Below are 286,963 nucleotides of genomic sequence, written 5' to 3'. Positions count from 1 at the left end.
GCAAGGAGAATGAAGTCATTGCCGTTGGTTTCCAGCGACCGTCAACCAAGACGTAACAGCTTCATTCCGGGTGTTTGGACATGTGGGAGTGTTTTGAGAAGTCCTAGCACTGGGACCTGTCTGAACACACAGTCCCTGGCAGCAGAAACGCAGCTCATTCTGTAACTGGATGCCAATAGTGCTCCACTGAGCTACACCGGGGTCTAATCCAGCGCACGGGGCCTCTGCCCTGTGCACAGGCCCCTGGGAGTCCCAGAAAAATGGGACCAAAAAGCTCTGCAAGAGACACATAGAGGGGAATAGATTTGGGAAGGTTATTAACAAGACCTGCTGACTGTTGCACGGACTTCCTGGTGTGTCCTTCCAAAGACCTCTGACCCTGACCATTGGGTAAAGCAACAATTATCTTCCTCTCTTCCTTTTGTTAAGGGTGAGGGAGAAGTGTGGGAATGATTTTCTTATTTGTTTGGAATACTACTCTCCCCTTTCCCATCACGACCACACCCATCCTGTATCTTCAGCGTTAGTAATGTGGCTGATTTTAGCAGGGTTGGGGGGGGAGGATAGGAAAAAAAGTCACACATAGCTTCAAAACACAGTCACTATTACTTTTTTGTTTTATTTTATTTATTAAATGTTTCACCATGTGTGTCTTGCTTACCAAAAATTGGAATCCAGCTTGTACTGAAAATCAGGCCCACTACTTTTAGGAGAGCAGTGCCTATTGTTCTAATGATAATACTGAAGGAATGCAGAGAAATATAAATCACAATTAGCCAGACTTAATTTCCCAATGACAGCCACTGTTCTTCTGCTGGATCTGTTCTAGTCTTATTTTTCCTCCCTATGCATTCTAAAATAAAATATTTGAGATTCTACTACTATATACATAGATTTTTTTTAAACCCTGGTTAATCAGTACATTGAGAAGTTCTACAAAAAGATAGTATAAAGAGTGGCTTGGTGGCATAAAAGATCTGTCACTAGACTCTCAGTTTAAAAAGTATAATGATTCAGAACATTAGTGCTCAGGTTGCCAGAAGCGATGGGGCCTCTTCTCCCAGGCAGCGTGGGCTGGACGAGAACACCGTGGTCTGCTTGGCATCCTGTGCCCTCATGGGATTGTGGGGTAAGCCCCAAGCCCAGGTGGAGGCAGGTGCTTCCGTCTCTGGGGTCTACTCTGACTACTATTATAGGCCCTTTTAGTCCTCTCCTGGGAGGTCTCCTGGACAGAAGTGATGGATCTGGGGGGGTTGCCCACCGTGGCCTCACAAAGCACACTCTCACCCTGTCTCCTTGTGCCTCCACTTGCTTGAGCCCCTAACAGGGATAGAATGCTGCTGGTGCTGGGTGGGTGACTGACCTGGGAGTGCACCCTCCTGGCACTAAGCCATCTCCTCCAGTGGAGAAGGATGGAGGGACAGACCCCCTCTTTCATTTCACAGGTCCTCCACAGCTCTGTCATCCTCAATCTCCTCCTCTCTGCCCCCAGCTGAAGGCAGAGTGACCCCTGGCACCATCCCAGCTGATGGCGAGTGAGCACAGCAGAGCCAGGCTTTAGGGCCTCCAGATGGGCTCTTGGACTGCGGATGGTCTAAGTACCCACCTACCCAGCCCTCTGGGAGACAGAGGGCCATGAGATGCCCCAGAGAGATCACCAAGGGCCCTGCTAGTCCTGGGATCACATCCTGGTCACACCAGCTCACTTGTCTTGCAAATATTTGCTCCTGCTCTGCAAATCCTGCTTTCCAGGCTCCCTGTGTGGACCCTCTGTGCTTATTCCTGCTGCCTCTGCTTCCCCCAGGACCTCCTTGCCCTCCCTTCCTGGCCCCTCCTCCTCCGTCCTAGCCTGCACCCCCTTCCTTCCTTTGTGAAGGGAAAGGTTAAGTGGAGACACGCTCACCCTGTCGGTTGCGATAGAGACGCAGCAACTTTCTCCCCTAATCAATCTGTCAGGCATGATTAGGCTGCTGTGAGTCTCAGGCCACTCATTGCAGCCGGCCCAGCTGGCTGATAGCTTCTGGCACACCTGCACACATTTTTGTGTGCATTTACACACACTTGCACACACAGACATGCATACACACATGTGTACACACACTTGTGCACGCATTGGATCTGAGGCCTCACTTTGTGACCAGGGAAACCTATTTAAGCAGAGAAACCCACCCCTCGGGTGACAACCCGCCACACAATTCACCCCCTAAGCATGCATGGAGTGGCTCCCACGTGACAGGTCTTCCTCCAGGAGCTGCGAAGTGTCTGCCCTCCGGGAGCCTGCAGGCTAGTAGGGAATGCAGACAACCACCAGAAAACAAGAAGCATGTGAAGATTGTAACGTGGCCAAAGATGCTCAGGGCTTGGAGGAAGGAAAGGTGACAGCGGTCAGGGGAGGGAAGGGGGCTGGCAAGTGGTTGGGGAACTCGAAATCCCCTGCTACCACCAATAGCAGACAGCCTGGGGGCAAGTCTCCTCGGCCACTGACCGTCGTGTGATCTTGGGCCAGTCACTTCATTTCCCTGCTCCTCGGCTTCAGCACCTATAAAATGGGGTTATGACCACGATAAGGTGGTTCTGAGTTAATATGTGTGAAGTGCTCAGGACAGAGCCTGGTGGAGGGTAAGTACTCAGTGAGCTTCCCTGGGATTGATCCAATCAAGGAATGGTGCTCACCAGCAGATGGTCATCTGGAGGACTCAGCATGAGCTCAGCATTAACAAGAGGTGGCCCAGCCTGACAGAACAGGGCGCTGAGGTTGGGGGACACAGGGCGTAGAGAAGAGGCAGGCCAGACTCTGCAGTGGAGGGCCTAGAGAGGTAAGGCCTGTAGCCAAAAGCATGTCTTACCCACTTCTGATTTGGGCCAGGCTAGGCCTTCAGGCAGAATTGAATTTCATCCTCCCGAAATACATCCTGTACCCAAACCTTCTTTATAAAAACATCATGGGAAATGGCACAGTTTGGTCCATATAGCTCTTGTGGGAGCCAGGGAACTGGTGGGTCCAGTTTCCATTAGCTTCTGTCCTGGAGAACCCCCTTTCCTTCTCTGCCCCACCCCTTTTACTCCCCGCCCCCAACCCCTGCCCCCACAGAGATCCCTAGATGCGGCAGAACCATTGCCAGTACCTCACTCTGTATGGACACCTATAAATAAGTCAAGTGGAAAGTTACACAAACAGAATTAGGACATCCTCAGTTAACACTTGGACTCTCTGCTCCCCATCAGCCCAGGTCAAGATCCCAACCTCTCAACTCCCCAGTTCCCAGAGCTGCTCAGATTTCCTGGATCTGACATGGGATTGCCCAACCTAAAGGTTTCTGCTTTAGCTGCCCATGCTCAGCACTCATATTGGGACTGCCGGAAGGGGGGACACAGCCCCGTCCTCAGAGAGCCCCAGTTTGAGGAGGAGATTTTATTTTACTTTATTAATTTTTTAAAAATTTTATTTAGGGGCACCTGTGTGGCTCAGTCATTAAGCATCTATCTTTGGCTCAGGTCATGTTCCTTAGGTCCTGGCATCGAGCCACTCTTTGGGCTCCCTGCTCAGCGGGAAGCCTGCTTCTCCCTCTCCCACTGCCCCTGCTTGTGTTCACTCTCTCACTCTTTCTCTCTCTCTCAAATAAATAAGTAACATCTTAAAGAAATACTTTAAAATTATTTATTTATCTATTTATTTGAGATAGAGAGAGAGAGCACAACGGCGGAGAGGGGCAGAGTGGGACGGAGAGAGAGTCTGAAGCAGACTCTCTGCTGAGCTCAGAGCCTGACCTGCGGCTGGATCCCAGGACCCTGAGAAAATGACCTGAGCAGAAATCAAAGGTGGGACACTTAACCAACTGAGCCACCCAGGAGCCCTACGTGGGGGAGATTTTAAACAAACAAATTAATAAACAGAAGACTAGGACATTAGAGAAGAGACTGAGCACTTCTAGAGAACTTCCCAGAGCTGTTAACTCCAAAGTTGTTCCAGGAATGGGAAGCAGCAGGACCAGGGATCTCATGCCTCCTAGATGGAATCCCCATCCTGAGGCTGGGAGTAGCTGCCTGGAGATCGGCATGGCATGTTCTTCATCCTTCTTTTTCACACTGAGCTTTATTCTCCCCAAAGGCTTTTCACGCCCTCTGTGTTGTTGGAGCTTTACAACTCCTTTACAATAGCTCTATGGGTTCTCTGAGGAAGGCAGACAGAGGGCATCATCCCATGGTTAAGGGAGGGGAAACTGAGGCTCTAGCCTGATATCGTGAGCAGCCTGGTCCAAAGCTGGGCCTGGAATCCTGGATCTTGGCCAGAGGTCTTCTGTGCCCATTTCCCCTCTAGTGACTCTAGTGCCTCCTCCTCGTGGTGGAAGTAGTTGCAATCCTTAGCCATTGTAGAGACTGATGCATAATGAAAGTCAAGCGATTCAAGAGGGGCCTGGCGCATGCGGAGATCTCATGGTGCTGGGACTGCTACTACTTGTTGTTGTGTTTATTCAGTGCTCTCCCCAAAGCAGACCCTGGGACAAGGATTTGGATGCTGTTAGTTTATTCAGGAAGCAAGCCCCAGAAGCGACAGCAGGGACGTGGGGGAAGTGGGGACAGAGGTGGGGAGGGAGCCAGTTTTGGGTGTCAGTGAGCAGCTACCACAGTGGAGGAGTGGTTCTCCCTCCCACTGAGGACCTCTTGGCTCTCTGTGTAGGACATGCCACCGTCATGCCTGGTGCCCAGCACATTGCCTAGCTCAAACCAGGAGCTCAAGAAATATCTTTTGGAATATGAAGATGCCCATGATAACATTGTATGGCACATGTTCGCTTCTGCCCGTGCCTCTCCATGCCACACGCACATGCCTCTAAGGCAGGCCCGGGACTATGTGTCCTTGAACCTGGCATGGTGTCAGGTACATGGCCAGTAGGTAAGATTCAGGTGTTGACTGAACAGAGGGGACTCCTGGAATCCAGGGCATAACAGAGCTCCATCTTGGGTGAGGAATAGAAACCCAAGTCCAGACCACTTCTGCGCCGAGGCTGGAGTGGGAGGCAGACAAGCCGCGGAGAGCTATCAGGGAAGGCTGATGGATAAAAGATTACAAGCGTCAGAGCCACCTGGAGAAAAGGCAGGAGCTAATGTGCCCTTGCCTCACCAAATTGGCTGGCCTGTGGGATTTCCAACGGAGCTGGCCTCTGGCTTGGGAAGGCAGGTGTGGAGCCCATGTCGTACAAAGAGAGAAAAAATAGGAATTTTTAAGAAAGAAGGGCTGCAGAGGAGGCTTTGTGAGCAACAGATGAGGAGGCCCCACCAGAGAGTGTGCAGCTTTGGCAGCAAGAAGGAGTCTGAAAATAGCAGACCGGGCAGAAGGGCCGCCACAGCGGGAAGGCGGGTGGATCTTGAGGGGCAGCAGGGCTTCTGTGGGCACTTCGGTCTAGTGGGTGATTGAGAGGCGAAAGACCATGGGAGGTGGGGAAGGCAGTGACCAGGGGAGCAGGTAGGCCTCCTCGAATGGCCTTTCTGCAATTCCCTTTCCTCCAGCCAAGGTCAACCTTGCAACAATGGCTGACTCTCCGCAGGATGCGGTTTGAAAGGACTATCAGTAGGTCATTGCCACATGATGCTGTACGAAAAGACCACCTCGAAATTCACTTGTCTAAAACAATATGTATTTGCTTCCACATTTATTTATTTATTTGTTTGTTTGTTTGTTTGTTTGTTTCTCAGATTTGTGCGCACTGTTCCCCTCAAGATGTGGGGTCTGTGTCTTCTCCCCTTGAATCTGAGCTCAGCTCAGAGACTGCCTGTAGTCACCTCAGAAATGGCCTATCTCTAATTTTTGTTATGCGAATCATAAATGTTGGTTTAACTAGATATTCTGCTCCTGCCCGCTGAAAGCACCTTAGCAGATGCCAAGGTATTTCAAGTCACATCCAAAACCAGGGAGAGAATTTTAGCCTGGGGGTCTTTCCCCCAGAGCCCCAGAGACCAGCCTCCATTGGCCAAGCTGTGGATCCAGGAGAAATAGCTCTTCTCTCTTATCATCAATCCTTAAGTGGCTCTGCCCCACTCCATCTACTCTACCTCCATCTCCAACTAGAAGAGTCTCATGTTCTCTCTCACCATAGCTCCCATGTCTAGCCCCATGTTTAGGACCTGTAGTTCCACCAGTGTTCCCTCTCCCAAACACAGCAGTGTTGCTGATTCAGGGATTTAGGGAACATCATGGTTCTGTGCTCCAGCCCTCAGGGAACCAACCACCGACCAGTTGGCCCTACTGTTCTGATCTCCCTCCCCCATGTGGGCTTGGAGCCATGTGCTTCAGCTCTTACAGTAAGAAGCTTCATCCCCAGCCAAGTGGGTTTGCATGCAAAATTCACAGGGATTTGGAGAATTACTCATCACATCCCGGCATAGCTTCTAGGACAGGGGTCTGGAGCAAGGAAGAAGGGAAACACAAAGCTCTGAACCAGTGGGTTCTGCAAAGGATGCAGCCAGGGGACCTGAGTGCTGGAGAAGAGGAAACTGAAACAGGTGTCATCTGTTTCCTTGTGGGGTTAATGACCCTGCTGTCCTCCCCTATACATTTATAACTTACTCTGTGGGGACAGGATGCTGTTGCTCCCTCTCTGCTTCAAGGTGTCTTTTTCTTTGTCTCCACTTCTTACTAGGCATGTGTGTGTGTGTGTGTGTGTGTGTGTGTGTGTGTGTGTGTGTGTGTGAGTCATTGTCACCTCGTGTGTTGTTCTCTCTGTACCTGGTCCCTATTAGCCTCTTTTCCAGCCAGGTATTTGCTGACTTTCTGGGAGTCCATGTTTGTCTCCACTGGGTCTTCATAAAGGCCTTCAGTTTTGGGGGTGCCTGGGTGGCTCAGCAGTGAAGCATCTGTCTTTGGCTCAAGCCATGGTCCCAGGATCCTGGGGTGGAGCCCCACGTGGGACTCCTGGCTCAGGGAGTCTGCTTCTCCCTCTCCCTCTGCCTCTCCCCACTGCTTGTGCTCTCTCTCTCTCTTAGTCATATAAATAAAAATCTTTAATTAAAAAAAAAAAAGGCCTTCAGTTTTTAAACTTGGAAACTGCTTAGGTCTAGGAGTGATACACGGTTGCGCATGGCATTGGGAGGTGGATGACATTTTCGTCTCACAACTGATAAGTATTTCTGATCCTCTGTCCATAGTGGGACACAGGTGCCCTTCTCTCTCAGAGCCGTGGTTTTCAGCTGAAATTGCGCAATGCCATTTTCCTTAACTTCGACAAATGGAATATATTTGCTTTTGGGCTGCATGAAGACTCGAGGAAAATTATGCATTGAAGGTCACTAAAGGGAACAACCAGGCTTTGACCCCAGGTTCTCCCCAGCCCCAGGGGCCAGGCCTGGGGCAATTTTAAGGTCTCTAGCCACCATCCATGCTTCCTCCAGAGAAGGTAAATGAGGAAGGACTCACCTCATCGGACATCTGCTCTATCGGCTGATTGGCAGACATCCCCCACAACCGTTTGCCCCACTCCCCTATCTGGGAGCCGAGCTGTCATATTCTTAACCATCCCGATGACTAATGTTGGAACAAAATCTTCAGCGAACTCAGAGGGGGCAGGAAACTTTTGAGCTTGGCCCCCTGCCCCATTCCGTGCTAGGGGGGTGGCATTTTCTCCAGGCAGAATAACTCTGCAACATCTGCATCCTGGCTTTCCTTGGCAACCTTTCTGCTTGCTTAATGGAGCTAGAATGTTCCAGTTAAACCCGTGGGGTTCCAGGCTCTCTACCTGGGTACAGTCCCTGACACCTGGACGTGGGCGAGGAACTGAAGAGGGCATGCGTCCCCCAGCTGGCAGAGCAAATCTAGAACTAGAGGTCTTTGGGGTTTGGCCTGGGGTGCTAAGAATTTAGAAACGTCAATGGCTGAGAGAAAGATCCCGGGCATAAGGGATAGCAGGCATACCGCGCCAGCCCCCAATTGTTCTTTACCCCACCCCTTTTCCCATGCGGGAGAGTTGGAAAAGGACCGGTGAGGAAGCCTGGCTTATAAAATCGGTGTGTGCTCCCTTCTCTTGCTTGACCTTCAGCAGAGGCTCCGTTTGACTCCATGGAGCCCAGAGATTTCCAGGTCTCAGGGGACCTCTCTGGGGTCATCAGCCAAAATTACTCTGTCTTGACATACAGTACTCCTGGACATGGGGTGGGGATAGGGGACAAAGCTGTGACTGTAACAGGTTCTAGAGGTCCATAATGGCGCCTGCTGAATGTCAGAACAAGGAAGAGCATTGGCTCTTTTTTCTGACTTGCTCATGTTACCCTGGGGGAAACTGAGGCCTAAAGAAAAAAGCAGCAACACCACCGCAGATCCAGACAGACTCCATAAGTCACACAAGCAAGTTTACAGAGGAATGAGTCTTCTGAGCTGACTGCCTCTGACTCCAAACCCCCACCCTCAAAATCCAGGATTCTCTGGCCTGGCTGTGTGTTCAAACTTCACTTCATTAGTCTGGCTAAAGCCCAGACTAATTGAATCAGAATCTCTGAAGGTAGAGTCAGGGTATTGGCATTTTTTTACAGATTCTATTTGTTAATTTGGTGGTGGGGTGGAGAGCGTGGGTGGTGCAAGGGGCAGAGGGAGAAGCAGACTCCCCGCTGAGCGCAGAGCCCAGCAAAAGGGGCCAATCCCGGAGCCCCGAATCATGACTGGAGCCCAAGTCAGACCCTTAACTGACTGAGCCACTTGGGCGCCCCTAGTGTTTTTTTTTTTTTTTTTAAGTCTATTTATTGAATAACATCCTTCTAGAAAAGTCTACAGATCCTAAATTACACATTTAATGAACATTCACAAACTGAAGACATTCATGCAACTAGCCCCCGACTTAAGAAACAGAGCATCGCCCGCCACTAGGAGTCCTCCTTGTGCGCCCTCTCAGTCTCCCCCTAAAGTTGACCAATATCCCCACTTCTGACGTCTGAGATCGGTTTTGCCCTTTTGCGAATGTCATACAAATGGAACAAGAAAATACGTATTTTCTTGCACGTATGGCCTCATTCATGAGCATTTTGTTTGTGGGAGGCATCCCAGCGACTGCTTGTCATTACATTTGTTCATCTCATTGTGCTCCAGAATCTCATTGTGTGAACGAGCCACCTCTGTCAATTCTCTGACTGATGAGCGTATGAATCATTTCTGCTCACTGTGACCAAGGGTGCTATGAACACTTTTGTGTGTGTGTTTGGACGGTATGTGCCTGCCTTTCTGTGGGTACACACCTAGGGAAGTGCTGGGTCAGGAGGCACACGGACGTTTCGTTGCGATAGGGCCAAGTAGTCTTCTGGTGTGATTGTACCATTTATACTCCTGCCGGCAGTGTGTGAGAATTCTGGTGTCTCTACATCCAGCTAGGGCTTGGTATCGTCGGTACTTTTTCACTTTCGGCAGCCTGTGGGGCGTGCAGGGGAATCCCGCTGTGGTTTATACTGCATCTCCCTGATGGCTAGTGAAGCTGAGTACCTGGACGTGTTTATTGTCCACTTAGGTAGCCTCTTTTGTAAAGTGCTTGGTAAAAGTTTTTCTCCAGACATCTGTATTTTTTTTAAAGCTCCCCTGGTGATACTAATACGTAACTGGGGTTGAGAATTTCTGTGTCTTAGCCATTAGGATAGGAAGCTTTTGGCTTTGGGAGACAGAATTGGTGAACTGTGTGTGTGTGTGTGTGTGTGTGTGTGTATGTATGTGTGTGTATGTATGTAGGTGTAGAAAAGGTACCTATAAGGAGCCATAACTCTGGAGGCTAGGAGCAGCTGAGCTGGACCCTTCCAAAAGGCACACTTGCCAAGAGAAGGTAAGAAAGTCCCACCCAAGGGAGAAGCAAGGACCACATCACAAGCACAGCAAACACGCTGTGACAGTGGCTGGAGCAGCAGGTGACCAAAGCCCCACAAAGCTGACCCCAGGAGCTGCTGGCTGTCCCAGATGGCTCCCACTGATTTAACACCCTCTGAATTAGGGGGCTTGCGGCAGGCTTGGCCCCGTTGGAGCCGTCTTTATTAGGAACAAAATAAAGGAAGGTCACCAAGCCACATAAACCAGAAAAAGTGACATCAGATATCGACTGTAAGAGAGGGGGATTAATGATGGTTTGTTGACAGGAAGGCAGGAGCCGGCCCCAGCTGTGCCCCCCCCACCAAGTGGGGACCTGGAGGCAAACATTTCATTTTGACGTCTGCCAGCATAGCCCAGATAATCAGATTTCTCTGGGAGGACAAGGCAAAAGCATCAATAAAAAAGGGCAGATTGATCCTCCCAGCCTCCCAAGCTTAGTAGGTATGGGCTGGGCTTGCTGTCCAATCAGAGCAGGACACTGTCACCATCACCTTCACTGTCTCCGGTGTCCCCTCGGGTTGTTCAGCACAGTGGGGGCGGTGATATCTCACAGACCCCTGCCCCTCTTGGCTCCCATGGGAGCCTGATGATCCCACCCAGCCAACAGCTCCTTGAGGCCATCTGTCTATGCCCTGGGCTCTCCATGGCCCTCACACTGGACCTGCTTGGGCTTGATTATCTCATGAGCTGTAACAAACATGCTCCACAGAGTGAGGACCCATCAAGGGACAAATTCCAGACTAGGCAGCAGTTGTCAGTTCATAGATGAATCCCAGGACCCAGTGTTGGAGGCACCTAAGGGCTCCCTGGCCCAGGACATCTTTCCTTAGACTTCCTAAATGATCTTCCCCGCAAGTTTTACTCTGTAACCAACCTGCGGAGAAATGTTGACATTTGTTTGACCATGTTGAAAGCAGTGGTTGATGTTTTTTCTAGCTGGAAATGTTTCTACAAGGATTATCTAGTCCTTCCCTCTCATTGTACATCATGGTCAGGACGACCCTTTTTATGGAGAACTTGCTATGCGCCAGGGACCGCCCTAAGTGTGCTCCACACTTGAGTGTATTTTATCTCACAACAATCCTACGACACAGGTGCTCTTGCTATGGCCCTTCTACAGATTAAAAAACTGAGGCACAGAGAGGTGATGTGATTTATCCATGGCCACACAGCCGCAGAATATAAAGAGATAAAGACTTAGAAAAGGACAATAATATTGTCCTCGTAATTTACTGAGTGCATACATTAATGTCAGAGGCTTTATGTATTTTATTTTTAAGTCTTATAAAACCCCTTTAGGGTGGTGTATTACTTTGCTAGGGCTGTCGCAAGAAAGTATCACACTGGGTGGCTTGAACAAGAGAAATGTATTGTTTCGTGGTTCTTGGAGTCCAGATGTCCAAGCTGAAGGTGTCAGCAGGGCCACACTTCCTCTGAAGGCACTAGAAGGGTTTGGTCTGGCACCCTCCCCCAGCTTCTGGTAGCTCCTGGGCTCATGGCAGCAAGATACAAATCTTCATATGACATTCATTCTATGAATCGCTGTGTTCAAATTCCCCCTTTTATAAGGACACTAGTCATACTGGATTAGAGATCCATCCTAATGACCTCATGTTAACTTGATTGCATCTGTAAAGACTTCAGTTCTAAATATGGCCATATTCACAGTACCAGGGGCTAGGAATTCAACCTTTTTCTGGCGCACCTCCATGCAGTCATAGCAGGTGGGCATTCTCCTTTGTTGCCAATGAGAAAAGGAAGACTGAGAAGAGAAGTGGCTGGGCCCAGGTATCAGAACTGGTCTGGGGAGATGCCTACACCCACACCCAAGGCTTCGCATAGGGCTCACCTGGCAAGTTTTCAAAAGCACTGCTCCCTGCTCCACTTGAAGAGATTTGTTGATCCCCAGGTGAGTGTATGTGTAGCCAAGGTTGAGGTCATCAGAGTTCAAGCCTGGGCAGCCTACCCCACTGGTGTTGCCTGTGTCTTGGGCTGGAGGGAGTCAGAGCTGCCCAGATGGCAGCCTGCTGGCTCCACCATCACTGCCCTCCCCTGAGTGCTTTTCTGCATAATTCTTCCATTAGCCTGCTCCCTGGGGACACCTTTAGCTCATGTCTACCATCCTTTGCTTTCCAGGTGGGTGCTTGGTTCTGCAGTTTAAATGGAAGCTCAGCACTTTTCCTGCTTTTCCAGGGAGCTGAGGCATTGCTTGCTTACTCATTTCAATGATCTCTTAAGACTTATCAGGATATAAGCACAGAAACACAGGATTAGTGTAGAGAGACAGTTGTGTAGTAAGATGCCAAGTAGGTAGCATCACACCAACCAGGGGATGCCCATTGTTGGCAGAAGGGTGGTTCCCATCTCACAGGAATGCAGGGAGTTATTCCTCCTCTGAAGACTGTCACTAAGGAGTCAACAAGTTTAGGGTCCAGGCCAGTCTGGACCATAGCACAAACTAGAGTTGTAAAGAGCTTTACCAGTGCAGAGCCCTCCAACATTCATCCCTTTGTGTGGAAGGTCTATAAGGCAAATCTTGCAAACCTTGCTCTTTAGATAGACGGTTTAGAGATTTTACCTGACTTACTTTCATCACAGGTGGTATTTGTGGAGACAGGGCAAGACCTGGGATTCCTTCTCCAGTGTTCTTTCTGGTTATCTCTCATGCAAAATACCAGGTTTCAAAAATATGTGTATGTATATAGACATACCTAGACCTAGACCTACATATATATATATATGCCACCTTGTTCTATAAGAGAATCTGGAAGGCCTTACAAAAACACATATACTATAAGAGGATAAAATAAATTAGGAAGCACAAATAAAAGGAAAAAGGGGTAAAGGAGGCAAAACCAGGGGGGAAGATTTTGGCTTAAAGATAACCTCTCAGGGGGCACCTGGGTGGCTCAGTGGGTTCAGCTCAGGTCATGATCCTGGGGTCCTGGGATCGAGCCCCACATCGGGCTCTCTGCTCAGCGGGGAGCCTGCTTCCCCCTCTCTCTCTCTCTCTGTCTGCCTCTCTGCCTACTTGTGATCTCTCTCTCTCCATCAAATAAATAAATAAAATCTTTAAAAAAAAAAAAAAAGATATCCTCTCGGGCCTGGCTGCCTATGAAACAGAGTCTGAGGATGTTAGCACCAAGAAGTTAATTAGCGGTACTCTTGGGACCTACACTTGTGGCAGGGAAGGACAAGAGACAGGACTGGGCAGGAGTAGAAGCTGGGCCATGATTCAATCACTATAACAGGAAGTGGAATGAAAATGGATTTGGGGCCAAGCCAAGCCAAGCCATTCCACTCCCACCTGGATCAGTCTTTGGATGTGGGCTACTAAGGGGAGTGGTGTGACCTTGGGTAAGGTAGCTCTCTTCAGCCAGGGGCAGAATTGTCAAAATGGAGCAAATAAATATAGGAGATGCCCAGTGAAATTCACATTTCAGATAACCAGTAAATCCTGTTTAGTGTAAGTATGTCCCAAATATCATATGGAATATACTTATACTTTTTTTTTCTTTGAAAGGATTTGTTGTTCATCTGAAATTCTAATTTAACTGAGTGTCCTAAATTTTATCTAGACACCCTAGGGAAGAATTCATTTGTGAGCAGCCAGTCAGCAACACTGAGCAGCTGGAGGAATGGGTACCTGAGTCCTGAAGGAGGGATCTATTCAGCACAATGTTGCATTTACTATGGGTGCTATACATTTACAATGATAGAGTCCAAGGTCAAGTCTCAGTTTCCTGACAGACAAAGAACAATACATTTTAACTTTAGCAGTGGCTTAACATTTTCTAAATCTTGGAAAATTTTGCTTAAGATAAATGCAGATTGCTTTGGTCATGAAACTTCAAGAAGTTTCTCCTTAGGCTTTGTCAGAGTGGAAATAAGGTGATGTACTGGATGGTTATTCTTACTCCAAGAGGTGGTGGTCTGGCTAATGTTCCATTTTGTGAAGGACAAGGCTTTATTTATGCACATATTTGTTCAGCACATATTTACGAAGCCCTTGCTGAGACCCAGCACTGAGATGGAGGCCAAACATTTGGTGGTGAATGAAGCAAATATTACTCCTGACCTCACAGAAATGACGGTCTACCCACCTGGGATCTAATGCCTCAGTCAGGATGGCAACTAGGTCTCAACTGAAATACTAATCTGTTGAGATTATATATATATATATATATATATATATATATATATATATAATGCTGATTGGACCTCTGAGGTAGGAAGGTTTCCCTATCAGTCAGAATTCAGGTTAGACCACTATAACAAAGAGGCCCCAAAATATAGTGGCTTAAATAAGACAAAAAGTGTATTTTACAGTGGGTCATCTGGGGCGGGTGAGACGGCCTTGTGTCCCTCAAGGCTGCCAAGGATTCAAACTTCTATGTCAGTGCTCCAAGATGACAGCTCACCAATATCCTGCCTGCATTTCAGCCAAAGGAGGGCAAGGGGGGCACATGCCTCTTCACCGTAGAAGCATAACCAGAAAGTTGCACACATCATTTTTCTTCCCTTTCATTGGGCTGATGTTAGTTACACAGCCACACCTTCCTGTGGAAGAGGTTGGGAATCGATGTGCTTGTCTCAGAAGCCATCTATCCAGCTAAAGAGTAGGGAATCTATTTTAATAACAGATTAGTAAAAGGAGGAGAGAGTGGCTGCTGAGGATCACTAGTGGTCTTACCCACAGATTCTGAGAGGAAAGGAGTGCTGGGACCACATGATGTCTGTCATGGATATAGGATATGGAATTAAGGCGTTTGTGGCACCTGCAACTCACAGTGCTGAGGCTTTCTGGCTCCAGATTCTTGACAAATCCTCTGATATTCTACCCAAGTACTTTCTAAGACAGCCAGAAGATAAGTGAGGATCACAGGTCAGACTCTGATGACTGGGGTGAGGAAGAAAGGGCCAGGAAGAACGTACCTCCATTTTTGGAGCTCTGACTATTCATTAGATTCACTTTGGCTGGTCATCAGACCTCACGATGAGGCTGGCATAGGGGACAGAGGCCATACAAGAGAAAGGGAACTGCCATTTAAAAAAAGATTGCATGTACCAAACAAGTGCTTTTTATACTTTTACATGGTTACATAATACTCACAGCAGCTCAAATTTTGTTTTTGTTTTCAATCCCATGGTCTAGGCAAGGAAACCAGGAGTAAAAATCAGAGTCAAATTTGAAATAGCAACAACCTTGACTTAATTGATATTAATAGAATACTACCTCCTACAACTGTAGAATGCACATTCTTTTCGAGGGTACCTGGTATGCTGCATGGGATGGAAATGTTCTGGTCCATAAAACAAGTCTCAATACATTTAAAAGGATGGGACATATAAAGGGTATGCTTTCTGGCCACTATAAAACCAAATTAGGAATAAATAACAATGAAATATACACATAACTACAAAGATTTAGAAATTGAGCATTTTTCTAAAGGATCATAAATTAAAGAAGAAATCACAGAGGAATTACAAAATACTTCTAAATGAGTGATAATAAAAAATACACCATATTAAAATCTGTGGGACATAGCTAAAGCAGTGCTTAGAGGGTAATTTATGGCTTTAAACATCTACAATATAAAAAAAGACGTGTCTGAAATCAATTATTTAAGGTTCCACCTAAGAATCTAAAAAACAGCAGCACTTGGGTGGTGCAGTTGGTTGAACGTTCGTCTGACCTTGGTTTCAGCTCAGGTCTGACCTCAGGGTGGTAAGATTGAGCCCAGCCTCATCTCCACGTTCAGTGCGGAGTCTGCTTGGGTTTTCTCTCTCCCTCTTCCTCTGTTCCTCCCTTCCTCTCTCTCTAAAATAAATAAAATCATTTTAAAAAGAAGCTGGAAAACAGAGCAAAGCAAACACAGGGTAAATAGAAGGAAAAGAATAAAGATAAAAGCAGAAGTCAGTGAGGTAAAAAACAGGCAACAAAAAAATCATCTGCCAAAAGCTACAACGAAACTTGTGGCTAGATTCACTAAGAAAAAAAAAAAAAAAAAGAAAATGAAAAAATACAAAAAAATAACTAATCTCAGGAATGAAGTGAGAACATCACTGTAGATCTTAAAATATTAAAAAGATAATAAGGAAATATGAGTAACTTTGTTCCAATAAACTTACTAATTTAAATTAAGTGGAACAATTTCTTAAAAGAATCAAATTGCACAAATGATTCAAGAATAAATAGAAAATATTAATTGTTCTATGTCTAAGAAATCTAAAGAAATTGAATTTGTAATTAAAACTTTCGCACAAAGAAAATTTCAGGCTCAGGTGATTTCACTAGTAAATTCTATCAAGCATTTAAGAATGAAGTAATACCAATTCTACTCAAACTCTTCAAAGGACTGTATTGTACCCCCACCCCATGCCCTGATCCATATGTGGAAACCCTAAGCTCTAATACTGGTATTTGGTATTTGGGGTGGGACATTTGGGAGGTAATTAGGTTTAGATGAGGTCATGAGGGTGGGGTCCCATGATGGGATTAGTGTCCTTATAATAAAAGAAATAGATCCTCCCTCTCTCTTTCTTTCTCTCTCTCCTCTCTCTCTCTCTCTCTGCCATGGGAAGACACAGGGGGGCAGTAACCATCTACAAGCTAGGAAGAAAGTTCACATCAGAACCTGACCCATGCTGACACCTTGATTTTGGACTTCCATAAATTTATGTTATTTGAGCCACCCAGTCTATGATGTTTTGTTATAGTAGACTGAGCTGATTAATATAAACTTTTCCATAAAGCAAAGTAGGTGAGAAAACTTTCTAATGCATTTTATGAGGTCACCATTACCCTAATACCAAAACCAGAAAAAGACTATATGAACAAAAAAAAAAGTGTAATAGACCAATATCCCTCATGAATCTAGATTTCTTACCTCCCACCAAAAAAAAAAAAAGTCTTTAACAAAATATTAGCAGAATGAGTACAGCAATGCATACATATTTATGTGACATCATGACTAAGTAAGGTTTATTCCAGTAATGCCAGATTGGTTTAACATTCAAAAATCAATCAATGTAATTCTCTATAGAAGCAGAATAAAGGGGAAAAAAAAATGACCACATCAGCAGATGCAGACAAAGCATTTGACATAAATGCAACACCCAATTACATTAAAAACTCTTCGCAAATTGAAAATAGAGGAGAACTTCCTCAATTTGATTAAAAATGTCTACAAAAATCTTATAGCAAACATTATACTTAATAGTTAAAGATTTAATGCTTTCTCTCTTGTCAAGAAATATGAAGAATCTGAATTTTACTCTACTTGCAAGCTAACAAGTTAGCCTACCACAGTCTTATGGATATTGTATTAGTTGGCTGTGGCTGCCATTAACTAAATACCACCAGATGGGGCTTAAACAGCAGAAATTTTATTTTTTCCCAGTTCTGGTGGCTGAAATTCCAAGGTCAGGTTTCAATCAATGCTAACTTCAGGTGAAAGCTCCCTTACAGGCTTCTGACCATACTTGGACCTCACGTGGCCTTTCCTCTGAGTGTAACAGAGAGAGAAAGAATGAGAAAGAGAAAGAGAGAGAGAGAGAGAGAGAGAGAGAGAGAGAGAATGAGATGGGGGAAGGGAGAGAGGAAGGGAGAATGAGAGAGAGAATGAGAGAGGGTTGGGGGGAGAGAAAGAAACAAGCTCTCTGGTGTCTCTTCTTATAAAGACACTAATCTTATAGGGTCAAGGCCCCATCCTTATGATCTCACTCAACCCTCGTCATCTCCTTATAGGCCCTACTTCTAAATGCATTGGGGTTAGTCACATTAAGGTTTAGTGCTTCAACATATGAATTTGGAGGGGATTCCATTCAATCCACAGCAGATGCTGACAGGTGACAGGAGACCTCTGGGTCAGAAACAAAGAGCTTAATTGCTCACTGCACAGCAGGTAGCATAAGTCTCATGTTCTTATCATTGTCCCCCAGGTTCTATTGGGCCTAAATGAATACTTTGCACAAACTAGTTTGTGTCACAGATGAGGAATGCTAAGCTTAGGGAACTCCGATCTTCTGTAAGGGGTTGCATGCAAACCCTCCCAGCCTTTGTCCTGGAAGGACTATCCTAGACAGCTAACAAATCCTTCTTCTTTTAGCAAAGAGAGACACTATCTCTGTCTTCCTAGACTGTTCACTTACAAATACTCTTGAAAAAATAGACTAGAGGAGTGCCTGGGTGGCTCAGTGGGTTAAAGCCTCTGCCTTCAGCTCAAGTCATGATCCCAGGGTCCTGGGTTCAAGCCCTGCATCGGGGTCTCTGCTCAGTGGGAAGCCTGCTTCTTCCTCTCTCTCTGCCTGCCTCTCTGTCTACTTGTGCTCTCTGTCAAATAAATAAATAAAATTTTTTAAAAAATTAAGAAAATAGACTAGAATAAAAAATAGTCCAGAACTCCTGTCTCTTCTTACAGAAGAGAAATCTCTTGCACAAATGTGTGCGATTCATGGAGAATTATTGTCCAATAGTCCTAACATAGCGAACACAGGAAGGACACCCATCTCGCCACTTTAATTCAATGGCATACTAGACATGATGGCCAGGGAGGAGTCCAAGAAAGGCATATAGATTGAAAAGAAAGAAATAATACTGTATTTGTAGATGATCTGGCTGTTTACATAGAAAATGCTCAAGAATTCGGATTTATACTACAAAACAACTACCAGAATTATTAAGTCACTTTAGAAAGATCACAAAATATAAGGTCAAATACTAGAGACAACTAGATTTCTATACACCAATAAAAAGTTCTTAAACTCCTACTTAAATAGCAAACGAGTCATTAAGCACTTAGGACCACATTTGAGAAAATAAATGCAAAGCTGAAAGACATGAAACACATTGAGAAGAAGTAAAGAAGATCTAAATAACTGGAATGATATTCCATGGTCATGAATTGGAAGACTTAAAATTGGTATAATATCAAGTCTCTCCAAATTAGATTTTCCCCCTTACATTCAATGCAATCCCAATGATAATCTCAACAGATTTTTTTAAAAAGTACAGATATGCTAATTTTAAATTTTATATTGAAATGCAAAGGATTTAGAATATATAAGGCAATCCTTTTAAAAAGAACAAAGTTGGAGGGCTTATACTGTTTGTCTCCAAGACTTTTTATAAAAGCTACATTAATCCAAACAGTATAGATTGACATAAAGATCAGCTAATAGGTCAATGGGATAACATAGAGAGCCTCAAAATGGACCCATATACCTATAAACATTTGATTTTCACCAAAGGCACCAAATCAATGTAGAAAAGGAAAAAGAAGGAGAAAAGGAAAGTCTTTTCAACAAGTAGCACTGAAAGAACTGGATGTTAACATGGAAAAAATTAATCTCAGTCCTTGCTTTACACACACACAAAAATTAATTTGATATGGATCATAAACTATAAAGCTGCCAGAAGAAACTAGGAAAGTATCTTTGTGACTTAGGAATAGATAGCAAGGATTTCCTAGATAGGATTAAGAAAGACAATAACCATAAAATAATATGTTGTCAAATCAGACTTCATAAAAACTAAAAACTTCTGCTCATCAAAAAACACTATTGAGGAAGAACCAAGAAAGCCACAGATCGGGGGAAATGTTTGCAAAACATATATCTAACAAAGAACTAGTGTCCGGAATGTATACATCATTCCGGTAACTTAATAATAAAAGACAAACAACTCAATAAAAATAGGCAAAGATTTGAACAGACACTTCCCAAAAAAAGATAAATGAATGGCCAATAATCACATAAAAATGCTCAATATCGTAGTCATCAGGAAAATGTAATTAAAACTACACTAATATGCTGCTGCATACCCATTTGAATGCCCTTAGTTAAAATGACTGACAGCACCATCGTTGGTAAGATGTGGAAAGGAACTGGAGTTCACATATATTACTGACGGGAGTGTAAAATGGTACGATTACTGTGGAGCATTTGGGCAGGAGTTTTGATTTAATAAAACTAAACATATGTCTAACCTGTGACCCAGTTAAGTTCATTCCTAGATATTTACCCTTATAAAACAGGATCATATGTCCAGAGGAAGTGTTGTTCATATCAGCTTTATTCATAATTGCTCAGAACTGAAAGCAGCCTAGGTGTCCATCAGCAGGAGAATGGGTAATCAAACTGTGATATATTCATTCAATGAGCTACTACTCAGCCATCAAAAGGAATGATTTACTGATTCACCCAGCATGGAGAATGCTCAGAAGCTAAGTGAAAGCACCCTTATGCAGAAGAGTATGTACTATATGCTTATGCTTCCATTTACATAAAATCTGGCAAATGATGTTATGGTGAAAAAAATCAGAACAATGCCTGTGTTGCAGAATTGACTGGAAGAGATGGGAGGGAACTTTCTGGAGCTTTGGCAGTGTTCTAGGGCTTTGGGTCACACAAGCACGTGTATTTGTCCAAACTCATCAAATGATATATTTAAGGTTGATTAATTCACTGTATGTAAATTTCACCTAAAAAAGAAACTGTAAAACAAGCATCAAACTCTAGTTAATGACATGTATACTGAAGTATTTAAAGATGAATTACCCTAATGTCTGTAATGTGTTTTCAAATGCATCAAAAATAAGAATTATTAATGGATAGATAGATAATAGATGACAAAGCAAATGTTCCAAAATGTTGATTGTAGAATATCAGTGATAAATATATGGTGTTCATTGATAAATCCTTTTCCCTTCTCAGTATATTTGATGCTTTTCATTTAAAAAATGTGGGGAAGGGGTGCCTGGGTGACTCAGTTGGTCAAGCATCTGCCTTCGGCTCAGGTCATGATCCCTAGGTCCTGGGATCGAGCCCCACATCATCATTGGGCTCAGGGGGGAGTCTGCTTCTCCCTCTCCTCTGCCCCTCCGTTCTGCTTGTGTGTTCACACACACACACACTCTCTCTGTCTGAAATAAACTAAAAATGTGGGAGGAATATGAACAAAATATTATTGAAAAGTATTTGCATACACCCCCAAATTTATGGGGATTAAAATTTTTTCTTATAATGATATATGCTAGGGTGTTTAGCTTTTAAGCAACAGATTTTCAGCAAAAGGCTGCCCCAAAGAACAGAGATGACATGCATTAATTAAGGAACTTTCATATAAACGTATAACCTCAAGGCTAATCTTTCGGTTTTTAGTATGATATTCTGCCTTCATCAAAGTCATTAGCGGGAATGAGAATGTGATTATGTCTCCACACGTCTGTTTGCATTTCACAGCTGCTGGTGAGGCTCAGTCAACACTCTCACGTGCTAATAATTGTAATCAACCCATTTGTTCATTTAAGACAAACAGACGATTACTCTGTGAGGAAGAAATACCTTGAGTCCTAATTTGTTAATTATTAGTTCTTATGAACATTATCTGGTTATACTGTTTCTCTCCCCAAACATATAGAACCTTGAAGCTACTATTTTTTTCCTTCCTGGAGGATTGTTCTGGGGAGTTTTTTCTACTCCCCATCTAGTTTGTAAATATCCAATTAAAAGAAATATGCAGTGGTTATTTTACACACATGTGCATACACACACATGATAATGGAAGAGGTGGAGGAATTTCATTTTAGTATAAATAATATATTTATATTGTAATAAGAGTCACAATATGCAGGCTAGAGCCATGCCAGGTGGTGAAAAGGATGCCCAATTACATTTGAGGGCTGATGCACCCATTCTGCTGTGTACAGGCCCTGTCTGCCGGAGCTCTGTTCATCTATGTGAAAGGTCCTGTTTAGGAGACACATATCCTTCACTAACTTGGAAACTGGAATGGGACTCCTTTTTCAAAGATGTACATGCGTCTCACCTGAAAGGAAAATAAAGACTAATGGAAGCTCATTGAAACTCCTCCTTTTGTTAGACTGCATGGAAGAGGAGAGCTCCAAGATCAGCTGCGAATGACAAGAAAACAGAAAAACCAACAGAGAGAGGAAGAGGTTACTCCGGGAGGCTATGTGTGAACAAGAGTGCAAGGAAAGGACATACAGAGGCTGACTGCCATGCACATGGGGAAAGATGGCTCACCTTCCCACACACCAGCTCACTGAAAACTCCCAATCCCATGACATCCCTCATCATAGTTGGGTCTTCACTTGGCGGTCCTCTGGGATGAACAGTGGGAAACCTTGATAAAGCTGTAAGGTCATGGTCACAGGTTCCAGCCTCCTGGTCAGAGCACCTCCTTCCCTAGAAGACAGTCAACTTCCTCTTGTTTCTAACACACCTCTCATGGGTGCTCTACAAGCCATCGTTGCTTGTTTTCAGCCTTTGTAGACTGTGGCCATGGGGACATTATCTACTCATTGATTTCTCTAGCATGCCCCCCCTTTAACCTCTATGCTAAGACAAATGCTAAACAGGAAACTTCTCCTCCAGAGGATGCTTAAAGAATAAGAAGGAGGATGGGAACCAGGAGACAGGGGCCCATAACAGGTGAGGCAAGGCCATTCTCCATGGTAACTAACTCATCCTTTTTTTGTCTGAGACTTTGCCAGTTTTAGCACTGGAAATCCCACATCCAGGGAACCTCCCTCCCCAACCTTTGTCCTGGGCAAAATGGAATAGCTGGTCACCCATAGGTCTCCTGTGCCCTCCAGAAGCTAGGTGGGACGTTACTGATCTCCTACCAACCTGAGAGATCCCAGAGAAAGCAGGGGTGGTAGAGCTGAAGTTTTACCCAGGAGTACCAGAGCCCTGTCTCTAGCTTAGGGCTGCTTCTTCCCCTTCCCTCTGTCTGTTTTCACCCCAAGTTTGTTCTGGAAACTGAGGAAGGGATGGTGATAAGCATTGCCTTCTCTCTGCCAGCCCTGCAGCGGAGGGATCTGAGAGGTCACAGAGCCACCTGAGTTTGGGTCACTCTGCATTCTGGGCAATTGTTCAGAGAAGGGGACCTTCCCATTCTGGCCATCCTCAAAGATCAGCGCTAACTGCTAGGCAGCCAACCTCACAGCTCCTCAGGGTCCCTGGCAGGAGTGCGACAGTCATGTTAGCCTTGTGTCAGGCCTGCCTCTCTGGCTTCTACTCTGACCACTGCAGCAGCTTGGATACGTGCTGCAAGGCACCATGGATCAGGCGGCTGGCATGCAGGAGCAGGGCATGACACTCTCTGAGATGCACTGGTGGGTGGGGCCCCTTCCCCTTTATTTCATGGCCTCCATCACCTCTTCCACCCAACTCCAGACACTCAGCATCTTTCCTGGTACGAGGCAGTGGGTGACATTGACCCAGTGTCCAGGCTTTCCCTGTGCCAGCGATACCATCTGGAAAATGGATTTGTAACCTAATAATAGTGGGCTCCAGAAATGAGCTCACTGATGGGAAATTTGGGCTATAGGAGTTGGGATGTTAAGCTGTGTAAGTAGCCCAGAGCCACTGTCTTCGCTGATGGTTATGGGCAGGTCTACAAATCACATTTGGTTACAGGTGTTCCTCCAACTGACCTCCCGGTCATGGGGCACCCAAAATGTGCAGCCAATCTGAGCCGAGCATGAGAATCACAGAGAAGTAGAATTTGTCTTTGGCAACCGAAAGTTCCTGGAAAGGAGAGTGGATCTAAACCCAAGAAGCAGAGATTGAGGTTTTGTTAAGGAACTGGTACAGTACATGGCATGAAGCAGGGCCTCTGTAAAAAGGCACAATTATTGTTGCTCTAGAGAGAGTCTGAGAGGCAGAGGTTGACAGGAGAGTCATGGAGGGTGGGAGGAAAAAGGAAAGGGGAAAATGGTTACGAGAGGCAGACATTCCAGAGTCCCTCCAAGGGCATGCTCAAAGGAGTGACAGTTAAAGCCTTCCATTGTGCCTCCCCGGGTTGCATATTGCTAGGAAAAGCCCCAGTTCATAGATGAATATGCCGATTCAGACTAGAGTTGGGATTTATCGGCAGGACCCTTAGCTCCAAAGACCGTTCACCTTCCCTCTCTGTTGTGTCATCCTGCAGTGGTCTTTAAGAACTGGGTGAGGGAGCTGCTAACCTGAGAACACCTTGATGGGAGAGGTTGTGTTGGTTCCATCTGACTAGAAGCTCTTTGAGAGTGTAAACTGTAAAGCTGGCTCCCCAGTCAAACTGGGGTATCCCCGAGGTCACAATCTGAGTCTTCCTCTCACACTGCAAATTCTGAGCTCATGGCATCTTGTTGCAAGAGTACAGGTAGAAGGCAGGGCCGGTCTGGCCTGGCTATGAAATCCACCCCCGAGTTGGGCTCAGGATATTTGAATCCTCTTTGTGCAGGGATGATGAAGACTGTCCTAGGTCCTTGCCAAGTGGTGGGACTCAGTCATACCCCAAAAGGAGAGGACCAATGTGACAGGGAACAAAGTATCAGGCCACAGCTCTGTCACATCCTGCTGCTTCCATGCCCCTCAGGGCTCTTTTCTAAGTCTTTTGCCTAACTGCTCAGTGCTCTGAGAGCAGGCCTTGCATGTGGGAGGAGCTGGCCCCACAGAGCTCCAAGAGGACTACAAATAAGTGTGTTGTACTCCCTGCTAATGCCTGAGTTATTGCTTTCCCTTCTTCTCAAATGAAAGAAGCATTTTATTGGCTTGGGTTTAGAAACAAAGCATAAAAATGGCTTGTTTTTCTTCTCTGACATCATGAAGCTCAGGCTGGAGAAAGAGGTGCTAGGGAAGAATGAGGAAAGTTGAAGGAGAAAAGTGGGAAGGAAAGCAGGGAAAGGTGGGAAGGGGCCAGGGAGAAGAGGAGGAAATGATGGGGTGGAGGGCAGGAGAATTCTGCGGGGGTGTGACTTGCTATGGAGGAGAAGGAGGAGAGAGGAGGAAGGAATGCTGCACTGTGGGACATGCGTCCATCTCCCTTCCTAGTGGGAAGGCACTAAGAGCCAAACATAACAGAGTCAGTTTCAACTGAAAAGGCTTACACTCCTGGAGACACTGTCCAGCTCAGGCACGAGGGTTGCAGAGAATGGCTTGGAGGCCAAGGGAAGGAGAAGGGTTTTCTAGGCTTCTTCTGGTCCCAGACCACCACCTACAGGGTTTTGCACATTTGCTTGTGTTTGTTTCTGTTTTTAATCCCTGAACTGGAATTTAAGGTCTCCCAGGGATAGGGCTGGATGCTTCTCTCATTTTGTGAAGCAGGAATGAGAGTTTCCTAATTTGGGGTGCCTTAAACCAGCTCTTCTCCCTTGGTGTGGTAATAGTGCTACATAATGCGAATGGAGATGGTGTGCTGCAGAGGTGAAGTGGGGGCATGACTCCCCTGCACCCACTGCTGCTTCCCAAATCCAGCGTGCTCTCTCAATTCTCCCTGTCATTCCCACACTGCTCCTCTTGCCGAATGCCATCTCATGCCTCAGTGCCCTGTCACTTGATGGTCATCCTTTATATTTTGACTCAAACTTTGTTTTCTTTCTGGAGTTTTTCATGCCACCCCAGGGATATGTTCCTACCTTACCCTCTGTTTATCTTTATCATTGTGTCATGCTGTATATATTTTGGTTATCAGTAATGTTTTCAGTTAAGCATTACCTGGGAGGTCTTTGAGAGCAAGAATTGAATCTTATTTACTTTTGTCTGCTTAGCACAGGGTCAGAAACATGGTAAACACTGACTCATATTCAAGGAAAGAGGGAAGGCAGGAGCTGCAGGAAGGCTACAATATCACTGGTGATATGTAAACTTTGGGTTGAGACAGCTGTAGATGAATATCTTTCCTCTGTAATTTATAAGCTATGTGGCCTTGAGAGATTATTTTTCAAGGCTGCCCTGAAGACTAGAAGTAATAATTCTTAAGACACAGACTGGCACATAGTAGGTCCTCAGTAAATAGTAGGGACTGTATGCCAATCCTCTCAAGTGCTAGAGTCCATCCTTAGATGCATCTCTACACCCCCCTTATCCTACCATCAGATGGGATCCTTCCATAGAATCTCTGGACCATTTTTTCCAGGAGGCAGACATGGATTCTTTTTTTTTTCATGGGAAGAAATAGTCTTCCTGCATCTTTGCCAGCGTTGACAGCGTGTCTGCCATAGGACTGTTGATAGGAGGTGCAAATGTATTTCCTAATTTGAGATGATGGTGTTTGGAATGCCTGGAACTGGGCTTTATTTAGCTCTGAATTCCCCAAATAGCAACATGGAGGAAAGAGCCTCCCATCCAAACATCCCATCCAGTTGGAAAATACAATAATCATATGATTATTTTTAATGTTGTTATTATTTATTGACTAAATGAATTAATGGGACTTTGATATCCACTGGCATCAAGAATAATGGGGTTTTAGTTTTTATTTTTATTCTTTTAAGATTTTTATTTATTTATTTATTTAGTAATCTCTATACCCAGCATGGGGCTTGAACTCCTAGCCCTAAGATCAAGAGTCACTTTCTCCCCCAACTGAGCCAAACCCACTAGAATAATGGGGTTTTAAAATACCAAGTCTCAGAAGACCTCAAATTCCATATAATCAAATATAGATGCTCTACAAATAAAGAAGCTGAGGCTGAAAGAGATCATGTGATTGTACACCCAACATCAGAGCCCAGACCAGACCAAAGTCCAGATATTTAGACTCAATTGAATAGTCTTTGTTCTCATGTTTTAAGACATTAAAACATAGAAAGGGCATTGAGCTGGCTTTGACCAAGAAATTAGTCATTCTCTGGTACATCCCTATGTCTGCCTCTGCCTTTAAAGGTTTTCTCTCAGTGCTAAAAAGGCCACATGGAACACTGGGCAGGGAGTCAAAAGATTTACATTTTAGTCTCAAATCTGCCCAGAACTGTGTGACCTTGGGTAGTTTATTGAACTTCTCAGGGTTTCTGCTTCTTTATTCACTGTCCTTTGTTTTTCCATCCATCCATCCATCCATCCATCCATCCATCCATCCATCCATCCAAGTGTGCTTGAGATGCTTGGGATCCAAGGAAGGTACTAGCATGATCCCTGCCTTCCAAACCTACATATAGTCCACCAGTAGGTGGTAGAGAACTACCTGACACGCTCACAAAAGAGAGTAATGAAGAGCTGGCCACATTGGAAGGGCAAAAGAGGCATGGAGAACCCAAAGTAATAAACATCCTACAGACCCTTTCTTTCTGGAACTGAAAGGTAATGAAAGAGGGCAGTGGACTCCTGCTTGCCCAGTGTGCTTGTGTGAACATACACACTCATACACACACTCCTGCCTGTCCATAGCTGTCCTCAATGAACTCCCCAGAAATGAACCTGGGAAGTTAAGAATAACGGAAGGGCCAGAGTAACAACTAACCTAAGGGAGGCGTGCTACTGGTCACAGAAAATCAAGTCTGCTGGGAGGGGTGTGCTCATTTTCATTCAGAGGTGCACAGGGACTATATATCTCAACACTCCTCCAAAGCTCTAAGGACATCAGGCATGGGGTGCATCAATATGCATCAATGATTTATTGAATACTATTAGGTGACCTTGCGGAAGCCCATTTCCTTCTTGGGCCTCAAGTTCTATGTCAGGAAAATAAGGAAGGGGTATTAGACCAGATGCCACTTGAGGTCATTCCCAACTTTAAGAATCTGTTGTTTCATGAATGAATAACCTTAAAAAAAAAGAAAAAAAAAAACCCTTTCCCTTTGACTCTTAAACTGATTTTTTTTTTAATATTTTATACTGAGGTTCCAAAATTTGATGTCCCAATCCTCTGACGCTTCACCCCTGCTCCTCCGTCACCCCTCCATTATTATCTCTCTCCCAATCCCCCAACCCCTAACCCTAACTAACTCTGCTAACTATAGTCCCCGTCTAATCTCCTGGAAGATGTTAGTCAAACTAGAACTCTTTAGCTATGGTTGGTGGGGATGCGGTATCCATCCCTTCTCTGCTATGTGCGCATATACACCTAAACCCATCTGTGAAATGCAATGAGGCAAGGGTCCCAAGAGGAATTCCAGCTCTTGTCCGAGTTAATAGGAGAGGGGATGAGAAGAGAGGGACTGAATTTCAATCACAATGTGATTATTGGCCTTTCTGAAGTTTTTCTGAGGTTTTTTTTTTTTTTTTTTTTTTTTCACCTGGTTGGCTCGATATCACTAACCAAATGCTTGTCTCACAAATCGGCTTTGGCCGCAGTTCAAATTTAATTACATTCGAGCTAAGTAAAAGCAAGAAAGCAAGCCAGGGGGGAGGGGAAGGGGGGGTATAGCTTATGTTTATAGACCAGACAACTCTATCCTAAATCTTCAAATCTTCCCAAGTGCAACAGTCAATGTGAGCCAGACACAGATGGGTCAGCTCTGAGATAGATGTGAAACAATAACAAGCTTCTTGTCATTTGAAGCTAGTGAAATTACAATGCCAAGGCTGAGAGATAATTGAGAAATTGGCAGAATTTGGTTCAAGTGTGCCAGCTGCCTGGTTCTGTCCCTAGGACTGCCTCTTTGTTTTCTATTTAGCCACTACTGTCTAAGGCACTCGGGCTTTTACTCTGTGTCCCTTATCATATTCTCCTGTCAGTAAACTTATTCACACTAAAGTGTAAATGACTGAAGATAAATTGCCTTCTCTCTGCCTAAAATTGTGTTTTACTAAGAATAAAACAAGGACAGACAGACTAACACACATGCCAGCACCTAAGAATCAAATAAACAGCAAATAAATATGGGTGTGTTGAATGGCCATGAGAGTAGATACTGAGTGACTACAGACCTATATCCTATGGAATATTAGTAAATGTAGGCATGAGAAAGGGTGACTCAAGTTCTTTGCTATAGAAAATAAGAGAAGAAAGCCACTTGTGGGGGGAAAGGTGATGATTTCTGTGGAGGATAGGGTGAATTTGAGGTGTTTATGGGCATCCAGTGGTGTTCATAGGCCTTTGTATATTCTTGTTTGGTTTAGAGGAGAGGGCTGCACTGAGTCATCTATTTGGGAGCAATTAACTTGGGAGAGAATCCCAGAATCCCTACTTACTTGGGTACGTAAGTTTACCCAAGGAGAATTCATAGAGTGAGAAGGGAGGGTAATCAAAGGAAGGAAGGATTTGGGGAACATCAAAAATTTTAAGGAATGCTCAAGAGATTAAGAAGGTGTGATCCAAGAGGTGGGGAAAAAAAAAAAAAACACTGTGGTCACAAATAATCAAGGAAAAAGAATGATTTTTAAAGTACTCAAAAATGTGAAGCAGTGAAAAGAAACTAAGTAAGAAAATGTTTGTGGAGAATGGGCCACACAGAACATTGTAATTATGAGGTCCTTGGTGTCCTAAACAAAGGTGGTTTTGGTGGAATGATTTGGCTATAAGCCACATATAGTGGGTTGAGGGATGAATGGAGTGAGTGGAGGTGTGCATTTGGAATGTAGGTTACTCTTTAAGAAAATGTGGCTTTTAAAAGAAGGTGAGAGGGGAGATGAAAAGCTAGAAGTAGTCTTAATAAAATGGAAGAAATTTTGACCTGCTTTTGCACTGAAAGAAAAGTCAGTAGGAAGGAGAGGTTGATGAGGAGAAGGTGAATTACTGATGGGACCGGATCCTTACAAAGATAGAAGGAGAATGGCTCTACATTATGGATGGAAGGGTTTCCCTTGGGCGGAGGAAGGAACATTTGCTCCTTCATGAGAGAAGGAAAGAAGGGATGTATAATTGTGAGAGCAGATGGATTTTTAATGACGTTGAGGGAATCCATGTCTGATGGTCTGATTCTTCGTTGTTAACAGGGATGCCCTATCACTGACTGAGAGGAAGTTTGGGGAGTTTAAAGGTATTCAGAAAAGTTGAGGAAGGTTAGCACAGCTGTTGTAGAGAATCAGAAAAGGAGATTACTCAAGCCCAAGTTTTAAGGGGGAATAAGGGACCAGATTGAGGCATGAGATCCAAACTCTGGTCCCAGTTCAGTATGCACATTTTCTCCCAGGGCTCAGCAGCAGAGGTATAGGGAAAGATGGTTAAATGGACCAAATTTGAAGGATTCAAGAATGCATTTGTCAGACTGACAAGGAGATGATGATGCTGGAGATTCTGGAAAAATGTGGCAAATACGATGTGGTTTTTTGTTTTTTTTTTAGCTAGATATTAAAACCTTGCAGTGTGTGTGTGTGTGTGTGTGTGTGTGCATGCACACACATATATGTATATATGTTGGGCAATATTGTGAAGACTGGTGAAAAAATACATTTGTATTAGTGGAATACTGTAGTTTACCCCCATATAGACTTTCTACATGGCATCCTTAATCTTAGGCTAGCTACCTCCTGACTTTTCTCCATAGCTTCTCCATCTTTCTCTCTTGCTTTATTTAAGCAGGGCTCAACATGGTTACAAAGGTACACCTGCAACCCCTTCCCTTTCTTTAAAATGCCTTCTAATTCAGTGTGCACTCAAAATAGAAATTATTTTGTATTACCTACTATTTGGAATTCTATGAGTTTCCTCTTTCCTTCCATTGACACAGGTAATCAAAGCCAGGTTACATTTGATCTTCTTAAATAGCAGGTATAATCATGCCAATGGGGCACTCCCATGCCGCCTCTGTGTCTCACATCTCCCACCTGCACTATAAGATAACTGAAATAGTGGCTCCAAAGCTCCTGTCCATCTCTAATGATGTTTTGAGCCTCTAACCCATAGCCTCTAACCCCTAACCTATACTAGCTCAACCCAGTCCAGCCCACTTAGCTAGATCAGCCTGAGTTTCAGATGAGGACCAGTGGTCAGTAGCATCAGTAGCAGCTTGAAAATGGCATACAGCAGCCAGGACAGAGATGCAAAGCTCCTTTTAACCTCTTTGGTCCCAAAGTCTCAGGAGAACTGTGTAACTAACTGGGATCAGGGCTGCAGATATGCAAAATGATGTGAAATTATTGACACACAATTTATAGGAGTGAATCATAAAGAGATTTATGGGTTTGTTTATTTATTTTTATTTTTATTTTTTTGCACTCATTCACTTGACCCTTTCCCTCCTAACTCCACTCCCCAACTAGTTCCACCAGTTCCTGGTGGTGCATTCCCAGTGATATGTGGGTCACAGGATCCCAAGATAGAATGGGAACTGGACTAAGAGTTGGAGACATCTGTGACTCCACCCCAGCTCTGCCAAGTCTGACCCTGGACAGGTCACCTCCCTCTCTGGGATTTAATTTAGTCATGAGATGGTTGAGCCAGATGTCTTCTAAGATTCCAAGCAGATTGTCTTAGTCTGGTTTTCCTCAGAAGCAGACACAGAGTCTAGGATTCAAGTGCAAGCAGTTTATTTGGGACATGAGCCCAGGAATCACCAGTAGCAGAATCAGGAAGTGAGACAGTGAAATAAGCCAACCCCAGTCTGTAAATGAGCAGTTTATCACTGTGGACAACTGAGGTTCAATCTCAATGGGAACTTTGGGATATGGTGTAGGACACATGTTCCAGAGCTGTCCCTCATGAGAGGTGACGAGGTAATTAATCACCAAATTCCTACTTGTCATTCATTGGGTGCTTCTCTCAGTGTGCTAAGTCTCTAGCATTTACAGCCTTTTCTGGGGTGAGGGAGAGGGAAGCATGATCTCACTGCTAGAGAAAGCCCTCAGGCAGGGAGATGCAGGTGCTTGCAATAAGAGACTCTCAGCAGGCACAGAACCAGTGAGTGCTAAGGGGATATGAGTAGGACACTGACAGCATTTGCCATGAATATTTAATGTCCTCAGAATTCTATGACTTCCTTTGACCAAACAAAGAGTGAGAAGAACCATCCATCTTGAAAGGATTAGAAGGCAAACAGTTTTTTTTTTCTTTGAATGTCTGACCCTCCCTTCCTCTAAGGCTTAAAACTCACATATTCTGATAATCTTTCCTACATTAAGAAGGCTAATAGCCTGTGTGATAGTCTCAAACCTACTAGTTTATATGGGAAAATTAATCAACCTCTGTGAGTTTCAACTTCTATACCTGTGAAGAAGGAACACTAATCCTTACCTTGAAGAATTGTCATTATAATTAAACATGATGAATAAGTGGGCAAAATAGGAGCAGGGTTGGTCTGGGGCTGGGGCAACTGAGGAGAATATATCTATTTTTTTCCAGTAGAATGTCCAACGGTCCATGTTACAACATAGGAAGAGGACTGGGGAACAGGAGCTGAATCTGAACTAGCTTCTATATCCAAGGAGGCAATCAATGTAATGGTGGGACACAACAGTGGGATTTAGAGGTAAAAGAAGTACACTAAGTTCTGTGAGACATATTTTCTTGGCTATAGATAAGACTTCGCTTTGTAGCATCAGACATAAAACCAGATGAGCTGATAAGGGAAACAGAGCTTAGACACAGGGAGAAGGAGTCAACAAAGTTGGGAAACATGGTCCAGGACAGTCCCAGGAGAAAAGTAAAATATGACTCATGACATGGGGGGAAACTGGGGGAACTCTGATGTTCGTGTGTAGGGCTTGCATCAGAAATTTCACTTAGAACTTCCACAGAAATATTCATTCTAGAACTTACTTAATGGAGGCAAAAGATGTATCAAAAAAAATCATGGCCATCATTGGTGAAAACTGACCACTCAGAAATTAGGTTTATGTAGAGGAGTAACACAATCATTTTGTTTGATTAAAAAGTTGTCAGAGTAGGGATAAGGGATTCTTGAGCCTTCTAACACATGCGTGGACTTGTATGGACCCTGAAGAACTGGTAGCTTATATGGAAGGACCTAGAAGAGGCTGTTCGTCAGAATGACCTACTGGATAAAAGGGAAGTGTTTGGGTATTTGGAAGTGTACAAAATGAGGATGGATGTCTAAAGCATCATATTCACGAAAACAGGGAAAAAAAAGAGCAATAATGGGATACCAACTGATGGATGGACAAAGAAGAGAAGGCAAGACAAATAGGGGTGAAGGAGGGAAGGATTCAAATATTCACGGAGGAATGAAGGAGGCTTGTGTGTAGACCTCTGGGCAAGAGGGAACTGTGGCCAGTGCTGAGCCAGTTTGGTTGCAGTTGCTGCTAGGGACTTCGATTTTTACCTGAGGCCTGCTTTACCAATCCTACCACCTCAGCACCAAACTAGCCCAAGTGTCACTGTGCTGAAGTCAAATGTCATCCCATCTTCACCATGTGTTGTGATACTCCATCTCTTCCAGGAGCTCCCTCACTTGCTGCAACTGTAAACCACCCTCAGTCTAAATGGCATCTAGCAGCTAGGGACAAGAAATGGAGTTAGGAGGGAAAGAGACTCTCTGTTGGGGGTGGAGAGGCACTAAAGTGGAGACAGGTGGCTAGGGAGGGAGAGAGAAAGATCTCTGGAAAGGGAAGAATGCAAAGAGAAGGGGATAAACAGAACCATTTTGGTGCAGAGGACTAGGTGGAGGGAGCTCTTTCAGCAAGTAAGGGGTCCCCTGAGATTCCATGATGAATGAGCAGAGCAATTACTGCTCTACTTGGCGGCATGCTATGTACCACACAGATGGAGAGCTGTCCATGATACCGAGGTAACTGTGCATGAAAAACCCTCGTGCAGCAGGCCCATGAGAGTGACACCCTGCCCAAGGGTGACAGCCATCTGCCCCATTGTATGAGCACACAGCATGAGCCTACACATCTGTGTTTTGGCGGCGCTCAGCCACACACACTTACTGGGGCCCTTATCGCTCTGTATTACAGTTAGCTGTCTGCCTGTCTGTGAGAGTAAGACCTCTCTGAGAGCAACTGCCTTCTCTTATAGATTGCTTATCTTGGAGAAAACGAAGGTCTCCCTGGAATGTAATGAATGCTTTGAAAATTGGGAGAATAAGTAAGTCATTTGTGCACAGGGATGCTGGTGGCTGGTGCATGTGTCTGTGTGCGTGTGTTGCCCAGATATGAGGGAAGAGCATGTGAGGCAAATAAAAAAAATCAGAGAGGGGTTCCACTACAATATTTCTCAAACTCCTCTGACTAGTTGGGGAGAGTAAACCAGGATGCATACTAAAAATACACACTCCTCTAGTGCTGTGCTGTCCCTGAATCAGAACTCCACAGTTGGGCCTGAGAATATGCGTTGTCTCTCCCTCCACAGGTGATACTGATGGCCAGCCAGGCCCGAGAACTGCTGCTCTACAGGCATTTATCTATTGCATTTAGGAGCAACTGATTCCTAGGAGACTAGGGCACGGAGGGTCTTTTGACGGCATCCGGAACAAATCCACACCTTACTAATGAAAAAAAAGTTGAGGCCCGGTGAGGAGATTGGCCTTACCCAATTCCACGCTGCCACCTGGTACTTCTGCTGGGGAAATGTCACACAGATTTCCCCCATCGCCCCCGCCGCCATCTGCGTGGTCCAGGTGATGCGATTCCTCAGAGACATCCGAACACGGGCCACAGCACGCAGCGCGCTGTCCAGCACCGCGTGCTCCTGAAGCACGCCGGCCTGCAGCTGGGCGAACTCCCGCGTCTGGCAGGGCGGTGAGTTACAGGACTGGTGGGAGGCCCCGCAGTGCGGACTGCAGCAGTGCCCGCCCGCAGTGCCCCCTGCCCCGCCCCCTGCCCCCCCGGCAGCGCGCGGAGCCAGCCACAGCCGCAGCGTGGGGCTCCTCTCGCCAAGCGTTTTCCAAATTCAGGACGGTTATAAATGGCTACAGCGTGGAGATGGCGACCCGGGCCCTGGCACATAAGCTAGCTGCTGGCTGATCGATTTCCCTGTTAAGGGACCGCACAAGCAAAGGAAGTAGATTAAAATATAATGTATTGCATTGAAATTTAACACAACGCTATACATAATATTCAGCCGCATTTGCATATTCACGTCCCCCCCCCCCCCAATTTCTCCTGGAGAGTCCCATTGGCCCTTTCTTGTTAAGCTTCTGTCACTGCTGGACAAAGAAATTTAATGACTTGAGGGGCTAGAAGGGCCTTCAAAATGTCATCTACCCAGCTCTGTGTCTGGCCCAGGAATATTGAAATCCTGAACTCTGCCCTTAAACTTGGTGAAGACAGAAGAAGGAAGGCTGAAATGGACCCGTTGTGTGGTTTCCATTTCACCTTTGACCCACTCCATTGTGTCTCCTTCTGTCTGGGCCTTTCATCCTCAAACCTTTTCTTTTGAATTAGGAGAAACCAGCTGGACTTTCTTTGCTGTCCTCTAAACCCCCCCCCCCCCCCCATTTCCTGGCCTCAGTAACAAGCCCACCCTTCTATTTTCATTAGCATCCTTCTCACTTGATTGGGAGCCCAGCTTATAGGGAATAATGTTAGATAAATGCCGAGTCTCCAGAGGCTTCAAATGGTGGTAGGACAAGTACCTGAGAAAAGAACTCAGTGTGTTGAAAAGAATGACAGCCAAAGAATCCCATTTAATTTGATGGCGCGATGAATATTTAAAGTTTTATAAAGAAATACAGGAAAGCAATCAGGCTTATTCAGGCGTGTGCTCCCGGGAACAGCGTACCGCTCTCCATGTGTTGGCAATATGGGGATGGGAGATGAGGATGAGGGTGGGGGTGGGGGACATACACATAAATAGTCCATATTCTCCCCATTCTTTGTATTGAGGTGAAAAAAGAGCTTACCAGTGCAGTTCAAGAACAAGCAGGGAGGGGACTATGAAATCCTTTCAGATAATTATCATAACGTGCTGACACCCTAAACAGTTCCTTTTTAAAATTGAATTTCTAATATCACTGCTTTGGAGATTATAATATTGAGACATGAATCCCTTGGCAAATGATTCAGGAACCATACACGCTGTGATAAAGGCACCTGCCACAAGAACTGGAGGGGACATAAATCTCCTACCATGTGTGTGGAATGCCTAATGGTGGCATCCTTTTGATAGGGAGGGGGGTCATCAGAAACCTCCAAAATGCCTTTCCAAGGGCAGTTAATTCATTATAAATGTGTACCAGATATTTTCATTTTGTATCAACCATTATGTCAAATCTGGTTATCAAGGTATTAGCATGTGGTACAATTCCTGCCTTCAGAGAGCTTGCAGTCTTCTTGGAGAGACAGGTGTTTGTGTACAGGACATTGCAAAGCTAGTTCAGCACAGAGCAAAGAGGACAAGCTAAGGGCTGATGAGACAGAAAGTGGGCAATCTGTCAATGCTGATTGTGGGGATAGGGGAAGGCTTCCTATTACTCACTGTGTCAGTCACCATCACTGCCCTGCTCTTATCACTTGAACATTCACCTTTACACAACTAAGTTGCTACTATGAACATCTGAGACTTTATGTCTGAAGGTTTTTTTTCCTGGCCAAGGGAGTTAGTTGTACTGGAGACTTAATGTCCCTGAAAGCCCTCGGCCAATGATAAATGGCAAGTAGGTGGCTAAATACTCCACTTCCTCAGCACTGGAGGGGACAATTCAGTGTGTGCTTTCCTACTGTAGCCCACAGATTCCCAGGGGAATGAGCTCCAACTGAAAATACTTGCTTGATGATGCACCCTTTATTGGGTTCTTTTCCCTTTCTTCACTCTTGATTCGCCTACTGACATTTTCTGGGTCACCTCCCAAATCAAATACTTGTACTCAAACCCCTATCTAAAAGTCTGTTTCTGGAAGAACCCAAACCAGTACAATACCAACAGCTACCTTGCATGAAAATTCAACCCTAGCAGGTGCTGTGCTCCCTTTTATAGTGTTTCTAATCCTTACAATAATCCAGAAAGGCAGAAATTATTTTTTTCCATTTTACAGATGAAAAACTGAGGCCCAGAGAGTAAAAGTGACTTTTTTTAAGGTCACGAAAAATGTTAGCGACCTTAAACCAATGAAGTTCCTAAGACTCATGGGTGACTGTTATTTCCCTCACTAGAACCACACCCAAGGTGAAGGGAACAAGGATACCTTTGAAAGTGTGATAGACAAAATAGCCTCTCTCAAGGAGAAAACAACCATGCACATCTACATGTGAAATTGGCTCTTCAGTTTCAGGTGGGTCCTAGTTCTCCTTAGAATCATCCATGGTCTTCAGATTAAAAAAAAAAAAATACTCTTAAGAAGGAACAAAACTGTCAAAAAACCTGGGGGCAAAATACATTCTTGGGGGTTTGTGTAGGTGGGGAAACTAGGAAGGGAACCTAGTTCGGGAGGGAGAGTGGATGACAAACATATCACAGTTTGATGCATTGGTGGACCCCACGGAAGTACAGAAGAAGAAAGTAACTTGGGGAGCTGGGTGGAAAGAGAGTGCTCTCTGGTTGAGAGAAAGCTGGGAAGGCATGTTGAAGGAATCTCCTAATATCCCAACAAAATCCAGAGCCTGGAGAAAGGTGTGAGAGTTCCTCCCTAGCCTCAGTTACAGATTCTTATCTCATTTCAATTACAGATTCTTATCTTAACTGATATCTCAGTTATTTGACCTCTGTACTCCTTGTCTCAAGGCCTCACATTACATCCTGGGCTTTCTAGCAGGTAAAACCATGTCATCTGGAAAACAGAAATCACCCTAGTATTTCAAACAGAGGGGGGTTTGACACAGGGCCTGTGTAGCAAAGGTGTTGGTTGGATTTTAAAAAGAAAAAAAAAAAAAAAAAGATTGATAGCTTCAAGAAGCCATTACTGCTCTCTGAGCTGAAAGAAAAAAAAAGCTGGAAGTGTCATGCTCCAGATGCCAGGGTCCTGCATTCTCTGACATGGAGGTGACATAGCAGAACCACCACTAACACTGGGCAGAATCCCTGAGCCCACGTCCCTGACAGTGCTGCCACGAGAAGCAGAAATAGCTTCCTCCTTCTTCGTGTCTTCTAAGCTCACTGGAGTGCATCCCATCAGTAGACCCTATGCAGAATCCAGCTAGAAAGGGAGTCGTGGGAATGAGTGATGTATGTCCAGACCCCTGTGGTACAAGGGGGAGTAAGAAAGAGCAGGTATGTTCACTTGCCCACAGGCAGCATTCAGCACAATCTTAAAAACCTGGAAGTCTGTATTCTCCTTTGCTCTGGCCCCAGGCAGTTATTCTTTTATCTGTCCCTCCAAGTCTGTTGAACCCCAGTTTTCTCTTCAAAGCAAGCCTACCCCAGGCCCCACCCTGTTCTCACTAGCCTGTTTACCCAGGACCCCACAATCCACCTTTCACAAGGACTCCAACTGTACTACACTGTCGGTGCATCTCCACTCCCTCCTGACTATCCCAAATCCTAGAGCCCATACATGCTGGTTCTTTCCATTGTTTCCAGGCTGATAAATTGCAGAGCAAAGTCCCATGCCCTCCTTGAGTTTCTCACCATAGCAAAGTAAAAACAATGGGCTTCAATTCTGCCTGAAATACCCATATTCATCCTCTGGCCGACTGCCAGTTTCATCCCCAAGGGGCTGCTCCAACCACCTTCTCCCCTCAAGTCCCACTTCCTCTCTCTGTACCATGCAACTTAACAAGATCAAGACCACATATCACTTCTCTCCACCTCAAAATCTCCTTTTCCTTTGTTTATTGCCTCTGGTCTCTGCAGAAGGACCCCTTTCTCTTTCTAGGGTTCGTGCCTGAACCCTTCCTGCCCCTCCCTTCCCCCAGGAAGATCTCTTCTTGCTTTCTCTCTACACCGGCTGCTTCACTCTGGCTTACACCCAAGTGTTTCCCACCCCCAAGAAAGTCTTTCCTCCATTCTGATTTCTCCTGAGCTTCCATCCCACCTTCCACCCTCCTTTCACAGCTAAACTTCTCGAAAAAGTATTATATGCTCACCGCCTCTACTTCCTCACCTCCCACTCAGTCCCAACCACTAGCAATCTGGTTTCCATACCCATAACACTGTAGAAATTGCTCTCTTAAAGGCCACCAATGACCCCTGAATCGCCAAATATGAGCTCTGCTTTACTAGTTACCATTGTCATAGACCTAATCCTTTGCCAGGTCAAATACACCATGTAACCCAATTCTTAGCCAGTGGTCCTAGCTGGTGCGTCATAGCACATGGGTGTGCTGGATATTGGTCACAGTCAGGCCTGCGATGCACCATTCAACCAGATGGGTGATTAAAATATGGAAATATTTCCGAGCCACTGCCAGAGTGCACTTTCCCCTACCTGGCTGCCAAAGCCCCTAGTCTAGGATCCCAAGACAGACCTCACCATTATGTAACAATGAGGCAGAACTGTATCTTGTATGGCTGGGGGCTTCTGCTTTTCTTGGCTGGTACTTGTATGTACCCGTTGTTAGAAATTTTCAGTATCACCATGCTTACTGCTATACTGAGATATTGATTACTACAGTACTGGGAATAGCCACATGCAGGACCAGGTGGGGATCCGAGAGCAAAACACTGCCCCCACCTCTGCCCAAAGAACAGCTTCTCTGTTTACCCTCCATGTGGCATACAAATATCATTTTCTATGTGAGCCTTGGCATGGTGACATTCAGAAGCAAAACTCAGTCTCTCCCCCTCCTTGATTCCCATGATAGTAATGTGTTCTTCTATCCCTTTGTGAGCTGCTTTTCTATTTCTTTCTCTGGCTTCTCTAATGATATGACCTTGGACAAATTACTTAATCTAGTTGAGTTTCAGACTCCTCATCCATAATATGGGTCTAACACTTCTTTGCAAAGAGGATTATGGGTAATATGTGTAAGATGGGTGGCGTAGGATGTCACATGGAATAAAGCTAAATAAACGAATGTTTCTAACTCCCACCTCCCTCTCACTCTACACTTTCTTCCCTGGGGATTTGCTCCACTCCCATGACCTTCAATCCTATTCTACCTCTGACTACTTCTTCCAAACCCATTTATCAAATTTATCCCAGGCAAGAGGCCCTAGGTTCCCTAAGCTCCCAAACACCAAACATCCAGTATGGAACTCATCATTCCCCACCTCCCACTTTCTCCCACCTTCCTAGTATCTCTCAAGGACACCAACCACTCTCCCAGTTGAGTAGGCTTCATAACATGAAGTGGGCTTTAAACGCGATCCTCTTTCCCCTCAGGCCCCACAATTTGTCCCTTCTGGGGTCTGGTCCATTCTACTTCTCACATTCGACCTCTTTTATTGTTATTAAAGATATCCTTCGATGTGACCTCTTTTCCCTCTTCCTGGACTATTTTGATACATGTATAAATGCACTTCTGTTGTTCAGATCCTTTCCCCTTCAGTTCAACCACCAAACATTTACATGGATCTGTTCAAAACACTACAGTGTCCAGTTGTCTGCATAAAGGAACCCAGACCCATTACCTTCATGTTCAAGCACTGGTAGCCCAGTCTGCTCCTCCTCTTGCTATCCTTTTATAAAATAATTATAGTAATAACAACAACCAACACTTCTTAGAAATTTAGTATGTGCCGCGCTAATATTCCGAAGTCATTTATGTCATTTAATCCTCTCATCCAGCTTATGACATTGTCGTTGTTATTAATCTCACTTTACTGCTGAAGAAACGGAACCACAGAGAAGCTCATCATCTAGGCTAAAGTAACTTCCCCTACAGGTTGGGGATTTGAATTTAAATCAAGAGTCTATATTCAGAATCCGCATTTCTTACCACCTTGCCTTCTTCTGCCGTTGCTTTGGACGCACCAGAAAACTCCCCATCCTCACTTTACTGCCCTTCCTCCCTGGCTTCACCTGTACTGTTACCCCCACCTAGACTGCCAGTTTCTCTCATCTCTTTAACCCACCAAAAAATGCCATCCCTCCTTCAAGTGTCACTCAAATGTCAATGTCTCCTTGAAGTCTTATCTGATTTCCTTGCTTGCAAGTGATCTCTTTATTCTGGATATTGAGAATTTTCCCAAACTTTTCACTTTTGCCTCATTCCTTTATAGCCGTGTGTAGACAGAGATGGTCGGCTCTATCAGAATGTAGGAAGGGGCCACTGCTATTCTTCCCCTTCATCGTTTCATGTGCTTTTCACATGAAACCTACAAAGGCAGTGTTATTAGTGGAAGTTGGTTGAGTTGTCCTGCTTGGGACCAGGAATGGGTTGGTTTCTGCTCCGCTCTCCAAGTCCCTTTGAAAGAAAAGCCAAGGTCTTGATTAAGGAATGGCAAGAATTTTGTAGTCAGTCAATTCCTGCTGTGATAAATCTCTTGGGTGAAGGATGCAAAGTCAGGGACATAAATGACAATAGCTATGCTTCTGCCGTTGAACGGATTATAAAACAAACCTCATACTTATGGCTATATGCTCCAAACAATACAAAAGAAAGCAGGGAGAGGGACTAACCTCTGGTGTGAAAGTGGGAGGTCTGCCCTGTCCATTTGGAAGCTTGGGATGGCAATTTTTCCTTACCCTGATTCTTCTGAAACAAGTTTTTATTTTATAACCAGTCACTTCTAGCATAAGCTCTGGAGTTTCAGTGTCACAGTTAGGATGCTGGCTCCCCCCCACCCCATCCCCCACCAACTCTCTGACCTAGAAATTTACTCAGCCTCTCTGTGCCATGGTTTCCCTATCTGTACAATGGGATAATAACAGTACATGCCCCATGGGACTTTGTGAGACTTATATAAAATAACCACTGTCCAGGGAAAAGAAGAGTGCCTGGCACGTAGCGTGCCATATGTGCTGCCTGACAAGCCTGCTGCCATGACGGCCAGAGAGGAGATGAGGCTGGGAGTGCAAGGTGGTCTGAGGAAGCACTGGGAAGGCTGGGGCAAGTGCCTAGGTGGAGCTAAGGGTCCTGATCCTTCCCAGGTCCCCTTGGGCACCTGCCACAGCCCACAGAGTTTCTGCTTCAAAACCACCCTTAGGATTTGGGGGTTGCTGGCAGGAGGCAAATCCAGGGAAGTCAATAGCATCGGTCTATTGTCAACTATCCATTGAGCCAAGACACCTCAAGTTCCACTCTGGATGACCATTTAATTTTCTGTTCTTCATTGGATCCTAGAGATCATTTAGCCCCAACTCTCCCATTTTAGAGATGGAAAAGCTGAGACCCAGAGAAAGGAAGAGCAGAGCAAGATTGCACTAAAGAACCAGAATCCAGTTCCACTCTCTTCCCCCTGGTGCTCTTTCTCCCACTCTATCCCACAAGCCAGGGTCTCTTAACTCTGCATTTGCCAGGGTGGTTCTCCCTGGCTGCAGAATCTGCACTGAGCTGTTCCTGGTTGCCTGAGCCTTCCTTCCCTTCGCCGGATGCCTACCGCACCTTGGGCTGTACCAGACAGCATGCCACTCTGGAGTAGCATCCAGGCCAGTCTCAGAGGCGCCACTCTGTATACAGGAAGGCATCGGGGAGGTCGTGGAAGCAGATGATTCGGTCTGAAATCCAGGGTCATCCATTCAGAGTTTCAAACTCTTGGAGCAATCATGTTATCTATCTAGGACTTAGTGTCTTTGTTGGTAAAATGGGGATGATGATGTATTTCATGCGATTGTTGTGAGGAACAAGTGAGGTAGCATTTGGGAACGCTCTTTATAGACTGCGAGGCACCCTGCCAGGGCTGGTTTGTGTCCTTTCTCTCCGGGAAGAGACTGCCTTCTCTCTTTCCCTCCCTTCTCCCTACATACAGTATTTAGGGGAGGGTTGGGTGGTTTATAGAGATACTCAGAGAGACGTTTCTGTCTCTGTTGATTGACTATAATGTCTCAGGATCCTCTGACCTGTTGATGCATCAGACACTCAGCCCCAGATCTGCTGCTGGGGTAAGAGGGTGAGGCTGTGAAGGGAGCTCATGGGACCTGGGGAAGGGGAGGAGTAAACAGAGGGCTTGCTGATGAAAAGTAAACTGGATTTAGAAAACATACTCGAGCTAATGGCTGTAGGTGGTGTTAGTCATGCTGTTAAGGAATTTGGGAATACATATGCATACTAATAGGGATTTATTTGGGCTGCTTCTTACTCCAGCACTTGGGAAGGGAGGAGGGGTAGAGGGTACTGCAGGATTAAAAGACACTGGACCTTCCTCTCCAGAAAGTACACTCCTGGGTAGGGGTTGGGCCTCAGGTTCTGAAGATGCCTTTGTCCTAGTTCACAAGGCCAGTGGGATAAGCTGGGGTCAGGTTGGCTGTTGGTCCTGGGGGAGGGCAGAGGGAATAAGGTGGTAAGAATTTAGGAGTGGTTCCCCACTTCCAGCCCTTACACAAGACTCAGTGGAGGAGATCCCAAGGCTTTATAAGTCTGTGCCCCATATCTGTCTTACTTCCCTGGGCCACAAAATCACTCTTTAGGCCACAACACACCATGGGAGACTCTGAGAAGCATCTAGTGCATTCTTGGAATTACAGACCACACCTCTTTTATAGAGCAAGCTCCACAGTCCCTACCCTGTGACTCCATAGGCTCAGGCAACTGCCTCTGACCTACCATCTAATCTGAATCCCTCACTCTTTTCTTTTTCACATTTGGTGGATAGAGAAAAGATAGACTCCCTATAGTTCTTTGCACAGGAGTCCTTCTATTGCTTAGGAAGGGTCAGGCCAACTTGGTCTTCTCTTCCTCATACTGGAGGTCTCCCCACCCCAGACCATCCTGAGACATCTTCTGAGTGGAAGCTGTGATCCTACCCAGCAAGGGGGTATTGGGAGCCAGCCATGTGCCCAGAAAGGTGCTGGGGGGGGTGTGGGGTTGGTGCCTGAAGTCCAACCAGAAAGCCAAGGGATGCAGACAATAAGGTGAGGCTGGTCACAAGTGCCCAGGAGAACAGGGGGAGATGAGTCATGGCTGGGGGCAGGGGGACCATGGGTTAAATTCAGGTTGGAGTATTAAAGCTATATCCAAGGGTGCAGCATGGCCCGGGTATACGGTGTGAGGCTCAAGGCAAAGTCACCCTCTGCTACATAGAGGCATAAGGGGGTGTGAAAGGGGGTGTGAAAATATCCTTAAGTACCTGCTGAGTGCTCTCCAGGAAATCATTTGTCTGCCCTACACTTTGAGGCCTCAACTCTCAAACTGAAATAGAGAAGTATGGACCAAGAGCCTGAGATATATACATGTCCTTTGGCACAGTAGTCCTACTTCCAGGAATCTAGTGCAAGCAGAGACACAAGAATGTGGGTGGACAGTTAAGCTCAAAGATGTCCATTACGGCGTTATTTAGAAGGGTGAAAATGTGACATTTCTTAGAATCCAAATGCCCATCATTAGAACGGCTTGTGTAGCAGCTTGCTCTCCTCCTTGTTCCTTCACCCCTTCCCAGGCCATACGCACCCCTTTGGGAAGCACAGGCTCTCCTCTGTGGTCAGCAGTTCATAAAAGCACCCAGTAGTTGGCACAGCAGTACCCCTCCCCAGCCCTAGTGGGTTTGTTCAAGCAATAAAAAAATCCACCATCATTCAGCTTTTCATTATTGAATTTCGGGTTCTCTTCTGGGGGTTTTCCACTGTGAATGGTAATGGTAGATTGGCTTTCTCTTGGCATCCCAAGGTACATCTGGGTCCCCACCCTGATTCAAATGCCAAGATCCCTGGGGGTGGGGGTTCCTAGAGCTGGGAAGGCCCTCAGAAATAACACAGTCCAACCCTCCAATGGGAAGGGATTGTCACATTGCTTGTTAGTACAAAGCCATCCTGAGCATCTAGGCCACCTGACTCCTAGCCCCATGCTCAGTGGCTAGGTGAGGATTCGAAAAATAAACCAGTTGTCCTCAGAATTACCCAAAGTGCAAGAAATGAACCGTTCATTTAAATAAATCTCATGCATATGCATTTTTTAAAAAAAGAAAAGAAATGATCCAGGTCCTGGCTCTTCATGGTATATCCATTTCCTTCTCTGAGCTGGGAAAACTTTTTGATGAGGCATTGGGTTCACTTTGGAGCAGGGATTGGGGCATCCATCCCCCATGCCTGGGTGCCTGGCCTCTCCATGTCATCCTAGTGCTTTTTTGGTTTCCCAGAGCAGCTCCATCTTTCCCTGGTGCCAGCCTGGTCCTATCCCTGCCACTAGATTTTTGGTTCTTTCATGGGTAACTGTAGGGTAAGGAGATGACCAGGTCTTCTGCCCCTTCTCTTGGGGGAATTCAGAGCCTTGAGTCTGAGATATAGTTCCTCCTTCCACTCCTAACCCCCTCCCAGAAACCCCCACTTATGGCATGCAAAACCACAGGTAAGCAAGGAAAACAAACACTGGCCATGCTGAGCTCGCCCTTTCCCATCCTCTTTGCTTCACTTCTCCCTTCTATCCCCTACCTCCTTCTAAGAACCTCCTCCTCCAGCTCCTTCTCCTTTCTTTTCTCCTCCTGTATCTCCACCCCGGTTCCTGACTTTCTTGTTTTTAAGCCAGCACACCCGGATATACCTTGACTTTGATCCTGGTCATGCACCCCTCCCCCCTCTCCCCAAGCTTTCCTTTCGAGAATCCCTGTCAGGAAGGGCCTGTTTTTTAGAATTTGCAGTAGGCTGACCTGGCAGTTTCCCTGGATGCCCATGGAGAGGGTGCCCGGGACATGGAGTCTAGGTGCCTGGGCTTCTGTCAGTATGCACTCACCTGTGAGCATAGACAGGTAGGAGGCAGGGTCTTGTATTACAAATTTATCCAGCTGAGCCAATCCTGGGCTGCAGAGACACATCCGCAGGCCACATGTGCCTCCCCGTGGGTATTTGGGACGGTGCTGGGGAGGTGCTACCCATTAGGAAATAAGAGATAGATTGAGACATTTTCCCTGCCTCTGGATTTACCAGCTAGAGTACCAGCAGGAATCCCAAATTTTCATTTCCTTCAGTGGGACAGGTACAAGTCCCTTTTGGGAAACCCAGTAAAGGAGAACCCAGTCCAGCCTTCCCAAGAACAGGTTGCTGATTCTAGTGCGCAAAGAGGATAGCCAAAGGAAGATGACACCCTGGCCAGACCCAGACCTTCTGATGCTAAGCTCACAGTCGGCTTGGAATAGGGACTACCTGCTAAGTGCAGTGGACAAGTCGCTCTACTCTTCCGGCCCTCAGTTCCCTCCTGTGTCTGATGAGGGTTTCTGGGAAGATCAGGCAAGGAAAGAGTTGCAAAGGTGCTGTGCGAAAAGCCGGCGCCACTGCACACCTCACGGATCCCCGTGATACTCACGGAAAGTCTAAGTCTGTGTGTACGTGTTCCCGGGGCTCATTTTTCACGGGTCCCTCGCCAGGATGCGGTACTCGGGGCTGGGACCTGGGCTGGGTGGGCGCGATCCTCCCAGCCCCCACCCACCAGCGCGGGGCCGGCGCGGCGGGTTTTCGTCCTGCAGGCGGCGGGCTGAAGGCTGCACGGCGCGCTCCGCACGTGAGGCGGCAGCACCGGCCCCGGCCGCAGCGGCGCAGCCCCGGCGGCCCGGCTCGCCTTGCGCAGGGGCTGCCCGCGCCGCTGGGTCGCTGAGCCCGCCCTCCCGGCTTCCGTGGCTCGCGGCCTGCCCGCCGCCCCTCCGGCCCTCTGTGCGGGGCCCGCTGGCTGGCTTTCGCCGTCTCCGCGCCGCCCACGAGGGGACCGCGAATCCCTCCGGTTTCGGCGGCGGTGTAGGTCGCCGCTGAAGGGGTTGCGCTGGGCGGCGGGCCCGGCTCCTGCAGCTCCGCCGGCCGCCACTGGGGGCTGCCGCACCGGAGAGCTCGGCGGGGACGGTGCGCACTACCCGGGGTTCCCGGGCGCCTCCGGCCGCTGGGCTTTCTCCACCGCCGGCCCCGCGCTGCCTCCGCAGCCAGCCAGGCTCCCTCCCGGATCTGCGCGTGTGATCGCTGTGCGTGTGTGTGTCCGGGTGCGCGCGTGTGCGCGCGCGCGGGGGGCGGTGTGCACGCGGGGAGTGCGGGGGAGTGTGTTTGTGTGTGTGCGTGTGGGTGTGAGTGCCTGGCTCGCTCTCGCTGAGACACACACACACTCACACACGCACAACCCGGCTGGCTCGTCTGAACTTGAAGACACCCTACATTCCAAGATGCCCGAGGTCCCTGGGAATGCCCAGGGTTCTTCGATCTGGAGAATCCTACCTGCGTCTTCCTAGGGGGGATTATCGTTTTTGTTTTTGTTTTTTTGTTTTTTTTAATCTGGAAGAGAAGAGAACAAGTTGTGCTTTTTCCTCCCTTCTTTTCGCTAAATGCCATGGATATAATAGAATAAGCCGCTCAGGGCTCTACCCGCGTGGACGTCCGAGGCCACCATCTGCCTGCGTTCGCCGGAGCCGGAGAGCTTAGCTCGAGCCTGTCTCGGGCGGGGAAGGATGCGTGGCCGAGCCGGGGAGCCCGGGCGCCCCGCGGAGCCGGCCTCGGAACCTCCCAGCCGGGGATAGATGCTGCCTCGCCCAGGTAAGTGGTCGCCGCCGCCGCGTCTCTGCGATCTGTGTGTTTGCGGGAGCTTGGCGCGAGGCTGAACGCGCCGGAGGGAACCGGGAACTTTGCATCCCTTTCTTTTTCACTGGAGCACTCCCTCACCCGGGCACTCGTGCGGGCACCTTCTCTTTTCGCCCATCCTTATCGCGGGAGGTTTCCTTTCCTTTCTTTTTTCCCCTGGAGTGGGGGTGAAACTCTGGCGAGGAACGAGAAGAGTGGGTCCGTGTGAGGCCGGCAAGCAGGAGGGAGAGACGGGAGCCTCAGGTGTACCGCAACGTTGAAAGCAGCAGGAGAACTTTGCCGCCAGACCACTCTGTTGCATCTCCCCACACGCGAGGCCTGGCTTGAGCTATTGCTGGGGGCTGGGTCAGACGCCAGGGCTCCCTGCGCTCTGTGGGCTGGGTGGGGTTGGGTAGTGCTGGGTGCGAAGGGGTTGATTCAGCGCTGATGGAGGGAAGGCAGGCATCATTGCAGTTTGGGGAGGCGGGTAGGGCAGGCTCAGGGCCCTGTCCTGGCCTCAGGCAGAAGGCAGGGAGGAGATCAGGGGGATTGTGTGTGTGTGCAGCTTGGGGCATCTGAATGGCATGATGAAGCAATATGGAAACTGGCATTAGCCATGCCTGGTTGGTAGGTCTATCTCCCACCTAGCCCTGCCCTGGTTCTAAAAGGTTGGCCTGGGCAGGGAGGAGGAAGAGGGATGGACTGATCTGAGGTCCGGGGTGTTGTACTCTGCACAGACTCCAAGGCAATGACAGGGAGGTGTCCTGCTTCTCTTCCTATCACCCCAGTACGAAGGACATAGGCAGCAAGTTCGAGGGAGACCAAGCAAGCCCCTGAAAGCCAGAGCCTGAGAAAGAATGAGGAGTGAGCCTGAGCGGAGACTGCAGAGGGACTGAACCAGGCCAACACCAAGTGCACGCTGAGAATCACAGACACCAGAGTCAGATAGTCAGACAGACAGACAGACACTTGGTGGGGAGAGGGAGCTGGAATCCTAGGCATGGCTATAGATGCTGACCCCCTGGCTTGCCACAGTGGTGTGTGTGTGTGTGTGTGTGTGTGTGTGTGTGTGTGTATGGGGGGGGCGCTGTGGCTGCAATGGGCTGATTGGTCTTGTGGGGCTGGGGGAGGGCGCTGGCTGCTTCAGGAAACCGACCCCCACGGCTGGGGAGGAGCAAGGCTAGGGAGGAAACTGCCAGGCTCTGAGCTGTGAAGTTGCAGGGACCAGGGTGGAAGGTTCTGGGTGGGCTGCTGTCTGTGCAGTGGGGGTGCAGTTTAGAACTAATGATGGGGAGGCTGAGGTGGGGGACTCGAGGTAGGGGAGACTGGGAGTGTGGGTCCCTAGTCCTGGGGTTGCGCCCTTGGCTTCATACAGCCACACACCAGGGAGCATAGCCAGCTTGGGACTTGGTGTGGGGTACTTTGGAGGCTGAAGGGGGTCAGGATCGCGCAGGAAGGACTCGGAAGGAAGCTTTCATGAGGGCCTCCTCTTGGAGCTGTCAGCCTCCGCGGACCACACCAGCTGCCCTGGCCCCTTCCGCTGACGCTGGGATGTCGTCTTTCTCTTCTGACTCTGGCTGGGATACAGAGTTCTGTCCGTCCCTCTCCTCTGGTTCCTCAGATGCATCTGCTCAGGCCCCCTGCCCAGCCCTCAATTTAGAGCTTCTGGTCTAATTCCTGCTCAGGAATATCGTTACTTATCTTCCTGCCCTCGCCCTGGGGAATACAAACAGCCAACTTGGCATTTCAGTCTCAGCCTCTGGCGCGGCTCCTCCGGGAGGTCGGCTCCCGCTGCAGCTCCTGGTCGCCTGGACAGGGTGCCCGCGGGGCGGCTGCTGGGGCTCAGGCTCCCTGTTTCTCTGTGGTGCCACTTCCTTGCCCAGGCCCTGGTCTGAGAAGCTGGGGAGTGCGGCCTCAGAGAAAGTGAGCACGGAGCTTCCTGGGAGGCTAGAATGAGGAGGAGATGGGGTGGGAAATGCAGATGAGGTAGGTGGCGCCACTGGGGAAACTTGGCAGGTTTTTGGCCACCCAAACTCTGGTTTGGCTAGAGTGTTAATCCTCTTTATTGTCTCAGCTGCGCAACCAAGGATCCAGGGTTTCCCGCCCCCCAAGTGTCAGGGTCGTCGAGTCTCTCCAGCCAGGTGGGTGAGGAGGGCCTCTCCTCCTTTCAGAAAGTCCCCTGGCCAGGGTGGAGAGGACCACCGTCATTGGCATCTGGGGCATTCCCATTCTGGTGGGGGAGGACTCCAGACTGAAAGCAGAGATGATAGCAGAGAACCCATCAGAGATAGCCAAGTGGAAATGGACTCTCCAACTAAAGCAACAATTTGGGTGTTTTGTGATTTTTCTTAACACCATTGGTGTTTTAGGGTCCAGCTTATTTGAAGGGTTAGAGTCAGCATATTCTGGAATCGGACCTATATTTGGAGGGCCTGGGTTCAAATTCTGGCTCTGCCACATTTTTGTTGGTTGATCCCTGGAGCCTCTGGGTTCTCCTTGGATGAAAGGAAATAAGAGCACATGCCGCACAGATGTTTTATAGTCTCCTATTTGTCTCACTGCTCCCCAAATCCCTGCTCAGAGCTGGAGGAGTGTTTTGTTGGAGGGGGAAAGGCCCCTCAGAGACAGGAGGTAGCACCTCTAGCTTTCCCCACCCACTTAGCTCTCAGGAGGGTTTGATGCCGTCACGGGTAAACTGATCATTGAAAGACTTCAGGAAGCCCTCCAGAAAACTTTGGGAATTGATATTCGGAAAGCAAATTTCACCTCTGGGGTTGTGGCACCTGCCTCCCTCTCTTTCTTGTTTGCTTCAGACTTTTACAGCCACGCACATTTGCTCAGGAAGCACAGCCTCTGTGGTTTACAAGTGTCATCCGTCACCCTTCCCAGTCGGAGGCTTGAGTGTGAAATTTCTCCCAGAACCTGGCCACTGCCTTCTCTTCTCTGCCTCTGCCTCTTGCTGCCCAAGAGTGGCCTCAACAGGGTGGTATATGGTCCAGACCCATTGAATGGGCATGATTCCTGCTGGGGTCTGTGCGGGACCCAAACTTGGACCTGGGTCCCATCTGTGGAGTTGGGGGGCACACCAAGCTGGGGAGAGAGGTTCAGACCCAGTATGTATTTAGCAGGGTCTGACTAATGAACCAACCGGAATAGGAGTGGAGGAGGAGCTCTCACCATAATGCCTAAGAAGAGGTATTTTCAGGGAGCAAATCTTCAGATATGAAGATGGGGACGAGGGAGAGTAGTCGTGTCCAGCCTGCTCAGAGTGAGGGCAGTCAGGAGGGCTCCTTGGGGGAAGATAAGGATTTCAGGAAGAGCAAAAGCCCATAGAAGTCCATAGAAGACAAATTTTGTTTTCTCTTAAATTCTTAGAGGTTACTGGGGATTTGGGAGATTTCAAGGGTGGGGTACTGAACAAGCAGAATGGATATTCTGAGAAATTCCTGAGGCCAGTCAGGCCCGGCTCCCTGGAACAATTTCTTAGTTGCTTATTATGTGCCAGGCACATTGCTAAGCCCTTCACATTATGATCTCATTGAATTCTCCCAGTTCTGTGAATTTGCCCTTATTGCTACCCTACCTTCCAGATGAGAACACTGGGGTTCAGGGAAGTTGGGACCCACCAGCTCACTAATACAGGACAGAACAGTCACTCGACTCTCATGTCTGTCTGATTTCAAAGCTAATTCACACACTTAAGTCCTTTGGGACGCCTTGTCCTGCAGGTGAGGAACAGGGGGCCCCATGGGCCTGTCCCTCTCCAAATTCTGCCGGCCTCCTGGGGAGGCTGACTTCAGAGCCCCATTGCAGACCCTGGGAGCCTAGCCTTGCCTGTGCACTTGTCTGTCTGCCCTGCCAGCTCACTCCCACCAGTTTGTTAGCTCCCTTCAACCAGGCAACACCGTCCTTGTGGGTAGGACAGAAGACGGGACAGTGGAGTGAGCACCAGACAGAGGGTCTGGGAATCCAGCTCTGCTGTGTGTATGACTTGAGTGAGGGGCAAATCTCTACTCCCTGGGGCCTCATTTCCTTACTGATGAGTCAGGATGCTAATGCTTACGGCAAAGCACTTGATGCCGCGAATAATACAGTTAGTGCTCAGGGTTATGTTTGTGACCCCTTCCTTATTGAAGCCAAGTAAGTAAAATGTTAAATGCACCACTTCTTAGGGATGAGAGCATGGAAGGTAGCCTCTAAAGTATCAGTTTCATGTGGGACTAGGGTTAACCAATAAGGCCACAGGCCAGCCAGGTGGGGGCTATGCCTTTTGGGAAAAGGGAGGGTTCAGAACCTGCAGAAGAAGGGCATGTGGGCCAGACATTTGGGTGGCACCGGTGGCAGGCAGCTAGGAAGGGACACAATGACATAGACATCATTTACTTTTGTAATCAGGCAGGCATCAGTGAAGGTTGGCACTAGAGTAGGAGGAAGGCATTTTCCTTAGGCCCATGTTTCTAGACCTTCTTTTCACTGAGACCCTCTCCAAGAAGCCTTCTTAGACAGTATTTGCACCTAATTGCACCCCAGGATGTATTTTAATGCCATAGGTAATAGTGCATATCTGTTTATGTACTGCAGGTGTCTCTGTGCCTCATATAGGAAAAGTAAGATTTTTTTTCACCCCTCCCAAGAACAAATGTTTGCCCCCTTGGGGGCGCTGTTGTCCCCAATGAGAATGCATGCTTCAGGGCTAACAGACCAGGTTTAGAAAAAAAGTGGATTATAACGAAGCTGGGAAAATCCAGGTGATGGTGAGGAGGACAGATTCAATGTGACGGGTCACTTCCCCATGGGTGGTCCATGGGCCAGCAGCATCAGCATCTCTGGGGAGCAGGCCAGCAATGCAAACCCCATCCCATTCTGGACCTCCTGAATAGGCATCTTCATTTTATCAAGAAGGGAAGTGGAGGCGGGGTTGGATGCACGGCCCCCAAACCCAAGGCTGGTCTTTGAACAGAGGGGTGAAGGACAAGAGGTAAGAAGGCAAAGAGCAGAGATAGCCGTCTGCTGGGTCACTGGCTTGGTAAAGCATTGAGTTCAAATGCAGCAAGCAATTTTAAGGAGTGACATTGCCTCTACTTGTCCTCATCCTTCAGTCTTTACTTTTTTCCAGGTGATTTCCTTGCATTGTAGCTGCAGGATGTTTAAAGGGTTGGGGGTCCTGGAGAGGAGATAGGACACTACATGTGGCCTGGTTTCAGAGCAACTCAGAGCCAGGCCACCCTGGGTGTGAACAGATCTGGGCCTTCTTTCTTGAATACCTCTAAGGGCGAGGCTAATGGAGACCAGACCAGCCTGAGGGACTGAGACCGGAGAGACAGGACTTAGGTTTTAAACCGTGTCAAGCCGGATTAAATAACTAAACTGAGCTCTTGTAATTTATCAACCTACATGGGATTGTCTGCCGTAGACGCTGGGAATACTTGAAGCAGTCCAGCAGCAGCGCTGGAACACGAGAGACTGCAAAATCCCAAAGTTGGGCTCTTGAGAGTTCAGTGCATTTATTATGGGCATGTCCAGTATTTGTCCCCCCACTGGCAGGAGCTGAGCACCAGTCAGTGTGCTCAGACACAATCACGGTGAGAAGCAGGACCCGAGTCTCTCTTAGGCCCCCTTCCTCTGGGTCAGATCCCCCAACCTATCCCTTCACCTGCCCCACTTTGACCTAGGCCAGCACTGAGTGGTCTTCCTTCTTGTCCAAACTCAGGGCCCTAATATCAATTTGGTCCTCCCATCTCCCCTTCCTGAAAACTCACTCCCTATTCCCTTCCCCAAAGCTAGTGGGATCCTTCTCACCTGCGATTCCTCATCTGGTGCCCTATTAAGGCAGCTTGAGTCAAATAAAACTGGGGTAGGGGATTCCCTTGGGTCCCCAGCTGAGACTGTGGAGGCTCTTACTTTTGACAATAGACCCTTGAACAACATGGACTTGAATGGTATAGGTCCACTTGCATGCGGATTTTTTTTTGGAACACAGTATAGTACTGAAAACATTTTCTCTTATGATTTTCTTAGTTACATTTTCCTTTCTTTAGCTTTCATGCAAGAATACAGTATGTAAATGCAGATAACACACAAATACATGTTCACCAGCCATGATATCAGTAAGGCTCTGGTCAACAGCAGGCTATTTGTAATTGCGTTTTTGAGGCAGTCAGAAGCTATACATTGATTTCCAACTGTGTGGAGATTCGGGGCCCTTAGTTCCAGGGCCAATTGTAGCTATAAACTAGGTCTCTTGCTGTAAGATTTAACCCTTCCTGGTCCCCCAAATGAGTGATATATGGTCACTCAGCCTGTAGGACTTGGAGGAGCTTGGGGAGTGAGCTCAGCTCAGGTTCCAGCTTGGGTCTCAGAGTCTGACGAGAGAGAGATGTGGGAGCCTCCAGGATGATGTCAATGAGAGTAAAGGCACGTTTGACTCTCTGAGCTCCTGGAAACCCCTGGAAATTCCTAACAAGGGCTGTGAGATGAGGTCCTGCCATTCTAAAAAGGTATTGGAGATTTTGGGGTGGGCAAGGTTTCTGCCTTGATTCAGTGCCCCCCCCCCACCCCCTAATGAAACCATTGTTACATCCACATAGGTCCTGCTGGGGCAGAAAAGCAGGCTGGTGACCTGGGGTCATGAGGTTAAAGATTAGAGGTCCTCTTACAGTACAAGGCACCAGGGCTGGTAGTGGTGGACTCCCTGCTGTGCAGGGGAGCCTTGAATGAGTTTTCTCCATTCAGCTCTTCCAGGATCTCGTGCAGTGACTTGGGTCACCCATCTCCCTTTCTGACCTCGCCTGTGCAGTGGGGCCAAAGGCTTCTTAAATCCCTTCAGTTCAGGTGTTTGATCCTTTGATTTATAAGTCCCTGAATCTGCTTGAGGAAATGTACCTTGGCTGAGCCTCCCAGGCCCCAGAAGTGACTTGTCCTCCAGCTTCCTTCTCATTCTGCACCCCTGGGCAGTGCTGACCCAATGTTTCCTTCAGCTTGATGCCCTCTGATTGCTGCAAACCTGCCCCAAATCCCGTTACTAGGTTACTGAGTTCAGTTTTGAATAACCAGGATCCCAGGGCTACAGCGTAAATGCCAGTGTCTCCTTACTCCCTCACTCCAGCCCGTGCACGCATGTGTGTGCGCGCGCACACACACACACACACACTCCTGCATACTCACACGTGCAGTTATACACGTGCACACACACCCACAAGCAGACTTGCATATATGCACGCTCTCACATACTCACACATCTGCATACCCTCACATTCACACACATAAACACACTCCCCCCCACACATGCAAAAACACGTGCATGCACACATACACACTCCCATACTTACATCTTCATACACATGTGCACATACCACACACCTACCTGCACAGGCACACATTCATACAGGCTCACATACATTCACATATTCTTACCCACGTACACACACACTAGCACATGCTCCCTTTGTCTGATGCTGTCAGTTCTCCTTCAAAGACATGGACGCATGCCATCCAGCCCTTGCAGAGCACTGGCCGCCTGACAAAGAACATTTCTGTGCCTGGTCTCCTGTAGTTCTTATGTGTCTCTGAGCTGGGCAGCGCCTGTTTTGCCCTCCTCTGCATTTGGACGAGGAGCTACACTCAGATGAGGAAGACCACAGCTGTATGAGAAGCCAGACTTCAGATGCCATGCAAAAGTTCACAGTCATAACAGAACTGCCACGATGGGCTCCCACAGGTCACTGGGCATGCTGTAGAACATCCCTGGGAAACAGGAGGCTCTCTCTGTCCCTGAGGGAACCATGGGAAACTGGATTCCAGGAGATGCATGCATGGGGTGATGGAACTCGCCCTGGGACGAGTGTGCACTCACATGGCTGTTTGGTGATCCTTCCTTCCTGCCTATCAGTCGCTCTTAGAAGCTTTGGTTCAGCAATGGAATGTGCTGCCCTCAATCAACCCCATGGGCGCCCCAACCCCAATCCACTTCCTTTCCACGGAGGTGGATAGGGCGCAGGAGAGAACTGGGACTGGTCATCACCACGGCCCCAATTTGCTTGCGTTTTTGTGCTCCTAGGGCTGTAGGTACTGGAATTTGCTGCCTGGCCTCGGAGCAAGGCTTCCTTTAGCTTGTTCCAGCATGCCCTCTCTAACCTCTGTGAGCCCTCAGGTCAGGAGAGCCTGGTAGTTTAACATCTGGCGAACCAGCCTTTGCTCCATCACCCAGTCCTCTCGTGGCTGGCTGGTTGGCAGTCCTCGCAGATTTCAGTGCAGTTCCGCAAGCAGCTACTGAGCGCCTACTGTGTGCTGCCCCGCAGGCCAGGTGCTGCGGAGATGAGTCACCTCTCCAGCCTGCATGCACACGCAGCCCCCTCACGTCCACCACCTGTACATTTTCCAGCCCTGTCTGTGACCTCCAGGACTTGGTAGAAGTGGGGAGCGGGGGCCCAGTCTGGCTTCTTTTTTTTTTTTTAAAGATTTTATTTATTTATCAGAGAGAGAGGGAGCGAGAGCGAGCACAGGCAGACAGAGTGGCAGGCAGAGACAGAGGGAGAAGCAGGCTCCCTGCCGAGCAAGGAGCCCGATGTGGGACTTGATCCCAGGACGCTGGGATCATGACCTGAGCTGAAGGCAGCTGCCCAACCAACTGAGCCACCCAGGCGTCCCCCAGTCTGGCTTCTTTCTCGTGCCTTCCCTCACCTGCATTCCCATGCCTGACTTCCCACACCTGCATTCCCACCACCTCTGTGTGCGCGTGTCGTGGTGCAGGACTTGGCTGAAGGTCACACGTGATCTACACACCTGCAGACCATGGTGGTGGTGATGATGGTGGCGAGGATGAAGACCACTTAAGAAATGTTCTCACACTGAAAAAAAAGAAAAAGAAAAAGAAAAGATAAAACAGGTTGTCTCACACTGCTTTCCCAGAGCCCTCCTCGGCCCCATTACTAAGCTGACATCTTACCGTCTCACCCAAATGCAAACTGACTGGATGAGGAGATTTAGGGGTTGTGGTCCCCATTTAGGGGCAGCTGACCCTGGAGGAACCATGTAATCTTCCTCCTGGCCTGATTATCTGCGTCACCGGGGCTGAGCTGGTGAGAAGGGGAAGTGAGGAGAGACCTTAGAATAGACATAAATCCCAGGCCCTCTGTCCAGTCATGGCTTCTAAGCACATTACAGGTGTGGACCATCACACTGCGGGGAGGATGGTGGCCCAGCCTTCGAAGGGCAAGAACCTGGGCGTTGCCTGCTGGCAGGGAAGAGCACATGGGGGTTCCAAATAAGCTGGGCAGGTTCCTGACCCTTGAGAAGCCTTCTCTAATGGGGAAAGGCCTGCTACTTGTCCTGGGGCAGCTTTCGTCAAAGAGAAAGATGCGGCAGATAAACATGGCGCATTACGTGGGGACACTCAGACATTAAATCATGGGGACGCAGCAGTCTTCTTATGTAGAAACTATGTGTGCACTTGCCCCCCCCCCCACCATTCCTAGGGTTTACGCTCTGTTCTGTTTTCCTGGTTGTGTGAACTCAAGCTGGTTCTTCTCTCTGTCCCTCGGTTTCCTCATCTGCAAAATAGGGTTAATAATAGTACCCATCACATGGGGTTGTTAGGAAAAATATAATGGATTACTATATGTAGAGTGCTTGGAGCAGTGCCCAGCACACAGTGAACACTGTGTAAGCATGAGATGTAGTTATTCATAGTGGGTATAATAATGGCATTTCCCTAGGTGCAGAGAAGAACACTGTAGATCAGGGCGCCTGGGTGGCTCAGTGGGTTAAGCCGCTGCCTTCGGCTCAGGTCATGATCTCAGGGTCCTGGGATCGAGTCCCGCATCGGGCTCTCTGCTCAGCAGGGAGCCTGCTTCCTCCTCTCTCTCTCTGCCTGCCTCTATGCCTACTTGTGATCTCTCTCTGTCAAATAAATAAATAAAAATCTTTAAATTAAAAAAAAAAAAAAAAGAACACTGTAGATCAACTTAATTGATACTGTTTTCAAATAAGCACCCCTTAAATTCTATGGCAACTTGGGAAATTTCATAATACTCTCACATATCCCATTGGACCCTCCTGACAATCCTAACAGGCAGGCAAGACTGATGTTATGATTATATCCATATTGCATGAGGGGAAACTGAGGCACAGAGGTTACCAGAGTGGTTGCTGGTCCAGTTGGGGTTTCCATTCTACTTCACAGCCACACTGTGTTCAGCTGAGTGGTTAGGGGAATTTGGTTTGGAGGGTTTGGGTAAACATGACAGATGGGCTCAGAACTGGACCTCCTGCCTGGTGCTTTTTGATGCTGGGATCAGATTGTTGGGAAGGGAGGCACAATGTGTGTGTGTGTAGGTGCTACTTTCTGTCGTGCTCCAGGTCTCCGTGCCCAGACTGGGTCTACACAGCATGGCACAGGGGAAGGTGGGTTGCATCTATACAACACAGTACATCAGGGGATGGAGTTAGTGGCAGGGTCACGGCATGTACTTATTTGGACCTTTTTGAAACTGTTATGAATGCCCTGGGATGGGGATGGAGGTGGGCTGTGCTTGGGGTCCTAAGAGGACTGTGGAACCGGGACAAGGGGAATGTCTGTCAAGAAGGAGACCCTTCATTCAGCCTGGTCTATATGCGAGTAGAAGGCGAGAGAGAGACATCCCCCTGGGCCATGATTGCTGCCCCCCAGCCTCCAGCACCCATGTCCTAGGGCCCATCCCAGTAGTGGGAAGAGGGACCTCCTGGATCCTTTGGTTTGATGGAGCTGGAAAAGCATCTGGGGCAGGAAAATGAGCCTTGAGCCAGGACACAGAGAGGGAATGAAGACTTCCAGTGGGGAGAAACCAGGCCCAGGGGAATGCTTATGAGCTGGGGTTTCGGGAGCGCTGGGAGAGTTGGGGTATGGGAATAGATGATGGGGTCACTGTCTAGGGTGGGACACGGGATGGCGGTGGAGAGTAGGTGTGTGGCCACGAGGAGTCGGGGAGGCAGTGAGTCAGGGATGCAGTGAAGGCCAGAAGAGGCTAAGAACCCCCGGGGGGAGAGCAGGAGTTGGAAGCCAACTGTGGCCCGGGGCCTCAATTGGCTTCTCCTGCCACAAAACCTGGCAGGAGGTTCTCCTGCTCCTGCCATAAAACCTGGCTGCCTGGAACCAAAGCCTCACCCCAGACCCACTCTTTCCAGGGGACAAACCCAGGCCCCAGCCTCATTTCCAGGTCTGTGGGATCCGCTGGGGCCATACATCTTGTGCCATGTAAATACGGCTCATCATTGGGAGGCAGGAACTGACAGCTACAGGATAAAATCTGAGCAGTGAGGGAGCGGCGGATCCTGACTTACAGGGGAGGCTGGCGGGAGCTGGTGACTGGCCCAGCTTGGGGTGTGAGTAATCTCAGGCCGTCCACCCTGCCACGCAGCTGCTCTGTGGTGCCGGGCTGCTATTTACTGTATATTGGTTTTTAAATTACAGTACAACATTGATTCCCTGCTCTTCAAGCTCAGGCTTCACTCGCTGTCCCTGTCTCGCTCGGGATCTCTCTGCCTCCTCCTCTTCCTCCATCTGTCTTGTCTCTCTTTCTATTCGGCTTTTAATGCAGAGTATTATCTTACATTGTATCATAACCTGCTAGTATTATGTTTATATTACCCGATATTTCTGAGAGTATATATTCTGTTCATCCCTTCCCCATAGACAACAGCCCTTGATAGTTTTTTCAAGCTCGGCTTGCAGCCATGTTTATCTACTTTGGACCCCAGGACGGTGAGGAAGGAGGGGAAGCAGAACTATCAACACCTAAAGGTGGGGAAATTGGGCTCAGAGAGGCTAATGGAATGACCAGGTCATGTTGGATCAAAATGATATGGTATCATACCATCAGGATAAGGGCTTCTGGGTACTGAATGCTTATGGTGGGCCCGACATTATTCTAATGTAAGCTTTGTGGACCTGTTTTATCCCCACGTTAATTCTTTGGGGAGAGCACCGCTTTATGTTCATTTTAGAGGTGAGAAAACAGGCCCAGAGAAGTCAAATAGCTTGACCGAGGTCATGCAGGTAAGAAGGCAGAGCTTAGATTTGAGACCCAGTGGCATGACTCTTGAGCCCACACTCTTGTCTGCGATTCAGGCTGTCACATGCTGTGATCCCTGGGCTGGAGTGGGCTGAGAGGGTGGTGGGGATGGGGGGAGAGGGGGAGCTGGCTTTACCGTGTTGCTAGAGACATTGTTGGCCTCACACACCTCCAATGTCTGTATTTGTTTCACTACACCTAAGGGAAAGACAGGGTCCATTGCGCCAGCTAGAAATGCTCCCAGAGTGGGGGCCATGGACCTGACTGGGCCCCCAATATCTGTAATTGGGGTTGCCAGGCCAGGGCAGGAGGGCAGGCACAGGGGAGGGGTGTTGAACATCCCAGCTGGGTGGCTCACTGGCCATCTGCCTCCTTCTTTCCTGTGTCCCTGCAAGCATGTTGCTATCCTGACCTCCATGAGGTCCCGATGGACTGTCTTCATGCACTTACCCTCGCTCTTTGGGTTTCTGCACCAATCACTGGCAAAGCTGCTTGGGGTCCAGGCCCATCTCCAAGCTGGACCTGGCTCCCAGGGACACAGCAGGCCAGTGGGCATCAGAGGAGTTGCTCAGAGTGCCTGGATGTTCGGCAGCGTCCAGCCCCGTCCCTGACTGGGGGGCTCCTCCTGGGCATTGCCCTCTGTGGCCTGAGACACCTGTCTGAGCAGAAGTTCTGAGCAAAAGTCCCGGCTTCACTCCGGACTACAGCCACAGGCCCTTCCCCCAGTCCCTGCCTCCTGCCTCCATCCTGAGCAGATGCTGTCATTGCTTGAGTCTGGGTCACGTAACACAGCTCATCTCACTGTCCCCGCTCTCTTTCCCACGGGGGAGAGGAGGCAGGCATTTTGGGACAAGCAGGAATCCCTGCTCCATCTGCCTCTGCACGGCACCTACTAGGGCGGGGAGGAGAGTGAGTAGCGGGGCCTGAGCCTGAGGATGTTGCTGTGGCCTGACTTACTGGAAGTAAGCTCTCCCAGGGGGGTGCAGCCTGCATATCGGGGCTCCCACGGACCTGCTGCAAAGTGGGGCTTCAGGTGCCCAGGCTCCCTTGCCAGGCTCTGTACCATCTGCCCAGGCGAAGGGTTCTCAACCAAGGAGAATGTCAAGTCTATGGTAAAGGGACCCTTCACTTCCATCCCATGGGTTCAAATTCATTAACTCCCACCCCTTGCAGAACCCAAGCTGGGAACATCATTCAGGGGGGTGATGTGTTTTCTGTTTTTCTTATTAATTGGTACTATTCAATAAAGAGTACTTTGTCATATACTTTGTTATGCACTTGTTATGTGAGAGGAAGTCCAGCACGGTGAGACCCAGAAACCAGACAGCCTGGGTTCAAATCTTAGTGTTTGCACCTATGAGCTATGAGGCCTTGGGCAGGCCACTCCCCTCTGAGCCCAATTTCCACCTCTGTAGAATGGGGCTTATAGCAGCACCGAATCCCCAGGGTTGTGGTGAGTATGAAATGAGTGAGTATCTACAAAGCACTCCAGTGCCTGGCCCTGGGTGTGGATTGTCTGCTGGAGCTATGATCAACACATATTCTCTCCATTAGTTTCCTCTCTGCCTTTGCAAATAGGTATTACTACTCTCTGTGTAGATGTGGAAACTGAGGCTCAGAAGAACAAAGGGGTTATTTGCCAGAGACTAAGGGGATTCCTGGGACGCAGGACTTTCAGTTTTAAAACCGGGGAAGTTCCAGGCCACTGGGATGAATCCCAGGTCCCGCAGAAACTGTATGGCCAAGCCAGGATTTAAACCCAATTGTGTCTGATTCCCACTGCCCTTAACCACCACACTAGCTTCCCTTGGGGCCAGCCTCTCTTAGCTGCTCACATTTGCTAAGCTCCGGCAGGCAGTCTCCTATTTCATCCTCACAAAACCCTGTGAATTAGATAATCTTATCCAAAGCGTACTCAAGAGACAACCAAGACAGACTCAGAGATATAAAGTAACTTGCTCAGGGTCACTCAGCCAGGAAGTGGCTGAGCTGGGATTTGAGCCCAAGCTCTCTGGAACCCGTGCCCTACGCTCTTGCCCACTCTGCTACACCTCCCTTTGTATCTTTTCCTGGTTGCCTGGTACATGGTCTCATTTCTTTATCCCAGTGGCCTGTGGAGTAGACAGTAGCCCTGTTTACAGCTCTGAACACAGAAGTTCCGAGAGGTCAAGTAACTTAGCTAACGTCACAAAGCTTGTAAGGGACAGAAGCAGGATGAGGTTTCATCAGAGGTTCTCAGCTGGCACTTCTTGTTGTGGTTTCCCTGTTCGATAAGTGGGAGGAGGCCCCCAGCTGAGCCCAGTCCCGTTCAGATTCCTAGAAGGCAGGAGGTCTCAGTCATCACTGGGTCCCACGTGCAGAGGGCTGGTTCCCATGTTCGGGCTCTGGGGTGTCATTGGATCCCCCTGGCAGGTGGAGGAGGCAGCCTGTCACAGAGTGGACAGGCTGCCAGCCCCACAGCACCTCTCTCCCCCTCGGGCTCACACTGGCTGGGCACTGACTATAGCATGGGCTGTGTTTTCCTGGAAGGGCAGCAAAAGTTCTATTAACCCCAGGCTTGCTTCTGAAGCAACTAAATAAAAGAATTGAGAAAGACAGTGACAAGAGTCTATAAATTCTGAATGATGTTCAGGAAAGTGGCCTGGGCCTTAGTGCCTATAAAAGCCAGGCAGCCTGCTGTTGGGAGTGATTTATGGAGCCCTTCATCTGCCTGGGGGTCACCTGGCCATCAGGCTTCCCACTTGTGAGGTATATATATTTTTTAATTCTAAGCTCTTTTCATAGTTATTGAAATTTTGTGGTTGTCTTCGAGCCTCTCATATGGACAAATTACTTCCCTCTTTAACAGATGGGGAAACTGAGGCATGGATGGATTGGCGAATAGCCTAGGCATGTATAGTGACTGAGGTCCTTGACTGTGTCCCAAGAAATTCTTACTAACACTTACACTGATTAGTCTGGACTAATCAGTAAGGACTAATCAGTAAGTACTGATTAGTCCTTACTACCTGCCAGGAATGTTCTAAGCATTCTATGCTTATTAACTCTTAACCCCCTGCAACCACCCTAGGACATAAGACTGTTGTCACTGGGGTTTCTAGTGGGGAAACTGAAGCAGGGTTTAAATGACTAGCCCAGGACCACACAGCGGGGACATTGGAGAGCCAGGATTTGGATCCACACCCTTGACCATCGTGCTGTTAGCAAAGAGACAGAATGGCCTGTGGGGGTGCAGAGGGGGTCCCTACTGTTTCTGCAGGACCTGGCTTCCTCTGCCCAGGAGACAGTGCTGTGTGCCCTGGGCAGCTTCAGCACTGCCGCACAAGGACATTCCTGAAGAAGCAGTGAGGGCAAGCAGGTGGCAAATTGCCATGGACCAAACCCTGATCTAGGAGTCTGGGAGCCTGGATGCCTGGCCTCAGCTCTGCCACCTGCTGGCCATGGGACCTGGGAGGCCCCTCTGAGCCTTCTCGTCCCTTTGCTTCTGCCCTGCTCTGATCTGGACAGAGGTGGGGCATCACATGGTTTTTTTGGGGGGCTCCCCTGGCAGTGGTGATAGCAGCAGAAGGAGGAACACAGAAGGAACACAGAAGGTCCAAGGCCAGACCCGGCCCTACTACCACTGTGGAAACTCAGAGCAGCAGTTGGTGCCCAAACTGCAGCTAGATACCTGGGCTATTTAAAGTGTCTGGCACCACGTGGAACTTGGAGGTTCTGCTGTTTTAGGAGGGGTCTGAACTGGGGCTGCCTCCTTTCCAATCGCCCTGCCTAATGGGAGTTTGATCAAGTTCATGGGGAAGGGACGGGCTTGGCCACCCTTGCCCGTTACTTAGGGTGCTAACACTGCTTCTCCATCAGGTGTTCATCCATGAGGGTGGGGAGAGGGGCTATGCTGGGAGCAGTGGGAGAGCAGCATCCTCTTCTTCTGGCCAAAGTCTGTGAAACCCCAGATCTATGGAGGAGAAAGTGAGCACAGGGACCTCCTCTGGTGCCTTCCCTTCTTTGACATTCTTCGGCACACTGTCGGCCAGGCATGCCTCCATTCATCTCACTTGCCAATGACCGGTGTCTCCGAACATCTAGCATTTGCCAGCTGCTGGGCTACACAGGTCAGCCAGACCTGGTCCCTGCCCTCAGGCTGCTCTCTGTCCGGCAGGGGAGGCTGAGAGGTAAACAGGCAGTTATAATGCACTCTAATAGATCTCGACTGGAAGCGAGGAACAGGGAGAGCTTCTAGAAGTTGCTTCTCTCTGGCTCCACTCTGGTCACCTTTCTCTAAATGGCCACTACAGTCTCCTGAGGGTCCTGCCTCCCCAGGCTCCCCTAGCCCACCCTCAGACAGTGTGCATGCTTTGCTGAAGACTCATTGCCCTCAGGATAAAACCCTAATTCATTAGGTGGCTGGCGAAACACTGGTCCCATCAGCTTCTCTCCCCTGGGTGTGCCCACCCCCGCCCCCCTACTGGACTTCCCCAGTTCCCAGACTGCTTCATGCTCTTTCCCACCTCTGGGCCTTCCAGTTCACTGGGTTCTCTGTCTGGAACACCGGTTCCTCACATCCAACTTGGCTGGATCCTTCTCCTTCAGGTGTCTGCTGAAATGTTCCCAGGGGATGGCCTGACATCCCTCCCACCCCCAGGCTAAAGTTGGTCCCTTGCTGCTTTCATTCAGGACGTCTTTTGTTTTTTTCCCATATCCTTTTCCCTACTTGGTGTTTGCTTGTTTGTTTGTTGCTTCTCTTTTGCAGCCTGTGAATAACGCGAGGGCCACAGCCCGGTGCTTAAACTGGTCCTGCAACAGGTGCTCACCGGCTGTGTGACCCTGGGGAAGTCACTCTCCCTCTCTGTGTCCCCATTTCCCTGTGTGTAGACGGGGAAAATAATAGGACCTACCCCACAGAGGCATTGTGCTGGTTTCATGAGTTAATATATGTAAAGCTCTTAGAGCCGTGTCTGGCACGTGGCAAGCACTCAATAAATATTAGCTATCATCATTATTTTTATAGCCAGTGCTTAGAATAGTGCCCAGCTCACTGAATATTTAATGATTAGATGAGACACCTGGGCGGAATCTTCAAGGGAGTAGGTTGGGTTTGGTTAAAGAGAGAACAGAGGATGTCAGCCCTGGCTGTGCACTGAAGTCACCTGGGGGCCTCGACCCCACTCCCAAGGGAGTTTGGTTTCACTGTTCTGGGTGTGGCCCGGCCACTGGAGTTTTCAAGCTCTCCTGCGACTCAGATTCCAAGGTTGTGAACATCAGAGATGGGGAGGGGCAGGCATTCAGGGCAGCGAGAACATCCTGTAGCTGGGGACACCTTGCAGGGAGACCTGAAGACCTTGAGAGACCTTGGTCTCTCTTGTAGAGAGAGACCAGGGGCAGGGAGTTGACGGTAGCCCAGGAAGGCAGGGCCAAGTCCGGTAGGGGCCCGCATGCCATACTCAGGAGCTCAGGTTAGGCTTTGTGGGGAAGCCAGTAGGGAGCCTGGGAGGCTTTTCAGCTAGGAATGATACGGTCCAATTTGCCTGTAAGGAAATTGGCCTGGGTGGATGTGTGGAGGATGGATTACTGGGAGGGACATTGAAGGCGAGCAGATCAGAGCGCAGAAGGCCTTCTGCTACTATAAGAGCGGTTCGGGGCCTGGCTCATACCGGGAAGGCGGACATGCTTGTCCCTTTTTAATGACTTAGTCCTCCTTGGTGTGTCTACACAGTGAAATCTGATCAGTGCAGGACTCCTGCTCGCCTCCTTGCCCCCAGGTACAGCCACAAGCCACGTGGATGTAACCCAGGATGGTGTGTCCATAAACCGCATCTCCTCCTGACCACCGAACGGCTCTTCTGTCTGGGTTCTAAGGCAGACTACCAGGTCGCAGTGAAAGGTCTCTATTCCATAGCCCTGGGGCCCCCAAGCTGGTTGTTCTCACTGGGAAGCCCCTTCCAAGCCCACCTCCTGGTCCACGATACCCTCCCTGTCTGCGATCTGAATGGACCTGTTTCTGCTCAGGTTCCAGGCTGGTTCCTGCCCCCCCCCATCCCCCCCCGCCCCTGCCCCCGCCGAAGCACCAGACTCCCATCCTCCTATCCTTCCCTGCTTCATAGGCGGAGGTCCCGCTTCCCGACCGCCAGCTCCCTGGCCACCGAGCTGTTCCCATCTACTTCTTCAGTTGTCCTCCTGTACATGGATGTGGGTCCCAGAGCTGCCTTGGGATGGCAGGGCTCTCTATAAAGTGACCCACCTCCCACCCACAGTACCACGCTGCGTCCCACGTACGGTCACTGGGTGCTCCAGTCTGGCTCTGCCACTTACAGGCTGTGTAATCTTGGGCAAGTCTTTTGGTCTCCCTGCGCCTCAGTTTCCTTCTCTATAAAATGGGGTGAGAACTCACAAACATTTAGTTAGTTCAGGGCCACTGGGCATGGTCGTGGGTTCAGACCAGCCATCCAGTTCAGAGGACATAGGCTGTACTTACCACCATATTTCATAGCATTAGGGAAGGATTCGGGACAGGACGGGCTATAAGGCATCTTCATTTTCACCTTGTGGGAGGCCCTGCCGCTGCCCATGTGAACAACTTTTTTTACCCCACACCCACATGGGGCATGTCAGCTGCTGTGGCTAATGGCTGAGATGCATGTGAGTCTTCTTGTGACAGAGAACCTGCTGCCTCAGTTTCCCCCCATCTCTATACTATCTTAGAGATCCCAGGCCCAGCTGCCGGCTCACAGTGGTGAGATTGGGGGGTTGGCAGTACATGGACAAACACTGCAGCCCCGGGTGCACCTTTCCTGTGCTGTGGAAGGACAGTCTGGGCCACTTTCCCAGGGAGGTATAGGCCAGGCCAGGCTGCCTGCAAGCCTCTATCTGCACCTACCATTTCTCATAGGACGGGACAGTCGGGAGACTGTTGTCAACTATAAAAGCAAGAACTGGATTGATAAGAGAGAGGGAGGAGAGAGGGAGAGACTGCAGACCACCTGGGAAGAGTGAATCTTTTTTTCACATTGAGGGGGTAAACTGATCAGCGGGTGGCTGGCAGAGTGGTTAGTCTGGGCATTTCTGTTCCCCAGCAGGCTGTCTAGGGGTGTCAAAGAACATGGTGGCGATTGTTAGGGATTTTCCAGAAGAACCCCAGAACTTCACCTGGGGAGGCAGGGTCTCTGGGGGATGCCTGCCAGGGCCCCCTCACCAGCACCTCCATTTTAGCAGGCCAGTTTGCACTGTCTCCGCTGCAGGCCACCATGGGGTTAAATGGGTCAAGGCACACAAAGTCCTCAGAGCAGTAAGCAATCAGTGTTCTCATGGAAATGAATGCACAATACATATTTAGTAAGTTCTGCCTGAAGTCGTATATCTCTTCTGGAACTGAGATCGGAAGGAGAGAGGAGGAAGATGGGGACCCAGAGAGGAAGCCAAGAACCCAGACAGCTTTGGAATAGTTGGTTTTAAGCAATAAAGTAGTCAGGTTCCTCCCCTGGAGTCCTTTAGGGCCTTGAGTTAAGGAGAATTTCTTTAGTCTCCTTTTGGCCAAGGCAGCCTCAACCAGAGGCTCCCCCCCATCTCCCATGATTTCATGTCATTGGCCAATGCGGGCCGTGTCCATCATTTTGTTTTTCCTCTCAATATGGGGGATAGCTAGAAGCCCAGAGCCCAGAGAAAGAGTATCCTGCTGTCTTCTAGGTGGGACGTGGGACTGAGGACAGTGGTAGCAGGAGGCTGTTCTCTCCCTGAGGGTCTTCCCTCTGTACTTCTTTTTCTCTAGGAAGCCAGGTAGGCTGAGGGATGGGGGTCTCGGAGGCTGACCGTGGAGCCTGACTGTCGTAGGGACTTGCAGTATGACCTTGATCAAGAGGGTGTCTTCCGTGACCCTCTTCTGTTTCTTTATCCTTAAAGCTGGGAGATGGAAGAGCCACGCACATCATACCCTAAGAGCTCAAAGGAAATGGGCCTACTCTTCATGTTTTTCTTTAAGGCCACTCTCAAAGGTCATTATCCCAAGGTTTGGCTGGAATGTAAGTGTTAGGGAGTCCCATAGTGATCTGTCTTAGGGTCCAGATCCCCTCTCAGATGGTCCTGACAGTTACACACCCTGCCTTGGGGCAGGAAGAGCAGTCCTCCCTTTGACTACACATTGGGAGATTTACTTAGAGATGTGGGAAGGCTAGAAACTCCAGATCCTTCTTAAGGGTTGTACTTGAACAGAGAGGTGCAATGATGATGTGTTTCTGAGTCCATGTCTCAAATGTTTAGAGCTTTGACGGCAGGGCTGTTTCCATCATTGCACCCAGCGCCTGGTGTGGCCACACATGTGGACGGGCTGCTTTACCAAGACTTATACTTCTGTGATGGCGAGAATTGCAGTGATGGTGGCGGGAAGGGGATGGCAGTGGAGGACATTGAGATGATCGTGGGATGGACGTTATGATCACAAGGATGGTGGAGATGGTTGTTGTGGTCAAGGCATAGGGAAAGACTGGGAAGATAGGTAGGGCATCAGAGGCAGTTAAGAAGTATTTTTGCTAGGAGCAACGGAAAAGATCATTGAAGGCTTATAATTGAAGGGAAGGGGGACCAAAGTTATGTTTTGAAAAGCTCACTGTAATTGCTTGGTGGATTGTAAGCTGCTCAGAGGATGGTGGGGTGGATGCATGTAGACCAGTGAGGAGGCCATTAGAATAGTCCAGGAGAGGGAGAATGGTGGCTTGGACTGGGGGGTAGAGGTGGCATGCAAGGAAGTCGGCAGATTGGAACTGCTTAAGTGGTGAAATCAACAGGGTGTGGTGACAGTTATACAATACCTTGATCAGACTGGGGGGTGCTATGCGTGAGAGGGACACATCAGAGATGCACCTTAGATCTGTGGCTTGGGCAACTGGATAGGTCATAGATTAATAAGCTCCATGAGTCCAGGAACTTTGTCTTGTCTATCTGTATCCCCAGGTCCTCAGGCTGCAGCTCACTCAAGGTAGGGCCTCAGTAAATGTTGTCTGGGTAACTATTGCTTTTAACCCTTGGTCATGACCATGATTGAAAGTGTCTATTGTAATTTTTGGTTCCAGTGTCCTCCACTGGACACCAGACACTTTTGGAGCTGGCTCACGGATGGTTAATGGACATTGGGCTGGACCTCAGAATCATATACATCTGGGTTTGAATCCTAGGAACTTCCTTTGCTGGTGGTGGGATTTGGGGAAAGTTACTTAACATCCCTGGGCCTCCATAAATTCACCTAACACATGGCGATACAAGGAGGTCTTACCTCAGAGTTATACTGATGGGCACACAGTGTGGGGTGATGGGGCGGAAGTGACTGAGGGTGGGGGGAGCCATTGAACTTCAGGGACAGGGCTGGACATACCACAGGAGACCGGTGCTGCTTCTGCAGGCTTCTTGCTTCCACCCTGATTTCTATTCCTGTTTCTTGGCTGTCCAAGAGATGAGACTGTTTGTGACATGGCCTCCGGGGCTCATGGCAGGCCCTCTGTGCTGATGGGAAGGCAGACTGTCTGGGGACTCAGCTGCTTCCATATCTACCTCTGCCTCGGCTTAATCCCAGCTTAGTCACAAAGAAATTTGTTTTAAAAATAGCAACAGGTGCTATTCATCCAGATGGAACCCCCCTAAAAACCACTGCTTCCTAATGATCTTTGCACATGATACATGACTGTGGATTGAGAGGGAGCCCCTGGCAGCTGCGGCTCCCTATGCTCTTCTTCCCTTTGATGAAGAAGCCAGAAATCCGCAAGCCTGAGGACCCTTGAGGACCCCCCAGAGGAGGCGTAGGAGTTCACTGGCCCCGGGGCTGGCCCTGCTGCTCTCTTCCTTATGTATCTGGGCTAGAGGGGGAGGGAGATAGAATTACAGACACTGAGCAATGGACAGGATGCAGGGAGGCAGATATTGCAAGAGCAGGACCAGGAGAGGCCTCATCAGCACCCGAGTCATTTGTGGGTACCGTGCAGGTGTACAGGGAGGGATGTCTACAGAGTCAGCCCTCAGGAAGAGACAGGTGGGGCCAAGAGCCCGCTGGTGGGTCAACAGCACTCGGTCAAAATCTAGACATAGGCTGTAGGACTATGATCCACACTCCTACACACAGAGACCCGCGTACCAACCCTCACACCCTCCATGGCCAAACCCTCCAAGACTTGCTTGGAGTCCCTTGGTGGATGAAGCAAGGGGCAAGCTCTATATTGGGCCTAATGGTGTGTGTGTGTGTGTGTGTGTGTGTGTGTGTGTGTGTGTGTGTACTGCATGTGTGCAGGTGCCTTTGCATGTACAATGGAGGCTCAATAGGCAATTTCTAGAAAAGTCTTCACCTCCAAGAGGTGACAGAAATAGACTTGGCTTTTTTTCAGAGCTTTCTCTGGCTAATGAAGAGCTGTGTGTCAGTAGGACCAGGAAACCCCTCCCCTCTGCTTGTCCAGTGGCTGAGACCCTTCAAGCCTCAGCGGCAGTAGAGGGAGACTCTAATGAACCCTGCCTCTGGCTGGAGTCACAGGGTTCTGGCAGAACCACTCCCTCTCCGAGTAGTCCCTGTTTCCCTGGGGGGCCGTGAAATTGGAAGATGTGCATCTTCTCCTCTTCCTTACCACCATACCCTCCCTGATGGCCTGGCCCCCTTCCTAGTTACCACTCTCCCAGCACCCTTCATGTCTCTGTATTTCCCTAATCCGTGCACTGTGCCGTGGTGCCTCACTCTGCCCAGCCGAACCCTACCTTCCCCTCACCTCCACCTCCAGGAAGTCTTCTTTGATTACTCCAGTCCAGCCTTGCCTTCAGCTCCTACCTCATTCCTCATCTATGTCCTTTAGCTGTCTCCCATCATATGTTCACTTTTAAATGATTTTCCTCTACTTCTCTGTCATCATGCCCAAGCTGGACTGGTCATATACAAGAGGGCAGGTCCTGTGCTCTTCAGTCTCTGCTCTGTTCATTCATTCACTCACTCACTCTTCAAATACATCTTGAACTTCCTGTCTGATAGGAGCCAGACACTGGGCTGGGCCCTGGGGCTACAGAGGTGAGCAAGACTTTTTTCCTGCCTAGGGGCTCCTGGACTCCTGCTCAGCAGGTGGAGGGGTGATGCCCTGGGCTCCCTGCAGCCTGAAGTTAGAGAAGAGGGTAGAGAGGGGAGGCCTACTGGGGAGAAGGGTACACCTGGAGCCTCGGAAAAGTGAGCAGCTGGGGTGGGCCCTCCAGGCCTGCTGCAACCCTCCCCTCCTTCCTCCAACCCCTCAGCCCAGCCCTGCTTGTCCTCGTTGGCATTTCCTCTCCATCCTGACTCTCCTGCTAGGACTCAATGGGGGGAAAGTCAGGGCTCTTGTTTATCTTGTGTCTGAAAGGGCTGTGCTTCCCTTGCCCTCATTTCAACCCTTCCATACTGAGCGACCTCCTCCAAACCCTCTAGCTCTGTTGCTTCCCCCAGAAAGTGCGAGAAGAACCCATGAATCCAGCGGCTCCCTAGACCCACTGAGCTGGCAGGAACTTTGGTAGCCAGCCCCCAGCAGGGAGAGGGTGCTTCCATGTGGCCCGCCTGTTGCCCAGTGTGCCAGCCCCTCAGGTCTGGGCAGCAGTGGAAGCAGGGCTCCTGGGGAGGTGTTAGGAGAGATGGCTGCCTCTCCCAGGTCCGTCCCCAAGCCAGCCATTGGGCCCCCCTCTGTGGGGCTTCAGGTTCCCCACCTACAAAAGGAGGGTTGCTGCAGGAGCTGCCTGGGGGTCCTTTCCAGCCCCAAGGCCACGAGGGAAGGCCACCTCAGCCCACACAATGCCCCCTCTTTCCTTCTCATTCCCTGGAAAGCAGAGGAGAGTTCCCATGGCCAACTGTAGAGGGCATCAGAGGGGCTCGGGGCTCCTCCCAGCTGCCCTCCGTCTGGGGCCTGACCTCCTGGCACCACTTGCTAGCCCTGAGGACCGAATGTCCAGAGGCCCCCTTGAATGTGCCTGCCTGCTTAACACAGTCTGCTGGTGACACTGGGGTGGGGGACCGCTCCGACAGCTCAGATGCTCCACGCAGTTGCCGAGTGACATTTCAGAGAGGGAGCACACGTCTGTTAGGATCGAGTAGATCTGGGGGTCCTCCGGATCATCTATGCTAGTGGCTTTCAAACTTTATTGACTGGAACGCACAGTAAGAAATGTCTTTTCTTTTCTTTTCTTTTCTTTCTTTCTTTCTTTCTTTTTTTTTTTTTTTTTAAGATTTTATTTATTTACAGTGAGAGAGGGAACACAAGCAGGGGGAGTGGGAGAGGAGAAGCCCGCTTCCCACCAAGCAGGGAGCCTAATGCTGGGTTTGATTCCAGGACGCTGGGATCATGACCTGAGCTGAAGGCAGATGGCTAACCGACTGAGCCACCTCGTGTCACAAACCTCGTATTTACATTTGATGCATACAAATACTTAATACGTGTATAATGGACACAAAGTATAAAACAGCATTTTTACTAAGTACCTGCCCTATTCTATCCACCCCCCGCCTCTTCCGTCCTCTTCTTATCTGTTAGGCCTGCTGGTTATGGACTACTGCATCGATCACGTGACCCACCAATGGCCCACAGACTACAGTTTGATAAACACTGATCAGAGTAAGCGGGCAGATCTGGCGTGATGGGTGCTGGGTGCGTCTGTCTGTTCCAAGCCGTGTTAGTGAGAGCAGTCAGCTCCTGGGGCATCCTCAGGCTGGCTGGTCCAGACAGAGCACACCACACTTATCAGAGTGCCCCTACCAGAGATCCTTTGCCCACAGGAGTCAGGCACCCCTCCTCCTGCCTTCTCTGCCTCTGGGACTTCCTGATGCTTCCAGGTAGCTCTGCACTGGTGACAGTCCCTGGACTTACAGGGGCTGCCCCCCCAGGGATGGTGTGTCTCACGTCTTGCAGCATCCTGTTCTGGTCCCAGGGAGAGCCTGTAGGCCTAAAGCACATGGCCTTTGAAAGGGTGGAGGTTGGGGGCCCCTGCTGTCAGCTAGAGTGTTGTCTCAGTCGGAAAGGGCCTCCCAGACTGGACTTCTTTCAGCCCACAAGCACTGATTTAGCACCTCCCCTGGTTCCCACACTACGGTACATTTAGGCTGCAAGAAGGAATAGTTCTCGTCACTCAACGTGGACTGAGCTTCCTCTGAGCGCTGGGCCCAGGGCTAAGGGGGACAACCTAGAGATGGACATCCCATCCTGTACTCTGAGAGCTGGCGGTCTGGGGCTGGAGGGGTGGGAGGCATGTGCGCACAGATGGTGAAAACTGTCCTTGGCGTGGGGAGGGCCAAGCCAGGACTGTGTCTGGGAAACGGAAGAGGGAAGGAGTCTGGCCTTTGTGCCCCAGATGCTCCCGCATGGGTGGGACTGGGAAGAATGGCAGAGAGGGAGAACCGAGGATTTCTGAACAGGACTCAGGGAGTCTGCCCAGGATGGGGAAGTGGGGGTCTGGGAGGCCAGAGGGGCAGAGTCAGTGCTCTTCAGTTTGGGGAGGTGCTGGGGGCAGGGGTGGAGTTGGCAGCAAGGACAGGACAGACCTAGGGGGAGGGGCAGTCTTAAGTCCCAGCCCACCTAGCCCCTCTGGGATCTCTGCCTCTCCACCCCCTGCCTTGGATCTCAGAGGCTGGTACTTCTCAGGGTCAAAAGTCTGGGCAGTACAGGAGGGGCTAAGTACCACCTCCGCCCCCTCCACTTCTTCCCTCCCCCTCCTTCCACTCCACTCCATGGGCCTGGCCAGGCTGAGACAGGCTTTCAGAGTTCTAGCCTGAGATGGTCCCAGCCAGGCCAAGAATTCCCAGGGTGAGGGGTTGTTGCATGCACAGCCCCTGTCTGCTGCAGTCGGGATTTACAGTGGCGGGAGTCATAAACTAAATTCGAGTAACGGCTCGAACAGTGGCATCGGGCAATAGACTGAGCACTGGAGGCGCGGTAATGGGTTTACTTAGGAGCCCTGATTTACAGCGTCATCAGGAAGCCTCCCAGCCCTGCTCTCCGCAGGAGCGTTTAGAGGCTGATCCCTCCCCGGCTGCCAGCTCCCATTCTACACTTGACAAATGCAAGAGACACAGAGGAGCCCTCCCTCACCCCCACCCACCTGCCATCCGCCCCACCCCCACCATAATCAGTGGCTTCATCTCTCACCATCTTGACACGCTTTCCTGCTTGGATCTGCACCCCAACATATGCTCCTTTCCTTGTCCCCATTAATCCTTATTGTCTTCCAAAGTCACTCCCGAGGGCCGCCTTCCCAGCCAGCCTCCCGCCATCCTTCACCCTGATGCTGGCTCCCATGGTGGGGTGTGTGTGTGTGTGTGTGTGTGTGTGTGTGTGTGTATTGCTGGTGTGCTCTGTTTTCCCGCGTCATGCAGGGTCATGGTGCACAGTGCCGAGTTACTGTACAGCCTGGCTGGTGGACTCTGAGTGCCCCTGATGGCTCAGACCTTGGGCAGGTTACATAACTTCTTCATGCCTGGTTCTCATCTGCAAAATCAAGGTGCTAATGGCATTCCCCACCTCATAGTGGGTTTTATGGGGATTGAAAGACAGGATGCAAGTGTTTAGAATAACAGAGTAGGAGCTCTGTAGTAATAGGAATAGGAGCCATTACTAATAATACTAATAAATTTAATTATTCTAATATCAGCATAGTTCTCACCTTCCTCTGCTAGACTCCAAACTCCACAAAATCAGGGACTCTCTTCCCCATCAGACTCTGTCCACCTCACCCTCCCGTGACCTGCTTGCCTCTTAAGCTTAGCTCACTGACCACCTGAACTCCACAGGAGCCAAGCAGCCACACCCCTGGCCCACCCTATTGCAGACCCTCTTGTAGCCCCTGGCCGGGGTGGGACTGGAGAAGGGAGGGGCAGAGCCTTAGCAGAGGACAGTGACCCAGGCCTTCAACAGCCCAGCAGAAGGAAGTCCAGGCTGTTCCTCCACTGGCTGTGAACTGGCCAGACCAGAAGAGAATCAGTGCACTGTCCCTTTGGGAGGGCTGAAGGTGTGAACTGATTTCCTCTAGTTCCCAGGCTCGGCCCAGCCGCTCCTGTAGGATCCCTAAGGGCTGAAGGAGGTGTGCTATTGGAGGGTCCCTCTGGGTGGTCAGAACAGCTTCCCTGGGGAACCTCAGCTTACTCAGGCCCGGGAACCCCAGAAACCCCCATCTGCTGGAAGGCACCTCTTCTCCACTTCTTCATGTGGGGTGTCAGGAGGCACATGGCACACCATCAGGGGTCTCCACTACTCGCCGCAGGAATCTGTTACTGCTTTCAGGTAAATGGGCAAGTGGATCTTTGCCCAAAATATAGAAAAGCCTTCTGTGCAATGAACTAGCATCTTCCTCTTCGATATCAGAGATAGTCATCTCTCACATCGCCTTGACTGTGTGCCAAGCGCTCTTGTAAATTCTTTGTAAATATTAACTCACCAACACCTCACAAGGATCTTATGAAGTAGGTGATGTTTTCATTCTCATTTTACGGATAAGGCCCAGGAAGACTAAGTCACTTGTCCAGGGTCACCCAGCAGAGCCAGGATCTGCAGACTCCATCATGGTGTGTGAGAGCATCCCTGATGTGATGGCTTGGGTCCCAGCCATCTCACCTCGGCTGCTCCAGTTTCTTTCACTGGGTACGCCACACTCTCATCTTTGTTTATAGAGGTCCAACTGGGCGCTCAAGGCCAAGGCCTGTCCCTGAACCCAAGGCCTCCTTGGAACCTTGCCTGTGGATCTTGTCTCCTTGTGGCTCTCCTGGGGTAAAGGTCCCTAGAGGCAGCCATCATCCTTGCCCTGTCTCTGAACCCCCACACCTCTGCTTCTTTCTCTTTTCTGCTTTGTCTCTGTCACTTCTTTGAGAGAGCCAAGACATCACTTCTTCTTTGAGGACAGACTCGTGTCCTCTGCTTCTTGGAGGCCTCCAAAGATCAGCCATGTGCTGGACCCATGGGGGCCTCGCCCCAGAGGGAAGGAGGGTCTGATGAATGGTATGATGCCCTCAGTCACGAGCTCCCAGCCGTCCTACCCCAGACTACCCGCGTGCGGCCTGGGCTCCAGCATGGAAGGCAAACGGGCTGTGAAACACAGGGATGGAGGGCGGGGCCCCCGGGGAGGCACCTGACAGCTGGGCACTGACTGGGATCCTGCTGATTATTACATCTGTTGTATAAGGAGCTCTCAGTTTGGGGTGACATAGGTTAGACACATGGAAACCTACCTTGGGCAAGATCTGGACTGGAATTATATCTTCAGAATCAAACCTTCATGATTGTGGCCTCAGGATTTCTGGGCATGGGCCAGATTTGGGATCACTCGGGAGGACATGAATCCCAAGAAATCACCCATTCAGAAGTAGTCCCTGGGCATGAGTAAGTCGTGTGTGTGTATGTGTGTGTAAGAGAGAGACTGGGTTCTAGTTCCCTCTCTGCTGCCAACCAGCTGTGTGAACTGGTGCCCACCACCTGCCTCCCTTCTGGAAACACCTGGCATCCTAAGGACAAGAGCGTTGCCTCTGAATGACTGTAATGGTGTGAAGTCCTGCACAATCGGGGCATGGGTGACAGCATCCTGTGAGAATGGTCACCCTGTCCCCCTGCTCCCACCCTTTCAGGAGAGCATGTAAGCTTCATATCCTCTCCTCGCTGCTCTGCGTCTTTGGCATAAAACTTCACCAAGGCCTGTCAGAGAGTCAGGGCCCAGACAAGGGCCTGAATTCATACAGGACTGGGTCTCATCTGTCATAGAAGTGCTGGAAAGGAAAACTGGCCATGTAGCCTGGGCCCACATTGACCCTCCCTCTGGTGCCCATGGCTCCTCCCGTGCTCCCCGACCCCCAAGTTGGGCCAGTACTGGACCCTCCAGCTGGTGGGACCCTTTCCAGGTGGCTCAAGTGGGCAGGGTGGGTGGAGCTTGAGGTCAGCGTGTCTGATGACAGAGTCAGATGCCCAGGACATGCCACAGAGCCTGGAACAGGCCATTCTCAGTGTATTATTATTATTAGGGTTATCCTGACTTTGAATATGCCTCTTGCCCTTAGGTAGCTCCCAGGCGAGATGACATGGAAGTCAGCAGGGAAGAAAAATGTACAGATGTAGCACAAAAAAGCAGTCCAGGCCAGATGAGAATCTATGTGGACAGGACACATGTCAGAGATCTGTGTTGTTGGGGTGGGTTCTCGGTGGCAGGGATTCAAGGCACGGTAGAGTGGGCTGGAGCAGAATCACTGCTGGCTGCCCTCTATTCAGGGCAAGGAGGCTTCCTGCCAGGGAGGAGGTTTCTGAGGCCCTTAGGAAGATGGGAGAGAAAAAGGCTGGGGGTGTGGATATGGGATGCAGAATACAGGATTGCTCTCATGATGCCGGTTGCCCTCCCTTGCCCCCTTTGGAGGGGTGGCCTGTGAGGAGGGGGCTCTGAGTGGTGACTGCATCTGGCTCTTAGCTCCCGGATGGGGTCCAGACAGCCCATCCGTGGCTGCCACCCATCCCTCTGTAATCAATACTCTGAGAAATGTTTCCTGCATCCTGCCAGCTCATTTTCATGTGTGTGGGGGAAAGAAGGAGTAGGGTCCCCTGACCTCCTTACCGGCGGGTGAGCTCATCTCCGGCCCAGCCTCCCCACCCAACCCCCAATGAGGAGGAACTAGCAGGAGAGCTCCCCACCCCACCCCCACCCACTCCCACCGCCACCCTGCAGACTGCGTTTACTGTACTGGCCTTTCTGAAGTTGGCAAAGACAATGCCTTACATTCCCAGGGAGAAGAGAATGGGGGAAATTATTTAATCAACTGTAAAGAAGGATGGAGTTATGGTAGATGTCAAGAAGAACTTTCCACCAGCATGCAAGGCAAAAGCCTTTTTTATACATTATAATTAATTATACATTATTGAAAGTGGGTTTGTTAGAAACAGAATGTCGGTCTCACCTCCTGCTTTTGCTGTGGAAACCGCTGTGCTCGTAGGCTGACTTACTGTGGGGTGACTTTTAACCAAGAAGCTGGCTGGGGCAGGGATAAAAGAGAGAGGAAAGATATGTAGGTGAAAGTCAGGACAAGAGGGGTTTTTCAGGGAGAAGAAGGGGGGCGGAGTGAGGGAGGCAGAGACAGAGAAACAGAGAGAGATTAAAAAACAAAAGCTTAAAAAAACACCCCAGCATTTGAGACTTCGGGCCTATCAGCTGACCCCCTTGGGCCTCAGTGTGCTCATCTGTAAAAGGGTGTCTCATTTTAGTGTAAGCAGCCAGTGGTTTATGAAGCTGTGATTATGATTTGACAACCCGATTACAAAGCGATGGTCTGGAAGGTTGAACAATTGTTAGGTCCCCCTTTACTTGGAATTAATGGTTGTTCTTGGGAAACAGGCAAAGAAAGGAGTAAAAATAGTCATCTGTTTCCTTGGGACCTTTCTGCTTCCTGTCAGTGTGTCCTTTCAGGCTGGTTCCTACCATTGTTTTCTATCTGCCTATGCATTGATGTATCTCTATCCGTTCACACTGCCCCCCACTCCATTCATCCGCCTGCTCACCCATCTATCCATGCGTCCCTCTGACCGTGCCCTCATCCCTCCATGCACCTTGGACTTGAGCTTATTCCTGGATGGCACCGAGGTAGGGAACACATGGCTCTGAAAGGCCCAAGGAGGGATGAGCCTTGGGAGGGTATGAGGTTGGCCCATTGGACAGAAGCCTCCAGAACTGACTTGATCTCATCTCTGGTACCCTGGGTCCACTTACATCCTCCTACCCAGATCTCTGGACCAACTGTTCTTTGACACACTCCCTTTTGCTTTTGCATACCCCACAGACCTCTTGGGAGGGGAGCAGGCAAAAGGGGCAGAGGCTTGTGCCCAGTAAGAAAGCCCTGATTCCCAGGGGTGGGAATGGAGGGCCCACAGGAGGTAGGTGGGTTGGGGAGAGAGGGCTGTGGAGGGTAACTTATGTTTTGAAGCCTGAAAAGTCAGCCAAGACAGGGGAGGCCTGTCTGAAGCCACGGGAGAGGCAAAGGCTTCTCTGGGTCCCTGAGCAACAGTATCCAGGCTAGAGCGATGTCTGTGGCCAGAGTGATATCTGCCTAGATGACCTGAGAGGGAGAAGCACAGCCCAGGTCCTTGCCCGCCTCTGCCCACCACTGCCTGACAGAAAGAAGCACGGCCAGGTTCTGTCCTATGGTTCACCGAGCACCCGCACTCCCCACCTGAGGCCACTTATGGAGCTCACATATGAGTAACCAGCTTGTCTTCATCACTTGATGGCACACAGTTCTCTCCTGGCCACTCCGATGTCCACTCACATATCCGTGTGCTCACCTCTCCGCTCTCGCAGGCTCCCGGTGCAGGACACTGTTGGGGAAAGTGCTTTCCCGGTTAGGGACAGAGAGTCTCCAGGTCCTGAACTTACCCATTCCTCTGCTCTCCCAGATGTCTCGTGTGTGTGTGTGTGTGTGTGTGTGTGTGTGTGTGTGTGTGTGTGTGTGAGATGCCTCCCTGACTTGGACCACATCAGGTTTTCCTTCCATGTCACTCTGTTTCCAGTGCTGCTTGAAGACCAATCAACGAGTGTAATCATATATTGAGTTTATTGCCCTCTGTGTAGGTTTTGCTGATTATAAAAATATATATATAATAATAGGTTGTCTTGAACTCCTAATTGCTTTGTTTAGACGATCTACATTGGTTCATGTTTACTTTAGCCCATATCCCTGCAGTCAGGTGGCAGAAATGGGCTTTCTCAAAGGTGAGTCAGGAGCTAGAAGTGGTGGAGGGAGGAACCGAAGAGGCAGAGGCAAGTGAATGAGAAGGGAGGCAGACAGTTGCTAGAAGAGACAGAGCTGAGGGCACACGCCTGCCCTGAAAACCAGGAAAATATCAATGCAAATTTAAGACAGTGTAGCTCTAGCTAACTGTTGACAGGCTGAGTATGTTAATGAAGTGATTCAGTGCGGGTTTTTACTGATTAAGATTAAATGGGGCTAGAGTTAGAGCACTCCCATAGAATTGTTCTAGTCGAGAAAATCCCGCGTACATGATAGGACCTGCTTTTAGTTATTATTATTATTATTTTAAGGGTACTTAGGAGCCAAGATTGGGAGGATTATGCAAATATTAAAAAATAGTTGCTGAGCCAGGGTGATTGGAGTATGAGTGTTTTTTTTCCTTTCCTTTTTTGAAAATCTTTTAATGATATTTTATAATGAAAAAAAATTTTTTTCAGTGTGGAAGAGAAGTAAAGTTTGAGACCTACGTTTTATTTCTGCATGAGCTAATGATTGAGCTATAAATATACCTCCTTTTTCATGGTGTGGTGTTTTTCTGGGACTCAGCTCCCTGTGTGAGAAGTTGCAGTGTCCACAGGTGAGGGGGGAGCAGAGGCATGGTGACATTTTAGTCTATAGCACATTGCCCTTTGAACAGTGGGCTGGGGCCAGCAGCCTTGGCATTGCCTGGGAACTCGTTAGAAATGAAGATTCTTAGGCCCTACCCCAGACCTATGAAATTTGAATTAGCAGTTTAACAAGAGCCCCTGGAAACTCGTGGGCACATTAAGATTTGAGCACCACCATTCTAGAAGCGCGGTTCTTTGGGTTGAGAACTCCCCAGGATCACCTGGAGGGCTAAGTGAGACAGGGACTGCTGGGCCCTCTTTGGTTTCGGATCTCCTCAAGAGCATTTGCATTTCTAACAGGTTCCTGGGCAAGGCTGAGTGGCAGGTGGGGGTCCACACTTTGGGAAGCATTGTTCTCAAAGAAGGAACAAAGAGCCGGCGCCCCCAGCGTGGGAACAATGTGGGAATGGTGCACCTCTCCCCCTTCTGAATGGACTTGGGGATCTTGTCTTCAGTTTCCCATCAGTCCAGTGCGTGGTTTGGATTTGATGAACCAGATCCTTCTCCTTCCACGTCTTATCTTTTCTTAATTGATTCTGTCATATTTGCGTGTCAGATCTGATCAGAGAAACTTTTATAAAGCATTCCACGGTTCTTCCTGAGAATGCCCTGTTAATTCCCCCACCACCCTCCATGCCTAGCCTTATGACACATGTCTAGTCTTAGCGTGGGGTCCTCTCCAGCTCTGTGATGGAATCAGTCCTCAGCAGCCATGTCTGCTCACGTGTTTTGTGGTTGTCTAGATTTGTTTATTCATCCAACACACATTACCAGTCACAGTCTATGCTTTCACTGGTGGGTTAGGTGCTATGATGGGACCCAAAGAAGAGGCCTGAGCTCGAGATTCCTGCACAGCATATCTTTTAAATACAAAGAATGGAAAACTAAGTAAAACAATGGAGGATATTTAACAGTTCACATGTTTGGAAACCTGGGCAGTAATGTGGACTTCAGGAGCAGCTCAAACAAGCCTCAGTCTCCATTTCTCATGAGCTCTTGGTGTCCTGTCCTCTGTATTCTGGCATTGTCCTCCTCTGCTGACTTCCTCCCTGGCCTCACCTCTGCATACTGGGCTTTCTTGAAGAATGGGGATTTTTGGAGGGCAAGAACCATGTCTCTGTCATTCTCTATGGGACCCACAATTGCCTAGAACTGTGTGCCTGGCATAGAGTTGACCTCTGTAATTATCTCTTACTGGGGGCTTTGTCCCCAGGAGTCACTTTTAATAGACTGACTTGGATCACAAGTTCCCTGAGAACTGGTCTTTGTGACTTGGGTCATGAACCATCACTAACTTGCCGGATGTCACACACAGGGACCTGGAGATGGAATCAGCTTCTTTAAAGACCCACAGAAAATCCTACACGGAAATTGGGAGTGTTTATCATGGACTCTGGAAGGTCATGCTAATGTCCACCACAGGCCCGCCTCTTTGGCTGCCAATACGCACCCTTGTATGACATGCCTAGTTTCAAAAACACCCCCACACAAACAGGGTGCTCACTTCACACCCAGATGTAGCTTATGGCCCCCTATCTAGCATCTCTAGTGTGTGTGCCCTCTTCATTTCATCCAGATAAGACTCCTGATGTTTCAGGCTCTGATCTGTTAAATGAGAAGCTATCTACGCCTCAACACACCCAATATGCATCAGTGGAGAGAGACTATGAGAATTGCAAAAATTAAAAAAAAAATTGCAAACAAAGACATACCCCTTCTGCTTGGAAAGAGAAAAATGGAAAGCTTTGTTGTGGTCGCTGGTTTGTGGACTACAGCATACACTTCTGGCAGTGCGCGTCTTCCTTGGTTGGCCAGTAGGGGTGGGGTAGAAGGCTTCCTTGTCCATTCCTCTCTCTGGACCCCTGTGAGATGGTCACTATGGAACACTTCTCCTCTCTACCTGCTTTAGCAGTTGCTTCCTGCTAGATAAGGCTGGGAATTTGGGCACTGCCTTAAGTTTTGAGCAATCAAAAGCCATTACTAGCCAGACTTGACAATGTTACTCTCTCTCTGAAGACCTAGATTTCCAGCCTGTTTACTTTCCAGTCAATACCATGTGCCAATAACAGCAGCCAAAAGATATTGCTGAGTCAGTCTTAAGACTGAGAATTGTCTCCTAGTGACCTCCTTGCTCTGCTCAGTCTCTGGCCCTTAATGTCCTAGCTTCTGCCTCTATGCTATTCCTCCCAGGGGCCTCCTTCTCAGGATAAGGACACACCACCCATCTGCCCTTTGCTTACTGGCTACCCCTCAGCTGCACTCTTACAACAAAAAAGGATTGTCTTCATGCCAAGAAGGGCTGTTGGTGTGTGGTCAGGGAGTTTAGACTTCCTAGTGATACCAATTTTATGTTCCATTATTCTTCCCTATTACTTACCTTTGCTCCCCACCCCGACAGCATCATTTTTTCCCCCTGCCAAGCTCCAGATTACCATCATCTCAGGAAATCTGGATTACAAACCAAAGGTGGAAGCCTCTCTTAGCAAAGCCATATATATTTTTTTGCTCTCTGTTCTCAGTGGGCCACCTTGAACCAAAGGTCGTCTTTGTATTGTAGAACCTTACATTTTATTGAAGGCACAAGAAGTAGTCAGTGTAAGTCCAACATCCTACATTCATCTTACCTGCAGAGCTCATCAGGCACCAGGACTGCAACCTGAGGAGAGGGGCACCGTTTAACCCTATCCTTGCCGTCGGGTCTGCCATGTTCCCTGTCTGCCACATGGTGAGTGACAACCCCGCTGCTGGCACAGTGACATCTTTGTGCCAGTTAGAAAGAGCCTCTCACTTCTCAAGTCACGTGACTGTCATTTGCTGGAAAGTTGACTTGTAAAGATACAAATCTGTACTAGCCATGAATGTCAGTGGTGCCCCCGGGGGTGTGTGCAAGCTGCAGACCATGGTGGCCTTCCCTGGGTGGCCACACTTGATTGTTTTCCAGTGTGTCTCTTTGGCCTGATGCATACGCCCTGCCTGACATTGTCGGGTAAGTTACATCAGCATCCCACTCCAGATGCAAAGTCTCAATCCCTTGAATGCAATTGATTACAAGTAGACAAAAACCTAATTTGATCTGACTTTTAAAAATGAATGTTATTAGCTTGAGTCCTCCAGGCATGGATTCACCAGAGTTTGGCTTTCCCTTTAGGCTGGACTTCCTCATGGTAGCAAGATGGCTCTTGGAAGGAGTTCTGAGTCACACTCTGATCAGACCTCCTTGGGTCTTGTGTTTCTGTGGTAACCAATCACTGGGGCCTTTGGAATTAAATGCACCCTTTGGAATGGTGTGGGTTGGGGTGAGGGAATGGAGTCAGCTTTCTAGAAATTCATGGCTTCCCCAAAACTAAAATCAGAGGCTTTGGGGAAGATAGTCATACATGCTCCTGATATAAATATAGTGCTAATAATGCTGATGGCTATCATTTATGGGATCCTGCTATGTATATTGGATCAAAATAACCTATAAGGTAGGGGCTATTTTTACACCTAATTTTACTCCCATGTAAAAATAGATGAGAAAATGGAAGTTCTTACCTAAGTCACATGACTGGTAAATATTAGAATGATATTTGACCCAAAGTCTGCCAGACTTCAGCGCAAGGTGAAGTGGAAGCTGTCTATTGGTCAGAATGCCATCAGGCAACAGAAGGCACATTCGAATGAGTTATTGGGAAAGCTGGGCACGTGACATGGGGAAGCTGTAGGGATCCTACAGGAGTACCACGGGACTAGTGACAGTGGGCAGCTATTGCCATCCTTAAACTTGAAGGGGTGAAGGGACGGAGTAATTCTGAAACCCAGAGAGCATGTGAGCTCCAGAAGGTTGCCCAACAGGAGCTGTCACCTCTGCTTGAAGGTCACAACTGGAGTCACAGGGAGGGAGCTGTGTGTGTTGGGGGTGGGAGAGGGTGATAAGTAATCTGAACACACTCTCCCACCTCCCTCTCACCTCCTTCTGGCCTTTGCTGCTGACCTGACAGTAGCAGAAGGCAGTCAGCATGGCGACCACTGATGGGGGACACAGGGACCAGTCTCCTGGATGGTGGGTCCGGAGGGGAAACAAAAGTGACAAAGACATAATAAGCTAAATAGCGTAATAGATAGAGAAAGTATTATGAGGCAGGAACGTCATCGTGGTTTGGGGTCCCTTAATCATGACTTGCTTTATTGCCATTTTTTACCATAGACATACACTCTTCAGTCTGTAACATAGAGTAGCTGCAGTTTATGGAATTCCTACTCCACCAAGTACTTAGCATATGTTATTTCAAGGCTCAGTAACTCTCGGAAGAAGAAACTATTATGAACCTTATTTGAGAAAGGGGGAACCCAAGGCTCAGGGAGGTCAATTAAATAAGTGATGGAGTGGGGTGCCTGGCTGGCTCAGCCAGTAGAGCCTCTGACTCTTGATCTTGGGGTTGTGAGTTCGAGCCCCTTGTTGAGTGTAGTGATCACTTTAAGAAAAGGTATATGAGTAAGTGATGTAGAAGTTAAGAGCCAGGGATGCGTGGGCTGACTGCCTGAGTTCAAATCCTACTGCGACCACTTACTCTTGATTCTTTGCCTGTTGCATCACCTCCCTATGCCTCAGTTTCCTTCTTTTTTTTTTAAAGATTTTATTTATTTATTTGACAGAGAGAAATCACAAGTAGATGGAGAGGCAGGCAGAGAGAGAGAGAGAGGGAAGCAGGCTCCCTGCTGAGCAGAGAGCCCGACGCGGGACTCAATCCCAGGACCCTGAGATCATGACCCGAGCCGAAGGCAGTGGCCTAACCCACTGAGCCACCCAGGCGCCCCTGCCTCAGTTTCCTTCTTTGAAAAATGGGATAACAGTAGTGCCTGCCAATCGAGTACTGAACATAGATACAAAACACTTGGAACAGTCCCTGAAAAAAAGCAAACAATAATTGACATCAGCTCTTACCATGCACTGGGTGGCTTGGCTGGTGTGATTTAGAAGCTGCAGAAGTGGGGTTTAAATCCGGCTCCAAAGCTGGTGAGTGCCATCCTATCATCTGGTCTGTATGATAAGAATTGGCCAAGTCAATGAAGGCATGTCTTCAGGGGTTCCACTGAGCTCACCACTAGTATTGGCCAGGAGATGGCTTATGATTTGGGGCCTGGCTACTCACCTGGCTCCTTAATGAACTGGAAGAGTCTAGCTGTCAGGGGTAGGGAGATGTGTAGACGCTTCAGGGAGGCTTGGGGTCAGTATCAGCAGGTCATTGGGGTTAATAGCTCTGCTGTCTTTCCCAGGAAGGATGAGTTATGATGTACCTGGTTTGGCACAAACCCTCTGAAATGTGCCATACTCTTAGGACCCAGTAGACACATCAAGAGCCACATCCTCAGCTAAGGTCACGGCTCTGCTTTTGTGCCGCCCTCCCTTGCTGCCTGCCAGCACAACCACCCATCCCCTAAGGACCATGGGCTGTTTTGTTGAAATCTCTCTACCTCCCTTCTCTCAGCCCTTCTCTCCTTCGGCAGCCAAGCTATGATCCTCAAACTCAGCCATTAAATTCCCTGGAGTTTCCCCACATTGCCCCCAAGTGCAGGGCAGAGCCCACAGGAGCCGTCAGGCTGTAACGTGCTAGCTGATTCTCTGCAGGGAAATATTCTCATTCAACAAGTAGTTACTGAATGGGCTCCTGGGCAGGTGCAACTCTAGGACCTGAAGATACAAAGCCAAAAGAGAAGAAAAGGAAAAAGAAACAGTTACGCAGAGTCTCTGCCTTCTCAGTGGTTACATTTTAAAATAGCTCTCACTTGCAGGCAGGAGGATGATTGCAGAACTTTTGAATGATGCCTAGAATTAGAATTTCAACTCAAGAACCCCTCTGGCCCCCTGCCCCTCCCTGTCCATCCTCTTCCTTCCTCCTATTTTACTTCTATCTCCTCTCTCCCACCTTCCTTTCTTCTACTGCCCCACCCCCACCCCCTGGGACCTCTCCTACATGTCTCCTTCTCTCCTTTCCCTTCTGTCCCCACAGCCTCCCTGCCATGGAGCATGCTCTTTGGGGCCACAACCATCCCATGAGGGGGGTGCTTTGCTTACCCCCGGTTTACATACAGAAGCTCTGGCTCAGATATGAAAAATGACTTACCCTGGACTATCTGCTAGTAAATGGGATAGCAGGATCTGAATTCAGGACCCAGTGCTTCTCACATTATCCCCCCTGCCGTCACCTGCCCTTGGTGACAGCTCTTGTCCAGTTAACATATTTGAACTCCTCACAGCTGCAAAGACCCTGTCACCCATTTGCTCTATCCGCTCATAAAGATTCAGGTTTGGGGTCCAAAGAGGAGAGGTGGCTTGCTTGAGGTCACCTTGGAGCCAGCATAGAGCTGAGATGTCGTCTCTGGCCAGTACCCCCTTCTCTGCCATGAAAATGCAGCTTACCCTCAGTTCTGCTGGAATGGGGGAGATGGGCCATCCCTTTAAGCCAGCTGGCTGCCTTTAGAAGAGGAGGATAGGGGGCAGGCAAGAGCTTGGACCAGTTTTCTTCCTCCTACTCTGTCACCAGCGAGATGACTTCCTAGTTCTCTCCCGCTCCAAGGTCTGAAGCTGGGACTTGGGAGGGGGAGATCTGGGCCCAGAGACCTTTGGGGGCAAGAGTGCATAGTCCTCTGGGGAAACACAGGATTATAAGTGGCTGTTTACTCAAATCCACACTGAAATGCTCAGCCACAGGAATGCCAAGCCTGGGGCTTTCATTTCCGTCTCAAGTTGACTCAGACTCTTGTTTTAAATAATAAAACAAGAACAGGTCTCAACAAGTCAGCCTCGGGTGGGACTTTGAGATCTGGCCTTAGAAAGGATGGGTGAGACGCTCTGTAGACTTCCCTGGGTCAGGCAGGTCACTGTGCTTGTAGGGAAGGAGGGCATGAGCTCTGACTGAGGATGGTTCTAGTTTCTCTCCCCTTCCCTTTCTCTCTTCTTTCTCAAAGCTTGCCTGATTAGATAGGTGCTTCCAGGCTTGGGTGGCACTGGCTGGTTGCACCCTCCAGCAAGAGACGGTGAATGGCCCCCGCAATTCAGGGTGGGGATGATCGGGGGTGGGGTTGTCCTTGCCAGCCCCTGGAAGGAAGTTGGGGACCAGCAGGGTACTTCTGGATGAGGCTGCCCGGCCCAGGTCTCTCTGGCCCTGAGCTGAGCATTTACAGCCTGGCTGCAGGCATTTGCCACACCATGGACAAGGACAGGAGAGCCTCAGTGGAGTGACAGGGAAGGGAAGGAGGGGAAGATGGAGGGGAAGATGGGGAGCACCAAAAGAGGCAAAAACCCGGGTCGAGTCCCTTTTCAGCATGCTTCTTGGATGCCTTGCTTTTTGCCAATAGAAAAGACGCCCAAGCAGGGGAAGCCCCCAATGCCTGCAGCTGCTTTCCGCTCAGGGCTTGACCCATAATTATAATCTCTTTCCTTTGATTTTCTCTGCGAAAACAGCAACATTCCAGCTAGCCTTCGAGCTGGGAAAAAAGCGCTGTGCAGAGCTTAAGAGATCTATAAACACGATGAAAAATCACAGTCTTGTTTTCCCACAGCTTGTTTCCCTAGGTGAGTAGAGGGAGGAGGAGAGGACAGAGGAGCTAGGATGGGGGTAGTCAGGAATAGGGCTGGGGAGGATACAGATGTGCAAGACACCTGGGTGTGCATGGACCAGAAGCTGAATGGAAGCCAAGAATATGACTCAGCTGCCAAAAACCTAGCTAATCATTTCTGGTGGTAATGAGAGAGGTACGTACACAAAAATGTGTATGCACAATACGCAGGTGCCCCGTGCTTCATCCAGAAAGGATTTATGGGACTGGTATAAGCAGGGAAACCAGAAGAGGTGGGATGGTGGTCTCTGTGGAGTCTCTGCTGATTAGAGGGGACTGAATAAACCAGGGAGATGTCCATGCATCAGAGAGGGAACAGATGTGTGGTCTTTTCAACGTGCCTGATAATGTCTGAAAATGCGCCATTCAAAATTAATCCAGAATATCCCAGCTTTTAAAGCTGGTAGGGGCTCTAGATGTCATTAGACCCCATCGCTTGTTTACAAAGAGTTTGCTGCCCATTTCGAGTGGGTCACCTAAGTGGCAGGATGAGGGGAATGAGGATTAGCACCCTGATCCCTAGAAATCACTCACTTTGCAACTCTGCCTTCATCTAGAAGGTGCTTTGGCATTAGACACCCTTTGGGATAATGTGGATATGCTGGCTCTGGGGAGTACAGCACCTGTTGCCTCCACAGATACCTAGGGGGCCCCCTGCCCCCCAGACAGAGAGAGTTGCTGGGCTCAAGCTAGATGTCTGAGGGACCTGCTTTCTGGGTGGAACTGCGAAGGGGTGTCAGAGACAGCTTCAACTGTTGAGAGAGGCAAGGCATGGTCAGATTTGGGGACAGGGCTGGCTGCAGAGAGGGTGAGTAGGACTTTTTACCATCTTCTGCTGAGCTCAGAGGTCATGTCATGCAGGGTACCTGCCGTGGCCTGGTTGGTAGTCACTCTCCTGGGAGGGAGTGAGCGAGGAAGGCCCCGCTGCCTGGGGCTGCTGGCTGAGGCCCGGGATCTGGATTCTGCAGATGGTACAGAGCCAGCTGAAAGTCTGTGATTCGCAGCAATGCCTCCTGCCCATCACCCATGTGCTGCCCCCCCCCCAGTCCTTTCCTCCTCCTTGGCCTGCACTACCTGTGCTGTATGCTTAAGGACCCCCCTCCGCCACCGCTTTCTCAGGGCGCTGGGTTCCTAAGTGGGAAATTCACAGTCTGCATCTCTTGGAAAGGTGACCGGGGGCGTAGGAGGCTCCCTGCAGAGTGTAGACCTTCCTTCTGACACGGTCCTCTTTCTTCACCTGTTAAAACGGACAGGAGTGTGCTGACAGCAAGCATCCGTGCCAAAGCAGCGGCCTGCCTGGAAGTGGGGTGCATGTGCATGCGCATGTGTGCGTGCGTCCTTGTGATTGAACGGCCAGTCTCTGGGCTCAGGTCCGCATGAGTGCAGGTCTGTGTGATGGAGTCACTGCCAGGGCCTGCTAGGGTGGAGATGCCTGCTGGGCATGGCAGCATGCACTTGCACATGGCAAGGCCCTGTGTGTTTGTGCAGCAGCGGGGAGAGGGGGTGCATTCTCCGCTGCATGTTTGTGTGTCCGTAAGGATTCATATGCTTCTCTGGGGTGAATCTGGGTGCCTGTCTGACACTGCACATTGCTGCGGTGTCTGGAGGGTGCATGGGTTTGTGTGACATGGTAAGAACCTCTGGGGGCCGGCAGCTGAATATTGGGCATGTTTCTATGGGGGTGGGTGCCGCAGGACCTGGAGCAGAGGGATGTGGCTGCCCTTGCTGAAGCCTGTGTTTCAGTGGAGCCATGTTTCCCAGCATCCTCTGCAAGTGAGACCATCCCCACTGGTGGCAGCCAAGACCTGTCGTCTGTACCTGTGGTTGGCATGTCTGGGATCTGGCCAGTGAGCTCTGTGTCTCCCTGGACTCTGCCTCACATTTGAGACTTCTCTCCACCATCTTCACTCTCCGGAGGAACAGAGAAGGCTCCCTGGGTTCCCCTGTGTCATCAGCTTCCCTGTATCTGCCTGTCCTCCCCCCAACCCCACCACATTCTGTCTGGGGTCTCAGGAATACGCCCTCCGCAGGGATCCTATCACTTCTTCTTCTTCTTCTTTTTTTTTTTTTAATTTAATTTTTTTAAAAGATTTTATTTATTTATTTGACAGAGAGAGATCACAAGTAGGCAGAGAGGCAGAGAGAGAGAGAGAGAGGAGGAAGCAGGCTCCCTGCCGAGCAGAGAGCCCGATGCGGGACTCGATCCCAGGACCCTGAGATCATGACCTGAGCCGAAGGCAGTGGCTTAACCCACTGAGCCACCCAGGCGCCCAATCCTATCACTTCTTGACACCTCAGTGGAACTGGGACCCCAAAGAGTTCTCAGTTGTCCCCAGGGGACACACTTTGCTGGGCTCAGCTATTGGCTTGTAGGGGCAGGGTGTGGCATAGTTAATTCCTCTTGGGAACACAAGGCAAGTGAATGAATGGACAGATGTGCCCCACAGCCTCATGGATGCTCAGGGAAGTGTCACCCAGCACAGGAGGTGGGGGAGGGACGTATTTGGGGGGTCAGTCTGTGCAGCAGCATTACTGCTGGGCAGAACCATCAGGGGCTAAAGTGGGTACTCATCGTAGGGAGCCTGGCTCTTGCTGCTGGCTGGCTCGGGAAGAGGGCCCAGATGTGCTGGTTCTACCAGCAATGCAGGACATTTGGTGACAGAGTTAGAGCACATCTGTGTCTGTGCCAGTCCTGGGCATGTAAGTTCTAGCTGCTGGAGAACCAGGGAAAGGCGTGGCCAACCGGGGCACAGTGTAGACCCAGGGCTCACTGCACCCTTCCTCCTTTCCTGGGGAGAAATATCATTCCCTCCTGATCCCAGTGGCTTCCTGTCCCCTCAGACAGTCCCCTTCTGGCCTGAAGAGGTATCTAGGGAAGGACTTTAATATGCAATGCCCTGTTCCATCACTGAGAGGTTTGCTTCCTTGGGCTCTGCAGACCCTCACTATGCTCCTGAGGCCCCTGGGGCAGTGGTATAGGTGTGTCCCCAGGACACCGTGCTCCCTCCACCACTGGGATGAGCTGCCCTCCAAGCCAGGAGGGAAGGGAGCACAGTGCTCTGCAGAAGGCACAGCCCCGCTCTGCATTTCCCTTTGCATAATGAAAATGCCATTATGTTTTCTGCTCTCAATAATGCCACAGCAGAGGCAGCTGGCAGCCCCTTGAGGCAACATCCTCTTTTCCCACACTGCCAATCACAGCAGATCCACAGAGAAAGCCACATAGTTTCCCACCTCTCTGGTTGTCTTCTCCTCCTCAGCCAGGGCACCTGGAATACAAGGATGTTCCAGGCCTCTGTGCTGAGGGGGAGGGATTAGGCAGATCCTGAGGGTCTGGTGCTGGGGGCCCAAAGGGAAGAGGCCCCGGAACTTTACAAAAGCTTGGGATCTGAAAGGGAACTTAGGTTCAACGTGCTCCCTATACAGATGGGAACCCCAGAACCCTAGAGGAGGAATGGACTCACCCAGGGTCACTGGCAACCTCATAATCATCAATTTATGAAGAGCCCTGGGCTGTTCTGAATCTTTTATTTATAGTAACACTTTCAGATATGGGGTAGCATTTTCTCTGCACACCCAATGAGGAAACTGAGGTACAGATTATTTTAAGCTAGGCAGTCGTAGAGCTGGTATTGTGACCACAGTCAAAGTCAGCATCTGTTCTCTCAATTGCTGTACTCCAAAGTCGGTGGCTGTGCCAGGAACATGACCCTGACTCTTGGCCTGGTGCTCTTTTTACATTGAGGGAGGTTTGCCAGATTTCAAGCATCCCAGCATCTGTCCTCTCCTGGTAGCTCACAGCTTCCCAGAGAGGTGATGGAGAAGGGAGGGGAGGAGTGAGGATTATCTTTTCCTGGTCCCAGTGGGGAAACTGAGTCAGAAACCGCTGCACCCACAGTGAACAGGTCAATGTCTACAGTCAAACTAAGACCCTGGCTTCCCACACCCATCTAAAGCCTTCCTACCTTACACAGAAGTTTAGATCTCCACTTAGTCTCTGCTCCAGACACAAAAACATGCCAAGCAATCATCCTGAGCTCCCCAGTGCCAAGGGCCCTGATTCATGTGCTGAGGAGCTATTGAGAGAGGTGGGGTCTAGGGGGAAGGAAATCTGTGCTGTGGGACTGTGCCTCCCCATCTGAACCCCGAGGGCTCAGATTGGTTCCCCTCCGTGTTCTTAGCTCCTAGAAAAACACCAGGCATCTAGTGGGTGCTCAAGAGGTCTTCACTGAATAAATGCATGAAATGAAACTGGAAGCTTCCCAAGGCTGTTGAGAGTGGCTGTTTCCTCCACCACTGAGAAGAACTCTCTGTCTTTATTTATTCCTCCGTTCTCCACACAGTTAGTATTGGTTCACACTGAACCCCTGTCAGACACTGTCAGGGAAGAAACATCAAGATGATTAAAGTTGGGACAATAGTACCTCTGGGGCGGTGTTGACAGGATGGGGGTCAGCGACCCCCGAAAAGAGAAGACAACCTCAGAGCTCTGTTTAAGAAGGCTTGAGATATCTGTGGCTAACAGCTGTTCATCAGTCTCTGTCCCCTGAAGCCTGGCCTAGGCAGGTGGGGCGGGTGGGCAGGGGGCAGGTTGGAGTGGGGGAGAGAGAGGAGAAACTCACTCTACGGGAGGAGTGGGTCATTGGGGGCTGGACTGGTAGGGGGTGGGAAGAGGATCTGGCTGTCACCTGCCCTGTGTCCTTAAACAGGGAGGAGTCTGGAGGGAGTCCCAGAACCCCATTTGCAGGGAGGGTGTACAGGGCAAGAGAAGGATGAGGTTCTGCTTTGGGTGCAAAATTTAAAGGAGTGCTACAGGTAATTGAAGCACATAATCTGAGCGGCCGGAATCGCTCAGTTGGGAGAGCATCAGACTGAAACAAATAATCTTTTAAGGCAATATTTCTAAAAAAAAAAAAAAAAAATTAATGCAAAAATTTGTGCTGAACAAGAAAAGATCTAATACTTAAGCTTTCATGGCTTACCTCGTGCCCTTCTGCTAGCCTAGTCCTGGGTCTGACACAGAAGGGAGTCAGAGAATGGGGGGCCAATGGGGGCGGGGCAGGGTTGTCGAGAGAAGACCGCTGAGTTTGAGAGGGGTGCGGGTGGGGATGAGTGGGAGGTGTAATTGGGGAAGGAGAGGACTGGGGTCTGTGGTGAGTGGGATCTAAGACTGGGAGGCATGAAGAATGGGAGAATATAGAGGCCTAGATCTTCCCCAGCCAGGCAGTCTCTCCATCCAATTGGAGAGCACCCATTGTGCCTAGGATCATTCACACTGGGGTGCAGGAATCCTGAGCCCGGGAGGGGGCGCTCTCTCCTCTGGACAGAGCTGTCCTAGGGAAGGTGTTGGGTGGCTGGGGGCCGTGTGGATCTCCAGTGGAGTGCAGGGTACAGGGCCTGGGAGTAAGGGAGCCTGTTCTCAGGGGCTTCCCATCACTGCCACCAGCACCAACCCCATTTCGTCTGTCAACCCCAGAATTGTAACTTCTCACCTCCTGCCCCTCCCCAGACCACTGAATGCCCAGGCTTGAATAATTGTTTCTGTAGTTTCACCTTCTCAGAATAGCTAAGAAAGAACTGGAAGAGGCAGCCCCTCCCCTTGGCACCCAGGCTCAGAGTAGAAAGGGTGTGTGTGTGGGGGGGGGCGGGTTTGGGTCCCGGGGGATTTCTTCTATCCATAGTCCTCAGGCGTAAGCAGGGTGATACTGGAGCCACAGGGAAGATGATAGAGCACAGGAAAGTGGCTCCATGGGCCTACATGCCTCCATCAGTCTCTGGGGGTACTAGGGTCTCATATTTGCAGCTGGAGGGTGGAAGGATTTGGGGAAGGTAGTGTGCCCCCGTCTCCCCTCTCTCATGACTTCTGATGTCCCTCCACCTTCAACACTGAGAAGTATCCCTTGTTCCTAATGCTATGCCACGACCTTGAGAGCTGAACAGCAGCATGGTGCTGGGTCTCTGCCTCGCACTGGACCTGTGGTCAAGTGGAGAGGTGGACCAGCCAGGAACCCTCCCCATCAGGTGTGGCTTAAGACCAGGAGAGAGGTGAAGACAGTGGGAATCTAATGGGGGTTGGAGTGGTCAGGGTTGCTTCCTGGGGGAGGGGGCTCTTAACTCTGATTGTAGCCCCCTTATTTCCCATGGCACTTGCTCCTTGAGAATTAGTAATTGCCTTGTTTGAGCTTTTATGCTTGAAGTTCTTTCAAACCACATTTGGTTGTGATAGGTGCCTAGAGCCCATTGGCAATGCTTTGGCTGTGGCCAACAAGTGAGGGGATGTGTATCTAGGAAATGATCCTACCAGATGAACATTCATTCCACAGGATTCCTAAAGACCTTCTATGTGCCAGACACTGTTCTCCGTGTTCTGGTCACTACCTTCATGGACCCTGATTATCTAGGATGATGTGCCCCCTACTACCTGCTTCAGATGATGCTAGAAGGTGCTCTGGCAAAAGCAGTCTTTTAAGGTAGTGAGCTCCTAGACCTTGGAAGCAATTAAACAAAGATTGGATCACTACCACATCAGACCTTGTGCATCTAAATTCCAGCTTGGTGTGTACTAACTTTCTACTCTTTGACAGTTTTTTAAATTCTCTGTGCTTTAGATTCCTCCTCTGGCTAATAGAAATAGTAATAATACCTTCCTCATCTCATTGTTGTGAGGTTTTAGTTTATACACATAATGTCATGAACCAGTGCCTGGTACACAGTAGGTACTCAGTAAATGATGCCTGTATACTAACAGTAGTATGTGTCTGATTATCCCCCGGAGTTTCTGTTGGCCTAGGGCTAAGGTGGGGTTCTTAGCCTCCCTCTGTCTGGCTGGGTTTTTCCTGGGATGGCTCCCACTGCTTCTGGCTCCTCATTTGGAGCTGCAGCAGGTCAGAGCCTCTCCAGACCAAGGAGGGCCTCTCCTGCCCCCTGGGACAGGTCTCGAGTTTCCCAGCTATTACCTACGTCTCAGGGGTTCCCAGCCAAGAACAAGCCCTTCCCATCCTCCCATTCCTCCCTGTTTCCACTGCAGACCCAGCCCTCTCTCTCCTCACTTGGGGCCTGTCCTTTCATTTACATAACTCAGTGGAGCTGGGGAAAAATCCATCCACTCCTTAGTCCTCATTCTGTTTAGTTCTGAACACATAGAAGGTCACACACTGACCTTGGGAAAGAGTGAGCCTGTATGTAATATGAGTCCTGGGTTTCTCTTTGGGGAAGGCAGTGACTTTGACTCCTCTCTCTGACTACAGGCTCCATGAAAGTAGAGGTTATTTCTCCCCACTCAGACTGGGGTTCCCCGAGGGCAGGGCTGTGTCTCAAGTTCTTCAAGAACCTGACTTTGTAGACTTTTGCCCAGGTTCCTCCCCTTCTCCCAGTGAGCCTTCCCAGGTCTCCTGTCTGCTTTGCTTCTGCCTGAAGAGAAGCCTCCCGTGACTGGTCACATGCAGCTGGCTCCTGACCTCAGACTCCTTTATTTCTCTCTCCTCACCTGACTCCTCCATCCTGAGCCCACACAGTGTACTGCTAACCTCCCTGATTGGGCCAGACCCATCTGCTTCCACATCGCTGAGCCAGCTGCAAAACCAGGTCACCCTCCTCCTTGTCTTTCTTGTCCTCTTTCCCTAATCGAATTATTTTTCCTCTGCATTGTGCATGAAGTTTCGGCAGACGTGGGTTCTCTGCCCTCGCTCGGAACACTGAGTCTAGCAATGAACAGGGCACAAGAGTCTCGCTGCCGAGTCAGCACCCTCCCCTGCTCACCCCCTCTTGCTGGCCTGCGCCTCTAGCCTCCGGGCTGCGGGGCCGGCACTCAGGAGCAGAGCTCAGAGTGGGTGCGGAGGAGCACAGGAGGGTGCCATGCTCCCACTCCTGACCCAGCTCGGGGGGTGCAGTGGGGGAGGCCAGGTCCAGGTGATTCCTGGAGCCATGTATATCAGAGCCCAGGTCTGATGGGCCGCGGTGGGGTGTTTCCTGACCTCGGGCCATTCCTGTCCATCCTGGGACTCCAGGGCAGTGACGCAGATGGCCGGGTCCCTGTTTCTCTCTCCTCTTGGGAACTTCAATTACAGGTTGGCTTTCAGGCTGCCCTCTCATCTGGTCCTGAGAGTCAGGACAATCTGTCTGCCTGTTACTCCGGGTGGACAGTCATAAAATTCATGACAATGGTAATGATGTTGATCATGCAGCTTCGTTGTAAATGCTCCAAAGGCTTCCCAAAGGGCATTCCCTTCCATCATCTCACTGGACAGGCAGGCAGGGGGGCCAAGACTCAGAGACCTCAAGATGTTTGTTTATGACTGCAGAGCAAGGCAGGAACACCGAGGCCTCCCTTCCTTCGGCCTCCTCTTGCTTCCTGGGGAGACTCTGAGCTCCAAGTCCTGACCTGTGGCTCCCTGAGGGACTAGAGTGGTAGTGAGAAACCTGGGCTTTGGAATCAGACAGATCTTGGTCCAAACCCCAGCGTGGCTGTTCACTGTCCTGGGTCTTCAGCAATTTACTTCATTGCCCTGAGCCTCAGGGACCCCATTCACGAAATGGATGATAGGACCTCTAACTCAGGGAGTTTAGAAGGTGTGTGCAGGAACACCTGACTCTTGGTCAGTATTCAGTGGGTGTCACCTGTCTTGTTCTTGCCCAAGAGTAGAATTGCCTCTTCCTTTTCCTCCTCCTCAGACTGACCCAGCAAGGTGGCCCTACCCTGTGCCCAGCACCCCAAGGGGAGCCACCACATTGTGGGGTCCGGACAACAGTAATTCCCAACGTGTATTATTAGGCTCTTACTCAGGGCAAGCACTGTCCTAAGATCTTTACGTGTACTTTTGCAGTAAATTCTCATAAAATCTTTATGAAGTACCCATAATTATGAAACTCACTTTCCAGGAAGGGAAACTTAGGCACAGGGAAGTTATACAGTTGGCTTCAGAGCATAGCCTTCTCCCCAGGACTTACCCAGGGTCCATAGGAACAAGGTGACACAGCTAACAAGGTGACTGAGCCTCGGGGCTCCTGGCACCCTCGAAGGTTTGGGAAGTAGTCTGAGCACAGGCTCTGCAGTTCAGACTCCCTGGCCCACAGTTTACCAGCTGTATAATCATGGGCAAGGTCCTTAGTTCCTCTGTGCCTCCGTTTTCTTATCTGGAAAATGGGGATAATAGCTGTAAGAGTACTTCTGACACGAGGATTCAATGAGCTAGTGTGTATGAAGAACGTAAGACCACGCCTGATAAATTCCAAGTGCCTGGTAAATGTGGGTATCCGTTGTATTCATGGATGATCTTAGTATAGTTATGCCCTGCAGATCCCTTCTTCTCTTCTTCCTAATCCAGGCCTTGCTGAGGGCCGCACCCCAGCTTCCAATAACCCCATTCCTCCTTATGATTCAGCAACCCACTTTTTTTTGCAGGTGCAGTAAGCTTGTTCACCAAGTCTCCTCTCTTGGGATAGCAGATCCCTACGTCCAGGGGCCCTGTCTGTCCTTGATATTTTTTTTTGTCCAAAGAAGGGATGTTCTGTGATGTGCTCCTTGGCCTTTGGTGTGGGCCGGCTGACCAGCCAGAGGCCAGGAAGTTGTGCCCAGCTCTGCTGGGGGTGAGGGATGGGAGCTAAACGGGTGAGAATCAGAAAAATTATTTGAGGATCCTTTAAGGAAAAGGAAATCTGATCCCCCTCCCTGTGTGTGTGTGTGTGTGTGTGTGTGTGTGTGTTTCAAGCAAGAGAGCAGTAAAGTAGAAAACATCCCACTCATATACTTTTTAGAGCAGGGAACAGATAAAAAAAATTCAGTTGGTACAACAAGTAATAGAAAATGTATTTTGGTTCTGGATTTTGTATTTTGTCCAGTTAAAGGGACGAGGAAGAAAAAATAAGGAGATGGAGAAAAGGCAAGAAAAAGAAGGAGGAGAGGGTTGGGAGGGGCGGAGAGGAGACAGAACAAAACTAAACAGATACTCACAGGATGAGCCTAGCCGATGGTCTCTAGGACATCTCCAGAAGGTCCTGGAATATCCTCAGCCAGAGGCAGTTTAGGACTCTGGCCCTGAAGACCTTTAAACATTCTGTTGCATTTTTACAACCACAGGCAGCTTGTCCTTTTGTTGTCCCTGACCTGCAGGCCAGGTGAAGTAAGCCAAGGTCTAGATGAAGCCTCCAGACAGGAGGCCTTCATCACTGTCTTGCTGTTGCTATTCCTGTGTTGTGCTCAACACCCACCTTCCTGGGGCTCAAGGTACAGAATTGACAGGGTTCCGCCCTTAATGAGCTCCCAGCCCAGTTGGAGAGGCAGACATGTAAATAACGATTATAATAAAAGTCAGGCTGCTATAATTACTATAATAAAAGTTCAGATGAAGTACACGGAGGAGAGATTAATTAATTCTGACTGGGAAATCCGGAACTGCTTTGTAGGGAATAATGAGGCATCTTGGAGGAGGTGCAGGATTTCCGTAGGCAGAGTGGGTGGAGGCAGTGGGGGGTAGGATAGGTTTTTCATCAGACAACTTGGATTTCATCTCTGACTGTGCCACTTCCCAGCTGTGTGCCTTTGGGCAGATGACTTACCCTCTCTGAGCGTGTTCTTCATCTATGAAATCAGAAGAGTCATCCCTCTCTTACAGGGTTATCACATTAAACCATAAAGCCTGTGTTGCTGGCATGTAAGACATAGACTGCCAACAGATGTAAAGAGATAGCATTGGAGCCCATGGCTTCATAAGGGGACTCTGACCACCAGAGCCATTGTCATAATGCCAGGATACAAGCCTGATGGCTCCATGGAGCTGAATGCTTGGCAGCAAAGCTGAAGGCCAGCTTTTCTGGGCCTCGAGCAGACAGCAGCCTATGAGTCCATCTGAACAGAGTGAGGATTCTCTGTGGTCCTTGGAAAAGCCATCATTGGCCCTTCAGGGGTGGACGGGGCTCTTTACATACCTGTGGCCACTTGGATGTTTTGGGAGGTGTGGGTCGGCTTCCGTCCTGCAGCATCTGGACACAAACTAGAAGTCAGTCATCTTAGGGTGAATGCGCCTTACTCCGGCAGTGGTCCCGTCCATCCCTCCCAACCACTTGGGGCCGTCTTATTGCATTCTTGAGTGAATATGGTGAGCTGTCAGGAACTGGGGATCCATTCCCGCTCTCTCCGGGATCTGTGGGCCCCGCGTAGGATGAGCCACCCCGTCTAAAACTGACCCGCAGTGGGGAAAGAATTGCAGGCAGAGGGGAGGCAGCTCCCAGATGCCTGGTACACACTAATGTTTGAGTAACTCCAAGGATGCACCCTGGGTCGCTGTCCACCCCCTGGGCTCCGGAGGAGAGCTTCAGGCGATGTGATCAGGAAGGTAGGTGGGGCCAGAATGAGAACTGGATCATCTCGGGTGTATTAGGACTGGCTATGTGCCAGGAGCCTTGTGGATGCTGTTCAGAGAGATAGGCTCCTGCCCGCAGTGTGTTCACAGATCCACACTTGGTGACTTTGCTTTAGGTCCTGGGGCCTCGGGTGGGGGTCTGGAGCAGGAAGTGGCCCTAATGGGTATGTGTGTGAGACATCAGTGGGGCGGAGGGTAGGGGTGGTCAGGACCTCCTCCAGAAGAAGCCTGTAATAGGTGATGCTTCTGGAGAGGACAAGGGGCACACAGGAGTGAGGCCAAGGCAGTGGGGCTGAAGGGGGAGGAGGGATTAAAAACCTATTGCAGAGGTAGAAGCAGCAGGACCAGAAATGCAAGGGAAGCAGCCTCCTGAATAAAAAACTAGCACATAGATGAGACCGCTGTCAAAGCTCCTCAGGGAGGAGACAGGAGGGAGGAGTCAGGCCCAGCTCCAAGGGCTCCAAGGACTGCAGTTCTCACCTGCAGCTGGAGGAAGGATTTGCTGGGACAGACACTCAGAAAACTCTTGGAAGAATGGACCGCAGCTGTCTGTCTGCCTCCTCAGTGCCCTGGGCACTCCCACCTCAATGTGCACGCAGAAGAAGGGTACCCAAAGGGTGTGTCCTTGGGTGTTCACTGGCAGGACCCTGTGTCCCCAAGCGGATACTACCCAAATACTGGCCAGCAGTGGGCGGGAGAGAGGACTCAAGGGGCATCACCCATCAAAGCAGGGGCAGTCTGAAGTTACATTGCACCCTGTGCGGGGATCTCACCAACGAAACCTCCTGACACAGAAAAAACCAGGCAGGAAAGAATACAATCTGCAGGATTCCATTTATGTAAATTACAAGAACAGGTGCAGGATCGGTGGTGACAGAGATCCAAGCAGCAGTTACCCTCGTGGGAGGGGCTTCAGGGGGTGGGGGCGGGTTTGTTCTGTTCCTTGATCTGAGCGCGGGTTCCGCATGTGCCTCTTTTGGGCAAGTTCATTGAAGTTGTAATAGGTGGGCTTTCCTCTACGTGTCTTGCATTTCAATTGACAACTTCTAAAAAGAATATTTTATTTATTCATCTGAGAGCGAGAGTGAGGAGGAGAGAGAGAATCTTAAGCAGACTCCCAGCAGAGCGCAGAGCCCAACACAAGCTTGATCCCATGATACTGAGATCAATGACCGGAACGGAAACCAAGAGTTGAATCCTTAACAGACTGAGCCACCCAGGTGCCCCACCACAAACAACTCTTAAGAAACCTTCCCCTTCTTTGAGTGTCCCTGCCAATGCCCCTGAGTGAGGAGTAAGGTTTGGAGCAATCTGGCAAACAGTAATGACAATAACCCAGGCTGGGAAGGTGAAGGTAGCAGCAGGGGAGGAAGCAGAAGGGAATTATGGGTGGGTTCGCTTGGGTTTGGGGTGCTGTGGGCAGTTAGGAGCCGATGTGAATGGGGTGCAGGGAGCAGGCATGGGGGCTTAGCCGGGTGAACAGATGGAGGGCTGTTAGTCTGGCTGGCATGGGGAAGTAGCCCTGGGTTACCAGGTTGGGTAGAGACAGTAAGAAGAACCACTGGCAGAGGGTGGGGTCCTGGGGATCCCCAGGGTTCAGGGGCGAGCAGGGAGATGGTCAGAACAAGAGGATAAAACCTCAGAGGAGGCGATTTCACAGAGAGCGTGGCCAGGGTCCCGTGTTCAGAAAGGCCAAGCATCCTCGCTGTGACCGTCCCTATCACAGCACTGTCCTGGTTTTCTCCAGTTGGGTTGCCTTCTCCCAGAACTTTGCTCTCCTACAGAGCTACCATCCAGTTACCCTCCCTATTCCAAACCTCACCACCCACCCCCACCCACCAGCTTAACCTGGGGCCCCTTGTCATTTCTGGAATCCCGAGCCAGGGCTTCCCTGTCCACTTCCTGTGCAATCCATCGTTCCACCCTCAATGTAGAAGTTCACATCTATCCCTGTTAGACTCCATGTCTGTGTCAGCCCCGGGGGCAGATGGAGAAAGGCGACATTGCCCTGTACAGGCATGTGTGTTTATGTGCAGGTGGCCCAGAGCCCAGGGTCCAGGTGGAGCAGGCAGCAGGCACCCCAAACAGAGAGACCATCTCTGCTTCAGTTCCTTCTGTACCGACTACCCCTGGGCCAGCTTGTCATGTTAAAACATGCGTGTCGCCTGTCACATTTACCCATAGGGACTGCACGGAGCTTCTAACCAGGGAAATAAGGGAAGATTTGCAAGCAAATGAAACTCTGTGCTTCTATTTGGTTATCTGTGATATGAAATGAGGGAGTTCAAAATAGTAAGAATCCTTCGAATTCGAGTAGAAGTAAGAGTTACCCTTAACTTAACTGTGTGCCAGGCACTGGACTGAGCACACACACAGGTTGATATGATTGAGTAATCACATCTGTCCTGTGGGCTCTGTGCCACTATTTCTCCCACATTATGGCTGGGGAAACCGAGGCACCGAGAGGCCCAACTTGCCCACCTTCAGCTAGTAAGTGGCAGAGCTGGGATTTGAGCCCAGAGAGCTCAAACTCTCTACCAGCTTTTGTGAAGTGTCATTAGTGAGGTGAACATGGGGAGCTGTGGCAGAAACTATGCATAATCTAAATCCATAGACGATCCTCGGGCCCTTTATTTTGGGTTTAAAATGCACAACTTGATGATGGCTTGGCAGCGGATTTATTTCCTTTCTATATTCCATTTGGTTTAAGCAAATATGAAAATGAGTTACATTTCCCTTAAGCCCACATTGACCAATGATGGGGAAAAAATGTGGAGAGCATGGAAGGCAACTGGGTCCACAAATTTAGGTGAGCGATAAATATCACATTTTATTTTATTTCCACTGCCATAAATCTGACCCTGAGCCCCCACCTCACACTGGTGTGATGGGAATTTCTGTTTCTCTTATGATTGGGACTTTCTATTCTTATTCTGCTCCAGATTATGCATAGATCCTGGGGTCCTTTGAAGTGCCAGCTGACTTTGCACCTCTTCTCAGTGCCTTCAGAGCGGCTCTGCTCTGCCTTCCTCCCTTTAGGACACTGCAAATAATCTCATCCCTAATTCCCTGCCTTTTTTTTTTTTCCCTAAAAAAGACAAAAAGGTCAATGACCTTGGCTGCTATTTTTTTTTTTTTTTCTTCCTGAGAACATCTCTGAGGCCTGGAAAAAAAGACAAAGGAAAGAGGGGGAATCAAGACAAATTAGTACCAGTATGCTCATGGGGAGCTCCTGCTTACTGGGGGAGCAAGAGCCACCCATGCACTGCCTTAACCAGATGTGCAAATGAACTGAGCCCAGAATATGTCCTGGGGGTGGTGGGAATGGGGGGAAGGGTGCAACTGGCCTGAGTGACCACTCTAGCAGGCTTCCTGGAGAATCCACAGGTGAGAATTCCTGGAGAGAGGATCAGGTAGCCTGGAAGACCCTGCCTTCCTCAGGGAATGAAGACTTGTTAGCCTGAGCCCTCGGCCCTCAGCCTCTGGAGTGAGCTGTGTCTCCTCACTTCAAGGGGTTTCCCCCTGCCTCCCCAGTTAGCAGCAGCAGAGTACACTGGAGGCGTCTCTTTCCTTCCAGAGGGGTTCCCAGACAAAGTAAGGAAGGCAGAGGCATGGGCTGCCAGGATCTGAGCATGAGAGGGCTTTGGAGTCAGCAAGTCCAGCTTCTTCCTCACGTCTGTCCTGGAAGGGAAAGGGGCACTTTCCTGTCAGGTGGCTTGGCTGGGCCCATGTGCCCACAGAGCGCCTAGAGTGCCTGAATCCAGGCCTGAGTCCAGGTGATCTGCCTGAACACCTGCTCTGCCTGACATAGCTGTATGGCTCTACCTCAGCAAGACGGGGCTGGAACTGGAACCAAGAATCTTCTTCATCACATTAGAGTTCGAGGGTTGGTAATAGGAAATTAAAAAATTAAATTAAATTTAAAAAATTGTTAATTAAAAAAAATTTCCTTTAAGATACCGCTTAAAGAAGTTAAGTTAGGATACTGTATAGAGGTTCCTTGAGATCTAGCCCCAGAGATAACTGGATCTACATCCCAGCTCTTATCCTAGCCAGCTGTGTGACCTTAGGCTGGACCAGGTACCACTCTGGGACTTCCATTTTCTCCTCTATGGATGGGAATAGTAGTCACTTATTAGGATTATGAGCTCTTGTGTTGAAAGCACTTGCAGTTAGGAACCACATATGGTAGCTATTCTAGTTTTGACGATCGCTCTACCCGGTGGCCAGGGGTTCCTCACTCTCCTTTATAGGACCCCTGCTACAAACTAGACTTGGTCCAAAATCTAGACTCTAACTACATAGTTTCAAATGCCTTACGGTGTTTTCGTTTTCGTTTAATTATTTTAAAATAATTATTTAATTATTTCAAAAATAGCACCATTAAGCAATCATTAATGGGTAGAATAATGCATATCGTAAGGTTTTCAAACTCTTCTCAAGTACAATATGGTACCTTTCTCTTTAATCATTTACATATTCAGTGCATCTTGAGCTTGGTTTGTATTCTTTCTTTTTCCAATGGATCTGGAATCTAGCTTCCTATTCTTAGTTCAGATTGGTCCATCATCTGTAGTGGCTCAGACCTTTTCTTTCTGTAACTGGAGGCTTGGGGTACTGGAAAGTGTCCAACTTAGTGGTCAGAAAAATCTGATTTCAAATTCTGATTCTGCTATTTGCCTGCTGTGTGGCTTCAGATAAATCTCTTAACCTCTCTGAGCCTCTCTACCTCCCTGTGTTTAACAATCTATTACATCATAGAGGATGTAGCCAATCAAATAAGATGAAATCTGCAGACCTCTGGCTTAGAATAAACATCCATGGATGTTAGTGTCTTCCCCCCCCCCCCATTTTTCTCCCATCTCCACACCGTTGGCTATTCTGGAATATTATATCATTGGACAAGGGACTGGAAAAGAAATCTTAGCCTGACTGCAGTTCTAAACCCTTCCTTCAGGCAGCTTCTGTAGAACTGCTCTCCAGTGCAGAGAAGGCCAACTTTCATTTTACTTTTAAGGGCGAGTGAAATGCCCATCTTCCAAAGGAATTCCTAAAAGTGCCGCAGACTGGGTGTGTAGCTGAGCCCACATTCACAGGTAATTCCCTTAGCCAGCTCTGGTGTTTCAGCCTTGTCTCACAGAGCTCCCGCTGACAACTCCATGTCTCTGCCCTCAGTGGAATATTTTAATACAAAACACTGAATGAAAGTTTGGGGTTTTTCTCTTAGCAGAGATATACGGCCTTCATCAAAACTCTGCTCGCCTTCCCCTCCGGCAGCCCCTCCTTGCCAGCAACATGTAACTCAATGCTGGTGTTGACAGAACAGGGGTCTGAACTACATTCTGGTCTTTCGTTACTGCTTTGGGACTCTGTGAGCTCTCAGAGATCATTCTGTGGGAGAGGAATGCCAAATCTTTAATGGTGGGCTCTAAGGCAGTGCGGATGATGGATAGGGAACGTATGGGCAGGTGTCCTTCTCAGTCCTTAAAGGTCATCCAGCCTGGGTCTCGACGGATCTTATCTAAAGATGGACCCGATGCCACATAGACCTGGATTTGAACCTGGCCGTACCCTCTCCTGGGCATGTGATCCTGTGAACGCTGCTTCACCTCCTGCGTGTTAATCTTCCAAACCGTAGTGCAGAATAAACATCAATGGATGCTAGTCCCACTCGTGTCCCCATCTGTCGCATCATATCAATTTCATCTGTAAAACACGGGCTGAGAGTGGTTCCTGAACCTGGGGTTGAGGACGCGGTGAAGGCAGGAGTAGCAGGGCCTTGAGTGGGTTGGGGGTCTTCTGGTCCAGTCATTTGACACGTCTTTGGAGTGCTGGGGGCTCTGGGGGCTGCTGAGGCCACGGGAAGAGCTAGCCTTGCCTTGACCTCACAGTGGACAGCAGAGGCCAGACACGGAGAAGCGTAAATGCTGTGGTTGGGGGGGGACTCTGGGAGCTCCGGAACAGCGGGGAGAGCCCCAGCCAGTGTGAAGAACAGGTGTGCTAAGGACGAGTTGGCTATAGACCCACTCACAATGCCCTCCTGGGAGCACGGGCTGGAGAAGGCTGTCATATTCCGTCTTTACTAAGGGTTGGTTTGTGGCCCCTTCGAGTGTTATAAAAGCATTTTAATTTGGCCTCTGTGCCTTGGAATGACCTTTCCTGCTCTATAGGAAAAGGCCTTGCTGTGGTTTTGAGACCCACTCTGGACCACGCTGCCATGATTCAAGGCCCCCTTTTGCCATTTCACACCTGTGTGCTAGATAAACTCTCTGAAGAAGGCTTGCTCCCCTCCTCTGGACCTCTCTCCCTGCAGAGGCTGTCCCACACACTGCTCAGAACAGCACCCCCCCCCCCCCAGCGATGGAAGTATTGCCACTGGGAATATCTTGGTGGTCAGGACAGGCAGAGACTGTGTCAGGGGTGGTCTCAGGGACAATTCCAGGGCCAGAGATGGGCAAGATAGTGTAGGAGGTAACAACGAGAGCTTCTGTGTGGAGGTCTGGCAGTGTAGGAAGCCTTGGGAGTGCAGGTGGGCTTCCGGGAGGAGGTGATGGGGGTCAACTGACCTGAGGGAAAAGTGAGAGGAAGTTGCAGCACCAAAAGAGCCAAGGGGCAAAAGGTGGGTACAGAGTGTTTAAATCTCAGTTCCTTCTGCTCATAAACTTCTGCAGATGCATTTTTCTGTCAGTTTTATATTAACATTTACATAACAAGTAGATTGAGAGATTGCATTATTTACATATATATGGAGGCCGGCTGGAACTGGGGATCCTCGTGCCAGTACGTGACGTTTTATTGATTAATAAATTAGACACTTACAGATCAGGCACAAATCAAATGCCTCCATTTTAGACACCCATCAGGTGCAAATGAATGTAAATTGGCGGCCTCATTTGCATACGGAAAGCACAGTATTCAGTCATCATTTGTCATAGGCACCCTCGGAAGGCTGTAATTTGCCTTGTGGAGCCAGCCCTCAACAGGACCACCCATGGGCTCCAGGTGCTTTCTGAGACTGGAGAGAAGAGCACTCTCCCCAGTCACCAGCATGGTCCCAGAGAAGGGCGCTGGAGCAGAATCAGCATCCAGATGGCTTGAACTGGAAGAAGTCTTGAAGTCCATCTATACCAGTCTTGTATTTTACAGATGATGAACTGAAGGCCAGAGAGGGGCAGTGATTTGCCTAAAGTCACACAGCTATGTGGGCGCTGTGTCAGGACTAGAGCTTAGTTCTGACGCCAAGGGCTGTGCTTCAGCTGTGATGCCATTATGGTTTTTCTGAACAGGACTGAGAGGAAGAGTCTGCAGCCTCAGGAACCACTGGCTCCTGATTCCATTTTCTGGAGCTGCCGTCAGGAGTGGGGAGTTCGGGATAAGGATGATCCCTGCTCATCATCAAGGATGCACTTGATTACAAGTGTCTGCCGAGGCCCAATTTCGGGGTGTCTGGAGCCCTCTTGCCCCTGACAGTATCTCCCCCTCCATGCTCCGACTCCCCAAACTCTTTCACGGATAGAGAAGGTGTTTCATTAGATAAGAAGAGGCAGTTTAAAGAGTGGGAAGGACCAGTTTGCAGCTCCGTTTTTATCTAATCTGTTCTGTGACCTGGGACCTGGCAACTTACCTTTCCATGCTCTCTGTAGTGACAGAAGGTCCTAGAATTTATTCAGGGGATTTGCATTCCTGCCCTGATGTGGGAGGGGCTTGGCCCAGTCATGTGATTGTCTGTGGCCTTGGGGGTCTTACTTAATTTGATGCCTCTGGCATGCACCAGTCGGTGCGTTGTGGACCGAACTATTATTCAGTGTCTCCAGTAAAAGAAAATCTTGTTATGCTCACTCCTGAGGGCTGTTGATAGGAAAGCACCAGAAACGCTTCAGTGTCTTCCTTCAAGCAGTAAAAACAGGGAGGGTCCGGGGAGGCTGGTTCAATGACTCAGTGCGATTATCCTTCTCTAGAGCCCAGAGCTGAGGCCCGAAGTTAGGGGCCTGCCGGAGCATTCGTGCAACCCACTCTTGGTGAGTTCAGTGGGTGATGCCATCAAGGGGCTGTCTGAAGGTCAGAGGTCAGAGTTCTTAGTGGCCCTTCAGACAGAGGATAAGGAAGGTTCACATTCTCCAGCTTCTGAGCACTTATTGAGTGCCTACTGTGTGCTACGTGCACAGGTGTTGTCACATTTGTTCACGCTGGCCTTCAAAAGGCCCCTTGAGCCTCGAGCTTATACCTGTGGAGACTTGCTGGGTCCTCGTGCCCTTTGACAGGCTTGGTTTTCCTGATGTGGCAGCCCAGGCCTGTTCGCCCCTGGCACAGGCCGTTTCCAGACTCTTCTGCCCACATTCAGTGGGGCTCCAGAGCTGACGCTTCCAACCCGTTGCACAAAGCTGAGAGAAGCAAATACTGAGGCAGGGCGCGGGGAAAACCTCGTTGGCTGTCATCCCTGATCCTGCTTCCTTTAAACCCTGTGGGTTCCCATGTAGATGCTGCTGCCTTGCTAAGCCACTGGTTTCCAAACTGTAGTGCTCCTGAGATTCCTGGGCCCTCCGCCACAAGAAATCTGAAGTGGGGAAGGCCGGGGGCCCGGAATTCTGAGGCAGGTAGACAGTGACCTTCACACAGTCCCCTTGCCGGTCTGCTTGCTCGGCTTCCATGCCAACTCCTAGCAGGGAAGCGTGTCACCTGCAGCTCCAGCTGGAGAGGAGGGCAGGTGGGGAGGGCAGTTGTCTTCTGAGGGCTCCATGCACCTGGGACCCTCCCTGTGTCACCTCCGCGCTGCATGGAGGCGGACGTTCACACAGCTCCCTCTGGCTTCCCGGCAAGCCCGTGCTTCAGGTGATGGGTGGCAGCCCTTGGCCTTTTCTTCCTGCAGAGCTGACTGGACTCAGCCTTCTGGCTGCATCTCCTTCCTCTGCGAGCACCAGATTCCCTTGGTCATTGCCCATACTCCTCAACCAGCCCATTTCACAGATGAAAACCCTAAGCTTAGGGAGAAAGGAACACACCCTTCGTCTACCAGTGGGGTCCTCCTTGGAAAGCCATGGATCTTTGCTAGAGGTCCTCTTGTGAGCTGTGCCCCAGCTTCCCCCAGCCTGGGGTCCCTGGAGCTCTCCATCAGGGTCTTGAATCTGTTCCATCCCTGATGCAAAGGATTGAAAGGAGGCAGGTCAAGGTGAAAGGGCCCTTGAATCTGCACACAGCTCGATCTTACTGTCTGGACACCTCTCTGCATCCCGCACCTCCCTGCCACCCCTGCCACGATACCCCGGCCTCCAAGTCCCTCAAGGGCAGAGCCCCAGAGCATCTTGTCGCTGTTTTGTGAATCTCAAATGATAATTATGTGTATAAAATTCGACTGCTTAAACCGTTCAGGATTAATGGGCATCAACACACAGAAATGCGCCTTGCCTGTAATTAGCGATTCCCTGGCAAATGCATTTTGCAAAATAGCACTTGATTTTAATAACAGGCTGTTAGTATTAGAACACTGTGCCCATTTTATTTCAAATTGTCAAAGCAGCCCCCTCTCTCTGGTCGCCCCAGCCTCCACCCGCAGGTGCCTTGGGCTCTGAGATCCTGGTTGGGGGCCCGGCGCCCCCTGGGAAGGGTGTCTTGGTCGTGTCCTGGGTCCTGACCCATGCAAACAGCTCTCTGCTGAGAATTGGCGCACCAGACCCAGGAGCTGCAGGTTGGAAGGAGAGTCTCAGCCCTCGTCCGGCAGATCCTCCCCCTCCCCTTCTCCTCCATGAGCGCTGCACTTGCATCCCCACCTCTTCTCTCTCTCTCTCCTTTCTTGATGGCTCCAAGGTCCCCTCTGATCAAGTGCTGTCTTTCTTCAGGGACAGCGACTCCACGTCCTCGAAGGCTTCCTTGTGGGTTCCCTACCTGCTGCCGTCCTCTCCTCACTGCCTCTCTAATTCCTCCTCCCTTCTCATCTCTGTTTGCTTCCACACCTTGGGCAGAACTGGGGAAGATGCTGCCCCAGCCCCTGGTATCCGAGCACTGCCCCCCTGAGGATGCTCTATGCTCGGAGAGAGTGGGGTCTCAGGCCGGCAATTCCCCCTAACCCCGCAGATGCACGGCCGTGCATTTGCCATGAAGACATGGTTGGGCAGGCCAGGGTTGGGCAGGGGGGCACACTTAGCAGTGGTTGCTGCCTGCTCCTCCCCCACCGCTGCCCCCACCCAGAGGCCCCCATCCTTGCTGGCATCACTGTGTCACCCAAAGCCAGCCGTGACCAATACAGGTACCTTCTTATTGAGGAATAAGCTAAAAGGACAGGAAAACCAAGGTGCCTCTAGTTAGGTCACACAGATGGCTGGGCAGTGGGGCGGTCCCCAAGACTACAAGGAAGGGGACTCCCCCGCCGCTGCAGTGAGAGCATGATCCCAGATTTTCTCCTCTTCCCCACACCCACCCACAGAACTGACCCTCCTCCCATCTTCCCACAACCACCCCCCCCCCCCCGCCGGTTGCCCAGGCTGGAGACCAGGACATGATCCTTGCCCCTCCTCATTAGTCCATACCCAAAGCTCCCCAATCCCCCTCTGCACTCCCTTCTCCACCCCCCTCACGATGGCCGATGGCTGTCAGTCAGAAACACAGCAGCATCTCTTCTTGGCTGGCCTTCCTGCCTTTTGCTAATCAGTCCTCATGGTGGCCAGAGGGTTCTGGCTAAAACCAGAGCCAGGTCTCATTGCCACCGTACTCAAAACCCTCAGGGGATTTCTGTTACTTCAGCATAAGGCTCCTCCACCTGGCCCGCCTGCCCTGTGGCCTCATCTCCTCTCCTGTCCCTTTCTACGGCAGGTACGCCATCCTTTCCCCAGGACCACCGTGTCTTTGCAGATGCTATCCCCTCTGCCTAAACTGCCCTTCTCTGTCCCTTCTCCTCGGAGAAATCCCAGTGCCTAGAACAGTGCCTGGCACACAACGTGTGCTCAGTTAGCATTTTCTGAATGAACAGTAGACCTTCCCCGTCATCTAGCGCCAGTTCAAAAGTCCCATCCTCTGGGAAGCATTTCCACCTGCCCTCAGTTTACCTGCATCCCCTGTACATTATTTGGACACCTTTGATGTGTCGCTTTTCCTACCTGAAATGAAAACAGACCTGCTTTATATGTTGGCTTTTGCCAAGTAACAAATATTCAAACCCAAGGAGGCAGAGAGCAGCGGTGTGGAGCTGGGCTGGATAGAGTGGCTCGGCTGGGTGTCTCTGCTCCCTGTCTCTCTTCCTGGGTCGGGGAGCTGGGGGCTAGCCGAGAGACAGAGTCTCCTCCTGGCAGCAGCAGAGGCTCACGAAGGCGGGAGGAAGCCTAAGGCCTCTTAATGCCCAGGCTCTGGGCTGATGCAACATTGTTCTACCTTATTCTCTTGGCCAAAGCAAATCTTGCAGCCAGAGTCAAGGCCACGGATGGGGCAATAGACCAACCCTTTATGGGAAGCACTTGAAAGTCTTACAGCAAAGAACATGCATACGGGGGCTGGGCAGGCAGATTTGGGTCCACACCAGTGCTTGAATCCCCATCTACCCACTTATCGGTATACAGAGTCATGTCACCTTTCAGAGTGGTCATTTCCTTATTTTTCAAGAGTTGTTATGAACATTAGAATAATGTATTCATTCACATGGTGCATATTTATTGAGCACCTACTATGTGTCAGGCACTGTTTTGAGTACTGAATAATCTCTGTAGAATGCTAATTCTGATCCACATAGTGACCCCCCACCCCCGGCCCACAAAGGCGGCAGCAACCCCCTAATTGGTGCCCTGATTGGTTCCCTGGGGTCAGGCCTCATCCCCATCTCCACCTGCATCCTGCCACTGTTCCTCTGATACTGCTCAGGACAACCCCAAAGGATCTGGACCCCACTCCTCCTGCACTCCCCACTTGTATTCCCTCTGCCGGTAATGCCCTCATGCTATTTACCAGATCCTGCTGTTCCCCGGCCCCAGCTCAGACATGGCACCTATGGGGGGATGCTCACCATACCACATTGTCATATGGCAGACCGTCCGGGCCAGCCCTGTCCCTCTTCAGGTCCACAGAGCCCGGAATCCAGTAGGCGCCCAGTGCTAGTCCCGGGGGAGGGTGAGACTAAAGGGGTGGATGGGTGTATCTGGATTGTCTCATCTGTAGAGGCTTGCAGGGGTGTCTAGAGAAGCCATCAGGAAAGGCATTAGAGAAGAAGGCCAGCTGCCCTTCCTAGAGCGTTTACTAAGTCACCCTACACTGCGCTCAGGAGTGTGCTGGTCCTGGGCACTGCCCCCACGGGACATTCATGCCCAGTACATTATCGAGGGAGGGTGAGTGAGGATGCCGGTGGAGAATCAGCCTGCCCAGATTCAGATTCAACTTCCTTACTTGCTGTGTGTCAGCGTCTCCCTCTGGAAAGTGGGATGATAGCAACACTTGCTTCAGATGGGTGTCAGAAGAATTCACAGAACAAAAAATTCATTGGCCACCAACTCTGTGCCAGGCACTAGAGAGAGGAGAGAAGGGAACAGAATAGAATCTTAGCACCAGGCTGAGTTCATAGTACACACTCAGCCAACGTTCACCACCATTCCTCTGTCATCTGGTCCAGTCCTGTCATTTGACAGATGAAGAAACTGAGGCCCAGAGAGGATGAGGTGTTGACCCAAGATCACACAGCAAATTAGGGATGGCACTGGTACTAGAAACTGAGTTGCCTGACACCTGAGCAACGCTCTTTGTACCTCCTTGCTGGCTTTTCCTTGGAAAGGGGACTGCTAGGAGATGAGCAGTTTGCAAAAAGGGGCTGGGAAGTAGGAGGAAGACTGGCCCGATCGCCCTTGCTCCCTCCTAGCGCTTGTGGACCTTGATTGAGTGATTCAATTTCTGTTGTCATCCCCCAATTGTCCGCATTAATGGAGCAGAGATAATCCTAGAGTGCAGCTAATCCCATAACCTGTTCTTCCCGACTCTGTTGCACGTACACTGTGCCATCATGTGCACGCTGCTGACTGGTGTGTGCGTGCGAGAGGAGCTGGCACATTGACCCCCTACTTGGGCTTTGCACAAATTGATATTGTAATGAGTCTGCTTCCTGCAAGTGCATCTGCTCAGCTGGTAGGGAGACATTCTGGGCAGAAGGTTCTGGTTGGGATGAAGGTACCTGGAGTTGAGCAGAGAAATCCACATGCTCAGTTGCCTTGACAGATAGAAGGGAGTTCAAGAAGCTCCTCTTCACTTGTCCAAGGTCTGGGTCAGAGACCAGGGTCTCATGCCTTGCCCAGAGTGACACACAAGTGAAACAGAGCAGTTTTTTAAAAAAGATTTTATTTATCCATTTGAGAGAGAGACAGAGAGAGCACAAGTAGGGGGAGAGGCAGAGGGAGAAGCAGACTCCCCGCTGAGCCAGGAACTGGCCAAGGGGCTTAACCATCTGAGTCACCCAGGCGTCCCTAAGCAGTGTGACTTTTGTCTTAAGCGTCTGAGATTGGATTCTTGGGGAGGTGTGCATTTTAGAAGCCCAGCCTGAGCTTTCTGTCTTGTAGATCTGGATCCTCCCCTCAAACCACACCTCCATTCCCTTCTGCATCACAGAGCAGTGTGGACATGGCTCTCACTCCCTGATAACACAACTTTCACTTGACACGAGGTCTTTTGGAGACTGTGTGTCAATTCAGTGGAATGGATTTAGGTGGGGATTTGGGACACCTGTGATCTGGTGGTGGGGAGGGTGTGGGCAGTATCACAGCTGGGAATGATAGGAGCGGGGCTGGTCCTCTTCATCTGAATACCTGGGTGAGAGTCCTTTTGTCACAGGCAGAGCTGTCCTTTCTAGCTAGTGCTGATTTTCAGGTCTAGAACGTAAGCACTACACGAGGAGGGACTCTTTTCTGCTTTATACCCTGGTGTATATCCCAAGCACCCAGAAGGGGGCCTGTGACAAAGCCTTAGCACAATGACACCACTTGGGGTAGAAGTGAAGCCCCCAGCACAGAAGACAGTATGCCTAGCTACAGGATCTTTACTCACCCTTTTCTTAGATGAGGTTACTCCAGAGAGCAGGAGGTATCTTCCCCGGATGACCTGGCACATGATACTCATCCCTGGCCGCTCAGTGGGGACGGTGCCTGTCCTGACCACCCCATAACCTTGCAGGACCCTAGACACTTGAGGGGAAACAGGCCAGGACCAGCATGTGGGGTGTGTGAGTGGCAACTCTAGGTGAGAGAGGTCAGAAAGCCCCCCAGCAGATGATAGGGGAAGAAACCCTTTGGTGGATTATTGCCCTAATAAGGAGACCAGGTGGCAAGATTCCTATGATTCCTACCAATTAAATCAAGTGACTCCCTTCTGGGTGTCCCACAGTTCTGTGTATTTGCGCACAAATGCATGCGCGCGCGCGTCTGTGTGTGTGTGTTTGCGCGTGTGCATGTACAGAGCTTCCTTGGCTGCCTCCTGTGGCTGAAATGCACATCCTTTCTCTTAGCCATCATCTTGGGGCCTTGTTTCTTTGTGGCTCTTTGGGTCCCTGGGAAGTCAGCTAGCTGACCCTCCCAGGCCTGACCTGGAATACGTGATTTTGGTGCAGACACTGACCAGAGGTTTACTTGGCCCCTGTGGGAACCTCCGTAAGCCTACTAACCAGAAGAAAAACCATTGGAGCAGACGCACATGCCTTCTCTCCAGCCTGGGAGACAGACTCAGATCTTGCTGAATCCTTGTTCCCAGCTCACCGAGCCAGGGGATGCTCCCACTGGGTTTCTGGGTATGGGTCCCCGCAGAAGCAGACCTGGAGATAAGAATTGGAGTGGAAGTCCTTTATCTGGAAGGTGGGCTCAGGGCCTCCTGACAGGTGGTAAGGGAAGGAGGGAGGTAAGGCAGAGCAGGGAAGATAGCCAATAAAGGCTGGGTTTTCAAGTCACTTACCCCTGGTAACGACTGGAGCTTAATCCCACGGGGGCTCCCTGGGATTCAGTGTAGACACAAACCTCCAAGCTGTGCCATCTGAGGGGGTGAGTGGACTGGGGTATTTATACCCCGCTTTGGTGGGCATTGATGAAGACTTCTTGTGCAGGGAAGTGCTAATTCCCAGACACTTTGGGCCCACCATGTGGGCAGGCAAAGTGGCTTTGGTACAGAGAAGCCATCAGCTGAAAAGACGAAGGGGCTGGCAGCTGGAAGTCGGGCACATCACGGACATGCTAAGGGTTATGGGCAGAGCCGCCCCAACACCTGCCACACGGAGCTTCGCACCTCAGCGAGTATGACCCTCAAGCTCATGCTTTTTTCATCAGATCTCACTGAATCACACATTCTGCTCATTTTTCTTCTGGGGCTCCTGTTTTCAGGGACCAGATCAGCACACAGTTTCCAATCTGGAGGGCTTTCCAACATGCAGTTGAGGAAGGAGACACTAGCCACAGTTTGTACGAAATTCCCCAGCCGGCTTCCCCAGGCATCTCCCTGGGTCCCCTTCCCCCTCTTCACTCAGCATGTTTCGAAAAAGCGAGCTCTTTTTAGCATGTGGTGAGTGAGGCCAAATTAGGAAGGTAAGGCTGAAGTAAAAATAAGCTCACTTAAGCATGCCCAAAATAAATGGCTTTTGGATTATCTGCTGCTTTGATCATGCCATCCGCTCAGAGAGTGACCAGGACTGCTGCATTCACCTGCTGCAGGCCGGGGCTGCCTGGTGGCTAGGCAGAGCGGGCTGCTGCTGGGGAGTTCTAGAGATGGGGCCTCGAGCCAAAGACAGGATGGGGGCGGGGGCTACATATGGGAAAAGAGTGGGGCTTGGGAAATGGGGACTGACTGTCAGCATTTCCCTCAATCTGCTGCTTCTCCAGGAAGTTCATGGGTTTTATGAGGGTGTGGGGAGAGAAAGAAATGAAAGAGCCCTGTGGTCAAGTTAGGCTGAAAGAAGCTGGAATTGACAAAGTGGAAAGTTTACTTACTGCAGGACTTCTCAGGTCCTTTACCAGGCTAATCAGCAATGTGATTTTCCAAACAAGAAGTAAGAGTCAGTAGATATGCACGTATGTACATGCATATGTGTGTGTTTGCATATATATTTTGTTTTTGCCAAAACTGTTTGTATTATGGAAGACTTTCCTTCATGTACAGTTCTTGGGACTTGTATGAATGCCCTGTGGAAAGTTCTTTGGGAATGCCATTTGGCACTTTTCCAGAGCTTTGTCATATCCAGTTCACATCGGATACTATTAAAAGCAGAAAGCAGAAGTTCATAATTTCTCACCTTTGGATTCTCAAGATTACCCAGGCCTGTCAGACGATGCTCTGACTCCTTAAGCCAGGTGTACCAGCCCCCCATGACCTGGGTGGTCCCCCTTCTCCTGGAGGCTCCCCTGGGAGCCCTGAGCTTCCAGACCCATGGACTTTAGCACACCTGCCCTTTCTTGGGAAGGTCCTCCTTCTAACCCCTTTGCTTGGCGAGCTCCTATTCATGCTTCAAAACCTCAGCTCAGACATCACTCTGGGGGAAATTTTCCTTGTTCTTGCTGCCATCTATGAGCCTTCCTGCCAACTCTGAAAGTTTCAATCTCTGACCCCAGAACTCTCTATTCCTTTCCCTGCTTTATTTCTCCCCTTGACACTTGGCAGCTTTGCAAGGATTATATCATTACCCTCTTTGTTTTGTTTATCATTTGTGGTCTATCTCCTGCCTCCAGAAGGTTGGCTCCACAAGGGGTAGGGGTCACTGTTCATGCGGTTTTCTGTTTGCAAGACCCAGCACACAGTAGGTGTTCTAAAATGCTTGTTAAATAGGAGATTATGGTAAATACTTCCTCAGCTGTCCTCCTTCAATATCCCAAATGCACAGTGCTATCGGACACTTGGGCCTAGAACTAAATGCTCGTTGCAGTGTCTTGCCTCCCAGGCACACTGGCTTCTCCAGGGCACCTGCTCCAGGCCTCACCTCTGTGCCCCATCCGTTAACAAGTCCCTGCCACTAAGGATGCCCTAAACAAAGCCCCCTTTATGAGCACCAGTCACCATGTTTATAAACAGAGAAATCAGCTCTCCTTCTAGCCAAGGTGGGGGACCTCGCATCTTGCAGACCCCAACCCCACCCAGCCCGGCGGCCTCTCTTTTGATTTCTCTCTCGTCTCCCAGCTGACAGTTGTTCCACCACATGGGGATGTTGGCTGGAGTTTATTTCTTCCTACGCAGGAAAGTGGCGAGTATTTTCTCTCCTCATTTTTTCTTCGGCATTAAGAGCAGGGCCCTGGCCTCCTCCCAGTGGGTCTGTCTAGTCCCAAGGTGGCTCAGAAAGTGGATCCAGAGAGCTGTGGGGCCGAGGTGGGGTCTCAGGAGGAATGCAGGTTCTGCTATGTTCATTTTCCATGCGGCTGAGTCCGTATGGGTTGGAGGGGCAGAACCCAGCAGAGCTGAATGGGCCCGGGAGCGCTCTCAGGCAGGAGTCCAACAAACTGGGAGGGTGGGGCCTGGCCTGGGGTGGGGCAGACAGATGGTCTCTGCTACCAGGTTCTGTCTGAGGTGCTGAAGGGGATACTACAGTATTTCATTGCATCGAAGGTTCCTTTGATTAAAAGACGGACTATTATTTTAAGAAAGAAACATTGCTGCTGATTCCACTTGGACATGACATTGGTTGTAAGGTGCATTCCAATTTCAGAGATGTTATATGAAATCTTAGGGTCAACAGAACATGGCCGTGTTCTCTGCAGGAAGTGGGGGCAGTGAGAAGTTAAGTACCCCCCCCCCCCCGCGCACATGACACAGGGCAACAGAGATTTGTCCTCTCTGCCCATAAGTTAAGTGTGCAGAGAGTCAGGTCTCTCGGTGGGGGCTTGCATGCATAGGGAGTGCAGGGAACCTGGCCCGGAATCCTCTGCCTTAATGATCTGGGTCCTAAGATCCACAGGTCTGACTGTAGCCAGAGTTCTTTTGACTTAGGAGTTCCGAAATGCTTCTTCTGGCTGCTCACCCTCCCACTTTGCCCACCTCTGCGTGTAGCTTCCTTCCATGTCCCCCTTCCCCTTCTTGCCTCCTCTTTCCTTTCCTCTTTGTCTCCACCTGTCCTCCCTTTTGGTCAGTGACAATTATAATTATTGAAACCTACACCCCTTGCATTTCTTCTTTTTTTTTTTTTAAGATTTTATGTATTTATTTGACAGAGAGAAATCACAAGTAGATGGAGAGGCAGGCAGAGAGAGAGAGAGGAAGCAGGCTCCCTGCTGAGCAGAGAGCCCGGTGCGGGACTCGATCCCAGGACCCTGAGATCATGACCGGAGCTGAAGGCAGCGGCCTAACCCACTGAGCCACCCAGGTGCCCCTCTTGCATTTCTTCTTTAAGAAGACCCTGCCTAGAGGGACCTGGGTGGCTCAATTGGTTAAGTGTCTGACTCTTGATTTCAGCTCAAGTCATGATCTCAGGGTCATGAGAAGGAGCCCCAAGGTGGGCTCTACGCTGGACAGCAAACCTCTTTAAGGTTCTCTCTCTGCCTATTGCTGGACACCCTGCCTATTTTAACACAATTGTGTTAAAACCTTAGATCATGGTCTAAGTCCTTTCTTCTCCCTCGTCTGCCTTGTCCTCAGCCTGGACTGGCTGTCACATCACCATCCCACACCCGGCTCACAGTCACCCTCTCAGTGGCTCTTCTCCTTCTCCAGCTTGTCCCATGTGCTTCCTGAAACACCTGTCACACCTCCTCTCAGAAACTCGCTGCGACTCTCTCTGCCCTGACACCTCCCAGACAGGCTGGCGCGGGACACAACACTCGCCCCAGCGACACACGGCGTGGGTTCGAATCCCCCCCACCCACTACCAGCTGCGTGACTTGGAGCGAGTTACAAACCCTCCCGCTGCCCCGGCTCCCTGTGGATAACAAGGATTCAGGTCCCATCCATTCTATGATCTTTGACGTCTCTGAAACCAGAACGCCTCCTGCAATCTATGACTTGTCAAAGTTTAATTAGCAGCGACATGTCTTTCTTGAGGATATCAAAACAATCTATCTTCTAATCTAAAGAGCCTGAGAGTTGATGAAACGTCGCAGTGTCTGCTTCGAGGGTTGCGAGGATGACATTAGCTAACATGACAAATTCTTAGCACGGTCGCTGGCACACAGCCACTGACTCCTAACTATTGTCAGTGCTGTTAGTTCAAGAGTAAATTCCGTCTGCCCTTCCTGTCTCAAAGTCTCTCCTCATGGCCCCCACTAGTAGGCACAATGACTGCTCTCTGCAGCCCCTGCCCTAGGCTCCCTGTGGTCTTTTTCCTTCTGGTCTCGCCCCTCCCCCTCCAGGGGACCACCACCTGGACCCCTGTGGACCCATGGTTCTCTACCTTTCCTTCTTGCCAGAAGGAGTGTCTGGTCACACTCCTGCTTGCCCTTTCCCATCTGGAGTTAGCGCCACCCTCTCCCGCGTTGACCTTTTCCGTTTGCACAGCTTTCCTCTACTTCTGCTGTGGAAGTCTCATCTTCCCGATGCTCCTGGGAACAGAGAGCCCTATCGTTGTCATGTGATAACTCCTGGCACTCTGCCAGCCACCGGGCTGGCCGGAAACAGACTGTCAAAGTGGCCACCCAGTCTGAAAGAGCACCCCTACCTGCCCTTGATCCTGCTTTCTTTGCCTTCGGCATGTTACCCAGCCTGTTGTTCTGGGCGTGATTCTGGAGGTTTATTGTTGGCTTCACATGCTGTAATGTAAGCTCCCTGGGGTTGCAGCCCGATCGTCTCCCTCATCCCTGTGCCCCCGTGACAAGCCCAAGCCAAGAACTGGTATGATGTAGGTGCTCAATTAATGTTCATGAAATTAATATGCATGTTCTTATTCACTGACTGGTTTGTTGACCAATGGAAGGCAGAGGGTAGTAGGTGGGGTTGAGGGGTGGCTCAGATTTTCACAGACTCAATGATCAGGGGGCTCCAGATATCCAGGGGAGTCACCAGCTGGAGTTTCTAGCTTTGCCAGACTTGATGCCATTCTCCTTGTGTCTTCACAAAATCCCTTCATGCGACATGAAACCTTATGTGCTCTAAGGGTGTGGCTCAAGCTTCTTTGACCATGTTCCACAGTGATGCGTGCCATTCACACCACAGACCCACATGTGAGTCCTCACCCCATACCCTGAGCAGGACACTTTTATGCTCTGTGTCCTTTTATTCCACTCTCTGCTCTTTCATTATGTTTTATTGCCAGACATGACCCACTGCATTGAGTTTATAATCCATAAATGGGAATCTCAGTGTTCCCGAGTGTGGAAGGTGACTGTCACCTCAAGCCTGTTGGATGCGAAGCCCGTGTTGTTTCCAATGAGCAATCTTGGTGGGGAAAATAGGTGCAGAAACTCACATGGATTAAGAGAACAGGATTATTCTGGGAAAATAAGTGGGAGGTTCTATCAGAGCTCAGGAAGGAAGTTCTGTGGGTGTGTCTTCCCTGGCTGGGTCATTCAGGAAGAGAGAGCCCACCTTGCCTGTGGTAGGCACCCCAGAAGGTTCTTTGACTAAATGAGGGAGCCAGTGTGTAGCTAAATGAATAATTTCCCTGTCTCCTTCCCTAGCACCAACCCTGCAGTCAGAGGGAAATGATGCCACACCGGTCATCGTGGTCCTCAGAGGGAAAGGATGTCAGAGTCCTGGCATGGAAGGGGCCAGGGAGATCATCTTGCCCACCTGTCATTGCACAGATGTGAGCACTGAGGTCCAGAGAGGAGACATGCTGTGGTCACTAGGGGATCTGGGCTGGGGCCCCCCATGTGCTGGCTCCTAGGCCAGGGCTGAGATGGTGTGATGAACACAGAGTCCAGGCCTTGGGGTCCAGGACAGGGTGCACCCGCCATGAGTATTACTAGTACTTAGAGCAGCATCTCTGAGCATTTATAGAGCACTAAACTCACAAAATGCTCAGGCCCTTGGCCCTGAAAATTTTCAGATTCTCTCTGCATCTGATTAAGCCTCAAGCCACAACTCCATGCCAGGCCAACTCTGAGCCACACCCTTAGAGCACATAATTTGACCCAGTTTCATGTCGCATGAAGGGATTTTGTGAAGACACAAGGAGAACGGCATCAAGTCTGGCAAAGCTAGAAACTCCATGTAAGGGCCTTACATGTATGAAGTCATTTATTCCTAATGCAAACCCTATAAAGCAGGTGCCCTTATTAACCCCTCTCTTCCTGGAGAGGAAACTGAGGCACAGGGGAGTAAAGCAACATGCTCAAGCTGGTCTACTTGTTTGTGGTAAAGCAGGGATTTGAATCTCAATGTGCTCTGAGCTGTGCTGATGGAGGCTTGGTCAGGGGGAAACAGAGCCTCTCGGCACAGGCAAAGTAGCCAGGTCCTTTCCGGGGTATGGCCCTCCCCCACGGGGGATTGGGCCCCTTGGGAAACCTCCGTACCTCCGGCATGGCTGATGGCGCAGCTGGCAGGAGGAGACTGTGTGGTGAGGACAGGCAGAGAGGGGCCCTCGAGCAGGGCAGGCTGGGATGCTCGGGCAGGAGTCTAGAGGAGGCTCTGCCCTGTCCCTGTGGCATGTCCTCGGGCAAGAGAAACAATTGCCATTAAAAATCATAGAATGGGACCAGGTGCCGGCACCGTGTATGGATTTTCAGATCTAAGCCTAGGAGGAAGTGGGGGCCCAGAGGGGAGGTGACTAGCCCCAGGTGACAGCTGGGGACCAGAGCCGGGTGTAGGTGTCAACCACCCTTCCCCAACTCCCAAGCCTCTGCTCTCATCCCCGCGCTGTAGTACAGGCTATGGCCTGCTCTGTGCCGCACATTTCCCCGGGGAAAGAGAGGCTCCCACTTCAACTCTTCTGATAGCTGTCAGGTTTCTGGCTCCTAAAAGGCACACATGTTTGTTAGCTATTATTCATCTCACTGTCATCGTGGCATCAGAGTCAGAACGCCTGGCTCGGAGTTGTGGCTTGAGGCTTAATCAGATGCAGAGAGAATCTGAAAATTTTCAGGGCCAAGGGCCTGAGCATTTTGTGAGGAGCTCATTCAGAATCCACTAAAGGCATGACGAAAAGACAAGTCAAAACAAAACAAGATGTCGCCGGCATCTCTTGGCATTTGCGATGTGCCAGGCATGGGGCTGGGCATCTTCTTTATGTACTCATTTCCCGTCCAAGCAGTAAGGGAGGGGCCCCTGGGGGGCTCCGTCAGTGAAACATCCAGATCTACTCGGATCATGATCCTGGAGTCCTGGGATCCAGCCCCGCGTTGGGCTCCCTGCTCAGTGGAGGGTCCGCTTCTCCCTCTCCTTCTGCCCCTCCCCTTACTCATACTCTCTCTCCCTCTAATGAATAAATAGAGTTAAAAAAAAAAAAAAGCAGTAGGGGAGAAACATCACTCTGTCTAGTTTTCAGATAAAAAAAAAAAATACAATGTTTGGAGGGTTTCAAGAAACTGCTTCAGCCTTCTGGGGAGCTGTTTTGCATTGAGGCCAAGAGAAGGGACTCTCCAAGGACCCCACCCTAAGTCAGCCATGAGGTTTACCCTTCTGAGCCTCAGTTCCTGAAACCCTCAGAATTAAATGAGATGCTGTGTGTTTGGGATTTAGTGCGTGTGTGACACAGGCTAAGCACTCAATACGTGGTAGTCATTGAAATCACAACTGTGTTTTGTTAGGGTACAGAGGACAAGGGGAAGAAATCCCACTTTATATCATGAACCAGGCCAGGGCGTTATTGGTCTCAATCAGGGACTAAGAAACGCATCAGTGAGTGTTTATGAAGAGCCTGCAGTCCGTAGGATGAGTGCGGGATCCGTCGGTCCTGCCGAGATGCTGTGTGGAGCCATGGAGCCATCGACCCCTGGAGAGTGGCCCCAAGCCCAGAGCTCAGGTCTCCTCCGCACAGGGAGCCCCCACAAAATCAGTACCAGTTAGGCATCCTCACTTAGCTCATCAGTATGATGTTTTCTAAGTTAATAGGGTCCTTGATCTGTTCAGTGTTTTCTAATTCGCAAACGCTGCTCCCTCTCAGGTATAAGACTTAGACATTCCACAGTCTTTTCCTTTCAGCTTTACATCCCTGCCAGGCAAATTAGGGACAGATAGTCCCATCTGGCATCTGTGACAAAGCTGAGGCTCAGAGAGTGGAAGTGAATCTCCCAAATTCTCCAGACTGTGGGGGCTGGGACTCCAATCCTCCTGATCGACGAAGTCTCTCTGCTCCATCCCAGGATCTTTCTCAGAGGCAGGCATGTCTGACCCCGGCTTTGGGGACAGTGACATCTCCGCAGAAGGGCTGGGACAGTATGGCTCAACAGCTGGGGGCACCCTGTCCAATTTGCAAGGCATCTAGGACCATGCGTGGTGAGCCTCCAGCAGGCTGGCATGTTCCCAGAGACGAGACACAGTCTAACTCGGAATCCCAAACACCAACTGAACGAAATACCCGTTAAGCTTGGAGAAGAGTTCTGGGCTGTACTCCTGCCCTAGCTATATAATTTTAGAATATGCAGGATGCAGGTTTGGCTCTAGTGCACACAATGTTTCTGGGGGTATTTTTTTTTTTTTTTAATAGTTCCATTCATGCTTCAGAGAGCTAGCAGATTCATTCTGGTCAGGGCTCTGCCTTCAGTTCAAGTTCCTGTGCACATCTCTGCGTGATCAGAGAACAAAAATGCCCCCAGGATGGTTTTTATTCTAGTGGGCCCTTGTCTGGATGAAACCAGGCTGGACCACCAGATTGAGAGGAAGACATTCTCTGAGAGAGGAGGCTGGGTGTCCACACCCATTCTGCTGTCCTTTAACAGAATGGACTTGAATCAGGCATCTTGCCTTCATCCCACATCTGCTCAGTGAGGGTGCTGGACCTTAAGATGTCCTTTGGCCCTGATTTTGTATAAATGGATACCATGTCAAGCAGTACCCAGGCCCCTGGAAAGATTTGGCCCCTCACCTTTGAGGGGCCTTTGAGACCAAGCCTTCAGGATTCTGGATATTGAGACGGGAAACAGCTTGGGGCCCTTTGCTCCAGTGGGCCTTTGGCCCCAGACCCTCTTATACATCTATGTGTCTTGGGGCCCCAAGACCAGCCGGCAGAGATGGCCACGCTGAGGAGGCCTGTCCTGGAGACTCACAACAGCAACCCCCAATCCCGGCAGCATGAAATTAAGATGGGGGTTGGGGCTGGGGTGCCTGGGTGGCTCAGTGGGTTAAGCCTCTGCCTTCTGCTCAGGTCATGATCTCAGGGTCCTGGGATTGAGCCCCACATCGGGCCCTCTGCTCAGTAGGGAGCCTGCTTCCCCCTCTCTCTCTGCCTGCCTTTCTCTCTACTTGTGATCTCTCTCTCTCTCTGTCAAATAAATAAATAAATAAATGAAATCTTAAAAATATATATATATATGGGAGTTGGGGAGAGGGAGGTCATCTCTATGCGGGCTGAAATCCCAAAACCACCTCCACTGAGTGCCCTGGAGGCCACCAGCATAGACCTGTCCAGGGGTCCCCAAACAGCGCTCTGCCAATCAGGCCCCCCAACTCCCGGAGGTGCGAGCTTCCCTTCCCTCTTCCCACCCAGCAAGGGGAGGCTTTTGTGTGGCAACTTCCTGATTTTACATTTTAATTTTCAAAAAGGAAATAAATTCTCTCCAGCCGTAGCTGTAATTGACTTTGGAGTTGTGACTTTATCATGCAAATGGTTATTTGTGGACTTTTAGAAACCTGCGTCACGGAGCGAAATTATATACTTAGAGACTTCCTAAGCCATGGATTGCGGTCCCAACAGATCCTAATGATTCTCTGGGTGCCATTAGGGTGTAACGTGGAAATGCATATTTAGAGGATGATTAAAAAGCAAACGAGCGCGCACGGTGAAATTCCTTGTGGAAAGTGGTGATTAGACCCACCGGGAGACTATTTGCTCATGTTAGGGATCTCACTGACCAGCCCTCCTCCCACCCCTTGCCCCACAAAGCCCCAGAGGCCCTGATGCTGGGTTGTAAACAATTGTGCACAGAGGCCTGAAGGGAGAGAAGGAGGAGGAGAAGGAGGAGGAGAAGGAGGAGGAGGAGGAGGAGGAGGAGGAGGAGGAGGAGGAGGAGGGGGAGGAGGAGGAGGAGGAGACCCGCCAACCTGCCCCCTCACAGAGGGAGCCTGCTGGCTGCTTTGCCGAAATTACCAAGGGATCTGAGACTGCCCTCTCCAAAGATCTAGGGGCATTTTCAGCACCCCCCCCCAACCCAGACCACCATCACGTCACATAGTCTGGAAACAATTCAATAGGAAAGCGCTTTAGCAGTAAGTGAGGGGCTCTCCGTCCCAAGTAGGGAGGGCAGTTTATAGGGACGGGGCTTTAGTCAGACTCTGTGCTGACCCGTTCAAGTGTGGTCAGCACGCCTTTGGTCACTGCAACCCACACACATGGGAAGGAGATCCTAATATCATATGTGATTCTGTACATAAAAGAGTTTAAATGCCATGAAGGGCTGGAGGGTGAGATTGTCATACTCCCTCCACGTCTGTTTCTTGGTCTTGGTGAAAGCAGGTGCTTTGTGCCTGGGCTCCAGGTTCAACTCCTGCCAGGTGGCAGTCCATTACTTTCTGACCTGGGTCCTTCCTCACTTCACTGGCCTTAGCTCAAGGGGGTTCCCATGGGAAGGAGGCTTTCAGTTGCCCAGAGTTCCCTAATGTGCCTCTTACCTCATTCCTACTCCCACTGTCATAAGTGTTTGCCCCCATCCTGATTGCCTCAGAACCCCACTCTTCACCTATGACAGTGAATTTGTTAGAGACACTTTTCCTGAGCGCTTAGTATGTGCCAGGCACTGTGCTAAGCACGTGCTAAGTCTCTCATCTCATTTCATGGTTATAGTCGCCTCATGATTATTCCAATCTACAGGTTAAGGAACTAAAGTCCAGAGAAGTTAAGTTACTTGCCTAAGGTCACACAGCTAAGTGACCAAATCCAGGACTGATCTCAAAATGCCAGAGTTTAACCTTCCAAGTTATAGCTTTCTCACTTGGATCAGATGCAACAGCGAGCTATGGAGGGTGGTCCTCTGCAGGCTTTTCTTGCTATGTGCATCCAGTCTTTCCTGGGAGAGGCCCTTACTCCAGCCTCCAGCACATTCATCCTAGGGCCTGAACTCCATCTTCCCTCCCTAATCCCACATTCCCTTGAACAATTTTCTCTACTTCTCTCCACCTCTGCATACACATCTTAGAGTGGGCTCTCTTTTCTGCTTCTTTCTCTTGACTCCTACACCTGTTTTGAATTACCTTTCACTCTATTCTCCAACATAATGACTCTTTCTACCATCACCAGTGGCCTCTGTGTCTCTATATCCAATGGACTGGCTTCTGAGAAGCATTGACTTGAGTGCCCACTCCATCCTTCCCAGCACATTTTCTTCCCTGACCTCCAATGATAAGCCCTGTCCGGATTGCCTCCTGAATCTTCTGGCCATGTCTCTATAGACTCACTGATGTTCAAGCTTTGCAAGTCCGGGTCCTGTACTTTCTCCCTTGGAGATCTCATCATGCGTGGTCTTCGTGTTCTATCTGGACTGTCTTCGTGGACTGTCTACAGAAATGAATCCCTGTGAAGGCGTCTTTTGAGCTGCACAGCTACATATTCAGCTGCCTGTTCAACATCTCCTCTTGGATGTCTCAAAGCTACTCCAGACTCTCCCTGTCCCCAGCAGAACTTGTGACCTGCTTCAACAATGGTGGTCTTCTTCCAGTGCTCTTTCCTAGCTGGTGGCATCGCTGTCCCTGCTGCTGCACGAGGAAAAAGCTAAGGGTCACTGTTGGCAATTCCCTCCCTCCACTCCTGCTGACAGTCAGTCCATTATGGCGAGTGGTCAAGTCCATTCCACTTGCAATTAGCTGTTGGATTCATACATCTCTGTCCTGTTTTTCCATTGGATCCTCGGACTGGCCAATCCACGTCCCATGTCACAACTCAAATCCTGTCACCCACACCTCACTGAAACACCCTTGTTTTTCTGTTGCTTTTGAGATCATTTCCTCAATCTGACATGGCCCTTAAGGCCTGCGTGGCTGGCCATGTCCACCCTCCAGACTTATTGCTCAGCCTCTTTGCCCTCTTGCTCCCTGGGCCCGCATGGTCCATGGCCAGTCAGTTCCTGGAGCTCACTGTGCTCCCTCGCCTTGTAGACTTGGATGATGTGAACACCATGCTTTCTCTGTGTAGAACATTTTCTCATTGCTTGTGTGCTCACCAATCCCATCCCCCACCACCCCTGTCAAGACTTGGCTCTTTTGTTCTTTTCTCTGATAGGACCATGGAGCTGCCTTCAGGGCACTTCCTTGTTCTGGAAGCCTCACCCATTAGTGTGTATGTTGACTGTTTCTGTCATCCTTGCTGGCCTCTCAGCCCCAAAGCATCAGATATGACGTCTGGTGCTCCTTCATCATCCTGGTACCAGGCACCCCGCATTCAGTCCCTTCCTCAATTCACGTGTGCTTCCTGAGGACGATCATGTTCCAGCCACTTTTCTGGGCTCTGAGGAACACGAGGGCGAACACAACAGAGCACTCGATAGATGTGAGTGAATGTCCCCCTGTGTGCCTCACCTTCAAGTTCCCTCCCTCCTCCCTTCCGGGAAGGACAGAAGTCAGAGCTTCCAGATAGAGGGATGGAAGGACCAGTGCCTGCTTCCTCCTCTAGATGTGGGTCCATAGTTTTCCAGGGCTTGTAACTGCAGCCCTTCTCTGCCTCATCCTGACAGCCCAGCAGGCTCCCAGTCAGCCTCTGAAAATCCTCCCCTCCTTCTAGTTCTCTCTGAGTCATTGGGCATGACCCACACCCCATGGCTCTCCAGGCTGATGCTTCATCATGTCTTGTACTGCAGGCTGGTCCAGAGTGACCCTTGGAGCTCTCTGGGCTGCAGCTTCCTCTGCAGGAAGTTGGGGCTGATGATGTTCACCCAGAGAGTTCCTGTGGGGATTAACTGAAGTCATGTGGGTGAGGGGGTTCTGAGCCCATAAGGCCCTAGACAGATGGAAGTGTTGTTATTTTAACGGTGTTGTCCCTTAACACTGTAGGGTCGTTTCCCTTTGCAGGGGGGTACGTCCTATCTCCTGAGCGATCACACCTGCTCCATCAGGGCTCCACTGGGCTCAGCGAAGGACAAGTCACAGGGAGTCAAGATGTGCCAGGTGAAGAACTGAGGGTAAAACATGCTTAAATTGAGGCCTTCCTATTTCTCTAGCCCCATACCACTTGGATAACTGGCCTCATCTTGCCATGGTCCCAGTGGAGGGGACCCCCAAGCCAGAGTATTAGGGGCAGAAGGAGGCACATTGGCATAGGTCTGAGTCCACACCCTGGAATAGTTTGGCCTAAAGTGTCCTAGACTCTCCCAATTAAGAAATGCAATTTTATTATTTGAAAATCAATGTTATAAAAAATTTAGAAAATGCTGTTAAATGTAAATAATTGTCTAGCACCCCATCATCCCAGATAACCTCTGTTAACATTCTGTGCTTCCTTTCAAGTCTATTTAAATGAAACCTTAGATATAATAGTAAGTCATATTTAGGCTATGTTGGACATTTATGTGTGTGGATATATATATATATATGCTTAACACTATATATGGAGAGGGTGAGGGAGTTTGCTTTTTTTCACTCAACCTTTTATGCTGTTTGTTTTTCTATGACATTAACTTTTGGGGAAAGAAACATCGTTTTTAATAGTTGCACCTGTACTATCTAAGCTTCTAATCAAAAAGAGTAATTTTCGCTTAGAACAGAGAATGTAGGGGAAAAAAGCAACACAGATATGTACAGAGGGATAAAATAACCACTATCTATAAATCACATATTCAAGGATAACACAGTTGACATTTTGGGGGAGGTCCTTCCCGTGCATTCTCTTTCTAAACCTGTACATATTATTTTTGATGGTTTCAGACTGTCCGTAGTCTTTGAGGCATGCTGTTCTTCTTGGAGGTGTGTAGTGAATATTCTCCAGTTGTCATTGTTCTTTTTTTTTTTTTTTTAAGATTTTACTTATGTATTTGAGAGAGAGAGGGCATGAGTGGGAAGAAGGGCAGAGGGAGAGGGAGAAGCAAACTCTGCTGAGCAGGGAGCCTGATGTTGGGCTCCATCCCAGGACCCTGGAATCATGACCTGAGTCAAAGACAGATACTTAACCCACTGAGCCAACCAGGTGGCCCTGTCATTGTTCTTAACAGCTGCAGCCCAGTATCCACCCAAAGCCTGATGGATGGTTGGAGCTATAGGTTTCTTCCACTTCTTGTCATTATAAACAACACTGTGGTGAACATCTTTGCATGAAAGCCTTTATGATTAGTTCCTTGTCCCTTGCTGCTTTCACCCTCCTCCAGAATATTTAAGGGAGGGGTTGTTTACAAAGGTGTGGGCACAGTTGACCAAATCAGCAAGGATGTTGATGCCCCCAGTGATAGGCTGTGCTGGGAAGCCATGAGCTACCTACTCCTGGCCCAAAGGGATCAGGCGAGGAAGCAGAAGGTAGGTACCAAAGCCAGAGGGAATATCAATTTCACTGTCCTCCTGCCTTCTGACCTTCTGTGGGTACATCCCGATGGCTAAACCCAACTGGAAGTGGGGAAGCAAGGGACTGGGAGATGCCATCTGCAGAGGCCTGGCTCCTGGAGCACGGAGCGGCGGGGAGTTGGAGGGGCAGGGGGAAGAGTCAGCACAGCCACATCCGCTAGTCCCCTAGGCTAGGGACAGGCAGGGCGAGGGGCCCTCATCTTCCATTCACCTCATAAACACCTGTCTGGAGATAAAGGATGCAGAAAAGGATGGGAGGCTGACCAGAGCCAGCTTGCTCTGGGTATTTGTCAGAGTGCCCCCTGAGGGGTATCTATACACTAGTCTAGTACTGAATACATACACATATTTAATCCTTACAAAAGCCTGAGGGACATTCTATTTTCCCCCATTTTACAGATGAAGAAACGGAGGCATAGAGAGTTTTAAAGACTGTTGCTCCCACAGCTAGTAAGAGGCAGAGCTGGTATCTGAACGTGGACCATCACACCCCCTGCCCCCCCACCCCCCGCCGCCCCGTGGGGTCAGCTGGTCACTGGGCTAGAGCAGGGATGGGCTAGCAGCCAGGCATTCTGATTTCTGCTCTGTCCACTCTCTGCTGCCACTCTCTCCAACAAGAGGAAAAAAGCAAAACGACAGGCAACCTGAAGAGGAGCCCCACAAAGCCCCTAAACCCGCTCCAATTGTATTTTCTCTCTATCCCTTGGAAAATAAAAATTGCTGAGCGCCTGCTATTTTCCCCGAAACTATGTAGCAGAAATCTTCTCCTGGGCTCTGACCCTGGGAGTCAGCTTTCTGCCCAAAGCACATTTTTACAGCCAAGTTATTTCTGATTCTTTAAAAGCAAAAGCAAAAGAAAAAAAAAGTGTCTGGAAGGAGCAGGCTCTGTTGTAATGTAATGTCTCAGCAAAAATCCCTGGCCGCTGGGCGCACGCTTGGCTCCTGTCCTGACCACAGGAGGCTGGGAGGCGTCTTAGGCAGCATGGGGCGAGTGCAAGGCCTCAGGCAGCCCTTGGCGCTTTAATTACTGCAAGGACACGATAGCGAGGAGTAGAGATGGTGCGGTATTGAAAGGAGAGGAACGCACAGTCAGGGAAAGGAATGGACAGTTTACAGATCTGACTTTGAACTTGGAGGGCCCCACTCCTCAAGCCAAGTGAGCTGCTTCCTGGGGCATCATCAAAATGCTTTGACTTTGGGGTTGTGTTTGAAAGCATCAAGAGCCCTGTGTGTGTGTGTGTGTGTGTGTGTGTGTGTGCGCGCGCGCGTGCCGGCGTGCGGTGTGAAGTTGTTTGGCCTGTTTGTGATTGTGCCTTTATGGGTCATCATACAGGCAGGGCCCATGTTGGTCTCGCTTAATTGTAACTCTCCAGCACCAAGCATGCTTCCCCAAATGAAGCAGGTGCTCAATAAATGTTTGTTCAGAGTCTCTTTGAGCACCTGCATGTGTGTGAATGAGTCTGCGTGCAGAGGTTGGAGGGGACTTGTCTGTGCGTTTCTGTGGATGGAGCAGCAGAAGGCCATCTCCCGAGGGCAATGATCTTGGTGGGCTTCCTTCCCTGGTGGATCCCAGGGGCCAAACATAGTGCTGGGGTGCGGCTGCATGCCCATGGTGGGGGTGGGGGTCCCTCAGAGCCGTCCTGGGCGTGAGCGTGAGCTTGTGCAGTGTGCGACAGATCACATGTGAGAACCGGAGCCTTTGAAGAGTCTGGTGCCTGGGAATATCTGGGCTGGAGGTACCTGCATTTGGGAGCAAGCGTGCATGCTTGTTTGTTTAAAAAATGAGGAAAGATGTATGTGTAGACAGCGACAGGGTTGGTGACTAGAAGCAAAAAAACCAGAGAAATTTCTAGAAACATCTTCATAAATATGTGAGGATTCTCTCCTGCAGGCTCTGGCTTCTCTGCCCATGGCCCTGGCATGTTTGGATTTGGGTCTTAATTGTAGACCCTTCAACCATGAAGGCAGCTTAGATTCAATTATGAGGAAGGGCCCGAGGGCAGGAGACTGGACTTTTTGGCACACACACTGACTACTCACCTGTAGCTCTTGAATAACCTTCGGCTGCCTCCCAACTCCCTTTTCCAGGCAATGCCATTTTCCCTTCCACTTGGTCTCTCCAGGCTTCCCTGCCGGGACGGAGTGTTCAGTGTGGACACAGGTCTGTAGGCACACCGTTTTCCAATGTGCATCCCCTCTGAATGGTCTGGATCTCGCCCTCCTTGCCTTGCTCCCTCAGTCTCTACCCCACCCCCCATGGCTCTGGTTCCTCTGCACCCCAGCAGCCATCCCCAGAAGTGATTCTTTCCTTCCTCAAGGTCAGCTCTGTCTCAGGACTGCTCCCCAACAGTAAGGATGATAAATGGCTGTTGTGGTCCGTGACTGGGGAGGTGACATTTCTCTAGCCTTCCAAGAATCCCCTGTGTGCCTGCTGTTGTTGTCCTGATCTGGGTTTTTTGATCATCCTCGTTTCCTGGGGAGCCCAGGGCCCTCTCTGCAAAGGCCATGCATCAATCTTGGGGAAGACAGGAGGGCGGGGTGGGGGATGTGTTAAGGAAAATCTAGGGCATCTGCTCTGCAGAGCCTCCTCCATGCAGCTGTGGAAACTGAGGCACTGTCTGGCACTCAGCTTCCTCTCCTTGCCCCATCCTTGTTCTGTGGTAAGTGCCTGCTTTCCTGTCTCCCAGAGACATGATCTCACCATGTGTTCTGTGTGGCACAGGGACTTATTAGATGCTAATGTAAGGTGGGGGCTCCCAGAAGGAGAAGAGTGCTTAGCCATCTTCCACTGGAAAACAAAGCCACAGGACAGGCTTAGAAGCAGGTGTCTGGGGTACGGGGAGCAAATTGTGGGGGGAAGCTGGACTAAGGGTGGGGCAGAAAAGATAAGAAGGATCCTTGGGACAAGCAGAGATTGACAGGGCAATGGGCTGGGCCTTGCACGCTTGGAGGAGACACTGGAAGAGACGGGTGCTGGGGTGCTTGAGGGTGAGAGCCACGGAGGGGTCTGTTGGTCAGGGTCAGGGTTAGGAACATCCGGAGGAATGGAGAAGGGGCTTTCTGAGGTTGGGACAGGGAACAAAGGCAAGGGAGAGGGGAAGAGAGGGGAAAGGAAGGGGCAGAGAACATGGAGCTAGACAGGCAAGTGGGAATGGGACCAGAAGGGTCCCTTTGGGGTACCATAAAGTCCTCTCCTTTTCTGCAGAGTCAGGTAGGGACCAGAGGCTTTGCACCCTGCTTTACATATAGCAAAGATCTATTGTATCCGATAACCTCGTACCAGTCCCGGAGGTCCATAGATATTAGAGCTCTTATGTTATAGATCCAGGAGCATAGGGGGATTAACCGGCTGTTCAGGGTCCATCAGCAAGGAACTGGAGGACTGGGACAATTAGTCAGGTCTATTTGACAAGAACCTACTATGTACCAGGAGCTTTTTAGGTGCTGGGCTTAGAGTCAGAACTCTGCCCTCAAAGATCTTGTATTCTTGTGGGAGGAGGCAGACAATGGCACACAAATGTGTGGGTAAGACACTTTACAGTACCTATGGAGAAGATAAAATAGATTATGGAAGGTGGTGGCAGATGGTGGGGTGCTTCTCAGGGGAGATGACCCATAAAGTGAGATCTGAATGATGAGGGTGGCATGTAAAGATGGGGCAGGGAGGAAGAAGGGTCTGGGCAGAAGGGATAATGAGTGCAAAGACCCCAGGGCTGGAAGGAGCTATGGCCACGGTGTTCAGAGCTTCCTGACTGAGGGCAGAGCTGGGGGGAAGATGAGGCTGGAGAGGTAGCCAGGGGCTGAATCCCACAGAGCCTTGCAGGTTTTGATCCTCAGTGCCACAGGAGCCTTGGAAGTGTTTGAAAACAGTATGGGGACCTGATCTGATTGTGGGTTAGATAGGTCCCTCTGGCTGCTCTGTGGAGGACCGATTGGAAACCGGCCAGAAAATTCTAGGGAAGAGGTAGATGAGGGGATTCATGTCGTGGTCCAGGCGAGAGGTGATGGTGGCTTGGACCAGGCAGTAACCATGGAGGTGAGGAGAAGGGGTTGGATCCCAGCTAGATTCTGGAGGTACAGCAGAGAAGATTCAGGGATGGATGGGATGTTTGGTGTGAGGGGAAGCAAGGAGGAGTCAAGAGCGGCTGGATGGGTGCCTAGTAGGGCGTTTCGGAGACAGGAGCTGCTCTCAGGGAGGCAGATGTGGAATGAGAAGAGGGGACTTACTGTTCTCTGTTGGTTCAAGATGCCCAGCAGTCATCCAAGTAGAGACAGCAAGTTATAGCCGGCTGTGTAATTCTGACCAAGTCCCGGGGAAAGGTCTGGGATGGAGATGGGATTTTAAGAGTCTTCTCCCAGTACAGGGATACCACTGGGTATGATCAGCTGGGAACAGAATATAGACATGGGAGCAGAGGGCTGAAGGACAGAGTGAGGGACAAAGTGGCGGCAGAGGCCTGGGAGCTGGCACGGGAGGTTGAGAAGGAGCAACATGTGAGGTCCAGGGCAAACCAAGGGATTGCAAGACCAAAACCGTGTTTCAGAAAGAAGATAAGGTCAACTCAGTCAGAAGCTGTGGGGAGATTGGATAAGGACAGGACAGAGAATTGGCATTTGACTTTGAGATACCAGCAAGTCCTCAGTGATCTTATTTATTTATTTATTTATTTATTTATTTATTTATTTATTTGACAGAGAGAATGAGATCACAAGTAGGCAGAGAGGCAGGCATAGAGAGGTGGGGAAGCAGGCTTCCTGCTGAGCAGAGAGCCCAATGCGGGGCTCGATCCCAGGACCCTGAGATCATGACCCAAGCCGAAGGCAGAGGCTTAACCCACTGAGCCACCCAGGCGCCCCGTCCTCAGTGATCTTGATCAACAGCTTTGTCATGGAGAGGTGGGGAGGAAGCAACAGAGATGGGACGAACTCATCTTTTGCTGGGGGTGAAGGTGGGCAAAGGAAATAGAGGGGCTGGAAGATAATATGGGGTCAAGGGAAAGGTTTTTTGCTTTTACATGTGAATCACCAAGACATGTCTGTCAAAGGGAATGACCCAAAGAGAAAGAGACAATGGAGATGCGGGGAGACAGAGGGAGTCATTGCAGGAGAAAAGTCCCTGAGAAGATGAGACCGGACAGAATCCTATTTGCAAGCTCAGGGCTTGGTCTTAGAAAGCAACAGGGACCTCCCCCCTCCACCTCCGTTTGAACAGAAAAAAAGGCAGAAAAGGTGAGAACAGATACAGGTAGGTGGGTGAACTAGGGGTAGGAAGAAGAGATGGGCTTCTGATTTCATTGATTTCTCTATGAAGTGTGCATCAAAGCTGTCATCTGGTGAGGGGGGACAAGGAGAGAAAATGATGATTTGAGGAATGCAGGAGATTGTTGAAGTATTTTTTGTGGAGGGTTAGAAAACAAATTTACTAGGCAAGTACAGAAACATTACCTGGCAGCGAAAGGTATGACTCGTCGTAAATGTGACAAGTGCACAGGGCAGTGTGATGCTCTGTACAGGGTCCTAGATTGTGGTGGGCTGATGGTGAGTGGTGGGCTTACAGGTGCGAGTAAGTGGAGGGCTGAGCCTTACCAGGGTTGTGGTTTTTCCAAGTGATTGCTAAAGGAAGGAGAGTGGGCCAAAGGCATCTAGGGTGCTAGGAAGAAGATGGTTGGGGGGGAGGTGGTCTTGGTCTGTGAAATCTGGGCTGAGTGATGAAGGAAAATAAGAACAGGGTTTGGTTGGTAGTAAGCAAGGTGATCGTGGATGAAAGGGTCCCAACAGGTGGCAGAATTGCTAGCATAGGAGCAGGAACACTATAGGAGATGGAAGAGTCAGACAACGGGATCCTTGAAGTCGAGGATTTAGAGGACAGGTAGTTACGGGTGATGACAAGGTCTAGGGTGTGGCCATGTGTGAGGAAGGTTAAGGAAAGGAAAAGATCTTAGGTGCTGGGGGTAGAGGTCAGTGGTCTGAGGGGCCATGGCATGGAACAGATCATCTGTAGGGCACTAAAGATGTTGAGAATGATGGTCAGAATAGTGGTGGTGGAGAGAGAGAAAGAGAAAGAGTGTACATATCAAGGGCTGAGGTCATCAACTGGGGACTAATCTTTAATTCTCAGAATTTCGAAGTCCCCTAGTAACGTGGTTTTAAAAGGATTTGGAAGACTCTCATGTCTTGTTTGTAGGAAGCCCTTTGAGGCAGTTGGGCAAACAGCCCAACTATGGATGCGGTTTGGAAATAGGGTAAGGGGAAACTGAACCCCTTACTCTCACCTCCACCCTGGGCGGGGAATTGGGGCAGGGAGGCTTTGGAAAAGCTCCGTGGAACCTTCCGTGACACATAGAAGACCACTGATTGGATCCAGCGGCCCTTGTTTTACATATGAGGAACAAGAGTGCTGTTTACCCAAGGTCACCCCGGTTGTGGGGAGCCGAGCCAAGAACAGAGCCGGGCATCCTGCTTTCCACTGGACCTGGGCTCCATCACCCCCACAAACCTGTTTTCCCACTCTGTGTTGCTTTTCCCTGAGTGTTCTAACACTGCTTGTAAACACAGGACTGACCTGGCAGAAAGCTCCACTCCAGCCCATCCCCAGGTTGGTCCATTTTATTCTGGCTGGCCTTTCCCGAGCTGCAGGATGATGCTGTGCCATCATCATATGGGGCTAGGCTCAGCTGGAAGCTGTGCAGCGATGGCTGAGGGACACCCAGCTACAGGGTCTGCCCTTGGGGGACAAGATCTGGGGCCTTAGATGAACCGCAACCAGGCACTTGGCCATGACCGGGCTCTTAGAGCTTGAGCTGGACATGGGTGAGGTGGGATGGACCCACAGACTGGAGGCCAGGGTCCAGGGGCAAGGCTGGCACCCAGCTAAGTGGACTGCCCAAGAAAGACATCACTGTGGCTGAGAGACAGAAGCCCTCTGCAAGGAGGTGGGACAGAAATCAGATTGCAGGAGAGTAGAGGGTCAGGAGGGGGTAGGGGGACAGAGTTGGAGGGTTTCCAGAGGTGCTGTAGAGCATGGTGGCTTTTTGATAGGTCCCAATAGGCCTCACCTATGGTAAGGAAGGTGCTAGACAGGACTCTGTATGGGGGAGCATAATTCAGACCAGCAGGTCAAGCCTAGTAACAGGTGACACAGAAGCAGAGGGTTCAAAGCCAGCAGGGTATTCCTTCCTGATTCTGAGCCATCTGCCCATGGACTGTGGAACCCCACCCAACCTGGTAAGTGGGAGACAATATCTGTACCCCTGGGGAGAGGCTGATAAGTGTTAAGCAGATCCCCCTTTCTCAGCCAAATGATCCAGAGTATAAATCAGGACCCACTCACTATAGCAACATGCTGTCAGGGAACTGCAGTTTCAGACAGGGAAACTGAGGCAGAAGGCCAGGATGGGTGAATAGGGACAAGGGGCTCACTTCCCATCCCTGACCCCTGCCTCTATTCTGGCCCCATTGCACAGAGGACTCCAGGATGTCCCCTGTGCCCCGAAGCCCTTCCCCCCACCGCCTCCATGCCCCATGTCAGCAAAGGTATCGCTCCTAAATCCCCTCTGTCCCCTCCTTGGAGAGACCTTTCCTGACTGGTCTGTCTCAAGAACTCCTGTGCCTCATCCTTCATTCTCCTCCAAGTCCTTAACCTGCTTTCTGTTACCTCCAGCGCATGTTGTTTTACTACCTGACATCTTAGGATGTACACACTGACTCGGTACTGTCCACCTCCCACACTAGCTCTAGACTGGAACCTTCCCCCAGGCAAGGAGTTTGGTTTCCCTCTGCTTTCAGATCTGCTGGGTGGGGCCCCCAGCAGAGGAAGGGGCCCTGGCTGCTGTGGCTGCCTGCTGCCCCGCTAACCTCCTCCCTGAGAGCTGGGCTGCTGTGGGCCCCAGGGCTGGGGAGCAGAGCTGGGCTCCTGGGTAGCCCCTGGTAACCCCAGGCCGCTCATATCAAGGCCGATAAGCTTCAGTAAGTGGCTCTAAAGATAATCAATTGTTTTCATTCTGAGCGAAACAACCAGCTCCAAGGAACCTCTATTTAAAAACCACACACATATGCCAGATCTATCTTTTGTTAAATTGTTGCACATGCTGATCTGATTTGACCTGGCAGGTTTAATGCGCTTCCTGCTTGGTGCCACAGAGGGGGTTGGGAGGGGAGCTGCGGGGTGGGCGGGCAGCTGAGCAGGCAGGAGAGAAGGATCTGGAGCTGACAAGGAGGTAGGGATCTCACCTTCTAGCTAGACCCTGCCTTAGCCTTCCCAACACAGGGGAGGGCCCCCCTGCCCTGTGGGAAATCCTGCCCTCGTCGTGACCTCTTCTTCTTCCTCCTGCTCCTTCTCCTGCTTCACTGAGCCAAGAGAATGAGTGGCCTACCTGGAAAAGACCTTAGACTACAGGGTGCAAACCCTTGATGTTCCAGGGAGGAAAACAGAGAGGGTAAGCTGCTTACCCAAAGTCACACAGCAACGGAGTGGCAAGGGGGAGCTGGGGCCTGGGACACTAGAGGTCCCCCTGGTCCTCTGTAGGAGCTGCTGGGGAGGGAATCTTATTTCTTCCACAAGGTGGAGGCCTTGACGAGGGCAAGGGCACGTCTTTCTCCTTCCCTGCCTGCTGGGCACACTCGGAGATAGGCATCCAGTGAACGTTGTTCAATGGATGGAGGGAGGGGTCCAAACGGTCCCAGTGAGGGGAAGGAGATCTAGTAGAGCAGCTTGGGCAGATCAGGCTCCAGAGAATATAGGAGCAGCGAGTTTTGAAAATATTTCCCTTTCTCTGCTCCAGACCCTGCACGGGCTCCCAGTTTGCTCAGAATAAACGCCAAAGTCCTAAGGATGGCCCGCAAAGCCCTGTGGGAGCCCTCCCTGCCCTCACTGTTATTCCTCTCCCTACTCATCTCCCTGCAGCCACACTGGGTCCCTTGTTGTCCCTCCTGCATGCCACGCAGGCTCCTGGATTTTGCAGGTGAGCCCCACAGGCTCTGAAGGAATCAAGGACGTGAGGCGTCCCTGGAGGCTCAGCGAGGTGGCAGCCGGGAAGGCTGGGAGGCAGGGAGGATGGCAGGACAGGCAGGTAATAGAGGCCGGGGAAGGCAAGAGACTGTTTCACCCCAGCCCAGTGGCAGCAGAGGGAGCCTGATGCCCACCGTCTGAGCCTAGGAGCAAGTGTCCGGCGGCGGGTTCTTGCTTGCTCCTGTCCTGGCGGGTCTAGGCACCATGGGCGGCTGCTCAGGGACCGCACAGCAGCAGCCCTGGTGTGCTCCAAGAAGAGGTCAAGAGTGGAGAAGCTCAGGACTGAGGAGGACCCCAATGGCAATTCCTTCATGTAACAGATGGGAGTGCCTTGAGACTCCATTCCAGGGAGGAGCATGTCTATAGAAGAGCTGCAGGTGACCTGGAGGGCTGGGAGCCCTGAGGCCAGGGCAGCCAGTCAGGTGGCCCTTTCTTCTCTCCCAGGGCCCGCTGTCCCTGTCCCCTGCCGCTCTGCCCCTCCTCTCTCTCTCTACACCTGTGCTGGCCTGAGGCATGACCATGGCCATAAATAATAGTAATAAAGAGAAAGTCTGTGCCAAGTGAGATGATTTTATGAAATTACATTTTTGAAAAGGTTAATTCTTTCATCTCCCCACTTGGACTCCAATCTGGAGAGGCGAATGTGGATTAATTGGTCCCATTTCCTCCCCGGCCTCCATGGGACACAGACAAGGTGTTTGCTTCCACTGGGGTCTGCCTTGTCCCTGCAGGCTTGCAAGAAACAGCTGGCCTGGGCCCTCCTCCCCGCTGGAGTCGGTTGACCTTCTCCCGTCTTGACCCCTTTCGGGCTCGGGGCCAGCTGGGCCCCTCTCCGTGCTGCCCATGCTGTCCCAAGCCAGACAGCGGCACAGAGTCCCATGAGTGGCTTTGCAGCTTGCCTGGGGAATCTCTGGCAGACGGTGGGACAGACGGAAGGGGAGGGAGAAAGAGGCCCCCAGAGAGATTTTGGGAAGTGGCCGTGCAGGGCAGCATGCAAGAGGAGCAGATGTGAGTGAGATGGTCCAAGTGGGGGTGCCTGAAGCTGGGGGCCCCCAGACACACACACGGAGTGGGTAGGATGGGTGAGTCAGAGAGGGGAAGGGAATGGAGACAGATGGACAGACAGACGTGAGGGAGGAGCAAGGCGCCATGGGTAGACCTTCTTCCTGGTCTCTACTGTCCACCTTTTCATTGTTATTTTTCCCCAAATCAGGCAGAGGAAGTTGGGGGAAGAGATCCCCTGAGGGAAAGCATTTATCCCAACAGGAGGCAAGGAGACTGGGAAAGGAGTGTTTCCTTGGGGCTCAGAGGGGACCCCAGTCCTGTCTTACTTCTCCTCTCCTTCCCCAGGTGGCACTCCCCTGTGTCCTCGTTGTGTCCCCAGCCCCAGCTCTCCTCCCCTCCCCCTCCTCCCTCTCCTGGATGCCTGGCCTCCTCCACCGGGCAAAGCTGGGGTGTTGTCGGCAGCTCTACCTGTGCCCAGCTGCCACCCGTGCTGCACCATCTCAGACAGGCACTGCCCTGCTCTGGGTCTCAGTTTCCTCATCTGTAAAACAAAGAGGTTGGATGAGTTTATTTGAAGTTCCTTAGGGCGCTGAGAGGTGGAGAGTGTTGAGTGCTTAGAGGAAAGGGGTGCTCTGGTGTTTAGCAGTGTGAGAATTTTATTTTGGTGGGAGATCATCACTGGTTTTCAAGTACAGTAAAGTGGACCAGCAGGGACAGAGAGAAGGCAACAAGATGGAGGCAGGCTGTGCCTGGGTGTCCATCTGTCTGTCTCTGGGGCGCTGTGAGGTGTGTGTGCCTCTCTGTGTTGCGACGCGCAGAGAGGGATGTGCTGGCAGGTGCTCCTTGTGTGGCTGGGTCCGTGCTCTTCTTGGGTTTGCTCCTAGCATTCACACTCCCCAGGGTGAGCCTGCCTCCCCGTCGTGACCTAGTCCCCCACCCTGAAGCTTCAGGGGATACAGAAGTGGACCTACTCTCAAGGAGACAGAGGAGGTGAAACTCCATCCTGGGAGTGTTTCACCTTCAGACCAGACCAGGGAGTTGTGCCATACCTGAGATTACCCTAATCCACAAAGGTATAAGAAGGAAACATTTGGTCCACCAGAAGAGGGCTGAAGGGATCAAGGGGGATTTCCTGGGGGGACAGGTAGAGAGTTGATCTGTCTTAGGACTATGCCTCAGCCGGATATGAGAAGAGAGAGGCATAGAAGGGCTTCTCACAGGAAGTGAGGTTGAGAAGAGGGGTGGCTTTATTTCGGTGGAACAGAGGCAGAGGTGTGGTGTCAGGATGGAGTAGGGCAGAGGGAACGGCAGATGGGGCACAGATGGGGAGGGGAAAGGCAGGTGGCCAGTGGGCGGGGCCCCTGGTGCCTGGTGGTCCTGGAGAAGGAAGGGGTGGGCTGGAGAGAAGATCTAGCCTCCCTGGTGCCCTTTCCCGGTGGCTCCTGATGGGGCCACGTCACCTATTTCCTGGCATGGGTCTCCTCCTGACAAGCGTGCTCCCTGTTTATTCCCGTTCAAAGAGCGGGGAAGACCTATTTCCCTCCCGAGAGCCTATTTATTCTGCTTTCTCATTTTCCAATCCAGTGACTTTACAGCTTTTTTTCATCTGGCTTCATCTTCCCAACAAGAGGAACTATTCCCTCTCCTTTTCAAGCCCCAGCTGAGGAAGGACTGGGGCCGCAGCTCTGGCTGGGAGGCCTGGTGGGCCTGGGGGCCTCACACTCCAACCTGGGCTCTACAAGGCTGGGATTTTAGCGTCTTCCAGAGCCACTTACCCTCTCACTACCCTGCAGCCCCAGGGCCATCAAGAAGCAGAGTTTGGATGAGACGGGGAGAGAACCTGAGGTAGAGAGGGCGGGGAGCCAAGGAGGGGGTGGGACTCCCAGTATGGCAATAGCTGGTGGGCCTGGGGCCCCCCTCTGCTTTGCTCCTATCATCTGTCTTTCCCCCCCTAAACTTAGGGTGACCCCCTTATCTTTGTCATGCCCTGATCCCACCAGCCTTGGATTTGCTGATGAGACCCACTGATTGCCCTCCGCCTAGTCACGGTTCCTTTGACTTCTGACCATCCCTTCTCACGCTCATCTTTCCAAAAGTAGCCAGTCCCACACTTCACACCTCTCCGCCCACCTCTCCTCTCTTCCGTTGACCTTCTCAGGACACATTCGTCTTGCAGAGGTGAAGGAGAGACTCTGTGGGGCTGTCATTTCCAGTTACGAGGAAGACTTCAGAAGCAGAGGCTCCTGGGTTTATGGCCCTGTAGGGTCTGGAGATGTCCTGAGAGTCTAACTGTGGGTCTGGAGCTCAGGGTGGGGCTGAGGCTGGGGACATGGACTTGGCATTCATCCGCATCTGATGGTATTTTCCTGAGGGAAAGGGAATAGATAAAGAAGAAAAGAGAGGGCCCAGAAGGGCCTGGAACACCAAAAAATTTTTGCTGAAAGAACCAACAAAAGAGACGGAGCAGGGCAGGCCAGAGAGGAAGGGCCAATTAGGAGCCCGTGCCCTCTGTTTCCAGTGTCTTCCTCATGTGGCTGGTCCCTGGTGGTCTTCGGGTCACTTCACATATGGGGCTCCTATACTCAGGGAACAGACCAGACAGAACACAGACTGAATCAGAATCCCAGCGCCCCCCTCCAGCTATGTGGCCTCGAGCAACTGGCTTTGCCCCGCTGAGCCACACTTCCTCATTGCACATGCAGAAAATTCAACCAAACCCATGAAACACCTGGCGCCTAGTAGCCCCTCCATAAATGTCAGTCCTCCTTCCCTCCTTACTCTTCCTAAAATAAACCACCGTGGTATGCATCATCTCAGAAGGAAGTCCTGTAGAGTTTGAGATATTTGTCTTTAAATACACTATCTTACACTTGCCCACACCGAATCTCATCTGTCACTTTTCTGCCCACTCACACACACCCTTGTGGGATTCTGTAGTGTGTATCCCTATTGGCTTGACATTTCACTTCCCCCAAAAAACTTAGTGCCATTTGCAGATTTCCAGCTCTCGCTGTGTACTCCGTCTTCCAGATGATTTATTAAAATTCCAATCAAGATGCTCTGTCCTAACTGCAGGGCACCTCTGTTGGCTGTTCTCCACCCAGAGAAGTACCTGGCATGTCTCCAACATTCTGCTCATTTTGACCCAGGAACAGTTCCTCTGAGATACCCACCACCATCCTGGAGGCCCTCCGTAAGCCTGAATGAATCTTCCCAGGAGGGCTTGCTACCTGCCAAGTTCCCCCAAAAGTCTTGTCTTCAGGGCTTGGGGGTCCTACCCTTTCCAGACACCCGGCCATTCTTCTTGTTAGGGTCAGAAACTGAAACTCATTAGGCCATGGGTCTCAAGTCTCCTCTAAGATTACTCTTGTGGGGACTGTAGTCTTACTGGGTCCTGCTTATTACCCCCTCGACCTTGCCCTTCCAGTTCACACCTGTTCCCACCACCTCCCCCTGCATCTTTGGCTCAACGGCCTTCTCTGGCCACAGGCGCATGCGCTGCCCAGGCAGGGATGCAGGGCAGAAGTGCTGAGGAATTTCACTGCGAGAACAGCTCTCCAACACTGACTTTTGTGCCCTGCAATGCTAGCACCCTCAGCCCTCTGCAGGAAGAGCACTGAGAAGGTCCCAGTGGGGCTGAGCTCCAGTTGCCCACCATTGTAACATGCTTGAGAACACACCTTTATGAGCTGCCTTCTCTGCCCCACCCCACTTCCCCTACACCCTTCCTGTGTCTTCAGGACCACCTCCCCAGTAAACGATGTGCCCTTGAATCCTTGTCTCAGGGTCTTCTTCTGGGAGAACTTAATCTAAGACACTCTGGTTGGGCCATGATATCCAAGGGTCCTTGAGCTGCCGCTCGCCTGATTCACCCCCTGTTCTTTCCAGGGCTTCAAGTCCAGCCCCTGGGCACACCCCACACCAAGAGTTGTCCCAGTTCTGGTCCGCAGACTGCCCTTGCAGGGGCCTGGACCAGACTTCCCCTCGAGGTCAGGGCATTTCCAAGCGTTGCTGTTGATGTTGGAAGAGTTTATGTCATCACTGGCTGCATTGTCTGCTGATTTATCTCTATCCAGGGGAGTGGGGCCCAGCTGCAGACAGCAAACATATTGAGTAAATTCCTAATGAACTGATTACTCAGCTTAGCATTTTAACTGCGGCATTAAGCACCCTCTCACCCTCATAAACATGTTGAACTACTGAAGGGATTATGGCTTCCAGGCTGGCCACTCTGTCACTGGGAAAAATTAATCTCAAGGTTTAATCAAAGCCAAGACCACAGACTGCAGTAGGGATGGGCCTTTTTCTATCCATGATGCCCAGGAATTGGTAGGGAATTCACAGATTCCTCTGACTTGCGAGGGACCTTGAGATGTCCTCTGGTCCACCCTCCTACGTCTGTTTCACGCAGATCCTCTCGGCCTGATGGTTTAAACCTTTTCTAGACATGATCCAGCTGAGAAATACCCTTTTGTAGATAGGAGGGGAAACACAAGAGGAAGTAAGTTGATGACCTTTCCTACCCAAGGCTGGAATGCAGAGCAGAAAGCCAATTCAGGATTCTTGACTATTCTTGGCTTCTTCTGTTAGGGATTCACTGTGACCCTCAGATCCTCATCTGAGGGCTGTTAGAGTAGCCAGGACTACATTTGGACACTCAAGGCACCTTCCCTGAGCTTCCCCATCTCTCCGGACCTCTGTCAGCTGCTGTGTGATCAGGCTGAGGCGTGAGTGTGGATGGCAGAGCCCATCTGTGCGACTTTCACCTGTGCACACTTGTCAGTGTGTGAGGCCAGAGGGCTGTGTGAGGACCGCGTCCCTCAAGGAAGGGACGAGATGTTGGATTCTGTGGCTGGAAGCTTGTGGTCTTAGTCCAAACGCGCTCACTGGTAGGACAGAGGAACAGGTACACAGCAACTGAGAACAGTTGTCTGGTGTGTGGTTGGTTCTTGAAGGAAAGGAAGGCCTGGGTGGTGGGGTGGCATGTGTAGCTCCAGAGAACCCTAGGCCATAAACCCTCCACATAGGGTCCTTGGGGGCAGCCATCTAGGCTCTCACTCTCTGCAAGTAGTGTCCAGACAACTAAGAATGCAGCGTCTGTGTCCTCCGCAAGGCCTCCTGGAGCAGGACCTTTTCTCTGGAGTGGTGGTTCGTGTGCACATCTAAGCCTCTGCTGCTCTGAATTTAGCAGGTTGGTGGGGAGCCCGCCAGGGGCATCCCTCCTCAGTAAGGGAATCAGAGGGGCCCCACAACCAGGGACCATGAAACATGAATGAGTGGTACCCGGGCAGAGACCTCTGGAGATGAGAGCTCTTGGCCAGCTCTGTCCCTCGACCTGCCACCACACTCTGTCCCTGTCAGGCCGGCTGTCTGCCCACCAGTAAATCCTTGCTCCTGGAATATGATCCTGACCTTTGGCTGTGGGGAGCCCCTTGGCACACCTTCTCTACTTGAGAAGGGGAGGTGAGAGGAGGAACCAAGCCGCGGGCTCCTGGAGCTGGCACCGGCAGCAGGAAGCCTCTCCCTGAAACCCGTGGTCCAAGTTGTGCCAGAGGAGAAAGGGAGTTGTGCCCATGGCACATGCTGAGACAGTGTGGGGCCGAGACAGCCATCCTCCCTGAGGCAGGCACCCCGATAGACTTGGGAGGAAGAGGGTGAGAGAGACTCCGTGGGTGACCTTGCCTTTGGACCAGGAATGCTTGCAGGGAGTCAGGTGCTCCCCGTGAGTGTTTGGGATATAATGGCAGAAGCTGTCTCAAAGCTAACCAATACCTAAGAACGGAAGGGAACCTCATGCCTCTGAGCTGCCAGGCCTCCTCTCCCCCCTCCCCTTCTCTAGTTGCTCACACATCCTGGGATCATTTCCCCTCCTTTCCTGTCACTCCTTGGTGTTCGTAGCTACAAAATCAGGATGGCAATAGTAAACGTCCCATAGGGGTGACATGACAATTAAATGAGCTGATTTGTGGAAAGCTCCTCAAATAGAATGTGGCACACTGTAAGTGCTCAATAAATGCTCTTCCCTGCTGTCACTTTTGTTCTTGTGCTCCCACTGGCTCCCCAGCAGAGGCCAAGGCTGTCCCCTCTGGAGATGGGACATCTCCCACCCCCCTTCCCCAAGAAGACCTGTGGCCCCGGGAAGAGTGGAGACTGCACAGGTGCCACTGGGTCCGCTGACCACCTTAGCAGCAAAGCCTGAGGAGGCAGGAACGGAGATGAGAGAGGCAGGGAGGGCAGTGGAGGAGAAGAGAGGGAGACCAGGTGGGTTCACAGAGACAGAAGATGGCAGGAGTAGGGGGTGGGAACAACGGGAAACAGAGAGGAAGGAAGGAAGGTCCCTGTGGTATCTGTCATGTAGCAGGTTTTCTGCACCGCTCCCCACTGCAACCCTTAAGGTAAGTCTTAGTCACCCATTTTGTGGATGGGGACGTGAGGCTCTGAGAGGGGACATGACTTACCCAGGATCAGTCTGGCCGGTTTTCACAGATTCTTTCTTCTCAACCACCCTGGAGCCTCCTGGGCTTTGGGGGACAGAGAGAGAGCTCCAGAGGACAGAGGAGGCCGCAGCAGGGACAGGGGGCCAGTGGGGAAGTGGGCGCGGCCCCTGGGGTAGCTCAGGCCTGTCTGGGAGCCCCTGGCAAGCCCATGCCACCCGGGAGCTTATGATGGTCACTTACCCCCAGAGGGCTGGGTGGCTCTGATGTGCTTCTGCACTGGAGCCATCTCCTCCTCTGGCCTCCCCGCCTAGAGGAACAGGAGGAAGGGAATGGAAGGGAACGGTGGCTGGGCCATGGCCCCTGTGAGGGCAGGCAGAGGTGGGGCGCTGAGATGGGCAGGGCAAGGGCCAGGGGGCGGCAGGGGTGGGAGGGGCGCTTCCAAGGCCACTGGAGGGAGCTGAGCACTGACTTCAGAGAAGCTGGCAGGTGTCGCTATGGCAACCACAGCCAGTGACATCTTTGAAAACGAAAAGGGACAACAAGTTTGAAGATTTTATTTGCTGTTTTTGCACTTTGTCGGGAGGAGAAGGCTGAGTAGACCGGTGGGGTGGGGTGTCAGACGTAGGCTCCTTGAGCGGGGGATGTGGTTTCACCCCTGAGGAAGGCAGTGGACGTTTCTCCACCTAGGCTTACGGACCCCCCAGGCCATGGCATCCTGTCCTGAGGCTGGGCCATCTACATTCGCGTCTTCCAATTCCTATGTTGAGATCAGAGAACAGCACGGGGCTTGTCAGCCAGGTCTGGGTCTATGCCGAGTAGCCCACAGAGAAATGGGCTTCAGACTTAGAACTACTGGGGTTGGCAGGGGTGGATTTCAGAGGTCAAGAAGAGTTTCCATGTCCCACCCTCCCTACCCCTGCCTAAAAGTACTCTGTTTGTCTACATGGCATTTCACATGCATCCAAGAAGCACGGGGAACAAAAGTTCAGACTCCAGAGTCACACTGCCAGGCTCCAAAGCCCCACTGTCTCTTCTAGCTATGTGGGGAAGCAGGTTAACAACTGTGCCTCAGTTTCTCCACGGGAAAACTGGGTCAATAATAATAATATCTACTTCCCTGGGCTGTTGGAAGGAGCAAATGAGTCAGTGTAAGTAAAACACTTCAGACAGTCCGACCTGGTGCTGCACGGCTTCCACAGTCTCAACATTGGGGCCGTGGAGCTGAGGCTTTGGATGGCTGCACTGTGGGCCCAAGTTCCTCACCACCCCTCCCTTCCTGCCCCAGGCACGGGGACCCCATATACTGGGGAACCGCCATCTTGATCTCACTTGCCCAAAGAGCCTCCAGCACACTCATGGGGTATCTAGAAGGGAGAGGAGCATGCCCTCTGCGTGTGTTGGCCTTTCCAGGCTCCCCTGGGCCCGCACACACAGCTAGGGCTGCCGAGCCTCAGGTTCTCCAAGCCGCTTTCCATCCCTGGTGTTTCAAAGATTCTGAGCAAGGAGAAGAAGCGCAAAACAGAACACTGAATTCAGTCCTCCAAGGAGGGCGTGTCTGCAGTGATGAGAATGTGAGCCCGAGACTGCTTTCCCTAAGTAGTTTCCTTCCTCCCAGACCCGAGCCCTCAGAAGACCTGTCTTCCTGAACTGACCCTGATACGTGTCAGGGACCCATCCGCCACTGGCAACTCATTCAAATTAGCGTGACAGTTTGAGATAACGTGTAAGGGCTCTAGAAAGGTTCTCTATGGATGTTTCCCCCAGAATTGCTTTCACTTTCCTTCTCTATGTACAGGGGATACTGTTTCAGGACTCGTCTTAATTTCTGTGAATTTCAGTGTAATTAGGTCTTGTAGTCGGTGCCCACTCAGCAGCATGTTATTCCTAAATCCAAATAAGAGCTCCACTTAGAGGACACCCGGGTGGCTCAGTTGGTTAAGTGACTGCCTTTGGCTCAGGTCGACTGCCTTCGGCTCAGGTCATGATCTCGGGGTCCCAGGATCGAGTCCCAGGATCGGGCTCCCTGCTCAGCGGGGAGCCTGCTTCTCCCTCTCCCACTCCCCCTCCTTGTGCTCTCTGTCAAATAATTAAATAAAATCTTTAAAAAAAAAAAAAAAAAAAGAACTCCACTTAGCAAGTTCTTCTATGTCCCATCAGGCCCCATGGGATTGGGGGGTCGATGTTATCCATAATTCCTATTCACAGCTCTGCAGGATAGACTGTCTTATCCTTATTTCCAGGGGAGGAAGGTGGGGCCCAGGGGTCATGGACTCACTCAAGATCACACAGAGAGCCAACTAAAGAGGCTGCAAATCTAAGACAGGCCAGCTCTCGACGTGCTCCCTGACTCACAGGGCAGCCTACACGGTGATTAAGAGTGTGCACTCCTGACCAGTCAAGTAGGGCCAAATTCCAGCTTGACCAGCATCAAGCTGTAGGGAACCAACTTCTGGGTCCCCATTTCTTCATCTGAAAATCAAGAATAAAATTTCTAACCTGGTGCTATTAAAAAAAGCAAATGAAGGGCCCTGGTGGCTCAGTCGGTTAAGTGTCTGCTTTCGGCTCGGGTGGTGATACCTGGGTTGGGTGGTGATCCCAGGGTCGTAGAATTGAGCCCCGCATTGGGCTTTCTGCTCAGCAGTGAGTCTGCTTCTCCTTCTGCCCGCCCCTGTCACTTTCTCTCTCTGTCTCATAAATGGATAGAAACTTTAAGAAAAAATAAAAGCAAATGAGTGAGTATATGCAGAGTTTGTAGAACAAAGCCTAGTATACAGCAAGTGCTGAATCAGTGTGTGATGTCATCCTTCCTACTAGGCCATGGCTCTGGAGAAGGGGAGTAGATACATGTCTCTCCCCAAACATTGATTCTCAAGAGTCCTCGAAATTTTCCTAGAAGTAGGCCTTAAAAAAAAAAAAAAAATCACAGGTTTTAAGCCAAAACTATTTTCCCAAACTTATTTCTCAGCAGCACAGATTTGGGCTGGCAGGGCCTCACATGGGAGAGGGAAGAATGCATTGTACAGCCAGATGGACCGGCAGTAGAACTTGGACTCCACCCTTCACACAGGCATGACCCCAGCACACCCTTCACCCTGCCAGGATCCCTGGGTCGGCTCTGGGACGAGGGCAGAGCCAGCAGCCCCCAGCCCAGGCTAGTCTTCTCGTGAACGCACTGAGCTCTTGCTCCGGGTCTCAGCTTACCTTACCTACACACCAAAGAGCTTATTCCACATGGTGCTAGGAACCCAGGCTCAGGTTTACAACTCCACCCCATCCCAAGGCATTCCCCACCCAGAGCACCCCTCAGAGTCCTGGGGGATAGCACCAGATGCTCAAGTCCAGAAGGAGAGGGGAGAGAGACTCCTAGTAATTCTAGGAAGTGAGAGCTAGAGGAGGTCCTAGAAGGTTGTATGGTGTACTCCTCATTTTATAGATGAGAAAGCTGAGACCACAGTCAGGGATGGGGGGTCCCCATCCAACATTAGAGCTGGGACTAGAACCCCTGTGTTCTCCCTTGTAGTCCCAGTGCCCTCGACACTGTATCAGCTCGAGAGTGTGAAGTCTGACACCCCTCCTCTGAGTTTTTACCACTTGTCAGCTTGAGCAAAGCGAATCAGTGTGTTTAGGCACAAAGATTGAAAGACACATGTCTTATTCACTGTAATGCTGCTGCTGCTGCTGACAATAGCTCTAATTATTGAGTGCTGTGTGCCAGACATTGTTCTAAGTGCTTTATACTCATTTACTCCGGGGAGATGGCGACCGTACTCATTTCTCGTTACAATGAGAAAACTGAGGCACAGAGAAGTTAAGCAACTGGCCCAAGGGTTCCCAGCTGCTAAGTGCAGGAACTTGGTCTTGAGCCAGACAAAATTCTAAAGCCTGCCCTTCAACTGTGTGTCTATACTGATTCCTTAGAGTGTAATTATTCTGTGTTTCCAGTCTGTGGAAGCCCAAGGAAGGGAATTGTGCTGGATTCAATTCAGTTTAACTCCATTAGCGTAATTGTCAAGACCTACTATATGATCTGCTGGATAGCCAAAAACAGTGACTGCCTCCAGATTAAATATATCAGTATAAATAGGTTTCTGGATTGACCTCAGACACAAATGTGTGTGTGTGTGTGTGTGTGTGTGTGTGTGTCTGTGTGTGTGTGTACATGCACAAACATACAGAGACACAAATACCTGTAAAAGGAGAGAGAGAGATATAAAACGCCAAGGGCATGGTCAAACAAAGAGTAGAATGAATTCAGAGAACCAGAGCACCCAGCTCCAGTCCCGCCCCTGCTGCTGTCCAGCCAGAGGCTGCTAGGTGGGTTAATTTGCCTGCCCTGTGAGGGAAGGGGCCACGTCTACACCATTTGCCCCCAAATTTCCATGTGTTTTCACTCAGCAAATAATGGATTATTTCCTCACCTCTGCTTTCTAGCTATGTGACTTTGGGCAAGTTATTCAACCTCTCTGTTCCTCAGTTTCTCCCATCTATAAAGATAATAATTTGACTTACTCCCTGGGACTATTGCAGGATTAAATGAATTGACATGTGTAGGGGACTTCGAGCTCCGCACAGAGTAAATATGCACCAATGTTAACCACACCAGTGGTAATGACAGTGATAATCTGATTACTGTAAAATGTGCCAGTAATAGCACTTACCTCCTAGGGTTATTCTGAGGATGAAATAAGATAACAGTGCAGAGAATGGGCTCAGCCTCCAACTCACACCAGAGGTCAGAGACAGAAGAAAGAAGGGGGAACAGAATACCGGGACACCTTGTCACTCATCTATAAGGAAGAGGACGGTGGCAGGGTGCACCCTGGCCTGGAGTATGTCGAGGCAGCAGACAAGACATTTCTTTCCCTGTGACTTGCCACCCCAAAGCTGCCACTTTGCACGTGTGACCCAAACTGTCTCTTTAATTATCACATGGAGGAGGAGAAGCCATAAACAGGTTTACGATATTCACGGTTTGCTGCGTTGTGTTACATCCCGCCTGCATGTAAACAACATCTTGTGGCATTGTCTGATAAATGAAACATCTCTCCTGCCTGGGCTTGGAGAGGAGCTTTGGGTCCCCAAAGAGGGGCACGAGTGACTCAGAGCCTCAGCCGCTGCAGAGTTTGCTTGGAGCTCCTAGAACTAAAAGCTCGGGAAGGGACAGGGAGTGGAAAATGTCTGCCCCAGCGAATGGCCGGGTTCCTAGGACAGGGTGACAGGATACGCCCAAAGCCCTCACCGAAGCCCCTAGAGCAGGCTGGGAGTTTTACCGAGGACGAACACCTCTGCAACCTCGGGGGCTGGGAAAATGTGCTCTCTGCACCACGCTGCTTCCAAGACTGTTGGCACTCTGGACCAACCCCTGCGGCCCAGCCCACCACCAAGTCATTTGTTCAAAGAACCTGACTTCCCAGCTCAGCTCTGCCATCCAAGGGCTGGGTGACCCACTGACAGACTCTTCACCTCTCTGGGTCTTCTCTTTCTCCTGGGCCCACAGACCATTAAGACAACCTTGTCAAAGGCAGGCAGCTGGATCACACTGCCCCTTGAGCTGTCCCAGCAGCTGTAAGAGCCACCAGTCTCCTCCTAGTCAGCCTCCAAGGAGATCCCTTGGACTCCAAAAATGAACCAGCAAAGACATCATGAGAACAAAAGGGATGAGGAAACGCATCACCTAGATGACTTCTTTTCCATCTTAGGGAGAGTTAGAAATCACCCAAAAGTCTTTTTAAAGTTACTTAAAGTACTGACTCCTGGACTGTTCCCAGCAGTTCTTTTTTTTTTTTTTAATTTAAAGATTTTTATTTATTTGACAGAGATCACAAGTAGGCAAGAAGCAGGCAGAGAGAGAGGAAGGGAAGCAGGCTCCCCGCTGAGCGGAAAGCCCAACATGGGGCTCGATCCCAGGACCCTGAGACCATGACCTGAGCGGAAGGCAGAGGCTTTAACCCACTGAGCCACCCAGGTGCCCCTGTTCCCAGCATTTCTCTTTCTTTCTTTCTTTCTTTCTTTCTTTCTTTCTTTCTTTTTAAAGATTTTATTTATTTATTTGAGAGAGATCACAAGCAGGCAGAGAGAGAGGAGGAAGCAGGCTCCCTGCTGAGCAGAGAGCCCAATGCAGGGCTCTATCCCAGGGCTCGGAGTTCATGACCTGAGCCAAAGGCAGCGGCTTAACCTGCTGAGCCACCCCGGCGCCCCTGTTCCCAGCATTTCTGATGCAATTGTTCAGCAGGAAGCTCAGGCTTTGGAATTTTGTAAAAGCTTCCCATAAGCCTAATGTGCAGCCAGGGTGGGGAGCCACTGACCTAAATCATCCATTCCCCGTTAATTAAGAATTGAAGGTAATTTTAATTAATTAAGAAGATGGGAAGAGATTCTGGGGAACCAGACGTCTAGGACTTTTGGCAGCCTGACCTGAGCTGTTCCTGGGACTCCAGCCCAGACAGGCTGGAAAAAGGACACGGCTCCTGACTCGTCTTCCCACTGAGTGTGGGCTGGGGCCAGGATGGGACATGTCTGTGGACCACCAGCAACTCCTAGACTGGGGCCGGGAACTGGGCAGAGCGGTCAAGGGGAGAGATGCATTCTGCCTGGAAAGATAAAGGAGGCCTTCTGGAGGCGGAAGGCTGGAGCTGGGGCTTTGAGGAAGGTATACAAATTGGCCAGGTGAGAAGCAGGAGGAGACAGCATGACCCCCAAGCAGGGAAAGGAAAACATCAAGTATTTCAGTGCAGGTGGTCTAGGAGTGTTCCTGCCAACTCGACACTCACGGGGCTCCCTGTGTGTCCAACCTCTTACCAGGCTTTGCTCCTGTGGGTGGGATGCCGGCCCACAGGGGAGCTTGGACCCTTGGACTCCCTTCAGACTTACAGTGAGGCCAGAGACGCAAAGTTCAAAGGGAATTTCAGCATGGTTGATAGAAAGGGAATTCCTAGTGAGGGTTCTTAGTTGGCCTGCATTGTAAGGAAGGTTGCTTGGAGGAGGTGATCTGGAGAAAAGCACAGGCAGACAGGAGGCGGTGATGGCTCGGGGCCATATAAGTGTGGGGAGGGAAAGCCATGCTTATCTGATGATCCATCCCCTGACTTGGCCTGGGCTATGGGCAGGGCAGAGCAGGGCCCATTGACTGAGGTACAGGACAGGAGACAGCCTGAGCAGAGCAGCTCCAGGCCAAGCTGGAGCAGAGCAATAAGGGCTCCCAAAGCCACAATGGGCTAGCTAGACCCATTCTATATTTGGGGGATTAAAAAAAGCAGTCTGGATTATATTCATCTTTTTTTTTTTTTACCAATACAATCGTAAAATATAATTTTTAATATCTTTTTATGGAGGAGGGAGCCCACGAAGACAAACATGCCTAGGGCCAAGGAAAATCATGTCACCTTGAGGCATCCAGTTGGCTGGGATTCCAAATCCCTGGGTCTTCCTCTGAGCTCACCTTCAATTAGCTGGGTATTTGGGGACAAGTCACCAAGTCTCCTGGAACCTCAGTTTCCCTTTCTACAGCCTCAGGAGCAATAAACCCATCTCAGAGGCAGCACTTTCCAGGGGGCGCTGTCCACCTGGGCTACATGGAGGACTGTGCCCATGGAATGGGCAACAGGGCTGAAGGGCCCACCAGAGTGAGGAACCCACAAAATAAGAGCCGCAAAACCACATTTTCAAAAGCAGCTCCAAGGAGAACAGGTCTTAGCACTTTGGAAGGGATCAGGGCTCTTCCCTCAGCCTTACTGTCCATTCCCTGTGCCTCCATCTAATCTTCCCACTGAAACCCAGAGAATCTCTGGGTCGCCTGTGCTAGTGAAACCCTCTGTGGGCGCAGCCTGCAGAGCTCTCCGTGCATCTCACCTGTGCATACCCCTGGCTCCTCCAAAACACCCACCAGTCCCCAAGGTCTGGGACCCTGATTTGTCCATAGTTACCCACCGGCCCAAGCAACACAACTCAGCTTCCTGCAGCAGTGGGCACCGTCAGAGTGCAGGCCATGCTTACCTGTGGTCCTGAGCCCCATCCCCAAGCTCCTCCTTCTCCACTTGCCGCCAGGGACCCCACTGGGCTCACCTGTCTTCTGGGTCTCTGTCTTCTGGGATGTTCTCAGCCCAGCCTGTCTTCTCCCAGCAGAACAGCGACAGCAGCCAGTCCCCGTGGTGCTTGGGTCAGTCAAATGGTTCTAGGCGCCGTTGCTGGGTCCCCAACCCAGCTCAAGCCACATGCTGGCTTCGTACACACTCTGCGAGCTATGCTGACCTCCGGTGATTCCTCTTGCCCTGGGCTATTCCTTCTTGAAGCTCCAGTCCCCAGCAACCATGAGAGCTAGGGCAGTTCGGGTGCGATGGATCTCAAGACGAAATTATCCTGTATTATATTTAACGTGGGCCTTGACCCCAAGATGGGTGTCCTCTTAAGAGACAAAAAGGGAAAAGATACCAAGGAGCACAAAGACAGCTGTGTTAAGACCAAGGCAGAGACTGGAGTGACACAGCCGCAAGTTAAGGGATGGATCCCAAGAGTTACGAGGAGCGACCAAAAGCCCGATGAGGTGAGGGAGGATTCTTCCCTAAAGCCTTCTGCAGCAGCCCGACCTGGATTTCAGACTTCCGGCTCCCACACTGTGTGAGGAGCCATTTCTCTTGTTTCAGGCCACCGGGTTTGTGGCAATTTGTTACACCAGCCCCAGGAAGCAAACGCAGAAGAGGCATGATTTCCCAGAAAGTGCCCCTGCTCTTAATTTTCCAGCTTGATAGTTTTCCCCGTTGCATCCATTCCATCCATCAGCCTGCCTGAAGATCCCATGTGTAAATTACCAACAATAGTAAGAACATCCTGTATTTATTGAGTGCCTGCTGCATGCCAGGGACTGGGTATTTGCAGCCCAGTGGTCACGCAGGGTAAGCGTGAGAAGGGGCGTGTGATGGTGATTCAGGACTAGGCAGGTCTAGGTGGCCACTTACTAGTTCTGTCTCCCTGGGCAGTGATTCCACTGCTCTGGGCCTCCACGTCCTCATCAGTCAAAGCGGGATGATCACGGCAACACCCACATGCCAGCTAGTGATGAGGATTCTGTGGATCAACATCTATGATGCCCCCAGAAGCCCACGTGGTTCTCTGCAGGTGTTGGCCACTGTCATTTTCCCCCTGGCTCAGGTGAGGTTAGGAAGCCCCAGGTGGAATGTGTCACTTTCCCAGCACAGCTAACAGATGGCTGGGCTGGAGTTTCATCCCAAGTTTTTCTGACTTTAAAGCAGAAACTCGTTCTAGTCTGACACACACTGTCTCTTTTCCAGGAGCTTCCCAGAGACTTGACATTTAAGCTGAGAGGAGGCATGATGTTACCCGAGATGCTTAGACAGGGCTTCTCGCCCAGGGGTGGCAGCTGGGGGCTGCTTGTAAGTCACAGCCACCACTCCTGGCCACCAGCTGCCAGGGAGCAGAATCTAGGAGCTGGGCTGGGGCCCCTGGGGTCACCTTTCTTAAGGAGAAAGAAGGCAGATGAGGAGACTCAGAGGCACGGGACTGGGAAAATGAAGTGTGAGCTGGCCTGGGGGAATCAAAGAGGGAGCTAGACACAGAGGGTTAGGGATGTCGTGGTGTGTTATATGTGTCCTCCGTCTCAGCATCTCACCCAGGGAGACCTATTTCTGTAGCAGCCTGAGAAACAGGAGTGTAAGTAGCTGCGGAAGGGTACAGCCCGGAGGGAACAACGGTGTGAATGAGACCAGAGAGAGAGTGGAAAGAGACCAGAGACTGCAGGTCAAGGAGAATCGCAGTCCTGGAAAGTTGGAAGCCAGTGGAAATGAGGTTTGGGAAATGACATGGTTCTTGGCTGTCAGCCTGCCAAGGTGCCTGAAGGTGGGGGCTGCAGCCACAGGTGGGAGGGAGGCGGAGGGGAAAGCCCGATACCACTGTGTCAAACGATGCACGGAGTCATGACCCACCTGGGGCTCCCCATCGGGTCTCCCTGGCATCACAGAATGCAGTTTCCTCCGTGATTTGTAACAGCGCTGCGTGGGAGGAGGGAAGTGTCTCTACGCCTGGAAGGAAGTGCGTATGTATGTGCTGGGTAGGCTTTTGTAGGATGGAGGCTGTGGGTTCACAGCAGGGAAATCTGGATACTGTATGGGGAGAGTGGGGGTACTTCGCAGACCATTCCCAAAGGGCATTTGGCAGGCCCTCCGGGAATCCTTAGGAGGCTGAAGATGACCACCCTGGCCCCACTACTCCCCACAGTCCTCCCTCTCCTGTTGAGTCAGGGCAACGGCCAACACCGGGGGTCTTCAGTTCTTCAGCAGCCATCTCAGCCAGCAGAGAAGCAAAAAGTTCAGGCAGATGATGTGTGGTTGTCACATGAGGAGAAGAAATCCCCAGATCCCTGGTGTTCACCAAGACCCGCCTGCTGGATTCCCGAGGTGGTGGAATTGACCAGTTATTTTGACCTAAAGATACCCATCCAACCCTGGGGAGGAAAGAGGGAGCATATGGAGGGAGGGCAGAGGGAAGATGGGAAGCAGACAGGGATGGGGCAGGGGGCATTAAAACGACCTGAATTTCTTTCTTCTTTGGGTGCACACACACACAAGGAAGCTTATCTTCAAGCCCCTGCTTGTGGAGTGGGGCATCTGTTTGTCTGAGTGATTGAGTGTATGACCACAGCCAGAAGCATGCGGGATACCTGGGGGTACCACGGTCACTAAGTGTGAATACACAGGCTTCGCTGTTTCTGGGCAGACGGGCACCCTCCTAAGGGGCTTGCCTTGCAGGGATGGGGTCCCCCGTTCACCTTCTTCCTTCAGGCAAATGTATCCTGGCTGCAGGTGTGGGGCAAGTCCTCTTGTAGAGCCCTTCTCTTTTAGCATCATCAGTGATGAAACCCTCTCTGGTTAGTCGGGAGAATGGCTCCCCCCAGCCTGGGTGGCTGTTCTGCCTGAGCTCCGAGAAACAGCAAGTCTGAATAGTCAGGATGATAGCAAGCACTTATCCTACTACTTGCATTATTGACTCATTCCGCATCTGCAGCAGCCCTAGGAAGGGGGTACTGTTCTTTCCCCTCCCCCCATTTTACAGTAGCGGGGGGGGGGCACTTTTGTGAGCTGTTCCAGGCCCCACTGCTCATCAATAACAGAGTGGGGATTTGAACCAAGGCCAGTTGGATCTAGTCTTGTGCTCTCGAGTTTACATCACAGCACCTCTCAGAGGGCAGCTCGGATGTATTAAGGAGACGTTTTCATAGTCAGAGTAACGCATCCTTTACAGATCATTCTGTGAAAGCTTCCCTGAATCACGATGGTCCAGCCTTCACTTGAATATACCCAGTGATGGGTGGCTTATTACTTGGCCGGGGGGCTCAGATCCATTTTTCAACAGTTTGAGTTTTTATAGAAGCCATTTGGACTCTGAGCCCCAAACTTGCCTCCCTGTGCCCCAAAACCCTGGTTCCATTTTGGGGGCCAATGAAGAAAAATCCATTCCTTCTGCCCAATACCCCTCAGATATTTGCAGCCCAGCCCTATACGCTATGACTGCAGATTTGGATCGCACAAGCTTGGGGTCCCCTAAGCCCCCAGTCCTCTCTCCTTCTTTGCCATAAGTGCCCACAGCCCTTGCCTGTCAGGCCCAGACCTGCTGGACACACTCTTGTTTGCCAACACCCTTCTCAGCCTGCTGTCCTTAGGCCTGGAGACATCATGGTATGACCCTGCCACTCCTGGTCTTTGGCCTCCTCTATAGGGTGAGGGCTCATCAGGAGGCTGGGCATTCTGGGTGGTCCTGGCCCATCTCTGTCCTGCCCTGCCTCTCACGCTGCACTCCCGCCCTGGTGCCCACTTTAAGGTGGCCCACAGGCCTGTCAGTGCTGAACAGAGAATGACAACACCTGATACAGGAGCCAAGGCAGAGGGGGCCGTAGGGGCTGGGATGAGGGAGCTGGGAAAGTGTGGGAGAGTCACAGGCACAGAGGGGTTGGCTGCATGACCTTCTGAATCTCTCTCTCTCTCTCTCTCTCTCTTTCTCTCTCTCCTTCCTTCCCTAGCTCAGGAAATTCTACACAAGACAGGAAACAGCCTCTTAAGTTATTATTAAATGGAAAACACTTGGCACCATTTCACTGCTGGTTTCTACTTCAGGGAAGACGGGGATGGAGGGCATTGCATTGCCTCAGATGTAGTGGAATAAACATGCGCAAACCACCACCCAAAACCAGCTTGACTGTCAGCTACATCTGAGTTCAACCCCATCCCGTCCACACCTCTGACCCCCAAACCTGAACCTGCCCTCCCCGACCTCTGTTCCACCCCATCCAGCCCGGCCTATGCCTTTGGACGACTTCTGGGCTTCCCCTCAGCTCTGGGAGTGGGAGCCTATCCGTTGAGCCTCCAGATTGCTATTAATTTGATCCTCTGGGGAACTTAATTGCCCCCAAAGATCCTGAAACTGTCAAGTCAAATCATAGATGGGTCAGGATGGCCTGGATCTTTTCCGTCAGATATCTCTCTATTCCCTCCAACTAACTAATGTCTTATGTGGGGTATCTCCAGAAGAAAACCGAAGTGAGGACTTGAGGCAGGTAGTTTATTTGGGGATGACCTTAGAAGACACCAGTAGGGAGGCAGGAAGTGCAGGAAGCCAATATGGGGCCGGTTAATGAGATTACTGATCTGAACAACTAGGAATCATCCCCCTGGACCTACAGCAGAGCATGTTAGTTTCCTCCTGCTTCAGTGTAATGAAGGACCACAAACTTCACTGCTTGCAACAAAATACTTATGGTTTTACCATTCTGTAGGACAGAAGTCCAAAATGGGTCTCACTGGGCTGAAATCAGCCTTTCTGGAGGCTCTAGGGCAGAATCCCCATCCTTAAGGTCTCCAGTGTCTAGAAGCTGCCACACTCCTTGGCTCGTGGCCCCTGCCTTGCAGCGGGGATAGCTGTGCTGCACTCAGAGCTCCTCTTCAGCTTCCCTCTTCCACATCTGAGGACCCTTTGATGACGTTGGGCCTACCACGATAATCCCGGATAATCTCTATCTCAAGGTCAGCTGACCAGCACCCTTAATTCCACCTGCAAACTGAATATCCCCGTTGCCATGTCACCTAACATATTCACAGAGGCTTAGGATGTAGATAAGCTGGGATCCCTATCCACCGGCTCCCATACAAGATTCGTTGCAGGGGGAGGTAATTTCTCAGTGTTTCTGCTCTTGTTCACTTGAGCCCTGTGAGTTCCTGTGCCCAGAAAAAGCCGGTAGGCAGAGTGGCAGATGCGTGGAGGAGGAAGCCATCAGTATGCATGGGGCTGCTGACCACCGAGGGGCATGGGCGTCTCACCAACAGGGACTGCGACAATTAATTAATCTATTTATTCATCAGAAATTGAATGTCTGGTTAGGCTGGGTCTTTACCGGGTCCTGGTGAGAGAATGATGAATCAGACAGTAGTCCTCACTCTGAAGGCTTTCACAGTCTAGCGGAAGGGATGGGCGCATATGGGATAATTATAATGCAGTGTTGTAAGTGCAGCCCTGGAGACTTGAGCTGGGAGTTCGCACAGTCTGGGGTGGAGATAAGGGGAGGACTGGAGAAGCAGTCCTGGAGTGTAAAAACTGAGTTAACACTGAAGGACATTTAGGAGTTGGCCAGACAACAGGGGCAGGTCCTTGTTGCAGATGGAGACAATGGCATGAGCAAACACACACACCTGGGCAGGGAACGGTAAGATGCACGTAGGGGGTGTGAAGTGGACTGAGTAGCCTGGCTTAAGACACTGGGCAGGGAAGGGTACAGATCCCTCTGCAGGGCAAGGCAGGGGCTCAAGGACCCACAAGAAGCAGCCTCCGCTTCTGTTCTGGGGCCGAGCCAAGGTTAAGACTCATGGCTTGTGTGCCTCAGTCGTTAGGCCTCTGCCTTTGACTCAGGTCATGATCCTAGGGTCCTGGGACCGAGCCCTTCATCAGGCTCCCTGCTGGGTGGGAAGTCTGCTTCTCCCTCTCCCTCTCCCCCTGCTTGTGTTCCCACTCTCACTGTGTCTCTCTCTGTCTGTCAAATAAATAAATAACATCTTAAAAAAAAAAAAAAAAGACCCATGACTTAGCCCCTGTTTTTCTCTTCATTGGCAAACGGAACCATTTCTTAGTTTTAGTTGAGGTGCCCTCCATTCTTTATAGTAATTATTGCTCGATCAGTAAATGGAAAGGTTTTAATTTCACAAGGGTATGTGCAAACTGCACGTTTTGCATTCACTCAGCCTTAATCGATACGGGAACAGGATTAAGAGGCCCCAGCAAGTCTTGTGATCTTACCTAAGCTAATAAAAAATGAGCCTACATAACTACAAATGAGACTTTAGCTAATGTACTTGTAGATAGCTGGTGACCACATTTTTCTGGCTTATATCAAATTTTCTCTAGTTCATTCGGGTATTGACTACAAGAATATGTTTTGTAGATGCAGGGGCGCTCTATCATTGCTACTACAGTTTAAGATTTCATGTCATCTTCTGTCAAGTCACCCAATTACATTAAATTTCCATCTCGAGCCTGATAATCAGCAATCTCCATCTGCTCTCCTGCTTTATTTTTCTCCTCGGCACTTACTACTTTCTCTTACACTCTATGGTATGCTTTATTGGTGGATCTCATTTGCTCTCTACCTCTCCAAACTAGAATGTGGGCTCCATGAAGGCAGGGATTATTTCCTTGTTGTTTGTCTTGTTGCTTCACTGCTGCATTCCCAGAGCCTCGAACAGCACTCAGCACTTGTCAGAAGCCCAGTAAATTATTTGCTATTGGAAGGAATACAATCACCTGGTACAGTTGTGGTACACACAGTATGTGTAATTTCTAACGTCAGGTTTTGGCTCTAAAATTCTGTGTTCAAGCATATATTCTCTGCCCTCTCTCTCCAGCACACGGCCAATTTTTAAAATAGCATTTAATGGCCATCGCATAAAGATGTCACAGCATCAGCACTAACTCAGAGCAGCTGGGAGACTGTGAAGCCCTCTTGTTTTTCTGCGTCCATCCCTCCAAGGGACCACAGGAATGGGGGGTGCTTCCTGGCCAGGCTCACCTGCTTTATTTGTAACCCAACTCCCTGGATAGGGTATTCTGCTAAATACACCATCTCCCTTATCTGCCTCTCCTATGGTAATGCTCCTGCTACACAAGCCAGACAATTAGAGGTAATTGGGATAATCGGCATTTATTATGGCAATTTGCATTTCTACAGCAGGCAGCACAGAACTTACCACCCGGCTTGGGAATGTGCTTTTTGGATCTGGGCTGAATTCTGCTCTTCATTGTAAAGCACATTTTAGAACCCACCGAATTTATCCCTTCTTTGCTTACAGGAGGGCCTTAGGACTGCGGTAGGTGTGAGTCTCACCAACCAATCAGAAAGAGGCATGCTAATGAGGGTCTGGCACTGAGGGCTGCCTCCTTCTGTCACCTGGGGAAGAGTGTACCTGGAGGAGCCCTGGGTCTGTAGCCAGACCCCTGGTGACTGATTTTTCGCTACATTGACCAGATGTTTGACTTAATTGACAGAATTGTTTCACTGTCTCAGCTGAGTGGCTGAAACCTCATGCCTGCTGTTGGCAGGAATCTCAGCAAAAGAGCCCCTGTGATGAAACAAGACCACACAGGAGCCCACGCCAGGGCTCCTGCACTGGCCCTTGCTCCCATCTGCGGCCACCTTCTCTTGCGCCCATCTTGGACACGTCCCTTATGCCTAGCTTCACGGGCCCCTGCTTGTCCTGCTCATGAATGAAGACAGTGTTGTGCTGTGATTGTAACTGCAGCTTCCAACATTGGAATCTCTTCTCCAGCAGTTAGCTGAGTGACCGTGAGCAGGTTACTCAACCTCTCTGTGCTGTGGTTTCTCATCATCGAAGTGGAGATGAGTGAACCTGACTCTATGGTAGGCCTGATAGGAGAAGCAGGTGAGATCACGTATGTGAGTCCCCTTACAGAGTGCTCCAGACAAATACTGGACGCTCTCATTCAAAGCTCCTCTCTCCAACCACTCCAGAAAGCCTCGTTGTGCACCTTCTCCAGTCCTTCTACATGTTACAAAGCGCAGAGAATCCCAGATAAAAGTGGGTAGGGGATTTGGAAAAAGGAGAAATTGACCTGATCAAGGGGGACATGCAGGTTTTTTGAGGGGAAAAGGTGGCATTTGTTCAGAGCCCTGAAAAACTGATCAGATGGAACCTCAGCAGAGATGAGGTGGAGGTCATTAGGAAGCAGGAAAAGATGGGGTATGCGTGAAGAAAAATTCATAGCAAAGGGCACAGGTTTGCGTCTGTGCCTGAAATATCTCTATTTATGTGAAAAGACTGTGTTTACAATGTAACTGCATCTTACAAGCGAGTTCTACATCACACACTGCCTCCCCAAGTCTCTTACTTTATCTCATCTCACCCAGGCAGGAAGACCAGGGGACCCTGTCACTACCCCCTACAGTGGTAGCTCCTCTGGTCTAGGACTTCACTCCTGTGACAGCCCCATCAGAGACTTTGTCCACTTCATCGAGAATGTGGTGGCCAAGTTGGAGAGTCACTTTCCTTAGATTGCTGGGGAAACTGAGGATCGTTAGATGGTAGGGCCCCACACACTGGGAGATCTTTTGGGCTCCCCCACTCCCACCTGTCTGCCTAGGCTCCTTCCAGCCAGGTTCATAGGCAAGAAAGATTGGTTTCATTGTTGTTGGTCCCCTAGGTTCTTGGAAAGCATGTGTGAAATAAACTAAAACACTGACAACAGCTTCTTCTTATCCGGTGTATTTGTTAAGCTATAGGTGAAGTTGCTGTACCAAGGAATCCCAAAAGAAAGTGGCTTAAGTAAGATAACACAGCACTAGCTGGTTCAGCCTGGTAGGGCAGCCGTGATTGGCAAAGTCACTCAGATCCATATCCTTCTGTCTTGTGACTCATTCTCTCCTTGGGCAGGGTACTCCCATGCGTGGCTGCAGCGTGTGGCTGGAGCATTTGCTTTGTAATACATGAGAATTGGAAAGAGGAGCATGATTCCTTTTTCTTTAAAGCCAGAGATTAGAGGTGACACTTGTCGTTTCTGCACACTCTCCTTTAGAGAATGCAAAGTCATGTTGGCACGCCTAACCCTGTGAAAGGCTGGAGGGCATAGTCTCTGGCTGGTGCTTTGTGCCCAGTGAAGCCTTGTGGGAAGGATGGGGTCTGTTAACATAAGGAAGCAGGGTGCCTAGTGTTTCTGTTGTGACTGTTGGGGAATAGAAAAAGTCGGGAATTATTTCGTGTTGCTCTGGACCATCACCTACCAGTGGACTCAGGACTTATAAGCCAAGATGTAGATTGCAATGGACATCTCTGGGCTCAGTACTAAAGAGAACATGGGTTTCTGATCCCTTTGAGCTTTTGCTGCTCTTTAATAGTACTGGATTTCATGAGAATGTCCACTGCCCACCCTCCTTGCCACTTGCGCACTACGGCCATCCCTGCTTGCCTGTAGAAATAGCACCAAGTAACAAACAGAGTTTCCGTGCTAGTGCAGCCCCTGCCCATTCTCTGACCTAAGCTGTGTGTCATTTCATCCGTTCCTCACCTGTACCCTAGGAGGAAGGTTGGACAGCTCTCCCCCATGTGTTAAAGAAGAGAAGACAGGCTTAGAGTAGGTAAGGGATTTATTGGTTAGAACAAACTAGTTACACTTTAGAAACAAGTGCCCTCCTTTTCAGTACCTCAACATAAGAAAGGTTTACTTCTCATCCTCACAAAATGCACGAGGGGCCCTGAGTGACTCTTCAGGTCAACCACCCTCATGCAGTTCACAAAGATCCAGGTCTCTAATGGCCCTGTTTTCTTGTAGTTTTACCATCTGACACACACAGCCTCCTTGGGACTCATGGCCAGGCAAGAGAGAGACTGAATAGTCCTGTCTAACAATGACACACATTGTCTGCTCATATTCTAGAGTTCACCCCTTAGAGAGTGATATCATAAACTTGACTAGTGATACCATGGACTATTATGGCTTTGATCGTGGAAGTGGCTCATTCTGGATCATTGTTAGCATGGGATGACAACAAGATTATGGGAACAAATCAATGGCATGATTGACCCTGCCTTGGACCTCTGATGTTGACCAGCTGTGATTCTGGCCTTGAGAACAGCTGCCACCATAGATGTTAAGCAGGCTGACCTAGAGACACATGTAATGTCACATGTCATAGTGGTTCTGCTCTGCCTTCTGTTCCCAGAGGACTTTTCACCGGAGATTAGACACTTTGGAAGTCCTCTCAGAGTTTCTACTAATGGGTCCAACCTTTTTCCTGTGGCTCTGTTTCTCCTTACGTAGGAGGGAAAATAATGGTGATGTGGGGTGTCCATGATATTATTTTCACTGAGAGAGGTACCCTTGGAAGTGACAAAATGAAGGAATGATTGTTCCTAGAAAGTTGTCCACCGGCAGCCTGGGGAGTTACTCATTTTTATTTTTATTTATATATTTATTTAGTTAGTTAGTTAGTTGGTTAATTATTTTAAGATTTTTAAAATTTACTTGTCAGAGAGAGACAGTACAAGTTGGGGGAGGGACAGAGGAAGAGGGAGAAGCAGGCTTCCTGCTGAGCAGAGAGCCATATGCAAGACTTGATCCCAGGACCCTGGGATCATGACCTGAGCCAAAGGCAGAGAGGCTTAACCCACTGAGCCAACCAGGTGTCCCATTATTCATTTTTAATGTGAAAAGGAGCAGTGATGTATGGCCCATTCCCAAGGGCACATCCCAACAAGGCCTTCCTTTTGTACTTTGGGATCTCCTACAAAGGGACTCTTGCTTCCCCTGGTCACATAAGAACTACATGTGTGACTGGGAAATAGAAAAGAGCCTGTATGTTTTGAAAAAGGGAAAACTCACACAAGCAGGCTACTTGGCACTCTGGCTCCTGCTCATAATTGTCAGGACACCAGGATCAACATAGTATCACTGAATTCTGGTAATGAAATGTCTGCTCTCCCCACCACAGACCCCGTGGCCTGTCCAGAGAGATGCTCATTAAGTGAAAAGGCTGATAATTTATTCACTGCAGGGCCAGACATCAGCAGAGGATGCTTCTTCCCTGGGGAATAGCATGCCTTGCCTTTCCCCCCCAGTTCTCTACCTCCTGTCAATCCCCACCCCAAGCTGGGGCTCGTTACTCTCCCAGATAAAGCCCATTATGCAGGTCTCAGGAATTAGCACTTGTGCAGGAAGAGCCATACCCAGAGATTTCCAACCTCCCTTCCTGAAGTAGATATGGTCAGACAAGTAATGGTCTGAGATCCAGTGTGGCCTTCATTCTCACCAGCTTCTAGGATAGGGGTTCAACTTAGGGGGAAATCACCTTCACCTTGGAGAATCTGATGAAAGCTGTGGATATCCTTTCCAGAAAAATAAGTGCATGGTCACACAAAATTCAGCGCATACTTCCTGTAAGTCCAGAGGCCCCAGAAACCCTTCCTGTGCTAGATTATGTTCCATATATCTGGCTCCCTTGGAGATAGTTCTCTTCTGTTTGTGGGGAGCAATGATAGTAAAGCTAAGAGTAACATGGGTGGACATGTCTCGATGCTTTATTTGACATGAACAGCACCTTCAACTCACATGCACCTTCAACTCTTTGCCCATATAAATGTGCATCCTTCATGCCTCATGCAAAAGTCCCGAAAATTCATTTCTGGTCCTCCTTTCCCCTCTATTATCTGAGAACCTAAAGAACACTGCACCTCCAATGATAATGGTCATTTCCTTCTTACGTTAGATGTTTATTCTAAAGACCATTCCCAGGAAGTGGGGACCAGCCATATATGTTTCATTGCTGGTTGTCCCATAGTACCCATTATGGTCCTTTATACATAATGAGTGCTTAGTAAATGCTCCCTGGATGAATGGGTGGATGATGAATGGGTGTCCTTGCTTGGGGACTGTCCAGTCTGCCTGCAGCAGGATGCAGCTGGACATCGACAAACACCACCCACTTGGCCTTCCTTGCAGGCCTCATCACAGTTGCATCTTCCAAACACACCTACTCAGGGACACAGACGAGTCTGTCCCCACGAGGAAATTCTCCTCCCTCCCTTGCAATATGCTCAGGGGCCTTTGACATTTAACTCCAGAGTAATTTGTTTGTTTTCTCCCGAGTTGAAAATACCAACAAATGTCACCTGCCTTCGCTCCTCTCTCTTGACATGTGACTTTGATGGGCCAGAAGCTTGCAACACTAATTAGCATCTTGGGTGTCCATGAACTAAATGGGAGATGCAGAGCTCTGGGTAGGGATGATGTGGGTGTGGAGATGGTTCCTGCAGGAGAAGGGGAGCCCAGAGTTAGGAATGGAGGCGAAGATGCCTGCAGAGATGGGTGGTGGAGCAAGGAGATGGGAGAGGACAGTCCTTCTACCAGCACCGTCAAAGGGAAAGACGGCTTGCTGGCCTTGTGCCTCTCTCTGTCCTAGAAGACTTCTCCCCGTGGCCTATTGCATCCAGGCCAGCTGACTTCTGCCTACCACCTACATTTCTCAGGATGGAGCTGGGAGGCTACCTTATTATACTTTTTGGAAATCGTATCGGTTAGAAATAGATTTCATGGTGAGTGATAAAACAAAACAGGACAGAACAATAAAAGTGGCCTAAATGGGAATGACTTTTATTTTTCTCTTGTGTAAAAGTGCAGAGGAAGTTCTATATTTGAGTGAATAGCATTGCACCAGTGTTGATTTCCTGTTTTGACTATGCACTATGGGTAAGCAAGATGGGGAAAGGGAGGTGAACAGTCTATGGGAATTCTTACCATTTTTTAAAACTTCTTATGTATCTTAAACTATTTCAAAAAATATATAATTAAAACAAAACAAAACTACAGGGACTCCAGGGCTATGTGGTAATACCATGGTACCCAGGCTTCTTCTATTTTGTTGTTTTCTCTCCTCAACACATGACTACCAATTAGTGGACCAAGATACATACTCAAGCTCTATCTGTGCATCTACATTCCAGCTCTTAGTAAAGAGAAAAGGACAAAGAAGAGTGTGTTTTTTTTCTTTAAGGAAATCTCCAGGGTATCACCTTCTAGTGGCTTACTCACAGCCTATTGGCTAGAACTTGGTCATATGATCATACCTGGGTACAAAGAAGGCTGGGAACTGTAGTCTTTATTCTGCATGGCCTTTAGGGCAAATAACACCTGGGGATTCTTACTGGGAAAGAAGAGAATGGATATGAGAGGACAACCAGGAGTCTCTGTACTTGGAGGAAGAGCACAGTGCTGAGTGTTAAGGAAGACATGATTGATTTGATTGCCTTCCCAACTGTCCAACCTGACTTCCCCATTACCTCTCTCAATTACACCAAGAGGTTTCCCTCATTTCTTCCCTTTAGCAAGATAGACTCAGTTCCCCTTCCTTGGTCTACTGAGACAGCACCCCATCTCCTCGGCAGTTCTTGGGAATTTAAGCCAGAGGCATTCATTTTCCCTTGTTCTGCTGTCTGTCGGATGGCAGGAGGCACTTAGGTAATGTGAATTAGGAGAAATGATTAGACTCTCTCAGCCTCACAGTATCTCCAAATACCACGCCCATGAGTCAGAGGATAATGCCTAAAATTTCATTAGGGACTTAGTTCCTTGGTTGAGGTAGTACAGAATTCTTGTTTCACCTAATCAGACGTTAATATTTTAAACACTGATTTATTTGATCTTTTTGAGTGTTGTGGCAAAATAAAAATTCCAAAAGGTTAGAGCTGGAAGAGAATTCAGAGATCTCATTGCCCCCAAACACCCTTCCCTTTGTACATTTGAGGATGTTGAGGGGAGTAGGAGACTGTGGACAGATACAGTCATACCCTGTCAGGGGCAGCTCCCTTTTGCTTTCAAATTCCTTCTATTCTCCTGATTACCATAATAATAAGTTTTTCACCCTACTCTGGGCTGGAGGCTCCCTGAGGTGGGGTCTGGAGGGGAGCACTTTCTTGCTGAGTTCACCAAAGCCCAGGAGTTGCTGGAGAAACACAACGCTCGCTGCCTCAACAAATCCCTGAACCTCTTTCTCCCAGTGATAGCAGAGAAGTATGAGACCCTATTCCAAATCAGCAAGCCACCTGAATCCTGAGGGCCATGATATTGTGAATAAGAGAAGTCATTCACACTCCCTCCCACACTGGGATCCCTGGGAAGGACATTGCTCAGGGGCACCCCCCTCACCCCTCATCTGCTTATTCTCTAATACTGGGAGCATCCTGCTCTTTGACATGTCAGGTAGGGTCTCCCGGCTCTGAAACTCTGGGGTGAGCTCTCTCTCTCCCTCTAAAATAAATAAGTAAATAAATAAAATCTTTAAATTTAAAATAAGATGAAATGAAATGAAATAAAATAAAATAAAGTAAAATAAATAAAATATTCTCTAACCCCAGGTCCCCAGTTAGTGATAGTGTGTTTGTTTATGGTGTTGAAAAAGTTAGCCATGTTTGGGGGGAGAAGAGAGACTGGGCTGAGGCTTACTTCTGAGTCTCACTCCACATCCTAACATCACTGCAACTTTATTTATTTTTTAATTTTTTTTAAAGATTTATTTATTTTTGAGAGAGATTGAGAGCAAGCATATGTGCATGCGGAGAGGGCCAGGGACTTTAAGCAGAGTTCCCAGATGAGCATGGAGCCCAAAGTGGGGCAGGATCTCAGGAACCTGAGGTCATGACCTGAGCTGAAATGAAGAGTCAATGCTCAACCAAATGAGCCACCCAGGTGCCCCAACATCACTGCAATGATAAAGCTAATTAGTGCCCCTATTAGTTTCCTAGGGGAAACTGAGACACAAGGTGGAAATGTGCTTAGCCTGAGGTTAATGAGAAGTTCCATGAGGGTATTTACCCCTTGCAAAGAGGAAGTATAAATAGAGTGTTCCTGAAGAATTACTCTCATGGTGAAGAAAAGGAAGACTTTGTTACTAAGGAACCCTCGTCTGAGGGGGACACACAGCCCTGCGGTCAGGGATCCCCAGTCTGAGTGGGGAGACAGAGTCCTGCCCTTAGGACCCCAGTCTGAGGGGGAAACTCAGCCTGCCCTCAGGAAGCCCCAATCTGAGGCGGGAGACACAGCCCTGCCCTCAGGGAGCCCCAGTTTGAGGGGAGACAGTCCTGCCTCAAGGAACCCCTAAACAAGCGGACACAACTCTGCTTCTTTGTGAGTTTGGTTTGAGGAGGGAGGCGGGGTGGATTTTGCTTTTGTCTTCAGACTCATGCCCCCCACCCCTCTCCCTCTTCCCTCAGTGCTGGGTCTCTCCGTCTGGCCTTTCATAGATTGCAGCCTCCTAGAGAACAGAGAGGGTCTATTTACTCAGACTCTGTATGGAGCCCAGCACAGCAGGTGCTCAATAAATATTTATAGCTGCTAAGGATTTAGCACAATAAGTACACATAACCTCAGTGACAGAAGTGTAATGAGCATGGCACACCGCAGCTGTGCTGGCGGCCATTGGTGGTAAGGAGCAGGGAGAGAAGGAGTTACTAATGAAACAGAAGTGTCAGAGAGGAGGCTTGGAGGACCCTTCTTTTTTGTGGTCTCCACGGCGGGGAGTGAGCGGAAAGCACTCCAGGATCCCGAGCAGGTCTTCATTATGATTTTCTGGGTCTTAGGCACTTTGGCCTTTGAAGCCCCTTCACTAAAGAAAAAAAAAAATCTCTGCTTTTTCCTTGGGCCTTGAGGCATCCTATCCCCAAACTTCCCCCGGCCTAACCCTGGAAGGGGAGCAGCCGGACTGGAGGAGGATTCAAGTGTTGCTTCCTGACCCCAGCTTTACTTGCATTTACCTCTACCCACGTGACCTACCACAACAGAATTTCTTCAGCTACTGACAGAGATCCCCAGGGGTGCTGAATTCTGGAATACGTTTTACGTTTTCGCTTTTTATTTCAGTGGCAATCTCAGATCCATTCTTTACCAAAGATTCTTTTGAGAACAGCCGGTTGTGACTTAAAGACAGTCACAGAATAAGAATTATAATGGGTGACGCTGTTTGGCGAGTTCACTATGTGCTCAGCTCTGCCTAAGTGTTTTTTACATGGAGTGACCTAGTTAATCTTCACAACTCTATGAAATTATCCAGTTTCACAGGCAAGGAAACCCAGGCACTGAGAGGTCAAGCAGCTTGCCCATGATCACACACTTGTAACAGCCAGGATTCGAGTGCGTGTGGTGGCTGGATTCCACAGTCTGTGTGCTTCCCACTAGACCCCTTTTCTCGAAGTCAGGCTTCTTAGAACAGCACTTCTCCAACTGGGACTTCTGAAAGGGTCTTCCTTTGAAAGGTTTCTATAATTACTCAGCTTTGTTAAATACTGCTTTGACTCCCACAATACCTTGAATCTTTGTCTTTCTAGAATGTTCTCAGTAAGCTCACCAACCCTAGATGCTGAAACCCTACCCCCTACCATTTAAGGCTACAATTAGAGCTACCCCCTTCAAGAAGTGTTCCGTTGCTCTAGTTAGAAGGAATGTGTTCTGAAGACTCCCCATAGCATTTTGCCATTCCTCTCTCTACCTCAGTTTTCCCACCTCTAAAATGGGCAAATAGTATTACACTATCAAATGGTGTAGGTGAAATAACATGCAAAAGGGGCCAGACATACTGTGGACACTACCCGCCACCCCTGCTGGATTCCAGTTAGTCAGGTAAGTGTAAGCTCCTCCCCAGAAGAGGCGGAATGTCCTGTCCAGTTCTCTCCATCCCCATGTCTGCATGCCCATGAGCAGTGTGTGCTCAGCAGAAGCCCAGCTGAGTCCCGGCTGCTGAGTTCGGCAGGTCCCACATCTGAGGGGGGTGGAGGCTGTGGGGGTTAGTATGGAGGGTCGTAGGAGGGAGGAATTGGCTGCAGTGTTCCAGATCTCCAGACAGTCTCCAGGGCAGAGGACAAACGAGCAAAGAAGGAGAAGACAAAGAAGACAGGCAGAGGCAGAGTGAGAGGGGGAAGTGTGGAAGGTCATGGGAAGAAATGGGGACAGGAGGGAAAAAGAGATAAAGGGGAGAGATGAGTCTGAAAACTGAAAAAAAAAAAAAAAAGGAAAAAGAGAAACCTTGTGAGGTTTTCAGACTTGAAGACAGAGACATACCCCACACTTGAGGGGCTAGGGTGAGAGTGGACTAGTGTTAGGATGCTCATGGGGCCCGAGTCTCCATGCCCCTCCCCTCGCCAATCTCATTCAATGGGCTGGAAATAGACCTGAATAGATGATTGTTCCCCGCAACCGCACACAGATCCTAATTGCCCAGATGTGGAAACTGAGGCACAAAGAAGACAAGTGGCTTGCTGAGGACCAGGACGGGGCCAGGATGGGGACGGAGGGCCCAGAAGGTTCGCACATGCTCTTCCTGCTCTGCTAGTCTGTGCCTGTGAGTCAGGACGCTCACATTCCAACATGAAGAAAGACAATATTAGAGATGCAGAGAGCAAATCCCAGGGTAATGGAGCCTGGTGTTTGCAATAAAAATTTAAATGTGCCGTCCTGGTGGTGACAGTGACTTTTATCTGATCAGCCTGTCAGTGCTTAAGAAGGCCAGCTCTGTAAATGGCAAAACTAAATTGAATTCATATTTACTGCCCTTGAGTCTGTGGGGCTTACTGCTTTCAATGGATTAATCTATCCCTTCTCTTTCTCCTCTTCCTTCTTTTCGCTCCCCCCTCCCTCTTCCTCCTTGTTTTTCTTGCACTTCCAAGTGGCCTTATTATCTGCCAACTCCTTGGGAAAGTTGACAGCAGTGAAGGGCGCTCTCTCTGAGTGCAGACTCTTTTCCAAGTAAACTCTCCACAGCCCTGCCGTGTGGCCTAGGAGGCCGACCGGTGTGGACAGTGCCATGCAGGCCCCCTTGTCCTCTGGCTTCCTGGGTTTGGCTGCTGGAAGGTCCCAGCGGGAGGAGAGAGGGCAGTCTGAGAGAGAGGGGCTTACTTCCTTGGCCGACTCCCTCCCAGAGGGCAGCTGGTCCACGGCTGTGGCCTCTACTCAGGATCACAACTCCTGTTGGGCCACTCTGCTCCTGTGGCTGTGACAGGCCCGGGTTCCTGAAACTGCCCTCTGCCTTGGCCCCTCCGGGCCTGGGAGCAAAAGGGTAAAGGCCTCTCCTCTGTTACCAGTTCCCAGGCACTAGAACTGCCCAACCCTACCCACATCCATGTACACTGTCCCTTCACTAAACTTCCTTCAGGCAACTTTTCCACTCTGTCACCTGTTTCCTCCGAGGACCCCGAGTGATAATGCGTCTCCATCCCTGGTCCTCAGAACTGGGAGGACACGGGAGGGCGACACAGCGAGGGAACAACAGGAGGGCCTTGTTCATTTGCTTATTACAAAGTGGGAGGAAGCCTTTTTTTTTCTTTTATGGCTTTTTCTTATGCCTTATGTCTGCTAGGGAATCTGTGAGGGTTATCAAACAGCAAACGTAGCCACGACTGATTAGTCCTCTTGCTTTTGTATGTCACCTTGTAAGTCTAGGTTGGCCATTAGCTGAGGAGGATTCTGTTCCAGGGCCAAGGAAAGACCAGACAGACCTTGGAGGTGCAACACGGGGTTCTTTATGCCCACGTCCCACCTTGCGGTGAGCAGCCCTGGGCCCACAACCACAAACAGGCGAGATGAAACAGGCAAAAATAACTCCCATCAAGAAGCCAATTTGATTGTCTAAATTCTTTCTGTTTTAATAATCAGAGGTGTTATTAGGAGCCCAAGATTAAATATGCCATGCTTGATGTCCTAGCAAACACATAATAACAGGGCAGGATAATAACTGTAGGCCTTTGTAATGAGACCACCTCCTTCCCAGAGCAGCCTGGGAACTTTAATGATATCCCACCCCGGGCTGCTCAGCTGAAACCCTCTGCCTACCTGCTGGACGGGCCACTTCTGGGAGGACCGGCCCTCGTGGGGACCCTAAGAGTGGGGTGAGGAGAGGGAGCAGAAGGACACTGGTAACGCTAGCTCCCAGTTCCAGAGGGAGTACTGCGGGCAGATGCTGGCCATATAGGGATTAGACACAGCCCTGTCCACATGGAGCCCTGCTTGGAGGGGGGAGATACAGCCCTGCCCTTAGAGAACCCCAGTCTCAGGGAGGAGATACAGTCCTGCCTCAGGGAACCCCAGTCTGAGGGGAGACACAGCCCTGCCTCAGGGAGCCCCATTCTGAGGAAAGACACAGCCCTACCCTCAGGGAGCTCCAGTCTAAAGGGGAGCCATAGCCCTGGCCTCAGGGAACCCCGGTCTGAGGGGGAGACATAGTCCTGTCTTCGGGGAGGACAGTTTGAGGGAGACACAGTTTTACCCTCAGGGAGCCCCAGTTTGAAGGGGGAGACACAGCCCTGCCCTCAGGGAGCCCCAGTCTGAGGAGAGAGATTTAACTCCTATCTCCAGTGACCTTCAAGTCTGATATCCTAGTGAGATATCGACCCTATATTATGTTCTCCAGCTGGAGTAAACTTTAATGCTCTCTAGTCATGCCTACCCTGTAGCCTGGATGGCTTGAAGAAGAAAAGCCAATTTTAATTTTAGCCTGAGCCAAACATAATGAGGAGAGTAAATCATAGTGTGAACCTTCCCTAGCCAAATGGAAATGAGTTTTGGATTATCTGCCGTTTTGAATTATCCACCCCACTGCTCCTTTCATTAGCCCAGTCCCAGAGAGGACCACACACTGAGGTTACCCCCTGAACGTGGGGCCCAAGGAACAGTCAGGGTGCTTGGAGGCAGGGTGCTTTTGAGTCAGTGAACCCAGGGGTGCTCTGTGATTTCGAGCAGGGAAGGGTTCAGATGGCAAGAACTGAGTTCTTCGACATGAATCTGTTGTGGGTGTTGGGGGAGACTTTGGACAAGGGAGAAGGTACTGGAGAGGTCCTGGTGACTGGAAATGCCTCCCTATGTATCCATACCCTCCACATTCTCCCTCTGAGGTACAAATGGAGTGGTCCACCTGGCTTCTGGAGCAGGATGCTTGCTTGAGGCTCCAGGTGATAGCATCCAAAAGGTGCTCGAAATGGGGGCAGGGGGCATTTTAGAGAAGGAATCTTGAAAGTTGTGACTAAATCAAAGCAAAGATCTCTCTGTGTGAAACCAGAGCTCCCACACACTCACCTAAGGGCTGGAATAGAGGCTAACAGACAGGGACAGGGAGGAAGGTCAAGGCTTAAACTGATGCTGAGAGCTGCCAGTCCCGTGGGCTGTCTGTGTCCCCTAAGCAGGGACAGATCACAGGCAACCATGGAGATTAATGCATCTGTAGTTGACAACACGGCAGCAAAACAGCATTTGTTTCCATCAAAGCCGAACAAACAAGCTTGTTCCCTCTCCCCTCCTCACACACCATCGGCTCACGGGCAGCCTCATTCACATCCAGGCCCCCATTCGTAAAACCAGGCCCCCCTTCTCCCTCACAGCCCTCCATTCAGACCAACACAACCCGTTCACTCACTCACTCACTTGCTCACTCACCTCCATTCACAAAACACCCCCTCACTCACACAGGAGGCTCCTCCAGGCGCATGATCAGTCAGACGTGCCTGCTTCTTCACACACACACACACCTTTCCATTCACTTTGCAACCCTGGTATCGGCACTCCACATGTGTGTGCCCATGGGTCTCCCTCAGTCATACTCACTCACACACTGGCTCACAGCTGTCTTGAGACAAGAGGGGGAGTGCTCCACGGCCCTGGTGGTGAATACATTGGATGGAAAACAATTGCCATTCAACTCTTGCAACCAATCCTTTGTGTGGGAACTCAGGTCTCCTTCCTTCCCAGAGCTGCTAGGTTTTGTTTTGTTTTGTTTTGTTTTTGTCACTGATGAGAATGTGTGTGGTTTTCATATCATTTTTTAATTTCCACATGTGGGGCATTTCCACAGTGGCCCAACCTCGGTGGGTACCTCACACAATGAAAGTTATAATGAAGAAGTGGGCCTTGAGCTGGATTCCCCAGAAGTGGACTTGAAACAAGGATCTGAGTAGAAGTGGTTTATTTGGCGGGTGATTGTAGGTCTTGCGGGAAGAGGAGTGAGGGTGGGGAAGGGAAGACAGCCAAGCCAATGTGGGGTGTGAGAAGCAGAGGACTGCAAAGGCCATTGGGCTCACTGTCACCGGAGACCTCCAGGAGACTGAAGACCGTGCCTCAGAGTGATCTCACCAGTTGCGGGAGGGAGTTGAGGTACTTATCCTCCATTCCCTCTCCTGGGGAAGCTCTGGTTGGGCCTGCTGTCTAGGGCACTGCTTCTCCAGCATGCCTGGCCTGCCCCAGACAAGGGCGAGCGTGTTCCCCCTACAAGTCAGCATGCGCAGGGTGGCAAAGGTGCCAAGGGCTACAACTGGTCACGCGAGAGCACTCATTTTCTGTCAGTCGCTCATTCGTTTTCTCATCAGACATGTCTCCGATGCCTCCTCAGTGCCAGGTACCGAGTTTGCTACTGGGGATTCAGAGCTGAACAAAATACAGTCCCTGCCAAGAAGGGGTTCCCAGGTGAATGGGGTAGGAGAGAGCAAAACACATAATTACACTGCAGCACAATAAAACCTATCATGGATGCATTAACACAGAGGCCTAATGCTGTCACTGAGAACAGAGAGGAAGCAGCTCTGAGCTTAATAACTTATTTACAATAACAACTGCTTATCTTGCACAATAGAAGTTTAAACAGAGCGTAAATGGGCTCATTCTGCCCTTTTGATGTTTTCGGCATTATCCCCCCACCCACCCACCCACCCCTTTTTTTTTTTTTAACCTGTTGCCCATGCTGTCTTAGACCCCTGTTTTAAACAAGTTTATGCCAAAGTTTAGGGATTCAAGATGTGGCCTCTGCCTCCACGGTTTTGTTCTGTGTGCTGGCACAGAGAATGTTCTTGCCTGCTCTGTGTGAGTGTCTTCTGTAGCCAAGAAACTCTCGGAGGAGAAGGGGCTCCCTTGGGGATTCAGCTTCCCCTCTCTCTCTCTTTCTCTCTCACCTCCCTCTCTTTTGCTACCCCTTTCAAAGGAGAAGTTGTGACTCCAACATCAACATAGGAGATACTTGAGGTCAAGAGGCTGGGCCTCTCCCATCAGACTGGGAACACTGAGGTCTCAGGCTCTCTCTCTCTCCAGCACAGACTCATGAGGGTTGCTCCCTTCTTTTTTCTGAAGGTTCTAGAAGGATCTGCCTACAGGGCACCATCTGACAGGGAGCTGGAGAAATCAGCTGTCTTGTGTTAATTCATTTTCTTATCCCTAGAAGGAGCACCAGTCTGTTACATCCTGAGGGGACCTGGTTGGTGGAGGTACTGGAGATGGGGCTGAAAGGGCCAGAAGCCTCGCCCTGGAGCCAAACACAGGGCTGGGGGCAGGGCCCCCACCTGCCAACTCCAAGACCAGAAAAGCAGCCCCCTCAGCTCTTGTCTGGAAGTTTCCTTTCCCTATCCCCTGGCTCCAGAACCGGTCCCTCCAGGGCTCGCCTTGAGTGGTCTGACTTATGGGGAGCAGCAAGGGCTCCAGGAGGGCAAGTCTGGAAAGAAGGCGCAGGCAGCCGCCTCTCCTGACAGATCTGAACCCCTCCCACTTTTATTAATTCACACTTTCCTGGCTGGGAGCACCCTGGAGGGGCCATTTCTTTTTACCTGAAGCCGAGACAGGCATCTTACTTGATTTACAGGCTCTAGGGGCGGGTGGCTCCTTGGCTGGTTGCTAAGGTATCTTTTAAATGGAAATCAGGGTGGAGAGATATCACATATATCGTGCCAGCCATCTGCTGAATGTTGCCTCTTCTGTCTGGAACAACTCGAGGTGCTTCTGACAGGGAGGCAGGGCCCAGGGGCTGGAGGGAGTGGGGAGGAAAGTCTGTGGTCTCACCATGGAGGCAACGAACGGGAACTTTCCTTTTCTGCCGCCATGTCCATTAGTTTTCTGCTTTCGGTCCTTGCCTTTCTTTTTCCCCTTTGTTTTAAATATAAAATCCCATCTGGAGACTCCGATTACAAACCATCAGCCCTAGTTCCACACGCTATATTTATTGCCAGTATATTTAAGTGTGTGTGTGCATGCGTGTGTGTGTGTGTGCACGTGTGCCTGTGTGTGTGTGTGTGTGTGTGTGTGTGTGTGTGTGTGTGTGGATCACCACCGTGAGGCCTGACAGGTGGGTCTTTCTGAGCCAGTTAGGCCCCTGCTTCTGAGAACAACATCCCTAAGCAGGAAATGCAAGTGCCCAAATTTAGTCAAACAGCTTGGCCGTCACAGGTTATGAAGAATCCCATGGTGGCAGCAGCCACTTCCTCCCTGTACACCACGCACGTGGAAGCCTCTGGGCTGTGGGGTTGGGTGGGGGGGAGGGGTGTCTGCTTTCCTCCAAGGACAGCCTAGAGCCAGAGAGTCACAGTTCTCTGGGTAATTGGGAGACCTTGGGCTGGTCCAAACCTCTTTGAACTTCATTTTCTAGTGGTTGAAATGGGGATAGCAATGCTCAAGGTCACAAGGTATGGGAGGGTATGTTGTTTACTGTGCAAGGCTGTCCAACGAAGGGGCCCTCCAAATGCCCTGCAGGGGCACCTGTTCCTAACTGCACACGAGTACCTTATGGACCAGGGGCAGCTATCACCTCGCAGAGCATCTGGGAAATCACCTGAAGAAACCCAGAGAGGGAAGAGACACTGTTTCTGCTTAGAGACACGCAGGTTCTTGTGAGCACCGCAGATCCAGGGAAGAGTGTTTATCCTCCTCTCCGGGATCCTCTGCCTGCCTCTCCAGGCAGCCCCCTCCCTTCCCTTCCCCTAGCCCAGGCTCATAGACATTCTGAGCAGACGAGCTCTTACTCCTCTGCAGATGGATTCCTTTGCATGAAGGCTGATGTTGACATTTGATACCAGCATCCATTTCACAGCCTCGCTTCTGATCCCTATGGACCTCTCTCAGCTTTGCCCACAAATAATCCCGGAGCCCCTCCTGCCTGCTTTCATCCACTCCTTTGTTCCTGAGACTGGACCTCTATTCCTAATCTCCACCTCTCCTTGCTCCTCTCTGCCACCTCCCCCATCAGACATATTTAGGAGAACCGAGTTGCCCCTTCCAGCTCAACTCCCTGCTCAGGAGAGGGAGCCCCCACTCTGGGCGTGCACTAATTATGCGCACCTACACGTTCCCCTTGCCTCCCTCCCAACCTGGGCTTTAAGCTGCTTTTTGTTTGGTTGTGAGAGTCATATATTAAGTGACAGTTCTCAGAATACAATTTTAATTAAGATTCAATAGTCACTTCTCTGTCAGTAATCTTCCATGCTGATGACTTAAAATATATTTACCCAGTTTTATTATGTCACAGCTTTGAATTCATTAGACGTCTGTTAATCCTTAACAAACTTTAAAAAAGCAATTTCCAAGGACAAAACTGTTTGAAACAATGAGCCCCGCGCAGGGTGTGCACCCTGGAGTGTCCCAGGCTTCCCTGCTTGCTGTCGCTGCTGCCCTCGAGCAGAGGGCGGGTGACTGGACGGAGGACAGCCAGCCCCAGAGGATGCTGTAGGATGGGGCAGTCTGCCCACCGTGCGCTGATGCAGCCCAGACGGCTAGCATTCCCAGCGGGAGAGGCTGGGGGAGGATCTGGAGGGACAAACCACAGAGAGCTCAGGCCACAAGCATGTTTGGCCCTGGGCTCCTAGGAACTTGATAAGCCCTCCCATTTCCTTGTGCAGCATGATGTGAAAATGCTGGATGTGCATCTTGGCCTTTGGTCACTTCAGTGTTTAGGCGAGAGTTGTAAGGAGGATGACTTTCTCTCGGGGCCCTAGGCTTTCAGCATCGTAACCCCCGCCCCGGACACATACGCACCACACACACATATGCACACGCACGGCTGCCTCCCACTTAACTAGGGAGGGACATCCCTTGATCCCCAGTAGGTAGAGGGAACACCGTTCACTTCTACTTAAGAAGATGCAGTAGCCAGAGGAACAGGGACTTCCTGACTGTAGGACCAGAGTGAGTCATGCTGGGAAGGGCAGCTGATACTTGACAGAAGATGCTTCTGAAGTTTTTTTGCCGTGACCACACCTCTCCATAAAGTGGTTTTCTCAGCTGATCAACCAAATGAACCCTGAACAGGGTTAATACAGGCCTCAGAAACTCAGTGACAATGCCAGAAACTCCCTTGGCTCAGTTACTACTTCATTTTCATTTAATTGATATTTACTGGGCACTTGCTAGAAGTTGGGTGTGGTGCTAGGCCCTGGGGATACAGTGAGGGGCGGACAGGGTAGCTAAGTTCTCTGCCTTTTGGCGTTTACAGTCTAAGAAGGCAGATAGATACAAAAGGAAGGCATTATAATTAAAAGCGCAGTGAGCACTCTGTAGGACAAGTATAGAATAAGGGACAAAACAGCAGCAGAGCTGAATTTGGTCCAGGTTGTGCGGAGGCTTCCTGGAGTAGGTGATGTGGAAGCCATCAAGATGTGGGGGGAGAAGAGGAACTTGGCCAGGCAGGAGTGGAGGGAGGGAGCGAGGCCAGCAAGAGACCAGAGTGTGTTGGCAGTCTTGGAGGAAGATTGAGCATTGCGTTTATAAGTGAGAGATGCTGAGCCTCGCTGGGAGGTGAAAAGCAACGGAACGGAGAGTGGTAAGAGATAAATAAACCTGAGTAGTGGCATGGCCAGCCCCTTGCAAAAATGTGTCCTTATGCTAAAAAAAAAAAAATAAGAAGAGGGTCAATGCAGATGGAGAAGATTCCTGTTTGTTTTGCCAGGGTCCCAGCTAAGTAAGGACCTGAAAGACCTGAGCGCCTTTGAGCACAGAGACAGTGGCAGGCAGAAAGCTTCCGCATGTGGACACCTCTGGGTTGGATATTCCTGGTAGGACCTAGGTCAGGGTGGCCAGGACCCCTCCGGGCTGTGAGAACAAGGATTGGCAGGGTGGGTTGTGGCTCAGAAGAGCCCAGAGCATTACTGTGTAGAATTAGGCACATTGGCAAGGGCTTTTAATGACGGTGATTGTAATGAAGATAAAGAGGGGGAAAAAAATCCACCACAACAGAGGTTAGTAAACTTTTTCCAGAAAGGGCAAGACAGTAAATACTTTTGGCTTTGGCAGTCACATGATATCTGCTGTAACTACTCCCTTTTGCCACTGTAGCGCGCACACACACACAAACACACACATACACGCCATATCTGTAGACGATATGCAAATAAATGAGCACGGCCGTGTTCTAATAAAACTTTATTTCCAAAAACAGGTGGCAGGCTAGACTTGGCCCTCCACTGTAATTAGCCACCACCTGCTCCACAGTGCTGTCCAATAGGATACCCGATAGCCACATATGACCAAGGAGCACTTGAAATGTGCTCTCAGTGTTAAAGACATACCCAATTTTGAAGACTTAGTATGAATAAAAGAATGTTAAATATCTCATTGATAATTGTATGTATTGCTTACATGTGAAAGCAATATTTTGAATATAGTGGTTTAAATAAAATACATTAAAATTTATTTCACTTCTTTCCCTTTTTATATGCCCATGAGAAAAATTTAAGTTACATTTAATGGCTAGTAATCATCTTTCTATCGGACAGGGCTGATCAGAAACAACACTTTATCCAGATGCAATACAGATTTAGTCTCTGACAGTAAGGGGTCTTAGGTGGGGGATTTACCCTGAAAGATGCAATAATGCAATTCGTATCTTCACCATAAAGTCGTATCTGATTGGAATAAGTTTTTAAATTTGCTTTATATCCTTTTAAATCTGCCAGGTGTTTTTTTTCTGCACTTGTGCTTCTCAAACTGGGAGCTCTGGAGCCCTACTTCCTCCAGATATTAACGATGGCTGCTTCTAAAAAGGAATATCTTTAGCTTAAAAGGAGGGAAGCAATGCAGAATTAAACACTAATCCATTTTCTTTACTGCGGCAGAATTCCTCAACCCTTCTGTACTTGCTAATGCATACAGAGCTTTTGCAAGAGCAAGAAAAAGCAGGCAGCGCGTCCCCAACTCCGTGGCCTCAGAAGGCCTTCCTCGGCAGCACGTTGTTCTGAGAGAAGCCACCCAACCGGTGTGCAGGATTCTCAAACGTCCAACCCCATTGATGTTTTTAGCACCACATAAATAGAACTAAGTTAGTACAACATGGAATAGTGAGAAAACTGTAAGATTCGGAGGCACAAAGACCTGAGCCAGAGTCCATTCCTCCCTTCCCTAGATATCCATTCATGCAAAAGCACCAACTAGGTACAAGCCAGAGCCTCATGCCCTGAGTATGTGGTGGTGAATAAAAACAAGTCTCCTCATCCTGGGGTTTTGTTGCCAGTATAGAAGACAAGCAATACACAAGATGAAACAAATATACAGTAAGGTAGATCACGATGAGTTCCCAGAAGTGAACACAAAGCAGGAAAGAGGGACATGCACCATTGGGGTGGGGCCTCGGGGAGAAGGTGACTTTTGAGTGAACACTGGAAGGAGGCGGTTCAGGGTGGACGAGTCCTCATCTACATACACAGATAAGCCCTTCCTTGTGAAAGCCGTTCCCAAAGCCCAAATGAGATGATGTGCATGGAGGTCTGGGCAGAGGACCCGGCACATACAGGGTGCTCAGAAGAAGTTCATGCCTTTGCTTCCAGCCTCACCCCCTTCTCCACTTCCCTGAACTCCCGAAGCTTTATCCACCATGTAGATTGTCCATGCGGAAACTTACCTACTTCCCTAATTACCCTGACATCTCCAGGGGGCCAGCTCTCTCCTTGTCCATGTCCTTGTTCCTTATGAATGTTGGTCCAGTTTGATTTCAGGCCAAGTCAAAGTGCTTCAAAATACATTCAGAACACACTTTTCGAATCTGATGATTATCAGATGAACCACTGGTATGGAATCATCCCTCCATTCATTCAACACATTTATGGAGCACCTACTGTGTTCTGGGCACTGTGCTAGATGTGTGGGATATAGCAATTAACAAAACAGACAAAAGAACCTTCCATTGTAGAGCTGACATTCCAGTGGGGGAGATAGGAAATATTCCATAAACATAGTTAATAAGCAAATTACATAGTCTGTTAGAAGGTGATAAGAGCTAAGGCAAAAAAAAAAAAAAAAAAAAAAAGAAATAGAACTATATTAGCGGGATCGATTGACAGAAGAGATAAGACCTTACAGGAGCACAGGCCCTTCTCTGCTGCTCCAAAAGGCAGGGGTTAGGGTGACAGGTGAAGCCCTGGTAGGGCATTAGAAAGTTTCCTCTTAACCCTGACCCTGTGTCCCTCCCTTCCAGGCACCACAGCCTGAGTGACCAGACCATGGAGACCCTGCTTGGTGGCCTGCTGGCGTTTGGCATGGCGTTTGCCGTGGTCGACGCCTGCCCCAAGTACTGCGTCTGCCAGAACCTGTCTGAGTCACTGGGGACCCTCTGCCCTTCCAAGGGGCTGCTCTTCGTGCCTCCTGACATTGACCGGCGGACAGTGGAGCTGCGTCTGGGTGGCAACTTCATCATCCACATTGGCCGCCAGGACTTCGCCAACATGACGGGGCTGGTGGACCTGACCCTGTCAAGGAACACCATCAGCCACATCCAGCCCTTCTCCTTCCTGGACCTCGAGAGCCTCCGTTCTCTGCACCTCGACAGCAACCGGCTGCCCAGCCTTGGGGAGGACACCCTGCGGGGCCTGGTCAACCTGCAGCACCTCATTGTGAACAACAACCAGCTGGGTGGCATTGCCGATGAGGCCTTCGAGGACTTCCTGCTCACACTGGAAGACCTGGACCTCTCCTACAACAACCTCCATGGCCTGCCCTGGGGCTCCGTGCGGCGCATGGTCAACCTCCACCAGCTGAGCCTGGACCACAACCTGCTGGACCACATCGCCGAGGGCACCTTTGCTGACCTGCAGAAGCTGGCTCGCCTCGATCTCACGTCCAACCGGCTGCAGAAGCTGCCCCCAGACCCCATCTTTGCCCGCTCCCAGGCCTCTGCCTTGACCGCCACGCCCTTTGCTCCACCCTTGTCCTTCAGTTTTGGGGGGAACCCGCTTCACTGCAATTGCGAGCTGCTCTGGCTGCGGAGGCTGGAACGGGACGATGACCTGGAGACCTGCGGCTCCCCGGGGGGCCTCAAGGGCCGCTACTTCTGGCATGTGCGTGAGGAGGAGTTTGTGTGCGAGCCACCTCTCATCACCCAGCACACACACAAGCTGCTGGTTCTGGAGGGCCAAGCGGCCACACTCAAGTGCAAGGCCATTGGGGACCCCAGCCCCCTCATCCACTGGGTTGCCCCCGATGACCGCCTGGTGGGGAACTCCTCAAGGACCGCTGTGTATGACAATGGCACCCTGGACATCTTTATCACCACGTCTCAGGACAGCGGCGCCTTCACCTGCATCGCAGCCAACGCTGCTGGGGAGGCCACAGCCATGGTAGAGGTCTCCATCGTCCAGCTGCCACACCTCAGCAACAGCACCAGCCGTACCGCTCCCCCTAAGTCCCGCCTTTCGGACATCACGGGCTCCAGCAAGACCAGCAGGGGAGGTGGAGGCAGTGGGGGCGGGGAGCCTCCCAAAAGCCCCCCGGAACGTGCTGTGCTTGTGTCCGATGTGACGACCACCTCGGCCCTGGTCAAGTGGTCAGTCAGCAAGTCAGCGCCCCGCGTGAAGATGTACCAGCTCCAGTACAATTGCTCTGACGATGAGGTACTGATCTACAGGTGAGCCGGGGTGGCCGCGGGGCAGGGAACTGTATGGCTGGGGAAGGAGGAGGCACTGGGGAGGGTTTTGAACTTTTCCAACCCATGCCCCTTCTCCCAGAGGTGCCTGGGGAAGTCGTAGGGTGAGCTGTGCCCACGGTGCAGGTAAGAGGACATGGAAAGCACATCGACTCAAGTGTAGGAAGAAAGGAACTCTGTGGGTAGCCCCAACAGATGTGTATATAGGAGGACCAAGCCCCCCGGGGCGTGGCTCTGGCAGGTGGGCATGTGGCCATGAGCCTGCAAAGAGTGGATCTGGCCTTCACCTGGACGTGCATGTAGCCATGCTTCAAGCTTAAGGTCAGGAAGAGTAGAATTGGGATCACAGCCCTGCCACTTGATAGTCATTTAATTCTCCCGGCCTGCCTGTTTGTCCCCACCTGTATAATGGAGACAATGTGTACCTTAGTCTGGACACTTGATTGCAGGTGATGGAACCCAATCCAAACTGACTGAAGAAAGAGAAAGGGGAAAGGGAGAGGTAGGGTGTTGGCTCATGTAGTATTAAAGTCAGGAAGCTGCTCCAAGCTCAGCCAGATCAAAGGCCTTCCCACAACATCCTGTGTTTTTAGACTTTCTTACCTTCCCTAAGCTCTACTTTCTTCTGGTTGGTCTCCCCCCGCCCCACACACACACAGTCTCTTCCGTCTGAGCAGCCCTCCAGGGAGGAGAGCGTCCTTTTGTTCCACTCCCAGCCAGTGCCACAGGAGCCTGGATGAGCTCTGATTGGCAAAAGCAGGTCACAGAAGCCTGGATATTACAGGTGGGGTCATCCTGTCCAACCCCCCCCAACCCCATGCTGGCATCTCTGGGCACCAATCTCCTTTATCTGAAAACAGAGATAATGATGTTGACCTTGTAAATTTATGGTGAGGACCAAGGGGTCATTTCCTGGGCCTGGTAGAGAGGGAGGTTAAGACTAAAAAGCGGCCCCAGAATCACCTCCGTCTTTCAGAGGGAGGAGCTCACAGAGTGATAGCTCCAGGCCCCAGGGTCCAGGCTCCCACCCGGATGAGTTCCTGTCTCAGCCAGCTTCAGTTTGCGGTAAACATGAAGCACATGGCCAAGAATCTCACGCTCAAGAAATGCCTGGTTTCTTTGGAAATCCTCTTTTTTCTTTTATGCTTTTATTTTATTTTATTTTTTCAGAGGGAGAGAGAGGGTACTGGAGAGTAAGTTGGGTCCAGAGAGAGGGAGAGAGAGAATCTTAGGCCAGCTCCATGCGGGGTCTGATGCGGGGTTTGAGCTAATGATCCTGAGATCATGACCTGAGCTGAAATCCAGAGTCAGACGCTTAGCCGATTGAGCACCCAAGTGCCCCTTTTTTATGCACTCAAAATGATTATTCTGAGAAGTGATCCCATAGGCTTCATAGACACACAAAGGGTCCCTGGTGCAGGAGCAGTCAAGAGCACTGAGAGTTCTTCTGGCTCTGATCTCAGCTGGTGAGTCTCTGGGTGGAAATGTGTGAGGGAGAAGAGCTCATAAGGAAGGCATTCATTCCACAAATGGAGTCCCTGAGACTGGGGTGCATCATGGAAACCGGTGGAAACCAGGGCACTTCCCTGGTCTGGCATACGTTTGGTTTGTCTGGAGAGCAGCTTCGCCTCTCCAGATGTACATAAAGCAGCATTAAAACCTAAATTAAATGTTTGCACACACACACATATAAAGAGATCTATAGATATATCATTAAGCCTAAATATACATGTATGTATTTTTCTAATTATAAAAGTAATAGTCACTGTAGAAAATTTGGAAAGTAAAGAAAATGACAAAGAGAGGGGCATCTAGGTGGCTCAGTTTGTTAAGTGTCCAGCTCTTGGTATTGGCTCAGGTCATGATTTCAGGGTCGTGAGATCGAGCCCTGTGTCCAGCTTTGTGCTCAGAGCAGAGTCTACTTGGGATTCTCTCTACTTCTCCCTCTGCCTTGACCAACAAATAAATAAATCTTAAAAAAAAAAAAAAAAAAGGAAAGAAAATGACAAAGAGAGAAATAAGAATTATCTGTAACCTCACCAAAGTTTATCAGAGGTATTTGGCTTCTCAGTTTTATTTCAATTCAGAACAATATTTATGGTCAGTCTAGTTTGTATTTCTTAATTCTTTGCACATTATAGCTTGCTTAGTTCCCATGGTAGTAAAATGTTTTTCACTTCTCTGCACCACAATTTCTGTACCAGTCTTCTACTGTTGAACATTTAGGTTGTTTCTCATTTTGAACATTGGAAGTAACGCCTCGATGGATCATTGTACCTAAATATATCTGTGCAAGTTCAGTGATTTCCTTAGCTTATTTTTCTAAGGGTTGAATTACTGGTTTAATGAGTAAATTATAATCTTTATACATTGCATGTAAATATTTACTGACCCCCCCCCACACCGGTGGAAGGCGACAGCGCCCATTTCGACCACACCTTTGCCAATGACTGAATATATAATCAAGTTCATCTCTGCCAATTTTATAGGTGAGAAATGGAACTTGTTTTAATTTGCATTTCTCTGATAACTTGTGAGGTTGACCTTTGGGAAATAAGTATATTTCTTCAATTGTGAATTTATTATATGGTCTTGACTTTGATAAAAAGTGTAAAAGTGAAATGCTACCTGTTCTGAGGCTCGCACAGGCAAAGGGCGGAGGGAAGACAGTGCAGTGGGTGATGGGGCAAGCAGGGCTGTTGGTGTTCAGATAGCAGCATGCCTAAATGGTGCCCCTCCCTGGGGGCCCCAGAAACCCAGCCTGGGGCATAGGAGGGGCTGGAGTTTGGCTCCTGATGTCTCTCAAGACAGAATTCCAGCGACTTACATTCGGTGGTTCAGAACCTGGAGACACTAGGTTCATGAAAGTAAATGAAATGAGAGCATCAGAAACCTTGGAATTAAAAAAAATAATAATAATTCAAACACAAAAACAAAAGCAAACCCTGCTGACTTCCTCTGAGGGCCGTCACAGGGACAGTAGGAGACAGAGCTCAGAAGCTCAATACTGTGAGTGCGCAGCTCGTGTTGGAGGTACACGCATCATTATCATTATTATTAGTAAAAGTAATAGTGATGGTGAGAGGAAGACCATTATCTTGCCTGCCGAGCTTGGGGGAGGAAACGGAAGAGGAGGGTTAAATACACAATTCAGTCTGAGTTCCAAAATCTTAGAGAAAACGTTCAGAGTGAGACTAAGCAGATGGCGGGAACGGCGATGGCGGGTCACCGTCTTTGCCGGCTTACTGCATCTGACCCGTCGCTCAAGCGCAGAGTCTGAAGTAGAAATGGCCCAGAGAACCAGAAAGCTCTCCCCCAGAAAGAAGCAGGCGGGATTTGAACCCAGGCCTTCTGGAGTCCGCGCCTAGACCCAGCTCTGTGGTGGAGCCGCCCAGCGCCCCGACAGCGACTCTGGCTCTAGAGATACAGGGCACCGAAATAGGCAACGGAACTTTTAGAAAATGAACTGGGGCTGCACAGTGGCTTCTGACATGCGCAGAGTTGAGCCTGAAAGTGTACACAAGAAGGGAAGAAAGGCCCAGAGCGGAAGAGGAGGAGGCGTGTGCGCTGTGCGGAGTGAGCCAAAGGCAGCCCAACGGGGCTTTTGAATCCGTGTTGGTAGCAAAAAGGAAAAATGACAACAGCCTGCTGGATGGGAAGGAGTTTGCAGTGAGACTAGACGGGAGCGTACAGGCCCGCCTGGCCATTTCGGATGGGCCCCCGCCCTCGGGGCTGGGAGCGCAGGGACAGCAGGGAGGGCGCGTATTTGCGCTAAGAGCTTCCTCGAGCTGGGCACTATTATAGCAAGGGCTTTATGCGGACCAACTCATTTAGTGTTTACTATGCCCGAGAGGGGAGAGCTATGCTTATTCCACTTTCCATTTAAGAAGCTTGTCCAGGGTGTGTTACAGGGGCAAGGAGCGGAGACAGAGTTAGGATCCAGGCAATCCAGGAAGGGCAAGACCTATACTACTGAGAAGGAATAGAAGAATGTGGGTGGGTCCTGGTCCCCAGGCCCCCAGGGTCCAGTCCCAGAGTAAAGGAAGGGGTAGATGAGGTTCCCGAGCTGTGGGCGTGGTCCTGAGGCAGCACGGACAGAAAGAGAAGCGCCTCAGATGGGAAAAGGGCGGATATTCTGCTTTTCCAAGAATAGACTGAGTAAAGCATAGGATGCTAGGCTGGGCATGGAGTCCCTGCCAAATTCTAGAAAGGATTTCACAACAGATGGTGGTAAGCCCTCAGAAAAGAATGCTGATTGCCAGGGCCCAGCATGGGTTCACAAGGAGAAAATCCTGCCCCATTGCTGATCTGTCTTCAGGAGACACTGTGGACACCGCGGCTCAGACAGGCATGTCTCCCCATCATTCTTGAGGGCAGCACCTCTCTGTGGGCATCCTCCTCCTACAGCGATTCTCCACTGGATCCCACCCCCATGGGTCCCCATGGGGAAGAGGATCCGAATCTTGGGGGATGCTAAGTACCCTTGGAAAATGTCCTAGGAGTTTCCACTGGCTGTGACTCACTACCATAAACAGAGCTTATTACAATTTTACAGGACATTTGACAAAATCTCACTTTGTGTTTGGGACAAAATGGAGAAATGCGTGCTGGTGAAATGCACTTGAAACTGGTCATGGAACCAGACTGATACACTGATGTGAACGCACAAGGAAGCCTCTGCCTTGTGCTTCCTCTGCTTCTGTCCCCGTTTCTGTGCTGCTCGATTCATTTTCCTATTGTCGTGGATAATGACACAGAAAATGTGTATTCCCTTCCCTCTGGTTCAAGGACTCAACTGAACAAGCACAAGGTGGGGGAAATCCGGCTTGACTGGAGTTTTGTGTGGCCTAGGCTCTGAGTTTTCATTGATCTCAAGGCCATTACACCTACAAAGTGATGGAACTGCTGAGACTCCGATCATTTTTGGTTGTGTTAACAGGAGGAAAATGCTCAGCTCGTGTGAGATTCTGATTCTAACCACTGAATCATTCAAGCCAGCTGGAGCAGAGCCGTGGAATGTTTGATACAGGACGGCGTGGTCTTAAGAGTCATTTTACTAACTGCAGTGTGTCCAGAGATCAACTGATGAGAATGGGATTCTGGAAGCTCATGGGAGATGGAGGAAGGTTAACTTGGAGATGAGGTGACTCAGAAAAGAAGACCTACCTCCCTTAACTTATTCAAAAAGTTTAGGAGCAGAAGAGCGGAAAACACATGAACACATGCACATATGAAAGTGGGCATCAGCTCATTACAAGGGAAAGGTCCAACAGCAACAGCCTTACATACCTCTGTCATTATTCTCCATGTGGCCGTGAAATTTGGTTTTGTATCTTTCTTTCTCTCCAGCATGTGCTTTCCATGAGTACTCATCTTTGTACTCCCAGCTCCTAGTAAGTCCTGGCCCACCACAGCTACTGGGTCAATGCTCGATGTACTTAACAGAATGGAAATGAGCATCAGGGCTGCCCAACAGCAGAATAAGTAAGAGCTTCCACAAAGTAGTGAGTTGCCCATGCCGGAAAGGTTGAAGCCGAACTTGGTTGAACAGGGACACTGAGGGGGCAGCCTGACTTTAGGCAGATATGGAAACATTTGGCTTACATGATCCCAGCCCTGATGGTCTCTTATTCTGTGCAAGACCTTTATAATCTCATGATTGAGGCAATACAGTTATTACTCTTGCTAAATCCACCTGCTTTTACCAGCTGGGTCTGATAATCTAACATCTTACCTCCCAGAGTTAGGGTGCCCTCTGTCATAGAGGTTTGAGCTCCAGGGCCCTAAGGTCACAGACAGGGACTTTGGAAGGGGCTCAGATTGTCCAACCAGAACAGGACATGAATCATCAAGAGGTCATCATTGATCTACATCTGGGGCCATGGGGAGCTGTGAGCAGTTTCTGAAAACATCAGGTTCTATTTCACATACCAGGAAGGGGAAAGCAGCCATAGGTAACCCCAAATCATGGATAACTCAGGATTTGAATTTGACTATGAAATAGGGTCTTGCTCTTTTATCAGATAATTAGCTCCTAATTATCTAATGGTACTTGCTGACCTCCAAGGCATTTGTCCTCCCTGCTTACACATGGCTGAGCCCTGCAGGGGCCTGGCATGTTTCCCACGTGACTGGTGAGGACCAACTCTCCCATCTCTCTGCCCCAGAGCCTGTCCTTTCAGTAAGTGGCCGGCATTAATGAGGACAGTGTCAGAGCAAGGAGGGGTCACAAGGGGAAGAGGGAGGGTGGGAGAAGAGGAGTCAGAAAACGGGGGGCCTCCCTTCCGCCTGGAGAAGACAGCAACCCGTCCCGGCTCAGGCTCATCCCTGGTGTGACATGGAAAGTTAAGTGACCTGCATGTCATTATCAGCCCAAGTGACATTCACAAACACTTGTCTCCAAGAGTCATCAAGAACATCTGTCACTAGGCATGATGTTGGAACCGTCCCCAGGAGGGCTAGGGGAACAGTAAGCGTGCTTCTAAAGCACAGTGTGGAATTAGCCAGGATGCAGTCTTGCCTTTCCCTTGCTTATTATGCTGTGGTCGTCCATAAGTAGGGCAAGTGATGGATTATGAGGAGACACACTGAAGTTGGGGGATGATAACAGCCATTCCATGTCCCACTCCTGCAGGGTCTGCAGGGGTCTGCAGGCCCCCCTTTCCATGTTGTCTTCTTCATGAATGTCAGACATCACAGCATCCCCCATCCTGGGAAGACTGGACGACCCCACTGAATTTTGAAGTGCTAAGGAGGGGGGCACCTTCTGCTGTTGCTCTGCCTTCCATCTCAGGAACGGATAAGAGGCACAGTTTGGTCAGGTCCCACCCCATCAGGATCTTATCAGTCAACACTTAAGTGGAGATCTATCTCTTGTCATGAAAAGACAGCCATCTCCACCATGGGATGGAGGGGAATTTACTAATGAACCTGAGACTTCATGGATATGGAGAGAAATTGGTAGGGACAATTGTTTCCTAGAGGGAGGGGGAGCCCAGGTACAGGACCCACTGTCCTGGGGACGCTTCCCCAGACACTCCATCTTCTACTGAAAGTATTGATTGAGCTCCCACAGGCAAAGGAAGAAAAAGATGTGAAGGAGGAAACGGGTGGATGGGTCAAGGGAAGTTTCCCCAGCAGCTTGCTGGTTAGAGCCAAAATCAAAATCAGCCTGCCTTGGATTTTATATGTTTCTAAATTTCTTTCACACTATTAAATTACTGAAACCTGACATCCACAAGGGAGGGATGGACAGGACAAATATAAGGCTCATTTTATAGATGATGAAACTAATTATCCCACGAATTGAGTAGATTTCCCAAGATTCCCCAAAATACAGAGGTCTCCTATGTTCAGTGCCAGGTACCATGCTGTGGCGCACATCTCACTAACGGCCCATGGTTTTTTGGCTAAGGCTATAGACTTGGGACAAGGAGCACGAACTGTAACTTCTCCTTCTGAGAAGGGTGGGGTAAATCACTGGGAGCCTGCTGGATTGTTTCTCGCAGCTTTAGTTGTTGCCTGCATTTCTAGGGCCTAGAAGTGTTGAGGGGGAGTGGATGGAACAGGAGGGCCAGTGAGAACCTTGGATCCCACTCAGAAATAGCCTCCTGGGGCCAGCTAGCCAAAAATCAAGGCAAGATGAGGATTTCTGTGTGGTACCAGTAAGCCATTGTGAAATAACTTAGTTGTTAGAGGCATCCCAGAGGAAAACAAGTCTGGAGTAAGAAGTCCAGAGTGGCAATTAGGATGAACAGAAAACTCAACGACTTAATCTCATTAGTGTTTATACATCTCTCATGTAAAAGAAGTACAGTGGAAGAGAGTTTAGGTCTGGTTTTCTGGACAGCATAGCCACCAGGGGCCTAGCTCCTTCTAGCTTGCTACCCTGCCATCCTCAGCACAGTTTCTGTCCTTAAGGTCACCTTATGGTGCAAAATGGCTGCTGAAGCTCTAGCTATCACATCTCCCTTCTATACACAACAGGAAAGATGAAAAGTAGAGACCAACAGGACAAAAGGAAGTTCCCAGAAGCCCTGGCCAATAATATCTGCGCACATCTCACTGACCATACCTTTCTCTAAGGGAGGCTGGGAAATGTTTGTTTGTTTGTTTTTTAAAGCTAGGCACAATGTACACCCATTAATATAGAAAAGATAGGGAAGAAGCTAGCACTTCCAGAACCTCAGTTTACACTCCACCTCTACCATGTGCTAGTCCAGGGACCATGAGCAACTCATTTCATTGCTCTTGGTCTCCATGCTCTCCTCTGTAAATGGGAGCAGAGATTCCTCTCTGCATATTTCCTGGGATCGTGGTGCAGACTAAATGAAGTCATGTATTTGAAAACACATCTTTCATAGTCAAGTGTGCGACGCTGAACACATATAAGTACTTACTGTTACTAGGAGCCTGCCTGCTTTCCCGTCTTGCCCCTCTTCTTGGCCCTCTTCTTCAAACTGCCTCTTATGGCTCCAGTCTTTAAGGCCATATTCCAAGAGAGCAATAAACTTGGAAAATGATCTAATAGGGTTTTAAGAGATCAAGGCACAAGATGCAAACCCTTTCAGAAATTTTTATAGTTCAATTGGGAAGACCCAAAAGAATGAATCTCTAATGGTGGAATTTCAAATCTCCCAACACACTTCTGCATAGGGAAGACATTTTTCAGGGGTGCCTTCCAAGAGCATTTCAAATCATATCACTACCTTTCTCATCCTTCCTTTCCTTCTCTGCACAAGAAGATGACACTGCTCAAATTCAAAAACCTCCAGGGCATCTGCTCAGAGGTGACTAATTTCTCTACTTGTCATTCCCTCTTCATTTTCAAAAAGCTCTGGCTGGAGACATCTCCGAAGATAGAAATAATTAGCAAGAGTAAAGGGATTATAGTGTATATCTGGTCTGCCTTGCTTCTGAAATGTGACTTTTCCCCTCGTTGGTAAGGAAGAACTGAGAACCAGCCCCTTGTTAATTTTATTATACCTTTGGTTAGTCCGTGGGTGGAAGTGGGGATATCATTTATTTCACACCAGGAAAACACTAAAGAAGGTTCCCAGAGGGAGGGCCTCAGCTGGGAGGAATGCGTGGTGCTGGGGTCAGTGCAGGTGGGGACGGTCATCATAATGCCATCAAACCCTTATCTGACAACTTGCCCAGGTCAGTTCACAGCAGCCACCTCCTTTCAAGAAGCACCAGGGGTGCGGAAGGTGTGACACCCAGGCACCCTGACCCCAAGCCCCAGTTTTCCACCTCCCCAGTGCTCCCTGATCCTGGCTGCACGCTGAAATCTTTTGGGGAGTTGTATCTTCCTTCGGAGGGATTCTGAGTCAGCTTGGGGTGGCGCCCAAGCGTCAGTGTTTTTAAAGCTCCCCCAGTGACTCTGACGTGCATTCAGCATCATGCCACATGCCAGTGAAATCAGATGTGTGGGCGGCCCTAGTGGGCCGAGCCGCTGTGCATCCCACGGCGCAGGAGGAGCGCGGGCTGGTCTCTGAACTTCCGGTACAGGGAGAAGCCAGACCTGCTCATCTCACCTCTTGGAGACTTTGCTTCCACCTTAACATTGAAATAAAAATCCCTTAGAATGGGGTTATCTCCCAAAAGATAAAGTAGGCACAGGCAAGTAAAGCACCTTGCACACTGCAGGTGCTGGAGTCATTTGTTCTTGCCCCTTGTTTGAGCCTGAGGGATGAATAGAAGGACGGACTCAGGGACCCCAGACATGGGCTCTTATCTTTCCTGCTCTGAGCCTCAGGCTTCCTCTCTACAGAATGGGGATAGTAAGGGTCCTACCTAACTTACTAGGTGGCAGTGAAATGGAAGGAGATATCAGTGTGACAAAGAGCATCTTCATAGAATGCCAAGTGCTTCTAGTGGCAGAGATAGGACTATAGTGAATTCATCAAATTTAGAGGGTTGTTTTTTGTTTTGTTTTTCTGTCATGTAGCAGAATCCTAGCTGGACGTAGTTCAAGGCTGGTATGGGAGTTCCATGGCCTTCAAGGACTGAGGCTCCTTCTGAAGGTCAATGGCAAAATCCTTACCACATGGCTCATGTCTTCTGTTCTCACTGACGCTTCTGCCTGGGGACTCTGCAGCAGCACAGGTGGACGTGCAGGGAACCTGCCATCCCCAGGAGCCTCACCAAGCCTCCGAAACTGGGAGTTGGAGGATTCATACGCCAGTTTCCTCTTCCTTGGATGATGGGGGAGAAGGATAACTGAGGCTTGTTCTGTGCTGCCTCCAAGAGGGCCCAAGTGGGATTGAGCCCCTATTGCCCACAGTGGAACCCTACTTAGTGGGCCCCCTGTAAGGACATCCTTCCCGGTCTCCTGACTGGACAGTTCTGGGCCCACCTCCCAGATAAACTACTGGTATTAGAATCCTTGTCTCTTGGTCTGCTTCTGGGGAAATGGAACATCATTAGGCACCACTTCCTGGATGGGTTACCCCCCAGAAGTCCCACCCCATGACTCTGCCAGAGGCTGACAAAGGTAGTCGTCTGTTAGGCATATCACTGCCCCAAATAAAACCAGGGCTCTGCGGGGAAGCTGGGAGGGGGCAAGGAAGACAGGGAGGCACACAGCTACTGCAGAGTTGTATGGAGGAAAGCTTTGGTGTCATTAACTCTTCTTGGCACCTGCCCACACAATCCCAGAAACCAGTAGCCAACATGGAGCTGAGGCCAGCCTGGGAAAGATGATCCAGGCTGTTTTTCTGCCTCTCTCTGAGTGCTCTTTTCTCATCTCTGGAGACAGTGAGACAGAGAAAAGCAAAGAGGGATGTCTTAGTTCTTGCCAATTAGGGCTACGGTCTGCCATGAGCATGTGTGACGGAAATGGGCACCCCATGGGGGACAGAAGGGTTCAGGACATGAAGTCAAATTAATGCCCATCATCTTCTAAGTCGCTGAGGTGGTGGGGGCAGAGAGGGAGCGGGCAGAATCACGCAAACCACAAACTGCAGTGTGCCAGCCCAGGGTGAAGGCAGGGCCACGGAGAAGTGCAATATGGATGAACAGCTCATTAACTATTTACAAAGGGGAGCTATTTCTAGCTGGGGTGGGCTCCAAAGATGGGCTCCGACTCAGTCTGTGGCTGTGGGGCTGAGGCTATGGGTGGAAGTCCTGATCCAGATGTGGGAACTGACGTGTATTGCGTTGTAAAAGAGATAAGTGTTTGGAAATTAAACGTCATGGGGAGCTACGAAACACTTAACCTTGTAACATGGTAATTAGTTGGTGATGGTACTAAGTTTAGGGGCCTTTCTGCGTGGTAATTAGCCACCTAAAAGGTTAAACTCTAAATGAATTGCTTGGTGAGCTTTATCTACTTGAGCTTTTTCATGAGCTAACTGAAGTGAATTCACACGCCTGGGTATGGCGGGGTGGGGGTGGTGTTCTAGGAGGTGGGGCTTCTGGAAATGGGTGGAGTGGAGTGCAAGGCATGTCCTGGGGAATAGGTAGGATTTGGAGGGAAGAGGGGAAGGTGTAGCTGCTTTAGGTGGAATCGGTAAAGACAGAAGCAGAGGCAAGATTGCTCAGTCCTGGTCAAGGACTTATAAGGGCTGCTGGTGTATTAATCAGCTGCTGCCACAGTAACGCTGTGTGACAAGCAACCTCAAAATCTAGGCGGCTTACAACCACTAACATTCCATTTTCTTATTTGTGGGTCTGCAGGTTTGCTGGGGTTCAACTGGTTTTGGGTAGCCTGGGCTGGGCTGGACTGGGCAGGGCTGGGCAGGACAGAGTGGGCTGGGCTGTGGTTTAGGTCCTCCCTACATATCTCATTCTGGAGCCCAGCTAGGGGCGATGGCTATTCAGAGTGTGTTCTTCTCACACTCTGGGAGAGCAAGCCCAACAAAAGAACCAAATGCCAAGCTTGTGGTGGCATCACATGTACTTAAATCCCATTGGCCAAAGCAAGTTAGATGGCCAAGCTCAAAGTCAGAGGGCAAGACATGTACTTCACCCACCATCAGGCCATGGCAAGGCTGTGGAGGTATTTTCTTTTGGGAAAGTGAAGAAACAGGACCAACAACTCAATCTGGCACACAGAGCCTACCTAAAAGAGGAACTGTCTCTAGGGCAGGTTCTCAAACTTAAGCATGAATCCGAGTCATCTGGCACACTTGTTAGCACAGGGATGCCGGACCCTACTGAGTTTCTGACTCAGTTGGTCTGGAGCAGAGTCTGACAATCCGCTGTTCTAATACATTCTCCCGGGGATGCTGATACTATCACTTTGGGGACAACATTTCAAGACGGTCTGGTCTAGGAAAATAATAGGTTTGTTTAAAGAGGATGGGAGGGGTCAGCCTGTTGGTGTCCTTGAACGTCACACAAAAGAGCTGTATTTACTGAATCCTTACTACCTTCAGTTACCTCCAGTTAACTATTATAAAAGCATTCTGTGTGTTCTTTTCATTGGCATATGAACCCTGGAGGTATGACATTGCCATTTGACAGACAAGGACTATAGAGCCATAGCAGGTGATGTGACTTATGAGGCCCCCCAGTTTGGAGGGGGTGGAGCTGGAGCTTGTAGCCAGTGCTCTGTCCTGTCCTGAAAGTCAGGCTTCCTCCTTTTGACAGTGGGGAACCAGGTCAAGTTCCCTGGGAAGGAATGACCTGTGGTAGAGAAAGTTCTGGATTTGGAACTGGATGGTCTAGGCACAAACCATGCTTTGACTTGCAGTAACTAGATTTTGGTGTAGCTAGATCTGTTCTGGAGTAAACTATCAAGAACCTAGGGTTAGAACAAAGTAGGCAAATTCCTTACATTCTTATGAAAGAGATGGAGAAAAAAATTAACATGTGCATTTGGAAGAAAAATAATTAGTATAAAGGGACACAGAATGAGGGGTTACTGCTTTATATGGGTAGTCAGGGATGATCCCACTAAGGAGTGACATTGGAAAAGAAACCTGAATGGAATGAGAAAAAGAGCTCAGCCAGGGGAAATAGCATGTGCAAAGGCCCTGGGAGTCTTGTTAGAGAAGCAGAAAGGACTCCAGGGTATCTGGAGGAAGAGTGACAGTAAATGAGATTTCAAGACTGGAGAGGGCTGGATCATGTAGGGCCCCCTAGGCCATGGTGAGGCCTTGGATTTTATGTTGAAAGAGATGGGAGCCACTGGTGGGGAGGTCGGGGGGTGAATACAGAAGAGTGGCATCATGTGATTAAGAAAGAAGATTCTGGCTGCTAGGTGAAGAATAGACCTCAAGGGGGCAGGGGAGGAAGCAGGAAGATCAGTTACAAGATGGTCTCAGGGATCTTAGCTATGTCTTAAGACTCCCCCTGCCCCTTAAGGTTCACATCCATAAAATGGGTGTCCTCAGTGTCCTTCGATGGGGAAAGGAGATCAGGGTGTGGGCAAGTGAGTGAGTAGAAATACTCTGGTAGGGAACAAAGCAGCCCTCTGTCATGGTTCTTCTGGCAGAATTCATGAGCTTGCCTCTACTGGGCTGGGGAGGCTCGCGGAGGCCCAGCAGCAGCCTGGAAAGGAGAGGAGTCCCCATCTGCCCCCACCACCCGCAGAGCAGACATCTCCAGCATCACTGTCCCAGCTCCGTCAGCGTCCCCCACCCTCTCCACCCCCAGCCCTCTCACTCTGATAGGGAGTAATTATTTATGTTCTTGTTTAATTAGCTCATTAGGCATGTGCTGCAGTATTTCTGATAATAAATCTCCTCCTCTAGTGGCTCTTCAGCGAGTTTTTGCCGGAGCCAGGCCGCAGTGATGGAGGCGGCTGTTGCAGATGTGAGGCTAGCTGGTGGTTGGGGCTCGGTGACCTGGGTTCTGTCCCCTGCGGGGCGTGTGGCCAGGTGGGGAGGCTGCGGAGGCCCTGGGCAAGGAGACAGGATCTTGGAAGCTGAGGCGGTGGCAGCAGCCGGCACCGAACGCCAGAGAGATATTTTTACCACCCGTCAAAATGCCACCGTGTGTGAGCCGGTGCCAAGGGCTGCTTCCCAAGGCTGCTTTGGGCTCCTCCCCCAGCCTTTGATTGTCGCTCAAAAGAAGGTCTGAGTGAAACAGCGAGACTTTGAAAATTCCCGGGTCGGCTAGGCTTGTGCCCAGCAGTCCTTTCCCTCTGGCAGGGGCTGGAAGAAAGCTGCTCTACTCTAACAAAAGTGAGTGGGTGGGAGCTGCCAGGAAAGCATGGGTGCCAAGATTTAGACCCAAACCACCCTCCCCCCCACACACACATTCTGTCTAAGATGGGCCTACGAGTAGGACCCCACCCAAAAATATTTCCTTCAAAGGGCCTGAAATTCCACCATTAGAAATGCACTTCTTTGCACTTACCATAGGCATAACCTAGGTGATGCTGCAGTGGTTTCCTCCAGGACTGGTCAACAGAGGATATGGACCAGAGGCGGGGTCACAGTGGAGGTCCCAGCAGCAGGAGGTGGGAGGGGGTCAGGGAGAGGTCACAAAGTGACCTCAAAGCCCAGTTCCCCTGCATGGACATATTGCCAAGGACTTGAGAGAGCTCAGGGAGAAGGAGGGAAAGCCAAGGTCTTGGGACTCGTCCAGCTATTTATTTGGCACAACTCTCTTGGATTCTGTTCTTCTGTCTTTAAATGGGCCTAGTTCTTGCTACTTGCACAGACTGAAGAAGGTCCAGAGTTAGAAAGGGACAGTTCAAGGTCATCCAGGCCAGCTCTCTCCTTTCTTTGTGAATCCTTATGATGCCCACTACTTCTCCCATCTATCACCCCACCTCCCCTCCCCTCCACACCCTTAGGATGTTAACTGGCCCCATATGGGAATAGCTTGCATATACAAGAAACTACCCTGTCCACGCCCCCCCAAGAGCCCCAACTACCGTTGGATGCTCTAGCTGAGAAGATTTTCCTTATTACAAGCCCCCAACTCCATCTGCCTTTACTTCCTGCCCTTCCATTCTGCCTTCATCCTCATCAGAAGTAAAATGTATTCTGATTTCAAAATAGGTCCATTTAATGTTTGCAGATAAGTCTCATGGCTTGCCGAATGCTATTTTTTTTTTTTTTTTTGGCTTCAATATCCTCCTTCCCTGCCTTCTTCCATTCTTGCCTCTCACCTTTAGTCATTAAAGCAGTCTTTATTTTATGCAGCTAATGTCAAGTCTGGGCCACTCACAGAGGAAATGGCCGCTTATCAGGACACACCTGCCCTCCTGCAGCTCTCATTTCCCATGGAGGCGGACCTAAAGGACTCGGTACTTACGGAATACCTGACTCAGTTACTATGGCTAATATAAGTGCTGTGCAAGCAACAGACAGGTCCTGGAAAGGTCAGGGAGGTCTTTCTGGAGGAGGTGACCCAGAAGGTCAAATAAGAGCTCGGGTCAGTGAAGAGACACAGGAGGCATATCAGGTACAGGGTGGTGGTCTGGTTGTCTCTGGAGCAGGAAGGGAGCGGCGGGTACATTCTCTGGTAGTGCCTCCAGCTGTGCCCTCCCTCTGCACGGGTGGGGTCCAGTGGGCAGTATGCTGGATGTCGTCTGGCCATCCCCAAGTGGACTGCAGCACCCCTCCTGGGCTGGGGGTACCCCTCATCTGGAGTACGATCAGCCCTTTCTTCTCCTGTGGTCCCAGGCCCACCCAGACTGGATGCCCCCAAGAAAGCTGTCCCTCTCACTTTGTTCTGAGGCCATCACATACCCCCCATGCTCTTCCCAGGACAGAATGACACAGGGTTGCCCAGTGGCTCTGTAGGCATGCCTTACTTACCTGGCACAACTAACTATTCTGGGGTCCAGGGTCTTTAACTCAAACCTCCTTGCTGATCTCTAATCTGCCGTAAAATAGTTGTGTTTTTTTGTTGTTTGTTGTTGTTGTTGTTGTTGTTGTTTTGTAAATGTACCTGTCTCCTATGTTTTCATGTGGCAAGTCATCTTACATCTTTGGTTAGAAGTAAGTGGATTATAAATCACAAAACCAACTGATGGAAATTAGGTCAAAAGTGCCAAGTAAATGCAGATTTTTTTTTCTTCTCCAGTAATGATGATGATAATAAGAACCAACCTTTTGGAGAAATTATGACGTGCCAGATTCTATTCTAGTGGTTTCCATTTATTAGCTTATTCAGTTCTTCCAACATCTCAATGACGAAGGTCCTGTTATTATCTTGCTTTTACGAATGAGAAAACTGAGGCTCAAAGAGGTTAAGTAGCTTCTCTGGGGTGTTCTGCCAGGGCTTTGAACAATCTGTGGCTGGTACAGTGAGTGGAGCATGTGATTCTTGATCTCCGTGTCATGAGTTCAAGCCTGAGGTTGGGCGTAGAGCTTAGAGAAAGGAAAGGAAAGGAAAGGAAAGGAGAGAGAAAAGGAAAGAAAATAGAGACAAGTGACCCCATTTCCCTTCTAGATCATCCCCTACCCAGCCCCCTAATCTTTTCACAAACCCAGAACCGTCAGCCTGCTGTCACTCAGAACCACCGTGAGGAGAAAGGGGAAACGTGAACACATCCCTCCCACCCCCACGAAAGGAAGGAAACAAGGGGAAACAGGTGGGTGTTATAGGGAGGGATCTCAGCCAGAGTGGAAGAACATCTGGGCAGTGCTGGTAATGTCTAACAACAACAACAAAGAAAAACCTTTGCTTCTTTGAAAGCAGAAGGAGGGCCTGGCTGCATAAAGGGCCTGGAAGATTCCATGGGAGGCCAGCAAGCTGATGCATGCCTTTTGACCCTTCTGCACACTGAGGAAAGTAATGGTCGGACCCTGGGGCATTCTCATTTATAACTTGCCATTTGAACCATGGATTTTTGGCCTCCCCATCACTGCCTCCTCCAAGGACCGAAATGAAACATGGGTCATGGGTTCAACCCTAGTGATGGGGTGTACTCAAGAGAGAGAGAGAAGATTTATGGCTTGGTCTCTGCCCTTAATGAGTCATCATCCCCCAGAGTCACTGTGGCCACTGCCTTGCTGGCCGGGTGAAGCCCAGAACCAGTGCCGAGGGGCAGGAGGTTGTGTAGGGCTGGAGGATGGTGCCATGAATCTCTGACAGCCACGGGGCTTTCTGGCTTGTGGACCTCTGGCACAGGGAGCCTCCGATGGATCACAGCTGGGCTGTTGACCTTGAGTCTTAAGCAAAGTGAGGGGAAAAGGTCATATTTATTCCATCAGAGCCACAGGAGCTATAAAATATTGGAGTGTGGCTAAAGAAAGTGGTGAATCACTCATCACTCTTGGGAACTTGGCTGATCTGTCTTCTGGCCCCATCACCCACTGGGCAAGCTGAGGATCAGTGTGCTCGGAGATGGCAGACTCCAGGGGACCCCAAATGGTGCTCTCCCTGAAACAGAGAAACACCAAGAATCGCTGAGATTCATAGGTTCCTGGAACATAAGATGTCCCTCATTGCAAATGTGACCTTTTCAAGGAAGTTTTCCTGGCCCCTCCCACTTATTGCTGAGCCTGCCTTCCCTCTACCAACACTTTTCCCTCCTTTTAACCTGCTACACTTTTCCTTTTTTTCCCCACAGCATGTTCCATTTTATGACATATTCACTCATTTACCAATTATGTTTATTCTTTACTTTCTGCCTGCCCCCTGCCCCCAATGCTGAGAATGTCAACTCCACAAGGCAGGGGCTTGTGTCTAGTGCTCACTGTCATATCCCCAATGCCTGGGGATATGCACGGGCCCATAACAGGTGCTCTGGGAACATTTCTTGGATGAATGGACCAGCCTGGAAAGACCTCAGAATTGATCTAATCCCAATTCTTCCCTGTGCCCAAGAAGAGCAGAGATCCAGACAGGAGGCACGGGACTTGTCCAGGGTCCTAAAGCCTGTTAGGAGTCTCCGGGCTGGGAGACGAACCCAGGCATCCAACTCCTGGGCCAGAGCTGGGGTTCTAGTGGTGTGACTGGCAACCACAGCCATCGAGGATGTGTGGATGTGCTTGCTGGTCACATTCTGCTAACCACCTATAGGATCTGCTAACAGATTTGCTAACCACCTATAGGATCTGCTAACAGATCTGCTAACCACCTACGGGATTTGGAGGGGGCAGCCTGCGGTAGGCAGGCTGGGGCTTCCTGGCTTCCTGTCTTGATTAAAAAAAACAAAAAACAAAAAACAAAAAAAGTAACGAACAGACTGATAACTAACTCCCTAAGCCAAAGGGGGTAAAATAATATGGGTTCTGGGACTGTGGGAGGTCAGGGAATTTTTACAAGATGGGTGGGAGGGCTGTGAGCCCCTCCCCCTCTGCCGGGCCCTTCACAGGGATCACTCATCTCCTTCCGACTCCTGGCTGTGATGGAGCATAATAATAATAGCCAACATTTATTGAACTATGTGCCAAGCCCTGTTCTCAGTGCTTTTAGGTATTCATTCATTTAATCTGCCCGACAACTCTATGAAGTGGAGAGCTTCTATTATCGTCCCCATGTTACAAATGAGAAACCGGAGGCAAATATGCCAGCATATAAATGCTTCCATTCTGGGTGCTTGGGATGCATCGGTGAATAAAACAACGAAGGATCCTCATCCTCATGGGGGAAGCAGGCAACAAGCACAATAAATGGGTAAATTATCTGGGTGTGGGGAGGCAGTGAGTGCAGTGCAGGGGAGAGCGGAGCAGGGTAAGAGGTTCGGGGCGGTGGGGAGGTGCAGGCTTACACAGGGCGGCCAACATGGGCCTCCCAGAGAAGGTGAAGCCTGGTTGAGTCTTGAAGGAGGCGAGCCAAGCTGAGGTCTGCAGGAAGGACATTCCTGGCAGAGGGAACAGCCAGGGCCAGGCCCTAGGACCTGAGCAGGTCTGAGGAACAGTGAGGGGCCCGGATGACTATAGTGAAAGAGCAAGAGGCAGAGTCTAGGAGATGGGGAAGGGGGGAGAGGGGCCAGATCCTGGGAACCTTGCAGCGCCCGCTCAGGGACATCTTCTTAAATGCTCTGACTCGTTCAAGTGTTCACATGAGCTCACAGCCTCAAACCCACAACCTCCTCTCTGCTCACACTCCCAGGATGCGTCTCTACCACCCGATAGACCCACTCTCATGCACATACTAGCCAGGGACACACACACACACCAGCAAGTGGACACACACTCAATATGCTCACACCGGCCAATGAACGTACACACTGTGGAGGAAAGCAGGCCAGTTCCAGGGGCTTCAGACCCATATACCCCAATTACAGTGCTGGAGAGACGCCCAGAAAATTATAGACCCAAGTCTGTGATGTACTCACATAGGATTCACTCACATGATTACTCCCATGTAAGAAGATCACAGACCCACATGGCCATCCTCCAGGGACACCGAAGTGCATTTAGTGGCTCTCTTCGGTGCTCATTGTCTCCATAGGCTCTGCTGCCCAGGCCTGGGGAGGGCTCGGGAGGGAGAGGATGGTAATCCTGCTGCTTTAAGCTATTCTCAAGTAGAACCAGGATTGGGCACCTCCAGACAAGGCCAGCCTCGCCTGAGAGCTTCCAGACAATGAATAAGTCCCATAGGAAGGTTCATCTTCTCAACACTGAGTCCCTGACCCCCCAGACGACCTACCAGTGCCCCCAGACAGCTCACTTTCTGTTCTGCAAGACATCTTCCTGGGGGATGGACAGGTGGGATGGTGTTAGTGTTCTCTCTGAAAAAGAGAACAGTGCTGATGAAGATCAGTAGCCAGACAGACACACAGAGATAGATGGAGAGATAGAGATGACAGACTTTATAAAGCAGGTAAGCATTCAGCACATTCGTACATGACCTATTGAGTATACTGTATGCCAGTATTTTTGCATACATTATTTCTAATCCTCCTATGACCTTGTAATTTAGATTTGCAAACAGCTTTTACAAACAAGAAGAATGAAGTTGTGGGAAGTTAAGCAAAGGGTAAAGATGAGGCAGCCAGTAAGTTGTGAGTCAAGATTTGAGCTCACAGCTCGGGTCACTCGGGTGCCAGATCCTATCCACTCTCAGGGTTGGGAATCTGGCCCTTTGCTGGCTGTTCCCACCTGCCCTCTTTCTGCCTCCCCCTGGCTCCTGTCACCCCTCTTCTGGTGATGTTCTTATAGAATTCAAGAATGTCAGAATCGGATGTTGAAGCACATAGAAGAGAAGTAACCTGCCCAAGTCCACACAGATAACTCTGACAAAGCCAGAGTTAGACCCCAGTCCATTCAGCCTGAACCTGAGGGTAATTAATGGGTGGGGACAGCTCTGTTCCTCCATCCACCCTCCCACAGGGCTGAGCACAGCAGCCTCCCCACTGTGGGGAGGTCTTCCTCTAGAGGTCGTTCTCTCCTACCCCTGACTGATTCCTTCCCAGCCAGCCTGCTTGTGAGAGGTAGAGATGTTCTGGGAAGGATCAGCAGGAATGCAGCCCAGAGAAGTGCTGGGCAGGCTCCTCCAGCCAACCGCGTGGAAAGGGGGTCTCTCTGCTAGGGGAGAAGCAGCAGAGTGATGCTGCCACCTGGCCAGCTGGATGTCCAGCTGGCTACTCAGACATGGGGGCCTGCCTCCAGCCATGCAGCTTGGAGAAACCCTAAAGGACACCCTGGGCAGTTTCTCCGTCTCTGGTGCATGCATGGGTGCTGAACAGTCCCTCACATTTGTGATACTTACGTGCTGCATCCCAGGAGACTCCCATCTTCCTAGGTTTGCCCAAGAGTCCTGTGGGGCAGATAGCAGGATCAGCACTCTGTGGGACAAACAACAAAGCTGAGATTTAGAAGAGTGAGAGCTCCTTATTGGGGATTGCTCGGCTAGCCGAGGGCGGTGGGCAGGAATGGACCCTGATCTTCAGACACCGAACCCTGGTATCATCACGGCTGCTTCAGACTGCACCTACGCGTTCTAAGCACGGAATCCAGTACTCGGCAAATACCATATTTAATGTTCACGGAGATACCAGATGATCAATATTATGAACCCATTTTGCAGGCAAGAACACTGAGTAAGGCTCAGAGCTGCGATGTGAAGTGACCTACCTGCATTACGGTCAATGAATTTTTTCCTCACAGCACAAATTCCACCTCAGGATTGAGCCGATTCCCTTTCTCATCTGACGGAGAAAGGGGATTGTAACAAGGGAGGGAAAGGCAGGATCCCCAAACTCAGCCATGAAATGACTGAACACTTCATTTCACCTTGATTTCTTCCATCAAGAGTCAGCGCTGACTTCCCCAACGTCGTCAAAACACAACCTCGTGTTTCCTGTTCAGGCCTCCTGCCAAGCGTTTCACATACTTTACCTCATTTCCTCCTGATGGTGTTCCTACAAAGCAGGTACTAGCATCGCTATTCAATTCAGGCAGAGAGGGTGATGTAATCCGCCTGGAGGCTCAGTGAACCAGTGGCAGGGCGGGGAATTTAATCCAGGCCCTGCGGACACCACAGCAGACACCATGAATCACCATGTGGTTTTCTTCCCCAACCTCTTTGCACCATTCGATTTATGCCATGTTCTGTTCTGGAGCTGCCCAGTTCTTTTTTTTTTTTTTTTTAATTTCTTTTCAGCGTATCAGTATTCATTGTTTTTGCACCACACCCAGTGCTCCATGCAATCCGTGCCCTCTCTAATACCCACCACCTGGTTCCCCCAACCTCCCACCCCCCGCCCCTTCAAAACCCTCAGGTTGTTTTTCAGAGTCCATAGTCTCTCATGGTTCACCTCCCCTTCCAATTTCCCTCAACTCCCTTCTCCTCTCCATCTCCCCTTGTCCTCTATGCTATTTGTTGTGCTCCACAAATAAATGAAACCATATGATAATTGACTCTCTCTGCTTGACTTATTTCACTCAGCATAATCTCTTCCAGTCCTGTCCATGTTGCTACAAAAGTTGGGTATTCGTCTTTCTGATGGAGACATAATACTCCATCGTGTATATGGACCACATCTTCCTTATCCATTCGTCCGTTGAAGGGCATCTTGGTTTTTCCATAGTTTGGCAACCGTGGCTATTGCTTCTATAAACACTGGGATACAGATGGATAGGAAACATGTGTTGGAGAGGATGTGGAGAAAGGGGAACCCTCTTACACTGTTGGTGGGAATGCAAGTTGGTGCAGCCACTTTGGAAAACAGTGTGGAGATTCCTCAAGAAATTAAAAATAGAGCTTCCCTATGACCCTGCAATTGCACTACTGGGTATTTACCACAAAGGTACAGATGGAGCTGCCCAGTTCTTCAGCCTTCAGGACCGATGGAGAAGCGCAGACACAAGGCCAGGGGTCACCCTGTTTCACCCAGGGCCCTCCCCACATGCTGCCCATCCCTGATGTGACAGGGCCCACTGAGCTTGTGGACAACAGAGCCAGGAAGGCCCTGCTGGTGGGATCTGCCCCCGGAGTGTGCATCAGCCACATGAACATGGCAAATCTGTTTCTAACAACCTCTTTTTGCCCCACCCTCTTGGAAGAATTTGCTTAGTGATGGCATTTTGCAGAGGGGGTATTGTGTGTGTGTGCGTGTGTGTGAGAGAGGGGTGGGGGGAGAAAATATACGGAACATGAAGTTGACCATTTTAGGCATTTCTGAGTGTGCAGTTCAGGGTCACAAAGTACTTTCACACGGTTGCGCCCCCACCAACTTTCCATCGTCCCACACTCAGACTCCGCACCCGTCACACACCAACTCCCCTTTCCCTGCCCCCCAGCCCCTGGCAGCCACCCTCCTTTCTACCTGCCGTCTCTGTGAACCTAACCACTCTCAGTACTTGTGTAAGTGGAATTGTGCCGTCATTGTCGTTTAACATCTGGCTTTTGCACTTAGCGGAATGTCCTCGAGGTTCACCCGTGTTGTAGCCTGTGTCAGAATTTCATAAAAGTATGCAATGCTCCATGAATTTTCATGTCATCTGTGTGCAAGGACCATATTCATCTCTCTATCATCCCAGTTTTCGTACGTGGGCCGCTGAAAGCAAGTGCTGTGATAACGTTTTTTAAGGAGGTTGGTGCCACAGGTGACTTTGCCCCTGGACGGCTCCCCCCATGAAATGATGGATCTGCCAACTGGGGGACTTGTTGGATCAGGTACTTCATTGGGCGGCACTGAGCTGAGGTCTGGCAGTTGTCTGGGTGCATTTTGAATGCGGCTGGTAGGGAATCTTGATTTCAAACACTCCTGTGTTTACAATGAGGTATAATTGGTCTGACACCTTCTGTGTGTGTTTTTTTTTTTTTTTTTCCCGTAAGTAATGAATTGTTAGTGAGGAAGCGTTTCTCAGCTCCTCAAGGAGATAAAAGACAACTATCATCCTCATGGTCCTCTTCTTCGCTGGGGGGTACCGAGTGGCCCTGGGCAAGGAGTGGAAGGGGCAGTGGTGCTTATCCCCGCTGCCTTTAATTTTTTACACTCACAGAGGAGGCTGGCACTGCTGTCCCCATCTGACACGGGAGCAAAGAGGTTCAGAGACAGAAAATGATCCAGAGTCACACGGTTGGGGGCGGAACCGGCCTTCAAAGAGAGATTTCTGTCTGATTCCAAAACCCACGCTTTTTCCTCTGAAACATGTCAACCTAGTCCTTGGGGGCTGGGAGCTAAGGACAAGTAAATACAGAGAGAAGGTTCACATCTGTCCAGATTTGGATGAAGGGAGGCAGGAAGAAAGTTAAAGACACAGAGAGAGAGAGAGAGAGAGGACTGCTCTGGGCTGGGGAGCTTGCCTGGGTCAGCTGCAGTGGCAAAAAAAAAAAAAAAAAAAGAGCCAGCAATGGTAGAAATGCTGCTTTAGGGGAACAGAATCAGTACAATTGGGATTCAAGGCCACCCCGGGCTAATCACAGAGTGTTCCCACTGACCGTGTGCTCAAGGGGAGACACCTGGAAGGCTGCTGCTTCCAGAAAGTCCAGTGCAGTGTTGGGGGGGGGGAGTAGGGGAGGCTCAGGAGAAGTCTGAAGTCTGACGTGGGAGGGGAGAGGGGGACGGATGGTGGGGTCTGTGTTCAGAATGCCCCAGAGAGGAGGGCTGACCTCAGACTACCATGTGACCAGAGGTGAGCCGCCAAGAGGCAAGAGGACGCTGGGGCCCGAGAAGATGTCGGAAGGAATGGGGGTGTTAATTCTGGAAAAGTGGAAACTCCAGGTGGGATGGGAGTCACTGCACGATGTGAAAGAAGCTCCCATGTGTCCAAAAACAAGCAAATAAACAAACACCACCTTGCTCTGCATGTCCCTGTGGGGTTGCCTTGGGGTCCGTGGGAGAAGCAGCAGCTATCAGGACAGAGACATGAGCTGGGATTCCCTCTGCTTGAGGTTGTGCAGAGCTGGATGGACTTCCTGACCTGTCCCTGACCTGTGGGAGTGCAGTGCTGACGCCAGAAGAGCCTGTTTCAGAGGGACTCACACCCATCTCAAGTGGCCTTCCTGAGGTCTGTGTTTGGAGATGGCAGGGGAGGGGGGACAGACCAGCAGACATCTGGGAGTCGCCAGACAAGCACTTGGACCGGAGGGTAGGCTGGGCCAGTGAGGGCACCACGACAGACCACCAGGTCTCAGATGGCTGCCCCTGGGTGGGGCTAAGTGCCTGCCCCCCAGTCGGAACTGAGTCTAACCTCACGCCTACTGGGTTCATCGCTCTGCCTGCCTTGGGACCAGATGACATCCTTGATCACCAGCTAGCATATGTTGAGTGTTCACCAGGGACCCAGCACTGTTCACAAAACAGGTGCTGACTCATTTAGTCCTCCTCATGATCCTGTGAGGGAGGCCCTGTCTTCTGTCCCCCTTTCCAGGGAGGTTGAGTGGCTTACCCAAGGTCACACAGCCAGTAAGTGATGGTGCCGGTTTTGAACCCTGATGACCCAGGACCAGCACTCTCACCCTGTCCTCCTGGCTCGATCCTCTCCATGAGGGAGCACCGTGGAGCAGAGCAAAACTCCCACACTGGCACGGCAGTACTAGCCAAACACGGGGCCTGGAGATTTCCTGCCCCCTCGCTGGGCAGCTGGATGTGCCATGCTTCCTGAGTCAGGGAGCAAAGGAACGGTCTCCCCGGGTTGGACCCTCACCTATTCCCGGGTAAGCCCTCACTCTGGGGAGGTGAATGCTGAGGTAGCCTGCAGGGGCTTGCCTCACTTTGGCCTGATTTCCAGACATCTCTGCAATCACTCAGCCAGGGTTTAACTAATGCAGTCACCACGTGTCTTCTGAAAAAGACTCTTAGAGTCCCGTGGAGGCTGGCAGACACATGTCACTGCAGTGAGTGTCCCAGGCACCAGGCTGGCCCAGCCAGGACCCAGGCACAGCCAGGTCTCCCATTCTCCAGCTGGTGTGAGGTTTGCCAGCCACAAATCCTGAGGCCTGCGTTTCCACCCTAAGAGATCTATTTCTTTTGGTTCGGCATTGCCAGCTCCCTTACATAATAGCTACTCAGGAGGAGCTTATTCTGTGCCAGATACTGACCTAGGTTCTTTGTGAATCATGACTCATGTAAACCTTGTAATAACCCTATAAACCCCCATTCTACAGCAATCGGGTACTTTTAGGCCACTGAGACACAGACAGATTAAGAGATTGCCTGTGGTATACTCTTACAGCTGGGAAGCGGTGGGGCCAGCATTTGAACCCCCAGACTGGCACTGGGGTCTGCTCACCACCCTGGCACTCTGCTGCCTCTGCACCTTCTCTTTCTTTCTAGCGGAAGGTATTCCTGGGAGGCGTGACGTTTATCTCTGGGATTGGATTTATCAGGGATTTTTCTTAATAGAGACTTATGCAATGGAAGTGTAACTAATAGACGGACAGTGGAAAGGCAGGAATGAGGATTTAGAAACAGAAAACCAGAGGGCTGCCCAGAGCCTCCAATTGCCAAGGCAGACAGAGCACTCCGGGGGCATGTGAGCTTGAGCCAGGCCCAGGGGAACCCCAAAAAGACCCCACTGAATCTGAGATTTGAGGAGCCAGAAGAAGCTGGAAGGACCGAAAGGAAGGGATGAAGCTGCCTAAAGTCACTGAGAGAACTTGTGGGATAAAGAGAACTCAGAGGCCTTATGGAAACCTCTAGGAGTGGTCGAGTTGGTTGGTGTTCCCTGGCCTGGCCCCATCCGTTTGGGGTGCTGGGGCTCACACAGCAAAGGGCCTACCTCCTGCTGGAGTGCTCAGGATGACCTAGGAGAGCACCGTCTGATGGAGCTCTGGGATGGGTTGGAGGATACTCGGCGGCCACCCTATCCCGTGTGGTAGCCTCCAGCCACATGTGACTAGCGTGACTGGGGAGCTGAATGTTTAATTTGATTCCATTTTAATTAATTTGAAGTTAAATTTAAATAGCCACATGTAGCTACTGTGTTCGGTGGTGCAAATATAGAACATGCATTTCCTTCACCTGCCCAACAAATGTTTTTAAGGGCCTCCTTTACACCAAGTGTTGTTCTCAAGGCTGGGGAAATATCAGCGAACAAAACAGGCAAAAAACCCTGATCCCCAGATGGAGAGCTGAGATTGACTCTACTGCAAGGAGAGAAAGATCATTAAAGTAAGCAAAGTAAATAAGCAAATGATAGCATCTTTCAGGCAATAACCATGGAATGGGGGGAAAGTAGAGCAGAGTAAGGGACATGGGAGAGTAAGAAGTAAGGAGCCAAGAGAGAGATGAGAGATGAGAGGAAGCCCACCATGTTAAATAGGAGGTCAGAGGAGGTAACATTGGAGCAGAATTGAAGGAGGCAAAGTAGTGAGCGTAGGGACATCTGGATGAAGAGCACTGAGGTTAGAGCAACCACCAGTGCAAAGGTCCTGAGGCAGGAGCACCCTTGGCAGGTTGAGAACTGGCAGGGAAGACGGATGCTGGTGCAGAGTAATCTGGGTAAGGAGGAAGAGAGGAAATAAGAGAGGTGAGGTACAGATCACATGGGGCCTGTGGGCCATGCGAGGACTTTGACAAGTGAGACAGGCCTCACTGGGGTCGTAGAGCAAAGGAAGGACCTTATCTGACTGGCTTTTAACAAGTTCCTCTAGCTACTGGGGCAGGAGAGGCAGAGGGAAGGAGAGCAAGAGGGTTTACCCAGAGGCCAGTTCAACAAGGTCTCTGATTCCCACTGGCCTGCTCTCCTGAGGCTGTGAAATGGAGAATGAGGGTCTTTGCTTCAATAATCTTGAATATGGCTTCTTTACTTGCTGATGGGGTGAAGTAACTGTCAAGAAGACAGAGGACCTCTGGACACCCAGGGGAACCTATGTTCTCAGGAGAGGCAAAGGCAGAAAGGCAGAGACAGAGCCTGGTCCCTGGCCCCTGGCCCTGGTCAGAAGTTGATAAGAGGTTTCTGATTCTTCAAGCCCTCACTCAGTCATGCCAGCTCCATGCTAATGCCATTCAAAAGAACAGCCGTGTGTCTTTCCTATTATCACTCAGGGCCATGTGTTTAGGGAAGGCCAGCATCTGGCACGAGACATCAGAAGAGGGAGTCTCACGGCTTGTACTAGTAATTCCAGTATTTCTAACTATTCTCTGATCCCTAGACCAGAAACAACAAATACAGGACACAGGTTCTTCCAGACCCATAACACTCTTTCCTACTGAATTTGAACACAGCCTCAGAACCCTTCTCAACCCTGGTGCCCAGCAAATACTCTGAGTCGTAACCCAACTCAACATATTTACAAGCCTTCCAGAACCTGGCTCATGGCGACTACTTTGGTGACCTCATCTTCTACCATTCTTCCTTCTCGTCACTCTATTTGATCATACCAGCTTCCTCACTCTTCCTGCCTCAGGGCCTTTGTACTGGCAGTTCCGTCTGTGAGGAAACTGCCTGCAAATATCCACGTGGCTCCCTCATCATCTTCAGACCTCGCTTGGGCTTCAGGAAGCAGCCAGACAACACTGATGGCTCACTGAAATCCTGTCTCTAACTCTAATTAGCTATGCAACCTCGGGGCACTTCAGTTACTCCCTCTAAAATGGGAGCCTAATTATGAAAAGTACTTTTGAGGGTTACGGCGAGCATTGATGGAGATGTTGTGAGAGTGCTGGATTCAAATCTTGTCTAGGCACAAATGTTCTAGTAGATATTGGGCAAAACACTTCTCCGAGCTTCAATTTATTTATCCGTAAAATGAGGATCATCATAGTATATCTCCCTCACAGGGTTGCCATTAGGATTACGTTAGTTTAATACGTGTAGCATACTCAGAAGACTGTTCGACCTATGGTAAGTGTTCAGGAAGTATCAGCTGTCATTATAGTAATACATGATTTTATTTATTTATTTATTTATTTGGATTGTTATCAACCTGACAAGACCTGCTTGCTGCTAAAATCTGACTCTGCTCAGTTCCATTCCAGGTGATTCAGTAGAGGCCGGATCATGCTCAGGGGCCTGGCAGGCCTGGGTTGCAACACCAGCTCAGCCACCATCCAGTCCCCTGCCCTTGAGCAGGTGACCCATCTGCCTGAGCCTCAGTCTCTTCATCTATGGTGCGGGGATAATTATTCCCACTTACACAGGCAGTGCACAGAATGAAAGAGAGCATGCTGGTCCAGTGCCCAGCACACGGGAAGGACTCAATACGTTGTGTGCCAGAGAGAAGCAGCTTGTGCAGGGAAGCAAACAGGCCCCTCTGGGGGCTTGTGGCAGGAGAGAGAGGCTGAGGATCCAGGGCCACTCACTATGGTTTAACGAGGCTCTTTCCTGTGCCCTGAGATCCCGCAGCCATCCAGAGAGGTTGGCAGGCTGGTGGTTCTGAGAAGAGCTAGTAATGAGGATGCAGAGCCAGGGGAGTGGAGTGGGGCAGCTTGACCTGGCTTCTCCAGGCGGGTGCAGGGGCCCGGCCGGCAGCCATGGTGCACCATGGACGGGAGGCAGCAGAGGTGGGGTTAGTCAGGATGTCTTCTTTACTAGATACGCAGGCACCTCTGGCTTTTGCCACCTCCTCAGGTCTCTCTATCAACTGTGTGGTCCAAACAGGTCGCCATACCCCGTGTCTGGCTGCAGGAGGGAGGGAGAACGTGGGGCTGGCAGTGCCTCTCTTTTAAGGCCTGGCCCAGGCATGGCCCACATTCCATTTGCCAGAACGTATCACCTATCTACAAGGGAGGTGGGGAAATGTAGTCGGGAGTGAGCCCAGGGAGGGGGAAGTGGACCCTGGTAGTCAGTTCCCAGGCTTTGCCCTGAGGCCCCGAGCAGAGACTCAGGGTCTCTCCCGTTCCCATTCTCTGATGCCCCGATACCTTTAGTGGTAGCTATTAGGAAGGATTGGGCCTGGCCTGCAAGTGTCTCTGGGACAGGGCACATGGGAGTCTCCTCAGAAGAAGCAGGGGACACATAAGAGCGTTTGGGAGGGTTGAGGCTCGGCAGAAGTGGATCAGAGCAGTGACTAACACTGAGGGGAACCGGCCCCTCTGCACACCATCTGTGTGAAGCACTGCCACCCCCCCCCACACACACACACCTCCACGCCCAGGCTCACATGCCCCAGATACGTATCTACATGCACACCCATAAAGGTGGTCAGGAGGCCAAGCGGTGAGCCTCAGGCATATAGAAAAATGCCTCTCAGGAAAGATCTCCTGGGGACCAGCCAGTGTCTGGGAGTCACCATTAGCCAGTCATCATATTTAAAGAAGATTCTCTCCCATTTGTATAGGCTTTAACATTTAACAAAGCACTCTTTCATTCACTCAACCGTAAAGTAAATATTTACTCAGTGGTAACTCTGGGCCAGATACCATGATTGGCAGTGGAGATACGGAATGAATAAGACAAGGCCACTGTCCTCAAGGGAGTCAGTGGCAGCTCATGAACCAAGAAGGGCTCTAAGGCAGGCAGGCAGGAGGGTGGGGGCAGCTCCCTGTGGGGTCAGTGGAGTCAGACATGACCTTGGGGTTAGGCCCCAAAGGACACAGTCACCCGGTGGAGAAAAAGACAGGAGGCTTCCAGGAACAGGGGCTGCTGGAGGCAAAGGGTTTGGGTGGCTTATGTAGAAGTAGGGAGAGACTCAGAGAAGGTGACCAAGTGCTTCCTGAAGCTGGAGTTTCATGAGGAAGGGCCAAGATGTGCTGCTGCTGATGTGAAGCCAGGAGAGTCTTTTCCTGAAATGCCAGGGGGGAAATGAAAACAGGTAGAACATTCTCGTCCTGGGAAGACTACCTCCCACGCCACTCAGGACTCAGTCCGGAAACATAAAAATCCGCTCTAGATCTAAGAGGGAATTCAGTGCAGGGGTTGGGCTACACAGGGGATGGAATCGCTGGGGTTTCAGTCAGGGGTAGGGAGGCATCGCAGAGATGAGCAACAGCAGGAAGCCATAGCCCCCCACCCCACCCCACCCAGGGGTGGGGAGCACAGGAGATGACAGGACCAGAGCCAAAGATCCAAATCTATCTGGCAGGAACCAGAATCCCAGGAGCTGAGATTACAGAGGGGCGCCGGGAGCTGATAGAAAACCACCACAAGAAGCAGAAAAAGAGGAAGAAATATCTGGCTTCTGCCCCACCTCTGGCCCTCCAGCCTTCTTCCGGGCCCCCATTGGCCAACTCTTCCTGGAAGCCAGAGGCTAAGGAGCCTGGGAACAGGCAAGGGAGACTGGGAAATGTGGTTCCTTGGCACACGGAGAGGGGACAGGTGAAAGGGAAGGCAGACAAGTGAGGAAATAGTCGGGTAACCAGTATGCTCCCGATTCCTTCCCAAACCTCCGGCATCAGCTGTAGACATCAGCTGTAGATTTGTCTGATAGGATTACGCTGAATGAACGAATGCCCAATGAATATTAATAGGGGAAAAAGAAAAACAACTCAGAAGCAGCCACTTACGTTTGTTTTGTTTTTCCTGGGTAAGTGCTTGGGGTTGCAGCTTTAAATTGTGCTTTAGAGCACGTGAGCTTAATTAAATTTAACATGTTGGAACAACTGAACTTAAAATAGCAACTCGTGTTTTCTGCTAGCGGAGATGTCGCCGTTGTATGTGATAGGAAGAAACCTATCAGGATTTCAGGATGTCTTTCCCGAGGAGGGCTGTGACCAATGCTTGTGCTAGATATGGCCCGTTGCCTCTCCAGATCCACTCCTCTGTGCTGCTGTGTACCCTGGAAGGCTGACCAGTGTGCCCCCAGGAATCCCGGCTTTCAGTGGGGTTCAGCCATGGGGAGCAACAGCAGAAGATTGGGAAGAGTTCGGAAGAGAGTGAAGTCAGGGTCTGGTGACCTCCCCTGGTATACTCAGGGCTAGACTGGGGAACAGCTTGGCTGCTACAACCCTGGATGATGGTGTGTTCCCTCATGGTCCCCCATCCCTGAATCTACCCTTCTGTAACAAGGTCCTTTGTAAGTGAAGGCTTTAATTACCCTTCTGTCAGTACACCTTCCACCACGAATGGGCCCAGCTGTTTCCGCAGTGTTTTCCTAAAGACTATGGGCAAAGTCAGAGGGTGCATGGGTGCAGGGGCAAGAATGCAATGGGTAACCTGGTTTGGGAGCTTGGACTGTCTCCTGTAGGTCACAGTCAGCCCTTGAGTGTTTCCGTGTGGCAAGGGGCATGGCCAGAGTTGTTTCAGATGGTGCGCTCTGGGGTTGGTTGTGCTGAACATGGACATGAAAGGAGCACAGGAAGAGACAGGGAGGCCTGTTTGGAGGCCGCTGTACTCATCGACACCAAAAACGGCCAGGCCTAAGCAAAACTGTGAGTATGGAGATGGAAGGCAGCGAGAAGTGCAGAAGGTCAAACGTGGGACGTGGGTAGGGGTGAAGAGGGGACCTGCGCTCTCCAGATCTAGCCTGGAGGGTCAGCGGTTGTTCTGGGGACCATGAATGGGTAGACAGGCCCACACGGGCCGGCCGAGTTGACTTTAGATAGAGTCCATTTCACACTACTTTCCCATGCAGTTTGTGTTTTTGGTTGCCTGGGGCAGGAAGCAGCCTTGCTTATGGCTGGAAGTGTGGGCTCTGAATCCCCGAGGATCCAGATCTGGTCTCGGCTCCCCCCTCCCGAGGGAAAGTGAAACTGCTTAGCTTCCTCCTTCCCTAAATAGGAATGATGTTAATGACTTCCTTCAGGGGGAGCCAGGGGGGTTAAGTGAGATAATGTACACAAACTTCCAGGCACAAGATGAGGGCTCGGTGAACGCTGGTTGTTACTGTTTTTGCCAAAGGTGGACTTGACTGCCAAGGCTGTCTGGAGCCAGCTGGCTCTGGCTCACGTAAGTACACACATACACACACATACACACCCAGGATCCCGGAGCTGCTTCCCTGCTCTTAATCCTGGGAAGCGGGCCCTTTCCTCTGGCCATGTTTCTGATGCATCGGTTACAGTGGGAAGCTTTTCCCAGCCTGCTCCTCTCATCCTGGCGCCAAGGATCAGCCTGCCCTATTGCACCCTGTCGGCAGCGCACCCACTGTGGCTTGATCCTATTCTGAGCTGCCCTTACTTGGGAAGCAAGGGGGGAGAGAGGCCAGGCAGGGTCCCACACAGAGTCATCCTAAGGCCTCAAGAGAACAGGACAGTGTCTGAGAGGCAGGATAGCACTGTGGTCCCCTGAGGCCCCGACTGCCTAGTTCAGATCCCAGCTCTGCCGAGTACTATCTGGGTGCTCCTGGGCAGCCAGCTTCACCTTTCTGTGCCTCTGGTTCTTGTCTGTAAAATGAAGATGACCGTTGCTATTGGGAGTATTAATCCCCTTAAAGACCTCGGAAGGGTGCCTGGCCCACAGGAAGCCCTCATTTGACCTTCACCCCTCTTCTATATTTTTAGTTAGTGGTAGTGGTGGTGTGTGCTTTCCAGGAGAAGACAGCTAAACACAGATAGGAGTTCCGGGCTCATGATCCATTCCCTAGGATTGGTGCAAAGGTTAAGTGCAACACGAGATGTGAAAACCCCATCACATCACAGGTGTTCCATAAGCAAGCTGGCCCATCCCCTCCTCAGATGGGTGTGCTCTGACATTGCACATGCCCCAGCGAGGTGCTGGGAGGCAGAGGTTTGGGCTCAAATCCCAGCTGTGTAGGTTTGTTTCTTCCCTCTGCCTCCCCGCCTGCAGAGGAAGGATCATGGTAGGGGCTGCCTCAGAGAGTCGCTGTAGGACCAAGTGAGCTGACAGCCACAGGGCCCTGAAAAGGGCGCCTGGCACACAAGTGACCCTTAGGGTTTGCTCCTCCTGTCGTCACTGTTCTGGGTGCAGATAGCTCCTGCCACTCCGACTTCTGTCATCAGCTCCGAGGGGGAATGAAGTAGGCTCTGCCCAGTGGATGGCCCTGCAGGCCAGAGAGCCTGCTGGTGGAGACATGTGAGCTGCAGTGGGCTCTGAGCCCTGCTCCAGGGAAGGGGCAGGTGACAGCAGGCTACAGGCTGGGGCAAGCTTTTCAGTGAGATGAGGAAACATGCCCTGTGTTTGTCACATGTAAGGAGCAAACCCAGACTATGGGCCTGGAAACCAGTGTTAAAGGCCAGTGGCCCCTCTTAGCAGTCCCAGCTGTGTGATTTTAGGCAAATCACTTAACCTCTCTGAATCTTGGCCATTCCTCTTTTGTGCCACGAGAGGACTAGTCCCTATCTTCTCAGGATTGCCACGATGCCCGGGTGAAAGAGATAGACCTAAGGGGCTGGCCCACTGGCCCTTGCGGACCCCTCCCCACCCTGTACCGGCCCCAGCCTCACCACCCCACCTCCCCACCTCTTGTAGCTATGGGCTGGGGGTGGGGTTGGGGACAAAGTTTCCTCCACTGTGGCTTCCCCACCTGCAGAGCAGGCTGGGAACGTGAGGAGGGAGGCAACGGCCTCTCCTGCTGCGCACTGACGGGATGTCAATAGATGCCTGTCAGCTCGATCCTGAGCGAGGAGTTCCTGGGTGGAAGTTTCCAGGCTCCGGTATTTCATATTTGAGATCTCAATTAAGCTGCACGGCTCTGGGTTTTCGGGGCTGATGGGTGGCGATAGAGCCCTTGAGTAGTCGGGGATTGGAGAATGGAGGGGCAGGGGGAAGGGCGCAGAGGGCCGTGGTCCCTTTAGGACATGGTGACTATCTCTGCAGGAGTGTTTATGGGCATTGTCTCTGGAGATATCACAGGGCGCAGAGGGCCGTGGTCCCTTTAGGACATGGTGACTATCTCTGCAGGAGTGTTTATGGGCATTGTCTCTGGAGATATCACAGGCAGGATACGTGGATAGGGCCTTAGAGATCAGGGATTGTGCCCAGGCTTCCTGAGGGTCCCAGCAAGAGAGGCCCAGGACAGTAGACAGTAGACAGTTTCCAGTTTGGGAGACTGAGGCCCCCCCATACCTTCCCCTAAGGTGTAGGTAGGGACCAGTTGATGCCGCCCCAAGCAGAGACTCTCTTTCCCCAGGCCTCTCTGGATGAGGCTGGCCTGCTATGCCCGAGAGGGAAGAATCATCACTTCCCTCTAGGAAGCAGAACCGCCTCCCTGTCTTCAAATTGCCTGTCCACTTCCCTTCCTTGCCTCCGGCTGTCTTCTTCTTAGACCCCGCCAACCCGGTTTGCAGCAACAAACATTCTCCTGCCAGGCCTGAGAAAGCCATTTGCAGAGGAGGATGGCGTGGGCTCGGAGAGCAGGGCCTTGACTGTGACTCCTCAGGGCACAGGCCCAGGGAAGGGCTCAAGCGATATCCACAAATCTCTAGGACACAACAGGGGTGGATGGGATCTGGGGTATCTGGAGTGGGGGCCCTGGCAGGCCCGGCTCCCACCACCTCCCAGAGTCTGAGGGAGAGAGTTCGGGACTCACGCTGGGGTCCCTTTGTTCAGACTGGGCTTCTGCAGGCTTTAACCTCTCTGCCTCTCCTTGTCTCTCCCTCTGCCCCTCCTGTGGTCCCTCCTCTGTCTCTGCCTGCGGCCCTCCCTTCTTCTCTGTACCTCCTCCTTCTGACCTGCTCTCCACTCCCGCCTCCTCATTCCCTTCATCTTCACACTCCTGGCGTCTGTGTTTCTGCCTCTTCTGGGCCCTTGGGCACCTGGTCTGCGTGTGCAACTCTCACTGACGCTTCCATCCCTGAATCTCTCTCTTGCTGCCCTTTTTACCCCCACCTGTCCTTCTCTGACTTCTTACCTGGGTCCCTCTCCTCCTCCCTCTGGGACAACTTCACCACTTCCCATGCCCTGTTCCTGTCCCCTGCCTTCCCTTCCTTTGTGCCTTTGCTTCCTCCTCCTATCCCCCACCCCATCTCCTTGGCTCCTTTTCCTATCTCTTGGCTCATCCCTCTCTCTCCTGCTCCACCTCATTCCCTCTGTGTCCCTGTGTCTGTCTCCCTACCTACCGCCAACCCCTCCTGTCTCTGTCACTCTCTTTCTTTCTGTCTCTGCCAATCCTCCCTGTCTTTCCCCTCTGTGTCCACCCACTCCAGGATGATCCCAGCCTCCAACAAGGCCTTCGTGGTCAACAACCTGGTGTCAGGAACCGGCTACGACCTCTGTGTGCTGGCCATGTGGGACGACACAGCCACGACCCTCACGGCCACCAACATCGTGGGCTGCGCCCAGTTCTTCACCAAGGCTGACTACCCACAGTGCCAGTCGGTGCACAGCCAAATCCTGGGTGGCACAATGATCCTGGTCATCGGTGGCATCATCGTGGCTACACTACTGGTCTTCATCGTTATCCTCATGGTGCGGTACAAGGTCTGCAACCAGGAGGCCCCAGGCAAGCTGGCAGCCGCTGCTGTCAGCAATGTGCACTCACAAACCAACGGAGCCCCGCCACCTGCTCTGGCTGGCGCGCCTGGCGGGGCCCCCACCCAGGGTCCACCCAAGGTGGTGGTACGCAATGAACTTGTGCAGTTCAGTGCCAGCCTGGCCCGGGGCAGCGACTCCTCTTCCTCCAGCTCCCTGGGCAGCGGGGAAGCCGCAGGGCTGGGACGGGGCCCCTGGAGGCTTCCACCCCCTGCCCCCCGCCCCAAGCCTAACCTTGACCGCCTGATGGGGGCCTTTGCCTCCCTGGACCTCAAGAGTCAGAGAAAGGAGGAGCTGCTGGACTCCAGGACTCCAGGCGGGAGAGGGTCTGGGACATCGGCCAGGGGCCACCACTCGGACCGAGAGCCACTGCTGGGGCCGCCTGCAGCCCGGGCCAGGAGCCTGCTCCCCTTGCCCCTGGAGGGCAAGGCCAAGCGCAGCCATTCCTTCGACATGGGGGACTTTGCTGCTGCAGCTGCGGCAGCTGGAGGGGTCGCCCCCGGTGGCTACAGCCCGCCTCGGAGGGTCTCGAACATCTGGACAAAGCGCAGCCTCTCTGTCAATGGCATGCTCTTGCCCTTTGAGGAGAGTGACCTGGTGGGGGCCCGGGGGACTTTTGGCAGCTCCGAGTGGGTGATGGAGAGCACGGTGTAGGCCTGGGGGGGCCTTCTCCCGCTCACCCTTGCAGAGTGGATGAAGGGGAAAGAATCTGTACTGGCAAGTCTTTGTGGAGTTTCCATGGTGATGTTTACATCTAGGGACAGTTTCGTCTCCCTGTCAACGCCCCCCCCCCACCAACCCACACCACCTTCTAAGCCTGTCCCCCACCACCCAGCTGGGGTGTGCTCAGGGAAAGCGGATTCGATCGCTAAAATGTCGGACTGAGCCCTGAGTGTTTGGAAAGGCAGACTCCCTCCTTTCTGATCACGAATGTAGTGTGTAAGCAAGCGGCTTTGGATTGCTTATGGTTTTTATTTCTTAATTTATTTTTCCCACTTCCCAGACTCCTCCTCTTCATTCACACAGATCATGGAGAATTTACTCTTCATGTGAGGGTGCATTTCCAGCAGACCTGGTAGTGGGAGATTTTTGTCTTTTGACAAGAGAAGGGAAAGGGTCTGACTCCACACTTGTTTGGAGGGAAGACTGTGGCATCTTCTGCCCAGACTCCTGCTTCCCAACTGTCCACATGCTTGGGGGAGATGGACAACCACCCCCATATTTGATCCAGCTCCCTCTGCCCAGTTATCATGACCCACACCCATGACAGCAGGCTAAGCCAGAAGGGTAACTTCCAGAACTTCTTATGTGTAGGAAAGAGAGAAGGGTTTTATGAGCCATAAGGGTATAAAGGACATACACTTCTGGAGTTGCTGTAAGATTTTTACCTCTTTTGGGGGGAAGCTGGGACCAAAACTCCCCATGAGCTTATGGCGTGCCAAGAAGGCTTCTCTTGAGGAAAGCAAAGTGGAGTGGCAAAAGGAGCACTGGACTTGGAGTCCAAAGCTCTCAGTTTGGGTTCCAGAGCCACCACTGAGTAACCAGCTGAACACCTTGGGCAAGACCCTTTTCTTTTTGGACCTCAGTCTCTTAACTCCCAAACTACTGGATTGTACCCAGTCTTTGATGCCCCTCAAGTTCTAAGGACTAATGAAATCTTCCGTGACTCTAGATGTAATGGCTTCCAGATCAGCAGCACGAGCAGCACAAGCTGGTAGAGCATCCCTATTTTTCCTATTTGACACAGAGGGAGAATTCTAGAGGTTTGGGAGGGCGAAATCGGAATCTGTGGTAGAGTTTTGAAGTTTGAAGAGGTGTTTGTAATCATCTCATCCTTAACCCTCTCTCCCTCCCCCACCCACCTCAGAGTATACAGGACTTGCCCAAGGTCACACAGTGAGTTAGTGACTAAGTCAGTGCAGGTACCAAGGCCACCTCCTAGGACGCTGTTTGGAATCCATTATGCTGTCTTCACCCTGGCTCAGGCATTTCTGTGTCTAAAGTCCATCCCTTGTTTGTTCCTGAGGAAGGTGGCCCACGGTGGGACATAGGGGACAACTTTCTTGGATGCCAGCTTTGAGGAAGATCCATCCATCCATGGAAATGACAGAGGGTGATGGGCAGGTGCACCCAGGTTTCTTTCTACCACGGGATGAACCCCCACACCCCAGACCATGTCAAGAGGGGGCAGAGGACATGTAGCCAGGGAGTAACTATTCTAGAAGCATCTGGAGGACTTTCTCCTACATCTCTGTCTCTCCTGGTCTCTGTCTCTTCCAGATCTCTCCTCACTGCCAACATACTACCTCTCCCTCGGTCTCCCCAAACCATTCCCTGCTCTTCTGAGTCTCTGCCGTTGATCTAGCTTCTCTCCTGTTCTTCTCCCTCCTTCTACTTGCCAACCACACTGCATACAATGTCTAGGTGAGTCTACTTCTGCTGAACGGTTCTGATGGGCTCAGACCTGGCGCTGAGCTGGCAGCCTCCAGTCCCACTTGGAACACACAAGAAGCTGGTGGGGAACTGTCTATGCAGATTGCCTTCTGGCTTCAGGCCAGGAGCCTCCAAATCCCTTATCTTTGCCCTCCTCCCTTCTACCCCTCCTGCCTTCTCTCACCTTCCCTCCACTCTCCTCTCTTCATTCTTGTTCTTTCTGTTGACCCTCTGCCTTCCCCAGTCCCTTTCTGGTCCTGATGGTCATTGGTAGCCCAGGACAGTCTCTTCCTGAGACACATTAATTTTCTAGGCCAGTCCTGGGGCCAGAGCATAGGCCTTCCCCAGCTACGGTGGCAACTACGGAATTAGGTGACTTGAACAGAGATCTCTCTCTCCCTCCCTCTTTCCCTGCCCAAGTTTCTCTTCTCTCCTTTTCCTCCCTGAACTTCTCTTGTTCAGTATTTCTAAATGTAGCCATTTAAGAAGTGACCCGGAATACCACCTTTCTTTTTGCTTTTGGGTTTGGACACCCAGAAGGTAATGGTGGACACCGGAAGGGGAAGAACCGACCATATATTTCAGTCAGTGGCCCCGAGCTCTGTCATGACATGATATGTACTTGCACTTGTGTTTGTCATGTTTCTGACTCGGAGTTTTGGAAAGCAGCATCCATGTGGTCAGAATATAAATGCCAACTTTCTTTGCTAAAAAAGAAATGTACAGTAAAATGTACAGTTTAAAAAACAAAACCAACCACACTCCTTGGGAGAGAGAAAAAAAGAACATTCTCCTATCTGTGAATGTCTGCTGTTCATTTCTCTGGAAACTGCGGTTTTCTGAAGGTGGCTTTGAAGTGGCATTTTCTCTTGCACCTGTGTTTGTTACTGCCCAGTGGGAGCCTGCTTCCTGCCAAGTTCATATATAAGATGGGAATCGTCTGAAATAAGAGAGAATGGGGTCGTCCTTCTGAAATAAAGAACAGTAGAGGGATCTGGAGGGAAGCTCCAGGCGAAGAAGGAATGGTCCATCCTCAGCGGCCCTGCCTGTCCTACCTGGTTTCTCAGACCTGCCCTGCTTCCTTTTTCCTGTATTGTGGCCACCACCACACTTAACCACTAGGGGGGCACGGACACCTCCCTCCCATCTTGGTTGAGCCTTGGATGACAGTTTTTCAAAAAGGTTATTTCATGGGGAAACTTGGGACAACAAACCAAAGCATAAACCCAAGGTATAGAAACGAATAAATTTCTCTGGAAACAGCTTCCCAACCCTAGCTACATCTAGTGACTAGATTAGCACTGTCCAACTGGAATAAAGTGTGACCCACATGGTCATTTTAAATTTTCCAGTGGCTGCATTAAATCAAGTATGAAGAAACGGGTGGAATTAATTTTAATAATATATTTTATCTGATCCAATATATACAAAAGAGTATTATTTTAATGTGTGATTACTATAAAATTGTTAATAAGAACTTTAAGTTTGGGGTAGGGAGGGGGAGTTTTATTGCCCCCTAAGTTTTGGAAATCGAGTGTGTGCTCTCAATCCAGACTAGCTATGTTGAAAGTGCTTGAGAGTCACATGTGGCCATTACGGGTCACTGTATGGGACAGAGCAACTCTAGACAGAGAGTGACTGACTTGCCAGCACACCCTGTGGAAGGGAAAGGAGGCTAAGAGTTACCGAGCACCTACAGTTTCCAGCCCTGCGCTGCTGTTAATTAGACATTTCTCACTGCAGCCTCTCCAAGTAGATATCCTCACGCTGATTTCACAGATGAAGAGCCTGAGGCCCAAGAGAGGTTAAGTAACTAGCCCAAGGTCACGCAATAAGTCTAGCCACAGAGCCTCAGCTCTTTCCATAACTTCACCCCCTATTCTTTCTTCCTCCCTTCACCCCACTATGGATTGTATTTTAGACTGGTGGAAGTCCTCAGATTTATAGCCTGATCTGGAAGCTCTTGGTTTGGCTTCAAGGTCTGGTAAAATTCTCAAGTGTTGACTCCAGGTAAAGGCCCCTTGGTTAAGTGGTTTCCTCTGACCTAACACCGGCCTTTCTGGTCCTTCTTGGCCTGTGTAAACATTCCCTCCCCTGACAGGAAAGACTTCCCCAGGCTTCAGAAGGTCCTGTTCAGACCACCCTTGTGATCAGCCCTTCTCCTGGCCTGGAGACTTCTAGAAGATCCCTTGCTTAATAACTTTTCACGCCCAGCCTCATCTGGTCCCCCGTGCCCTGAAAGCCTGTGACTTCATCCCTGTAGGATAGAAAGCTTCACGCCAGCTCCCTCCAATGACCAACCCCATCTTCCCACCACTTCCTGTCCCTAAACTCTCGTCCCTATCAGGAGAAGCATTCGCCCACCCAGATCCTCTTTCCCGATTGAGAGAAGCTTCCGTTCTCTGCTCTTTTGCAGAGAAGAGGTAGCTGATACACTCTGAGCCCAACTGAATTATTAAGCTTCCTGACAAATACTCCAGCGCCCTTTCCCCAAATTCTTGATAATGAGATTCTTCAGTTTCTCCTCAAAGGAGATGCTTTTCATTTTGCCATCATAACACTGCTGAAAGTCCAAAAGAATTTATGCACTTTTTAAAGGGATATAATTTCCAGGTGGTTAAAAGGAAGATCATTGTTTCAGGCTTCCCCCTCCCAAGAGAAGTAGTACCTTTTTCTCCCCAGGTATATAGGGTACTGATTTTCTGAAGCACAGCCTGGGTATTTGCGTGTCTTCTATTTTCTGTTCTCTGTGTGTCTGCAGTGAGGGTTTCAGGGCTTGAGCCAGCGAGGCGGGACTTCCTCTGTTCTTACAGCCACTGCCGTCTCTGCAAACTGCTGCTGCTGAAATCGACACACTTACTCAAAAGACAAGATTTGGCAGTCAGCAGTCAAATCCCTACCACACGGTTTTAAATAGCACACCTAGATTCTCAAACCCAGCCACTCCCGTGATGCAGTTGGCAGCAGGAAACTTGTTGTGACAAGGCTTCTCCCAGGTAAATACCTTAGGTTTCTACCTTTGCAGAATAGAATTGGACCCACCCAGGTTGCTCTCCCAACATCTACATGGAACACTGCTGCCTTTACAGTTTAAAGATAACTTTTTTTTTTTTTTTTTTTTTTTTTGCTTTCAGGCTTTAAACCCAAGATCTTCGTTTCTGATCTTTCACGATCTCATTTAAAGTCTCCCACATCACAGCCAGTCAGTGTTTACTACAGGGCTCAGGATTTCCCTTCCCTACAGTCTCTAGCAGAGGGAATTGCTATGCTCTCCAATAGACCGAAGAGGGGAGCTGGCCCTTGCATCTCAAGCTGTTCTGTGATGCCCATCATAGCCACATAGCATCTTCTGATGGACCCAGTCATCTTGCCGGTGTCCTCGTTTTGGATTCTTGGCATCTTCCTTCAGCTCACTGACTCCAAGCGAATGGGCCCAGACTACAGGCTCTTGCCTGGTTATTTTCCTCTTCTTGTTGGGGTCCTTGAGCTTCTAGCTTTTTTAGCCAACAGCCGAACGTGCTCCTGGTGAATGAGAGCCACTATTCTCCCCCAGCATCTTGCACTGTTGTCTGGGGGACTGCGGCAAGGAAGATCTCATTATCTCATCCCTTTCTGAGATGTCAGTGCATCCTGCAGACACCCGCTTGGTTTCTTAGTGATGAGGGGGTGAAACTGGAATTGCACCCATCTCCATGGGATCCCCAAACCCATCTGGTCTGCAGCCAATCAGCCCACTGACCAGCCTCCCACGGCCTCAGGTCGCTCTGTCCAGCTGCCCATCTGCTTAAGTGATGATGAGCACACCCCCTCTTCTTTCACCACGTCCTCTGTACCATGTGTTCATTGGTGCTCCCTGGCCACCCAGCAGCGACTTGACCAGGGGTGAGTTCGCTTTCCCTTGACACCTCCTATGCTGTATTTGAGGTGTCTCCTGTTCCCCAAACTGTACTTACCTCTGTTAGCTGAACTTCCTGACACGGTTCCCACTTTCTCGCAAAGAAAAAAACACAGAGCCTCACGCCCCCATCACAGACTCGACACATCCTGACAAGAGGCAGGTATCTCGTTCGTTATTGGAAAAGGAATGTTATGAAGAAGAAGAGAGTGAAGACTTGGGTTATACCTACTAATTCTGAATGTTTCCCTCCTGGGTTCCCTATCACATTCCACCCATTCCTCTGGGGATCTCTCGAGGATACGATTCTGCCTGTCTACCCAGGATGGGCTAGTTGCCTTATTTACCCAGACCAATACGGGGAAAGTTTTATCTCTTCATTAGGGTGACATGAAATTAACATTTTCCAGTGGACATTAAACTTCAAAATTAAATTGCTAATAATAGCTGACATTATTGAGAATTTTCCTATGTGCCACGCGCTGTTCTAAGAGCTTGGTGTAATCTCACTTTATTATCAAAACAACACAATGGACTAGGTATTATTAACATTCCCGTTGGGGAAGCTAAGGTAGAGAGGGGTTAAATAACTTGCCCCACATCACACAGTGAGTGAGTGGCAGAGTTGGATAAACATTCAATAAATGGATTTGCACTGAGTTACCTGCAGAGCTGCAAAGGCGAATAGAAACAGTTTGCTGGGTTTCATGTCAAAGGCCTGAATCCTGGTGTGTGAACCTTGAATTTGAGAAGACCCAGCCCAGTAGAAAAAGTGAGAGAGGTGGAGAAATCAGCGCCGTAGGCATTCAACATGCACTTGCTGACCTGCTGTGTGCCCCACACTGTGCCTGGTTTTAAAAAGAAATCAAAATAAAAGTGAAGGACACTGTGCATGCCCTTGAGGGCCTTACATGTTTCCCGGAGGGCCAGGGACATGAGCTAGTTTCTGTATCTCTGATTTTGCAAAGATGGGTTCGTTTTTTATTTCAAGATAATGTATAGCTCTGGGGAACCTACTATCCCGGAGGAGATGGCTGGATGGATGGACTGGTCAGGGCCACAAGCCCCAGGTGGCACCTCTGGCTGGAAGAATTCACTAGATTTTAAGTTCCAAAGGAAACTGGCATGGGGACTGATGAGGTTTGTGCTAAACAGGAACCAGGCAGGACTGGAATCCTGCACCTGGGCAAGCAGGGGTAGATGGCGGCAACTAGCTGTCCCAGGAATTTTTGAGGAGGAGTGGTGGGAAGTAGGAAGGAGAGAGCCAAGGAGTCCTGGAAGAGGGGCAGTTGCAGAGAACTTGGTGGGGGGGGGGGGTGGTCCCGAGTAACCCAAGGCAAATACAATTGTTCCCGTGGGTGATGGGCCCTTTAGTGGGAAGAGCTGGGTTCAGAGTCATCTCTTGGCCCTGCTTTCCTTCCTGGTAAAGTATCAACGGTAAGTATCAGCTTTGGTAAGTATGCCTGAGAAGTACCATGTAGTTCAATAGATCACACATCAGACTGGAAAAGGCAGAGTGATAACAGTCATTATTATTAATGATATGCATCATTGAAAACATTATTACAAATTACAGGGAATTAGTGACAATATTAGGTATCTCAGACTCAGAGAATCTTAGGGCTGCCTGAGCTATCAGGGGCCATCCCCTCTAGCCTCCCTCAATGGGAATTAGAATCTTCTGTTCAATATCCATGAAAACTGTCATTAATCTTATTACAAGCAAGATTGTGCATGATGAATTTCAGAGTTCATCCCAGGCAGGAAGTGGCTCCCCGTACTCCAATCAGATCAAGACCTGATGGTTATAACACCATATTCCTGGTGGGCCCATGTGGAGCCATCATTCCTGCCTTCACAAGAAATCTAGAGGCCAGACAAAAAACAGCTCTCAGAGTGCTGTGGCCAAAATCATGATGGGAAACTAGGTACAGAGCCAGGACCTTGGCTGAGAAAATCTCCATGGGGGAGGACACTGCTCCCTTGACAAATCACTGTTGGTCTCCATGACACTGAGAAAAGGAAGGAGGCCAGAAAGGGGCATAAAGCACATGGTAGCCTCTGCAGTCCCTGATGCTCCTTCATGTTGCGAGAGCTACAGTCCCAGTAGCAGCAAGGAGGACCTGGAAAATCCCTGAGTGCACCCCAGGGCTCCCTTGCTTATCACTTCCCTGATCCCTGCTCACCCTTTATCCTCATTCCAGGTCTGGCATAATAACCAAAGTCTAACAACTGGGCTCTGGAATGACCTAAATGCTGCCACCAATGAGAAAGCAAGTTGTGTTTTCCAAGTTCTTATAGAGTTTATGGAGCAGAAGATGGTCTCAAATGAAATCTTCAGACCCCAGAACATGTGTTCCCAACACTCCCAACCCCCATACACCCCCCACTGCCCCCAGCCACTGCAGTGATGGCTGTACTACTACAGCAAAATACAAGTAAGGCGCAGAAGGCAACCAGAAGAAGGAAAGAAAATATCCACATCGTGGAAGGACAATCAAGCCTGGAAGAGGTGAAAAAGGATATGGGGCCCTGGATAGCTGCAGCATAGGGCTGAAAAGGGTGACTCTGCCAGGAATTCCCCATGGCATAAGGTTCTCTCAGCCCTTCAGTGCCAGGTCAGCTGGAACAGGGTCAGAGACCATGGTCTACTGCTGGTTAAGAAGGGGGGAGGTGAGAGGGATCAGGCAAGCATGAGTAGGGAAGAGGTAAGAGGTAGAATCAGAGGAACAATTGGGAAGAGACAGCTGTGTGAATCTAGGGTATAGGTCTACCCCATCTGCCACCTACATCCAGAAGAGGGCAAGAAAGCAGAGGTCTGCAATGGGGCTCCATCTGGAGCATCCTTGTGGGCCCTCTACATAGTGAAGCCAGGAGACAAGTGGGTCCACCAAGAAACCGAGGTCGTTTTCAGGATTTGGGTGTTTGTACTGTATGTGTCTTGAGGCTCTTCTTCTTCCCTGTGGGAAGGCAACGACTCCTGACCCCATATAAGAAGAGACGCTCATTGGGAAATCATGGCTATGTCTCTACCTGGACATCAAGGTTTAGTAAAGGAGGAAAGGGCTGGCTTTTCCATGAATACTTGAGGCTCTAGGGCATGGCCCCACCATTAAATCCACTTGTCTCTTCTAGGTCTCCATGAAGGCATGATTGGACACCACATGAGTGGAGAGTGACTGAGGGTGATGAGCCCTTGACCTTCCAGATTATTCCAGGGTAAATTTATTGAGGGAGAGCTGTTGCACAGAAGAGTATATGTCTTTCAGAAAGTTTTGTGTAATCTGGGTTGGCCATAAAGCATCTAGGGAAGGGGACACTTAGGACTCTCCTCTCTTGGTTGTGAGGCAACATGAATAGTAAAGCTCTTTGTTGAGGAGTCCTTTATACAAAGGGCTGTCCAAGCAGGGAAGAGGAACTCCTGTGATTTTGTGAACAGTGCAGTAAGCATCTTGCATAGTTCATGTGCTATTACTTATAATCCTACAAGGATTATGACACAAGGGTTACAGCACCCATTTTACCACTGAGAAAACTGAGACACGGAAAGGATACACAACTTGCTGCAGGTCATATAATTACCCAGGGAAGAGCTGGGTAATTAGTCACCTGATAATTGGAGTTGCCCCAAGTTTACCTAAGAACAGTGAAGGACTCCCCGTGAATCACCTGGAAAGAATCATGTGAGCGCTGTGAGTTAAAAACAAAAATATAACATTAAAATTTGGAAGACATGGAGAGATCTATTGAACAAATATTTAATGACTTCTCTGTGCCTGTCCTAGTAGTGCCTGTGAAAGACTGCCCCAAAAGCCTTAAACATCCCGAAAAACTGAGGATTTAACAAGCCCTAAGTCCCTATTTGCTTTTTTGCTTTTTTTTTTTTTCTAAAATGTGGGGGTAGGAGGAATAAGCCAGTAGGCCCAACAGGTCAAGTGCACTGCAGACCCTCTCCTTCACGGGAGCTGAATCTTTTTCCTGTTTTCAGTATCCTCATCTGTAAAATGGACATGGTATCCCTCTACCTCCAAGGAATCCCTGGTTTGTAAATCACAGACCTCTTTATAGCTACACAAATAATCCATAACATTTGAGAAGTCACCAATTCATGATGATTAATGACCTGGATCAATGATAACACTGTTATAAATTACAGAACACTAACGATTATTATATGGGTATTAAGCCCAGAGTCTCAGGGCTGGAAAGATCAGAGATCTCCAAATAAACTCACCTCTGCTCATCAATATCCCTGTCAGGTGGTATTATTCTGATTACAATTGATTCTATACTTTTATAAGTTCCCCAATGTAGAGAATGCATTTACTCATTCCCTATGCTCCAATGAGCTCTATGTTTGAAGACTGTGGCTCCAGCTTTGTACCATTCCTGCTCCTTAGGAGACCCCAGAGTCATTACAGAAAACTCCCAGAATATTCCATGGTCCTCACTGGAGTGGAAAAACACAGAGCAAGGGCCCCCAAGGTGGGGAGTCTTAGGGAGATCTGTTCTCTTGCCAAATCAGCCCTGGTCTTCATGGCACACGGGCAAAACAAGAAAGGAAGAGGGGGGCAGGGCACTGGGCAACCTCTGAAGCCCCAGTGAGTGAATGCTTTGTTTTCTGAGAGGACTTTTATTACCAACTGTGAGACCCAGGAAAGTTGCCCACCACCTGCCAGGTGCACAGCACAGGCCCATTGATGGGGTACCTGTACTCTTTGATCAACAACCCTGTCCCACCAGGAATTGCTTCCTTATTAATTCTCCCTTTATTCTTAATCAAGGACCTGGAGAACTAAGTTAAAAAATAGTAACTAATAAAATTCCAGGACCTCAGTATGAATCACTATTTACCCCCTTTTACATCCTTCCTAGTGACTTGACATTCCAATGGAGAAATTTGTTCCTTTGGTTCTTGCCTTATCACAAGGCAGATGCTCAAAGAAAACCCTGCCAGGTGTCTAGCAAACTAACTGGTGTCTGGTCTGGCATTGTTTAAAGAGGGAGATGGGGAGAGCCAGGGATACCCTTTATTAACAGCCCTCCCTGCCTTCCCTCATTGCCCCCTCTGTGGCACGAACACTGTCCACTGGTTTTGGATGGAAAGAAAAGGACTATTCAGTCTTCTGATTCAGGACACCAATCACAAGTCCCAGCAGTCAAGGACACAAAGCCTTTATTAAGTTGGTCTACCCAAGCAACTGAGGTCTGAGGGGCTCAGTCACCTCTGGGTGTCTGGCCAGGCCCCTTGACTCTACAGGTCTCCTCCGTGGAAGGACAGTTCTGAGGAACAAGATAATGCACAGAAGAGGGAGAATATACCCAAGTGAAGAGCCAAGTTTCCATGTTGATGGTAAATGGAAGAGTCTTTGGGTCTGAGCGGAGTTCTGGGACAAAGGGGGAAAAGAGGGGAAGGGACCCACCCTCTGTACTGGTACCAAAGCCTACAGTGGGGCTCCTGCTCATGCCCAGCCCTCTCTACTGAGGAGTCCTGTGAGCCCTGACCTTTGAAGGAACCCTAACCCGTGAGGGCTAGGTCTTCTCCTGCTGCCTGAAGGAAGCTCAAACCTCCTCCATGAAGGGAGAGAGAGTACTGGATATCTTGAGGGGGAAGGGGGAGTGTGGCACAGAGAACAAAAGCCCCAGGTCCCACTAGCAGATCCTTTTCCGGAGGATCTTTTACAGACACTTCAGTAAAGTCTGCAAAAGGAGGAGCCAGGCATGGTCCTGCTGTGAGGGGACTCCTGAAGGGTGGCTTCCTAGTTCCTAGAAGATGACCACGTGCACGAACAGCCACCATGCTCTTGGTTATGGCTTGCCCGACGATCATGGGCAGTGGCCCGTCCTGTGAAAGTAAAAGGACATCAGGAGAAACTCGATACACGGAAAGGCCGCAGTGGGGACAAAGCCCACACCGTTAAAACCACAAGTTAAAACCACAAGCAATCTGCAGTCCACTTGTTTTCAAAAGACATCCCCTCACTCCCCTTCTTACCGAGACTCTGACCTCGGCGGTGTTTCCATCCTGTCCTGTTTCAGGTGAGAGGGCACGCTGGCAAAGGGGTGGTGTCTTCCCCACGCCACTGCCCCCCGCCCCCCAGCGTAGGAGGGAGACCCTGGCCTTGCAAAGGAGATCTCCTGGCCTCAGGTCTGCACTTCCGTCCAACCCACGCCCCCTCCCCTCGAGGCGGGAAGGGAGGGGAGACGAAAAGCAGGAGGAGGAACGTCCCGCAAACCCCCACCCCCAGCGCCTCAGGCTGGGGGCCGGGCAGGCAGCAGCCCCGGCAGGCTCCTCTGGCTACTCCAAGTCCTGCGCTGTCCCCCCACCTGCAGGCGGCGACCCCTCGGGAAGGGGGGACAGCATCCTTCCACGGGAGACAGAATACACAGGTAAACGGAAATGCGAGGCGTGGGGGAGCCCGCAGCAAGGGGAGGGGCTCAGCACGGGCTTCCAGTGGCCCCCGGCCCGCAGCCAGGCAGCCCGGGGCCGCGTCCCCAGGAGGACAGAGGTGGCCTTGGGCACAAAGGCCGCAACATCTGCAACCAACCTGGGGTAAGCGAGGGGGATCCCAGTTCCCCACAATCTGGGCCTCGGGGAGTTTCCTGCATCCTTAAAGGAGTTCTGATCTTCCTTGGGGGGTGGGGGGGTGCTCCTAAACCGGTCTGTCAGCTACGAAGTCAACTCACAGCCATCTCGAAGATACTAAGCAGGGCGCTGCCGAAAAGTAACCGCCAACGGCTCGCGCTGCTGCCGTTGGCCACGCCCATCTCCCCGCCCCCGCGTCCCTCTTCCAATCAGAGGCCGCGCTCCTCCCCCGGCGCGCCCCCGCCGACCGTCGTGAGTCACGATCGCCGACTCGAGAGGGGTCTGCGGGCTTCCGAGGAATGCTGACCTCTCGTGAAGGGGGTGACCGGGTGGGAGGACACGGAGCCCCAGGCACGCCGGAACGGGGGTCCGCCTGGGTCTAGTCTCCGAGGGCAGTGTCCTTTGCTTTATAGTTACCAGGCTGTGTGCTCCCAGAGTCCTCGCTGTCTTTTCATGCTGCCTCGGAGGAAAGCACCATCCAGAAGGCACTTGGCCTGACGTCTCACAAGAGTTAGCGGCAGAGCTGCAATTCCCACCCTCCTAACGTCCATTTCACGCATTTTCCAACTAACCGAAGACCTCTCATTAAAGAGAAATGCTTGACCAGCCTCACCCAGCTCCTGAGGCCCCAGACCTCTAAAGAAAGCTTGGCCATTCTACACCCCCCCCCCCCCCCCCCCGCTTCCTTTCTCGGGTGCTTCAGGGCCTGGGGAACCGGGTTCTCACTCAGACCCTTAGCATCAAGTCCAGCCAAGGGGAAAGGGTTGCTGAGCTGATGAGAATGCCCCTGACCGATGAGAGGAGGTCAATGCCTTAGAGGCTAGTTGGAGGCGGCTCGGGTGTTAATATTTACTGGGCACTTATTTTGAAAAACTCCCTCCTGGAAAATTCAGAATGCATCATCATATCTGAGCATCCCACATGCCTCTTTCAAAAGTGCACATAACGTAAAGTTCACCATCTTAACCACTTTAAAGTGTACAATTCGATGGCTTTTACTATATTCATGACCTTTGTGCAACCATTACCACTACTGGTTTCCAGAGCATTTTGTCACCCCACGCCCTTAAAAGAAGTCCCATACATACTAAACCGTCACTATTCTTTTCTTTAGCCTAGAGCAACACACTAATCTGCTTTCCGTTTTGATGGATTCATCTATTCTGGACACTCTGTGTAAATGAGATCACACAACATGTGTTTTTTTGTGTCTGGCTTCTTTTACCTAACATAATGTTTTCAGGGTTTCTCCATGCTGGAGCATGTATCAGTGCTTCATTCTTTTTAAGGCCAAATAACATTCCATTGCATACATATACCTTATTTTGTTCATCCATTCACATTGGTGGACGTTTGGGTTGTTTCTACTTTTCGGTTATTATGAATAATTCCACTATCAACATTTGTGGGCACATTTTTGTTTGAATTTTTGTTTCTAATTTTTTTTTTTGATATATACCTAGGAATGGAATTGTTGGGTCATGTGGCAGTTCTGTGTTTAACTTTTTGAGGAATAGCCAAAATGCTTTCCACAGTGGCTATACCATTTTACAATTCCTACCAACAACATATGAAGGTTCTGGTTTCTCCTTATCAATGCTTGTTATTTTCATCTTTAAAAAAAAAAAAAAAAGGTTATAGCCATTCTAGTAGATGTGATGTGGTATCGCACTGTGGTTTTGATTTGCATTTTCCTTGTTGTTTATTTCATTACTTTTTTCAACTGGTTTTGTATAGTTTGTATCCTTCGTAATGTGTGATCATTAAATTCTGTTCTGTTAGATTTATGGTCAGCTAGTGATTTCACAGGAATTTCCTTAGATACTTGGAACTAAAACAAAACAAAAACAAAAACAAAATAAAAAACCCTCCTAGTTTTACTGGGTGGTGTGTGTCTACTTGTGCGTGCGCGCACATTGGGACATGCATTCAATACTCAGCTAAACATTTTACAACTTTACTTTAGCCTTCACTTCCTGCTTGTGCAGAGCCCAGAGATCAGCCAGGGACAAGAGCTGAGGGCTTCCTCAAGTGTTTTCTGAGCATGTTCCCAGCGCTGAGTATGTGTATTGCCTTCTAGATTCCCAGAGATATGTGGCAGCATTCCAAATCCTTATTCTTAAAAGAATTTCTCTTTCTTTCTTTAAAGAATTTCATTTTCCAACCTTTCCTTCCCAGGCTTTTTAGTTTAGACTATTGTTTCCCCTAGCTGTTAGTCTTTGCCTGAGGAAGCAGCAGCTAACACACTTGATTTTAAGTATTTTTGACAAATTCTCCCTGGGTACTGCTTCAACCCTGGGATAGTTCTGAGTTAGGTGAAATAGAACAAGCTTTTTGAGATAGTTCTTCAAGAAGCCACCAGACAGGTCAAAACAAAACTGGGTCTGTTCTGTCTGTTCTGTTCCCTCTGGTACCAGGTACGTACTGGAAATACCAGCTGCTGTCGTCAGGCCACTGCCGAGCTGGGGAGTGGGAGATAGTACCAGGTAGGTTAAAATGTCACATTTCATTGAGTCTCATATGTGTTTTTCTCAGTTCATCATTCCTATGCTTGCTGTATTATATTGATTAGATTCCAGAGTCCTGTAAATGTTGATTCTCACAGTTTCTTTTCTTTTTTTTTTTCTTTTTTCTTTTTTTGGTCAGTTTATTCATTGCTCTTGTGGAAGAACAGACTTTTGGAGTTCCATACTCCACCTTTTTTGCTGATTTCACACTCTCTATTTTTCTTATAGGTAACTACTCGTTAGGAGCTAAGTTTGAGAAGCTTAGTTACTTGCCCATGTTGCATCCAGTAACACTAAGAATGAGGATTTGGACACAGATCATCTGACTCTAGAGCCTGTTTTATCCAATTGTTTATTGGATATTTATTCTCTCATTCAAGTAAATTAATTCTGACATCTACTAAGTGCTAGGTATAGTTCTAGAAATGCAGGATCATCTCACTGTACAAAATAGCAGATTTCTGTTCTTGAGAGCTTGCATTTTTTTGGAGGCAGATTCATAATAAACTTTAATAAATATTTCATATTAAAACTTAAGAAGTACTTTGAAATAAAGACATTGAGATGCTTATTTTGAATAGGGACTACTATGGGAGTGATGTGAATATAATTTTTTAACATTTATATTTGTGTTGATTGCAAATTTTGTAGAAAAGTTGTAATAATAGTACATGATTTTCTAAATATGCTTAAGCAGATCTATTTATGGTTAAAGTTTTGTTATATTGCTTTATCTCTGTCTTATTTGATAGTAAGTTGTATAAAATTGTGCCTGTTTACTTCTTCATAATTAGCTATTTTCAGAGAATAAGGAAATTCTCTTATATAAGCATGGAATAGTTATCAGTTAGGAAAGTTAACATCTATACATACTATTACCTAATCAACAGCCTATATTCTGATTCTAAATTATGCTATAGCCTCTCAATTGATTGATTATCACATGAAATTACATTCTTTACCCCTGGCAATAGTCTTTGTTCTGAAATCTACTTAGTTTCATATTGGTATAGCCACTCCAGTTTTCTTTTGATTAGTCATAGCAGTTTAGCTTTTCCCATTTCTTTGTCTTAATCCATTTGTGTCTGTATATTTAAAGTGAATTTTGTGTAGGCAGTGATAGTAGGGATTGCTTTTTTTTAAAAAATTCCATTTTAACAATCCCTGTCTTTTTATTGGGTGTTTAGACCATTTACATTAATGAGATTATTTATATAGTTAGATATAAGTATACCACCTTACAGATTGATTTTTATTCATCCCATATATTCTTGACTTTTATTTCCTTTTCATCTTGCTTTCTTTTAAATTAATTGAATATTTTTCTCCATTTTCTCTCTTTTATTGGCTTATGAACTATAATTCTTTGTTTTGCCATTTTGGTTTTTGTTTCAGGACTTATAGTATACATCACTAAATTATCACAATTTACTTTCAAGTGATTTTATACTACATCATTATATTATAGGAAGCAACCTCTCCATAGTGTATTTCATTCAATTCCTACTAGCCTTTATGCTATCTCTGCCATACATTTCACTTCCACATATATTATAATCTTTACATGGCAAAGTTTTTCTCTTAAATATAACTATTTTTAAAGAGATTTAAATAATAACAATAAAATCTTACATGTTTACCCATATAGCTCTCATTTTCAGTGCTCTTTATTCTTTTGTGAAATTTTATATTTCCAGCTGGTATCATTTTCCTCTGCCTGAAAGATTTCTTCAACAAACCTTATAGTGTGGCTCTGCAGGCATGAATTTTTCTTGCTTTTGAATGTCCAAACAAATTATTTATTTGCATTAGTTTTTGAAAGATACTTTCACTGGATATTGAATTCTAGGTTGATAGCTTATTTTTTTCAGTACTTTAAAGATGTTGCTTCACTATCTTCTTCCTTGCATTGTTTCTGACTAGAAATCTGTTAGTTCCCTAATCTTTTTTTTTTTTTTTCTTTATGTAAGGTGTCTTTTCCATTGGCTGCTTTTATGGTTTTCTCTTTATCACTAGTTTTCAGTAATTTTATTATTTGGCTTAGAGTGGTTTTCTTTGTGTTTCCTGTGCCTGGGGTTTGTTAATCTTTTTGAGTCTGTGACCTAATAGCTTTTATCATGTTTCAAGTATTTTAAGCCAATATTTCTTCAAATTTTTAAAAAATATCTCCCTTTTCTATCCTCGCTTCTGGCGACTCCAATTATAGGTATAATAGGCAGCATGAAGTTGTCCTACTGCTCACTGATGTTCTTTTCATTTTCTTTTTTATTATTTTTTTCCCGTATATTTCATTTTGGTTAGTTTCTATTGCTGTGTCTTAAATTTACTAATCTTTTCCTCTCCAATGCTTATCTGAGTTCTTAGTCCCATCCAGTGAGTCTTTCACATCAAGCATTGTAGTTTTCCTCTCTAGGTATTCAATTTGGGTCTTTTTTGCATCTTCTTTGTCAATATACTAACTTTTTGAACATATGGGTTACAGTTATAATAACTGTCTCAATGTCTCCGCTAAGTCCAACTTTTGTGTCCAGTTCTGGTTGGTTTTAATTAATTGACTTTCCTCCTCATTATAGGTTACATTTTCTTGCTTTTTTACGTGCCAGGTAATTTTTCATTGGATGCCAGACATTATGAATTTAAATGCGTATTTGTCCCTGGGCTTTGTTCTGAGATACAGTTGGGTTACTTGGAAAGTGTTCAGTCCTTTCAGGTTTTACATTAAATATTTGTTAGATAGAGCCAAAGCAGTGTTTAGTCTAGGTCTAATTATCCCCCACCTTTGAGGCAAGATCCTTATGAGTACTCTACACAATTCTACATGAAGTATGAGCTTTTCTAGTTCAGCTGCTTGTGTTAGGATCCTTGATCAAAGGAACGAGATCGACACAAAGAGAAAGTCAAGCAAAGCTTTATTTCATGCCAAGCATCGAAAATAAAACCGACCAGCCAGGCCTGTCTTTTACAAAGAGGCGACCACGACCAGGACACCAACCTGGATGATTCCCCTTACCTGGGGAGGCCGCTCCTGGGGGAGGCTCATGATGCTCCCAACAATCCCCATACTCCAGACGATGCTGCTTCCAACGCTCCCTATGCTCCTGACGCTCCTGACGACACTGCTTCCAATGCTATCACTACCCACTATGACTACCCCTACGACTACTCCTACTACTCCACGCCAGCCTCACAGACTAACCTTTATACAGGTGGTTGAGCCTGGCCCACACACAGGTGGCCAATGAGACTGCAACACACAGGGAAAACTGTGTAGTCATGCTCAGTCAGCAATACGGGTGGCCAATTGAATTCCAGTTCACCATAGCAAATATATGCACGCCCCACTGACTGGATGTCTCCATCCGACTTGGCCCTCCCCCATATCCCAGGCCTGCAAGCAAGTTCCTCTGGGAGGGGCAGGGTCAACCCAAGCCCACAACCAAATGGCTCCCTCTGGCCAACCAGGCCCCTACACTGGGGGCAGACATTACTCTTGGCCCTGTGAGATTACCCAGCAGTGTTTCTGTTGATCCTTTCAGGAGGTTCTCTCTGTGGTTTTGGGTAGTGCTATGGTCTGAATGTGTGTTTCACTCCCAAAATTCGTATTTTGAAATCCTAATCCCCAAAGATGATGGCTTAGTAGGTAGGGCCTTTGGGGAGTGCTTAAGTCATGAGCATGGAGCTCTCATGAGTGGAATTAGGTAGCCTTATAAAAGAGGCTTCAGAGAGCTCCCTGCTTTCCACTATGTGAGAACTACAATAAGAAGTCTGCCACTAGAAGAGGGCCCTCACCCAACCATGTCTGCCCCTGATCCCAGACTTCCAGCCTCCAGAACTGTGAGAAATAGATTTCTGTTGTTTATAAGCTGCCAGGTAATGGTATTTTATTATAGCAGCCCGAATGGACAGAGACAGGGGGTTTCCTCACACATATGTGCTGACCAGCATTCTATTGACTACCTGTGAGGGACCCTCTGCAGCTCTCCTTTCTCTCATACTCTGTCCTGTGACTTGTAGTTCCCTTGATCCCCTCAGACTCTCAGCTTCTCAAGTCAGGCAGCAGTCCACTGGGCTCCCTGCACTGGGCCTAAAACCTTTTCCAGGCACTAAACTGAGAAAATTCTAGAACTCATCTCATTTGTTCCCAAATCTTCAGGATCACTGTCCTTCATGGTTTGGTCCTGGTATTGTTTCATATATTTTGTTCAGACTTTATGTTATTGTTTTAGGAGGGAGAATGAAGTCGGCCCATTTTTCGCCATCTTTGGAAGGGCTTATTCTTCTTTTTTTTTTCTTTTTTAAAGATTTATTTATTTATTTATTTGACAGAGAGAGAGAGATCACAAGTAGACAGAAAGGCAGGCAGAGAGAGAGAGAGGGAAGCAGGCTCCCTGCGGAACAGAGAGCCCGATGCAGGACTTGATCCCAGGACCCTGAGATCATGACCCGAGCCGAAGGTAGCGGCTTAACCCACTGAGCCACCCAGGCGCCCCTGGAAGGGCTTTTTCAATGTTTGCTTTTTATTTCTACTTTTACTTCATTGTGATGAGAGAATTCAGTTTGTAATATTCCTACTATGGAACCTACTTATGTTTCCCTTGTGATATAATATATGATCAATTTTGATGAATATTTCATCTCAAGCAGAGAGAAAGCATATTCTTTATTGAAGGGTACAGCATTTAATACATATTTATGAAATCTAATTTATCGTTAATGTTGGTTAAGTCTTCTCTATTCATATTTATTTTTTGTTCATATGCCCTTCTTGGCCCGAGAATGGTGTGTAAAACTGTCTTATCATTATTGTTTCTATTTTTCCTCGCATTGATTTCATTTCCATTTTATGGAGAAGTGGTTTCTGTGTAATCTGGTATATAGATATTAATAACCTATATTATTTTATTGTAGTTTGTGGCTTTTTGCATTATAATATATTTTTATTTGTCTCATTTCATGATTTTTGGCCTAAATTCTGCACTAATATTGTTTGCTACCCTTCTTTCGAATTGTTCTATTTAGCTAGTGTGACTTTTCCTATTCTCTTTTATCTTTTAGCCTTTGAATAACTTTGTTTTAAATGTTTCTTCTAGTGCTCGCTTTGGCGGCACATATAATAAAATTGGAACGATACAGAGATTAGCATGGCCCCTGTGCAAGGATGACACACAAATTCATGAAGCGTTCCATATTTAAAAAAAAATAATAATAAATAAATAAATAAATAAAACAAATAAATATTTCTTTTATATGTAGAAGAAACTGGTGTTTTGCTCCGTAAGATATTTTGAAAATCTATTTCTTTTCCTGAACAAGTTAATCTCCTTCATATTTATTGATATGACTATATTGGTATCTATTTTATGTTATATTTACTTTGTTTCTTTCTATGTCTCCTTTGCTTTTTTTTTTTAAATAAAAATTGCTTTGATATATATGGAAGTGTACATATTTGCTCTAATAGTAATCTGTGTATTGATATTGTTTAAAATATCCTGATTTACCTTTTTTATCACTTAACTATGAACTATCTGAACTGTCTAGATTGCTGATTCTAAATGGTATCATTTGATTCCTATCTGTTTCTATGGAGTAATGACCTTATTCTAGTCTGGCCTTTGTCTTCCTTCCTGGCTCAAGTTTTAAGTTACATTCTTTCTACTTGGTCAGAACATAAGCCATTTACAAGTTATTTTCCACCTTTGGCCCTGATCCTTGTTTAACTTTTAGATCTACATGCTCTAAATATACTTTAAATATACCACATACTTGTCATTATTCTTGCCAGAAGTTGCCCTCACCAGTCACCTCTTGATCAGATAGAATCCATCCTCTAGCAGGTTACCTCAGAAGGGCTCATGTGTACAGATTTCTCTTACTCCTTGTATATATAATTTTTCAATAGCCTTGATACTTGAATGATAGTTATGAAGCATGTAAAGTCCTTGGCTCACAACTTACTTCCTTTCTTTTGGTTATCTGAAAATAATGCTCCACTCTTGTCTTGCTTTGCATGTTGCTCTCAAATATACTGATGCCAATACAATTTGCATACTCTTTTAGGTATTGTGGCTACTGTGTCTGGAGGCCTTGAGCATGAGTATTTAAAGACTTTTTCTTTAAAGTCTAATAATTGGGTAGGCTTTGTCTGTGAGTTGATCATTCTCAATTTTCCCAGGCACAACCTTGACCTTTACATAAATTTAGGTTTCCTCCTATTGCTATAAGGGTTCTTGAATTCTGCTTTTTTTTTTTGTTGTTGTTGTTGTTTAAGATTTTATATATTTATTTCACAGAGAGAGAGAGAGACAGAAAGAGAGGGAATACAAGCAGGGGGAGTGGGAGAGAGGGGAGCAGGCTTCCCACTGAGCAGGGAGCCCAATGTGGGGCTTGATCGCAGGACCCTGGGATCATGACCTGAGCTGAAGGCAGATGCTTAATGATTGTGCCACCTAGATGCCCCTGAATTCTGCTTTTAATATATTAGTTCGACTCCATTGTTCCCTCTAATTTTCAGGGACTCCAATGTTCCTGAACCTGGGGAAAGAGGTGGGATATAGTAGAAAAGTGGAGGAACTAGTTTGAGGTAGGAACACAGCTAGCTCATTACTATAATGGTCAAGAAAAGAGAGTGTGGAAATGGATGCTGACAGGTGGTCTTAGGAAGCACACTTTTAGTTGCTTTGGTTTTCTCAGTGACAAGGAAACAAGATTAAAGCTAACTCTCTAATTCTCCCCACCCAGAAAAAAGGATGGTGAAGAGTCCATTTGCCAAATTTAGATTTGTGGCCTGAATATGAGTCGTTTACCAAAATTTGTGAACTATGTTTCCCGAAGGAGGTCTACCTGGTAGAACACCCAGAGCTGCTTCCTCCTGGGATTCGTTCATGTCCAGAGGGACCGAAATACAGCGCTGATGGGGAATATGAATGGAGGGAGAGGCCAGATACACCTCTGCCAGGAATCTGGAGGATTGTCTGTGGGAGGTATGAGGACCTGCCTTGTAGTGTTTTGGAAGTAGTAAGAGAAAGACACAGGGACATGGCTTAGAGTGAGTATAAGAAAGTGTAAGGGGCTGGGTAAGGCTGTTGTGTGAGGTAGTGAATCCTCTCTCCCATGGAGTATTCCTTAAGTGGCTGAACATCATGATGTCGGGGATGTTGGCTTAGAGATCCCTGGGTCAGCAGGGTGATTGCCAAATAGTCTCCATAGCAACTCCAAGTTGACTATTCACTTTCTCTCTCCATCCAAACCCCCTGTCAACAGCTCTTGTCCACTCTACCTTCAACATATATTCAGAATGCAACCATTTCTAGCTTCCTCCATCAGACTCCCCCTGGACCAATAAATACATGGTTTTGTCTCTCCTGAATTATTTCAGTAGTCTTCTAGATGGTTCTTCTGCTTTCTTCTTGGCCCCCACTCCCTTATCCCCAATCTATTCTCAAAACAGCAGACAGACTGATCTGTTAAACTGTAAGTCAGATAAGGCCACTCCTCTGTGTCAAATTCCACACTACCCATAGTCCTAAAAATGGCCTTCACAGTCACATGTGATCTCTCCCATGGCCTCCTGCCCCAGCCAACCAACAGCGTGCCTCCCTGCCCTGCACTTCCTGCTCACTTACATAGGCCCATTGCTATTCCTCAGACATACCAGCCGTGCTCTGTCTGCCCTCAGAGGGTCTTGGCAACTTTTTCTTCCTGGAATACTTCTGCCTCAGATATTTAGAGAGCATGCTTTTTTTCTACTTTCTCCTTAGATTCCATTACCTGTTCAGAGAAACTCTGCCTGTCCACCCTTTATAAAGAAGCACTCCCATTCTTTTGTGTTCCTTTATTTTGCACAGTAGTATTTATCGCCTACCTATTATGTATTTAATTATTTGTTTATATTCTGACTGCTTTGTCTGGCAGTGGCTTTGTCTGGTTTTCATTGCTAAATTCTCAGTGTCTAGAAGGGGCCTACTATAGACAGAACCGGTGCTCAAGAAATATTTGTTAAGAGGATGAATACGTGAATTGGTGTGATTGTGTTTTCAGGACGACGCAGGACAATCTGACAATCAGCCACGACTTGTCTCCTTCCTCTTGGAGTCAGGAGAAGGACCAAGGCTTTTATAACTCAATAAGTCTTTAAAATCTTATTATGTTCCAGTTCCAGGTAGGATGAAGTAAGCACAAGGCTGTCTCTCTCCCTCCCTGGGTATAAAACCTGGACAGAGTACATGTTGCAGCTATCTGAAGTCTCTGAACAGTAAGTACCAGCAAGTGGACTGGGGGATGGGGGAACCAGGAGTCCAAGGACCACCAAACTGGTCATGAATGGGACATATTTTGTACTTGGATCTCTGCTGAGCAGGACTTAGCATAGCCTGACACCTCAAGTCAGTGCTTGGTGAGAGATACAGAAGAAATACAGAAGCAACCCTCTGGTTCTGGTCAGAGCAGTGAAACTGGGAACTCCTACAACACAGAGCATAGGTGCAGGGGTGGGGAGCTCTGATTTTTTTCTTTTGCTTTTCTCCACTCTTGCGTCCCAGCCATCAGGGGGTGGGGGTGGGGGTCCATGGCAGGACCGTAAGTGGGGGCAAACATGGCTGTCAATGTAAAAAGGCAAGGGCTAGGACTCTGAGAAAGGGAAGCCTGTATTCTGAACTCAGGGTGCTCTTTCTTCCCACTTTCAGGGCTGTATCCCACCCAGCGGCACTTCAGGACTCTTGATACTTGTCACTCTTACCTGTCACTTTTTAACCCAAATCTGTGAGGTTGGGGGTACAACATGCTCTTGAGGACATAGCAGCTGTCATGTTTGGGACCAGTCAAAAAGTCTGGCCCCAGGCCCTCTGTACCCCAAAGATACCCCATGTCTGGGACCTGCTCATCACCCCATCCAGGCCCTGGCCTCTTCAGAGGAGGAGCTGGGCTGGCTGGTTGGATCACAATGTAGAGCCACCAACCTTCTAATAACTGTTTTGGCCTCTGGGTCAGCCGTGACAGCCTGAATATAGGGAATGGGTAAAGCTGGAGCCCAGGGGAAGGGACAGAGCAGGAACTCTGAGACCTGACCTTACAGAATGTTTCAAGGGCACTGAATGGGCCAAGCCATGGCATCTGTGATGAAAGATGGGCATCTGAGAGACAACCTCACTTGATTGCTCAGAGACTGCATGAATAGGAAGACGAAGGCTCTTAGCAGTGTACAAGGCGGGCCGGGGGGCAGGGAGGAGCTTGTGTTTCTTTACACAGCTCCTTCTAAGCACTTCATACGCACTATGCCAGTTAATCCTCACTAAACCTGTGACATGGGGTAGGTCACCTATTTTCCAGAGGGGTAAATGGAGGCACAGAGCAGTTAAACCTCTATGCCGAAGGTCATGGTCCTGGCAAGTGATAAGACTGAGTAAGCCTTCAATAAACACATTTGCCTCTATTGGAATTGGTATGAACAAAACTCAGAAAATTCTTTGATTCCTAGACTTTTGAATCCCAACCCATGGGCCATGAACTTTAGAAGGCAGAAACCAGCAGCCGTGTGAGGGAGATGTAGAAATCACAACAGTTCACATCTAGTGGTTTGCTGAATACAAGACATTCTGCCCCCTGTCATGAGAAATGAAAGAACACCAGCTATGCCCATGGGACCTACACAGGTCTCCCTGAGGAATTTATCTCTGACTGACAAAGACAGCTGGGTTTTCCACACATCTCCCCTGGTTGCCTTGTCTCTGAAGAATGCACTGCCAGGCAAGGATGGACTGGCCAAGTTCCTCAGGGGCCATGGGGGCTCTCTCAGCTGAGAGAATTCATGGCCCACTCTGAGGTTCCCTGAAGGCCTCACTTATCCCAGAAAGAGACTAAGGGAGTCCAAGTAGGAGTCAGTCAAGACAGACTGCTGTTTCTGAGGAGTACAAAGCCTGAGGAATAAACCCCAGGTTTTGGGTTGAGGGTTGCTATGGTCCTGTGGGCTTGCAAGGGAGAGTGTGCCTCGGGCAGTGGGCCGGGGGCAGCAGGAGTTTCTTTCGAAGGCCCAAATCAAGGGGGCTGCTTGTCCCTTCCTGAGTGAGGGGCTTTAGTCTGGGCCTCAGTTCTTTAATTGGTAAATGACAATGAAGAGAGCTCTAGCTCAGGGAAATGTGTCTTTACAAGCTGAGAAGTACAGAGCAATTAAATACATAACACATAGAACTGGGGAAGCAGAAGTGCTAACAGCCTCCCTTGTATTCATTATGGGTGCTACTGAGCACATTGTCATCATTTACTTCATATTCATGATAATAGTCAGTATGTTGTGTTCTAGAAACACGAAGCTGGCATGGTCAGAACCTCGGAGGCCATCCAGCTTAGTCTCCCTTATCAGATATTAGAGCTCTCTAGCTACTGTTCATGCCAAGGAACACAGATTTTATCCTGAGTAGAAATGAGCACTCAGGAATGAGCAGAATTCATCTGGGGATGGAGGAGGGGTTCTCACGCCGCTCCCCGTCCAGGCAGCCAGAGCTATCGGATCCATTCTTGCCCTCTTAGATCCCTGAGTGCGGGTAGAGCCAGCATTCAGCCTGGTCTGCGGTCACCACCTGAAGAGGAAAAGTAGATATGGATGAAGACATGGACTGGGAAAATTTCTGTGGCATCTGCTATCCTCTCAGCCCAGTGTTGAGGGAAGAAGGAAGGGCAGAGAGAGGTCCAAGGGGGTGAGGGTGTGGGGGCGGCCCGATTCCCCAGGCCCAGAAGGCCCCAAAGGAAATGAGCCCAAATGTTCCAACTATCAACCAAAAGGCCCGGAAGAGCTGTTGGTATCTCCACAGAGCTACATGTGACAAATATGGCGGGGGGCGCCAATTCCCTGTGAATCCCAGCCCCCCGGCCACGATGAGGACCACACCCCTGCCACGTGCATCTGCTACCTAGAAGTCTTGCTTTCCCACAGTTGTAATCACTAAGAAGTCCCACACACCGGGGAGGAATGCTGCCCCACCGGCCCCGGGACTTGACCGGTACCTGAGAATGGTCGGAAGTCCCATTCCCTCATGTTGACAGAAACCCCTCCACAAAATGTGGGGATGCCCAGGAAGGTGATCCCACCCCGGCCCCCCAGCCATGGGAGAAGCAGAAGTTCTGGGCTCAGCCACAAGGCAGGCCACAGGTGCGCCAGGACACCTGGCCAGGGTGCAGGAGCTCGTCCACTCCAGGAGCTTGACTTCAAATGGTTGTAAGTAGAGGGGCAGAGCTGACCTGCAGGACTCAGAGGGGAAGAAGGGGAGCAGGAATGGTGGGAAGGGACCCACTTTCTTCTTGTACCAGGACCCCAGTGCACACCTCAACCCCTCCCTTCTGACAGCCTTGAGGTCCTTCACTGGAGAAAGGAGAAGGAAGAGGAGGAGGAGGGCTCTTCTCCATCTGTCTCTGCTCTCCCTTCTTGCTCAAGTGGGATGTGGAGGGGCCCAGGTCCTATGGGCAGGTCCTTTCCCTGGAAACTGGAGCTCAGCAGCACAGGGAGGGAAGGAGCCTGGGAAGGGCTGGGTGGGGGCTCTCTACATCTGGGAACAGTGGCTTTTCCACATTCATCTCTTTGTATGAAGGAGGTGGTCTCCTGCTCTGTGCTCCGCTTGACTGCTACTGTGGGCTTTGATTCCTGTGAAAGAGAATGACGATGGGGAGACACCTGGAAGGCAGGTGGGAGAGACACGGAGGCAGTCTCCAAGTCAGGCCCAGCCTGTGTCCCTGTCCCCCAGCCAGCTGGTCACCCACATTAGGTCTCTCCCCTGAAACACAGGGGGAGGAGGTTGGGGTGGGAAGAGGCTATCTTTAGATCATCTTAAAGGAGAGGAAATGTCAGACCAGAGAGGTCTGGGTGTTCGGTTCAGGTTCCCCACAGGGCATAGAAGGGAGCCCCTGGCCTTTCAGAGGACATCTCCTGCCCCCAGTTGGGCAGTTCTGTCCTGTTCAGCTCAAGCCCCCACTTGTCACAGTGGGAAGGGAGGTGAGTGAAGGAAGTGCGAAGGAAGCCACTGAAAAACATCCCACAAACTCCGGGGAGTCAGCCTCTGGCTCAGGTTGGGACTGGCATGGCAGCTCCTCCAGGCTTGCCCTGCTCCTGGAAGTCCTGCACTCTCCTGCCACCTGCAGGGTCGTCCCCTCTGGAAAGGAAGATGGCATCCTTCCACGGGAGATAAAATACACAGGTAACAGGGTGATGGACATTAAGGAGGGCGTGTGATATAATGGGCCTGGGTGTTCTGTCAGACTGAGGAATCATTGACCTCTACCTCTGAAACTAATAATGCACTATATACTAATAAACTGACTGACAGAGGACAAGAATGTGGGGCATGTTGGCAGTTGTGACAGGAAGGATTTTGGAGACTTGCACCCAGGTCTTTCAAAATGTCTCAGGGCACGATCCTCCTGCCCTGTGCTCTGGAGAGCTTTGCCCAGCCCTTTCCATTCTGTGTGCTGCTCTGAGCCGGGGGAAGGGTCCTTCACATGGAAGCAGGGGCTTAGGGGACCTGCCAGGCCAATGAGGACCAGTCCTGCCCCTCGCCACTAGGGCCAGCTCTGAGGTAGGCTCCCACTTATGTCTCCACGTTCTGCTCCGGGAAGAGATCTTATTGAACTTCTTGGTCTTTAACCATGAAGAGGGATGGGTATTCTGCTCTTCTGATTGTATGAATGACCACGCACACACAAGTACTTGGAGCATCCTTGAAATTAGTCAGGCCTGAGTGCTGGAGAACAAGGGTCATATCCATTAGAGTTTCGTTGTACCTTGACCACCACAGACCACGGGTGCTACATGATCCTGCATTTCCCACATACCTCCCATTGGAATGGGATGCCCAAGCTCAGAGGAGGAGGCACTAGGTCAAAACAACCAGAAGCACAGGTCCTTGCAGTCCCCCTCTTCCTCCATCTTCTTGTCTGGGCAGAGATGACATCCCCTCCCCGAGATGGGTCCTGGCCTACAAGTGATAAGGTGGGGGCCAGGGAGCCTGGGTGAAAGGGGAGCCCCCTCCATCCTGTCTGATCTCAGACCTGCCTCGCCGGTGCCCCACGTCTGGCTATATTTAGCAAGCTCAACTCTTTTAACTAGAGCGACTGGGTCACCCCAGCCCTACCTCCCTTCCCGAGGACTCTGCAGGGGCCAGCTTCTCACACCTTTTAATCAAGTCTTCCATTTCTCCAGGCAACCCACACGAAAGGCCTGGGCCAGGTGGTGAGGATGCTCTGGCTCCTACACGGAGGCTCTATTTTCTGTTCTGCCTTCTTCCAGGCTGGGTAATTATGGATCTGTCCTCGGAGACGTTCTGTGTCTGAGCATGGGCTGTTAGAAAGCCCATCCACGTTAAGCGGGTCTCGCCACTTCTGTCTGGTGTTACACTGCAGAGTACTATATCACAGACACACGGCTGCCTCTGCCTGTGTAAACGTGGTTGAGTGCACGCTCTGGCATGTGGGCAGTGTCTGTGCTTGTGTGTGTGCGCATGTGTGTGTGTGTATTGGTACATGAGCAGTGTGCTCATTGGTCAGTCAGTATTTGCCAAGTGTCCACTACATGCCAAGCCAAAGTGCTCTGGGTGCAAGGCGTACCATCGTGAGGGGCAGGGGAAGGACAGCTGCGTCCCTGGTTTACATTTTAGTGACAGAAACAGTAAACCCCGAAGTCAGATCAATGCTAAGGAATGAAAGGGGCAGTGGGCTAGCTGGGAGTGGCTACTTTGGATAGGGTCATCATGCTCTAGAGAGACTTGAAGACCTGGAGGCCAAGCATTCCAGGCAGAGGGAATAGCAAAGACAGAAGCTCTAGAAATGGATGAGTGTGGTGTTTGCATCTGGAGAGCCGTGGTTAGGGGAGGTGGGGCAGCAGCTGGTAGGATCTGAGGTCCGGGATGAGAGCAGGGGCCAGGTCCCAAAAGGCTTCAAGGAGTCAGACCTTGGGCTCTGCAGTTTCCTATGGGCCCAGTTTCCTATGGTGCCACTCATTAGTTGTGGGACCTTGAACAAGTTACTTAACCTTTCTGCGTCTCTGGGACGGAGGTGGTGGGAGAGGTATGACAGCACCTCCTTTAGAGAGTTGTGATGATCCAATGAGTTAACAGAAGTAAAGGGTTTAGTATGCCACCTGTCTCAGAGTGCATAGCCATTCTTTTTAATAAGTATTTGCTATTATGAGCAGCCTTACTGTTAGTACAAAAAAGGAGCTAAGGTTTCAAGAGATGGACGTTTCTCTGCTGGGACCAGTTCTGGTCTGGAAATTAGGGGAGACCTGAGCCTTACTCCTTGTCTGTCTACAAGTCCCTGGGTGTCCCTTCCTCTAAGTGGGTTCTAGTCTTATGGGACCCCAGCTAAGCAGGTGATACAGCAGTAACCCCTGAGGTTTTAATGAGAAGATAAGATTGTTACCAGAAAGGGAGTTCAAATCTCATCAAGAGAGTGTCATAGGCAAGATAGAGGTCAAAGGACACACCTGTCGCCTGAAGCAGGGAGGGGAGACAAAGCAAAGAAATGAGAGGGGGCAGGCATGGGGCTGGAGGGGATTGGAAAGCAAGGCTGGTTTCCCATAAGGCATCTGTATTGATCTGGGCCTGACCATGCACTATGGGGATGGCTGGGATGAAGGCCCAAGGTCAGATAGGCACTGGACTTTTCATCATTCAGATGAGGGAGTTGGTTGAGATGATTAATAAACTCTTTTAAGGCACTCCTCTCAAAACATCATGGGAGGCCGAACTGCTGGCAGGGCTAGAGGCGTACAAGGAAAGCATTCTTTGAGAATAATGAGCCCCAGGTCCATGGTAGTCTTGGGATACAGTGTTTGGTTTCCTTTTTCTAGCTGGAGGTGGAGAAAGAACTAAGGTTAATAGTCCTGGCTAGGGTCCCACTCTGTGATCAGACCTCTTAGGTATGTAGCCAGCCAGTTCTGGGGAGGACTGCCATTAGAAATACTGGCCCCGGGGCGCCTGGGTGGCTCAGTGGGTTAAAGCCTCTGCCTTCGGCTCAGGTCATGATCCCAGGGTCCTGGGATTAAGCCCCAAATCAGGCTCTCTGCTCAGCTGAGCAGAGAGCCTGCTTCCCTTCCTCTCTCTGCCTGCTTCTCTGCCTACTTGTGATCTCTCTCTGTCAAATAAATAAATAAAATCTTTAAAAAAAAAAAAAAAGAAAAGAAATACTGGCCCCTCTCCCCAACCAGATGAGAAAAAAGCACTGACAAGTTCTGCACATTTACAGACACACATTCATATCCCTGCCATGGACAGGTTTCTGAAAATGTTTAGGTATATCAAGTTTTTGTAACTCAAATTTTGTGTTCAGTGTACTTTGGCTGCTTCCTGTTTAAAGAAGCCTGGTTGCAAGTTCTTTTGTGAAGCAAATATCTCCCCTCCTATAAATATCAGTGTTCATATTTAGGCTTTCAAAGTATGGAAGCCCCTGTCTGTTCAGGTGTGTGTGTGTGTGTGTGTGTGTGTGTGCGCATTTGCATTCATTCTGGCACATAAAAGGATCCATGAATAAAAATGTTTTCCTTCTCTCTCAGGCTTTGTTGTGATATGTTGCTGGAAAAAAAGACACACTGTTCAAGCAAAGGGCAGACCCTGAGTGGCTCAGATCTCTATCTGAGTGAACTTCCCATCCTTCCTGCGTCTGATTGCTGCTCCCCAGGGTAGACCCCATGGGCCCACCTCAGGGCAAGGCACAGAGGGAACCTCATAACTTGGGGAAAATGCAAAATCTGTCTGCTACCTGGAAAGGGGTGGAGCAGGGGAGGCAGATGTGGGGGGCATAGAAGGGGTAAATGGGGAATTCTCCTGGAATTCATTCACAAGATTGCACGCTACCATCAATTATTCATCAGGAAACATCCAGGGGGCCACCATTATGTGCTTTCTGCTTGTCTGCGGGACCAGGGTGGCAGCCCTAACTGTTGTTTATTTCACTGCTCCTAAGAGTGGCTTGATTTCCCCTGGTGAATTCATGGCACCTCCCTGGACTTTAAGTCTTATCTCTCCACCCCACACCTCTGCTTTCTGCCTGGGGAAGGGTCCTCCGCCCTCTCCATACTTCTGCAGGCTGGCATGGGGACTGGCTTGGGAGCCTCTAGAAAGACTCTTCTCCATCATTTATTAATGGTCCCTGGCCTCTTCCCTGAAATAATTAGGGTTGGGATATTTTCATATCATGCCGTTAATTGCCATCTGCACTGCTTAACAAGTGAGGGCACTGGGTAGTAATCTGGAGGCCCACCGAGGATGGGACATGAGTCACGGTGTTGGCTGGCACAGCCTCAGGGCGAAGGAAGGGAGGGCGGGAGCTGGCACTGGGATGTGGGAGGTGCTGGACTCACAGTTCACAGGGAAAGTGCTAAGAACCAGGCTTCTCCTTTGGGAGCAGGAGCGGGAGATGAGATCCTGGCAGAAAGCTGGGTTCTCACCACAACAGACACCCACAGGATGTCCCAGGAGCTGCCTCAAAAGCACGCAGATTTGGGATCAGAAGCCCTGTGTTCTAGCCCTCTGTTCCCTGAAGCAGAGTCTGAGCTGGGGATTCCTCTGTGTGTGTGTGTGATTTGTTGAGGGAGCAAGAGAAGACAGGAAAAGAAGAATCTAGGCCAAGATACCACTTCAGGCAAGGTCTGGCCTGAGTCTGATCCCTTGGGGAAATCTGGAACCTGAATGGCCCCTTGGAGTTTGTCCCACCTGAAAACAAGTGGCCAACTTTGATATTTAGACATCAGTGTTATTATTAGTCGAGGGCTATGGGTGGGGGGGGAGTCATGTGACAGAGGGCCTCATCTCCTGGGTGTATCCCAGGAAGATGGCTTCTATCCTGCCAAGTAAGGACCACCCATTGGAGAAGGCAGAGTTGTGAGCCATCAGGAACCAACAGCCCAGCAGCTTGGGGATGGAGATCTGGGCGTGGGCGGGGGGGTGGGGGTGTCTCTGACACAGCCTTCTGAGCTAAGAGACAGCAGACATCTGGACCCTTTGAGCGTCCGCAAAGAGGACCCACAGCCTTCCAGGGCTGTCCTGAGGCACAGAGGGTGGTGTGGAGGCCATCTTGCCTCCGCCATGTGCCCTGGAAGTACCCACAGGTACCACCACACGAACCCCAGCTGCTCAGGGAAGGGGCGCCCGGATCCGGCCCCGTAAGCAGCTGGGGCCACAGACTGGCTCTTGGCTGGATTTACAAGGCTTCCCTCACCACACTCTGGCAGGGCCTGGGCGTCCTTCATTAGACAAATGTTTCTCTGGGAAGGTATTATCCTTAGGGATATTTTACAGAGAGAGGCTGATGTTCCGTTCCTGGTCATGAATTCCAGTGTCCCACCCAGGCCGTGTTAGACTAGAGTCAGGGAGAGGGATAAGGGCCAAGCAGATAGCCACTGAGGAGACAGTGAGAGGGGCCTCTTCCTGCCCTCGTCCATTCAGGTGCTCTGACTGGGAGGCTTGGAAGGGCTGAGCACTCAGGCTGGTGACAGCAGAGGGGGGGTGACTACAAAGGAAGCCCTCCTCCCTGCCCCACTGAGCCCCCTCTTTCCTTATACCTTGCCCTAGCTCCAAGGAAGAGGGGCCCCTGCCAAAGGTGTCTTCTGTGCCACAAGCCAGAAGGAGAGGTGATTCCTGGGGGAGGCGGTGTAGGAGGGGAGAAGAAAGCCCTCCCTCCCTTGTGGCTACTGGGGAGGCAGGCAACACTGGGAGCCTAGCAGGTCTGTGGGCTAGAGTGGGAGGGGGGGCATTGTCAGAAGAGCCCTCTGCTGAGCCTGGGGCTCTGTGTGGCATGGAGGACAATAACTGTTGAGAGTGCTAAGGTCAGAAAGGTTGACCTGCTATCTATCAGAAGTTTCTGGGAGAGAACAAAGAAATGATACTCTGGCACTTTCCACCTCAAGAAATGGCCCAGAGTCCTTTAGCAAACCATCACCTCCCCTTCCCACCATGAGGTACCTCCGTGCCCCCTCAGGATGGTGCCAGCCTAGCCTTTCCTAGAGCAGGAGGGATTCTACTCCCAGGACACCTTCCCCAGTCCTGACACCCCCTGGGTGCATCCTGTTTCCTGGGAGGCAGCGGTAGGCAGGCTGTCCTGTTCCTCTGCTGGACTGAAAAATCCAGAAAATGGGAAACATGCACTTTACTCATCATTAATGGGAATGTGAAATTATTTCTTGGGGGGAAACAGCATCTGTGTGTGTGGTGTGTGTGTGTGTTTCTGTCGGGGGCCAGGTCACGCTGTCCCCATCCCAGGAATATAGACACCTACTTGAGGAGGGGGTCAAGACTCAGCAAGGACAGGCCTGACTAAGGAAAGCTCTGGCCACTGCTGTTCACACAACATGAGGTTAGGCCCTGTGTCCCTGAGGTGGCCTGGACAGGTGAGCAAGGACCTGCTTCAAGGTCCAGAGACTTGGAGTTCCTTGGGGGGATCCCGATTGGGGTCAGGCCCAGGGCACCGGAGAAGGGAGGTAGTATAGAGTCCGCCAAAAGGGTCAGGGTAGGCTGCATGGGGGAGGTGGAGCCGGACAGAAGTACGGCATTTCAGTTGGGAGGGAAGAGGAGGAAAGAGGGATTGCATCGGGAGAGCCACTCTGCTAGCCAAGCATGGAGGCGGGAAGCAGAAAGGGAGGCCTGGCTGGAAGAGAGCCTTGCAGGAATAGTTAAGTATCATCGACACTAATGATGTCAATACTAACTGAACACCTCCCATGTGCCAGGCACCATGCTTAGAGCTGCACAGTTAACTTCTTTCATTCTCACAAGAACCCCATGGGAGAGGTACTACTATTCCCATTTTAGGGAGGAAGACACTGAGTTCCAGAGGTTAAGTAATTGGCACAAGGTCACAGAGCCAGTGAGTGGTGGGATCAGGATTTGAACCCAGATGTCCCAGCTCTGGGGCCTCTATCCCTAATCAGTAAACCTTTGTGGACAGGCCAGCACATACTGCATGCTTCTTGGGTGCCAACACCATTCTGAGCCTTTGATTCATGGAGTCCTTGTGGTTAAGCCCTTTACAGAGGAGAAAACTGAGACATAGCAAGTTTCACACAAAATTCCTCAAGGTCACGCAGAGAGCAGGGGAGCCCTGCTGGCCCCCAAGCAGTTGAAGTCTAGTGACTCCCTGTGGTGTGGGTGGGGATACAGTGTGGGTGGGGCCCAGGACATGGAACTGGGAGGTGTGGACATGCTCCCAGGCCCTAGAGCATTTGTGCGAGTTGATCACCAAGAGCGAGGAAGGATGTGGGCAAGATGCACACAGCTGGGGCTGTGCCAAGGGGCCACTTATGACTGGGCAGGAGATGCAGCCAGCTGATAGGCACGTGAAGCCCTTTCTGCAAACCCTGTTCACCGAGCAGCGGGACAGTCTTCCCAGCTGGGGCAGAGAGGCTTTTTCTTCTGTCCCTTACTCCTCCTGCTCCCAGGGGGCCTTCAGAGGCTGGGGCAGCGGCCAGGGTCTGCCTCCTCTGTGGTTCCCGTGGCCTAGTTTCCAGGCGGCTGGCAGGTACTGGGCCGCGGCAGACAGGTTATAAATATCCCCAAGTGACAGCAAGGCCTTCACTGACGTTGATGCGGATTAAGCCAGATATGCAGCCTCAAGGTCACTGGCATGGCTGTGGCTTCCACCACTCTCGGAGGGTCTAGGTGAGGGGGGGTGGTGCAACGCGGCCAGAGCAAGGGAGCATGGGCCCACGTCCTGGGGGCCAGCCCAGCTCAGACTCTTCTCTGGTCCGGTCCAAGTTTTTCACTCCAGCTCTTACCTGCTCAGTTCCTCTCTAACGTCCCCCTATCCCCAGCCTCTTCTGCCTGCCCTGGAGCCTGCCCTGAGCAGGTTTTCTTGGCCCATCGGGACCCCAAGGCCCTTAGGACATAAGGCTTTGGTGGGGGTATGGGTGGGTGGCCAGGTAGGAAATAGGTTGTCAGGTGGGGGAATGGGTTGCTAGGTGGGGACGAATAGATTGTTTAGGTGCCGGGGTGGGTTGTCAGGTGGGGACATGGAGTGTTGGATGTGGGGATGGGTTGTCAGGTGAGGAGAAGGATTGTCGGTGGGGTGGGATAGGTTGTTAGGTCAGGGATGGGTTGTTAGGTTGGGGATGGGTTGTCAAATGGAAGGAATGGATTGTCAGGTGGGGGATGGATTGTCAGGTGGGGGCACTTCCTGGCCTGTTCCACCTTCTGCTCCAGCCTCACCTCCTCCCCTCCTCCCCCAGCACCATATTTCCTCCACTCTTTCTGAATGGAGCTGGGCAGGAACTCTCGGCTGTGCCAGCAAAGCCGTCCCCCGCTCCCTGGGGATGTCACGTGTGCGTGTGTATGTAACCATGTCCGTCTGTTTATCTGATAAGATTTAGAAATCTCAGAGTGTCCCCACGAGGTGGGACCTGAGGGACTACCTCCTCTGATGGATGCTGAGAGGGCCCATGGGGAGGACATGGCTAGAGTCCAGGTCTTCTGAACTTTCTGACTGCCAACGCAGTGCCTCCTGATCCAGTTCAGTGCCAGGGAGCCCGAGGAAGGTCTTAGCAGGACCCTAGTTAAGGAGCTGATGCAGGTGAGGAACACATGGGCCGGGGCTCCTCTGGCCTGGCTTCGGGGTGGATGGCTGCTGGGGCCAAACCAGCAGAGGCCGGGCTTAGGGCAGGAGGTTGAGTGGTGCTCACAGGCTGGGGCCAAGCTGAAACCAGGCCAGGGCTATAGGGTAGCTGAAGTCCACACGAGCCCTGGGGGTACTGGACGTTGTATATTGGTGCTTGGCATTGATGTCCACCCCCTTCTGTGGTTCCCTCTGTATGACAGCAGCTAGAAGGATTAAAGTGACATTTCCCAGAATCTCATGTTGCTGGGATTCTGGCTGCGATTTAAATTTTGCCGACAAGAGGCATGCCCGTGGGATATGGAAGGTGGCAGGAGCCAGAGGCCATTCCTGCTGCAAAGGTGTTGGAAGCCCAGTGGGCTCCAGCCAACAAGAACCTTTGCAGCACCTGGCATATCTGTGGTCTTGCCACCGGCTGCCCGGTGGGGCCAGCTGTGGCAGCTTCGGTAGTCCTAGCAGTGGCAGTCGCTGTCTCCTGGTCTTAGGCTCACAGTTGTGTACAGGTGACCTTAAGCCAGAAGCCTAGCAGTTGTCCTTGACCTTCATTGGTTTGACCCATCTGACCGATCTGGAAGTTCCTATTTCCCTTATATGTTTGTTTCTTCTTCCTCCCTCCTTCCTCCCTCCCAATTTCTCCTTCTTCCTTCTTTTCTTTCCTCCCCGCTTCCCTACTTCCTTTCTTTCCTCCCTCCCCTCCCCTCCCCCCCTCCCTCACCTCCCCTCCCCCCCTCCCCTTCCCTCCCCTCCCCTCCCCTCCCCTCTCCTCTCCTCTCCTTTCCTTTCCTTTCCTCCTTATCTTCTTTCTTCTTTCCCCCACGTGCTGGTTTTCTGCATGAATTGACACACGGGACAGAGTGGGAACAGGTGGGTGCTGGGCTGAGTGCAGGACTTGGGCCGGATTCAGTGAGCCTGGCATCTGTGACAGGACACAATGTGGTGGGACAGAGCTGCAAACCGCAGGTGTCCGCAGAGCCAGGATCAGAAGCTCTCTGGGCTTCCAGGCAGGAATGACGAATTGGTCTGGACCCTGGAGAAGAGATGGTAGACCCCCTAGCAGACCCCTTCAGAGATAACCTAGCACCCTGTTCAGGGACCGGGGGTTCATCCCTCCTCCACAGAGCCAAGGTGAAATGGGAAAGCAGATCCAGGCACAGTTGCCAGGAGCTCGGGAGCCGAGCTGGGTCAGGTTGCCGAGACAATTCTAATTCATCCCGAGGAGGACGTCGTGATGGATGAGCTGACCCTTTCAAGAAGGCCGGCTGGAAAAATGCACAGACTGTCAGGAGCGTTTCCTGGGGAACTTGCCCAGGCTTCCTTAGCCCCGCAGGGCTCATCTCGAACTCCTCACTGCCTCCAGGAAGCCCAGATGCAAATCAATCTGGAAGGAGGAGGCCCTTCCAGGTTGGGGGGAGGAGGGGCGCCCCCAGGCTTGCCTACCTGCTATGCCTACCTGACTGAGACCTGCGGCGGAGGGGACGGGGAGGTGCAAGCTGCCAGAAGGGGCACATTCTCACCAGACCCACATCTGAGGGCCACACACTCCCCTACAGAATTAAAAACAAGAGACTGTCAGAGGCCAGAGTAGTGTGCTGGGCACGAGCCAGGCTGTTCCTGCCTCCCAGCCTCTGAGGAATCAGACTGGTCCAGATGCTCTTGCGTCATATCCCTCCCTCCACACCAGACACAAGCACCCCCCTCCCCCCACCTGGTGAGCTGCCCAGCCCTCGGGGGTTCCGTTTCCCCACCCTCTGCCTGTATTCCCTATCTGTGTAGGAGGAGTAGCAGTAGTACCCATGCTTGGGGGTGTCATGAGGGCTAAACCTGGGTTAGAGGTTAAGAGATTAAAGCAGTACCAGCACGTGAGTGTCCCAGAAACGTGGGCTGTTGTCACTGCTGTTACTAATGCAACCCATGAGTCAGACGATTGTCCTAACTCTCCAGTACCCACGACCCGTAAAACTGTCCTACATAAACATTTTCTGGCTCTCTTAGGACGCCAAACCTCACACTGGAAATGGAAGGCAAACGCTCCCCGTTCCCACCCCCGTTCCCACCCTGTCCTGAGCGGCCGGTGTGTTCTGCCAGACACAGGTGGCCCCTGCCGGGACTCGGCAGTGGCCAACGTGGCAGGGACAGACATCGAAGATACTGTTGGCTGAGTATCACTGCCTGTTGAGTGACAAGCACAGCCCCGTTCCGTGCTGAGAGTTGTTATCACTCCAACATTACAGATGAAGAAACAAGGCTCCGGGACCTTGAGGAAAGCACCCAGGGTCCGAGAGCTAGCTGGTGGAAGTGTCAGAATTGGAACCCAGTCTGTCTAGTTGAGAGTCACGGGTGCAGTACCCCATGGAGCCCCTTCTTATGAGCCCGTGTCAATGCCACCTCTGCCCTTTCCTGGCCTCGTCCCACCCCTGCAGCCTCCTGCCAGAGCCTTCTGGCCCGGGCAGGCAGCTAAGGGTTGAATATGGAAGTGCAGGGCTTTGCTCCACTCTCCTGGCTTGCCTGGGTGGCTGCCAGGTGGCTTTTTCCTTCTTTTCTTTCTTTTAGTTTAAGCTCGTAGCTGCCATGCTACTCCAATATGGTCGACGGGGGCCCCAACTCCTTCTCTGTGCAGAAAGGACAGGACTGGCCTCAGCTGGTGGTGAGGGGACATGGCCGCTGAGCTGCAGGCCTTTCTGGTAGCCTGAGGGGTACCGTCCCTGTGGACCCGCTCCTGGGCTCCCTTGGAGAGGAGGGAGCAGGGAACCGGCTCCCTTTGCCCATGTAGGAGACTCAGAGACACTCTGGAAAGATCTGAAGCTTGGTTGGGCGCTCAGTCCTCAACCTGCAATCTTGTCATTCTCAGGGGCAGCAGACTGGGGACCCACAGCCAGATGTTTCGTTTGGCCAACACAGTGTTTCACAATTTTGAATTTGAGAGCCTGCACCCCCTTGTTGTTCCTGGCCCCCATCCCTCCCTGTTGTCCTACTTATTACAAGTAGCATTTGCCTTCTTGCTACCTTGTGAATCCCACCATCCCTACACTTCTGGTGAACGCTGGTGGCCCCGGGAAAGGTGCAACCTCGTCATCACTGTGAACTAGACCTTGTGGGAGTGATATGCTCTCAGCCACCCTCCAGGAACGCCAGTCGGCTAGGGCTCTGGGGGCTTGGGAGCAGGCGGCGTCACTGCGGAGCTTGGGGCACTGCCTTGGAGTTGTGCAAGGCAGCAGAAGGGACAAGTGCCCTGGTCAGGGAAGGGTGGGAGGTCCTTGGTCATCTTCACCATGTTTCCAGGTTGGGCCTCCATGGAGGGGTCCCGGCCACCATTTTTGTAAGGACCCGCCATGGGCCCGGGTCAGTACTGGATGCTTCAGAGACATCATCTGAGTCAGGTTTCTGAGGTGAGGGTATTATCCACATTACAGATGGAAGAATTGAGACTTGGAGCGGAGGGGCCCCTTGCCCAGGTCCTCACCATGGACAAGAGGCCGCGGGGGTCATGCCCATATCCAGGGCTCGTGCATCTTCTTGGCATCGCTGTGGCGCATTCTCTTTACATGGCAGCATCTCTCTCTCTTTTTAAAACTATGTTATTTATTCATTTGAGAGAGAGCATGAGCAAGGGGAGCTGCAGAGGCAGAAGGAGAAGCAGGCTCCCTGCTGAGCACAGAGCCCGACATGGGGTTCGTTCCCAGGACCCTGGGATCATGACCTGAGCCCAAGGTAGACACTTAACTGACTGAGCCACCCAGATGTCTCAGCAACATCTCTTCTATCAACTCAATGTTCATGGAAAAACAACGTTCATGGAACATCTCCTTCTTGCGAGGATTTAGGAAGGATGGCCCCTGACTACTTCCTGGGCTGATGGGGAAAGGCAGGAGGAGCAAGATAAGCTTCCATCTCATAGAGATAGTGCTGGAACATTCCCACCACTGTCACCAATGAAACAACCAGCAACATTTCCCAAGGGCTCACTGTATGCCAGGCTGGCCCCGGGCTTCGCAGGTATTAACTCTGTCAACAGCCTGAATGAGCAGGTCCTGGCCACATCTCCATTTTAGACAGGACATAATCACATCACAGAGAGGTTAAGTAATGTGCCCAAAGTCACACAGCTAATAAGTGCGGGCTAGGGTCTCTTAACCATGGCCTAGGCTAACAGAGCCACAGAAGGTGGAGCAAACACACAGACGGTCTCACCAGCTGCTTAAAACAGGCCCCTGTGGGGACTTGGGGACACACCCAGGGGAGGTAATTGACCTGCCTGCCCGAGATCTTCAGCCCATAACTAGTGTAGCTGGGTTTTCAACCCTGGTGGCTGGTCCCCGATACTTCCTTGGTGCCTTGACCCACACTGGCTGGCAGGACACATTAGCTGACGGAGAGGAGGTGACCTGAGTGCTATGGAAAGGGAGCGTCCTCAGACACCCTCAGCTGTGAGGTGGAAGGCCTCTGTAATTTAGTTTATGGTGTGCAGTCCTGCTGACCTGCATCTGTCATAAGGGGCTTTGCCAACAGCCTCCGTCCCCTGCTTGAGATGTGCAGCCCGCCTCTGACTGACGTCCGCTCAGCCTCGCAATCCCCGAGAGTGATTCCGTCTCATGGATGAGAGCCTCCGACATCTGTACCTGTCGGGCGACAAATCCACACGCACGCTCCCTGTCTGGTTAGAGATGCACCCGGCCTGATTAGGCCTGTGAACCTGCTGGCTGCTCGCGAATCCCTTTAGTGGGAGGCCGCAAAGAGAAATGGAAATCGGGGGCAATTCTCGCCGGGAAGTTGCCTGGTGACGTGTAGGGAAGGGCGTAGCGTGGAGGCAAGGGGGAGTGGGCAGAAGGACCCTCATGTGACGGGGGGATGGAAGAAATGGCCGACCAGCAGGTGCAAGGCAAGGGGGCCCCGTCCCTCCTCAGTGTCCTCAGTAAGGGCCACGCCGGCTGTGGCTGGACAGAGTCCCCTTGGCAGCCTCTCACGTAAGCCCCATCATTGCCATCCTGGGCTCTCCTCTCCCTGCCTGTCTGTGTGCTCCTCCTCTTCCCTCTGCCCTGCCCCACCGCCACTGTCTCCCTTCTAGCCGTCTGACTTCCCTGCCCACCCTGCCTGATTCTCTGAGCCACTTCTCTGACACCTACTTTTCCTCCACTTTTGCCCCCAAACCGGTCCCAGCCCCCCTCTCTCAGGACCCCCAGCCTGCCCACCTCTCACCCCTCTCCTGCCACGGGAGGTAGAGAAGGTCCACACAGCAGCCCATAGCAGCGTCCACAGTCCCCTGGCAGGCACCATCTTCAAGTGCTCAGATTCTGCAGACTGCCCAGGGGACAGACCGATGATGTAGGATGGACAGGGGACAGGACAAGGCAAGGAAGGGAGGGCAGCCCTGGAGATGGGGAGCCTCAGCTCAAGGACCTCTGAGATCCAGGAGACAGGGCTTCTCCCCTCTGAGAGCGAGTAGGGATTCCAGCACTGGGGCAGAGACCAGGGCAGAGGTGGCCCATGGAGGAACACCTCTCACTCCTGGCTCAGGATTGTCTGCTCCCTCTTTCCTTCCGTCTCCCTGTTCTCTACTCTGTCTCTCTGTCTCTGGGTTTCTCTCACTTGGCCCCTTGGTCTCCTTGTATCTCCAGCTCCATGCAGTGTAAAGGGGGAGTTGGAATAACTTCTCAGAATTAACCATCGCTCCTGTGCAGGGCAATGTTATCTTAATTGAGTCTCAGCTTGTTCACAGCCACTCAGTTGCCATAAATAATGGATGTCCAAGTGGACTGTAAACCAGGGTGGAACAATGCAGCACGTTGTGATTGCCACCAGCTCCAGCTTTCTGCGAGGAGCCCAGCCTCCCTCTTAATAATGTATGGTCCAAACCTGCCACAACCAGACGTCTAGAGGTTCCCGATGAGAAGCTCCAGTGTGGCTATGGAACAAAACAAAGCTATAGGGAAGGAACTGGGAACTTTCCCACAATCTGATCCTTTTAGTGCAATGGCAGTGTGTGTCCCAAAGACTGCAGGTCTTCTGGACAAACCCTCCTATCCACGATGTCACTAAGACATTGAAACTGACCCACTTTCTCCGTGTGCACTAGCAGATGGTCTCTTGGTCTATAGCTTTAATCTTGGGGTATGAATCCTGTGGCTGTCTGCTCACCAGGTCCCTGAAGATGGCACCATCTTCTGCGCATGAAGCAAGCTGTTATTTAGAGAGTCTAAAGCTATTTAACACACTTGGGCTGTTTGCAGAACCTCCCTGTTTGTAGAGCCTACCAAAGATTACAAAATGAGGGCTGTCTGCAGACTTGGATGCTGTTGGCTGCTTCTGAATTCTTCCCTGAATTCAGTCAATGCCTTACTCATTCCCAAATTCCAGTGCCCACGTGCATTCCCCCTCCTCCCAGCTGCTCTTCTGGCTCAAGATCTTCAGTTCTGCCCCACGAACCACCCATGTCAAAGATACCTCCACCACTATCCCCCATGCTGCTGCTGTACCCAGAAATAATCTATATGAATAGGGCTGAAAAATTCATTTCAGATCTTGAGGTTTCTGGGGCAGGGGGTTGAGAGTGCTCTGGAAGGGTGCCCCGTGCTACTCAGCTGTGCTTGGTAGGTGAGGTTCTCAATGCTTCGAGGCTTGCTTTTAAAGCTCTGGGCAAACACAAGCTATTAATAAATCTCAGTGTCCGCTTTATTCTAACACATTCTTGTTGGTTTTGTTTTGGATGCCTGTGGGGTGGATGATGGGAAGCAAGCTGTGGTTGTTTAGTGGTTTTTAACTTTAATGGCTTTGGTAATGTAGCTAAAGCCTGTTCAGCTTCCATTGTTACTGGTACCCAAATGCTTCAAGCACATCCTCACCAGGTTTCTGGTTATCTCTGTAACAGGTCAGGCTGGAGGGACACAGGTCACTGGGATATGGGTCCTCAGAGGAGCCGGAGGTGGTCCCTCTGTGACCAGAATGGAAAGCAATCTCTTTCTGTCCAGTGCTGAGCCTCCCAGTGGGACAGCCTCTTCGTTTCCCCTCAGTGTCTTCAGACTCATTTTGTCATAGGCGGATTTTGAAATCACTGCTACAGGGACAAATGATACTCCTAGTAACACTTCGCGTTCCTATGCCACTGGGCAGCTAACCCAGGGTTTCACAAACATTCCTGCATGAGTTGTTCACGCAACACATGCGGGAAATGAACTTCGGAGATGTGCGGGACTTCTCCAAAGGGTAGACTCCCATGCAGCAGACGCCACATTCAAGTTGCCCCTCTGAACCGCAGTTCTCAACCACAGCACGAAGGTCAAAGAGAACCTCAGCTCCCTCAGGAGTTGTGGGAAACGCCCTGAAGTTTTTCACAAAATACTATGTGGCAGGTGTGTACAGCTGCTTCTGGGGCGAGAGGCTGGTGCTTTCACGAGATGTCAGGACCCCCGCGGCCAGCCTCGTGTAGCCAAGACTTCCACAGTCTCATGCGCCCATTGGCATGTGTTCATTGATCACTGCAGGTGCAGGTGCTATGGGGGGCACTGGGGGAGCAGATGACCAGGGTGCATGAGGGCCTTGCTCTCAAGGAGCTTTTGTTCTAGTTGAGGAGGAAACAGGCAAGTGAGTTAAAATAAAATAAATGAAGAGGGAAATGCTAGAGTGTGCAAAGAGGCAGGATATAAATAGGATGATGACCCAGGAAAACTGGGATGGCAGGTGGGGAAGGTCGCCCTGTGACGGGGACCGGAAAGAGTCTCCTTCTTTCCTCAGGCTGGGAACTCCTCAAGGGCAGAAACTGTGTCTCCCCCGTCAGACTTGGAGACCTGGAACGGAGGGAACCATGAACTCGCCTAACCGCAGGGGTCTAGTGGCATGCTAAGCCCTTCTGTCATCTTAAAATACTGGCAAGTCTGAAATGTCCCTTAACTTGGGGATCATTCACTCCGTTTATTTGACAAAGACCTTCCCAGTCCTAGCCTCATAACCCCGGTCTTCCTCTCCCTTGGAAAAAAGATCACATCCTTTTCCATCCTTATGATTTCTTTCCCAGCATCATATTCCAAGAATAGAGATGGGCTAAAGCTGGCCAGACCCTTTCCCTGGGCCTCCCGCTGCCTCTGCCCCTCGGCCGGGCACCCCCTCCTCCCATCCACCCGCCCCATGTTTCAGAAAGCTCCAGCAGCCTGTCCCTCTCCCCTTCACAGCTGAGCATGTAACCGGAATTGGCTGTTGTAATGGCAAACTAAACGATGCCCTAATACCCAGATCAATCTTCCTGTGAAATAACTCATTATTCAGGCTCCAATTGCGGGGGATGGAATGAAGACAAGAACAGCTAAAGGAGAAACTGCTGTACAGGTAGCATTTGGAAACTCCCGGATGAGGGTTAGGGGAGGAAGACAGAAAGGGAGGGGCCGGGCCTGCCAGGAGAGCCCCGGGCCGGCCAGGCTTTGGAGGAGGGGATGTCAGGTCAAGACATCTCCCCTTAACTTGAGAGGACAGGAAGCTGGATGGTGGGCCACTTCTGTAGGAAAAAAAAAAAAAAAAAAGAAGGTAGGGGCAGGGCAGAGCCAGAAACAAGCTATAGGGTTGCAATAGGTGACGCTTTGTTCCAACTGGTCCCGTGTTGTCCAGAACACAGGGCTCTGGAGAGACAGCAAGCCAAGCCACAGAGGCAAGGGCCTGGGGGAAGAGACTTAATCTTAGAGAATGGCCTCAGACCACTGAAGATCATGCCATGGAGAACAATGAACATGGCGTCTATGCACACAGCTGCCAGTGGAGGGAGAGAAGGAGGGCCAAGAGGTCACCCCAAATTTGGGGTGACAACAGGAGCGGTGAAGCCAGGACCTCCTCTGGGGACCCCTCAGCACAAAGGGTCTGCGCCCCCCTCCCCAGCAGGTCACCAGGGGCTCCAGGAAAGAAGGATGTTGTCGGAGCAACTCTCCATCCCAATACAATTCATTCATCCATTCATCCATCCATCATTCATTCATTCATTCATTCTCCAAACATTCCACATCTCCTGCTATGTTTCTACCAGTCAGCCTCAGGGGAAGCCATGGTCTGAGAGTTGAGAAACCTGGGTTGTAATCCTAGCTCTGGGACAGACTGGTGGTCTGATGCCAAGACAGCCTCATCGGATTCTCTGGGCCTCGGTCTCCTCATCTGAAGGGTGAGGAGGCTGGGAGTGGGGACAGCAAAGGTCGCAGGCAGCCCTGACGTCGGAGCGTCAGCCCTCAGGGCTGAGGCTGACTGCGCTGGGGGCTGAGATGGGAGCAGAGAGCATGTGGCAAGTGTTTGAAAGAAAGACAGAGGAAGAATGTGACCGAGAGAGAGAGAGAGAGAGAGAGAGAGAGAGAGAGAGAACGGTGGCAGAGAGAACAAGAGAGAGCTAAACAGAGAGGGGGAAGGGAGGGGAGAAGGCAGAGGTGGGAAGAGGGTAATCATCTGAAGAATGAGGAGAAGATCCTGTTTGACCCAGCTCCGTTCAACACCTTCTTGTTGGTGTATCTACCACATGCCAGGTTCAGTTCTAACTTCTGGGGAACAAAGGCCGATAAGCCAGCGGCTCACCGCCTTTGAGGAAATACACGATAATGTGGAAAAGCTGCAAGATAACACAATGTCACCATTTTCCTATGGGGACCTTAATCTCAAATCCATGGAGAACAAAAGCAATAGCTCACACTAGTTTCTTACTAACTAGCTTAATCTTTACAGTAACCTTGTGAGGTGGTTACAGAGTATCATCTCTTGGAGAGGTGGGGAATCTGAGACTTGGTAGGGGGGTGGGGAAGTGGGCAGTTTTGCTAAGGTCGCCCAGTCTGGGACTGGTGGAGTTGGGATTCGAACTCAGCAGCCTGGTCTCAGAGCCTGTGCTTAACCATAACCCTGTATGGATAGACGGGGAAGCCTGGTGTAGAGAAATGGGACCTGCCCTCCCCCAGCCTCCGGCAGGATAGAAGCAGCTCCTAGCAAACAGCTTCATTCCAAAGAGGACTGATTCCTTCCCCTGCGTCTGCTTTGTTATAAAGATAAGAAGTCTGGGGGCACCTGGGTGGCTCAGTGGGTTAAAGCCTTTGCCTTCAGCTCAGGTCATGATCCCAGGGTCCTGGGATCAAGCCCTGCATCGGGCTCTCTGCTCAACAGGGAGCCTGCTTCCTCGTCTCCGCCTGCCTCTCTGCCTACTTGTGACCTCTCTCTCTCTCTGAAAAAGAAAAAGAAAAAAAAAAAAAGTCTGGGGCTTCATAAAGAAATGCACCTTCTAAGAGAGGAAGGAAAGGAACTGCGTTCTGCCCAGGGGAGCTCTGACTCTGCCCACAGTCAGGACCAGCCCCTGGCTAGGATGGAAAGCACATCAGCAGGTTTTTCCTGAGACTTTCTAAACTCTCTCTAAGTGGTAGTGGATGGGTGGTTTGAGTCTCTGACCGCAGACTAATGATTAATTCTCTCTGAAACTTAGTCTTCCCATCTGTGCAGTCAGAGGTTGAATGATACCCATGCACTCTTAATTCTGTGTCCCCTCCACGTATCTCTCCTGTCCTGCATTCTTTTCAGGTGTCACAACTATAAATGTTGTATCAGAAACTGGTTCAGGTGGTAGGCTTGGCAGGTGAGCCATCTCCCACAGGCAGATGAAGAAACAGGGAAAGGAAGGGCTTTGTCTTTGTACTGAGGAATCTATTTGCCTATCTATGCTGAACGATACAACCTAAAGTAGCTAAAACAAGACATAAGCTTATCCCTATCATAAGAGCAATTTGGAGACTAGACAACCACACCAATAGGCCAGATCTTCAGTGTCAGGGACCTGAGATTTTTCCATCTATGTCATACCTATACTCTGAATGTGGCTTTCTCCTCTTGGTCCTAAAATGCCTGCTAGAGATCCAGCCTTTGCAGTTATGTTTCAACTAGCAACTAAGAGAGAAGGGATTTAGAAAGTTGTGCCTTCTTCTTTTTAAGGAAGGCTTCACATAAATCCCATCAGACGCTTCTGATCTCGTTGGCCAGAACCCAGTCCTGTGGATACAACGAGCTTCAAGGGATGCTTGGCAATACAGTGTTACCTGGTAGCTGGCTTTCCAGCCTGGTGCTCAGCTAGCACTTTTGTTACTCTCAAAGAGGGGGAGAATGGATATTACATAGACACTTAGTAGTCTTTGCCTTTTTCTCTTGACTTTAAATATGCTGATATCCAGGATGAGGGAAATTACCAGTCAGGGGATCTATCACCAAAGGTAAGGCCTTGGCATAGAATGCAAGGACAGGAGTCCAACATTCTAGATTTTTCCAGACTGGGGTAGTTGAAGAAGCGTTAAAGGCATGTGACAGAAACTCCAAGCGTGCGGCATGACAGCTGTTCCACTTGCTTGTTCCCCTCTAACTTCCTGTGTCCTGGGCAGGAGAAGGCCCCCCTGGAGTAAACCGATGGAGGGGGAGTGGGGCTAAGCTTCCTAGCTGTGGGGTTGGGAGCCAGGGGACAGGGAGCTGGGCATATGGCCTGGGAGAAAGGGAAGGGGGAGCAAATGGAAAACGTTAGGTGTTTGGACCAAGGACAGGAAAGTATGGACTCCTTGTCAGCCGCTGAAGCTGATCATGGCCCCAGGGTGGGTCCCCATGGAAGACAGAGAGGGGCCGCTCTTGGGGAATGGGAGAGGGAGAGCCCTGGAAGCTGGCTAATAGCGAACACACTCTGCAATGGAAATGGTGTTCTAAACAGAATAAAGCTTGGGAGGCAAAACAAAGCTATTCCACTGAATAAATGTTCTGCATTAAAGCAGCCAGAATAGCAATGAATTAAACATCAGGTCTGAATGAAGGGAAAATGCCGTGATTTATAATTGCTTCAGGCAGGAGGCAGCCTGGGAGAGAGGCTGAGGCCCCATTGGGGACTGGGTTTCCCCACAGAGTTGTGGAAGCACTGAGAAGAGATATGGGCTGCCTTCAGGATGGGGAGGCTGGAATGGAGTTTTCTAGAAAAAGGGGGCAGGCTGGGGAGAGGAAGTGTTAACAGGAAGCCCAGCTGCTCGGCTTAGCTTTGTTGTGTGACCTTGGCTAAGTCACTTGGCGAGACTGTCCTCCTTTTCCCATCTGTCTGATGGGGATAACAACACCTGCTTCATCTCGCTTGGTCCTCTGGAGGATAAAGGAGATAATGGAGGGTAAAGAGTTTTGCAAATATAACGTCCTGCTCTTGCTTCCCTGGTCTCTGCGTCTCTGTGAAGGCTGTGTTCATGCTAATGCTGGGCTGTCTGCTTCTCTAAGGTGATCTGTCTTGGGGAGGCAGAAGACGGGGAGGGGAAGAATAAAACAAGATATATAGAAATGCCGCTCTGGAGATGCCTGTCAGAACAGCTCTGTGTTGGCGGTCTCCCCCCTTCCTGTAGGCAGCCTGACGTTGTGGTGATGATTCTGGGGGTCTGGCTCGGAGTCCCTGCTCACCTGCCTGTGAGTATGGGACAAGAGCAAGTCAGGTAACTCCTCTGCATCTCAGCATAGTAATGGTACCCTGTCTCAGAGTGTCCTCGTGAGGATTACATGAGGTGATCCGAGCAAAAATACTTGCAGTGTTGCTTGGCACATAGAAACTGCCGTGTAATTGCTAGCTCTCATTAAATTTCTCAGACCGAGCCCATCCGCTACACATCTAGAAAAGGAGCCACGGACTGGCTTTAGAGGCTCCTGAATCCTGCCAAAGACTCGCTACTCATACTTTGCTCTGCACAGGAATCCCCGTGGAGGTTTTGTTAAAATGCAGATTCTGATTCAGCACTCCTGGATGGGAGTCCAGGATCCTACGTTTCTAACCAGCTCCTGGGTAATGCCGGGGCCACATGTTGAGAAGCAGAAGTTGAAGGGATGGTCGCTATTTCAGGAGGCTGTTGGGTGCCTCCTGTTGTGCTGCTGACCCTCTGTCCCCACGTCCCATCCGAAAGGAGCTGCTACCCAAAGCTGCCTTCCTGGGGGTGGGCGGGGGGAGGCAGGAATCACTGACATACAAGAGGGATGAGCCTTGATTTTCAACTGACAGGACTTTATCAGCTCACAGAAAACCACCCAAAAGGTTCAGGCAATCTGTCTTGCTGGGATATTTCTGATCTATTACAAATGACACAAAAATCCATTCCTAAAAATTCCCAGCATCTGACGATGGTGCCAATGCTGCTGGGAGAAAAGTGTTGAGTGGGCGGGCGTAGCTGTGGGCAGCTCCCCGCTGGACGCCCCAGATCCTGCCAGGCTGACAAGCCTGTCCCTGCGGACTGTGTGCCTGGGGCAGCTTCCCTTCCCTGAGCCCTGCTTCCTCGGAGATAAATGGGGATCGCAAGAGACCACACTTTATAGGGCAATATGCACGGATGTGGAAAGTTGTTCAAGAATGACTAAGGGAAGAAACCAAATTGCGGAAAAGCCCAATGCCATTTTAGAAAATGTACAATAATATATATTTGCAAACCCACGGGAGCTTCTGAAGGTATATATACCAAACTGTTAGTAGCAGTTATCTGGAAAGGATTATGAAGGACTTTTACTGTCGATATTGTGAAACTCTGTATTATTTGATTTTTTAAATGATGAAAATGCATTACTTTTGTAAATTTTGTAAAAAAGAAAAATCTGCTTAGAAATGGCTAGGGCCAGTCTTACTGGAGAGAGAACAATTGTTAAGATCGCTACCCCTACCCAGCCTAGACCATAGGCTTTGGGGCCTCAATGAGAGTCTCACTATGCTCTCACTCACTGTGTAACCTGGGCAGCTCCTTTAATCTCTCTGAGCCCTGTGTTTCACATCAGCAAAATGGAAATAGTAGTCGTATCTGAACCAGAGATCAGTGTTCAGGGAGCACTGGTGAGGACCAAGCAGCAGCTCCTTTCCCCCGAATTTGGACACCACACACCCCCCAATCCCCCACCCCCCACCAGAAAGCAGGACAATGGGAAGGCTGGGAAACCCACTAGGCTTCTTAGAGTAGCAGAGCTGGGGTTTCCTCCAACCAGCAAGGAGAAGAACAGATCCTGTTGCCCAGACTATGACATAGCTCTCATTACCCTACCTTCCAGCCAACATTCTCAGGCCTCCAAGCCTCTGTCTCTGCTGTTCCCACTCCCTGGGAGGCCCCTCCCTCCTTCACCTGGCTACTTCTTGCTTACCCTTCAAGACTTGGCTCCTGCAGGAATCTTCCCTGAGCCCCTTGCTGGGCAGGAGGCAGGGGGCACGTTCGGCGTGTTCCCTCAGCAGGCTACATTTCTCCAACTCCCTGGGCTCATCCCACTTCATAGTCATCGTCTCCTTCCCTGTGTATTTCCCGTTTAAGACAAATGGGCAGGTATAGGTCTTATTTGTCTCTGAATCCCTGGCACCTGGCAGAGAGCCAGACACATATTTTTACCTCTATTTCAGCTTTCGTACATCTTTTGATTTAATCCCCTTCAATTTGTCCTGGAATGTCCTCGTTGGTTCTTTTGGGCCAAGGCCAATGGGACTTGTCTACAAGGAATAGGGAAATAGAAAGGGGCGGGATTGCTGGGGTGGTGGTGAGGGCATGGTGCCCTCTAGTGGCCAGGTGCAGGGGCGGCTGCAGCATCTCTACCAGAGAAAAAAGGGAGAGGTCAGGTGGGACTGGGGCCCTCCATAAGACCAATGAAGGTCCCCACGAGCAAGAAAATGAGTGGGGGACCGCTGTGTTAGCCGTTTCCCCAGTGCGGCTGGGAGCAATCCTCCTCCGTGGACCCACGTAGAGGCTGTGGCTTGGCTTTAAAATAATTACAAAAGAAGAGGAAGCCCAGAGACTGCCCCCTGGTGGAGAGAAAGAGGCAGCCGCGTGGAGGTGCACGAAGGCAGTGCTGAGAGGGGGAGGTGAGACTCAGAGATCCTGGAAGTGTCTGATCTGGAAGAGGGATGTGTCTCCTGCTCAAAGGCTGGTGAAGGCCTGTGAACAGAGAGGTCCTTCAGCTAGGGGGGCCTGACCAGTTTTCTCTTGCAGGGAAATCATATTTGAAAGCCTCTTGCTCCGCCCGTCATCCTTCTAGTTTTGACATCCACGAGGCTCCCTTACATCTCCATGACCTTCCCTAAAGACCCCCTGCCCCAGACCCATCAACCAGAGTCAGCAAGTGCTGGCCAGGCTCCCGTCCTTCCTGTCATATGTCCCTAGGGACATTATTAGATATCTCTCCCTTGCCACACCTCTAGGACCTCACGCCCCCTGTCACCCCTTGTGCCTGGCCATTTATAGGGCCAAGGAGGGGCTCACTGAGACCTTCTGAGCAGCCAGCCTACCTCCTCAACGTATCTCTCCCTCTCAACCAAGCTTCACTGCCTGGAGTGGAACGTAAGTCTTTTTGCTGCTCTATGAACCCGTGTCCCGGAGTTCTGTCCCCTCCCCCAAACTAGAGAGGTGCTCATTAGCATCCACCTGTCTCCCTCAGCCCCATTTAACTCCCATTTCCCCTAGGCTTTCCCTACAGGTTCTATTTTTTTGCCCCAACTCTTCATCATTTCTCCTATTGGCTCTGGCTCCTCCCCAGAACCTCCAAATCCTTCTTAAATGTGACAGCTAAAATAAGATCCGGGAGAAGGCCAAGTGCAGTGGGATGATCGCACCCTGTCTTGCATGTGCTGCTTCCTCCTTCCTGGGTCCTGTCCCAGAGGTGTAGGCTGGCCCGTCACTGGGGGTGTTACCAGGCTTGTGTTCCCTGTGGTCGCAGGTCCCCTTGGATTTTCTCCTTGTCTCTTCCTGGATTGGCAGGGCTGGCATTGACCTTCTAACAGCCTTGCCTTCTATTTCACCCATTCTGAATGGATTGTTTTTCTAATCCACCAAGTTTCTCCTGCGTTCTATCGTGGCTTTCTTGGACTGTGTCTGCCTTCTGGCGCCCCAGGGTAAGCCAGGATCTAGTTCTAAGATGCACCTAACTGGCTTTGGTTTGTTCATTTGTTTGCTCACCCATCCATTTAGTTAAGGGCTCTTTAGTGAGTCCCTCCCTGGCACAGGCCGCTCTGCTGGCTTGGGGATAATGCCGTGTCTAAGGCAGGGCGGGCTGTCACGGAGGACTTGGTTTCAGCAAGCAGCCTTGATTTGGGGCAAGGGCTGTCCGGGGGCCTGTGGGGGACTATGGGGGACTCACGGTCTCTCTGGGAGAACTCACTGTGGCATAGAGTAACTATATTTCTGTAATGCCAGGGAGGTTGTAGTAAATAAACAAGCAAAAAACACCAACCTACCAAACCAAACCAAACAAACCTCCAAGTCCCAGTATATTAACACAATAAAGTCCCCCCCCCATGTGTGCATTCCAGTGTAGGTTTTTTTTTTCTTTTTTAATTTTATTTATTTATTTGGCAGAGAGAGAGAGCACAAGCATGGGGGAGCAGCAGTCAGAGGAAGAGGGAGATGAGGTTCTCCACTGAGCATGAAGCCCGACGTGGGGCTCAATCCCAGGACCCTGGGATCATAACCCAAGAGGAAGGCAGACGCTTAACCAGCTGAGCCGCCCAGGTGACTCTCTGTAGGTTTTGACTCTCTAGGACAGCCATCCTTTCTAGAGATTCCAGCTGCTTCTGTCTTATGGCATCATGTCAACACATGTCAACATCCAGGTTAGTGTGGCAGGGAAAGGAGAACTTGGGGATCCCACCCACACTTGCTTGTAAGGGTCTTGGACCACAAGACACCCACATCATTGCTGTCCACACACCACTGGGCAGGACTGTCCCATGACCCCAGCGTCAATGCAAGAGAGGCTGGGAGATGCCACCTGACACACGTTCAGATGGAGGAGAGAGATTGGTGAACACATAACGTTGTCTCTCCCACTGCGATGCAACACGGCTGGAGCTTAGACAGAAAAGGTCAGCGAGTCACCAACATCCCTGTCAGCCCTCTCTCTTCAGCTACCTGTTTTCAAAGCAGCTTTCCATCTTAAAGAAGAGGGCTAGGGCCAGAAGCCTGATATTTCCTACCCAGGGAAGGCCCTCAACAGGGTCCCATCCCTGGGGCAGTCAGTGTAGACCTTGGCTCCAACCTGAACTCATGATGGGATCTTGGCTAAGGGGCCTCAGAGTCTCAGCACAAGGTGGTCTGGGGATACCACTGGGTTTGTCTGGAATCTGTTGTTCTCAGATCCCTGCCATGCCCTTCCTGGGCATCTCAGGGTCTGGCCAGCTGCAGGCTGCCTTCTCCAGACTCCGTGTCAACCAGGTTGTGTCTCCCTGGCGGGGACTGCAGGGGTCAGAAAAACAGCAGCAGGGAGCTGCCCCTCTCTCCCTGCCTGGAGCAGCTATGGCCCAGCTCCTGTTCTCGAGGCCATGGTGGTCCTAGCTGTCACCGGTGACCCCCTACTCCCAGGCTCTGTTAACAGCTCCTCTTCCCTCTCTCCGTCCGGCTTGAGAGCTGGCTGCGGCTTCTGGCGGTTGCTAATTTCTAAATTACTTCACCGCTCCATTTGGCTCTTGGCTCCTCCAACATCGTGTAACCAGGCCCTGCAATACATTCCCTCCATTGTGTACTCGAATTGATTTCTCTTTTCCCATTTAGATCCAGACTGATACACCATGGACTTGGCAGGACCCTGGTGGGGGAGGGAGGAGGCAAGTGGGCAGAAGGGAGTGGATATTAAGTGAGGTAGAAAATATGACAAATAGAGATCAGGCGCAAACAATAGTCTCCTTCCGACCCCTCTTCTGTGGTCTCTAACACAGGCATTCACCCTCCCAAGGGCTGTGTCCTCCAAATTGGTCCTTGGCAAGGAAAGGTGAGGAGAGTGGGATAAACGTGTGTTAGAATAGACCCTGGTGAGCTGGTCCTGAGGCAAAGGAGAAAACGGGCAGAGCCGAGTCCTCCCAGTTAGAACAGAACTTTCTAGGAACCCCGTGTAGTCAAGGCCTGGGCTGCCCCATCCATCCCAAAGCCTTGTGGGGGGAGAGCTGGTGGGGAGATGCTGGGGTGTGGGCAGGGCCTCGCCGCATCACATACGTCACTCTCAGGAAGGGGACCGACTCCTCAGCTAACACGATGGGCTCACTCCGCCATCCATCCTGGCCCAACTCATGGCAGCCCCGGCCGCGCAGGCAGCAGGCAACAGCCAGAGTTCTCTGTATGCAGAAGAGCAGCTTTGAGGCGGGCAAATAAATAAAATCAGAAACCATAAATAAAACCGCCAGCCTTGCACGGGGTGAACCAGCAGCCCCCTGGGGAGCTGGGCTTTGCTTGGTGATTAAATTCCAAGCAAACCCAGCACCACCGGGGCTGTGGGGCCGCAGCACAGAGAGACAATCACAAAATAGTAGAAAACTGAGGGATTTTGGACTAAGATTCAGAACTTTAAAATTTGGGGGGACCTTCCTGGTGGCTCTCAACCCCAGCTGCACCTTGAGATCCCCTCTGGCGCCTTTTTTTTTTTTTTTTTTTTTTGTAAACCAGAGGACCAGACCCTATCCCTCCCCTGCCCCTGACGATGCTGACTCAGTGAGGCTGGGTAGGGCCTGAGCGCCTCTGATGTTTCTGAAATGTGCTCTATTCCAGAAGCTTCCAGCTCCACTGATAAGGAATTCAGGGGTTCTGAGAGCAGGGCCAAGGGGTTCCTCCTTGGAAATCGAATCATGCAGCTCTTTTCCCAATGCACAGAAGAAATCAAAGTAATGAATAGAATGTTCTGTATTTAAAGTTTTCCCCCATAAATTTTTCCTCTCCTTTTGGCACCTGCTGCTGCGTGTCTGCCAGTAATCAGTGAGAAACCAATATGAACAGAAAATCTCAGAAGCAATTGATCACGTCTTTTTTTTTTTTTTTTTTTTTTTTTTTGGGGTAAGCCCATGTGCTTCAGCTTATGTTTTTGTATTGTGTTTCTAACACAAATTTAATTAAAGGTAACATTTCCAGGCGATTTAAGCTCTGGATAAGAAAATCAGGTAGTGCTCAAATCTTCTTTAGAACAATGTGGGTTAGGTGTAAATAAATAAGACTCCATCTTTTGACCATCCTCAAGGTGTCCAAAACAGATGGTACAGCCTTCCTAGAGGTCAAGGCCACAAATCTCAGAACTAGTCTGCCAGGGGTGAGTGTCAACCCCACTGCGAATTAGGCATGAGCCCTTGAAAAAGAACCTCCCCGTGCCTTAGTTTCTTCATATGGGAACAGGGATAATAAATAGCATCCATATCACAAAATAAGTCTGTGTATCTAAAGGTCTTCAGTTGCATGGGACACTTAGTGATTCTATTAGCTAAACCCATTTGAGGATTCAGTGAGGGTGTGAGGCAGCAGAGGTAGTATCTTTAAAGTATGCTTTAATCAAAGCATACTTTGAAATGGTCTTTTTTCCATTCTTTTTTTTTTTAATTTTAATTTTTTAGAACCATTTTAGGTTCATGGCAAAATTGAAGTGGAGGTACAGAGATTTCCCATATACCCTCTCCCACACATATGCCCAGCCTCCCCACTGTCAACATTCCCCAACTGACAGGGTACATTTTTTACAACTGATGAACTTACATGGATTCATTAATATTTTCCAAAGTCCGTGGTTCCCATTAGGGTTCATTCCAAGTGGTGTATATTCTATGGGTTTCAACAAATGTGTAATAACATGTATCCATCATTATGGTATCCTACAGACTAGTTTCATTGCCCTGAAAAAAAATCCTCTGTGTTCTGCCTACTCATCCGTGGCAACCCCTGATCTTTTTCACCTTTTCCAGAATGCCATAGAGTTGGAAACATATAGTAGGTAGCTTTTTCAGATTGGCATCTTTCCCTTAGGGATGTGCATTTATGTTTCCCTCGTGTTTTTTCGTGGCTTGAAGGCTCATTTCTTTTTCACACTGCATAATATTCCATCGTCTGGGTACCACAGTCTGTTTACCCATTCCCTACTGAAGGATGTCTTGGTGGCTTCTTCACATTTTGCGGAATATGAATAAAGCTGCTGTAAACATCCACCTGCTGACTTTCACGTGGACATAAGTTTCCAACTCCACTGGGTAAATGCCAAAGAGAGCTACTGCTGGATTGGATGGTCAGACTATGTTAAGTTCTGGAAGAAACTGCTGAACTGTCTTCCTGAGAGACTACCATCTTGCATTCCTACCAGCAATGGATGAGATCTCCTGTTGCTCCACACTCTCGTGGGTGTTTGGTGTTGTCAGTGTTCTGGATTTTAGTCATTCGGAGAGATGTGTGGTGATAGCTCATTGTTTTCATTTGCATTTTCCTGATGACATATGAGGTGGGGCCTCTTTTTGTTTCTCACTTGCCAGCTGTAGATCTTCTTTGGTAGGGTGTCTGTTAAGGTCTTTGGCCCATTTTTTAAATTGGATCCTTTGCTTATTGTGGAGTTTTAAGAGTTCTTTGTATGTTTTAGATAACGATCTTTTATCAGATGCATCTTTTCCAAGTATTTTCTCCCAGTCTGTTATTTGTCTTATCATTCTCTTGACATAATTCTTAAATCACGCAGTAATCCATGAGTCATTCTCCTTCTAAAACCTCCAACAAGATAGTGGTATATAGAGAATTACAAAATACCAGCCCCTCTTCAAGAACCTCTCCATCCCAAGGCCACTTCTTCCCTGGCAGATATCTGTTGTTTTTCAGCAGTCTGAGCACTGCCAAGTCTTCTCTTCAGTCTTACACTTCTGTGTAAGTAAGACACCTGTCCTGTTGTCTAGGGACTGACAGTCTGGGAGGGCAGACAGACAAGCAAAGAAAGCACGGCCGAGGGTGGTGAGTGGAAAAAGGGATCTAAGAGGAAGAAGCACGTGTAATTTTCCAGCTTTACCTGTGAGGACGTTTACAGAGAGGTCCTCGTACCAGGTAAAGAGCTGGACTAGTGGTTCTCAAAGTGGACCAGCAGCCTCAGCATCAACGAAGGCTTGTTAGAAATGAAATCCCCAGACCCACCTGGACCTGTGAGTTAGAAGCTCAAAGGGTAGGTTGCAGCAGTCTGAATTTTCACAAGCCCTTGAGGAGAGATTCTGATGGATGCTGAAGGTTGATAACCACTGCCCTAGAACTAATCCCTCCAGAGGCATTCCCTGAGACTTCCTACTCTCCAGCTGAGAAACCAAGGAGAGCTATGGACAAAATGGCTGGAGAGCTGCCCCGGGGAGGTGATGTCACAGGCATGAGCTCACCCACCGTGGCAGGGGCACTGAGCAGAGCAATGAAAGGCACACAGCTGCCCATTGGGCGGGGATGGGTGTTCGGTGTGGAGAGGAATCACATTAGCCATTTCTCCTTCAGACTAGATCTCTTCCTGGGAGACAAGTCTCAGCCCCTTCCCTTTGCTTAAGGGAAGTGTCACTCCACACTGCTTAGCGGATTCCTCTGGAGGAGTCTGCAAAGTGCACACACCATCCATAATGAATGAACCCATTTCCTGTGCAAATCAGGTGGGAGTCAGGACAGATTAGCCCTGGTAATGAAGTTAAAGTCAAGCTCATCTGTTTGCAAGACTTGTTGGGAAGTCCAGTTCCCTTGGTGCAGCTCTGTCTGTTGGGAATGGAGCAGAGAAGGAGGCATGATGTTCCCTTGAGAGTGTGTGTTGCGTGTGCGTGCCTGGGCTCCCTTATGTGTGTGTGTGTATATATTTTCCCGTAGATATTTTTGGGAGAGAGGGAGGAATATGAAAGCCATATTGCACAGCCTGAGACCCTGTCTTGATACAGTCATGGCTGAAGCTCTTCAGCCTCTTGCTTTACAGGTCTGGCCCTGACCTACAGCCTGGTATGTGGGTAGGTGGGGGAGCTCTGCTATTTCCTCAGTGTGAACCAATGATTTCTTCTTTCAAGGTTTACCTATTCTCAAGAGTTAAGATGACAAAAGAACCATTAATTGCCCATTAAACCAATTGGCTCCTCCAAAGGAATAAGTCTGAGAGAGCAAATTACTATGGAAGAAAGGCAGTGAGACTCAAGACCCTCCCTCTTGCCCCCAGAGTCACCCACCTTTGGGTTCTCCCCATGATTACTTTGCCATCATTTGGCTGGCCTTGGGAGCACTATGCCTCCTTTAGGGCTGTTTTCCAAACAGGCCACCTTTTCTTTCCTCTTTCCTTAGGCTGGGACAGTTAAACAAGGCTTTACTGGAAAATGAAGGATATGATAAGAAAAAGAAAATGCAAAATATTATAGACAACTGGATAGTCTGGATCACAGGGACACTCCCACTTCAGGCGGCTTGGTACCCCTCCCTCCCTTCCTCATGCCAGCCTCATTATGCTGGGTGCCATCTCAGCCCCCTTGTAGCTGAGATTTAGGAAAATGAGGTCCAAAGAGAGAAGGATGCTCCCTTCTGGTTGTCTAAGAACTGCCTTCTAAGTTCTGGGTGTCTGACTGAGGACTCCACACTTCTAGGTAAGACTGAAAGAGTATAAGAACATTCTTTTTAGGGAAGATAGTATCCCTTCCTCACAAAGGGATACTATCCCCCAAAACAGGCACTGATGCTGGATTTAGGTACCAATAAAGGAAGTCTAAATCAGTTCCAAAGACAAATAAACAGACACTTAAGGGCCATTACTCTAGAGACATGCCCATGTCCCTGCTTGGTCCCTAGATGGTTAAGACTGGCCTTTCCCAAGCTGCTGTATACCCTTCTGACATTGGCCTCATGCCAAGAGATGCACCTGGTCCTGCCATCATGCATCCTTTGTTTTCACCCTCCTCTTAGAGTGGGCAGGCTTTGTTCTGACCCTAGGACTCCCAGTCTCCCTTCTCCATGACCTTTCAATACGTGAGCCATGACTGAAGAAGCTGCAGTAAAGGTTTTCAGAATTACTTGAAGGTATCTAAGAATCTATAGCAAATATGGGCCTAAATCCACACAGAACAAGGCCCAGGGTTAGAGGGGACTTGCAAGTCCCCAGGCATCAGCCACATCCCAGGGAGCCAGGCCCCAAGGAAGAGGGTCTGAGGGCTCAGACCCCTGCTGCTTCTTTCTGGGAGAGCCCAGGTCTCAGAGGAGCACATGCCATTCCTCATGGGGGAAGTTAGCCCCCACCTTTGCTGAAAACCTTTTTATGGCTCCCAACACTTACTTCTGATAAAATCCAAATAGCTCAGTACTGCCCACGGGCCCTCCAGGCCCTTGCCCCTGCCTGGGTGCCAAAGCCACCCATGTGCCTCCTGTCTGTGCCCCACACAACCCTCTGCCTTGTGAATTCTGACCTATCCCGTACAAATGGGACCTCCTCTGGGAGCCCTCCCTGAGGATCCGAAAGGAGTTCCTTGAGCTCTTCTGCAGTCGCCAAGCACCCATGTCTCTGTCATGTCTCCCACAGAGCTCCTAACATCCTTTGGTAATGATTTGTCTACAAATCACAGCAGGCTGTGGACCCCCAGCAAGTGTGGAGGGTGTTTTCTTGTACATCTTTGTCTCTCTGCCACCCACACACTGAGGGACACGTAGGAGAGGCCAAATGAACAGGAACTGAAGAGGTTCAGCCTAGCCCTGTCTAGAGAGCCCCATGGAGCTCAGGAGAACGTGGATTCCCCAGGGACTCAGCCCGTACAAGGGCCATGCTTTTCTCCTAGCAGGACCCACTCACATTCCCAGAATGCCTTTTTGTCTACCAAAATGCTAAAGCAGAAACTGCAGGGGAAGGAAATATGTAGAAACCCACCAGATGACTTTCCTTATTGTCTCTATGCCAGGTGTCCTTGGAGGGGTCAGAGCCCACTCTCCACTCCTCCCACCTGCCAGATGGCTTCTTTGTAATAGGCAGGTCTAATTTTACAGCCAGAGGGAGGCAGCAAAGATGGAAAACTGCTTCAGGGACTTTAATACCCTCCCTCCCACGGGACCAGGCTCCTTCCCAGAGAGCAGACCCTCAGAACCCAGAGCCAAGACCATCCTCAGACGTGGGCAAAGAGTGCTTACTGCACCGAATGGTGAGAGAGGAAAGCTGTCTCGGGAAGTGGCAGCTCCCCATCTCCCTCAAATACCTCTGCCCACTGACTGTAACACTGCTCTAAGGCCCAGCAGGGGCACTTCACACCTGGGGGTGTGGGTTTAGACTCTAGAATTCAGATGTCCCTGAGAGGGATAATAACTTGAACAGTTATAAGTATATTCTTCAGGAATAGCCACCTTAACAGATAATGAGAACTGTCTTAGTCTGCCCAGGTGGTCATAACAAGATATCATAGACTGGGTGGCTTAAACAATAGCAACTTATTTCTTATAGTTCTGGAGGTTGGAAGTCTGGGATCAGGGTACCAGCATGGCTGGGTTCTAGTGAGAGCCTTCTTCCTGGCTTATAGATAGTGTCCTTCCGGCTGTGTCCTCATCCAGCAAAGAGAGTGCTCTGCTGTCTCTTCCTCTTCTTATAAGGGCACTAATCTCATTGTGGTCCTCCACCCACATGACCTCATCACCTCCCAAAGGTCCCACCTATAAATACCATCTCATCAGGGGACATATGAATTCGGAGGCATAAAATTCTATCCCTCACCACCCCCAAATTCATATCCTTCTCACATGCAAAATATATCCATCCCATCCCAAAGCCTTAACTCATTTGCATCAACTGTAAACTTTAAAATCTAAAGTATCATTGGAATAGCTACACCAGACATGGGTAAGACAGATATGATTCACCATGACAAAACCCTTCTCCATTTGTGCACCTGCAAATCCAGATAGGTTATGTGCCTCCAGGCACAGGAGGAAATACTCCCATTCCACAATGGAGAAACAAGAAAAGAGGAAGGGATAAGGCATCCCAAACAAGTCAAGGAAGGAAAACTTCACTAGATCTTTAATCTTGGGAATAATCCTCTTCAGTTCATTGCTCTACCTTCTGGAGCCCTGAGGTGGGGTCCAGTGTATATATATATTTCTACGAGTTGGTATTCTGGGTCCATTTGACTCGTGAGGAAGTCGAAATGGGCATGATCTAAGTCACCCAGTGGATAAGTAAGGAACTAGCTAGGCTGTAATGGAAGCCCAAGACAGACCCTCTTTCTCATTGCATTCTGGCCATTGTAGACATAGTCCTGTGTCTGGCTCGAGCATCTTCTATGATGATGTTTCTACTGATGGTCCTCCTTGAAGAGAAGTTGTGGAAGGACTGATCTCTCCACATCCCACCCCAACCAGGCATCCTCTCCTCACTCCCCCAGGGATCTCCAGCTCCTCCTGACCACACAAGAACTCCCTGGCTCAGGACGATGGTGTGCTGAGAGCTGGCATCCCCAAACCCAACTCACCCTGACTGTCTCAAGCCCAGAAAAGGAGGAGGACCCTTTGGAACTTCAGGGTTTTCTTTGCTGGAATTTGGGAGTTGAAGTGAGGAGAAGGTGGAACCCCAGGGTGTCTCTCAAGTGAGGTCTCTCCAAAAGCACCTACAGGGAGAGACACTGAGAAATGAACAGGGCTTTCTACTTCACACTGGATGGGGAATCCTCAGGTTCTCCTTTGAAATAATTAACTAGTCAATAATAAAATGAAGAACAATGTGGGTTTGAAGGGCTTGGAGCCTCAGTCAATCAAACATGTGAATGAAGAGTTATTTCTTTTCAAATTGAAATAGAATATACATACAATAAAGTACACAGATCTTAAATGTACAGGTTGTTGAATTCTTACACCCTTTTCTTGCACCCTTCTGCCCTGGCTTCCTGGATTCCCCCCTAGTCTCTAGTCCACCCTAGAGGTAACCACAGTTCTGATCCCTGTCACCAAGATTGCCTTCGCTTGCTCTTGAACTTCATATACATGGACTCATACAGTACGTTTTCTTCTGTGTCTGCCTTCTTCCACTCAGCACAGTATCTGTGAGATTCATCTATGCTGTTGTGTGTAACAACAGTGTGTTCATTTCCATGTGTGCATGTACCACAAAGTAGGTTTCTGTTCTACTATTGATAGACATGGCTGGGTTCCAGTTTGGGGGCCATTATGAATAAAGTGGCTGGGGACATTCTGATGCATGCTGTTTTATGGACACAAGCCCTCATTTCTCCAGGGTAAATGCATAGCAGTGGAATTGCTGGGGTTTAGAGAGGCTTTCACAGTACAATTAGATTATCTTGGAGGGGTGGGTCAGAGACACTGGTCTCAAGGACCCACCTCACCACTGTTTGATGTTGGGTTGCCTACTTGCCCTTTTTGGGGTCTCAGCATCCTCCATCTATAAAATGAAGGCTAAGACATCCCTCAAGTAGTCAGTGGGAGACCTAAGAGAGAGAATATAACACCTGTCAAGCTCCTAGAACAAGCACCCTTTATTAGGAAACGTAAGAAAATAATAGCTCTGTCTACTTCACTCCACTGCTCATATTTCATTCATCTCAGCCAAGCCTCCCCTCAGGAAGAGAGTCCCTATGCTCTTCCCCTCAAAGCCAGGTGAGACATGTAGGTATGCACCTGCCTTCAAAGCTTTTACCAGTCTCTTGTGCTGGAATGATGTGCCCTGTAGGGCCGACATATATGGCTTGTACCTTATCTTCTGGAAAGGCTCCTAAGAACCATGTGATTATGTTCAGGACTGCTAATCACAGACCCCATTCCTGCCCCCACAGGGCCAAATCCGAGATCAGTGTAGGGTTGATCACATGACACAGGCCTGGCCAATTGGAAGCTTTCCCTAGGAGCTTTTCAAACAGGATCTCAGAAAAGAGAGCCTTTTCCTCTCTGGTCACAGTTTCCAGACAGGGCCACTTCAGAGCTGGTCATCGATCAGTTTCTCAACAATTCCCTACTCTCCATCTACAACACAAAGCATAAAGGTCAGTGAGATTTGAGTTTATCCTGAGAAGAGCTGGGGAGCAGAGGGGAGAGAAAGGGAAAGAGACAATGCTGCTGACAGCCGTGTTTTTGATTCCAGGCCAGCTTCTTTGCTAGCCTTCTAAGTTATTTAGGTACAGGAGACAATAAATCCCTCATTCCTTTTAAGCTGCCTTGAGTGAGGTTTCTGTCACTGGTTCCCAAGATAGTTCTGACAAATATACTCTATGTGAAGAGTTCACACCAAAGGCCCTTGAGGGCTTCCCTCTAATCCTTCTCAAGCTTCATCCACTTGGCCCTTCTCTTTGCACCAAACCATCACAAGCATGCTCCTTGCTTTTGAAGCTATGGTCAGTGGTCCCTTATTAAACACATACATGGCATGTCCAGCCCTGGTGTGGGTTCATGCTGCATAAGGGAAGTGGAAGGCCTGTGTCCCCGACCTTGAGCTTTGTACCATCCCTACACAATTTCTCATAATTGCTCTCTGATTTATGCTCCTTTCCTTGGCGTGATATTGACAAACGGAAGATTTGATAGATTCTCTCCAGGTCATCTATTTAAGGTATCCTCAGTTAATGCAGGAAAGAAATGATGTTCGGTTTTTAAGAGATTGAACTCCAGCCACATGTTATTTTTAGCAACATGCCCAGAGACCTGAGAAGCTGTCCTGGCCCAAGTTGGGGAGTGGGCCCATTGGCCCCAGAAAGATCGATCCTGCTTGACTGCCGCCTTCCTAGGTGGTCTCAAAAAACTCTAAAATTTTGTACCAGCAATTCTCCTCAGGAACAGGCGCATAGTGAGAGAGCAAGACACCTTGACTCTGTAGGCAAAGACCAAATAAAATTGAAGGAAGAAAAAGGTGAGTTTTATCTATTCCTGCCCCAGTGCCTCCAGGACCCTAATAGCCCATTAAACCAATTGCCTGACATGGCCCCTTTGAGAGGGATGCCGGAACACAGGCTACATTTAGCTGCAATTTTTGTTTGTTTGTTTGTTCTCATTCTATTCACATCCTTTGCCATATTACTTTGTTGTGTGTACTCACCTGGGTGGAGAAATATCTGTCCCTTGACTTGATTTTAGCTTGTCATGTGACTGCCTTTGTCCAAGGAGATATTCACGGGGAGATATGAAGGAAGCTAGGAAAAGTGTCTCTTATACCTCTGCTCTTACGATGAGCCCATGTCCGGGCCAGCCTGCTGGAGGATGAGAGACATGTGGGGTTGAACCAAGTCAGCCCCGTCCTCCTAGCTACAGCCAGCCCATGTCAGCCAATAACCAGTGCACCTCCTGACACATGAATACATCCAGCAGAGGCCAAAGACCTAGACAGCTGAGCCCAGTCTTTATAAACAAAGACCCATTGTTCAAATGTTCACAGTCTAAAGTCATTGAGTTTTGGGGTCATTTGTTAGGTAGCATTAATTGTGGCAACACATAACTAATATACCTGCTATCATAGAAAGATTGTCAAACCACACATGTATAGACAAGCTGGGTGGGTTAGAACACTGAACCACTGAAAGATCAGAGTTAGTTAACGTATTTGAAGCCAAGAGCTTTTTAAGAATTGCTTCCTAGGGTCTACAATAACTGAAGTATATATACACACATATATAAAGTGTAGATATAAAGTTAACCAATTGTCTCAATTATAACCAATTTATTGATATGGCAGTGAGAGCTATTAAGTCATTTAGAAAACAACTTCAGCTGTTAGTCACATAAAATATTTTTCTTGCAATGGGAACAAACCCACAATTTTCTTTGTCACAACAATCTTGACCTTTTGTTTCCTCTACCTTTTTTTTTTTTTTTTTTAAACTTTTAGTCCTCCATTGCTAGCGACCCCTTCTCCACGGGTACCCAGGGCTGCCCTCTGGTTAAAATGCAGTGAATCCTCACATACTTGGGCACTGGAATGGGAGTGGGACTTGAAGAACACTTTTCTGCCCCAAAAATTCTATGATTGGAAGAGAGGAAATGGAGAGCTCAGGGAACATGAAATGAGCTACAGAGGGCCATGGTGGCATGTCCTTGAAGATTCATATTTAATCTAATAAACCTACGTGAAATTTGCCAGCAATTCTGTATTAATGGTCCCCTCAGGAGTCCTGCAGAAACAAACAAAAATCTTTTCTGAAGAACACATTTCAAATACAGATATCAATGAATTCTCAGATAAAATTGCAAAGAACATGAGTTCACGGTTTATAATCACCAAACACACAAGGAAGCAAGCCACCATGGACAAGAGTTATCAGAAACAACAAACTAGAAATCAGATCACCAAAAATAAGAACGATTGCCGTCATAGACACCCAGGACAAAAGTAGTATGTTTGATGCGTTTAAAGGATTGAAGGGGCATTGAAAGTAGAAGGGGCAAAGTGAAGAAGAACTACCAAAATCAACCAATTTGCAAGAACTAAATATGACTTTCAAAAATGAAACAAACAATGAAATAAAAAACTCAGTAGAAGAGGCCAATAGCAGAAAGCATTGCTGAAGTGAGAATCTGTGAACTGGCAAACCGACTGAGTTGAACTCACTGCTAGGAACCTGGGTCCGTGGCATAAAGAGACTTGAGCTCAGTTGTTGGGAGAACCAGTGGTAGCTGGACCCAGCGCAGCTGGGGCCCGTCCCCTGTAGTGAGATGGGCGGATAGAAAAGCACTGGCCATTCTACATTCACTTTTAGGGAAGACTTTGCGGAATTGTGAGGACAGAGAAGCAGAGGGAGGTCTGGTCTGTTCAACAACCAGAGACTGGAGGATCACTTGCAAGGTGGCCCACCTGGCTATCGAGCTGGTGCTGGCTGTCAGCTGGGAGCTTGCTGGGGCCTCAGATCCTCTCCAGATGAGTCTCTCCACCGCTCATTCAGACTCCCTCACAGCATGGCAGCTGACTCCCCAAATAGAAGATGGACATGCATGGCTTTTTTACTATCTAGCCTCCGAAGTCACGTGATGTCACCTCAGCTATCCTCTTTTGGTCGAGATAGTCACGAAGCTCTGCCCTGGTTCAAGGAAAAAAGGGAGTGAGAAGGTTCTAGAAGAGCATATGGGATGAGAGATGCTGCTGCACCTTCTTCAAAAAATGCCACAGGTGATAGCAATCCAGGGTCAGGTGATGGCTGGAGAGCTAGGCATGCAGCCAACAAAGGCATCATCGCTGGGCTTGGATTCAGTGGCAGAATGACACCCCCTGAGTGGGGACAGTTGACAAGAGCAAGGCCAAGCCTGGGAGTTTATTAGCAGATGGTATAATGGAGTGATTAAGAGCAGATTCTCTAGTCAGATTCCCTGCATCTGAGTCCTGGATTTCCCAGTTAGCAGTTTAGGATCTCAGGCAAGGAACTTGACTCCTCTTTGCCTAAGTTTCCCCATGGATTGGGATAACGATAGTACTTACCTCACAGGTTTGTTGCGAGGATTCAGCCAGTTAATATAACTAATTGCTTAGAACAGTGTCTGGCCCACGGCAAGTGCTGTGTAAGGATAAGCTAATATTGGTAATAGGCTGTTTCACAGAAAAGCACCGGGAACCAAACAGGGAACAAAACCGCCAAATGGTGTGTATCAGAGCTCTGAAGTAAGGCAAACTTCCAGCAATGAGAACTTCTGGTGATGAGAAGGATACTGGGGGCGGGAGTCTCAGAGGCCCAGGGATGGGGGAGGTGGGGCCTTGGGGCACCCAGGAAGGGGTCCTTGGAGGGGAGAGAATGGTCTCTCTCCTGGGGCCTGGCGGTCTCTCCAGGCTCAGAGGCAATACCAAGTTCAAACCCTCTAAAATGCTCCACAAGGTTGTTGGAGCCATAAAAATAGTGAGGAGTCCTGAGGCTACTTAGAAATAGAACAACTGTTTTCTCCTTAATGAGCCGCCATACGAAGCATTTAATTAAAACTGCCAATACTTCCCGAGAAGGTGGACAGAGGGAGTGTGGAGGGGCCGGGTCCCTGGAGCTGGCTTGTCAGGGATCTGAGCGCCCCGCAGGGGTGGGGTGCATCCCTAGCCTGCTCCTTTTCCACCAGCCGCACATCGGCATTCCAGGTTCCTGGGAGCCCTCACAATGGTTTCCACCCTCCTCATCGTGGTGAACAGTCACCCTTCCCTGACCTCACATCTCTATGGGGCCACCGAGGGCAACTTGCTTTGCCTCTCTAAGTTTCCATTTCCCCATTTGGAAAATGGAAGTAAGGAGACCTCCTTGCTAGGGCTGATGTTGGATCAGAGGAGATATATCCTGGAGGGGCCCTGTGCTCCTTTCCTTCCAACCCTGGACATTCCTGCTCAGAACAGTGGGGACCCTGAGGCCTGCAGGTTTCCAAGCCATATGCTGTAAGGGGCTCCTGGACGATGGGCTCCTGAAGACCAAGTGAGTCTGGAAATGCTGTGTTCTCTTTGCACAGTTTCCCATGTGCAGGGTGCAAAGCACATGCATATTTTAAAGATTCTGAGGAGTTCTGGCATGGAGACTCCTGCTTTGTTTAACCCCGTGTTTTCTAAAATGTCTCACTATAGAAACACTTTTTTCCTTCTTTCACATGAATTTTCTTTATGTGTTTCACCCATGAGCACCATGGGGTGCAGTCAGAGGAAACAGTGAGGTGGCAGAAATCACATGTGCAATGTCACCTCATCTCATCTGAGAAACAAGGGTAATTGGGGCGCCTGGGTGGCTCAGAGAGTTAAGCCTCTGCCTTCGGCTCAGGTCATGATCTCACGGTCCTAGGATTGAGCTGCCTGATCAGCAGGGAGCCTGCTTCTCCCTCTCTCTCTGCATGATCTTTTCTCTCTGTCAAATAAATAATAAAATATTTTTAAAAAAGAAAGAAAGAAACAAGGGTAATTAACACCCACCTTGCAGGTGGCTGTGAGGATGAGAGGCGTTGTACACAAAATGCCCAGCCCAGGGCCTGGCACACAGTAGGTGGTCAGGAAGGGAAGCCTCCCTGACTACACAGGCACACAAACACAGGGAATGATACCGGAGGATGCACATACCAAAGGGAGAGTTGAGACAGAGCCTTGACCAAAAAGGTCAAGCTTGGCATGGGCCAGCTGGGGCTGAGCCTATGGCCCTTTCAATCTCTTAGACCATCGTGAGGATGGTTCCCAGCAACAGGCTAAAGTTTGTGCTTGTAGAGGAGGTCTGTGTGGCCTTGGTCAGGGCTTGGAGGACCACTGGGCACAGGGACAGGTAAGGGAGTCAATAGTGACTCTATTTATTGAACACCTACTACATGCCAGGCACTCTTAGTCACCAAGGATACACTGCTGAACCAAGTTTCTGCCCTCATGGAACATAGACTGTCAATTAATTTAAAAAATTAATAATAAATTAGGTGAGGATAGGAGCTACCAAAAAATTAAGCAGAATATAAAGGGATGGAGAGGGATGGTTGGGTGTTATTTTCCAGAGGATGGTCAGGGAAGCCTCTCTGAGGAGGTGACGTGAACAGAGAGTGGAGAGAGGCAGGTGATTTCATTGTCACCTATTGTCATCCTCACCGCCATCACTAACATCCTCATCTCTGAGCCCACGCCTGCCTGGTCAACTGCTGAGCTAAGCACTTTTCAGGAACGGGCCTTCCCCGGGTGCACTTCCAGAAACCGCCACAAGGTGGAGTAGTGACTCTAACCGGTTTCGGGGGCTGAGATTTTGCGGAGAAATTCAAAAGACTTGAATCCAAGGCTAGAATCCTATTAAGGTTGAGAATCATCTCTGGCTGTCTGCAGCCCCAGGACCCATAGAACTGGGTTGTAATCAGGACCTATGGTGTGGTGAGGGTCTTTGGCCATCTGCCACCCAGTGAATGGGAGTCTTGGACTGGGTGGTGGGGTTGGGGGGGCGGGGAGGGATAGAGAGCCCCACAGAACTTTTAGGGAAACTGAATGAGGGAGGATACACAGACCCCCAGCACAAGGTCCAGGGGGTCCCAAGGCTGAGACTGGCACCACCCAGAGAGCCGTTCCAGCCAGGATTTCTCCTCATGTTGGGTGATGGCTTTGGAGGTTTAAGACATCCCTTTGCTTCTAGCTGAGGGGAAGGCAGGTGAGGAAGTGGCAAGAGGAGAGAGAATTGGCTGTAAAAGCTGAGTCCTGATTCAGTACAGTCAGGCAGCGGGGAGCAACAGCATCTCTGCGTGTGGTTTATGGCTGGCTAGCTGTGCCTACAAATTCATCTCAGCATCAGGAGAGGCAGCTCAGAGCTCCCTGGTTGCCTGCCACGATTCTGGGGTGAAGGGGACCCGCTCAGACACCCCTCCCCGCCCCTGCTTTCCTTTGGACAGTTCTTGGTGGCAGAACTGCCAAGACCCCCTGTTTGGGGTCATCCCTGAGGGCCTAGTGAAAAGGGGTAAGGTGGCTTGCTCCTCTTAGCAGCAGGACCTACCTCCTTTCCCCCTCCCTGAGAGAATGGATTGCCCTCCCAGACTCATTCCAGAGAGAATCACAGGGTTTCCAATTTTCCTGGTGTTTTGCTCCCCAGTAACATGTGAACAGATGCTACAAGGTTCTCTCTGTAGGGATGGCAGATTCTCCACAGCGAGATTCTTTGCTTTTCTCCGGGAGGAAAAATCCATTTTGCACTGCTCTGTGATTTCACTAACCTTTCAAGGCATGGGCTGAGGACTTAGGGTGTATTTTTACCTGTACTCTGGGTCTTTCCTCCTGGAAAGGGAGCGAATAATACTTCTTATGGTCATCTGGTCAACTTATTAAGATAATATGGCTAACAGCTCCTGTCACCTCATCAGGACTCCGCAAACACTAATTATTTTTAGGTCTAGAAAGGATGAGGCATATCTTCATATCTCTGATCTTGTTTAGTCCACCAAACAACCCTTTTTGATGCATTC

The 286,963-nt window shown here is 49.9% G+C and overlaps 1 protein-coding gene and 1 non-coding gene across 3 annotated transcripts; both read left to right on the top strand.

The window, feature by feature from the left end:
- The first annotated feature begins 46,372 nt into the window (after window positions 1-46,372).
- Window positions 46,373-221,220, top strand: LRFN2 (leucine rich repeat and fibronectin type III domain containing 2). 2 transcript variants are annotated; one of them, XM_032339851.1, is made up of 3 exons: window positions 46,373-46,872; window positions 180,411-181,835; window positions 217,087-221,220. In XM_032339851.1, the coding sequence occupies exons 2-3, from the start codon at window positions 180,436-180,438 to the stop codon at window positions 218,063-218,065; spliced, it is 2,379 nt and encodes a 792-aa protein (XP_032195742.1). In that variant the 5' UTR covers window positions 46,373-46,872; window positions 180,411-180,435; the 3' UTR covers window positions 218,066-221,220. The 2 variants fall into 2 exon arrangements, with proteins under 2 accessions (XP_032195742.1, XP_032195743.1); XM_032339852.1 differs by lacking the exon at window positions 217,087-221,220 and adding an exon at window positions 186,793-186,950.
- Window positions 221,221-237,921: 16,701 nt separating this feature from the next.
- LOC116589547 lies at window positions 237,922-238,025 on the top strand. The gene has a single exon (XR_004285321.1). It is a non-coding gene; the product is annotated as a U6 spliceosomal RNA (small nuclear RNA).
- Window positions 238,026-286,963: the final 48,938 nt, after the last annotated feature.

Source organism: Mustela erminea, chromosome 4 (assembly GCF_009829155.1).
Source record: "Mustela erminea isolate mMusErm1 chromosome 4, mMusErm1.Pri, whole genome shotgun sequence".
Classification (NCBI taxonomy): Eukaryota; Metazoa; Chordata; class Mammalia; order Carnivora; family Mustelidae; genus Mustela; species Mustela erminea.
Note: the sequence above shows the minus strand (reverse complement) of the source record. Positions and strands in the feature narration are given on the sequence as shown.

What these genes read in the sequence shown, in the direction of transcription:
- LRFN2 (XM_032339851.1), top strand. Translation starts at nt 180,436, where the DNA reads ATGGAGACCCTGCTTGGTGGCCTGCTGGCGTTTGGCATGGCGTTTGCC. An exon ending in GATGAGGTACTGATCTACAG is followed by an intron (nt 181,836 to 217,086) that starts GTGAGCCGGGGT and finishes CACCCACTCCAG; the next exon opens with GATGATCCCAGCCTCCAACA.